The sequence below is a fragment of the Archocentrus centrarchus genome, chromosome 10, assembly GCF_007364275.1.
Source record: "Archocentrus centrarchus isolate MPI-CPG fArcCen1 chromosome 10, fArcCen1, whole genome shotgun sequence".
Lineage (NCBI taxonomy): Eukaryota > Metazoa > Chordata > Actinopteri > Cichliformes > Cichlidae > Archocentrus > Archocentrus centrarchus.
In genome coordinates, this window is record NC_044355.1 from 18,915,801 (window position 1) to 19,197,235 (window position 281,435).

General features: G+C 41.5%; 24 protein-coding genes and 1 pseudogene across 34 annotated transcripts in view; 10 read left to right on the forward strand and 15 right to left on the reverse strand.

Annotated features, from left to right (window-relative positions):
• The window catches only part of adra1bb (adrenoceptor alpha 1Bb), a 10,415-nt gene extending 1,151 nt beyond the window's left edge, over positions 1-9,264 (forward strand). Inside the window, exons 1-2 of the mRNA XM_030739480.1 lie at positions 1-56; positions 8,238-9,264. The exon at positions 1-56 is cut by the window's left edge and continues 1,151 nt beyond it. Of these exons, the coding sequence (XP_030595340.1) occupies positions 1-56; positions 8,238-8,803 (622 nt within the window). The 3' untranslated portion in view covers positions 8,804-9,264. The remainder of the gene's footprint in view (positions 57-8,237) is intronic.
• A 1,524-nt stretch (positions 9,265-10,788) lies between these two features.
• LOC115787287 (gastrotropin-like) lies at positions 10,789-11,966 on the forward strand. The gene is made up of 4 exons (XM_030739912.1): positions 10,789-11,003; positions 11,108-11,268; positions 11,382-11,471; positions 11,591-11,966. Exons 1-4 carry the CDS (start codon positions 10,937-10,939, stop codon positions 11,648-11,650), a joined length of 378 nt encoding a protein of 125 aa, XP_030595772.1. The 5' UTR covers positions 10,789-10,936; the 3' UTR covers positions 11,651-11,966.
• Positions 11,967-15,703: 3,737 nt separating this feature from the next.
• On the reverse strand, positions 15,704-33,449 carry ccnjl (cyclin J-like). 2 transcript variants are annotated; one of them, XM_030738648.1, is made up of 6 exons: positions 33,166-33,449; positions 32,398-32,481; positions 28,726-28,936; positions 19,437-19,736; positions 19,189-19,348; positions 15,704-19,098 (listed from the first exon to the last, which is right to left on the reverse strand). In XM_030738648.1, the coding sequence occupies exons 2-6, from the start codon at positions 32,464-32,466 to the stop codon at positions 18,582-18,584; spliced, it is 1,257 nt and encodes a 418-aa protein (XP_030594508.1). In that variant the 5' UTR covers positions 32,467-32,481; positions 33,166-33,449; the 3' UTR covers positions 15,704-18,581. The 2 variants fall into 2 exon arrangements, with proteins under 2 accessions (XP_030594508.1, XP_030594507.1); XM_030738647.1 differs by having other exon boundaries at positions 32,398-32,484.
• A 5,325-nt stretch (positions 33,450-38,774) lies between these two features.
• Positions 38,775-41,031, reverse strand: c1qtnf2 (C1q and TNF related 2). The gene is made up of 3 exons (XM_030739107.1): positions 40,895-41,031; positions 40,289-40,546; positions 38,775-39,563 (listed from the first exon to the last, which is right to left on the reverse strand). The coding sequence occupies exons 2-3, from the start codon at positions 40,536-40,538 to the stop codon at positions 38,923-38,925; spliced, it is 891 nt and encodes a 296-aa protein (XP_030594967.1). The 5' UTR covers positions 40,539-40,546; positions 40,895-41,031; the 3' UTR covers positions 38,775-38,922.
• Positions 41,032-42,607: 1,576 nt separating this feature from the next.
• Positions 42,608-48,954, reverse strand: slu7 (SLU7 homolog, splicing factor). The gene is made up of 15 exons (XM_030739106.1): positions 48,807-48,954; positions 48,473-48,629; positions 48,232-48,385; positions 48,058-48,138; positions 47,746-47,910; positions 47,570-47,635; positions 47,329-47,460; positions 46,183-46,280; positions 45,920-45,987; positions 45,123-45,262; positions 43,779-43,940; positions 43,586-43,687; positions 43,389-43,466; positions 43,178-43,297; positions 42,608-43,098 (listed from the first exon to the last, which is right to left on the reverse strand). Exons 2-15 carry the CDS (start codon positions 48,619-48,621, stop codon positions 42,919-42,921), a joined length of 1,695 nt encoding a protein of 564 aa, XP_030594966.1. The 5' UTR covers positions 48,622-48,629; positions 48,807-48,954; the 3' UTR covers positions 42,608-42,918.
• A 1,634-nt stretch (positions 48,955-50,588) lies between these two features.
• nsd1a (nuclear receptor binding SET domain protein 1a) lies at positions 50,589-64,194 on the reverse strand. 2 transcript variants are annotated; one of them, XM_030739600.1, is made up of 23 exons: positions 63,809-64,194; positions 62,351-63,207; positions 61,904-62,045; positions 61,588-61,760; positions 59,694-61,503; positions 59,489-59,604; positions 58,493-58,709; positions 58,272-58,375; positions 58,069-58,128; positions 57,764-57,961; positions 57,576-57,668; positions 57,351-57,474; positions 57,076-57,276; positions 55,132-55,311; positions 54,346-54,502; positions 54,048-54,253; positions 53,853-53,965; positions 53,490-53,759; positions 53,283-53,399; positions 53,010-53,151; positions 52,803-52,909; positions 52,516-52,720; positions 50,589-51,954 (listed from the first exon to the last, which is right to left on the reverse strand). In XM_030739600.1, exons 2-23 carry the CDS (start codon positions 63,188-63,190, stop codon positions 51,146-51,148), a joined length of 6,384 nt encoding a protein of 2,127 aa, XP_030595460.1. In that variant the 5' UTR covers positions 63,191-63,207; positions 63,809-64,194; the 3' UTR covers positions 50,589-51,145. The 2 variants fall into 2 exon arrangements, with proteins under 2 accessions (XP_030595460.1, XP_030595458.1); XM_030739598.1 differs by having other exon boundaries at positions 58,493-58,712.
• A 1,098-nt stretch (positions 64,195-65,292) lies between these two features.
• LOC115786762 (UPF0461 protein C5orf24 homolog) lies at positions 65,293-67,201 on the reverse strand. 2 transcript variants are annotated; one of them, XM_075074402.1, is made up of 2 exons: positions 66,984-67,201; positions 65,293-66,728 (listed from the first exon to the last, which is right to left on the reverse strand). In XM_075074402.1, exon 2 carries the CDS (start codon positions 66,723-66,725, stop codon positions 66,006-66,008), a length of 720 nt encoding a protein of 239 aa, XP_074930503.1. In that variant the 5' UTR covers positions 66,726-66,728; positions 66,984-67,201; the 3' UTR covers positions 65,293-66,005. The 2 variants fall into 2 exon arrangements, with proteins under 2 accessions (XP_074930503.1, XP_074930502.1); XM_075074401.1 differs by having other exon boundaries at positions 65,293-66,755.
• Positions 67,202-67,553: 352 nt separating this feature from the next.
• On the reverse strand, positions 67,554-71,364 carry atp5po (ATP synthase peripheral stalk subunit OSCP). Its single transcript, XM_030739296.1, has 7 exons — positions 71,281-71,364; positions 70,944-70,994; positions 70,739-70,849; positions 70,371-70,500; positions 68,964-69,076; positions 68,696-68,782; positions 67,554-67,804 (listed from the first exon to the last, which is right to left on the reverse strand). The coding sequence occupies exons 1-7, from the start codon at positions 71,305-71,307 to the stop codon at positions 67,694-67,696; spliced, it is 630 nt and encodes a 209-aa protein (XP_030595156.1). The 5' UTR covers positions 71,308-71,364; the 3' UTR covers positions 67,554-67,693.
• Positions 71,365-76,172: 4,808 nt separating this feature from the next.
• On the forward strand, positions 76,173-80,106 carry LOC115787008 (serine/threonine-protein phosphatase 2A catalytic subunit beta isoform-like). The gene is made up of 7 exons (XM_030739558.1): positions 76,173-76,396; positions 76,819-77,028; positions 77,128-77,301; positions 77,387-77,476; positions 77,645-77,806; positions 77,922-78,040; positions 79,074-80,106. The coding sequence occupies exons 1-7, from the start codon at positions 76,295-76,297 to the stop codon at positions 79,144-79,146; spliced, it is 930 nt and encodes a 309-aa protein (XP_030595418.1). The 5' UTR covers positions 76,173-76,294; the 3' UTR covers positions 79,147-80,106.
• A 326-nt stretch (positions 80,107-80,432) lies between these two features.
• Positions 80,433-90,218, forward strand: sfxn1 (sideroflexin 1). Its single transcript, XM_030738670.1, has 11 exons — positions 80,433-80,541; positions 82,328-82,497; positions 82,591-82,761; positions 83,039-83,137; positions 83,238-83,313; positions 83,593-83,678; positions 85,649-85,776; positions 85,922-85,971; positions 86,200-86,249; positions 87,908-87,955; positions 88,098-90,218. The coding sequence occupies exons 2-11, from the start codon at positions 82,334-82,336 to the stop codon at positions 88,192-88,194; spliced, it is 969 nt and encodes a 322-aa protein (XP_030594530.1). The 5' UTR covers positions 80,433-80,541; positions 82,328-82,333; the 3' UTR covers positions 88,195-90,218.
• Positions 90,219-91,754: 1,536 nt separating this feature from the next.
• On the reverse strand, positions 91,755-106,609 carry atp7a (ATPase copper transporting alpha). Its single transcript, XM_030738669.1, has 23 exons — positions 106,325-106,609; positions 104,622-104,752; positions 103,015-103,519; positions 99,940-100,713; positions 99,506-99,718; positions 99,249-99,412; positions 98,901-99,062; positions 98,724-98,800; positions 97,148-97,370; positions 96,760-96,993; positions 96,577-96,668; positions 96,129-96,256; positions 95,381-95,535; positions 95,156-95,290; positions 94,871-95,065; positions 94,133-94,315; positions 93,823-94,036; positions 93,584-93,730; positions 93,353-93,495; positions 92,826-93,029; positions 92,386-92,503; positions 92,177-92,279; positions 91,755-92,047 (listed from the first exon to the last, which is right to left on the reverse strand). Exons 2-23 carry the CDS (start codon positions 104,739-104,741, stop codon positions 91,771-91,773), a joined length of 4,566 nt encoding a protein of 1,521 aa, XP_030594529.1. The 5' UTR covers positions 104,742-104,752; positions 106,325-106,609; the 3' UTR covers positions 91,755-91,770.
• A 3,899-nt stretch (positions 106,610-110,508) lies between these two features.
• Positions 110,509-117,307, forward strand: fbxl3l (F-box and leucine-rich repeat protein 3, like). 2 transcript variants are annotated; one of them, XM_030738546.1, is made up of 5 exons: positions 110,509-110,954; positions 112,490-112,850; positions 113,091-113,213; positions 113,407-113,578; positions 114,838-117,307. In XM_030738546.1, the coding sequence occupies exons 2-5, from the start codon at positions 112,509-112,511 to the stop codon at positions 115,479-115,481; spliced, it is 1,281 nt and encodes a 426-aa protein (XP_030594406.1). In that variant the 5' UTR covers positions 110,509-110,954; positions 112,490-112,508; the 3' UTR covers positions 115,482-117,307. The 2 variants fall into 2 exon arrangements, with proteins under 2 accessions (XP_030594406.1, XP_030594405.1); XM_030738545.1 differs by having other exon boundaries at positions 110,510-110,954; positions 112,508-112,850.
• A 724-nt stretch (positions 117,308-118,031) lies between these two features.
• On the reverse strand, positions 118,032-137,085 carry atp10b (ATPase phospholipid transporting 10B). The gene is made up of 21 exons (XM_030739580.1): positions 136,564-137,085; positions 133,141-133,345; positions 132,765-132,850; positions 132,356-132,462; positions 130,417-130,548; positions 130,054-130,181; positions 129,644-129,896; positions 127,031-127,227; positions 126,001-126,159; positions 125,165-125,687; positions 124,960-125,060; positions 124,745-124,871; positions 124,455-124,639; positions 122,979-123,246; positions 121,321-121,397; positions 121,104-121,229; positions 120,808-121,008; positions 120,572-120,652; positions 120,322-120,426; positions 119,571-119,758; positions 118,032-118,573 (listed from the first exon to the last, which is right to left on the reverse strand). The coding sequence occupies exons 1-21, from the start codon at positions 136,971-136,973 to the stop codon at positions 118,279-118,281; spliced, it is 3,954 nt and encodes a 1,317-aa protein (XP_030595440.1). The 5' UTR covers positions 136,974-137,085; the 3' UTR covers positions 118,032-118,278.
• A 2,676-nt stretch (positions 137,086-139,761) lies between these two features.
• On the reverse strand, positions 139,762-171,335 carry gabrb2a (gamma-aminobutyric acid type A receptor subunit beta2a). Its single transcript, XM_030739186.1, is given in 17 exon segments — positions 139,762-141,479; positions 141,482-141,529; positions 141,532-141,546; positions 141,549-141,804; positions 142,942-143,082; positions 143,551-143,646; positions 143,648-143,796; positions 145,450-145,566; positions 145,569-145,610; positions 145,853-145,981; positions 149,482-149,536; positions 149,538-149,564; position 158,643; positions 158,896-159,116; positions 170,457-170,524; positions 170,948-171,048; positions 171,188-171,335. Coding segments are annotated over 17 exon segments (1,569 nt in total). The 5' UTR covers positions 171,262-171,335; the 3' UTR covers positions 139,762-141,450.
• A 168-nt stretch (positions 171,336-171,503) lies between these two features.
• On the reverse strand, positions 171,504-180,409 carry gabra6a (gamma-aminobutyric acid type A receptor subunit alpha6a). Of its 2 annotated transcripts, XM_030738811.1 has the most exons (10): positions 179,973-180,375; positions 179,785-179,891; positions 179,601-179,668; positions 179,007-179,227; positions 178,834-178,916; positions 178,598-178,741; positions 177,531-177,683; positions 177,199-177,449; positions 174,640-174,884; positions 171,504-172,469 (listed from the first exon to the last, which is right to left on the reverse strand). In XM_030738811.1, the coding sequence occupies exons 1-10, from the start codon at positions 180,017-180,019 to the stop codon at positions 172,451-172,453; spliced, it is 1,338 nt and encodes a 445-aa protein (XP_030594671.1). In that variant the 5' UTR covers positions 180,020-180,375; the 3' UTR covers positions 171,504-172,450. The 2 variants fall into 2 exon arrangements, with proteins under 2 accessions (XP_030594671.1, XP_030594672.1); XM_030738812.1 differs by lacking the exon at positions 174,640-174,884 and having other exon boundaries at positions 179,973-180,409.
• Positions 180,410-180,447: 38 nt separating this feature from the next.
• Positions 180,448-186,248, forward strand: nudcd2 (NudC domain containing 2). The gene is made up of 4 exons (XM_030738821.1): positions 180,448-180,841; positions 181,528-181,576; positions 181,867-182,018; positions 185,715-186,248. The coding sequence occupies exons 1-4, from the start codon at positions 180,653-180,655 to the stop codon at positions 185,796-185,798; spliced, it is 474 nt and encodes a 157-aa protein (XP_030594681.1). The 5' UTR covers positions 180,448-180,652; the 3' UTR covers positions 185,799-186,248.
• On the reverse strand, positions 186,129-190,879 carry ccng1 (cyclin G1). Of its 2 annotated transcripts, XM_030738819.1 has the most exons (6): positions 190,693-190,879; positions 189,543-189,806; positions 189,205-189,458; positions 188,783-188,861; positions 188,440-188,550; positions 186,995-187,186 (listed from the first exon to the last, which is right to left on the reverse strand). In XM_030738819.1, the coding sequence occupies exons 2-6, from the start codon at positions 189,804-189,806 to the stop codon at positions 186,995-186,997; spliced, it is 900 nt and encodes a 299-aa protein (XP_030594679.1). In that variant the 5' UTR covers positions 190,693-190,879. The 2 variants fall into 2 exon arrangements, with proteins under 2 accessions (XP_030594680.1, XP_030594679.1); XM_030738820.1 differs by lacking the exon at positions 190,693-190,879 and having other exon boundaries at positions 186,129-187,186.
• A 1,088-nt stretch (positions 190,880-191,967) lies between these two features.
• LOC115786596 (septin-8-A-like) lies at positions 191,968-205,942 on the reverse strand. 4 transcript variants are annotated; one of them, XM_030738813.1, is made up of 10 exons: positions 200,566-200,595; positions 198,739-198,853; positions 198,423-198,618; positions 197,802-197,988; positions 197,563-197,724; positions 197,179-197,275; positions 196,860-197,028; positions 195,667-195,799; positions 195,384-195,574; positions 191,968-192,192 (listed from the first exon to the last, which is right to left on the reverse strand). In XM_030738813.1, exons 1-10 carry the CDS (start codon positions 200,593-200,595, stop codon positions 192,138-192,140), a joined length of 1,335 nt encoding a protein of 444 aa, XP_030594673.1. In that variant the 3' UTR covers positions 191,968-192,137. The 4 variants fall into 4 exon arrangements, with proteins under 4 accessions (XP_030594673.1, XP_030594674.1, XP_030594677.1 ...); XM_030738814.1 differs by lacking the exon at positions 200,566-200,595 and adding an exon at positions 205,773-205,942 and having other exon boundaries at positions 192,138-192,192; XM_030738817.1 differs by lacking the exon at positions 191,968-192,192 and adding an exon at positions 192,251-193,046.
• Positions 201,747-203,566, forward strand: sowahab (sosondowah ankyrin repeat domain family member Ab). The gene has a single exon (XM_030738810.1). It carries the CDS (start codon positions 201,894-201,896, stop codon positions 203,286-203,288), a length of 1,395 nt encoding a protein of 464 aa, XP_030594670.1. The 5' UTR covers positions 201,747-201,893; the 3' UTR covers positions 203,289-203,566.
• Positions 205,943-206,872: 930 nt separating the features above from the next.
• On the forward strand, positions 206,873-210,418 carry gdf9 (growth differentiation factor 9). The gene is made up of 2 exons (XM_030738818.1): positions 206,873-207,409; positions 209,061-210,418. Exons 1-2 carry the CDS (start codon positions 207,031-207,033, stop codon positions 209,999-210,001), a joined length of 1,320 nt encoding a protein of 439 aa, XP_030594678.1. The 5' UTR covers positions 206,873-207,030; the 3' UTR covers positions 210,002-210,418.
• Positions 210,419-211,803: 1,385 nt separating this feature from the next.
• Positions 211,804-213,846, forward strand: uqcrq (ubiquinol-cytochrome c reductase, complex III subunit VII). The gene is made up of 3 exons (XM_030739678.1): positions 211,804-211,956; positions 212,711-212,882; positions 213,667-213,846. The coding sequence occupies exons 2-3, from the start codon at positions 212,729-212,731 to the stop codon at positions 213,759-213,761; spliced, it is 249 nt and encodes an 82-aa protein (XP_030595538.1). The 5' UTR covers positions 211,804-211,956; positions 212,711-212,728; the 3' UTR covers positions 213,762-213,846.
• Positions 213,847-216,954: 3,108 nt separating this feature from the next.
• hspa4b (heat shock protein 4b) lies at positions 216,955-225,895 on the forward strand. 2 transcript variants are annotated; one of them, XM_030738868.1, is made up of 19 exons: positions 216,955-217,252; positions 217,858-217,915; positions 218,112-218,252; positions 218,527-218,649; positions 220,124-220,223; positions 220,613-220,746; positions 220,838-221,082; positions 221,174-221,250; positions 221,350-221,501; positions 221,981-222,087; positions 222,175-222,308; positions 223,264-223,448; positions 223,536-223,634; positions 223,896-224,051; positions 224,141-224,266; positions 224,374-224,481; positions 224,569-224,688; positions 224,854-225,015; positions 225,335-225,895. In XM_030738868.1, exons 1-19 carry the CDS (start codon positions 217,146-217,148, stop codon positions 225,539-225,541), a joined length of 2,541 nt encoding a protein of 846 aa, XP_030594728.1. In that variant the 5' UTR covers positions 216,955-217,145; the 3' UTR covers positions 225,542-225,895. The 2 variants fall into 2 exon arrangements, with proteins under 2 accessions (XP_030594728.1, XP_030594730.1); XM_030738870.1 differs by having other exon boundaries at positions 223,539-223,634.
• Positions 225,896-235,530: 9,635 nt separating this feature from the next.
• Positions 235,531-244,041, reverse strand: LOC115787190 (interferon-induced very large GTPase 1-like; annotated as a pseudogene).
• A 4,792-nt stretch (positions 244,042-248,833) lies between these two features.
• Positions 248,834-251,218, reverse strand: LOC115787192 (uncharacterized protein K02A2.6-like; the record flags this gene model as incomplete). The annotated part of the gene is made up of 2 exons (XM_030739775.1): positions 248,834-249,901; positions 250,346-251,218. Coding segments are annotated over 2 exons (1,941 nt in total), but the record flags the coding sequence as incomplete, so codon positions are not given.
• A 24,293-nt stretch (positions 251,219-275,511) lies between these two features.
• LOC115787194 (interferon-induced very large GTPase 1-like) overlaps positions 275,512-281,435 on the reverse strand; it is a 7,677-nt gene continuing 1,753 nt past the window's right edge. The window contains exons 2-3 of the mRNA XM_030739776.1: positions 280,328-280,386; positions 275,512-280,227 (exon numbers count right to left, since the gene is read on the reverse strand). Coding sequence (XP_030595636.1) covers positions 275,512-280,227; positions 280,328-280,386 — 4,775 coding nt within the window. The remainder of the gene's footprint in view (positions 280,228-280,327; positions 280,387-281,435) is intronic.

Consider the following 281,435-nt stretch of genomic DNA (forward strand, 5'->3'; position numbering starts at 1 on the left):
TGTGGTCGGCATGTTTACTCTTTGCTGGCTGCCCTTTTTTCTCGCCTTACCCATAGGTAGGTTCAGTATGTCTTAGGGGGGTCTTTTGCACTGTCATCACTACACTTATTTACACTGAGCGGTTTACAGAAAGACAGCCACAACCTTTATCCCATTTGCAGCCCACTCCAGTTTTAAAACAGGTTTTTAATTGGTCAAAACAGAAAATAAATAACAGTCATATAAATGTCTGTGAAAAGCTAAACTGGAACGCTGCTGCAGGCACTGAAAATCATATCTGGCGCAGACAGAATCTCCTGGGTTCCTGTATTGTCATTAAACCTGTCAGTGGGCTCTACAGGGTTGGTCATTCATGCTGAGCTAAAAACCCTGTCTTGTAGCTTTGTTCAATATGTGATGCAGAAAGAGTGAGTCTATGTTATTTCTCTGACCTAAACCTCTGCTTGTGTCATAAAATTAGTCAACAATTTATCCTATAGACTATTGGAAAGCTAAGATTTTCCCGTTCTGTTCTCTTTACTAAAGCCGGGGCATTACTCACACTCTCTGAAATCAGGGCCCATCATAAATGCTAAAACATTTCAAGGAAGTGGAATTCACTGAAAGTTTATCCAACACATTCAGCGTAACTCAGTGACTCTGTTAATTTATTGTTGCACCAAATACACTGAGTGTGCCTGCTGAATAGTATGTGGCCTCTCTCTGCTTTGGTCAGTTATTGTAGAAGCCTGTGGAGCCTGCTGAGGCTCCCTGATGCCACTGACACTGGCGGGCACACAGCAGCGTGCTGCCATGAATGTTTAAAAAACTGCAGCGGAAATGAAGCAATATATTGCAGGCTGAGAAAACATTAAGCCTTTGTTTAGTGGAGGAGTTTGGACAAAAGGTCTCACTGAAAAACAAGCATTGTAGATAAAAATGTGCCAGATTGTCTGATTGCCTGGGGATTAACTCCCATGGGGCACCGTGGCCTGTATGTATATGTTTGTGTATAGCCATGTGTCTGCATGTGTTCATTTAGTGTGGTTATATGGGAGCGTGTTTATGCACCTGGCTTCAAGGTGCAGCTTATCACGTCCTCACACTAACACATTACCTGAGGCAGGATCACTGTGCAGTGTTACATAGCAGGGATTATTTGCCCCAAGGAATTCTGGGTGAGATACCAAATGTACATACCAAATGTGATTTTACAAAGTTCTGATTAGCAGTTCTGAGAGCCTTTTATCACTGCATTCAAAGGTTTTGGGGGGCAAACTGCCAAGAAACAACCCCAAGTTTCTCTTCATGGAGTAGCACACTGATACATTGTGACAAAGCACCATGCAGCTTTATTTACTGCCCACTTGAAGTGGCTTAAAAGCATCCAAAGAAAGAGTCGCCTGGCATAGAACGGTACTACTATATAGCCACGTCAAAGCTGGTCACTCAGTTTCCTCTATTTTCCTTTAAGCATATTTTTTAGGCTTTCAGACTTTGTTGTGTTAGGACAGTGGAGTGGAGAGAAGGTAGGAAAGCTGGAGAGAGCATACAAGGGAAGACACACAGAGAATGGCCTCAGGGCGGATTCAAACCTCTGCATCGGCTTTACAGGATAAGGGTCGCCTGCTCAACTTAGGGAGCTAAACCAGCACTCGAGTCTCTTCTGTTTTCAGATGTGTGGGAGATGTTTTTAAGTTAAAGTTTGTGCCTCTGCTCTCTGGTGTGACTCACATCTTAAGTCTGATAGGACAGCGGCACTCTCCTTGTGTTGATCCGAGCCTCCGCCCACAGAGTGGGATTTCCTGTTTCACACTTGTTATTATCCTCCTGCTTCCTCTGAACACTGCCACTGATTTGTAATGTAATGTGTATGTGTGTGTGTGTGTGTGTGTGTGTGTGTGCGCGCGCGCTGGTGCAAGTTGTGCTCATGTATGTCTTGAGTGATTATGTCAGTGTGGCTGCAGATGCTTCTCCCTCGTCCATCCCTGCAGCTTTTTAAGCAATTAAAAGCTTTCAGAGATGAAAGCGAGGCTGGTGCTGCCAAGCGGAGTCCCTGTGACCTCAGATCCATCAAGTTTTAACCTGTGAAGAATTATCTGAACTCTCTCTTAGATACAGATCTCACCTATCTGATTCAAGTTCTGTAAATACTGTGTGGTTTTTTTTTGTCATTGTACATAAATGGCCAGCAGGCAGCGACCGTTCCCACAGTTTGAGTCATTCCTTTTCAGGTTTTAAAGTATCCTGTTTCCTTTTACGCCTTTAACTTGGAGCAAAAATCTCAGGATTATAAACACCACATCAAACTTTTTAAGTTAGTGTACTCCGGGGCAGCTACTCTGGACAAAAAACCAGCCCAAAATTTAGCACATACTCGCTGTGCTCTGTCAACATCTGCATGTTTGTCGGTACAAGAGACATACCTAAACTTTGAATATATTAGCCTATTAGTCTCAGTGTTTTTCATTCAAATTCAAGATTTAATTTTCATTTCAGTTTAGTTTTAGTCAGTTTCCAAAGTTTGATTGATTCAGTTATTATGAGCGTTATCTGTCAGGGACAAGATTTGAGAAGTTCAGAGAAGGTATTACAGTGCAAACACAACACTTTGTAAAGGCAGCTTTGCTGTAAACATCCCACTTCCATTAATCATTTGCAACAGTGCCTTCTGCTTGTTGTGTTGGCTCATTTAACGCATTCACACAGACTCGAGCTGATTTCCTGTGTTTTCATTTTGTATTGTTTCATTTAGTTTTCTTTTTCCCTAAAGCCCAGTTTTCATGTTTATTCTAATTAATTCAAATTAACTCTAATTAAGTAGTTTTTTCATATCAAGTTATACTTATCCATCCATCCATCCACTTATCCAGTTCAGAGTTATGGGAGCGCATTTTAAGTACTTTTATTGTTGATAACAACAAACTAACCTTTCAAATCTCACATCTCTTAAGCAGGTCTGCAGGTCATATGCACAGTAAAAGCTTCAGGCCACCCGGCACTGAGTAGCTTTGCTAGCATGGCTTCCCATGCAAATTAAAGTGATTTTAGGCCACTGTGGACAAAAGCAGATTTTATGATTTTATTTTTTTTATTTATTTGTATCCCTGTGATGAAATTCCTAGTTTGATTAGTTTATTTAGACAAAAACACAAGATATTTTCATGTGATTATTTTATTCATAAACACTTTACCATTTGCTGATTGAGAAAACCTACGAAATCAAAACATTTACTATACAACAAAAGTCAATTTGCCCTGATAACTAAAATGAGTGCAGCTTATACTGAATTGCTTGAGAAATAATTGAAATTAATTTGGAGTTATCAGGGTTGATACTAATTAATTTTTGCTCCACTGACCAATCAGTTAATTGACTTTTCAGGCCTGCACAGATGAAGGCTTCTCCATATTATTCGCCTCAAAACATTTTCATGAAACACTAAAATGTTGTGTTTAATGTTAAATATATCCAAAAATAAATATGTTTTAGGATATTTATAAAAGGACAGTCAGAATCAGTGGATGAACTTAGTATACATTCATGTTCTTACACTTGTTCCCATCTCTGAGCTCCTCCAGAGAGAAGTTATTAGTGTTTCATTGCACATATTTTCCCACAGCTTTGTAACAGCAAGCGTAGGCACTAATGTCCTGTGAAGGCCGCGCATTGAACAAGTGGTGCAAGCAGTGTGTCTAAATGTGAGAGAATCCAACGCCTGAGGTGTTGTTTCCTCATTTTTGGAGCAGATACCGTACATTCTGTGTGATTCTCAGACAATTTCTTGTTTTTTTTTAAGGCCACCGTGTGCTCCGGGGGTAACCGAAGAGGAAAAATAATGAGAGTGCTAAGTGTCAAAGCAATGAAAAAGGAAGGCGGTGGCAAAGCAGAGCAGGAGGTGCCACGGGGCAGCAGGGGTGAAGGCGAGGGGTCTCTGGGATGTCAGCCCAATTTTCCAAAAATAGCTTCACGTTATGATTTCATTGAAAGCAATGTGAGAGGGCAATAATGCTCATGTCCTCTTAGATCAAGATGTATTAATCATATTTGCTGCTCAGTTATGAAACAGCATGTCTGAGAGCAGATTGTGCATGCGTGCGTGCGTGCGTGCGTGCGTGCGTGCGTGCATGCGTGCGTGCTTGCATGCGTGCGTGCGTGTACATGGCACAGAATAGGCATCACTTCTTCAATTAGTTAGAATAACAGGATGCCATGTTTTGTTAAGATGTTCCTGTGTTTCATATTGAAATGTGTGTGCGCCTGTCCTCAGGAAGGAGGTGCAAACATTTCTATTAACAGAAAGGGCGAGGCCACAACCCGCCCACGTTATCTATATACTATTGTCTCACAGCTAAGCCCATCGCCTCCTCTGCCGTTTATACTATAGCCTTTAAACATAAACACTTCAGAAAGGACAAAAATGGACCGTGTTCACACAGAAGTTAAACACACAAACATGAACCATATCTGGATACTGGAAGGTCTGCTGTCAGCGTGTTTCCTACACTTTTATCCCGTGTTTGTGTTGAAAGGAGACACAGGAACACGATGGCAGGGTCCCTCCTTATGCTCTCAGTGGGAGAATTGGGATTGGGATTTTTATGTGGGTTTCCGAGGATGGAGGCAGTCCCACAGGTCTGCTTGCCCGTACAGAAGCGACATTTGGTGCCCATTCCTGATGCATATATTTATGTCCCTAAGCACTTCAACTCTCCACTAAACTGAGAGATTTCAGAATGCGCTCTGCTTTTCCTCACTGAAAAAGACCACAACATGTCTTTATGCAGAGGTTATTAAAGATTTTTAACATGGTTGCAAATGTGTAACTGGAGAATTTTTTTTAATATTCTTAAATGATAGAGAAAGTATTTATGTTTATGTTATATATGCTTTAAAAAACATGTAAAATTATTAGGACATCTCAGTATGCCTGGATTATTCATTACTTCACTTACTGTTTACAATAAACTAATAGTATAATTATTCAGTAATGAAAAGTTTTTTATTATGTAAACATGAAAATATTTGATCATCAGAGCCAATCAGTTTGAAATGGACGTGAAACAAGAAAAATACGCAGACTTGTGATGCAGGCAGTCATACAGTTGTGATTTGCAGGCAGCTACTACAGAAACAGACTGACATATGGAGATGAATGAAGAGAGAGAGAAATGAAGGAATGACCATATTTTAATTCACCAAACCCCCTTCTCTGTGTCCCGATCACGCTCATAACTCACACAGTTATGTAATCAAATTTAAGTGGCAGTCCAGAGGGAAAAATAGCATGTGAAAATACCAGCCACCAAGAAGACACCGATTCATCTGCAGTTTATGGAGCCAAGACTCATTCAGGCAGCATTCGCTAGTTTCACATTCTAGCAGATAACACACACTCACACACACACACACAGACAGACAGCGTGTAGTATTTGGAGCCACTCATTAGGATGAAAGTTGAAAGCGACATTTCCTTGAATTGTCAAACAATCACTCTCATCAAGATTACAAATTGTCCAGAGCAGCGTGTGTGTACATGTGTGAGCGTGCATGCGTGTGTGTGTGTTTTGGAAAATCGGGCCCGGTTTCATGCTCACGTTATTCTGGCATCAAAATGAAACAGCACTATTGACCCGAGTACCTGCATCAGTTCACCCTTTGGCTGTGTTGTCTATAATGTAGCTTGTAAGGCTTAGAGTAATCATTAAAGCTGTTGATCTGATTTTCATGAAGAAGTAAGCTGAGGTGTCTCTGGTTGTCAGAGGTAATTTCACACTTGAAAGGCTGAGATTGTGGTGCATCCTCAGCCTATCCAGGAATGTGATATCAATTTAAGAATGTGGGCTGGTGTAAAGAAACACTGTTTTACTCACATCTGCCCACACACAAACGCACACACACACAACGTCTCAGTTTCACAATAATCCCACGCTTGCTGTGCTTATTAATCCCCTATTTTAGTCTTCAGGCTTCCCCTCTCACCTCATTAGCTGGTAAGATATCCTTCCTGTGTTTAAGCTCAGTCACAGCAGGACAAAAAGCAGCCCGGGGGGGGGAGGATTAACACATTTTAACCCAGCCCTGATCCACTCATTATTATACATGACAAGCTTGCTTCAGACTCTTTCAGTTGTGTCCATCATTTTGGGTGTCTTGTTGAGTCTTACCAGCAACCACGTACACACAGAGCTTCAGCCGTGTACCTGTATAAACACAGACAAGGCCACTAGGCCCTCTGTGGTAACGAGAACCTTGTTGTGCTAGTGTAACCTCAATAACCTCTCACAGTACACGCTGTCATTTCATTTCAGCCTTTTCTTTTTTTTTTTTCAGACCAGCGCGTCTCTCCCACGGTGGATTTATCTCAAAGGGAATTCAGGGTCACCTCACCTTTTCTGTTTTCTTGATCAGAAGTGCATTGTTTAATGTCTTTTTTTTTTTTTAAGGAAGTACATTATCAGCCTTCCTAAATACAAGGTTCTTCTGTAATGATAAATAACACATGGAACTGACTGTCTTCATACCCTCATATCAAGTCTGCAAACAGTCTGAGAGTGAACCCCTGTTCATCTTAATCACTGCTGCCACCTGTTGGGTATGATGCAGCATACAACCCTACGGAGGATCTCTAAACCAGGAAGTCTCAGTCTTTATCATGAGTATGCACTGATCTGATCTACTGACGTACACCTGATTAAATGGCTCTAACTGATCCTGTTACAGTTTCTATCAGTTACACTCATTCAGCCACCAGAGGCCTGAAACTGAGTGTGATGCTACAGAACACCTTCGTGTTCACTTAGATATAATTAATAGCTGTCAGCTTCCACAGGAGCAATGAGAACCTTCATCACTGCTCAGTATGCACTGAGGTGTCAAAATATATAAGTCTTGCATTTGTATTCATGAATTATTTCCTCTTTACTTCCGCTTTAGATGAGAAGCTCAGCCTTCGTGAGTGTGTTTTAAGCATGGAGGTTGAGTGAGGGGGTTGCTGGTGAAACAGTTACAGCACACAACCTCCCCCAAAATCAACACAATTAACACACTAAACAACAGGTTTAATGTGTTAATTGTTGAACTAGATAGAGCCCGGTTAGCCAGAATTAAACTGAACCAATCAGATCAAACTTTTGATGAAAAAACTGTTAGGAGCTGGTTTACAGCATAAAGTGGAGACTGACACCAGAGTTTCTAGAAACATTTGTTTTATTTTAAATTACTTAATGACAGTCTAGAAAGCATGGAGGCAAGAAGTCCCATCTACCCCAAACCACCCTCAGGCATGTATTTATTCACACCTCGTCAGGTATAGACAACGGGCAATTAAGCTTGTCAACACCCAGAGACTCTTGCACTGACACTATAAGTAGGCATTGCAGAGGGGTGTAACAAGACCAGCAAGCATATTTCTGAAAATAATCCTAACATAATTATATTTTTGTTACTTTTTTTTTTACAGTAACAATCAAAGCTTGAGTTTAAAAAACACAGTTTTTTTAATAGCCTGAATGTTATTATTAGGTTAAATGACATTTATTTGGAGTCTGACCATCACAAACTAGCTAATTAGTTTCATCTGTACTGTGTGGGTTGTTTGATGAGCTTTAGATGACAGGTTTGTATAAGAACAAGTTAAAAAGCTCAGAGAAAATAGTCAAAACTGTTAGTTTACAACAGCTTTAACTGGGTTCAAATCCACCAGCTGGTTGGGTCTCTTCTGTGACATGCTTGTTAGTCTAATTGGTGATGCTAAATTGGCCTTGGGTGTGAATGTGAATAGTTTTCGCTCTGTTAACCAAGCAAAATACTGGAGACCTGGCCAGAGGGTTCCCCACCTCTGGCCCCATGATAGCTGACCCCCACCACACCCCACCCCGCACCCCACCACCCCACAGTCCTGACTGGATAAGTGGAGCAAAATGGATGCAATGATGGATGGATATCTTCTGTGTGTTTTATATGAACCAAGCAGGCAATGTTTTTCATGTTTGCAGTCTAGAACAGAAGGTTTCTGGGGGCTTTAAAATTAAAAAATTTTGGTTTCTGTACAGAGGAAAAACCAGGTAGCTCCATGTGCTTGGTTTGGAAAATTCTTATGCCAGATGCCCTTACTGATGCAAAGAAATCCCCAGAGGGATTTGTCCCTCCTCCCTGAATTGAACAAGGATCTTTAACGTGTTAGGTGAATGTGTAAACCAGTTTTCCATTCATGACTAAAAGCAGTTTTTCCTTTTATCCACTCTGCTGTCCCCAGGGTCCTTTAATGTGAACCTGAGGCCACCTGAATTCCTCTTCAAAGTAATTTTCTGGCTTGGCTACTTCAACAGCTGTCTGAACCCCATCATCTACCCCTGCTACAACCGTGAGTTCAAGCTGGCCTTCATTCGGATCCTGAGATGCCAGTGTCACCAGCGCAAACGTCCCAGCTGGAGAGAGTACAATTACCGTTCCTCTAACTTCAGCTCCTCTGGAAATTCACGCAAAAGCTCGACAGACCACAACTCCAGCTGTCTGAATGGAAGCCAGCGTACTCTGCCGTCCTCAGCCAGTCCGAGCCCGAGTTACCTGAGTAAAGGTCTCCCACCTTGCCCTGAGGGGGAAGCTTTATACATCTGGGGAGCTACCACTCCGACTCCCTCCACACCCAACCTGCTGCCTGGCAGCCCCATCGACTGCCAGCAGACAGCTCTGAGACAGGTTGGAAGAGGGGGGAAAGCAGCTGAGGAGACTACAGGAGGAGTTTTCTCTTTCTCCTTTGTGAAGAGTAAAGACAAGGGAGGGGTCAACAAAGAAATTATTGTGCCTGTTGACAAAATGTGACTGACTAAGATGGGACTTACTGATTCATTCCTTATAGGGATTACAGTAACAAAAAGAGTGTGGATGTAGGATTTCACAGGTTTCACTGTACATGGTCCCATGATCATTCATCAGTCAGTGGATTACCATTGCCATAAGCTGTCAATGTAAGGTGAAGAGTACTGATTATGCTGCTGTATCACAGGTATTTTGTTTCTTGTTACTGTAACTGGGATTAACAGTAAGGTTTCTTTCAGTAGACAGTAACAGTTTTGAGACAGTGTTTGCTGCCCTCTTTGGACTGGACACAAATCTGCGCATGCATTTTGATTGAACTGAAACACCGTCTGAAGGAGGTAAGACTGAAAGGATCTCCACCCAGCATAGCCTTTCATTTACCCCCCTTTCAGTTAAAACTCCACATCTGCTCTGTAAAAAAGACAACGTGTCAAAGAACCTGAGTCGTGTTAAAAAAAAAAAAACGATCACTGTTCTGTTGCGGTCACTTGGTATCTTTGTGGTATATTGTGGAAATAAAGTATAACCTGTTTTATCTGCTGTGCGCACAATCCTCCGATATCATCTTGTTTGTATGTTTGTAGAAATGTGATCAGTAAATAAAATTAGAACGTTGCTTGAATGCTGCTTGAAGGATGACTCTTAATCTCTCACTTCCCCATGGGAAACAGAGTCCTCTGTTATCTTTATCAAAGATGTTAATATCAGTCTGATGATGGAAGCAAAAGCAGTGGATCTTATTCACTGAGTGAAGAGTGAAGAGAAGAGACTTTAGGTCTGTTAGAGGAAAAGTTCCAGAGCTGTGATAAAATAAATAAATAAGGTTTTCCTCATTATAGAGTTAACTTAAAGACAGCACATAATCTGTAGTCCTTCATCTATTAATCTACAACTACCATTTAAGACTATGAAAAATCAGATCTTTTTTTTAGTCTTCTGCATAAAGACTAAGCAATTAGCCTGCCTCTGTTACAAGGTGACAATACCCACCCACCAGCATCTCTACAGATCGCCGTTAAATAGCACATTACAGAATCTATACGATCCACATAAGAAACAGGGTAAAGATAGCACTAAAAGAAAGTGATGTCCACATTATCCCTGATGTGTTTCCAGAATATGTAAATATTTGAAGTTGTCAATTGCATCTCTTTTGGACTCGGACAGATGCCACACACACTCACACAGATGCATGTTCACAGTGCATTCAGCACTTAGAGGCCAACTGTTTATTCCCCTTCAGAAAGTGGATGAAAAGTCTTCCAGAGAATCGAGAAGGTGAAAAAGAGCTGCAGAGAGCAGAGGAGCACAAAGATGTTTTCGCTCTTTCTCTTCAGCTGAAATGAGGGCATCGCTCGTGCAAAGGCCCAAGACACAACACATTCAGGTGAGAGCACTTTAGCCTTTTATTCGACAGCCCTGCTCAGACCTGTATTTCACTGCATTTCAAGGTGAACCACCTTCTTGTCTGCAATCACTAACAGCAGTGTGCAAAAGTCTTGTGTCTTTTTTTTTTTTTTCATATAAATCTTTTGAGCAAAAGTGTCACATATTTAGTTTCAGGTGTGGATATTCTCAAGTTTTCCTTCTATACTTGAAGGTAATAAAAATATTGCTTGTTCTATGGAATTGGATGTCACATTTTTCCCGGTTATGCAGCCACCAAACAGTCTTTTTAGTAGCGAACAGATGAGAAAATAGGGAGAGAGTAAGGGGGAATTTTTTATCCCATCATTTCTCAGGAAGACCCATGAAATGCCTTAACTGTAGCTGCTAAGGAGTGCTAAAACTCAGTAACATGACCTCCTTCTAAAGGGTGCTGGTGCTAAGGCATACTGAGTTTATGCTCTCTTTTATTACACCACAGGCTCAAACATGCAGACCATGTCCTTTTTTTCTTACGTCACAGAAGTGCTGGAAAAACCTGATGCTGACAGGAGCGTGGACATACTCTGCAGCCTGTAACACTCTGACACTTGTCTTGGAAAAACACCGCGTGTGGGGGGGGTGTACATGGTGAGATACGTGTAAGCGGAAATGAACAGATAGGTTTGGAAGTAGTCCAAAAAGAGCGAGCCACTCCTATCTTGCCTCAAGAATTCCTTCCTTTTTTTTCATTTCTGCTCTTTCAGCATCATGGCGTTCACTGGGAAATATGAGCTTGAGAGTCAAGAGAACTATGCGGAGTTTCTGGAAGCAGTTGGTATGAGGACACATAAAAAAGGCCACATATGGACTAATGTCAGGCATCATTCATTTAAACCTTGTTGGATTTCTCGCTCTGGGGCTTAACCTGCTCTTTCACAGGTCTTCTCAATGCAAAGACAGACTACAAAGTGGTGACTGAGGTGTTACAGGATGGGAATAACTTCACCTGGACACAGACCACCCCAAACTGGACCTGGTCTAACAAATTCATTGTCGGTCAGGAATGTGAGCTGAACACAATGAGAGGCTCCAAATTCAAGGTGAGTAAATAAAATGCACAGAATAAAATTAGAATGTGCTGCCACATTTTCTCAACTTGTCTTAAAATCGTCATTTATTCCCGCTCATGGATATTTCTCTTTGTGACCTTAAGGCACCTGTAACTATGGAAGGCGGCAAGATTTCAGTGCAGTTTCCTGAGTACCATTTCACAGCAGAGATCATTGATGACAAGCTAGTAATGGTAGGAGAAGGAGCCACTTATTCACCGCACCTACGCAGTGATATGAATTATCCCACAAATAAGTCATAGTTTGTTCTTTTAATACCCGATTTTCTTTACTTCTTTATTCCCGTACGTAGATTTGTGTAACTCCAGGAGAGAAGGGTGTGACTTTCAAAAGAATCAACAAGAGGATCTAATGCTGCGAGACTCAACACGCTCCAGCGGAGTAGAGGCTGCAGAAGGTGAAGCGTGACAGCGTCTGCTCCAGTGGCACCAACAATGCAACTCCTAACTGGACCAAGGAGAGCATCACTTGGCTTCACGGGTCTGCATTTTAAACCTGACTCAACAGAAGTGCTGAAACAACATTATGTACTGTATGTTTAAACATGTTTATCTCCAACACTGTGCTAAAAATCTATCAGTGAAGTCTGATTTTAAAAATCAACATATATTCTGTTGCTGTCCATAAAACTATGATTTAAATAACAAATAAAATACTGAGAGCGCAGAGCGATCTGAAGGGTGTTACTTTGGTCTCCTACTTGGTTCAAACTTGCAGGACCTTGTTTCATAATTACAGAGTGTCCTGTGAAAGAACTCATCATTCTTTACCAGTAAATGAAACCCATTTACACAGTGCAAACTCCCACGGTTGTTCTCAGAGAAGTAAAAGCATATCTGCTGACAGAGGAGAAAATGAGTTATTACACCACAATCTGTGCATCTGGTGCTCTTCCAGTTTCCCTTCCTTTCAAAACATGTTTTGTTTTTTGTTTGGTTTTTTTGTTTTTGGTTTTTTTGTTTGGTTTTTTTTTGTTTTGTTTGTTTGTTTGGTTTTTCTTTTTTTTGGGGGGGGGGGGGGGGGTTATAATAAAATAATACAAATTACACTTTGTTTAGCTTGTGGCATGAATGCTTAGGCTGAAATCAGCAGTACACCTTAACAGAGCTGTAAGCAAGCAGTATAATAATATTAATAATTTTCCCCAAGTATTTTATTATCTTCATATTTTCCTTGAACCTTGACACTGATACCACAGAGTGACTGCACTCTGATGATCAAGATTAACTGCAGTTTTGCATCATCTTTGTTTTTTTAAATGTGCAAAGTTAGTTCCCTCTTCTTCTGCTGAAGCCTGCACATGGCTTCCTCCTATCATGTCACTGATGTTGCTGCCTGTGTGCCAACAATATTGAGCCAGGCTGCCAGTCTAACACCAAATGCTGCTGTAAAGGATGGTAAGGCAGAAGAGACACAAGCATGCATGCTGCATGTTTTAGCTTGGGTATTTTATTCTGCTATCATACAGCTGGTTATATTATTTTTGTTACAGTAAGTTTTTACATCTGTGCTTCTTCCCCTGTGGTTTGTCAAACTGTTTTTAGTGAAAGTGTTTGGATTTGATCTGGTCATTTCCACTGCAACAATCACTGCTATCCCATTAGGATTTAGTCATTTTAAAGTGGCCATACAGAATAGGAGGCTCCTCTTTCATTTCTGCTTTAAAATGTCACGCCTTTTACAGTATGCCTTCCCAATATATACATATATATATATATATATATATATATATATATATATATATATATATATATATATATATATAAAACATCAAGTCCAATTCCAAAATGTGTAACAGCACATTTTTATTTTCTACTTCCATTTAATTTTATTCAACTTCTGTTGTGTTTTTGTGCTTTTGTGGCATTTTTCTGTTTGCTGGTGTCTTCATAGGTTGCAGTGCGTTTGACCTCTCGGGGCCACCGTACCGACCTCGTTCTGCAGACTAACCTGATTCACCCTCAGCACGTGGTTTTGTGGCTGTTGGCGCTGAGGTTCTCCAATGTAACCATTAGGAGGCGCCCTCACTCCTCTATAAAACACAAGAGGAGGTGTTCGGCTTTTAAATCAGTTTCACAACATGAAGTAAAAAAAAGAAAAAAAGGTTTAAATCTTTGCAAAAGAAAATATATTTAAGAGTTTCGACTTTAGCGATTTTCAGTCTATTTGATATAATGTGGGATTTATTGTCCCTAATCTGAAAAAGAATACAAAGTAAAGTAAATAATGTTGACAAAAAATGAACAAAAGTAGCAGTACCAGTAAGCTTTATCAGTTTTAAAATGTACTGTGTTCACTTGGACCAGGGCTCTTCAACTCCAGTGAAATATAGAAGTCATTAGCAGGACTGAGGAGAACTTGACTGCATACTGAGGAGGTAATTCAGCCATTTGACTCAGGTGTGTTGAAGCAGAGACACATCTAAAACCTGCAGGACAGGGGCTCTTGTGGGCTGGAGTTGAAGAGCCCTGACTTAGACAGTGGCAAAAGTATAAGCAGTATTTATGCACTGCTCACTCCTCTGGGACATTTGACTTGGTTCATTTTATCATAAAAGGGAGAAAATCCAGAACCTGCGTCATTATCATCATCATCATCATCTAAGTTTTCAGCTGTTTTATGGTTAAAATCACGTCATCATATCACAAGGTTCCTGTCATGGGGGTTGTGCTTTTTAATGAGCATGACATCAAACGTCACAAGGAAAGGTGGTTGTTTTTCCTGTCGTGTGCTTATGTGTATTTTACAGACTGCTCTTATTTCTGAATCAGTGTATTCAAGTGAGGCTAGAAAAAAAAAATGATAAAGGAAACACGTGGTACACAATCAGCCACACTGTTTACTGTCAAGCCCACTTATATATCCAATAATTACAAATTTGCATAGCATTATACAGCACCCTCCAAGGGATCATTCAAACAATGAACCCACTACATTAAGAAAGAAAGAGCTTTATTTGTCACATACATATACATGCAGTGAAATTCATTCTCTGCATTTAACCCATCACACACATGGAGTATGTAGTACACACAGCACAGCATGGAGCAGCCAAAGGGCGCCCGGGGAGCAACCTGGGGGGGTGGGCTTGCTCAGGGAGCCACAGTGATGCCAGCCTGAGGATTTGAACCAGGGTCCTCTCAGTGATGAACCCTCTTCTTCTCCCCTAGGCCACCACTCCATGAGATATTTAAATATACTGAGAAATGTAAAGTAGCACCCATATTAACCTTTATATACTGGCACATAATGCCAAACAAACATTTCTAGCCATGTGTTAGAAGTAATTACAGTATAAATACTTAAGCCCAGCAACAACACTGATTAAATGTTGCATTGTGACATCAGGTGAGCATCCCTCCTTGCACCCCCGTCACCCAGCTCGTTTCCAAATTCTTTCTTGAGGACACATTCAAAGGAAGCTGGGAGCTTTCTTCTGTAGCTCTGCATACAAAAGCCTGCAGGAAAATGATCCATTAACACACTGACGCCTGGAGCACCACCCTCCCCTCCCCTCATCCACACCTCTACAGATGAGCCCCTAAACACTGAAGATCTGGAAAATTCCTCACAGTGTCACCAGTTTTTTGTTTGTTTTAGGGTTTTGTCATTGAAATTGCTTGCTAAATATTTGCAAGCAAATATGATTAAACAATGTTCCAGATTTTCTCAGTTTCACAGTGAGATAAATATGCCATTGTGCTGCAGGGAACAAAGCTGAAGCTCAGCAGTTTCTAAGAGTTCGACATGAAGAGGGTGGTCAGCTCGCGAGTATTATACACGAGGATAATGTCTTGCTTGTCAGAGAGAGCCCCATCACTGAATAGGTTTCTATATATCAAAATGCCACACAACATAGAAAGCACTGATCGAGCTGCAGAGGCGGACTGCAGCAGCAGATGAGAGGCTTAACTTGTTTTTAAATGCTGAATAACTTCATCTGCCCTGTGAGCAGCAGCACTGCTTTACTACTCTACCTATGGTTACAGTGAGGGGCTAACTGATTAAATGATTTGCTTTAGATTTGCCCTTAAATGCGCAGCCTATCCTGCATTCATGTACAATCAGGCAGAATTACTGTCTGGGACTTTAGTTCCACATGTAATCTGGAAAAGATCTGAACACAGCTGCCAGGTGTTTTTCTTATTTTAAAGCCGAAGATTAGAACACGACTAACAGCACTTTAAATAAATATATTTAAACTGCTACACTGGCTTTAGTTTAATGAATGCTGTGCTGCAGTGACAGCATGTGGTCACAGCTGGAGGGCTGTGTGTAAACCTGCAGGAGTTGTTACATTGTCTTGTCTCGAAACCAGATGGAGAGATGCAGTGGAAACCATCATGCTCCCTACAAGCTGCAGACACTTCAGAAAAAAAACACACCTCTCAGAAGCTCGCTTCAATCAGTTGTGTGTTTATTTTTTTTCATGGCACTTTATGATAAAAAGCTCCCTTTATCATTCAGTGTCACATAAACCAAGGCTACAAAAGAATATAAAAATACAAATTGGACGTTTGTGGTGTCATTGTTACTATCACATTAGACGAGGGTTGTTTGGTGTGACTGGCATCAGCATCTCTTATGGAAAATAATGCATGGTAAAACTGGTTAAAAGACAAAAGCATTCAGCAACATCTATCACTCTGAGCGTAATGCTGCAATATGCAACATATTCATTGTGTTCAAAACCAGCTGCCCTCTAGAGGAGATCCAGCTTACAGCAAGTCACATCGCACAATTATATAAAAAAAAATAAGTTACAAATGATGAACCAGTGGTAAACACGAGACAGTGATGGCTGTGGTCAGTTTAAACAAACAAACAACAAACAACGTATTGCACCTTTGACACCTCAATGAGAAGTTGCTCTTGAATTGTGAGGAAGAGAAGAAATTTAACTAAAAAAAAAAAAAAAACTAATTCACACCAATAGCATTCAATGAATGAATCACAAAAAAGACTGAACTAAATATAATGAAGACAAATGGAATGCATAAAATACAACAAAACTGTACACAGTTAGAAAAACAAGAAAGCATAGTATCATAGTTCATATCACTGAAAAGCACTGACGCCCTTTTGGCAGGATTAAAATAATCTGGGTAATGCTGTTTCAGGAAGCTTCATGTAGTGTTATCTGAGAAATATCTGTACATGTCTGTGAGCCTGACAGCTGCTGAGGACAAGGCACGAACATGATGAGGCTGTCCAGTGTCCACAAACAGCAGCAGAGTGAAGTGAAAAGTCAGGACATTAGAAAGACAGGCAATTTAAGGTTCAAAAATTCCAAGTAGCATATCCAAGTTTGCAATTCTTCCAGAACAGCCTCACAATTTTCTACAAAGCCGAGAAGACACTTTCAATTCAGTCTATAGCTGGAGCAATGAACAGATTCACTGATGCGCACTTTAAATGTTTCCTGGCTCCAGCCTGCTTTTCTTTGCCATATATGACTGAAAATTATCCGTATTTTTATTTAAGCAGGTTAGGGGGGAAAAAAAGAAACCATATGAATACATCAGATTGGGTTCTCTTATAAACAATTTTTTTTTTAGCTAATTTCAGAAATGTCAGTTCATCAACCTAAAGCCCAAATAGATGAATTACAGCCCAAATTCAGTCAAAATATAGTCAAAAACATCCCAGAAACCTAAAGTATCACCATGATACCAGAGGGGGCAACCCTCAAGATCAGCACAGGGAATTAGGACCTGTTTCTAATTTAACAGGAAGTGGAAGATTGCAGCTTTAGAAAAGTGGAACAATTAGAAACAACTGGCTGCAGATACTGGTGTGTCAGCCGAGTGACCGTGGGTTTGTTCTGCTAAAAAGCAAACAGATAGTTCATGCATTCAGTTACTGAGTTGTACACAGTATGGTCCAGTGATGAAGAAGGGGAGTATTGCAGCCCCCGCAGATGCTGAATAAGCATCCACTTTAAAGCATAAGCACAGAATAATGAAGGGAAGGCTGCTAGCTTCAGCCTTAAAACCTGAGCCTGTTTCTATGAACAGTTAGAAAGAAAACTGACCAATGGTGGGTTTCTAAGCTGGCAATAAAAACTACATATCAAAAATGAATTAAAAAAACCTCATAAATAAAAGCTATGGCATGTTTCAATGGCATCATATTCAAGTATAATCTTGTTAAAGTCCCTGATACTTAGTGGTTCATGTAAACATTTGAGTCATTAACACAGACACAGAACCAACAGTTCAGAAGGCAGCAGCAATTCATATATACAACACAAACCAGCGTCGCGTCTCCTTCACCACACTGGTCCAGTCACATCAGTTTGTCTTTAATTCTTTGAGCGGTGCTGGAGAAATTCAACTTTAGTATGGTAAAGCCTACAGCTTTAACAAAGCCACCGGTTCACCTGTTTGTGTGAGGGCTCAGCCACAAGGCTCGACTTTGGAGGTGAGAGAGAAAAAGATGCCGGGAGGCAAAAAAAAAAAGAAGAAAAAAAAAGCAGGTGTGTTTGAGCTGCGAACTTCACCTGCTGTGCACAGAACAATGACTTCTTCGTCCCCTCTGAGGTCTTGCGTTGCAAGGAATTCTCAGAGAAGCCCTTCAGCTCATTAGATCAATGTTCAATGACATGCAGGAGACACAAGCAAAATTCCCACTGACATACACAGTCTCTTTATGCCCTGCCAAGTCAGCAACAAGCCTCCATTTCTTCTTTTCTCACTCTCTGAAATGGTGGCACCAAAAAAAAAAAAAAAAAAAAAACCTATATCAGCCAAATTTTCTCTATAAAATGTGTTCAATTTTTGGGATTAGTAATTTAAAAAAAAACAAAAAAAAAAAAAACATGTCAAGCAGCAAGATATGCTTATCACAAATACTTTGTCTTCTGTACACTTCTAAAATTGGCTCAGCTATCACACAACTGAGAACAGGCACTGAATGAGGTGGGTGTTGGATCACACGGCTGCTTTCATCTCATTCACAGTGATGACAGTCTCAAAATAACACGGATTTATAAAGTCAGCTCAGAGTATAGAAATACGATTTTTTGCAACGCCTCAGTATTTCATGAGGCAGAGGAGCATTTGTCATGTCAGTGTGATGACTTCCACTGGATCTGTCTTACATTTGGTCCTCTGTTTGCGTCTGAGGCGTCTCTGCGAGAGAGACGGGGGAGCTGGGCAAGCTGAAGGTGTTGCAGTGGCGACGGAGAGAGAGAGGAGGTCTGTAAGTGGGTGTTTTGGGATTTGGAGGTCCCTATCAGCAGACTCCCGTGGAGGTTTGTGTTCCCTCTCCGTCTCCTGGCGTCACCTGTCAAAGCAGCCGGCTGTGAACGTGTGATGAGCCCCCAGGTAGCTCCCGCTGTAAGCCATGCTCAGACAGTGTCGTGGCTCTCCAGCAAGGGCCATCTGCACAGAAATGGGGCCCTGTAGCGGCAACCCACGAGCCCCTGGTTGAAGACCTGAGGTTAGGCTCGGGTAGGAGGGGAATGCACCTGCAGGAGTGATGGAGGCAGCCCCAGTTAGAAGACCCATCCTGTGACTCTGAAGGAAGTCCTGAGACATGTTTACCACAGACCCCAAAGCCTGGGAGTCAGCTAGTGCTTGTAGCTGGGACAGGGATGGGGAATGCTGGGAAATGTGTGGAAAGCTATCTGGCTGAAAGAGCAGCTGTGGTGTGGAGGAGGAGGTGGAGGAGGCTGGTCTCTGGATGGCTGACACTGGAGAGAGGTGAGAGGTCTGGGGCTGGGACTGCAGAGAGGCGGGCCGGTGAGGAGGGGTGGATTTGGCTTTGTTGGCCTCCTTCACATCGTTGTCATGAGCTCTAAAAGGGAAAGACACATATTTCAGTCATTATCACACACAAAAAATGAAATAAGATCTCAAGAAATGTGTAGGTTTATGTGTCCCTTACAGCAACATGAGTTCAATGCACTGGGTGAGGTGCTCCCAGGTGTAGCCTGTTAGTAAATGCAATGCAGTTGTCCAACTTGGAGTGATCTGAAGGCAAATACGAGATGCGGCAATGCATGCAGCAGCAACCTGGGATGGCCTGAAACTCAGGAAGGCGTGGTCTGTAAGGAGAAAAAAGGTCATCATTTTATGTTCAACACCTGTGGGACACAAACTAAAGTCCACTTCACTACTCTCCTTTAAACTCACCCTGCAGTGAAACCTCCAGGAAGTAGTGAGTATATTTCTCCATGAAAGCCTTGGTCTTGGAGAGGGAGGACAGAGGCCAGCCATTGTAGAGGTCACCCTCCTGCACTGAGGCATGGAGGTAGTAGTCAATAAAGTGGGCGGGTGTGGGCATACACAGATTCCAGCCAAAGGTCTCAAGCAGCAGAAGCTCCATTTTGATCAAATCCCTTTTGTTGAGAACTATGTTCAGGCTGCACATAAAGCCCAGAGAGTTCAGCTGCTCCAGTTTGGGGACCCGGTCCTCCTTCTCCTCAAATTTACCTGCAAACAAACAAAGATGCAGTGAGGGTAGCTTTAAAACTTTATTTACCCCTTTAGACTTTAGAGCCATGAAGCCATAACAATAGAAACATTACACATATATTTAACTTCTGTAATAGTTAACTTGTGTATTCAATAAGGCATCCTCTGTATCGCACGCAGCTTACAAGTTGTTAAGATAAAATAACATTACACCAACAGATAAGACAAGCAGCTTTTAGATATTGTTTTTCTAAGCTATGGATGAAGTTAAAAAAAAAAAGAAAGAAAAATCATCCAATTAAATCTTTGTGGCGCAGGTCCCATCAGTTGATTAAGTAAATGTAATGTATTGATCAGTTATCAAGAAAAAATCCACGTCTTATTTCACTAGTTAAATTTTGTAGGCTTTAATGGATTTATAACATATGAACCAACTAATTTAAACAGTCATTAGTCATATCTTCTGTAGTGATTTAAAAAAAGTGATAAAAAAAAGTCATAACCACCATTATCTCATGCATTAACAGAAAAGTAAATAAGTGGAGAAAATCGGAACTAAAATGAGTTGCATCTGGACATGGGTGATAATGATCTTTGCACAGGAATGTTTATTAATTGCTTTTCCTCTTTTTTAACAAGATTACCATCATGTGCAACAGGTTTACAGTCAGCTCTAAAGCAGTTTATCACCTACTAAGAATTAGCAATTAAGTTGGCTACTCCTGAACATCTGGCCATACAGCTAAGTGATTACACTAATAAGCCTGGAGAGGCTTACAGTGGACCAGTATTTTTGTCCCTTTGTCTCACTCCAGATCCTTGCAGACATTAGAGCAATGTCATTTTTTGTGAGCCCCCCTCCCCATCCTAAGACTTCCTGCTTTCCATAGCAACAGCCCTGAGGCCTCAGGGGTCCATGTGACCAATGAAGAGGGGTGTTTCTGCCTTTAATCCAAGGGTCCAAAAGGCCTCTTCTCAAACATTAAGAATGAGGGTGAGGAGGGGTCGGGTTACACTGATACAGACTTTTCTTTAAAGCCTCTGCCAAGAGCTGCGCGCAGCTTTTAGTACAAAGTTGCAATGTGCATGACTCACTCCCAAAGTCTGAGCTCACATTTTTTTTAATTGATATTTATTGATACTGTTATTTGTCATAAGACACTTTAATTCTAAATAAAGGGATTTGAAAAGTTTGGAGCACGTGTGTTTCTTTTAATTACTTGTTTTTAAATATAACTCCTCCTCCAATGGACACCCAAAGTGGATGCTAGCAGATAAACACATCACAGCACATGAACACTGAAAATATAGCTGATGACTGCTACATAATACTCCACAACAAATGTTTAAGTAAACATTTCCATACTGCTTAGACTTGGTAAATAAAAAGAGTCCAAGTTAAGATGGTTTACTCTAATGGAAAAGCAATCAGGTCATTTAACAGGAAAAACAAAAACAACAAAAATTCAGTGCTGCACTGTGGACAAACTAAACAAGGGAGAATGTTTCTAAACTAGATTAAATATTTATTTGGCCTTTGTGTCCTGTTGATTTACATCATATGCAGAAATAGTGATAACCCTACAATAAGCTAATCTTGATCGGGCTGATTGTTGTAACTTTAACTTTTGTAGCTTTAAGGACTACCACTGACTCACCACATTTATTACAGTATGTTAGACTTGAGTCTAAATATGATATAAAGAATACAATTTTTATAACATAAAACTGAGAACAAAACTGCATCTGCAGTAGTAGAACAGTACCCTTTAAAATTCATGTAAACATGCAAATAATAAGAAATGCATATTTGTCCTTCCTGGAGACAAAATGTCACTCCCTTATATCACGCTGTTGGGATTAAAATGTTATGCTTCAGCTTGGGGAAAATATGCATTAAGCTGGAAACTTTCCATTGGGGTAAATCTTTTAATCTAAAAGCAAGCCAAGAAAACACTGAAAACAAGGATTTTACTGACCTTTCCAAGCTACAGTTATAAGTGAATAATTGAAGCAACAATTGCCTGACACTTGCACGGTCTTTAAATAGACCTCATTTACATTTTTGAGTCCATGTCTAGAGGAGCAGTGTGCCTTCCTACAAGTGCAAATTTTATCACCTATGCTGCAAACCACCATTAAGCAGGAGAAGGAAGAGAGAGGGAATTGGATTGGCAGGCCAACATGCAGGGATGTGGGTGTGAGGCAGTAATTAGTAGAGAAGCAATAATGGTGTCTATCAGACAGAACAGGAAGCACAATGAAACAGGGCTGTTTTACAGCCACTCGGACTCACTCCATGGCTCAGTCCACACTCGTCCCATTCTCTCACCCTTATATCCTCTGGATCAGTGCCCTGTCTGCTCCTAGACTGCTATGTCCGCACAGACACTGCCATAAAAAGGCATGACTGTCCCCTATCTCCACATAACCCCAGTCTCTTTGATCCTAAAAGACACAAATCAAGCTCCTTATTGTCCTCTGATTACTCCTCTGTTTTACAACTGTGAGTAACCAAAAAAAATCTTCAGATGAACCTGCAGAAGCATAACACGCGTTTGAACCACAAATAGGATATTACAGTGTGTGCTATAAAGCTTTATTCAATGAGTGGACACAGCAGAAAAAAACACAGGACAAAAAAAAAAAATCCAGGCCACTTTCAGCATCTGAAAAATGTCAACTTAATGTCTGAATGAGCAACCTCATATCATTTACATTTCACATTCAACAAGTCTGAACTGCACACAATCATACTTGCAGATAGGCATGATCAAGATTAGCACTGTGCATGTCTCGTGCTTCTGTGAGTGCCTCAGCTCACTAGAGAATAACCCTAAACAGCAATGACATATTAAGACTCTCACCAACTCAGTTTTTTGATTTGCAGTGAGATTAAGGCATTCTTGTATCACACATTGCTGCAATTCCCAATCTATAAAAGTGCTTTAAGAGGCTGTGTGAGCGTGAGAGGTTCGACTGTCTCATCTAAAGCACATACTGAGACACTGCTCTTAGTGGCAATGACAGAGAGCTCATCAATCAAACGTTTGATTATCCTTTAGTAGAGTTGACACACAAGTGCAGCAAGTCTTTTTCATGTGTGGCAAATACTGTGTGCAGTGTAGCTCTCTCCATCACTGTCGTGTCTGGGTCTGAATAAGCTGTGAGGACTCTTGAATGAATGAAAGAAAGCCTGAACCATAACAGGCTGACAAAACAGCAAGACTACAACTAAGGGTGTTAGCAGTTCCTGGTTCTATTTTTTCTGAAGTACAATAAATCAGGCCAGATACAATTTAAAAATGAGGTACTAAAAATGCTTACTAAGCATTATGCAATTATCTATTCATAATTTTCCTAATTAACTAGCTTTAATTAGGTTAAGACACAGAAAAATGTTCCTCAGAATCCAAAATTATGTTCTCAAATTTGTTCAACCAGCAGTCAAAAACATGTTTAATTTACTCTATCAGAGAGCTTAGGTCATTTTCACAAACACAGTGAGATTACCAGGTTTAACGCTGGTGGATCAGACATTAAACAAGCTTCATGTTTCCAGCACAAACTCTGGTGTCTGAACAGCATGCCCCTGAGGCTGTGTTCTCAGCACTAAATCGTAGTTTTTGTTCCACAACAGTGCCAACTAAAATCTAAGACTCCTTTCCAGGACACAATGGATGAACTACAATAAAAGGATGAGTTTTTATTCATTTGAGACATTTTTCTTTAAATTCTAGTTAAATGGTCAATTACCAAAATTGTATAGTATAGTATAGTAAATACCCTTATAACTGCCTAGCTCCAGAGCTAGCATTACAAAGTCATTTCTATCTGTTTTAGAAAATTATAATAGCAAACCAATTGTGCAACATACAGCACTGGTCAATTGAATCCATGCGTGTACACATACCAGTTTGAATACATTAGCATTGAGCTATTCTATAGACTGACTTTGTAATATGCATTTCATCTTCTCACGGCAACTTTATTGGGATCACAGTGTGCCGTATTACTGTTGCTTGAAAAAGATGGTGCATTCCTCTCCTGTGAGTTCAGCTCACCTGGAATGCAGACAGCTAAATGATTGTATCAGTAAGCAGTAAAGAGACAGTCCAGAACTACAACTACTTCCCCATACACAGCAACTACAAGACAGATATCATTTCTCACATTACCCACTGGTGATGGTGATGATGAGAAAATGTAGAGCAAATAGACAAGAGGTTACAGGTTAAGGGTTAGGAAGAGATAAGACCAGGATGCAAGGCTTCCTCCCAGGTGTGCCTTTCAGGGAAGACATGGAATTGGGGGTGAAAATGGACGGTTTAGAGTGATAGGGGCTGTTAGGAAACCTGAGAGTTGTACTCACACAGACAGGCCTCATTTTCTACTGCTCTCGATTTTGCTGACACTGTGCAACTCCAGTAGTTTTCAATCAGCCCTCAAAACAGTGAGATTTCTCCACAAGAACTACCAAGTAAGAAAGTCAATATTCCAGTACTGCCCCCAAAATAAAGTCTTTTCAAAAGCCAATGAAGCAGGGCTTTTTTTTTTTTTTTTTTTTTTTTTTTTTTTTTTTTTTTTTTTTTTTTTTTTAGATTTACTGGTGAAATTCTAAGTATCAATTGAAAAAGTGCATATTATGAAGCTAGAAGCCATAAATGACAAAAAAAAGAACACTTTACACAATAGAGCTTCACATAAATCCATCAACAGCCCTGTGTAAATGTGAATGCACTTCCCAAACAGGATTTGTTACTGCAACCAATTAATCTTGATAATCTCACGCAAATAAAGTTCTCCCTGTTTTCTCTCCTCAACTTGACAGCCATGAAGGAATTTCCTCTGCTCTTAAATACCATTTATTTGTCTGTTCATCTTTCACTGGAGGGAGAAATCAGTCACAGCTCCATCACAGAATCTGTGTTGACACCCCTGGTTCTGCCAGCTCTCACAATGTAGGCCCAGGCCAACCCTTGACCTATGATGCTGAATGGTTGGGTGAGCGGGGAGAAACGTAGAAGACTCAGTCCTGCATGTAGAAAGTGTGTGTGTGTGTGTGTGTGTGTGTGTGTGTGTGTGTGGTGAGTGAGAGTGAGAGTGAGAGTGAGAGTGAGAGTGAGAGGAGAGAGAGAGAGAGAGAGAGAGAGAGAGAGAGAGAGCGAGAGAGAGCGAGAGGAGAGAGAGAGCGAGAGAGGAGAGAGAGCGAGAGAGGAGAGAGAGAGGAGCAGGAGGGAGAAGAGGAGAGAGAGAGAGAGAGGGTGTGCATGTGTGAGAGAGAGAGAGAAAGATCGTGTTGGGGGATTCATTGACTGGCTGTGTGAAATGCCGTGCAGTATGTGTGGTGACACGGGAGTTTGTGGGCAAACAGAGCTTCAGGCGTTAGACAACAAAAAGACAGAGTTAGACTAAATGTTGACTTTTGTACTGCAGTTTTGTGGGTTACAATTTCACAACAGATCTCAAACAAAAGGATGGACTGGTGCATTTGTAACATCTGATTATGGATATGTTTAAGAAGTTTTTCAATCAAACTTGTAGATCTCAACATCGCCTCGTCACCTCAGAATTACCAGTTCGGACAAAGGAGGGAAGTGGGTCCCCTATTAATCAACATTTCAGGACACCCCGCCAAGTGGTTCAGTTCTAACATGTCCCATTTTTGCAGGCTACTACCTCTCCCTCCCTTTCTACCCTGTTTAACATCAGCAGCCAACCTGCCTTTGAAGTACCCCTCCGCTCATTTCCCAACCCCCTCAGGGATGTGGGACTGCTTTTACTGGCTACTGTGTCCCAGGACTGGCTCTCTCTGTCTGACCCCGACAAGGTGAGCGAATGAGGAGGAACCTGAGCCAGCAGCAGCAGAAGGGACACCACCACTGACATGGCTAGTTTAAAGTCTATCTGGCAGTGGTAGTAGTGGTGCCCTTTTAATGGCGAGCTCTTAATGGATCAGACCTGAATGTGGATTTTAATTAGGTGACCACAAGAAAAGACTCAATGGGTTTGTCACAAGGTTGCTACAGCAACCACATCCTCCTTTAGTAACATTAGCTTACGGCAAATCTCTACCATACACACACACACACACACACACACACACACACACACGCCAGCACACACAACAACCTCCACCCCTTGGAGTGTGCTCCCCTCCCCCTCTCTGGGAAGGGTCTGGCTGGCTGGCTGGCTGTCCTGCTTGCATTGACTGGCTTTTGTTTGAGGCCTGACTCGGAGAGCATATGGCAGGTGCCCCTCAGCACACAGTCCGTCCCCACCCCCGGGCTCTGACGCCTATGTAAGTGCACTGTGTAGTCAACATGACTGAGCTAAAGAAGCTCAGTCGTTTCACAGGATGCTCCTTTTCTTTGTAGATCAAGACACTTAATTATATGAAATCCAGCATCAACGAGAGCTTGGAACAGACACAGAGACAGGAGTATTCACCTGCCATGATCAGAAAAGAAAAAAAAAACCTGCCAAGAAGACTGATGTGATCACTATAGGCCTTCAACACAACAGAAACTTAAGACTTTCCAAGGCTGAATCCCTGATAGATATTCCCAGGATTTTGGCTTCAATTAAATTGATGGCTGGATGATTAACTGAATCCTCTAGAGCAAAAATAAGGTCTCAAAATAAGCCCCAATAGTCAATAACACTCAATACCTATGGGTTTATAAAAAACTGACCACAGTCTTACAACTGCAAATGAAGAGGAGCTCATCCTTGAGTAAACACAAGCACACACAAGTTCCCACAAAAACACACATATAATGGAGTAACAGGATTAAGCAGTGACTGCTGAGAAGTACAAAAGAGGTACTGATTAATTAACAGAGTTGGGAAGCTAGCAAAGTTTAAAGAAAAGCAATGTATGTGCATGTCAAAGGCAGGCAGTGAGACCTAGGGAGGTTGTTCAATAACTAGGCCAGATTCCAAGGCACAGATGAAAACCCGAGACAACTTTGATTCAAATGCCCTTTCAAGCCCTCATCAATCATGACAGAGACTCCCTCAAGTCCTGGAGGAGGGAGAACAGAGGAGAGAGAGAAAGCCTTGGTATCTGAAAGCCACAACAAAAAAGATTCAATAAATTTTTTTTGATTCATTATTAGAGATTAGAAGAATAACCTCTGTCCAGATTTGGCTGATAATACTTATATCACTAAATGAACAAACTCTCAAAGCTATTCTTGGATTCTCATGAGATTGCTTTTAAATAAAACCTCTTTCAAGTCTCATATTCAAATTTATCCCACCACAGAGACTTCTGATTGCAAAGATGGCATCTATGCAACTATGCACAACACACACACACACACACACACACACACACACACACACACACACACACACACACACACACAGCCCTCCCAAGTGAACAGGCCCCGTTCCAGACTCCTACTTTGACAGCATCATTAGTCTAATTACCCATGATGCCAAGGGCTACATTAACGTACAGAAAACCTCACAGTCTGTTAATCACCAGACAGGCATACAGACACTAATAACTAACACACAACCTACACCCTGCATCAGCGGTGGGGGGGTGGGGTTGATTAACACACCTGCTGTACATGAAACACAAAGAAACATTTTTAGACTTCAGAGCAGAAAAGCAAATTGGCTGCTAATCAAACTAAACCACTACTTCACTCACTTCTACTAAAACAAAAATGGCTTGAAAATGGATGCAACTACAACCCAAGCATCAACATCTGTGCATGCTGATGCATTTTTAATAAGTTTGGAACAAAAATGGACAAACATCAGTCTAATAGCAGGATCAAATCATAGCTGGATTTGGTCTTTTTAAGTGTTTGCTGACAATAAGTACAGAGTATCTCCATATTTACTCTGCTGATCACAGCAGAAAAGCGCTATTAGAGAATGAACCTCTAATGGTAGTAAATTTGATTTGTATTGGGATGGTGGGTGAGCTGGGTAAGACTTGAATTAATCTTTTCAATAAGGGTAAAGAAAAAAGTATTGCAGCTTTAATTAGAGGAGATTTTGACCTCAGAATGTGCAACACTAGCTCATCTAAGGCTCAAACTGAAGCCACCACCCCCACCCCCCTTCAGATCACATTACAGAGAGGATCAAAGACAGAGATAAAGTTCTGCAGGCATGAGCATAATCCCAACAGTTTCCCCTAAAACAATAGCACCAGCATGCTGTCACATTGGAAACGTGGTTTTATCTTAAACCAGCATTTCAGCAAACTGTAAACTGTCAATAAAGTTCAGTTAGAAGGTGGAGCTGGAAGGAAAAAAAAAATAATCATCATCTCTAGAGTGTAACTCAAAATAGCTTAGTTCCAGGAAGTGTTTCACCTTGTGCCATCTGTGCACAAACCACAGTCAAAGCATTTCTTTTAGCACAGCAGAGTCATGGTGCAACTACTGCATAGTTACAAGATAAAGCACAACACCTTTTAAGATGAAAATATAAACGCTAACCTCGGTAAAGGTTCCTCTGTCAGATTTAGATTTAAGCTTAAGAAAAGAATCCAGAGCATCTATTAAAACTTTCATCTAAAAAAGAAACAGTTTTAAGAAAAAAAAATCAACTTTAATGCTTGTTCACATGTGCATATGCTGTTTTTTTAGTGCTACAAGACACGAGCAGCACAGCATTTTTGCATTATCTGCTCTAAATCACAGTGTCTCAAATACACAGATTCAAACAGCCATGCTTTCATAAATAAACTTAATCAATCAACTTGCAGAGTGGGGCTATCCTATCAGAGATGGTGATGGAGAACAAGGTTTCTCTAATAGCAGCCCATTTATTACCTGTGCGATAACACATTCAACCATCAAGAGGTGTGAAATTACCTCTAATCCATTTTAAACAATGATGGGATTATTTTGAGATGAGGGTTAAGGATTTAATCAAGGAAAAGGTTTTTTTTTTTTTTTTTTTTTTTTTTAGTGCTTGAAATATAAAACAATCAGGCAGCTGTTTTTAGAAAATAAAAAGCTGTCTCTGAACTTACTAGCTAGCAGCAAACAGGAGAGAGCAATGACATAGAGCTGCCTGACAGCCACATCATAGTGGTCCATGAACAAGTCCAGCAGGTAGACGGCCAAGTGACGTGCTGTAGGACATAGCTGGTAGCGATTACTCAGGATGGCCAACAAGTCTGCGAAGTACCGTCGCATGCCAATCTGTGGGGAGTGAGCCCGGTAGGCCGGTAACTTCAGCTCCTGAAGAAAGAAAAGAAAACAGGGATGTTAACGACAGGGTGTGAGAGGAACAGGGTGGGCAGGAAGCAGTGATGAAGAAGCGTGGGGGTTGAAAAGAATATGCATAATAATGGAGAGCCATACATGTCTCCTGCTGACTAGATTTCACTGCTGTCAGGAGAGCAGTGGGTATAAATACTCATATTAAGAAAAGAAATTAATGTTATACCAAAAACTCTTGATTATGATTCAGCCCCATTTCAGTTTCATTTAATTCACCAGTGCAGCAGAGAACTGGAGTAATTTGGGTCATTGCAGGGGTCTGTGAACAAAGGGGTGAGGGTTTGTGTGTGCTGAGTTGTGTATGTGGTATGGGGAGGGGAGGGCCTCCAGTGGAGGTTGAGTGGTAGATAGGATTAGGTTTCACCCTAGCACATCTTCTATTCATGTTCAATTAGCTGCATGTGTTTCAAAGTGGAATGAAGACACTTGGGGGCATTTGCATTGAATCAGCATTAGATATCTTCCCAATCAGCTACAGAAAACTGGAGAGAGACCAAGTTTCTAGTTTCAAAATCTGCCTCAGAGTAAGAAACAGGAGACATTTACAACTGCACGCACATGGAACAGCTATTTAGCCTACGTTTAAGCCACTAATACTTTAAAATATTTTTGTTTTTATGTTTTTGCTATCTGTATGGCTGAGTAAAAACAAGGGCTTTGGGATTTGATAAGAGATTGAGGATTGGCAGATTAATCTCCTTAGGGCCAGCAAGGAGTCCTAAAAATAAAGGGAAAATATCCACATTATGTCAGGACTGCTGTTCAAGAATATTCCATAGCTGATGTTGGATCAAACTCTCCAACTCTGACTAGTAATCACTTGTTAAAGTATCCATAAAATGCTGCCTTCCACTCTTGTTTACTGTTCTTTCATTATAATAAATTCTAAATTGGCAGATTAACCAATACTAGTGGCAGCCCTGTTTCACCAGTGAACTAGTAGAAATGTGTGTTATAGCCAACACTCTGCAAGACATAATTTGCTGTGAATTCAAAACTACAAATGCTTTCAGGGTTACACAAACTGTCAAGTGTTTATTTTGAGCGCGACACAAAAAAAAGACAACAAAAATGCTCAGACTTGGCACTTCAATGGAATTCAAAAATAAACAGTACCCCCTACCAAATCAACATATAGCAGCACCCACCCCCGGTGCCACGACCTATCATATCACCCAGGCCTCCCCAAACTCTGCTCCATCTGTCTGTCTCGGGGTACAAGGGCAGCAGGAGAATGGGGGTGGATGTGAAAAGAGGGAGGGCTGCTGGAGTCTGGAGGGCTCTGGGGGGGTCTGTGAGGAGTGCAGAGGAGCCTTTGTGGGGGATCTGCACCATAATTAAGGATTCCACAGCTGCCTACTGATTTGCATGTCTGATAATTTGCCACATGCTATACACCACCACTATCTCCCACATCAGGGCATTATCGCTGCAGCACACGTCATTAAGGCTGGATGAGACTGTGGGGGTACAGGCACCACGCAGGAAACGTGAAGACCGTGTGAGGACCTTTTTACGCACTGCTCTGACACTGATTCAAATTTCCTGTTTCTGAAGACACAAAACAACCAAGCAACTAGCAATTATTTTATTATTAAAAAAAATAAATAAAAAAATCACTCCGAATTTTAAATGAGTTGTTCGGCCCACAGAAATATCAGCTTTCAAGTTATAAAAAGCAGTACTTTTTTTTTTTTTTTTTTTTTACACATCTGGTGTGTGTAATGTTCAATATCTTAAACAGTCATTTCAATATTAAGTCAACTCATTCTTGGAACAAACTGAAATATTGAGGTCTGCTCAAATTCTAATTAAAGTGTCACTGTCATTTATTAAATGTAATTATGGGATAAGAGTGTACCTATTCTTCAATTTGCATTAACTGGTTTAATCTGCCTTATTCTAGTTTAATTTGATCTTCTTGTTTTTTCCCCATTTAAAATCTAATTAAATTTTTATGCTCTATTGTGTTTCTTTTATATCTTGTATTAAGCATTTATATGTCCTAGGTAAAGCAGGAACTTTACCTAGGACATACTTCAGGAAGTATGAAAAGCTATGAAAATTTCAAAAGCTATCTTTCTGAAAACCACCAGAACTCTTTGGGTATCTTTACATATCATGAGTAACCTGATCAAAATGATTTAGAAACTGGGAAAAACCCGATTTGAAATGGTTTCACTGACTACAGTAAAACACAGGCAGGTCTGCACTGCATCAATCAGATATTTCTCTGTTGTAACTGTGGTGAAAGAGTTGCTTGAGATTTGACTAGAATTACTTGAGATGGACAGCCTCTCTCTCTCTCTCCCTCTCTCTCTCCCTCTCTCTCTCTCTCCCCCTCTCTCTCTCTCCCTCTCTCTCTAACAGATGAGAAAAGAGTGGGCGTGTTGTTTTGTTTCCAGCTCTGCATAGAGACTTACAGTCTAATTGACATCTCACTCTGAGTCAGACACTGTCCAGCACTCGTAAACCAATTCAACCGCTGTGTAAGCAAGTAACTCATTACACATGGCTCACAACTATCTGATACTCTGCAGTCCTCATTCTACACACATTCTTGCAATTTGTGGTACATTTAAAAACACCTGATGTCCTAAACCTGAGCTCCTTCGGTATGAAGATGACATGAGAGTCCCAGCTTGAAAACGCCAGTAAAGTGACAGATGTCTCCATTAAAGTGGCACATGGGAAAGAAATATGATCACGCTCTGAGGTTAATTAAGATGTTCTCAATTAATGAACCTTAAATCCTCCATGTAATCTAATTTAGACTGTGTTTAAACAGACAACAAGACTGGGTAATTATATTTTCCTCTCACTTTACATCTTAAAACAATATGTTTAGATGCTGCTGTGGATATCAATACAGCTCAGGGTTCAATTGTAATGAGTTGATCTATAAAATAGTGAAAATGCATGCCACAGCTGCTTAAAAATATAAATTATTTTAAATATTATCATACCATTATGAGTAATCATTTGGTCTTTAGAATGACAACAAAGTGCAACAAATGAACTAAAACTAAACAGTTATAATCTTTGTGACTAACAAATTTTGGCAGAGTTGCAGTTGAGAATTAAACACCAGTGTTTGCTGAGTCATTGTTATTCACCGTCTAATTCACAGATTAGATTAGGCAGAAGTAAAGGGTCAATATTTGCTGGCATTTTTCTACACTTCCGCTGGGCTGGTGATAAAGATGCGTGCATTTCAGAAGTCTAGCAAGTTTCTTTTTGATCCACAGACGGCAAGACTGGCCTCACCGTTTGAGAATGTCAGCTGGAACAGCTCAGTGCTGGGTGGCGGATTGCTGTCTTTAAAGGTGAATTTAAGTTTTCTTAAACTAAAGCAGTCAGGAGAAGGTCGGCAAAATAAAACTTCCACGTAAAACAGAGCTTACTTGAGGCAAACTTACCTTGATGCGGAGGGACTGATGGATATCGGCAGCTAGCTGATCTTTCCACCATTCCAGCTCCCTCTCCATCTTTCCAAGTTTTACCTGCTGAAAACAAAAGCAAAGTTCAGATACTTAAAAGGAAGAAGCAAGGCCAAAGTAACAGATACGAGTACAACCACAAAACTGAAAGTGTTACCATGTGACGCCGGGTGAATGTAAGGTGAATTTAAGTTTTCCTATATATTTTTTCTTTAAAAACTTTGTCAAAGCCGACGCATTTCTCGAAAGAGTACATATATATATGTGTATTTTTTGCTGTTAGTATGAACAAAATGTCTAACTTACTAATCCTAAAATTTACTTTAAACACCTTATCTCACTGCATAGGTCTATTTCCCCGCATAGGCCTTTTTCTCTGCTCGGGAGCATCATGGCTCAGTTAAATGCCCCCTTCGACCACGCTGTTTGTCAGTTTCATCAAAGCAGCCTTCCGTAAAATCTCACTTTGAACGTAGTTGTTCATCGCGACTACAAATAGCCAACCAGTTCCACATTTCGGTTATCACCGAAGGCGATTCTACACCACGAGTCTGCGGCCAAACACACACGGGCTACACAAGTTAACTGCCCACCGAGCTCAAAAATACTGAGCCCGTTTAGAAACAAAAACAGGGCTACCACAAAGCTAGGCAACTCATTACAAAATTAGCTCATTTTCCCTACAGTCAGCAACAAGTAAAACTTTTTAATATATATATCCCGGTAGTTATCGCCTCTTCCACTCACCGCTCCGACGGGAATGCCCCCCAAGACCCCTTTGTCTCAGTCCGACATCCTGAACGAGAGAACTCCTCTTCGGCTCAACTTTGAGCAAGACGTCTTTTTTGTCGGCGAAAAGACAAAGTTAATCACACGAAATACAACAGCTGCCACCGTTAAATCCTACCGACGGGCCTTAGGGTGCCCCGTTTCCCCCAAACTGTTCACACTTTTCCGAGAGAAGCTGCTGAGCAGATCTCTCTCCGGTGGCTTCGCTGTTAACAAAGTAGCCTCTCCGGCTCAGCCAGCTGCTACTGTTGGTCTACAGGGCTCGTGCGCTAGACGTAAGGGTCCTCTCCCAGCCTGGGAGTTGTAGTCCTTTAGAGGTCAACGTGAGAACTACAAACGGCCACAGTTCAGCAAGGCAAACATTTTCATTTTAAAAATAAAAAATGTTAATGAATCCATATCATATTACATTATATTGTGTTAATATTCAAATAATTTGTAATTTAAATAAATGGAGACAAATACGTAATGGTCTGTAGACTGTTAACTGTAATTTCCCCATTGTGGGACTAATAAACGTATTCGTATTCGTATTCGTAGACATTTACCTACATTTTTAGAGAGAAACCCAAGATAAGCAATTCCCTTTGAATAATAACTCCAGTAATACTGGAAGTGCTGCTAGTATTGTAGTCCTATTTGGATATGCTAGTCGGTGAGAGATATGCCTGACTGTGTTGGAGTGTGACTGTAATTTTTGTCACACTTACAGTTCAGATCATTAAGCAAGTTTTAATATTATACGAAGATATCCAGAGTAAATGCAAAATGCGTTTTTTGTTTGTTTGTTTGGTTTTTTTTAATGATGATTTCATTTATTTAGAGAAAAAAATTATCAAACCTACCTGGCCCTGCGTGAAAAAAGTAATTCTCCCCTAAGAGTTCTTGACAACTTGCAGCAAGAACTGCAATCAAGCATAACTGGCACTGAGTCTTTCACATCAGAATTTTTGCAGAACTGTTTTGATTCAGCCTTGGAGTATTTTTGAACATGAATGGCCTGTTTAGGGTTATGCCAGAGCATCTAATTTAAGTCCACACTTTGACTAGGCCACTCCAGAACCTTTATTTTATTTTATTTTATTTCATTTCATTTTGTTTTTTTTTTGTTTTTTGTTTTTTAGACTTGCTGGTGTGTTTCTGATCATTGCCCTGCTGAGTAACCCACGCTTAAGCATCAGGATGCAAACTATGTTCTCCATCAAGATTTTCTGATAGAGAGCAGAATTTATGGTTCAATCAATTACAGCAAGTCATCCAGGTCCCCAAGCAGCCCCAGATCATCACACTATCATCTCCATGTTTGACTGTTGGTATGATTTACAGCATGTGACAAGATACAAACCTTCCAAAAAGTTCATCTTTTGTCTCAGCAGTCCACAGAATATTTTCCCAAAAGTCTTGGAGATCATTAAGATTCTGGGCCAGTGTGAGACGGGTCTTTGTGTTCTTTTTGGTCAGCGGTGGTTTTCTCCTTAGAATTCTCCCATGGATGCCATTTTTGCCCAGTCTCCTTCTTATTGTTGAATCATGAACTCTGACCTTAACTGAGGCGAGTGAGGCCTGCAGTTCTTTAGATGTTGTTCTGAAGTCTTTTGTGACCTCTTGTATGAGTCGTTGATGCGCTCCTGGAGTAATTTTGGTAGGCCAGCTACTCCTGGCAAGGTTCTCCACTGTTCCAAGTGTCTCCATTTGTGGATGTGCGCACCGCGGTTCATCAGAGTCCCAAAGCCTTAGAAATTTCTTTGTAACCCCTTCCAGACTGATAGATGTCAGTAACTTTGCCATCTGTTCTTGAGTTTCTTTAGATCGAGGCATGATGTGTTGCTTTTTGGAACTGGCAGTAATCAGGCCTGGGTTGGTTAGTGAAAATGAACTTAGCTTGGAGTTATCTTTGTCTAATATTAAAATTTGTTTGATGATCTGAAACATGTAATCTAAGTGTAAAAATATGCAACAAAAAAAAAAAAAAAGTGAACCAATTAAAACACAAAAATACACAAAGGCTTCAATCAGCCTTTCTAACCTTTCTTATCTGTCCCAACATTCATGCTAATCATTGTCCTAAACAGCAGGATAAAATGCAGATGAGATCTTGTGTACACTCCTTAAACTCACAGGTTAAATGCTTTGGATTAAACGCAATGCATCCCTGAGCAAATAATGAAACCCTGTGAATCACGAGATCAGTGGAACAGAGACTTGGTTTTCAGGATGGTGTTTGAATTCATTTAGGAGAAGGACTAGGGTAGGTTCAAGGAATTTATTGGTTATATTTGTTTGATACTGACAACAACAGTTGAAAGGAAGTCAACATTATGCTAACACTCATTAAGTGCAAACAAAATACATCTGCATGAAACGGTTTTGTCAAATTTCCAGGATGGGGTTCAAACATCACTCTTTCCTGACACGCGGGGGGGTTAAACTCATCATCTCTGCATTGGAACACGAGGCGCTATTGTGGTGCATTGGGTTACCTGCTGAGCTACTGACAGAGATGAGAATAAAGCATCACATTTTCACATTTTTGTTGACGACAAGTGTGTTTGCTTCAAGAATAAACCTTTTTTTTTTTTTAAAGCAGTGATTCTGGTATTTTGAGCTAGAGCTTACAGAGTTGAGTGTGAGAATATATAGCATGACTCCACACTCCAAACATGAAAGAACATTTTGCAGGTTTAAAGGGTTTAAGGGGAGCTGATCCTGTGGACCAATAAAATGCTGCCTTTTTAGCCTGTTTGCTTAAAAAAATGTCAGTGTGAGTGTTTGGGGCAGAGCCTGTGCCTGCATACTGTTTACTACAGACAATGTGGCTACAAATATCTATTAATCCTTTACATTAATGTAGGGTAAACTGTTTAAATTAGCTTCACACTGATTAACTGTTCTACTTTTGCTGGTGATGCATTTGTACTTGAAATATCATGGGATATGGTTACTTTAGTGTGTGATGAATTGCTTCCATGTGTGATATGAATAGTCACAGATAACTCTGAAACATTTGAGCATAAAACCCCAGTTAAATGTTCCCCTATGAGGTGGTGATAAACAGACTAAAAATAAAAAACTGAACAGCACAGGAAGTGCAGTATGTGCTTGTTGTTTGCCCCATCCTGTCTCTCCTTAATGCAGTCTGTCATTGTCCTGATTTCTACTAAACAGACTGATGTTATGGTAAATATGTGAGACTCCAGTGAGCCCTGTCACAGTCACCTGACTGTACACAGAATCTGCAGGTAAGACAAGAAACCTTAGGATGGAGCATGATCAGATTGTGTAAGAAATTTGTAAATGGCAGTATTACTAATAATACAAAACTGCTGGTATACATTTACATAATTTCTTGTCGGGTCATTGGTGTGACATGCATATTTTTGTATCCAAGTGCATGATTTCTGTCAAAAATAGATTTGTTCAGTTCATGACTTGTTGAAGTTTTTGGAATTTCAAAAACATTTTAAAGTTACATTTTCAGTGTATTCAATAATACATAAACTTTTAAATTTGGCATAAAACCCTGACATGTCTAAATAAATGAACAGAGTAAGGAGACTATTTACAATGGTGTTTAGTTGATAACAAATTCAAAATAAAATGCATGATTTTTTTAAATTGTCAAAATAATAAAAATGTATAAATAGCAATAGTTTTAAATCTTTTCAAATAATTAAAGCAATTTTGTCCAGCAATTTGGATGTTCTCCAGTATCAGGTTGGTGCAGCTATAAACATGAGACGTTTATTATGAAGTGAAAAGGATATAATCCATGAGGTCTTTATGGCTGGCGGAAAAGGTTTGTAGCTCTCTCCTAAATATTGTTAAAACAGTTAAATTAAACCCAGCTCCAGACAGTAGGCTACAACCACTGTAAAAATAGGAAAATCTTAACGTATCATAAAAATCTTTATTTCATTTTAAAATTATATGCATGTTTTTGCTACCAAACATAAAAGTTAATACAGGAGTCCAAAGAAAATGTAATTTAAACTGAAAGCAGGTGCAAAAATCAGGTGGTGTAACTACAAGAAATGTAATTTATTTAAATTAATAAAACTCTAATATTATGTATTAGGTTTCTAACATGTTGATCAGTGTCATTTGAAAAATGTTAGTTTATAGAATAAATTCAGCAAGTCATGAACTGAATTATTTTAAATGGAAATGTGCTGTGTTAATAAAAAACACAAATAAAATAATTATTCTTGATTTTAGTTCAAACTGTTATTGTATTGTGATTAATAAGAATAAAAAGAAGATGGCACCGTGCAACCTCCTATAAAGGAGTTTAAAAAAATAAAGGGAATTCAATTATTTCAGCTTCTTTTGGGATCATTGTTTAAAATATTTAATCAGAATAGGGCACGATATTGCAGGTAAAACATTTTTTGTTCTATATGAAAGCTTTGTTGTGGTCCCCCCAGCTGATTTTAGTGCGCCCCCTTGTGTCAGGACTCCTTAAACAACTGAAGATCCACAAAGCCCAACCTTGATATTAATCAAATACTGCTAAAAAACATTAAAAGAACACTTTGAAACACATCATATCTCAGTGTAGGAAAAAAAATCATGCTGGATATCTGTACTGATATGGATTGGGTAATGTGTTAGGAATGAAAGGATACCACATTGTTTGATGGAAATAAAAATTATCAACCCACAGATGGCTGAATTCAAAGACACCCCGGACATCAAAGTGGAAAAAAAAGTTGCAGCAGGTTGGTCTATTTTGCTGAAATTTCATTGCAGCAACTCAAAATGGTACTCAGCAGTTTGTATGGCCCCATGTGCTTGCATGTATGGCTGACAATGTCGGTGCATGCACCTAATGGTGTCCTGGAGGATCTCCTCCCAGATCTGAACCAGGGCATCACTGAGCTCCTGGACAGTCAGAGGTGCAACCTGGTGGCATCAGATGAACCAAAACATAACATCCCAGAGGTGTTCTATTGGATTTAGGTGAGGCGAGCTTGGGGTCCAGTCAGTGGTATCAATTCCTGCATATCCTCATCACATAAGGCCGGGCATTGTCATGCACAAGGAGGAATCCAGGGCCCACTGCTCCAGCGCAAGGTCTGAAATTTTGTCCAAGGATTTCATCTTGATACCTAATCATAATCAGAATGCTGTTGCCTAGCCCGTAGAGGTCTGTGCATCTCTGTGCACCAGTGGTGGACGTGCCAATTCTGGTATTCTTTGCCAATGCCAATCAGACTCCATGGTGCTGGGCAGTGAGCACAGCGCCCACTAGAGGATGTTGGGCCTTCAGGGCACCCTCATGAAATCTGTTTCTGATTGTTTAGTCAGAGACATTCATACCAGTTTCCTGCTGGAGGTCATTTAGGAGACACAGCAAACCTTCTGGCAATGACACATATTAATGTGCCATCCTGGAGGAGTTGGACTGCCTGTGAAACCTCTAGCCAAATGCAGAACTAGTGAAAAACAGTCAGAAAAGATGAGGAAGGAAAAATGTCAGTGAAGCCATTCCTGTTTTGGGGGTTGTCTCATTGCTGCCTCTCTAGTCCTGTTGTTAATTTCATGAACACCAAAGCAGCTGAAACTGATTAACAACCCTCTCTGCTACTTAACTGATCCGATCAATATCCCAGATGCTACACTCTGATTAAAAAGTGATCCCTTAATGATTTTGAGTAGTGCCTGAAGACAATTAAGAAACAAACAAATATAAAAAAAATAATATAATGCTCAGCATTAATTTTCAGCCTGAGCATTTGCTTTTCTATCTGCTTCATTGAGAAATTCCTGGTCAGGGTAGATTAGGAAGCCGGTGAAGGTGCTGTCTGTCCAAAAAGGGTCAAAAAAGAGTCCATTCTGCTCAGAGTAGAAGATCTGCAGCCAAACCTGGTCCGACTCCTTCAGGTGGAGAACAGTAGAACCAGATGCCACATCATAGTTCCCAGTGTTTGCGTCAAATGTTTTGATTTTGTACTGTCCATTGTGGACCAACCCAATGGCCAAGTGTTTGTTGGACAATGTGATATCATAGGTGAAGTAATAAACTCCAGGGATAGCACAGACAAACTTCCCACTGGTGGCATTGTAGTGATTCCCCTCATTCAGCAGGATTCGGTTGAAGCGGATGGGCGTGCGCTCTTTGGGATAGCTCTTTGTCACAGCCACAGAAAAGGCTGATTGTGCTTGCTTGCCACAGTTACAGCCACCTGGAGCTCCTTCCTGGCCCATGTCTCCCACCTCTCCTTTTTGTCCTGGTTTTCCAGACACTCCAAATTTTCCCCTTTGGCCTTTCAGTCCCCGAGGTCCAGCCTTGCCAATAATACCCTCACGACCTTTCACACCTGGTTTGCCTGGGTTGCCGGGTCTCCCTGGATCACCTGATAGCACAAAAATGACAGGATCACAATGACATAGAATAATTTGGGCACCAGTACAGCTGACCAGCTTGAACCAGCAAACCATGCGATGCAGAAGCCTGGGTTTGAATTTACTGTGTTTTCCCTCTGGTCTATGGCCCAGCTTCCCTGTCTTCTCTCAACTATCCTCTCTAAATAAAGGCTAAAAAACAAACAACCAAAAAGATTTTTGATGGCCAAAACCTCTTAAGAGCCTAAAAACGCTCCCCAAGAAATTGTCACTGACAAAAAAGTATTTCTGACTCTTTCTGATGAGTAACTGTAGCAAGAACTTGATTAACTTGGCCTTAATTGGGATGTTAGGATTTGTCTTTAGATGTTTCAAACTATTCTAATCTTGTGGTAATAAATAATAAATCATAACAGGTTCCTTTAAGCAACTGAGCGGGGTCTGAAAATGAAGCTAATAAATAATGACTCAAAACTCGTGAAGGGTATTAAAAATATCAAAGCACTTCCAGTTTGCAATTCCCTCTGATGTCACTGTGAAATGGCGATCACATTTTTCCCTTCAAACACACAGCTGGAGTCTATCCCAGCTGCCACAGAGCGAGAGGCAGTGTACGCCCTGGACAGGTCGCCAGTCTGTCACAGGGCCATAACAACTTAAACAATGTTTTCCAGTTGTTCAAAACAGATCATTAAAGTTCACTTTACAACAAAAGAGGCAGTTAGAGAGTAACTACCTTGATCTCCCTTCTCCCCCTTCTCTCCATCCTTCCCGTCTTGGCCGTCCTTCCCCGGGGGCCCCATGGGGCCCATGGCCCCCGGTGATCCAGGGGCTCCTGGGTTGCCTGCAGGCCCCGCTGGGCCTGGCAGACTGCAGACCAGCTGTGAGGAGTGGATGGTGAAATTACGGCCTTTCTTGAATGGGGGATTTGTTGACTGCGATACGACAACTGATACCAAATAGATCATCACAAACATCTGGAGCATGATGGGCACTGCAGAGTCACAGCGAGGCAAGGGGAAGCAACTGTTTACAACATGAATATCGACTTGGGTTTTGCAGCCATTAATCAGATGACGCAAAGATCTGGTAAAAGATTCCTAGAGTCAGCCAGAGACTAAAATGGAAAGTGATAACTAAGGACTACTGTTAGAATCAACTAACAGAACATATGGACAAACATCTAAATTGTGTCCACATGTCATTTTCATGTTATCACTCAGTAATTAATAAGAAATATGTTGCATCTATCATGTTCTGGTTACATAAAAGCATGCAGCTTACAGCATGTTATACAAAGGGAGTGTGTCTGCCATTTTAAAAACACAGAGTAATAACTCACCAGTTGAGAAATTATGACCTATGGGAATTTTTCAGCTCCGTCCGAGCCCTTTCTCTGCATTAGAGCACACAAATGTTCCTACATTTCCAGCAAACGGTTGAGGCAGCATTCTTCAAGAGAAGCTCTGCAGCAAAATGTGCAGCCCAGAGCCCTCGCAACATCCGCCCTGTTTATACGAGTGATGGGCCAAAAAATACTTTCACCATGATGTCATTACATTCAAGTCAGTGCAACAGCTGAAGCAGTGACACATCACTGGTTCACAAACTCTGCCGCGAGGAGACAGGACATTACACAACGAGCCTTAAAGAGTATAAAGCAAAAACATTTAGCTTGCTATACTTTATGCATTTAAGCGATAATGTCCTCAGAACTGGTCTTATTTTACAATTACAGTACAAGACATACTGTACAAGACGTATTGTACAAGATGTACTGCACAGAAAGCAACTATTTAGAGGAAGCTTGTCTGTCATGTTTTAGTTTTCTGAGTGCACGTGTGATGCATGTGGATAGTGTGTGCACCTGGTTAATGAGGCACACAAGGAGACACTACTCCCTACAGTGTGAGATCGGGCGTGCCAGGATTGACTGTTTGTTTCTGGTGTCCTTTTCTCCACCTTGAAACCCTCATCAGGGCTTTCCAGACAGTCTGATGAATTAAAAGCCATCAACACCATCTCATTGTTCCAATCATTTTTTTATGTATTTCAGTCTATTAGACTGAGGTTTTTTTTCATATTAAACCCTGTGGATTAAGAACGGGATGTCACTCAGGTTCATATGTGTGTGAAGGCAGCCAATTGAATACTTTTGGTAACTTGGTGTATGTGTAAAAACTGCAATTAAAATCCTTTATCATATGTCAGCACTCTGCTGTGGGCTATTAATGATTATTACTTTCAACTTTTTTATTACAATACCATGTTCTTGTTGTATTTATGAAATTATACAACTAAAATAACGTTTGAATAGTCATGATTAAAATACAATGAAAAAATATAACTACCAGCTATACAAAATAATGATGAACTGAAGGAAACAGATCTGTTCGCATTTATAGGCCTACTTTGAAACACCACTGTTAAAGTTATGCAGACCACTTTGAGTTCAGGTAAATGTAGCCTCCTTTGATAATAAGAAAAACATAAAGCAGGCTGATAGATTTAAAAACAGCAAAAGTCACAAGACTGCAGCTCATTTTGGAAGTGTCTTGAAAATGTATTTCCATATTATTTTGTTTGGGGTGTGTGTACTGATTTACAAATCTGTCCACACACTGTGAAATTCTCAGTCTTCCTCCTTTTCTTTTTATATAGAGTCCATGTTTAGGGGACTAGAGACGAGGCTTTTATGTGTACACATCCCTGTTAGTATCCTACTGAGGGTCAGCAAAATGAAGAGGATGCAGCACCTGGTGATAGAAGCAGGCTTTTTTTTTTTAAGTGGGTATATAGGACACACATTTTTAAAAATGGAGACTATAAAGAATCACTTACAGCAATGATAACTAAAAATTAAAATGTAGAAAAAGAGCCACAGGTTCAAGACTCCTGGTAAAAACTATGGATGAAAATTTTAAATTTTCTCGAGTTAACATCAAGTGGCCAACTCAAACACATGCCTCTACCCGTGGCTCACACCTCATAGATTAAAAAAAAAAAAAAAAAAAAAAAAGCAAAAAGAACAATTTGTCTGAGGGGACACCATGAATTCAGGAAAATTAATTTTATTATAAAAAGCACACAGTTACATTACTCGTGTTCTCTGTAAAGACTGAATCTGACAGAAGTGTTTTTAAAGCTTTTACATGTTTTCCACTGAATTAAAACACTTTTTTGTTTTTTTTTTCTACAGTTTTATTTTACAAAACACTGTACACAGTTTCTCTTCCATTTCTCACTGAAAAACAAACCTGCTTCATCAGCCAACCTTAGTCAATCTGAGACTTTATCTTTTACAGAGCAGCTGCTCGAGCAGAGTCCTTGGGGAGAGTTTAGGGGAATCTGCAGGGACTAAAGAGGTCACTGTCCCAAGAAGGAAGCCATGGGATCATCTGGCCTGCTGCGTTTCATGCGGAAGGCCTCCATCTCCTCCTCAGTGGGTGCCTTTACTTCATACAAGCTGTTGTACGGCCTCTTCCTCTCATCCAGCTGCATCAGCACCTCTACTTGCTTCACCCGCTTGTCCTCTGCCTCTAGAGCCTGAGAGGAACACACCGGTTGGAGGTCAGACACAGAGAAACTCACCGAACCAGACAAAATGAACAAACAGAAACATTACCTTCTTCAGCTTTTCCTTCTTCTTCTCCTCATCCTCCGAGTCGCTGCTGTCAGAGTCGCGCTTCTTGTTCTTTTTGTTCTTCTTCTTCTTCTTCTTCTCTTTCATCTTATCTCGATGCATCTGGTGATCAAGAATATTGGAATAATGAACACTAAATACCCTCTTTTAACGTTCACCAATGCATTTTTTAAATCTATTCAGTGTCCCTTACTTCCAGCAGAGATTTGGGCTCTTCCTCCTCCTTTGGCTCAGTTACTGCCTCTTCAAACGGAGTGCAGTCTGAGTTGTTCTGCAGGGTTAATAAAGATGACAAAAACAGTATGCAAGTTAGAAATCTACCATTACTATATAAGCTGATATTCTATGTATCAAACAAACTCTTTAAATTCTCTCAATAAATCTACTTACGAGTCCAATTCCAGTCGTTCCTGTGCAGTAACTCTGTTTGACCATGGAGTGGCAGCACTTGTACCCCCAGCAGCCGTCTTTCCAGTAGGAGCCCCAAATACACTAATAAAGAAATATGGTTTGTTTTAAGACTAAAAAATAATTAAAGTGTATGAAAATTAACCAGACATTTGCTTTTCTATCCCCTCCTCACAGTGTGGTTGTTGATGAGCACGTCCTCCTCATATTTGGAGCGAGCAACGGCCTTTTCGAGTCCCTTCAGCACAGCGCCGTGACGAGAATACTCCACGTAGTCCTCTGTCTGGGCCAACAGCAACTCCCGTGGCGGTGCATCCAAGTGCTCTTGGCCTCCATACTAATTGTCACACACAAAAGCAGGAACACATCAGTAAAGTCCGGAGTCTGACTGATACGGGCCTTTTTAATAACTAAACAGCAATCTGGTGATTTAAAAATCTGACATTCTGATATATCGCCTGATACGTTTTCCTTTCAGACACATGACACACAAACAGATTTCCCTAACATTTGTTAGATGTATTTATTTATTTACTCATTTACGCAGCTCATCTGAGTTTGACTGCTCACATCAGCTGGTTGTTGTTTGTGGCTCTAAACATGTGTTGCAAGCAGGGTGCCCTCTGATGGACAAGTTATGCAACATCAACACTCATAACATGCTTTGAAGAGTTTCTCCCATTTCTTATTTAGTGTCCAAACTTTAATTTATTGGCCATTATGAATGCCAATACCAATGCATCAGTACATAGGTAATATCGGCCAGTAGTATCGGCTTAAGTTGACAGTCATGAGAAAAAACATGGTGAATATATGTGTGGAAAAAAATAAATAAATAAATCAAGCTGAAGTCCCAAATTTTTTATTTTTCACCTTTTTGTGTTTCCTAAAATGTCAAAATTTTTAGATTAATGTGCAAAAACAGATTTAACTTCTGTCTTTGGTGATTTTTATTAATTTCTAACTTAAAGATGGTAAACTGTGTCTGTTCTTTGAATTGTTATTGATTAGTAACGATGCAAATAGGTAAATAGTCACTTGTAGCGCTTGATGAAACTATTGATAAAAACTCCACTAGGTTCACAAGAAACTATCAATCAATCACAATCCACACAGTGTTATTGCCACAGGTTAACGATGGAAAAGTCTCCAACATCACTATGGGGGCAAATTTCACTGACTGGCTGGCCAGGTCGCGCTCCCAGGTTGTGTGTGGCTGTACTGAGCCGTCATAGCTGAGAGGTTTGATGGAGGAGGATTTAGAGCATCAGAAACTGTTCAGTAAAATACATTTTTCAGACATAGTTTTAAGAGGCATTTTCAAACAGTGAAATTAAGATAAACATTGGAAATATTGGCAAGTCCAGTTGTTGGTGATTGCGTTTTTGTGCGCAGCCAGGACTCTTGATCTGCGTTTCTGGCTGGCTTTTTTGCTACATCACATATTTGGAAAAATAAATAAATAAATAAATGTAGAGGCTACATCCTGTTGCTAAATAAATATATGTCACATGTGTACCTTCTCCAGGATGCTCTCCCTCTGTTCCTCTTTGAAGTCCTCCTTCTTGACCTTGAAGGAGCGATGCAGCAGCTCCAGTTTGGTGGGGTCAGCCTGCAGATGCACCTCGGACCCTCTCTCATAAGCCTCCCAGGCAAACACTGTGATGTGACAATTATTACAAATTGCAATCTGTCTGAGAGCGAGCATGATCTACAGTACGTGGTCCTATCCAATAAAAAAAAGCAGACTACAAGACAAGACACTAGCTTCAGCTCCTAAAATGCTGGAAGATAAATAACAGGACTCAATTTTAAACTGACAGTACAGTCGATCAGTGGTTAGCCCGTTTATGTCAGCATGCAGTGCTCTTGTGTGTGAGGAGCTCTCCCCGTGCTGTGCAGGTTTGAAAAAACATGCTACATTAAGCCTGCCTACGTCAGCCTAAAACAAAGTTGCACTTCTGGGTTAAATGAAGGTAGAAATGAATCACTGTAGTGAGCAAGCTCTAATTAATGAAATGCTTCCCAAACTTTTTGTAATAATCCCGCTGAAGTGGTTCTCCATGTAGTTTGTGAATTATGATGCAGCTGATTTTTCCTCTGTGAATGCTTTTTATTTTTTTATTTTTTTTTTTAACAACATAACCACAATGAGTTTTTGGTAAAATATAATCCCACCAAAAATCAGACACTTGCCACCACAGCAGCAAAAATGCACTGAACATACTTTGAAATCTCAGTAAAATTCAATTTCTAAAACTAAGAGTTAAGGTTGTGAAGTGCTTTAAAGGAAGGGAACGTAACTTAAGGACTTACACTGTGTCTGAGCCATGGAAATTGTGTCCCCAGAATAGCGAGCAAAGTTGTCTCCAGCATACCCCACTCTGTTAGACAAAACAGCATTTCAGTGTCCACTCTGTTACTGCGAGACTCCAGACTTATTTTCTGTGTTCTTACATAATTTTGAAATCTTGACATATTTCACATATATACTGTCTTGAATGACTAACACTATTAGGGGATCGATACAGTTCTCCTGATAAGTGTGTTACGAAAACATAAAATAACCTTTAACTTACTCATCAGGGTTCTTGCCAGTGTTGGAGTACGGGTTCTCTCTCATAGCTCGAGTCTTTGGATCGTAGTACGCTGAATTTGGGTCCAGATTTCTCAAATACTGTGAAAAACAAACATGAGAAGTTCAGATTACAGGGCAATTATAAGTTAAATACATATGGAACTACAGCATATACGGCCGAAACAGAGTTTGTACAATTCTAACTTGGTTGAAAGTGAATATTTGGTATGAACACCTTCAACACAGCCTGAACTCTCTGAGGCAGCTTTCTTCTCATTTCTTTAAGCAGTCTTCAGGAATAGTTCTCCAGGCTTCTGGAAGGACATTCAAAGCTCTTCTTTGGACGTTGGCTGCCTTTTGTTCTGTTCTCTGTAAAGATGATCCCACACTGCTTCAATAATGTTGAGGTCTGGGCTCTGAGGAGGCCAATCCATCTGGCATACTTCAGCCTTTTCTCCTTTCCTTAAGAATGGCTTCTTAACAGTCACCCTTCCACTGAGACTATTTCTGATGAGGCTTCAGTGAACAGCAGACAGATCAGCTGAAGGTCCTCCACTTGTCCAGTTTCCTCAAACTGTTTTAAGGACACACTTTTAGCCAAGTCAACCAAAAACTTGGCATCTTGGCAAAAATATAATTTTATGCCAGTCAAACTGTGTTGTCTTTGGAATTATTTTAAACCGATTTAAGTAAAGAAATGTGAACAAATGACGCATTTTTGTGACAGGCTGCTAGTAACAAGTTGCTAAGTTGTCTGTTATGTGTAGAAACAACACTGGTTCATTCCTTGAGTTTTGTGCCTTTTTTATGCTTTAATGATTCACAGGTCAGCAATAAGTTAACAAACCAAAAATATTCCTCTGAAAAAGGACAGGTACAAAGACTGGACTGAAGATGAGTGAAAAAGCAGCCAACGTCCAAAGAAAAACTTTATAAGACCATCAGAAAGCCTGCGGAAATATTGCTCAAAACTACTTTTAAAAAAAAGAAAGCAAAAATATTAAGAAATGAGAGGTGACTCGAGGTTTCTGCTCAGTACTGTAGGAGGTAAAGTCCTCTGTATTAATTTTATTCTGGAAACACGGTTCGTCATCAGAGTTAGAAAAAAACTGATGACTAAAGCAATGATTCTTTATGTGCCTCTTACTTTAGCTGTGTCTTCTCTGATGCGCAGATTCCTGACAGTGATTCGTCTCTTGGAGTCAAAGTTCTGACCGGGCATATCGATGTCATCTGCATATTTGTCTTCATCCTCATCTTCACTCTCATGTTCCCGCTCCTACAAAGAAAGGATGCAAGGTTATTAAAGTGCAGTCTGCTACTTGCCTCTAAAATCAGGAAAAACACAATCTGTTCACCTTATCATCTTAATATCAATGAACACTTACAGTCTGGTCCAGTTTTCCTGAGGCTAACTCATCCTGAAGTTTCTGTGCTTTCAGTGTCCTTTTGGCCTGAGAAACAAATAAGAATTCAGTCATGTAGTGAAGCACGATAACACAGGCTAACCAATGTTTTGACCTCCAGAGTTCATCTGCTCTTAATTTACCACTGGTCTGCTTACCAGATCTACTTTGGCGTACTCCTCAACAATACGCTGATGTTCCTCAGGGTCATAGCCATTCCAGCGATCCCGTTTTCCATCATAATCCATGGTGAGCTGGATCTGACTGTGTTCATCCGGAGCAATCCCTGTTCCTGTGAACTTGGCACCAACTTTTCTGGGTCGCTGATGGAACAAAAGGAAAGGTGAGATCCTAGTTTATTAAAAACAATAATAATAATAATAATAATAATACTCCTTTGGCATCCAGGATAAGAAAAGAGGGAATATTTCTTTCTTTCAGCAGATAAAAGACTGCTTAATCAGTTTTACCTCCAAGCAGTCTTTCTTCTTGTGTGTCATGGCACCACAGTTTTCACAAGCTCCCTTACGGTATTTAGTGGCAACTGTATTCTGCAAGGAAAACAAAAAGTGGAACTTTAAGATTTTGTGGCAACATATCCACTTCCATGTCCACATGAGAGTAAACACTTGACTCATTCTCACCTCCTGCACGCCTCTCTTGTACCACTCGCCGATTGCCGAGTACTCCCTATGGTTTTCAGTCTGTGGTCTTTGATGCTTCAGTGTGGGTCTCTTGGATGGGTCGATGTACCACGGCACTGATGAAATATACTGTGGGATGTGAGGGTTTATGTCCCTGGAGGAGAGAAGTTTTGAGAATACACATCAAAACATTTCTTCAGTTGCCCGAATGGACACACTCTCTATCCAGCCACAAACTTACTTCCCCTCCTCGTCCACCTCAGCTGGAGCATTTCCCAGCTTTCTCTGCTCCTCCAGCTCTTTCTTCTTCCTCCAGTCCTCCCTGGTCATCTTTTTGGGCTCATCCAGGCCCACGATCCCCTCCGAGTTACCACTGGGCTGCTCGGTCATGACTGAACCTACCAGCAGAAACACACCGTAAATAGGCATATCCTGCTCACCAAACCCAGCAGTGAACGTGTAGAGATGTGACTGTAGTGTTGGCTAAACTAGCTGTTTACCAGCCGAGAGACGTACACATAGAGGAAGCATTTAACTAATCTCTGTCAAAAACAATAAACCAATTATCCGCTTACCTTGATGAGACCCGACAAATAAAACTGTTGCTTATACTCCTTTCGTAAAATCAGAAATTTCCTTTGTGTGTGACCTCTTTTTTTAAGCTCGTCAGTTCTGTTTTGACTAAAATGCGATCGTCGCCATTTTACATCAACTGCAGCTACGTCACGTCCTTCCTGTGGAGTCGCTGCCGGAAACAGCGACCTCTAGTTGGCAGAGGTTACATCAGCCACAGCTGCTGGCTCCATGCTGGAAACAGCTGGCAGCGCTCTGCTTGGCACCAACCTCAATCGCGAGAAAAACATTTTTTGTTTTTATTTGTGCAATTTCATATTAATAAAGTTGAATCAATTTGGTTTTGCTATATTTAAGCTGTTTCGAATTGATAGCTATTATTTCTAAAACAAAAAAACAAAAAAACGGCATAGCTTAGACTGTATAACTAAAATTTACTCAGTATTTTCTGAAGAACTGTCACATTTTTGTGTATTTAGTCTGTAGTGTGCTTTGATTTATGGTGGTGGGGGTGGTGGGTTCAGTTAAATGAGTTGGTGTGTCTGTACATGACTATCGGCCACTTTATTAGGTACACCTTTTCAACTGCTTAACACAAATGTCTCATCAGCAATTCACATGGCAACAACTCGGTGCATTTAGGCATGTAGACATGGCCAAGACGACCTGCTGAAGTTCAAACTGAGCATCAGAATGGGAAAGAAAGTATTTCAGAAACTGCTGATCTGCTGGGATTTTCCAACACAACCATCTCTAGTGTTTACAGAGAATGGTCTGAGAATTAAAATCCAGTGAGCAGCAGTTCCCTGGGTGAAAATGCCTTGCTGATGTCAGAGGAGAATGTTGGTGACAGGAAGGAAACAGTAACCACTCGTTACAACCAAGGTATGCAGAATCTCTGAGCACACATCAAACCTTAAAGCAGATGGACTACAGCAGCAGAAGCCCATGAGTGGCACTCCTGTTAACTAAGAACAGGAAATTGAGACTGCAACCAGCACAGGCTCACCAGGATCTGCTGCGACATTCTGACGGTAGAGTCTGGCGTAAACATGAAAGCATGGATCCTGCATGAGCGGTTCAGGCTGGTGGTGTAATGGCGTGGAGGCTATTTTCTTGGCGCACTTTGAGCTCCTTGGCACCAACTGATCCTAATTTAAACCCCACAGCTTACCTGAGTATTCCTGCTGACCATGTCCATCCCTTTAATGACCACAGTGTACCCATCTTCCGATGGCTGCTTCCTGCTGGATAACACACCATGTCACAAGCTCATTTTTTTCTAACATGAAAATTAGTTCACTGACTAACTGTCACCTGAGCAGTCAAACCATGTCAACATGGACCAAAATCTCTGAGGAATGCTTCCTGGTTGAATCTATTCCATGAAGAATTAAGACAGCTCTAAAAGCAAAAGGGGTCCCAATGAAGTACAAGCAAGTTGTATCTAATAAATTGGACGTGTGCTAGTAGATCATTTAATACATTAACACTCACTCTAGATTAAAATAATTGTGCATTACTTCATGGACATAAAATATGTTTTGGATTTCCCCTGCTGCATGTGGACAGTTAAAGTATGAGGATTTGATTCAGTCCATGCAACTGCAGCAATGGTTGTAAAATCAGTTTTTGGTGACATCCACGATCCCTGTTTAGGTTGTGAAACATGATTCCTTTATTTTTTATTTCTCTGCACCAAGAATCCTGAGCTCTGACCTACTTGTTGGAAAAAAAAAACAAACAAACAGAAGGAACAGCTCGAATAAGAGAAACTTGGGCAGTTTTTGCTGTGAGAAGATCGTTTATAGCAAGAAGACTCCAGTGGGTTCATTTTTGCATTCCTCACAAGCACCAGGCAGGTACTCCCTGTGCCTAACTGTAACACGGACATGTGAGAACAACATTTCGAGGACTCCTGTGATTGGAAAGACAAAGTTAAGACAGTAACAACAGTATAAGATGCCCTTATGGTGACAGTTTGGTCAGGTGAAGCTTCTCACCTTTTTTCTTAGACTCCACACATTGAATAAAAAAAAAAAAAAAAAAAAAAAGGCCAAAAAATGTAAACATTGTTAAGAGAAACAACAAGAGAACGAAACAGCACCAGACACATACATATCAACAGAAGTAGAAAGAGGCTGAGTGAAGCAGCCGTCGAGCCTTAGCACCAGTACTCATCCCTGCTGTCAGTCCAGCGGTGCGCACACGAGAAGGCAATGTTGTACCAAAGTGAAGGCAGTGTTGCATTCAAGTAGGTACCAAAATATGAAACTCTTTCAGTCCTCTGAATGTCTACTGAGAGTTTCTGCAGAGAATTAAGGAAGGACAGGATGAAGAGTCACTTGTCCTCATCCTCCACTCTCCCCCAGTCTTCCGAGTCCTCCCCCTCCACCTCACCGTCATCTTCCTCCACATAATCGCCCTCATATATGTCATACTCGTCCCCGCCCTCGTCCTCCTCCTCATCTTCCTCCAGCAGGTTGCCTCTGTACAGTGGCTCATCTTCCAAGTCTTCTACGATCTCCATTTCCTCCATTTCATTCTCTTCCTCCTCTGCCTCTTCTTCTTCATCATCATCCTCATCATCATCATCATCGTCGTCGTCGTCATCATCATCATCATCTTCCACATCCTCCACGTCTAACCCACACACCTCCCCGTCCTCCACCTCTCCGTCCTCCCTCTCTGCCTTGGAGGAGGCAGGAGTGGAGAAAGCTTTCTCGTCAGTTCTGCCTGTGAGGTAGGACCTGCTGGAGGGGACGAAGCTCGAGGTAGCAGTCTTGGTGTTGATGTAGAGACGAGGAGGAGGCTCTTGCCTCGATGAAGCCGCTTGGCCATCAGGGGCAGAGATGGAAGAGGAAGAAGCCGCTCTTCTGGAGGCCGGGACAAAAGAGGAAGCGACAGGCGCAGCAACTGCCCCGGGCCTCATGGAGGTCATGTTGGGCATGTATTCACGTATCTCCCCTGGCTCCAGCGGGTCAGGCCCACAGGGGTCGTGTTCGCTGCAGGACAACTTGCCGTCCAGCTTGGAGATGAAGAGCATGCCATCTCGGTGCTCCTTACAGAACGAGTTGGGGCACATCTCACAGAACGAAGCTGCCTCTTTGCCACATACGTCACACTGGTGCCACGGACACTCCCATCGGCCTGCAGGAGAGATTATTGTGGAATGAATACATCTTGTGTTTGCAGTAAACATGCACAGATGGCAAGATTTTTGACTCACAAATGGTTAATAGCAATAGAAATAATTAACATTTCTCATCAAGTGCACATTTACCAAAACTACATTTTTTCCTTTTTTGGAGAGCCACTGTCAGTCTAATGCAGGGGTGGGCAATTCCAGGCCTCGAGGGCCAGTGTCCTGCATGTTTTAGATGTGTTCCTGATCCAACACACCTGGATCAAATGGCTGAATTACCTCCTCAGTATGCAGTCAAGTTCTCCAGAGTCCTGCTAATGACTTCTATATGTTATTCAGGTGTGTTGGATCAGGAACACATCTAAAACCTGCAGGACACTGGCCCTCGAGGCCTGGAGTTGCCCACCCCTAGTCTAATGCCTTCACCTCTGTTCTTTCCATATGTGCTTGAGGATATTCAAAACTCCTGAAAGCTTGATGCAAAAATGATGGCTGGCTATACACGACTATCATCTTGTGCGCTCTGCTTTAAGTCGTCCCTGCAATAACTCTCCAAGTCTACTTGCCTGCAGGCCTCTTGGCCAGGTTGAGGCAGTCAGCGTGATAGACCTTTGGGCAGCCCGGCTTCTTACAGGAAACTATCTGGCCCCCGTCACCACAGCTGAAACACTCATCTTCCCTCTCCTTGGTCACCTCTTGCTTGGTCTTCTTCTTCATGGAGACCTTCCGTTTTCCTTCCTTAGGCTTCATTTTCTCAGCTGATGGCTGGTTCTAAACGAGCACGAGGAACAGGAAGGTCACAAGGCGGCTCTTCTTACTGAAGGTGGAGCTGTGATTAAATATAAAGTTTTACCTTTGGCCGAACACCCAGGAAACCGCTACAGTTGGGTGCTCCACATTTACAGGCAGTCTTCCCATTGCCAAGACACTCCAGGTTGTAGTTGAAAGTCAGCTCCTCACCTAAAGTATATGTTTTATTAGATCAGATGTGTAATTAAAAATAATCTGAATAATCTTGTTCAACAGAAAAAACAACAACAACAAAGAAAAACTATCAAACCTTTTGGGACATCTTGTAAAGCAAATAACCCCACTCTTGTGTCCCCGTTCACAGTCCACTTCTGAGTCTCACAGTTTGGCTGGCAGCTGTGGTTCATGAAGCGAGCTTGGTTCCCTTTGGGACCCGCATCAATAATGCGATCCTGGAGTGGGAAAAAAAAAAAAAAAATGCAAATCAGTTTGGACACGTCACCGGATCTGCAACGTTAATCGAGCGCATCGCCACGCGGTGCCGTATTCAGGCTGTGTTTGCTGGTAGTCGACTCTGAATCACCTTGTCCAGTGTAAGCATGTAGAAGTTACAGATGTCGTTCTCCTGAGCGTGTCTGATCCTGGCTCGGCATTCTTCTTCATCTATCACCTCTCCCACATATTCACTGATAAAAGCTCCCTGAGAGTGGAAAAAAAAAAAAAAAAAAAAAGGAAATGAGTAAAATGTGATTAACACAACGATCCACGGTGTGATGTGTTTCCTACCCACCTTCTTGATGTCCGACATGCCGCGTAAACCCCAGCCGCAGGACAATGTCCTGAAAATCTCCACAGGTGTGTACTGGCGCTTTGTGAAAGCCTGATTCTGACATCGCTCCCCTGCCGCACACACCTGAGGGTGGCACTCGTACATCAGCATACGATTAATGCACTCGGAGTCGATGCCGCACGGGTTCTCGTCGGTCGCCTTGCAGTTACATCGTGGAACCTCGGACAAGTCGGCGGTGATAATCTGCACCTTCCCGATTGGTCGGTTTACCTAAGAAACGGAAATGGGGCAAGATTTTTTTACGGCACATCTCATTTAGCTGGTCTAACGCAGGCTTGATGAGCACGGATGTACACACGGTACCTTAATGTGTCTGTATGGAGGAGGTTTCTTGTCATTCTTTCTGTCCTCCTGCAGCTGCTTCAGCTCCTTTTCTGCCTGAAGCTCTTTGAAACGCTCGGCCGCTTCAGTCAGCGCTACAAAGAGAGACACGATCTTCACTATTAAACATCCATCTTACACCAACAATCAAGATTCTGTCAGCAACTAAGCACGCACCCTTTTTGTACACTGCATCTGCACCCTTGCCCATTTTTTCTATGTTGTGAGTGTCCCCCTCCATGTAGGGAAACACTCTGGCCTGGTACGTCCACACAAAATCTTTGGAGCCAAAGAACTGCACCGGGAACTCCCCCACCTCATGTTTCATCCTCAAGATGTTATTTGGCACCTCTTTGGTCAGACAGACTTCAGCGGGCCACCACCTAAAGAGTCACAGCAGGTTTCAGAAATACAAATATGGGTCCATTAGCTGTTGCATAGCGCCTCTGCGTGAATGCCAGTGTCGTTCACTTACCTGTAACGCCCCCACTTGACCCACAGTATGTCCTTAATGCGAGGCTTCTTTCCAGCTTTGCAGTCGTTGCAGAACCAGCTACCCTGTGGCATCTCCATATTCAAGCATTCCCGATGGAAAGCAGCAGGACAGGCTTCACAGCACAGCAGACTGCCCCCTAGAAACACAACCCATGAGTTATTAGTGTTTTTGTACTGGATGATCGTTTTTATACAAAAAAAAATCTGAAGGTTTGAGTTATGAAACAGGGAAATTTGAGCAAAAACATTTGTGAGGTAAAAGAAGTAAATAAATACCAAAGTGAATATTTATCATCAGTAGTAAGCCAATCCAGTAACTGACTTATTATAGTGTCACTACAACTGACACTAATCAGTACAAATGTAGATACTCAGGACTAAATGAGGCAAGTCAGTGTATTTAAATGAGCTCAGTGGCACTAATTTAGAGCATTAAACATTAACATGATACTTCAAGAGTCAAACTGCGTGTTTATAGCCGCTGGGTTTTACAGGCAGATTTGTGAGTAGAGACAAGAAACAGAAAGAAATGTATCCATTTGCCATGTGGGAGCATTTAAGTGGGAAATGGGACAGAGCATAAAAGTAATTTGGCGCATCTGATGTTGAATTCAATAATAAAACCCAGCGCATTTTGCAAAACAGCTGCTTTTGTGTTGATTTTTGGAGACAGCTTGCCAGCAGTGTTAGTTCATAGTTTAGACCTGAACACATTATTAAATATGTACCTGAATCTAGCACCACCAAGAAATAAGACCAAGCTCACCTTCGGAGCAGACAAAGCACCAGCTGACGTTGATGTGTTCGTGGTTCTTGCAACCTTTGCGAGGGGTGAAATGGTTCGGACAGAGGAAACTGTTGTTTGCCAGCACCAAGCTGCCAGCTGCCATGCAGTTGTCATTGGCGTGATAGGCGACGGGACAGCGAACGCATCGAGCCAACCGACCTAAGAGAAATGAAAATTAAAAGATCTGATTTGGAGGTTTTTTTTTACATTAACAAAACAACATGCACCATTTATGGGGTGATTTTGAAACACTTTCACTCTAAATGTTGTGTCTCATTCACCTGCATTAAGGCACATAAGACTCAGTCTTATGGGATTATTAGGAGAGATAACACCACAAAGCACAAGAAAGGATTCGTGTCAATCTGCTGAAGTAAACTCTGGATTACATGTCAAAAGCCTGCACAGTCGCTGTTTTATGAAGCCACCTTAAACTGCCAAAAATCAAGGATTATAACATACACTTGGTACTGTAGGGGAGGCTTCAAGTGTTACATGGGAAAAAAAAAAATCTCAGGCTGAATGCCTAATTTCTGATGACACATCAGCAAAAAATCCAGAGTTGTTACACTCGTGTTAGCATCAGCCTCTGCTTACACCGAGACAGTGAGTCATTCATAAGAAAGAGCTTAATCACTGAAACAAATCCTGGTATCTCCAAGGCATGCAGCCCTTAAATAATTCAGAGTTCAAAAGAGGCCATCAGCAGTCTAACAAATGATATGCAAACAAAGACTGTTCAGAATCACGTAACCAAAGGTTACGTGAATATCATAGAGCAGCACGATGAAGCTATATGGTAACAGCAGGATTGCAAGAGATTTAACGTTGCGTGCTTCCATCACATTTAAGAGACGCTGTGGTCCTTTCACCTCAGACATCCTTTCCTTCTTCTTTCTCCAGGTTCTCCTCGTCCCATCGTTCTGGTGGGAGTTCAACATGTTTTCATCTACCCAAAGGGTCTCAGGCCAGACCAGGGCAGAGTTTTGTTTTTTTTTAGATGTTTTCTAGTCTAATGTGGCCTTTTTTTGAGTATTTTGTATGCTGCAATAAACCCTCTGCATTTCCATTCATGCAGCCATCTCTTTTGTAGACCTTGACAATGATGCACCGCCTCCTCAAGAGTGTTCTTGACTCAGCTCGATGTTCTAAAGAGTTGATTTTAACCAAGGAAAGAATTCTGCAATCATCCACTTCAGTTGTTTTCGATAATCCTCGAGACCTTTTTTGGTTTGGTAGTGCTTCTGAGCGCATTCTTTGTTAAGAACGAGCTAAGTTGTTGATTTGGCCACTCCTAAAGTTTCTGCTATGAATTGATGGCCTCTTAAGTGCATCAACGCCTCTTTGAACTGCAAAACAGAATCACTGAATGCAAATTTTTTAAAATGCAATTACACCAAGACAGGCAACACCTGGATATGAAAATGATTACCAGCTGGCTGTAGAACTACTTTTAATCACATTTTCATGGGCTGTTTGTAAAACAAATGAAGCTACTTTCAGCTGCTCCTGCATTCACAGGGGTCGCCACAGCAGGTAGCGCTGCATGTTTGATTTGGCTAATTCTTACACTGGATGCCCTTCCTGACAACCCCTAAAGGGATCTGTGTCTCCTCCTGGGGAATAAATGACTGTAATTTCTACACGGGTTGAGTTTATTTATTAAACTCCACTAATTAAAGATAAAACTCCACACTTCAAATGAATCTTGACTGCTCTATTTTTGTGATGATCTCTTAAAATATAACTTGTGAAACACTGAAACATCTTCTGGTGTATGTTAAGCCTTCCATCTATGCATAGATGGATGGATGGATGGATGGATGGATGCATGCATGCATGCATAGATGGATGGATGGATGCATGCATGCATAGATGGACGGATGTGCTGCAGTGAGGATCAAATCCAGCAGTGGCACTCACCTTTAGAGCTGCAGACGTTGAGAGGGTTGGTAATGTGGCAGGACAGACACACATGCAGGGGGCAGCGGAAGCCTTTGTTATGAGGCTGGGTGGCTGAGTAGGCCATTATACAGTCGGTGTGGTAGAATTTCCCACACAGTGGGATTATGCAACGCTTCACCCCATCTCCGGACTTCTTACACACGAAGCATGTGTGAAAGCCTGAGAGGAACATTAAGAAGAATTAGACTCAGGTATGCCACAGCATGAATTTTGTGCTTTCCAGGCGTACCCACCAGTGTTACATTCACTACAGAGGAATTTTCCCTTGGGAGGAGCTGACAGGCCAATGCACTGCAGGTGAAAAGCTCCGTAACAGTGGCCGTCACACACCAGCAGGTCTCCTGTCCTCTCACACACCTGCACAAACACACAGAGGAAGAGACCTGATGAATGATTCACTGGTCACAAATAAGGGAAGTGTCGCAAACCAAGCAGAACACCCATACGTTCTCTCTCACCTGACAGACGCTCTCCTTCAAGGATGCGGCTCCTATTTTGCCTTTTACATCCACTTGGGAAGACAGGCTATCATTCCAGCCAGCCGGCAGTACCTACAGAGATAGTTGTTAGTCAAGTGCTGCTCATGAATGAAATAATGCAGACGCACAACCAAAAACTCAGTAGCCTAACAGCACAACATGCACACCTCGGCTTTGGGAGTTAGTGTTCCAGTGTTTTGTTTCTCCTCAATGCTGCAGCTCTCCATCTCAGCCTCCTGCTTAGGGGTTTTGGATCCTTTGGGGCTTGGAGATCTGCTCTCTGAGCGCTTGGAGGCAGCAGAAGCAGCAGCAGCAGGGGAAGAGGATGTGCTGGACATAGGCTTCTCTTTCCTCACAGATCCCAACTATCCAATATGAGATTTTATTGCAATTAGACTCATTTTAGCATCACACTGTTTGGTGTTTTGGTGTTATACAAAAACCCGGAAGCACATCTTGTGCCTTTTAGTACCTGAGTTTTCTTGACCAACACTTTCACCTCCGACGTAATTGCACTGTGTCGCTTTTGCTCCTACAAAGAACAAAAAAAAAAATAACAAAAAAAAAAATACTTTAAACATTTTTAGTGCTACCACAGAGTGCTCACAGAAATAACTTTTGTTCCTCTCACAAACATTGCTGGCTACCACACTTCCCTAATGCCATCTCAGTTACCTTCTTCTTTCCAGGAGCGGCAGGCACCTCTTCTATGTTAGAGTCCAGCACCTTATGCGACAGCTTTCTTGGCCTCTTTCTTTCTTGGATTAATAATCCCGTCTCTAAAGTAAAATGATTCAGTATTGCGTTACCTTACCAAATTTTAAAATAGCACCTGAGAGACAAGAACAATAGGTGATGGTGTAAATATATATATGTTACACTGTGAAGTCATTTACCAGATTCAGGAGGTAGATCAGATTCCTCTGCGGTCTCTGTGTCAAAGGAGGGTTGCGTTGTGACTGAAGATACTGAAGGTGCTGTAGGAGACAGCTCATCCTGAGATGGACTCTGTTCCAGCTCTGCAGGAGCCTCGGCGGGCTCTTCCGATGGAGCGGTTGAGGTAACCGTCCCTGATGTGGTGCTGAGGTCGTGGAGTGCTGCGATCCCTGAAGTCTGCTGAATGTACACATGACAACAAAGAGCAGCTGAAATACATCCAAATACGAGGTTTTAAACTAAACACGTGGCAATCGTTTCCATGTACTGTGTTGGCAACATGTTAATGAGACATGGAGCAGTGATGGCTGTTGTTTCTCAAGTTGCCCTCGATTTCTACAATTATATCTTATTTCCATTCTACCCTGAAAACCTTAAATGTAAGAACAATGGATCGATGCATAAAGACATAATCAGATTGGGTCAACCGGATAAACAGAACATCTGTCTTTCTGAAATGGGTGTGAAAATGCAGAAAAGCAAAAAGGTTATGGCACAACTTTATATATGGTATGTGCACAATATGAATAAAAGATCCCCTGAAGCAGAATTGATAGTGGAGGCCACGGGGTTCTCAAACTTTCTACATAGACGGAGACTTTCCAGGGAACACAATTTTCCAGGGATCTCATAATCCTCACACCAATTTAGCTGGTTTGGGCTTTGCCTCACTTGAGTATGTGAACTGCTTAAATATTAACAGCTGGGAGTGATTTCCTGACAGATTGTTTTCTATTGTCTCAGTGATAACGTGGGAGGGTGTTATGGACACAATATGCTTGTTTTATTGGTGTAAATTGTTCCCATCTGTAAAGATTCACTTTTTAATGATACAGCACAATATTTTTTGCAGCCCCCCCCCGTGCATATACTGTACAGCCTTCAACAAGCCACTGTTGAAGGCTGTACAGGTCACACCATTTTGTTTGGATTTATATAAATCATAAATTTCTCACCATTTGGGAAGATTCTGAAATGTGTTTCTTTGATTTCTTTTTTGGGGCAAATATTTGTTCGTACTCCTCAGCTGACTCCAGGAGCCTTTTGGTTGGTTTCCGGAGGCGTTTGTTCTCTAAAAAAAAAAAAAAAAATTATACATCATTTATTTACTGATTTTACCATCTCTACAATCAAGCTCAACAGCAGTACTTTGCGTCTTACCGGCTGTGCTGCTCGTGCTGGACAAATGCAAGTCATTCTCTGTGTACTTCTCAGCCCCCAGTTCAGGATCTGGTGATTCTGTCATGATGTCAGCCGCCGTCATCTCATCAGATACCTCGCTCATGATTTCACCCTTACTCTCGGTGGCCTCCTCGACCACCTGCCAGCGCTTCTTTGGAGCCACCGTGGATTCGAAGTTGCTATTGAGGTAGCTGGTGGAGGGATCAGCAGCGACAAGAGTATCCGATCCAGAATCGGCCAAATCAGCATGGCCGCTAACAAACTCCCGGCCGTAAGCCATGTCGGCCAGATCAGAAGAAAGGCCAGATATACTAAGTTTAATTTTGGCAGGTAATCTTTGTTTCCTACGTTGCTTGTCTGAGTTTCCGATCAGAGTATGAACAGGAGAGTCTTCACAGTGGGTGGTGTCAGATGCAGTGATACCTTTAGTCCTAATCTTTGTTCTTTCCTCTGTGTTGTGGGGTATTGTGGCTTTGCCTGGCTGGCAATTTTCAAGTTTGACCCCATGAGTTAATCCATCACAAGAACCATTGAGAGTCTCAACCTCTGTGGAAGCAGGAATCACCAGGGGTTCCTCTTTGATTAGGGAAGGCGATGGTGGGATCGTCAGCGGTTTCCCTTCTTTTTCTCTGGTATCATGCAGGTCTTTCAGAAGCATCAGGAAAGTACTGAATTTATAATTGGAATCAGGCCGAAATGTAGTCAGTTCAGAGTCACCGCTGACCTCCTTCGCAAGGGATTTAAACTTTAGTTCCTTGACATCCGGAAAAGTATCCATTGGTGACAGGGATAAGGATGGGGAAGTGGTTGATATATCCCTGACAGTGCTTTCTGTCTTGATCTTAACAGGTTGCAAATTGGACTCAGTTGTGGCCACGCACTTGGACTTTATCCATGTGCCATTACGAATTAGTTTCTTATCGAGCTTCCTTGCACGCTTTTTTGGAGTGCTGTGATTTACAGACAGTGATGCACTGCAGGGGGATCCCCGGTTAGAAGACGTTTCAGTGTTGTTGGGAGCATTAGTAGGTGTATTACCAGGAGAATTATCAGCGGAGGCTTCTGTTGAGATTTGGCTTGAAGCCACTGCATCTTTGAAATCGGTCTCTTCCTCTGCCTGCAGTGCCCTCGTCATCAAGCCACTGCTGGCAGGAAGAGCCACAGAGGTCTTTTCACTTTCAGCACAGCTGCTCAGCCTCTGTCCAGAATTTGTGTCTTTTGATGTCCTTTTATTTTTTAAAACGCTAAATGAATCTGCACACTGGCTTACTTTTTCAGTGCACTTTTTAGCCTTTGTTGAACTTTTTTCTTTTTGGGCCAGTCGGTCTATACTGTGTACCGGAGACACCGCTGTGCGTTTAGGTCGATGCAGCATTGGAACTGAATCCAGGTCAGCATAAGGTGAGTCCTTTGGCTCTTCTTTCAGTGCACGCGATGTTGTATGAAACTGGCCCGTAGAGGATTCCTTTGATCCACTAACTATATGCCCAAATATGTCTGACAAACACTTCTTTTTCTTCTTTTGAGCTTTACTGTTATTGCCTTGATTTGTAGAGTTTTTGATGAGATGGTGCTCATTTCCATTGGAGGCTGTAAAAGGTGTTGGAGGTCCACTGGAGTCCACAGAAACAGAGGGGACCTTTTGTGCCTTCTCATTAGGGAGTGGGCTGGGTATACGTTCATCTGCGTTGATTGAGACTAAAGTTTCCCTTTTCTTTTGCCGACCCGGGAGCAGATACTCAGCTTCGGCCACACTGACCTTCCATGCAGTCAGCAAACTTTTGGGTATCTGCAAAGAACAAATTTAGCCATTAAAATGCTGTTCACGGTAAGTAGACAAAGGATTTTCAAAGGTTCACTTTGAGAATTTTACCGTATACTTGTAGTCTTTCTCCTTCTGCTTCCCTCTCCGCCTAAGAACAGGAAGGTCTTGAAACTGATGGCCTCCTTCAAAAGGTAAAATAGCATTCCCCGGGACCCAGGCAGACTCTACAATCTCGCCAATCGTCTCCAAGAAATACATCCGGCAAGGACGGGGACTGGGAACTGGATCAAATTAAAAAACAGAAGGGAGAGCACATTAATTAACTTCCACACGCACACTAAAAATTCTTCTGGTTAAACTGTCAACAAAAGGGTCAAGTTGTGTGAAACTGAGTGAAATAATCAATATTAACATCAAAACTCACCTTTCATCTTAGTGTGAGTCCCCTGATCGGGGTCACTTGTGATTTGACAGGGCCACCAGGGCCTTCTGTTGAATTTTGCCCACACCAAGTCCCCTTCCAAGTATTTCACTGCAGGGAGAGGCCTTTTCTTTGGGCTGTTGGACTAATCATCACGAGAAAAAAAACATTAGTATCTGATGCAAGAAAGAAAATTACTACTGTATGTATCAACTCAAAATCCTTTTCATGTTTTTTGGACTCTAATTTAATAACATTTTAAAGCATTGCACTCTGGAAGCTGTACTCAAGATGGCACACGTGCACACTGGTGGCTCAAGGTCGTTAAAATATCCTTGATTATCACTTGACTCATTACGCTTCTAAATCAAAATGCATAACCAAATAAATTTGTGCGGCTTTGGTTGTACGAAAGTTGTAAATTTCGATTCTCTGGAGTTTTACACTCACATTAGAGTTGGTGCCAGCTGGTGAGGTAAGTCCGGGTTCAACAGGAGAGAGAAGTTCACCGTCACTGTCAGATTCCTCACCCAAACTCCACCCATCTCTCATAGAGATATCTGGCAACGCGCTGGGGCTTAGTGTAGGGTTGAGTTCAGATATAGTTTTGGACATTAGATTAAAGACTGTAGGTTTGTCTGTTCTTTTATCCGCCCCTGAGTTGCATGCGGTCTTACACTCTGTAACAGTTCGGTCCTGACTCAGCTTTGGGGAGTGGCGAAAAGGCGTGAGGTCCTCACTGCTGTTGTGTCTCCCCTCCTCATCCTCCCCCTTAACATCGCTGCTGTCAAACAGCGTGGACTCAAAATGCAGGTATCCATTTGGAATAGGGGAACAGCGCTCTAAGCTGTCAGGACTGTGTGGGGAGAAGCCATTTCTGTTCATGCCCTGCAGAGCCCCCACGGGCTCCAGGTCATCATTGCCTGGAGAAGGAGGCCACTGGACAGACGGTGCCTCAAACTCATCATCGTCATCGCTGATCGGGCTTGCACAGTGCAAGTTGTTGCGAGGATGGAGGTCCTGCTCTGGGTTAGGTTTGTTGATCGCAGTCTTCAGGTCATAGGGCCTCCTCAGAGAACTGTAGCTGTTAGATCGGTTAGGCTGATTGTACCCTAGTAAAGCGGGCTGTTTGAGGCTGGAGGATGGCAGCTGCACAGTTGATGACTGGTCTGATCCTCGCTTCACAATGCCACATTGGTTTCCATAGGAAGTGCTCACAGGGCCATTGTGGGGCCTCAGCTCTGACAGGCCTGAACCTACCCTAAGACCCGGTCTGTATGACTGCTTCATGCTGTCATGCCTACATCCTGTCAAATGAAACAGAGGCAGGGTTAGACAAGGTAAATGTGGCGTAGAAGTTCCCAAAAACACTCCGTGTGGTTCTGGAGATATGTAAACACAGTGGCTGACACAAATGATAACATTCGGAAATACAACGTCAGGCATATCCGTTCACACAGAAACCCATGACGGTCCAGCCATGGCCAGTGCGCGCGTACACACACATAGACACACACACATAGACACACACACTCACAGATAAGCCGACATTGCATGGCCTCCATTCTAGAGGCCAGCCGGACGGCACAAGACAAAACACAGAAAACAACCGTGTTCACATACTTCATTCACAAACTATTAGAAAATAGCACCGCTTTGTCCGCTGAATGTGGGTCATCACGGCGATCGTTGACTTGCACAGTCAATGGAGGAGCGCTGAAGCTGTAGTAGAGGAGGTGACACTGAGCCATCACAGAAACAGTGAGTGGCTCACACAAACAAGCTACGGCCGCACGCCGACATAGGAAGCTACTATTAACTCACAAAAAAAAAAAAAAAAAAAAGGGTCTGATCGGCACCACAAGTTCACCACACTATCAACACGTGGAAAAAACGCGAAAAACTCACCATTTGGAGGTCGGTCATCGCGAAGCCAGCAGCTGCTCTTTGATAATGTGGCACCAAGCGAGTGTTTTTCTCGGTTTGTGAAAGCAGATCTCCACAATCCCAGCTGCAGGAGCACTAGTAGTAGGCCAAGGCACGGCTCTCATTCTCGCCTCATCAGCGTCGGCCCTCTTAAAAACTGTCACCTTAAATAAAAAACAACAGCCCACAGCTCCATTACGCTGCAACGTCTTCAGTGAGCCATAACCGGTCCCCCAACAGCCACAGCAGTTTATTTACTACATGATTTTTGCCTGCTTGTCGATGTGCCCCCGGTTATGTTAAAACAAGCCCAGACTGTGTTGGTGAGCAGTAACCAATCCGCACTGCTACCCAACCCCCCGTCTATAGAGGGCCGTGACACTCACCCTCCTAACGCGCGCACACAAACACGCACGCTCACACACGCGTGTACGTCCAGGTGAAGTTTCCAATAGTTATTAGTATGAAGTAATAGCTGTAATCAGAAATGAAGGCACGGATTTATAAGTAGTTTGTCCCGTTCCTGCCCCCCCCCCCCCTCGCCCCCCCCGACCCAAAGTCCTATTGTTTAACTTTCCTAGCTGATCCAAGCCTGTGTGTATGTGCACGAGGAGAAAGATCGACTATACAAAAATAATAATAATAATAATGAATAAATGAAACAAAATAAATTGACTGCACGGCGCTAATAACCACACGGCCTTTCCGGTCAAATTAGACTCGGTGCGCCATGTTGCCTCTCCACAGAGCGCTCTGACATGAGGAAACAGGCCGCCAGGCGCTCAGGAAAATAAGATCAGCGAGGGTTGAGGCATTGTGCCTGTGAACGGGTTCCTTTTCTTTTCTTTTCTTTTTTTTCTGGTTTGTGTCCTGCGATTAAACAACACTTTAAGCGGCCGCCTTCCAGCCTGCCGTCACGTAACTTTGATGGTTTGGTGCGCGTCTTGTTGATCAAACTGAAACAGATCCACAAACGCGCAAACTCAAAGAGCACAAAAGGCTCGCTGCAGTGGACCAGTCCTCAAAGATCAAAGACAACGCAGTTACATGCCGACTTGCCAGCAGAGGAACGAACCTCGGCTTTTTATTTTAAATATCCTACAATGTGGATGGTTCGCATCTCATCTCCAAAGGTGGTGCCCGCCTATAAGTTTTTTTTTTTTTGGTGAATTATCATGTGAAGAGCACAAAGACTCAAGATGAAACCCAACTCATTACCCCGCCTCATGGCGGTTACATAAAAAGACCCACTGTCTTTTTAACCACTTCTTCTGTCGCGTACCTTATAAGAATACGCCCAAAAAGTAATATCATAAACGTCAGCAGGCCTTAATTTCATCTAGCAAGATGTAAATAAAGGTATTATGACAAAGTGATTACCATGTCACAGGACTCAAGCCCTCTTGTGTCTACAGGGAGAATTACACGCTGTCGGCGTGACAGGAAATTCTGTGAAAAGGATGATTTCTTTCTTTTATTTTGGTTTCACATACAGTAAATCATTATTATTACATATGCCACAAAGCTTTAGCCATTTCCCCTCTAATGATCAGCCTAACATACATGTGGAAGTGCTTATTGAGTGAGCTTGAATATGGAAACAGGCTGTTAAGATACATAATGCAAACTATATTTACAAAGTGCAGAAACAAAAGGATACTATGTTTTAAGCTTTACCGGTTCGAGTTCATAAAAACGTACTGCAGGTTTCCTGCTCTATAAGATGCTGGATTGTATCACAAAATAAACCACATACTGGACAAGTGGACAACACACAAAGGACGATTACACAGTTAACATATTTATGCTCAGGAAAGATTTGGTTTGATTTTTTTTTTTTTTTTTGTTCTAAAATGTTTATAAATGTAGAAAAAATGTCATACAAACAAACAGTCATATGTTAAAACAGAGTAAGAGAACATATCACAACTCAGAGGAACAAAATACATCAGGGTTACTGAGGTTTGAACCACAAACTAACTATACTGACTGGTGTTATTCCATGTGCATGCATCTCTGCCAACCTGGAGCAATATATTTGCGATTCAGTCATTTATTATGAAAAGATGATGAAGATGTCAAACACTGTACAGTGAAAACTCAAGACAGTCATTGTAGATGGAAAAAAAAACCACAAACTTTTCTCCCAGCATAAATGAAATGCGAGGCCTTCTTTTGCTCATGCAACCAAATGTTTTTCAAACACTGGGGAAGCAGCTGCAGAATTAATCTCTGTCGTTTCATCTGCTTTATTGCTACCAGGCTCACAGAGGTCTCTTTTCTCCATCATGGCGTATGGAAAAGGTGGAACATCACAGCCAGTGAAGTCCAGTTTCTTGGGAACACCGCAGTTGCTAAAGTCCAGCTTCTTGGTACCGTCACATCCGAACTCTAGCTTCTTGAGGCGAGCAAGGCTCTTGATGCTGCCAGGGGGTCTGCCGGGGCTCACCTTATATCCCGCTGCTTTGGTGGTTCCAAGTGGCCTACCTGGACTGGTTTTGAAACCAGCTGCTCTAGTTGTCCCAAGTGGACGCCCAGTACTTGTACGGTAACCAGCTGACTTTGTGGTCCCAGATGGCCTTCCTCTCCGCCCTGACTTCGCCGTGCCCTTCTTTTTCTTAGAGCCATCGGGCCCTAGAGCTTCACTGGCCCTGATTCTCACTGTCTGTGGCTGGAAGTCATTCTGGGTGCCTTGCAACTGACACGCCATGGCTTTGTGCATGCCCTGTGGCAAAGGGGCAAGGCCGGCAAGGGACAGCTGCAAAGCAGGGTTTGTTGGAGAGGGGTAGAATTTGTTGGATTGTGTGCTACATAAATCAAAGTGGCTGCCTGGATGACAGTCCTCTGTCAGTGTACTCATGCAATAGTCACTGCTGCTGCTGGTCACTTGGTGCATCATCTTCTGTTGGGATGTAAAGAAATACATCAGCTAGAAAAGCAACAACAACCCAGTTTTAGTAGCTTACTTCTAGTGGCCCAAACAGGCCTTTTAGCGTTGCAACACAAAACACACAAACATAAGTGATTTCCGCAACAAATATGTTAAAACACAGTCATATTCTGCAAAATGCACGGCACGTAAAACAATACAAAAATTAAACGGTTACTGACGAAGAGCGTTCAACTATTTCAAGAACGTAAGACGAACAGTTCGTACCTCATTTGTTGGTGGATGTTGGAGTGCAAAGGGTTAATTTCGACTCGTCTACACTTCCTTTCTCTGACAGCCACAACATCTTTGTGAAGGTGCTGCACGAACTACACCCGGGCGTCTGTGAGTGTTGTCTTGAAGCGGGACTGCTGCATATTTCAGCGCTCAGTTAATCCTCTACGCAGAGGTTTGGATGAGAGTGGCAGCCATTTTCACCCAGAAAAAAAAAAAAAAAAAAAAAAAAAATTATTAAACCAGCAGGCGCCGACTGCGCATGCGCAAACAAAAGCGTCCAGGAAACGTAAAAACAGTGTGACGCAATGTGTTTCTCTAGCTTTACAATCGTCTCACATATCCTAGTTGTAAAGCATTCAGCTGTGGGGTGCCGTGGAAACAAAACTGTATATCGACGGCACTGCAGTAATTATGCAAATGGTACACTGTCTTGAACCAATTGCTCATTTATTAAAATATAATAATAATCACATACCAATTAACCTAGACTGGATCAACTGGATCAGTGGTCACTGTAAGGTACGTGTATATATGCATTACAAAGGCAACAAACATCAGTGATCGATTTTTGTAGTTTTTATTAACATCTATATGAACTTAAGCACAAACACTGGATTTATGGAGCAACAACAGTGCTGGAACAGGTCAAAATATAGACTTGGCCTCCAATGGTCGTCTTTGCAAAATTAAGTCCACGGGACTTAAGTTTCCCTGATGAGCTTGGTCAACTTCTGGATCTTTGTTTTGGTGGACATGTCCACATACTTGTCTCCGATACTGACGATCATGCCGCCCAGGATTGAAGGATCCGACTGCGAAGAGTACAAATGTTACATAAATGTCATTTATACAGTACCAAATCACAACAGCTGTCACCCCAGGGCACTTTATATTGTAGGCTGAAATGGTGCCGTGAAACTTCCCCTGCTGACTATTTACAATAAAGACAATTGTTTTTTTTTGCATCACAAGTTTTCTGAAATTTTTATGTTTAAAAAGCACCTGAATGTGCAAATTTGCATACACTACCAGTTCAAAATTTGTGTATCTTTTTACCGACATATTAAAGTTGAAGTTGTTTGCAGATGGGATTTTGGACATCTCTTAAAATTCAATAAACATTTTAAGATGTCAACAGTCAGAGGGAAAAGGGAATAAGATATTCTATAAATCAGGCTCTGAGAGCTCTGTGAACACTCATCTGTAACTACCTTCAGAATAGATACAAATAAAACTGTACTGATTTTTTTTTTAAAAGTTATATGCAAATGATTAGAGCAGATGTTATTTTCCAAGCTTGTAATTGCCCTTTTTTTTTTTTTTTTTTTAAACTCAAATTCACTATGTGAATTCCAGCTTACAGGTAATCATAATACAAATTCCTCTGGTTGATTTAAATAAGTATTTTTTTTTAATACACTTTTATTTAATACACACTTTTATTCCTGTTTTATTATATAAATGATGCAAATTGTTACATTTGCGCTTATTTTTAAAGATGTCAAACAGTGTAACAAACACGAACACCTAAATGTGCATTTTGGATGTTATCTCACAGTCTAAGATAAAACTGGTTATTTAAGTAAAACAGCCCCAGATCTCAGAATTGACCAATGCATGAAAAGTGCTTCCCCTTGAGATAAAATGTAAAAACTGAAAAATGCTTATTTGTAGGTTTTGGGGATTGTGCATTAGAGCTTTACCTTTGTTTCCAGCTTGATAGTCTCACCCTTCTGAAGAAAGCCCTTAAGGGCTACTTTCAGCTCATTGAGATTAGCTTCATCCAAAGGCTGAAATAGATAAACATTCATTATGAGGGTACAGTATATCTACAGCAAGCAATACTGCAATTAAAAACAGGAATGATAGATGATGCAACAGAGATAGTTTATATGACGTGACCTGTTCTCAGTATGTGAAATTCAAACTGGAAGTGTAGGGACATATCTTGCATATCCACCCATTTTATACCTGTGCAGTAGTGACGGAGCAGATGACCTCTCCACGGTGTGCGCTCATCATTTTGCCAAAAGCGTTAATAACATCACCAGTTAAAGTAAGACGACCATTGTCAGCCAAAACATCTGGGGGCCACAACAACAACACATGTTTGAGCAAGATTCACTACTTCTCCATCTGCTTGCAGCAAAGTGTAGATATTGTATTACATCAGTTCAAAGTAAACAGTGTGTGATTTTATCCAATTCTTTCTAGTATGATTTTTTCCCCCTTCTGTAAACATCAGATTTGGAAAAACACTCATAACTTTATTTACTCTTAAGTCAAGTCAAAGGTTACTTCTATAGCACATTTGAAAACACCTCAGCTGTACAGGCTATACAAAATATAATTAACAGTCACTAACTCAACAATAAACATTCACTAATAAAAGCATAAACATTGATTAAAAGAGAAAAAAAACAATAATAAAAAAACTGTTTGCACAATAAGTTGCTAAACTGGAAGACATAGAGAATAAGTAGGGTTTTAACAGTGTTTTAAAATGATTGAGTAACTGGGCAGCTCTTATGTGAAAACCCAGGATGTTCCAAAGGTTAGGAGCCCCCACCGAGAAAAGGTTCTTCCTTTACTTTTGAGCCTGGATCTAGGACTGTCCAAGAGCAGCTGGTTCTTACATGTCAGGGCTCTGGTAAGAGTGCAAAAATGTAAGTGTTGAATTAACTAAGCTGGCGCTAAATCATTAAGACTCTTAAAATCTAAAATTACTTTTTAAAATTTTAGATAAATACTAATTTTACAATACTGCTGTATATAAAATACAGCTTGCAAATAAATGTTGACCAAACCATATGGCTGGTCTGTCAAAAAAGTCATCTTCACATTTTCTTTTCATATAGATATTCTTTTATCTCAGTCTAGATACTTTCAGCTGTTCCTTTATTTCTCAAGCGGTCACCATAGCAGATCCTGCTATTCCTGTTGCAACCCTCCCAAGTGGCTGTGGCTCAGGGAATAGAGTTGCCCTCAATGCATCCATCAGCGTGTGAATGTTAGGTTAAAAACACTTGGGCATAGATAAAGGCACTTGTATGAATGCATGAATGAGGCTTGTAGTAAAAATGTGCTTTGAGTGCTCAAATAAAGTAGAAAAGCACTATAAAAGTACCAGTCCATTAAGGAATGGAACCAATACCAAACTAAACTTTACTAGATGGTTTTCTTTGTGTCTTCAGCATCACAAAGGGATTCCTAAATAATATTCAACCCAATTATGTCCAATCTTGCAACAACCATATAAAATCTAATCAGTTAGAGGTGTTGTGAAATTCTGAAATTGTGACACTACACACACACACAAGAGTAATGACACAGAGGTCACAGAGGTCACAGCAGTAACTGCGGTCCGTGATCACTCACTGATGAGGTTGACAGTGATGGGTGAAACCTTGGCCTTTGCAAGAGCATCATTGAAGGTCTTCTGCTTGATGCTGCGCTTCACATGAGGATTCATTACAACACTGTAAATCTTAGGGTCCTTGATCAGGGTCTGAAAAACAAGGTGGCAAACAGTAAAAACTGTAAGTACTAGAGGAAAGATACACGTGACTAACTGCTTAGATTACCAATATTTATCTATCAGATCACTAGTCTAATGATTAAATAGATTAACAGCATATGTAAACATCTTGTGCTGCTATTTAAAAACATTACAGTAGTAAGCACATAACGGCTGTCATCATTCAGTGGCAGCAACATTAACATTTGTTTCTTTTTTTTTGACTTACAGACACTTTTCCCAGCTCCTGCTCCACTTGGTCCAGTTTGCTCTGCTTACTGGCAGCGGAGAACAGAGCAGTGGCATAACGGCCCTCCACTCCATACACCTGGATGGGAGGCTGCAAGGACATTTACAAAGATGAACTACTTTAACTCACGTATTAATTCTGTCACAAATTATTGATGATGGTTATTATGCTGCACTTCATTTACCTTAACCAGCTTTGCTGCAGGTCTGATCACAGACGTGCTAAACTGGCGTGCCTGCAAAATTAAATTTAGATGATGTCAATGAGGAGAGCCCAAAGCTTGAGGTGATGAATTATTGTCCCGCTTTGCAACGTTTACGTTACACAGTTAGCTGGTCGGCTAACACGTTAGCAGTCATTCAAGTGCAATGCCTCGTGTGAAATATTTTGAACTTTTAGCGTTAATTTCTGCCCACCGGAATTAATAAAACACATCAAACAAGTTTTTGAAGATATGAAAACAAAGGTAAGCCCTATTATATCCAAACATTTTTGTTAAAAAAGATAACTGAATGTCATACCTGCTGTCCTAGCATGAACGCTGCCATTTTCTCCTACAGCTGTCTAGAGTAGAACGACCGACTGCGCATGCGTGCTTTAGAGGAAGGCGTATTGCTGTGGGTAATGTAGTTCTTCCAGTGCAGCGCATCGTGAATACGAGGCCCTAAAACTGTTTCAGATTTTTTTTCGCTTTTGTTTTCTTTTGTTTGTTTAAATGTTATATAGTTATTAATATTTTAGACTATAGCAAATGTATATGCTACTATACTGCCATACTATAGAAAATACGTGTATAGTTTTTGTAGATAGATAGATAGATATCTGCACAGACACAGACACAGAATGACCAGTTCCAGAGGAATATTTTTGTTTGTTAAGGTACTTATCACTGACCTATTAATCATTCAACCATAAAAAAGGCTCCTAACCAAAGGGATGCACTGGTGTTGTGTCTACACATAACAGACAACTTAGCAAAGAAACAATTTTAAATGGCATCTTTAGTTAGTTCACTTTGTTACAGGCAGCCTGTAACAAAAACACAACCATCTGTAAAACACGATGCCATGGTTTGGAGCTGCATGTCAGCCAGTGGTGTTGGAGATCTTGTCAAAATTGATGGAATTATGAACACAGAAAAGAATAGACAGATTTGGATCCACCATCCAGTACCATCTGGAAAGCATCTGATTAGCATTAATTTTTCAGCACAACAATGATGCCAAATGCAGTTTGTGCATGTTTCAATGAACTGCTGCATGTATTTCCCATTTTCCTAGCCTATCACAGCTGACATAGGGTGAGAGGCACGATACACCTCGGACAGGTCTCCAGTCTGTTGCAGGGCTAACACAAAGAGACAGGAACTCACATTTACCCCTATGGGCAATGTAGAATCACCTATTAACTTAACCCCATTAAACCCCTGCATCTTTGGACTGTGGGAGGAAGCCGAAGTACCTGGAGAGAACCCACATAGACACGGAGAGAACACGCATACTCCTTACTAGTAGCACCTGTTATCTGAGCTCACCTCAGCAGGTTAGATGGTCAGACCGTTTTTAGCCTCTACAGTTGCTCCTGTTTGTTCATGCTTCATCACATTAGTTTAATTTTTAAACAGGCGACTATCAGAAATTATAACAGCAAGCTAAACTGAGAGAAAACCAAAACAATTCCCTTAATTTCATACCGTTTATTTATTCCCTTCATCAATAAATAAACCAGATATTTTTTAGGAATAAAAGGATGCCGCATCGTTTGATGGCAATGAAAATTATCAACCTACAGAAAACTGAATTCAAAGACACCCCAAAAATCAAAGTGAAAAAATGATGCGGCAGGTTAGTCCACTTTGCTGAAATTTCATTGCAGCAGCTCAAAAAGGTACTCAGTAATTTGTATGGCCCCCACTTTTCTGTCTGCATGCAATCCAGTGTTGGAGCATGCTCCTAATGAAACAACGGATGGTGTCCTGGAGGATCTCCTCCAAGTTTTTCACTGAGCTCCTGGACAGTCTGAGGTGCAACCTGGCAGTGTCGGATGGACAAAAACTTAATATCCCAGAGATGTTCTGTGGTGAGGTGAGGCAAGCGTGGGGGCCAGTCAATGGTATCAATTCCTTCATCCTCCAGGAACTACCTGCATATTCTCATCACATGAGGCCAGGCATTGTTGTGTACCAGGAGACCCACTGCACCAGTGTAGGGTCTGATAATGGGTCCAAGGATTTCATCCTGAAGCCTAATGACAGTCAGGGTGCTGTTGCCTAGCCTGTAGAGGTCTGTGTGTCCCTCCATGGATTTGCCTCCCCAGATCATTGCTGACCAAGAAACAACAACTAAGAACCAAGAAAAAAAAAAATTTAATTGGCATTTTCCAAATTAAAAGTTTCGAATTGGCTTTTAACTTTAAACATCAATAAACCAGTTAGAGACGAACTGTCTGGTCTTGCAGATGTTTTCTATTAATATGATTTCTCTGATGTCATGTGATTAGTGTCGTCTTTCCTGTTTGGGTGTAAAAGCTGAATAATTTGAAGCAGCTGTAGTGCTGTTCACCTAAATCTAATAAAATGAGAAACACACTTTAACTCTTATCACTCATTTGAATTTTATTTAATCACAAACACTAATTTAGATCAATAATTTTGAAAGATTGAAATCCTTTATTTTATCCTGCTCTATTTCATTTTTTTTTTAATCAAACCAGCTTCAGGTTTGTAATTGATCTCATTTCTCTGATGCTTAATCACATGTGTAGAGTGAAAATCCAAAGTACAGATCTCTCAGCATGACCTTTACATATCTGCAAACCCTGCAGAACCAAGATTTGAATTTTAAAAAATAGATGCGGACCATACTTTCATGATTGATGATAGCTCCAGCAAAGCATGCCTAAATCTTACCAGGAACCTGCATGCTGGGAATGATCTCAGGATTTTCCAATACATCCATCAAAAAGTTTATCTAATTTGATTTATTTTTAATTACAAACATAAACAATTTGAAGGATGGACATAATTCAGTCAGACAAGAAGAAAACAAAGAAAGAAGGAATCATCATACTGGCAGTTCATTCCACTTGAAGCAGTTTATGTGGATCTGATTTAAGCTTTCTTTAGTGTAAAGCTGCATTTCCAAACTTTTCCCAGGGACTAGGACCTTTGGAAAACCTTGGTGCGTTTTCATTGGTGGCATAAGTCTAAATTATGGACATTTACCCCTCAAAGGTTCCTGCAAGGGGGTATTTCCTGTAAAAGCTCAGGAATTTTAGGGTGGGGCTTGCAAAGCTTAATGTGATCCGTTGAGTACTCAGAGCGTTTGATCACTGGCTGTATATGAAAGATGGGTGTAACCGTGGTATTGGTGTGGGTTGGTACTTTTATCCCCTGGGTGGATCTGACTGAGAAACTGAGGGCACAGGATTCTTATATGGCAGGTACTTCCCAGCCATAAAGTAGCTTCACTCTAAACCACGGTCTGAATGAACATCTTGGTCTTTCAAAAAAGACTTGAAACAATAAACAATATAAAACATGGACAGATCCCAGGTCAGAAAAATGAAGCCACTATGGAAGTGCCTGAAACCTGCATTACATCTGGAGGCCACCAACGTGTGAGAGGTGTGGTTGCAGAAAGACTTCCAGTCCTATAGACGTCTACAGGGAAACAGCTTCCTATTTTGACCTCTGTAAACACTTTATTGCTTTTTTTTTTTTTTTTTTATGGGCTCAGACACTTGTTTCAGTCAATACTGAATACAAAATTAAGTCTGTTTTGTAAGCCTTGGTCACATGAGGGAGAATTTATAAGGGCTTAAGAAAAGAGATCTGTGGTGCTCAGAGAATCTGACTGCACTTACAGGCTGCTTTATAATGTGGTGGGAGACATTTGTTTGAGATGCAGTAGCCACTATGTGTCCACACAGCGGTGCGCTTTGCTACACAAATATAAATATGCATGTAAAACATGAAGGTCACAGAGGAACCCTTTTGTCAGAGTGTCAGGCTTGAAATATGTTTGCTTATTTAATGCTTTTATTTTGATTTAACTCATTAAAGCTGCATTTCCAAATTTTCCCCAGAGACTAGAAACTTTGAAAAAGTTTGCAGCATTTTCATTGCAGGGACAGTCTAAAATTACGGAAGTTTGCAAGGGGGTAGTTTTTGTAAAAGCTGAGAAATTTTAGACGTCAACATTAATAACTTGAGTGCTCTGTGCTCTGAAACAGGTGTCTGTAGCTAACGACTGTCAGGCCTCACCTCTGCTAATGTGAGTCCCTGAACTGTTTGTGCTGTTGAACCCTGTTGGAGCATTTTAATTACTATTTCAAAGAGAGGCTCCCCTTTGTCACAGATTCTGGTCATAATCTTTATGGACAAAAATTGCATGTTCAGCTGAGGGGTGGAGGCCCGTGGTCTCTGTATCTGGTCTATGCTTTTTGTAGGTGATCTGGCACTGCTGGCTTCATTGAACAACAACCTCCAGCTTGCAGGTGGTTGTTGTTCAGCTGCGTGTGAAGCAGCTGGGATAAGAATTGGGACCATCAAGTCTGAAGACATGGTAATGGTCCGCTGTAGTGCAGCGAGAGCTGAGTGTGACAGTGAAGCTGTTAGTTTACCAGTGTTGTGCCAAAAAGTCATCATCTGTTCGACTGTTGTGAATGACTTTTTGACCTGTAATCTGTGAAACATGTGTCAAACATATCTTTCATGAATTATACGGAGTAATTTTGAGTGAGAAACAACATTTCTGTCATAAGGTACAAGCTGCAATCACTTTTTGCCAAAGTGACTTTTATACATTCTTTATGTATCTGGGTAAAAACTGTTTCTAACATTAAAAATGCATTTTTAAAGAGAAATCTGAGGGCTGCAGAAATTACTACAAATATAACATCACAGTTCTCTAAAGATATTTTAAGTGGTCATTTACCACTCTATTGACTAGCAGATACATTGTACATTTAAATAAATTAAAAAAAAAACACACACACACATAGAAACATCGGAAATCACTTTTTGGCACGACACCGATCGTAGCCACCCTCACCTATGGTCATGAGCTGAAGGTAGTGAAAGAATGAGATTGTTGATCCAAGCAGTGTAAATGAGCTTTATCCAAAGGGTGTCCGTGCTGTCTCTTAGAGATAGGCTGAAGAGCTCAGTCATTCAGGAGAGGCTCAGAGTAGATCTGCTACTCAGGAAATAAACACTGAATACTTTGTCTATGAATGAAACAGCCCATGATTCTTATTGTTTTAGACAACACACACACACACACACACCAGAGCGCAGGGACGCAGGACGGTTTGCGCGTTCGTGTGATGGGAGAATACGCGCGCATGAGCGTGCGCACGCACGCACACACACACACACACACACACACACACACACACACACACACACTGACGCTGGGCAGAGAGCTCGGTAGGACGCAGCGTAGCAGGGACACCGAAACGTAACGAAATAGCGAGAAATTTTCCCGAAGAATTTTACAGCTGGTCGGCTCGCTAGCTGACGGCAAAGCAGGCATGGACGACAAATCGTTCACCAAGGAGGTGGACGGATGGATCGAACAGCTGAATGAGTGCAGGCAGCTGACAGAGAACCAGGTCAAAGTCCTCTGCGAAAAGGTGAGGTTTGCGCTGGAAGCCAAGCGACTTAGCAGTACCTCACATTATTAGCTTTCTGCAGTGCTAGCTAGGATGGCCCAGACATCACACGAATGGCGGCTTTAATAGAAATACTGCCTAGACTCTGTTAGTCTTTGCATGTGGCCTTACAGCAGCACGCCATCTGACTGTAGCTGCATGCAGTAGATTTCTAAGAGAAGCCGAGAAGATGGAGGGAGATGCCTGGGAATGTTTTCCCTTCCTACGCCCACTGTTGGTCCTGAAGTGCACTGGCAGAACAACAGCAAACTCTGTAATAATGTGATGCATGAAAAGGAGGAATAATCACATTTGGCTTGTTAATGACTTGTTTACACTACGGGCTCCCGAAGTGCACCACACTCTGTTACATGCTAACCTGTTTAATTGGTTCTCATACATAGGCCAAGGAGATCTTGACGAAAGAGTCCAATGTGCAGGAGGTGAGATGCCCCGTGACGGTCTGTGGAGATGTCCACGGACAGTTTCATGACCTGATGGAGCTGTTTAAGATTGGAGGGAAGTCTCCAGATACTAATTACCTCTTCATGGGAGACTATGTTGACAGAGGCTACTATTCTGTGGAGACTGTTACACTCCTGGTTTCTCTTAAGGTATATCTTGCTGCTGATGTTGTGTTGTGATAAGTCTAGCCTCAAAATGGATATAAACATGTAAAACTCTGTTTATGAATGCATTTTTTTTCTGCACAGGTAAGGTTCCGCGAACGGATCACAATTCTCAGAGGGAACCACGAGAGCAGACAGATCACACAGGTGTACGGTTTTTACGACGAGTGCTTAAGGAAATATGGAAATGCCAACGTTTGGAAGTACTTCACAGATCTATTTGATTATCTTCCCCTTACCGCGCTGGTAGATAACCAGGTAAAGATGAGTTTTCAGAGCCGTCATGAAGCCCAGGTAGGGGGAGTGGATCTGTGTCGTTTATGTCATCTTTCTTCTTTTAAAGATATTCTGCCTCCATGGAGGATTATCCCCTTCAATAGACACACTGGAACACATCCGAGCGCTGGATCGCTTGCAGGAAGTTCCTCATGAGGTAGACCCAGATTATATAAAAGCTGCAATAATGTGACATACTTTCTTCTCCTGTGCTGTCATAACACACTGATGTTCAGAGATTCATTTAGCAAATATTCTAGCTGACTCTTCTTTGTATTGAACAGAAGCTGCACTAAACAACACTGGCGTTCCCTTCACTTTTCAGGGTCCAATGTGTGACTTGTTGTGGTCAGATCCTGATGACCGCGGCGGCTGGGGCATATCACCACGCGGTGCTGGTTACACATTCGGGCAGGACATTTCTGAGACTTTCAACCATGCAAACGGCCTCACTTTGGTTTCAAGAGCCCACCAGCTGGTCATGGAGGTACTCTGACTTTGTTTACGTGCCAAAAGTAGTTCTGTTTTTTTTCCTCGACAGATATAGCCTTCACTCACTGCAATTTTAAAATAATTAATATGCAACTGATGTCTTGATTTAGGGTTATAACTGGTGCCACGACCGCAATGTCGTGACGATCTTCAGTGCGCCAAACTATTGTTATCGTTGTGGAAACCAGGCAGCAATCATGGAGCTTGATGACACATTGAAATACTCTTTGTAAGTAAAGTTTCTCATGTGTAATAATACAAACTTGTCTCTTTGCACAGAGGGGTGTACTACAAACAAAGTTTAACAAAGTCAGACTTTCTTTGCTTTAGCTTGTTTGACAAAACCTAAAATACCGGTCAGAGATAACGGGTATCACGGTGGTGGTTATCAATTTTCTCTGTCAAGCTGGCTTTTTGCTTCAGGCTCTGTGCACGCTCACACAAAATGGGTCCTTTCACGGGTCATATGATTCTCCTTCCTCATAAATGCTGTAACAGCCTAATAAAATGAATTGCTCTAGTTTGTTGACAGATCAAACTGAAATTAATTTTATGGATTGAACAGGCATTCCTGGTGTGTGTTCTGTGTTCTAGCAGCTGCAACCCCAGCAGCAAAAAGGACACTTAGTTGGGGTGGCTGTGGCTCTGGAAATAGAGCAGGTCACCTACGAATTGGAAGGTTGGTGGTTCGATTCCTGGCTGCTGGAGTCTGCAAGATACTGAACCCCAAGACTGTGTGAATGTTAGATAGAAAGCACTTTGAAGTAGAAAACAGTGCTTGTGTGAATGTGTGTGTGTGAATGGGTAAATGCAAACGTGTTATATGAAGTGCTTTGAGTGCTCAGCTAGAGTAGAAAAGCGCTATATAGGAACTAGTCTATTTACCATTTATAAAAACATTTTCCCGTGACAATGCAATGCACAGTTTGCGCTTCAGTCAGTGGCTTTAGTGAGTTATGGCTTAACAACTTGAGGAGAATCTATGATGCACTTGGTGTAAATAAAAGAATGTGAGAAAACATGGAGCTTCCAGCCAACTAAATTAAAACTCGGAACATAACCTGCACCCAATTACGGTGATTTAGCCAGGTATAAAGAGAGCCACTTTCGTGACACTGAAAACTCTGAATTTAGGCGCAACATAGCTTGCTAATCCATTAATCTGGCTTTGTAGTACGCCCCTCAGGTTTCACACTGCCTTAAATAAATACACCTAATTATCCAAAATGTGAGTTGATGAGGAGCCCTGCTCTTTCTGTTAGTCTACAGTTTGACCCTGCACCACGCAGAGGAGAGCCCCACGTCACGCGGCGTACGCCGGACTATTTCCTGTAAAGAACGCTGGTGAGAACTGTAACAGGCTGCACAGAGGCTTGGGAAAAGAAGCATTCAATCCCCCCTGAACTTGTGTGCCATAATTACAGTAAAATGGAAAATAACGTCCTTTTAACTCCTTCCTCTCTGTGCATGATGTTTTAATTGCTAGAAATTACTGCTACTATGAACAATACTGTCATAATACCTGCTGGTTTATCAGGAAACACGAATGAACTAACGCTGAGAATAATGGCTAGATGTTGATAAGCAGAGTGTGTTGCCACATACAGTATATAAGCTGCATCTTTCACTCGGCATGGCCTCAAACAAAGGTTGCAGTATGTACAATGTGAACTCTTTTCTTTTTGTAACTGAAGTGCAAGTGTTTATTTTGTGGATTGAGATGATAGGAATGAGTATGTTCTCTTTGCACTTTTGTATTTGATTTTTATCACATGGCACTGACAGATTTTGTTCTTTTTATATCCTGTTATAGTGTAAGTAGCTCTCTTTCTGCTGTCCCACATGGCAGTTAATGTATTTCATTTAATTAGGCAATACTGGTACAAATGACATGTAAAGAAAATCTAATAATTTAACTTAATGTTTTGCAGTCACAGCTATAAAAAATAAATAAAACTGCCGTTGTTTTGCCATTTATTTCCCTTTTGGTACAGCTTGTGGCATTATTCCCCGTAGCTCTCATCAGTCACCACTAGATGGAAACAGACCCCCAAAATCGGTGCAGATGATCAGCCCAGACAGCGATAATTAGCTTTATTGTGAATGGATTATGTCCAGTAAATTGGTTGCATGAAAGAGTAATTTTACGTACTTAATACGACGTATTTAATTGCTAATACAGATTTTTAATACAGTCTGTTTTTAAAACATTGTAAAGATAGGACTTGCTATTCCAAACTATTTTTTAAATATGCATTTATGATTTTAACCAAATAACAAACCTCCACTATTAACACCCGTTTATTAGACATACATGTGTGGAAATCCTGCAAAGTTTTAACAAATATTAATGATTTACTGCCTGTAAATCAATGTTGCGACAATCCACAGAGCACTGGCGGATGTAGTTCTGAAAATAAAAGCATGATGTAAATTATTTGGCGATTTGCAGCTCAGTTTGTCGCCCCAAACTGTTTATGAGTGCTCGTGCTAGTTTGCGGATGAGTGGATCATCATTGTGTGTTGTTTTAAGAAAAGGCTTTTCTGTCATTATCAGGTGGGGTATTTTTTTGTTTCTAATAAGAAGTGCGGCAGGGCTTTTATTTTCTCGGTGAAGCTCCTCTGGTTTCCTGTGCGCCCTCTGGCTGCGCGGACGCTGCTGCATTGAAAATTAGCTGGCCGCAGCCTTTCAGGGACTCCTCTTTGCGGACCTCCGGAGACTACAGTGCAGTAAGTAACCTTTGCGTGTTTTCCAAAATGGATCGCCACAGACGAGCCCAGCTTCGTCGCTGTGTCCGCTTTGTGTGTCCGACGTGTCAAACAGTGATTAGACAGTTTGGCTCCTCGGGAAGCCTGCTGCTTGTGTGGATGTGGCAGGCTGATACTAGTTGAATCTGGGGCGCACAGCTGGACAATTATCGGGCTGGACAGATGTCGAGTCTAATTAGTCGTTTTAAAACGACCGCACCTGGATTTTCATTGTTTTCGGTGAATGTTTTGGCGCCTTTTTTTTTCAGGTGCAGAAACACCTCCAGTTACAGTCCAGATTTAACTGGTCTACGTCGGGTTGGACAATAAACCGTATCCATTCATGGGGCATGTTTACCCTGCGACCACACACACACACACACAGAGCAGAGTTTTTCTAGTGTCACATGCCAGGCTGACAAAAAAGGGGGGTTAAAATATGTGACTATAAATAATAAATTTGATTGTAAGGAGTTGTTGTGAATTGCAGTTTAATGTGCAGCCACGCAGGCCGCCGTTGATTGGCTGAGAGTGAGGGCAGAAGCAGTGTGGGTTTATGGATCAAAGGCCGTGTCAGTACAAACTTCACTCCTCTTATAGCAGTTATTACACATTTGGCATCCTATTAATCATATTACCTGGGGGGGGGGGGGGGGGGGGGGGGGGGGGGGGGTCAGGAACTGCCCCTTAACCCTTTTCCAGTATTCAGTTTAAAGTGACAGCATGCTCTCTGTACAACAGTTTTCTGTTGTACAGAGCCATGTTTGCTGCACTTTCAGTTTGCATTCACTGCTGCTGCGTGTCTTCTCACAGCAGATCATCTGAAGCAAAGAATAAATCCAGATAGCCCAGCCTGATCTTGGGACCCACAAACTGTACTTAGACAAGCATGCTGCGTGCTTTGACCAGTGCAAGCCAATTTTGGCTGCTTTCAGACTAACTCATACAATAAAGTTTAAAGTAAGTACTCATTTATGGCAAAAAAAAAGCAATAAAGTTTATGCAGTTTGTAACCTTTTTGGTAAAAATGCCACTTTTTCAGCTCTTGTATAGTGCGGTAGTGGCAGGGGGGGCTTTCCAAAGAGGTGGTTTTCAATTTGGGGGTGTTGGTGTGTGCCCAGTTGCAATTTGATGCTTCACAGTTCCTCTGTCAGGTCAGCCCTCACTTAGCAACATTATGCTGAAATAGCAGCGTAGCAATAGAAGCATTGTCCTTCGCCAGTCCTCCCTCACTGACTTTTGTCTGCAAAAGAAATAAAGCCTGAAAGGGGGAAGGGGTCCTCTGGTGAGTGCTGGAGCAGGGCCCAAAATTACTGGAATAGTTTTAGCCAGTTTGCTGAAAACAATGCAGATATGAAAATGGCCTTTATTTTGGCATTTTTAGCCCAAAATATTTTTATTATTTTATTATTATAACGATTACACAAGTACTTCACGAGAAGGTTCCTGCCAATGCTCTGATTGGACCTGTTCTGCCTGCCTGCCCCCGTGAGTCACAGATCTTTTTTTTCTTCTTCTTCTTTTGGCTCTGTCTCACCTGCTTTTCAAACCTTCTGTTTGCAACGGGCGGCCAATCAGAAGTTGGATTGAAGGGAGTAAAAACAGTTTGTTTTATATTTAGGAGCCCCACCATGAATCATGCAAAGCCACTCTGCTATAGTCCAAGAATACAAATGTGGAGCTGAAAATGAACATAAGTCCTCCTTAAAGCATTGCTATGTGAATTTATTGTATCTGATATGATTAGTATAACGTTTTGTTCCCCCAGATAAATATGGCAGCAGAGCTATCCACTTCCATAAACATCAAGGAGCCCCGTTGGGACCAGAGCACATTTGTAGGTCGGGCTAAACATTTCTTCACCGTCACAGATCCCAGGAACGTCCTCCTGACAAACGAACAACTAGCACACGCGCACAAAATCATCACTGACTACAGGTAACCACCCTACTCAGTTTTCCAGAAACAGGATTTAAACTCTGTGCTACTATAAGATGGAAAATGTGATTTTATATGCTCACTGTCTTGTAGGCAGGGTATAGTCTCTCCGGGGCTAACGGAGGATGAACTGTGGAGAGCCAAATATGTTTTTGACTCAGCTTTCCATCCCGACACCGGAGAGAAGATGATCCTGATAGGTCGCATGTCAGCACAGGTTCCAATGAACATGACGATCACTGGATGCATGATGACGTTTTACAAGTAAGGGCATGTGCGAGTTAACTGTCAGACTGATAGCCGCACCCAAGCTGATTATAAGTTTTTTGCAGCAGAGCATGTCATCGAGGGAAATTCAAATGTGTTTGAATTCCTGATGTCTGGTTTAAATTTTGCTGCTGAAGTTTCACAAAGCTAGTGTGCTCAGGTGTGCTCAGTGTTGTTGATGCTTGCTGGGGTGATAGCATTCCTCCACAGGAGAGTAATCTGTATTTTTAATGATTTAAACTCCACTATCCTTTTGCTAATTTCAATCTCACAGGACAACTCCTGCTGTGTTGTTCTGGCAGTGGATCAATCAGTCTTTCAATGCAATAGTCAATTATACCAACAGGAGCGGCGACGCCCCCATAACAGTCGGGTAAGAGACAGATGCTTTGCCACTGATGCCGGCGCATATTAACCCATTAATTTTACAGTTTTTGTTTGCGTGATGTGACCGGTGCCTCTTTTGTTCGCAGTCAGCTTGGCACAGCTTATGTGTCTGCCACCACAGGGGCAGTTGCCACCGCTCTAGGACTAAATTCACTAACAAAGGTATCAGTTCATCCAACCCCATCCTACATCTCATATTAATACACTGACTTCAGAGGCATGGGTGTGCTGACGTGAAGTTAGCCGCACATTAGTAGTTTGTCATTGAAAACCCACATTGTTCAGAGCACCATGCTCAGTAATCATGTTGTCGTGCACGCTTTGATGTTGTCAGTGTGGTAGAAAAGCCTTTCTGCTCACCGTCTGAAATACTGGTGTGAAACGCTGAAATTCTTCAAGCTATTTTTACATCTGAGCTTAATTTCTTTCCTCCTGCTGTAGCACATTTCACCTCTGATTGGACGGTTTGTTCCCTTTGCTGCTGTAGCTGCTGCTAACTGTATCAACATCCCACTGATGAGACAAAGGTAAGGAGCACTTGCAGCACTCAGGTTAGTACATCGCTGGCAGCAGCCGTGACTGGAGGTGATATATTTCTAGGCTGTTCATCTGTGGGTCCTACTCTTTAATGCAATATGTATTGTAAACTTGTTGTGGGAGTTTCTTCAAATTTACCAAAACAGTTCTTCCTCGAGTCCAAGTCATTTGCTTGGACTCGAGGATGAACTGAGTAGAGTTGCTGTGACTTCACAAAATCATTTGTGTTTATAAATTTATAAAGTGCAAAGAGGAGGCAACTTTAATAAGGAACTGGTGTGTGTGTGTGTTAATAAGGGTCAAACTCCATGTTAGTTATGAACCATTGGATCATCATGTTACAGATCCCTGAGCACAATTATTTGGTGCTGCAAATAGTGCAAGTGGTACTGACTGGTTTTGATGATTTGATGAATTTTCCTTTCTTCAATCATTAAAAATATCATAAAGGAATAGTTGTAAATGGAGAGCACCGTACTGAAAAACAGAAAAGTAACCATCACACTGAAAGGATATAAGGATACTTATACTTGGTGACTTATTCCTTTCCCATTTCCTCTCTCTGTCTTTTTCTTTCACGATCTCTTCCTCTTTTCAGCACCACTTTTCTTCCTCTGTCTGTTGTACTTCCCCCGATCCTGGATGGGTGTTGAAATAGTAATTAATGCACAAATAGAGCTCAGAGGGCTTTTCTCTCAGGGAAACGCACACATTTGGGATGCATCTAATTGGAAAAAGAATAAATCAAGGTTTCAGGTCATAAATCCACTGTGACTGTGAGATGCTGCTATTTGTCATCCTGCTCAACGTTGTCCCAGCAACTTCAACATTAACAGCATTTTCTTTCCTTCTGAATGCATTGAAGAGTAAATGGCAATTTTCATAAAAGTTGTGCTTCCCTTTTTTAACACGGCAGTTTCAAAGAAAAAGTTGAAGTACTGTCATAGCCGCGGTGGCCGCGGTGTCTGTTCCACAAAAACTTTAATGCTGGCCATAACTCGAGAACAATGTGACCGAGGATGTTCAAAGTCACACCACAGATACATACTGTTCAAGCTAGACCCATCAAACTTCACACACTTGTTCACTGACTTTACTATAACAGCACTTTGACCGGTGTCGGTGGGGGTGGGGGTGGGGGTGGGGTTGTCCTCTGGTTATGGAGCCAAAACAGCCGAGCTCAGTGGTGCTCTTGTTTTCCCAGTTATTTGGTAACACGACATCTGCTTGTTCCATCCGTTTTGGACGTGTATCCAAGATAGCTGGCTGAGTTTGGGAGAGACTGCTAACCTCTGTAGTGTAGAGGAGAAAGGGGCAGGCAGACTACTGTATTATACCAATATTTGTTGTTATTGGCCCAGTTATGAGCAGACCTTGCGTTAGAATGGATAACACATTCTCATTTTGAAAGACATAACTTTGAGTTATTTAGAAAAGTGAAGAGTGGTATTATCACCTTATAAAGGCCATGCTTATAAAGCAAAGTCTGTTAAGATCATAATTCATGCAAAGTATCAGTAAGCAGTAATCAGGAGGTTATTGAAGTTATGGAAAACTCCTAATAGTTGTCATTCAGACTAAGACATTAATAACTGCTAATAAAGGATGAAAATGTTATTGATATTCATGCTAATAAGCAACTTGTTAATGTCCCCATAATACCGCATATGCACACATGTACCTTTGGAGTATACAGCATCCAATAAAACTCCTTTCACTGTGTACATTTCTATAAAAACTTCAAGTAATTTACTTTAATAAAGGTTTTCTGTCAATGAGTATATGGCAGTGAGATGAATTATACAGCCTCCTCCTGTAATGCACTTCATGTCCCAGCTGTCCCTGTATTACATTTCTATTTCCAGGTTCTTCAGCAGAAGCTCTACTTTGCATTTTAGCTTATAAATTTCCAGAAATGATCAGCATATTTTGCTGAACCTGTTTTGCTTCTTGTCTTCAGAGAACTCCAGCATGGTATCCCTATAACAGATGAAAATGACAACAGGTTAGGAGAGTCAACAAAGGCCGCACAGCAGGCGATCTCTCAGGTTGTGGTTTCCAGGATCCTCATGGCTTCTCCAGGAATGGGTATGGAAGTGTTTTCTCAGTTTAACTGCCACTCTGAGATTTTCTCTTTTTTTTTGTCACTTTTTGGCCCCAGATATGACCATTAATTAAAAAAACAAAAAAAAAACAGCAGTTTTGTTACATTTTTTTTCTTTTGTCTTTTCAGCTATTCCCCCATTTTTAATGAACCATTTGGAAAAGAAGGCCTTTCTGAGGGTAAGCATACGGCTGAGTTACGGCAAACTGATAAATGCATTTGTTGCAGTGACCTTCTCGGGATAAAATAACATCAAGCTAGATGATCATTAACTGCTTGGCTCCTTTTTCATAATCACACATCGGGGGGATGAAACGCACTGAGCACATGAGGCCGCTCTCGTATGGGAATTGACTGCTGCTTTTGTGCCCCTCATTCTTTTTTTTTTTTCTGCCTGCCCTTTTCAGAAGTTCCCATGGATGAGTGCACCTATTCAGGTCAGCCTGGTGGGATTCTGGTGAGTTCTCAGAGATAGTTCACCTGATAAGCCATCGTTTGCAGTGTATCACTTTAAATGCCAACATTTACGGTGCAGTGTCCTCACAAGATTTGTTAGCACACTGGATAATGATATGGAAATGTTTCAACCCATGTATGAGTTTGAATCTGCTTTCTTTTTTTGTCCTGTTAAGGGATGACTCAGACATCATCCCAGCTTTTCACTTTATGCTTCCTACTCCGCGTGGCCTCCTGTGACCTGAGCGCGACTGTTAAAATCATGTGTAACGCTTTACTTCAGCTCACATGACTCTGATTAGCAAAACATTCTGCAAGCTAATGCACAATGAGACGGCGTTCTCCTTTTAGAAGCACATTATGGAAGTATGCTTATCTGCATCATTACTACAGTAATGGGTAGATGTGTCTGAAACCACATAGATAAACTATAGTACACCTCAGCTGGTTGTTTCAACACATTTGGTTTATACATGGTTTATAAAGTCTCTTATAATCTAGCAGTTTATATGCTATGAAAACTGGCCAGTTATGCTGATTTCTGTATGCTTATTCTTGGACTCTACTGGACTCAAAACAGTCCACATTGATCTTAAACAGCTTCATCAGCTGAAACAAGCTGTTTCAGCTCCTCTGGCTTTAAGGAAACCCTTAGCTGTCCCTTGTAAATTGAAGGTGCAAACCATAGACGGTATGAAAGATGGAAATAGCTACTGTGGCATCACCCGCTGGTTTCTGAAGGCCTGTTTTGAAGCCTTGAGATGAGCATTACCGCTGTTGCCATCTTGGGGGATTTTTAAAAAAATGGACGTGATGAGGAAGGACAGGTCTGACTGAAAATGCGAGCTCATTGGTTAATGACTTGTGATTTGTAGCTTGTTAAACAATGAGTGTGCAGTCATAATAGATAATCTTGCACTATGAAACATGGTATGACCAATATTTTTTATATATATATATATATATATATATATATATATATATATATATATATATATATATATATATATATATATATATATATATATATATATATATATATATATATATATATATATATAAGAGTGTAGCCGTTCTGTTGTAGATTTGCTGCTCTGCTTTGGCTCGTGAACTTTAACATTTAACATGCTAACTGAGGCCTGAAGAGTCTGAGATGTAGCTCCTGGATTTTTTGCTGTTTCTCTGAGCGTTGCACGGTCTGACCACAGTGAATTTGCTGGGACGTCCACTTCTAGGGAGATTGTGGCATTGTGTTAACACACACTTGAATGCTCCGGATCAACAAACTGCTAAAACGTCTGCTTCTGTAGAGGCGGTCACATGTGCTGATCAGTTAATCTGGTTGTTGCTTACCCTTTTAATTGCTATGCAAGCAATAAGGATGTGTTTAGTTTTTCACATGACTGCAGGAAGTCCTGTAAAAACTTTCTGTTTCATATGACTGCATGTATTTGTTTTATTTCAAGTGGTGCAAGATTTTTAGCTTCAGCTACTTGGTAAACTTTGGTAATTATATTTGTTTCAGAATTTTAGATCATTTGTGACCCCTTAACTTATTTTACTGTGATCACATCAAACTTTAATTTAAAAGTGAGTGAACTCATCATTTTTGAGTTTTGGCTGCTTTGTATGCTTTATCGATGTTTCTTTTTTTTTTAGCCTTGTATTCGCTACGCCACTCTGCTGTGCGTTGTTCCCTCAGAAAAGGTGAGTGAATCTTTTTGAAATTAATAATAAATGGTCTATCGCAGACTGCATGATTTAGTTTTTCTGCCTGAAAGGTTGCCTTATATGCCTACATTGTTTCCATTTGACCCATTTAATCCCTTCTTTCCCACCCACAATCCAGCTCTATGTCAGTCAGCCGCTTGGAGCCTGAGCTGCAGGAGAAAATCCGTGCCAACCACCCAGGAGTGGAGAGGGTTTACTTCAACAAAGGGCTATGAGTGTGTGCAACCCCGTCCCCCCAACCTCATCCGAACACTGCCATAGCACAGATGCAGGCTCGGTCCTCACCTCTCTGCCAGCTCTCCTCATTCAGTGTGCCAAAGTTAAGTTTTACTCTCCTCATTTCCACCAGTTCAGATGGATATCTGAGGACTCTCCCTCTCTCTGTCAGTCCCTTTGTTATGAGATGTTCACTTTTGTCTATGTGATTGTAGATTTTACTGACACTGCTGAAGTTCTCCAAGCAGGATGAAAAGTTTGATGTTTATCTTGACAGATGTAAAGTGGCCCATTGTTTTCTTCTGTGCCATGTTTTATTACTTTAAAGCCGGTGACTTTGTTATGTGCCATATGTTGCCATGAAACCACTGTCACATCCTTCTGCCCGGCAGTTTTTCTTTTCTCTTATCTTCATTCTGACGGCTCAGATCTGATTATTATTACATTGTTCTCTGCAGTTCTTGCATTTGCCAAATCTGTACTTTTAAGGCCTCTACCAAGGATTACAGCCTGCTGGTATTCTCTTTAAACTACCTGCCAAATGAGTAATAAACAAGCTTTCTCCAGGGAACCACCCTATAAAGTTTGATGTTAAGATGGGCCAACACGGTGCTATTTCATGTCTTAATAATCAGTGTTTGTTGTTCTATTTATTCTACTCACTAGTAATGTGTGAACAAACCACTCTCTGGTTTTTTGAAAAGTATTTTTTCTGCCACTTTAGTAACACAGAGGCTGCGTTCAGGAACACTGAAAACACACAAGTTCCCACTTCCATAAAGCCTAATTCTCAGAAGATTTAATTACTACCACACAAAGTGACACATTTTAAATTGATCTGGAAGTTTACTCTAATGTTCTCCTTGAGGTTTTAGATTTTTATCTGTATTTCAGAGTGTTAGATATAAATGTTGGTGTTTCTGCAGGATGGCCCGTCACCAATGTTCAGCCTGCATTGAAGGCTCCAAACAATGACACATTTCAAGCCTGTTGAGTTTGAGGAATGCACAAACCCCCAGCCAAAAAGATCTGCAGCAAAGACCTCCAGTCTGCTTTTATTATATTATCTTAGTCATATCAGCAAGTTCAAGCTAAGTGAGCTGATAAAGCAGGTCCATTTAACGTTCTGTGCTTTTGTTCTGCAGTCAGCGTTCAGATAACATCGTCTGCCGGGTGTGTTTGGACACAGTTGGTCCAAAACCACTTTGGCAGCTACTGTAACTTCACATCTGGGGCCATGCCAAACTCATCACTGGACATTTTTAAAATCAGGGATGAGAGTGAAAAAAGGATTAACTGAAAGCCACAAAACTCACACCTTTAGCCGAACTCAAATGTGTTTTGAATCACTACAATGCAAATGAAATGCTTGTGAAAATTTTAACAACTCGTGATTTTTTTTTTTGTAAGGTGTTTTTAATGTTTAACACTCTGTAATCTCCTTGGATATGTTGCTGTAAAAGTACATTTTAGATTTTCAGTGTTTTCAGAGAGACGTATTGGAGCTGTCTCCAGGTTATTTGAAGTGAAATTTGTTACTCTAGTGTTCACGGTGACTGAATGTAGCATTTTCCAGTTCCAGCTATTTACAGTGTGTTAGTCTAGAAAAGCACAATGTTGTAGCAGGTTTCCAAATGCTGCATAATTTTAAGACGTGTTAAACCTGTTCAGTTTCCTGACCGCACCGATTTTCAGTCCATCTTTGATCAAGGGGAGTAAGAAAAAAAAAAGGATATATAAATACTGGACTTGCCCATAATCTCACATATGAGCCAACTCCTCTTTGCACTTGAAGATAAATTTGACTAACATTTAATTCAGAAAATTCAAGCTACCAAATGAAATTTCATCACAGCCAAAGTGATACAAATCAACTCAAGAGGAAGTCATTTATAGCTTGCATTAAAAGCAAAATTAATATTTTTAAAATACTGTGACAAAGAATGTTTTCTGATTGTTTTGCAGTACACTGGGGTGATGTAATGTTTCGACTAACCAGATGAAATAAACTTGATAAAAATCGTGCAGTTGGTCTTTGATGATCATAAACAGATGGCTCCACAGTGCCACCCTGTGGTTTAAAGTGGCCACAGCAGAGTGATGTTACAAAAGCAGTTTTATTCTGAAGGCACACAATGTTCAGAAGAACGAAGAAAGCGCAAACATGGACTGCACACATCTGAGGCCTTATGGACATCTTCACAACGCATTGCACTAAAACAGGATATTGGCAGAACTGCACTCAGCAAAGCTGCGACATCCACAGAACAGTGCATCACGGGGAAGCGGCAGGACACGCTGATACTTATCAGAAGGAAAAGCAAGAGAAATAATCTGGAAAAATCTCAGAAAAAGCTGAATTGTTGTAGTTTTCTAATGATTCATAATAGTAGCACAGTTCAAAATCTTTACAAATGCAAATCAAAGCTGGTGAGCTCTAAATAGTACTGAAACAATCTACTTAAATCATCAGCATTTGTTTCTCAGTAACTTGTTTGGCAGACTGCTGGGAAACAGCTGTGTTTACTCTGTACATGCTGCTCTTTCCTGGGTGTCTTTGATCAAGTGCAACAGCATCATTCCTATTAAAAAAAAAAAAAAAGTGACAGACTTGCATTACTCACAGAATTACTGCAAGCACAAGGAGGACACAACGGCGTGTATAGTTCAGCCTTTTCAAAGCAAAACCTAAAGACATCCAAGAACATCACAAACCATGTAACAACTTCTGCTTCACTGTGACAGTGAATAATGTTCACATTCATTAACAGATGATTGCCCAAAGCTGGAGAGAGTTGACACGTACTGAAACGAGACCACGATCGACCTTCAGCAGATCTCTGTTCACACTCAGTACAGATTAAGTCCAAGATAACCTCTGTATGCTGCTATCTTTGGAATGTGTTGGACTTTGCCGAGGTGGCAATTCAACTGGCACTTTAGGTAACACTGACATTCACGACTTGCTCCTTAGTTTTGCTTAACAATCACTTTGCAGCTTGTTATAAAGTTTCTATGCCTTACTGTTCTGAGAAATCACACATTTTTGGGAAAGTGAAAATCAAAATTGACATTTGGATTCAAGAACTTCATGTTTTACATAGATGTAGTGAAAAAAAATAGATAAATAGTATAAATAGTTTGGAATATAATTATATAACACATTTCCATTTAAGGAAGATTATCTAAAATACAACCACATACAACTGTGTCCACTCTTAGAAGGGGCACCACTGTTTAAATGTCTTTGGATAGATGTTCAAGATTGTGAAGTGACAGAGATGATCATAAGTCTGCCTCCTGAACACAGATCATAGTGTAAAAGGGTTTGTTTAAGAGTCTCCCCAAGGGCAGTAACCTCAACAAAGACATCATCATCATCACGCTCTGAAGAGTGTGTGAACAGCTGATTGCTTTAAAAGAAAACATGGGACATGTAAGCTTTCTTCAAGTAAACAGTGCTGCCCTGAGGTTACCTACAGCAGATGGATGGGCCATTATTCAGTGTGACCCTTTGAGTTTAGCATGGCCTCCTCTTGAATAAATGCACTTGCTATCATGTAAGCTCCTCAGATTCAGCAAAACTCTTCCTCGCAGCCCGCAGCTTCCCCCACCAGCAGCGAGTGTTTGTCGGGCTCGCTGAGCACCAAGCTGTTGAGCGAGTGCTTGTCAGAGCGCAGGGAGTTGATCGAGGCTCGGCTGTAGTTGACGATGCGGTCCAGGAGACTGAGTTTCGGGGACGGGCGACGCATCTCGCCCATGCCAATGTGGACGCTGACGTCAGACAGGCTGCCCTGCCGCCTGCTAGTACCCAGTTTGGCCTCCAGCTTCTCTGCAGTGGGCTTAGTGTAACTACACAAAGACGGAGAAAGTGGAGACAAATATAGAAAGTGAAAATGGACTTTTTTTAATGAATTAACACAAAAGAGAAGCACACGGGCTGCACAAAAGACATCAACAAAACCCAAAATGTCTCATTACCATTTAAGTAGAAGCGAGGACAAAACCACAGAGACAGACGACAGCGCCATGGCAGCAGAGCCCATCCACGGCTGTAACACCAGGCCGATGGGAAGGAACACACCTGTAAATCGCCAAGGTTCATATTACTACTGCACTCAAAATGATTTCACTATGATACTAAAAATGTGGATGACCTCACTCTACATCCAGCCACCCACAGTACCTACCAGCAGCAATAGGAATTCCAACCAGGTTATAGATGAGAGCAAAGACAAAGTTAATCCGGATCCTCTTGACGGTCTTTTTAGAGAGGTCAATGCTGCCCACCACATCAAGCAGGTCATTCTGAAGACAACAGAGGGTAAATAATCAGGGCGCTGATATCTATTTCTGATCAGTAATAACCTGAAAAATTTAAATCTCTGCTCAAAGGTCAAACACATCAAGTTAATAAGACATCTGCTTTACTGCTTCTGTTTTTATTGAAGTTTGCATACTTCTAAAACACAAAGTGAGGGATATTACAAAGTCACTCATACACTCTGTGTCTGCTGTGATGCAGTGGCTTATGTCAGCATATGATTCACATCACACTACAGGGCAGAAATATCATCTTTGATGCCTTCATGTTTATTAAACAGACACGTTTGTCAGATCAAATTCTTACCCTGATCAAAACCACATCTGCGGCCTCTATCGCCACATCTGTCCCGGTTCCTATGGCGATGCCCACGTCAGCCATGGCCAGAGCGGGTGAGTCGTTGACACCGTCGCCCACCATGGCGACCCTCTTTCCTGCCTGCTGCAGCTGCTCCACTTTGGCCACCTTGTGAGAGGGCAGCACCTCAGCAAACACTTTCCTGATGCCCACCTGGTGGACAAAAAGCAGAATGACAAGCTCAGAAATACACAAACGTAAGCTGGTTTTTCATTCACAGCTTAACGTGACATTAATGCACTTCAATGACTTTAGCTATAATGTAAGACTAGAATAAGCCAGGTGTGTTACAAGAACATGATTAGTATTTTCTCCTAAGCAACCTCCTTCATTTAAAAGGTGTTTAAGTTTTTGATTTTTTTTTTTGAAAAGGACAGATCATTACTCTGTTACAACTTCACTATCTAGCATCAAAAAAAAAAAATCTACAAATAACATCAGTATTAATAAGCTCTTTATCCAACCACTCTGCTTACCTGAGCAGCAATAGCCCGAGCTGTCTTGCTGTTGTCTCCAGTCATCAGCACAACTTCCAGACCCATGTTGGTCAGCGTGTGGACCGCCAGCTCAGCCTCTGGTTTCACTGTGTCTGCTATGGCTATCATTGCACACAGCAGATCTGTCCACAGAAAAAGATTTTTATGTTTCAAGCTGTCAGCAGGTGATAGAAAAGAGAACGGAGAGCACACTCCAACATTACTACTCACTGTCTACAGCCACTAGAACAGCAGTGCGCCCTCTGCGCTCGTGCTCGGTCATGGCTTCGTCAATTTCAGGTTTGACTTGTAGGCAGTTCCTCCTCATCCACTCCCTGTTTCCAATCAGGACAACATAGACTGCTGTCTGAACCAGGCCTGCACGCAACAGCAAGAAAACATAAAAGGTGAGTGAAACACAGCTTTACCGCAACTATAATCATGTGTTAGGAATGCACTTTGCAACATACTTAGCGGTTGTGGGTCCATGATGAGTGGATGGGAGGTGCAGGACGTCCGGGTGTCACTGATCTGAACTAGGACACTGTTGCGCTGGTTGTTGTCCTCACTGTCACTGTCTGCCTGCTTCAGCAGACTCTCCGTGTTGCTGACCTGACATCGGATGCCACAGCCTGGCACTGCCTGAAAGTCTGTGCACGTGCCAAGAGACTCTGTGCCGAGCTCCTGCACACAAATAATAATGGATCAACATCTACCAGATACAGGTGCTGTAGATTATCATTCAACTACAGGTGAGGTCAAATCTGATGAAACACAAACCTGTTTGCAGTATTTGGTGATGGCTGCTCCCAGAGGGTGTTCACTGTTGTTCTCAGCTGTACCTACAATGGCCAGCAGGCGGGAGCGAGGCATCTTATTCCCCTCCACCACAATCTTTACTTGGACAACCTTTGGAGCGCCATATGTGATGGTACCGGTCTTGTCAAACACCACCGTCTGGACCTGCATATGAAAGAAAATATTATAATTTACAAGATACTTTGTGACCCCAGAAATGACATCTAAATATAAAAGAAGTTTAAATTCTCAGTGCTGGAGGAATTATGGCGATAATTATTTATTCATGTGCCTTGTTAAATCTATTTGCATTAAAAGTCTTTAAGATTTATTTTTAACTACATTTAAAGCAGGAGATGAAAACGGTTTCAGAATAAAAGCTCTGAAGCAAATAAAAGGATGTGGAAAAACAAATCCATAAAATGAATGAAACTGAAAACTATGATACAAAAATGAACCAATAAATAAATAAAAAATACAGAAGATGCATTTGTTTGGTCTAAAAGATGAATTTTGAGATGAGGGGAAATAATAACTACATCACTCAAATAACTGCTATATGCAATGATTGTCCATGTCAAGTGCAAATTTTATGGTATTTAATAATCTATTCTAATATCTGGATTAATGTGGTTTCAACACGCGTTAAAACTGACAGATGATCTCTCATATATAATTGGCTGGCTACACAGAGGTGCCAGGAAATCATCATTAACACACCTTATGTGCCATCTCAAGTGGCTCTCCCCCCTTTATCAGGATGCCATTCTGGGCTCCAACCCCTGTGCCCACCATGACAGCTGTCGGGGTTGCCAAGCCAAGGGAACAGGGACAGGCGATGCATAACACTGTTATGGAGGCCTGGAAGGCGAAGCGAACCACTGCCTCAGCTCTGGAAATGCTTTTGTCGTAACCCTACAGGAGGAAAATTAAGTTAAAATTTCTTTCTGATTCATAAAAATGACTGAGTGAAAATATGAAATAGAATTTAAAAAAAGAACTCACGGGAAAGTACTTCTCCACTAAAGAGAAATCCAAAAAGCCAATGATGATCCAGGCAATCAGCGTAAGCACAGATATGCCAACAATGAAAGGTACAAAGTAGCCACTAATTTTATCTGCATACTGCTGGATGGGAGCCTAAAAACAAACCACAAAGAATTAAACACTTGTTCAGTGTTACCCTCAAAGCTGGTAGATACAGTGCACGTGCCAAACCACGTAATTCACCTTTGAAGTCTGAGCCTCCTCCACTAATTTGACAATCTGGGACAGTGTGGTGTCCATGCCAACATGTGTAGCACTGACGAGCAGAGAGCCGTTCTGGTTAATGGAGCCTGCAATCACTGAGCTCCCCGGCTTCTTTGTCACTGGCATGGCCTCACCTGGAGTCACAAAGCAACAGCAGGTCAAAAAAACTGCAGTATAACAACAGCAGCTGATCACCTGGTACTAAATGATTCCAATATACTAAGAGTGCAAAAAAGAAATGAGGTTAACTGTGTTGCCACTGTAATGTAATACAGAACACATCAAACTCAAGGTTTCACCAATGAAGATCTAAGGTGAAATGACAATAACATTGTCTAAAACTATAATACAAAGTGGATTTTAAGTAATCAATCGTGCAAACTATCTGGTGTTTATAATGTTTAGACTCTCGTGGTGCTGGTTTAGCTCACTGTGTTGAGCAGGTGACCATATGCTGCAAGGCTAAATGCAGAAGCCTGGGTTTGAGTCCAACCCAGGGCCCCTTCCTGTCTCACTATTATGTCCAATAAAGACAAAAAATAAGTATAAAAACATTGCACCAAAAGGTAAACAAGGTAAGCACACCTGCGTGATTCTTGTTGCACCAGCACACAATATTATCATCATCATTCAGTGTTAACAGTAACGTGAACTTTGGAGCCAGATATATAGGTATCTGGCTCCAGTCCACTGTATACATACAGGTCCTTCATTTAGTGCAAACAACCTGTGATGAGAGACTCGTCGGCCATGGAATGTCCTTCAATGACCCTCCCATCGACTGGAAACTTCCCTCCGGGAACAACTTTTACTATATCACCCCTCTGAACCAGCTCCACATCCACCTGCTCCTCACTGCAACACACAGGAACATAAAACAACGTTAAACTATCACTGCACTTTAAAAACAACTCACTTGGCTTTGATACTGAATAGTAGCACTAAGCAATCTTAAGTATTATAATAATAATAATACAAGAATACAAGTCCTGTTTGAAAACTCTGTATCATACTCACTCTGGAAATTCCCCTGCTGTTTACAAACCTTTTATTGTGCTGTTGTACATTTCAAGAAGTATACTAACTGCAAAAATTTTTGATGTGTTGTCATTTAAAACAAAGTTAACATATGAAAGGCTCCTATAAACACAGTGAGGGGAGAGAACCAGGAGTACCTGAGAACTGAATTATCACTGCCAAGAGTGACCACGGTGGCCTCGGTAGCTTGTAAAGACATCAGTTTGGACAAAGCCTCAGAGGTCTTGCTCTGGACGGGAGCACGGAAAATAACTGTACTTTTTATACATGCTGTCGCTACATGAAATGTCACAGAAATCAATAAATATAATGAGCTAAACCTTGGCTATCTGTTCCAGCCAGCGTCCCAGAGAGATGAAGACGAAGAGCATAGGTGGTGTGTCGAAGAATGTGATGGGATTCACTTTTGCCTTCTCCACCATGGCCACCATCAGGACGACGAATGAGTAGGTGAAGGCTATGGAAGTGGCCAGAACGATCAGCACATCCATGTTGGCAGACTTGTGTTTCAGGGCTTTGTAAGCTTGAATGTAGAAGTAGCGACCTCCAATAAACTAAGGAAAGGAGGAAAAAAATGGAGAAATAAAAGAAAAGAAAAAAAAAAAACTGTAATCTGACTCCATGCCTTTTCTCTCCTGAAGACAAAAATGACCTACTACAAGTTCACCATTATGTTTCCCGGGAGTGCAGTTAATCCCTGTGATTTACCTGTACTGGGACACAAAAGAGGAAGGACAGGAGGTTCATGATGGAAAGGCCTGGGAAGAGCTGTCTCTCCAGGAACATGGTGGAGTGGTAGTGGTTGCGGTCCTCTGCTGTATCGTTGTGATTATGTGAAACAGGCATCTGGTGGTCCATAATAATCATGTAGATCATCATGCCCATCACAGGCACACAGAAAACCAAGCTCACAAGGAAAGACTTCCTCCACCTTAGGAAGGGAAGACAGTGGTCCATTAGTAATAGATTCTTTCCGTTTTGAGATCAAGTGTCAAACTCTCCTTTGTTTGGTGAGAAAGCAAATGTATGTAATCTGATAATCATAATAAAAGGACCAAGGCACAAACAGACAATATGACTAAGCAAAACTGCATTCATACACATTTGGCACTGTGTAACAAAGCAGTTCAGTAGACATACAGGCATTGATGAACTGAAAAACTTCTTAATATGAATTATGTAAAGTTTTAGGTCCCTAATATAACTGGTTTTCTCTAAAAAGTATTAAAATGAATTGAGGTAGGAGTGTTTTTAGATGTTTTTCCCAGCATAGTTTTTGAGGGGACATTTTAAACTTTCATGCTCTAGAAAACTAATGGAGAAAGGAAGCTCAAGGATTTTAGGATAAGAATCTAGTAGTATGGCTCTATTAATATGGATGCTCAGGAGTGTAGCTCAAGCTAACAAACAATGATGGACGCTTGAGTCCTTAAAATATCTGGATGTCTGATCTCTGACAGAGGATTTTGAGGCCTGTTAGAACCACAGTTTTGCAGGTAGGGGACTGATATTTCATTTATACCTTCTCATAAAAAAGGGCACATAATATTCTTTAAAACAGTCCAAATCAGATGAATGCATGCACAGCTGAGTGTAAGGTCAGTGTTCCAGCTTCTGCTCCCATGAGCATGTGAGGGTCTGATTGGATCTGAATGACGTAAACAACAGACTAAAAACAGGACTCTGTCCTGTAACCTGCAGCAACAGACGATACTAAAATGCATACGCTACGCATGCGTCCTCCAAGTGGACTTGAAAAAAGTATATTAGTAATTACTCATCTGTGGGCATGTTTTTCTTCACCCGGGAGCGACTTTTAGAGCTGAATCTGAAATAAACCTCTGCAGCAGGTTAGATGTACAGCTTAACTTAGCTTGACCAGATAAAGAGCAACCTTTGTGACACTGTAAACTGGCTTTTAGCACAACATACCTCACTAACTGATTAGTCTCACTCTCTAGTATCACTCTGATAAGCCTTAAATAAGGGTTCATTAAAATTTTACTGGCTCTAATGGCCCAAGCACTTCACAGAATCAATTTACTTAATTTGGTGTGAGGATGTTCCAACCACTGAGCATTTAAGCCAAATCTTAAAAAAGATTTTTCTTAGAAAAGTCAGATGATCTGTGAAGCCACCATTCTGATTAAAAAAAGAAAAAGGTGTACCTGCTGTTGAAGCTCATGTCCCAACATGGTATAGTAACATACATAACCACACAAACAATACGAAACAGGCTGAAATTCACAAACAAACACAAACACTCAAAAAACATGTTGCTTACTGTCGTATCTCTTTGCTGTGGTCCAGGTGGCTGGCAGTGCGGTCCCTCTTTACCAAAGATGCTTCAAATCCAAGGTTCTACAAGCAACAGTCAAACTCCTGATGACACAAGCTTCATCTGCATAAATATATAGAACTGAACAAACGCATAAATAAGAAACAGAGGAAGGCATAATACCTCAATCAGCTTGATGATGTCTCGCGGTCCAATAACTTCAGAGTCGAATTTAATGTGCGCTTTGTTGGTTGCTAAGGCAACAGAGGCATAGATAATCCCCTTTTCTTTCATGAGGTTGGATTCAATTTTGTGAACACAAGAAGCACATGTCATTCCCCTGACCTGAAAAAGGTGAGGAGGAGCAGACAAGCAGATGAAGAGGCAGAAAATAATAAGAATACAGAGGGAGGAATGCACCCCATCTACTGAATGAATGAAATATATCCTTATTGAAAAATGTGTGCTCATGGTTTTGAAGCATGCACGCGTTATTGAACATAATGTCAATGCAGCCTCACAATGACCCACCACTAGTTCAAGATTTCCATCTGAACCTTCATAATTCTCCATAACGGAAGCGGTGAAGCCTAACTCCTTCACACATTCGGCTATCTTCACAGGATCAGTGACTTCGGGGTTATAACGGACCTCTGCTTTACTGGCCATTAGTGCCACCAGAACAAAGTAGATACCTGCACGACATTACAGATTTTCTCTTTAGTGCCTATTGAAAGCAATAAGATGCAGTTTATCAAATTAGAAAAAAAAATTTGATATTTACACACCGGGTTCGTTCTTGAGGTTTCGCTCGATGTTTGACACACAGGAAGCACAGGTCATCCCTCCGATCTGGATGTAGCATTTTGAGTGTGTGTCTCCACTGTGTCCCTGGGGGGTTTCTCTGTGGTGGTCACTGTCTATCTCCTTACCTTTGACAGGCGCTATACTTGAAGACTTTGATGAAACTGGATATGGCGGAGGCAGCAGAGAGTTGCTCTCTGTTTACAAAAAAAAGAAAAAAAAGAAATGCTAATGTTTACAGGTAGCTATGTATGATATTGCAGTCTTACAGTTCACGTATCCCCCGATTCTGGGAACATCTGGAGTTAAGTTCTAAAATATCTGCAGAAAACGCTCCAATTTCTAAGAAAAAAAGTGCTCTAGCTCTGACACTATGTGGGTAATTGGCTAACTCTACCAACACAATCAATCCTCTTACCAGGCAGAAAGGCATCGAAGCCCATGTCCTCTATGGCATCCCTCAACTCCTCTGGTGTGGTCAGAAGGGGGTCATACTCAAAGATCCCCTGGTGATCCGTCAGAGAGACCTGAGCAGACGTCACTCCTTTCCTTTGGGAGATCACGCCTTCAATGGACTGAACACAGGAGTTGCATGTCATGCCCTCAATGTGGATATTCACTACAGATCCCAGAGGCTGATTAAAACAAGGCTGTGAGACTGCAGGTTTAGCCTGCATTCCCCCTGTAGGCCACGATGATAAGGCGGGAGCAGGTGATGTGGATACAGGACTGAGGGGACCGGAGGAGTCCCAGGGTTGAGTCTTAAAGTTTCCTGGAGGCAGCGCTTCAATTGCCTGCTGCAGCTCAGTCTCTGTGACCTTTTCAGGGTCATAGCAGATGGAGGCCTTCTCGTTCTCCAAAGAGACCTCCACAGAGGACACACCAGGCATCATTGAGATATTGTCTTGAATATTGACCACACAGGACCGGCAGTGCATGCCTTTGACCCTGAGGTTGACAAGCGTGGTGTCTATGAAGATTTCGGTCTCCTCTGAAGTCGCCGATGGTGACGAAACGGTTTGTTTTTGAGAATCAACAAAGCGCTCTATTTCACTGGGGGAAAGCTGAAGAGGGCGGGGCTTGGACTTCACAAAGGCCTTAAATCCAACCACAGCAATCTGATCGATGATGGTTTGGATAGTGGTGAGGTAAGGCAGGTAGACGATTGTAGCTTCCTGAGACTCTAAAACAACTGTGGAAGGGGTAAAAACAGGAAAGTTAAAATACAAACAAACAAAAACAAAGCAATTGTTGCACAAAAGCAGGAAGTCACTGTGCATGAATCAAAGACATAGATGTTGACAGAGAATCAAACACACAAAATACAATCATTGTGAGATCATTGGCTGATTTTGACAGTCCAGCCCAATACTTCAGAGGACAGAGCCTTTATACTCAGGGCTTTAAGACTCTTGACTGACCTCCCAGAGAAAACCAGGCCGGCCCATTCAGTAACATCTTGTTACTCTAGAAAACTGTTTCCATTAAGTTAAAAAGTATCTTCACTTTGATCAAACCAAGAATTGTCTGATGCCAAAAATTTATGCTTAATAAGTTTGAATTAGGGCTGCAGCTATTGAATATTTTAGTAATCGAGTATTCTATTGATTAATCGAATAAGAAATACTTGTCTTATTAATGAGAAATAATAAATATTCCAAAGGGGAAAAAAAACTCAAGTCTTTAAAAATTAACTGCTCATTTGTCTCCATTTTAGAAATTGCTGGTTTTTAATAGTTTAACTGTTTACAGCATCTGTCAAAAAAAACAAAAACTAAAGCCTTCCATTGTATTTATGTGCCATATTAAAATCATATTTTCTAAAGAAAGCATTTTCTTAAACGCAAAAATAAATAAACAATCATGAGTACACAAATGTCAAATACAATAAGGTATACATGCAACCTAAACTAAACTAAAATAGCCTTTACTCTGTCCTCTTATAGGTTTTCTTACATCAGTAGAGTTCTGACAGTGTCGTATCGCTGGGTGAGGTAGATTTGGCATGTATTTTTTTTGTGTGTGTGTGTGTGTGTGTGTGTGTGTGTGAGCGTGGATGGGTCTGAATGTTTAACTGTGCTAGTGAATCAGTGAGTGTGTGTCTGTAAGCCTTTAAAGGAGCATGTGGTACCCGCAATGAAGAAAAGCAAGCAAATCAACATTCTCAGAACTGAAGTTTGTCCTGCTGCAGAAAACAGATATTCTGATGTTGTAGATGTTAAAAATGAATGTTAATAAGAATTTAGTGTCCAACCCAACAGCCCCAGGTCAGTGGCTCAAAGTTTTACTGACCCATGTATATTTTTACTGGTATACAAAAAAAACAAACCTTTTTAGAAATATTTTAAAATATTTATACAATTTAATTAATGTAACCCCTTCAGTCACCACATAAACAATTCTATAGTTATATATTCCACTGTAATATTCATTTTCTGACATCTCCTACCTAAAAAGATTATATAGACAGAAGATGGAATTTTTCCACCAAAATTCCTGTATCAGGTATAATATGTTATTTACATTTTATATTAATCTAAATGTGCAAAATAATGTTAATAAAGCCTCAAAATTAACTTCTGTAGCTTTTTCGCTGTATAAAACAAACAATGGTGGACGGGAGCAGCTACAAAGTTCTCTCTTCTTCCTGCTGGAACTTGCTGATCACGCGGTTTGATGAAAGGCTGCTCCAGCTGTCTCCCAGTAAAGGTTTTCATCGTGATTACTGGAACAAGCACTGCTATTTTGGACCCTAGAAAAACATTTTTTCATTCCACCTGAGCTCACCATCTCACTGCCTTTTTGCGCTTCGCCGTGTGTGGACAGACTCCATGTTAAGCTGGCGTCAAACATCTTCGGTGCTGCTGTTGCATTATCAGTCTTTTTGTTGAAAAACTGGGGGCTGCCTGCACTTAATGTTGTAATAATTTGTATTGCAGGTCTATTTTTAGTCACTAATGTGGGTGAAACACTCGCGCTTACATGGTGACACTACAGAGTTTAAATGAAGCATTGAAGCAAAGATTTTTATGATCAAATTATTTGAGTTACTCAATGAATCGTTGCAGCCCTAGTTTGAATAATTCATAAATAATCCAGCCAGTACTGAGCTGCTGTGCAAAAGATTAAGAAAAAGCTACTTTTATTTCAAATACAGAGTATTTTTCTCATTTTTGAGTCCATTTGAAACAAGGTTTATCGAGCACACAGCATACTGGCTGGCCACAAATACAACCACATTAAACTCTGTACTTAGCCACCATAATCCTGTCTATAAGTCATTCCTTCCAACCAACCAGGATTTCTTGAGTCATAATCATAACCCACTAAACAATCTCTCAGTGCTGAACCTACAGAGCTTCACTGATCCACAATGACATGACACCTGTGATGTGTAGGTGGTGCAATTTAGCAGCCATGTTACAACACCTCTTTCAGGTCAGACAGTAAAGTTATATATGACTTAAGATTGCAAATGGGTTGAGTACATCACCTTTGATCTTTTCAATCCCTTTAAGTTTACCAATCTTTCCTTCAATAGTGGTAACGCAGGAGTGACAGGTCATTCCTTCAATGCACAGCTTAAGAACCGCTGCCCCACCTCGTATGGTGTGAGATGGAGAGGGGGTGGGGTCTTTTTGCAAAGGGCTGCTGGGTGTGGGGCTCTCCGGCGGTGTTACACTGGCCACCACCTCACTTAGCTGCTGCATGGACGTCAGGGAGGGAACAAAGGTAACTGTGAGACCCATCTGTGGCAGGTTCTCCCTGACGTCCAGCACTCCCTGAATTTGTGATAGCTTCTCCAAAGCTTCCCGTTGGGCTGTGGGTGTCAGGCCTGAGGTGGTGACTAATTGGGTATCTGTAGGGACTGGTGTGGCTGTGCTGCATGCTGGTAGACTTGATTCAAAGCCCATGTCTTCAATGGCCTCTGACAGAGACTCTGGGCTCTGATGGCTGGAGTCAAATATGACCGTTGCATTCGTCTGCTCTAAGGACACCTACAAAATAAAAGTGCCGTTAAACGAGATAATGTACAATGGAGTATATACATAAAATAAGAATAAATTAAATTTAACCTTAATATACAAAATAGCTACATTTAATATTTTTCTACTAATATTCAAGCAAACAAACAGTCTAAGCAGTCTCCTAATTCAGATACTATGAAAACGATTTTTTGTCTTCTGTGGCCATACATATTCCTTAGATTTTATTACCACTTAACAGTGTTTTACTGTCCTGCTGCAACAATAAACAGTAAAATTAAAAAAAAGAAAAAAGAAAAAAGATCATAACCATGGCAAGCTCACAGCATGTGCTGTCAGCATGACACCCTCAGGTCTCTCTCTCTTTAGGAAGACAGAAACATGTGACACACTGAAGGTATCACCTGACTTGCCCATAAGTTAAGCTGTGAATGTGGCTGCTTGTACGGTTAACCTTTCTTTCTCAGAATAAGAAGAAAGCAAATGAGATGATGACTACTCTACCAAGAAAAACAAATCTATGTGCAGATCATGTCTTTATAGATTAGTATAAAATGATCCAGGGCCTAAATTATCTTAAGACACAAATGACATTTCCTGTGGATACACACAGAGAATATATTGACCTGATGTCACAGTCTCACAAAGGGCAGAGCACTATCTGGAACACACTATTACATTATCTTCTCATTTAACCTCAGCCTCAGGGGTAAAACCACAATAAACAAAACAGCAGGCCGCAACTATTGTAATTAAGCTCTCTCTCATGGCTACATTGATGATACTTGGCTCTTAATAAGACAGGCTAGTCCCAAGGGGGTAAGAATACGGGATCAATCAAGCCCTAATATGGACGGGAACCTTTAGTTAATATACTTTTCTTCTTTATCCATCTAAGAGCCAGTTTAAAAATACAGACAGCATTGTTACAACATCTATTCATTTCAGATCCTGTTTTTAAGCTGAAGTATCATGAGAGAAGTATTAAGTCAGCAAATTTTATTACCAGCTCCTCAACAAAAAAACTGCTGAAAGAGATTTACTCTAAAAATAAAATAAATTCAAATTCAAATCCACCAACCACCACAAGCAACTCCAAACAGCCCACATTTACCTTTATATGTATCACGCCATGAAGAGACCCAATGCGCTGCTCTATGGACTGGACACAAGAGCCACAGGTCATACCCTCCACACCAAGAGAAACTGAGCACAGGCTGTGTTTCTGTGTCATGATTGTTCTTCCTAAATGCACACAAGAAAGACAATGTTTTGACTGACATTAAACTGCGAGTCTTTGGCTGTGAGGGAAAAGATCACAAGAAACAGGGAAGTTCTTCTCAAAATGACAGTCATGTTAGTGAATAAGGCATCGTGTACGTCTAATGTTACGTGTGTGTTTGCACGCAACATTAGACGTACACAATGCCTTACACTACAGACTATTATATATTACCCAGCTGTGGACTTAACATTTATTTTATTTTACTAAAATCACATGTAGTGAACACCAGTATACACCTGTAATTAAGAAGGTGACATTAACTTGAATCTCTATTTTAATTTCTATAGCAAGGTTTGAAAGTGACAGAAGAAGACAGTCAGGTCGAGGTCAGGTTAGTGAGGTTAGCTGAACTGCACAGCTGGTCTGCAACATTTACATGTCCACTGCAGGAAGGAGTGCTACTGCAGTTCCTGCATACATAGAGATGCGTACATAAAGATGCAAGACACCACATCACTGTCCATGTGCAATATTTTTGTACATTTCATTTTGTAATAATGTGTATATTTTTGTTGTTTTATTTTAGTTTGTTGCTCTTGTTTTCTGCACTTTGTCTACTGCTGCTGTAACGGGTGAATTTCCCCATTGCGGAAATAATAATGTCCTATCTTATCTTAACTGCACCTAAAATGTACCAAATTTTGCAACATGTAATCACGGCTTCCTCTTCTGGCACATTCACGTGACAATATTCACTTGAAACAACACAAAGATTGTTTGCATTGTTTGCAAGATGTAACAAAATGGCAAAAATGTAACACCGCTGCTGAAGGTCAGTCTTTCTGTATCTCCTTGCTGGCTTCGGGCAATCAGGTTATCCAAACATTGCTGTCAAGGTTAACGCTTGAAACAAATTCCCAGTTTCCATTAGGCTTACAATCACGTCCGTTTCATTAATGCACTAGAAACAAATCGAAAGTTCAGGCTATGCTGGAAAAGCAATGTTTAGCTGAGGTATGTATGATCTCTGTCATCCTGGGCTTTGAGTGAGTTTTGCCACACCAACAGAAGACCACCTAAGGATCAGGATATGGACAGTACTTGTAGCTGTAACTATAGCCGTGAAAAATCACATGAAACTGAGGCTCACAGTTAAACGCTTCTCAGATCAGAGCTGCTGAATAACATAAAGGGGCTCATATGACAGTAAAGAGAAAGACCGAGAGAGACACTGATGAACTATTCAAGATAAACGTTACGTTAACACCGTAAAGGTAGCTTAAAACATGTTTATAATTTTTTTTTTTTGGATTGGTCAGTTACCCATAATCTGCATTAGGTACAGAAAATTTTAAGAGAAACAACCTGCAACGCTGGTTTAGTGACTTTGGGAGCCGGGTGACAAAGCTGCTAAGAATACCAACCATAAGCATACGTTGTAACTGCAAATTGTCACCTGCTCGTAGCTAAACTTTAGCATTTAACAAAACATTACTTAAAGTCATTTTAGATTTTTACAGGAAATAATTCCGTCAGCTACAAGTTACTATGCGGCACGTGTGACAGTACCGAAATAACTGAGAAAAACTTACTGTAACTGTTCACAGCGGGAAGCGAACAATTAGCCACAGGCTGATACCACCTTTGGCTGTCAGACTAGGCGAAATTTAGCTAGCAAGCTAGCTGGCTAGCGTCCCCTCTTCATCCTACGTTACAGTCAACTAAATGGACACGTCGCTGCATCGCACTGACAACCAGGAATAAGCCAGAGTGCTAAATTAAGAGTTTTCTTCCTCGGTTATCACAAAACTCTGCTTTGTGGAGCTGTTTTTGTTTCGTCTCCTCATGCTGACGTGACGGGCAGCTGCACTCCGGTACGTCCACGGAAAGGGGCGGAGCTACGTAAGCGATCTACAGAGGAGGGGGGTAAATGATGCCGTGTATTTGTCCTATGAGGTTGGGGTGCAGTAACCATCTTTTTATGTAAATCGTGATTAGATGTTGTTAGATTAGATATTATATACAGTTACTGGTAGGTTAACAGTGGTGTACTTTCGAGTCATCAGCCAAGGGTCCAGTTTAATGATAAATGTGAGCCTTGCAGACGAAGTTCAGGGCATAACAAAGAGTAATTCCATTATTTTTATTAATAATAATACTAATGTCTCATATGTCTTCTTGCCTCCTTTGTGGCAAGCTTTACTCATCTACGAAAACTAAACTAAACACACACACTTGATGTAAAAAAAAAAAAGGAAAAGAAAAGAAAAAGTGAAATTAAATGAAAAAATAGACTAGAAAAAGCCTTAAAGTATGAAAGCATTCTAAAATTAGCAAATGTTGCTCCTGGTAAATTAACTTTGATTAACCACATCTTTTTCAATTTCAGTTTCACTAGCCACATCCAGGCCCGATTACTGCCAGACCCACTGAATCAAGAAATCGCTTAAACAGAACCTGTCTGATAATGTGAAGCAGGCTAAAAGATCTCAAAAAGCAACAAAGTCACTGACCTCTCTTAGTCTGGAAGGGGTTATAAAGCCATTACTAAGACTTTGGGACTCCAGTGAACCACGATGAAAGCCATTATCCACAAACGGCGAAAACTTGGAACAGTGATGAACCTTCCCAGGAGTGGCCAAACTACCAAAATTACTCCAAGAGCACATCAAAAACTCATCCAGGAGGTCACAAAAGAACCCAGAACAATGTCTAAAGAACTGCAGGTCTCACTTGGCTTAGTTAAGGTCAGAGTTCATGATTCAACAATAAGAAAGAGACTGGGCAAAAGGTGAAAACCACTGTTGACCTAAAAGAACATAAAGGCTTGTCTCACATTTGCCAGAAAACAACTTGATGTTCCCCAAGATCTCTGCTAAAATTTTCTTTGGATTGATGAGAAAAAAGTTGAGCTTTTTTTGGAAGGTTTGAATCCCATCACATGCTATAAAACTTACATAGCATTTCATACAAAGAACATCATACCAGCAGTCAAACATGGCGGTGGTCTGGGGCTGTTTTGCTGTTTGAGGATGTGGACAACTTGCTGTAACTGATGGAACCCTGAATTCTGCTCTCTACCAGAAAATCCGGCCATCAGTTCATGCCTTCGAGCTCAAGCACACTTGAACTATGCAAATGGAGAATGATCTGAAACACCCCAGCAAGTCTGCCTATGAATCACAAAAAAAAAATTAAAAATTAAACAAAAAATTCAAACTAAGGTTTTGGAGTGGCCTAGTCAAATTCCTGACTTAAATCTGATTGCGATGCTTTGACATGACCTTTAACAGGACCTTCATGATCAATGCTGAAAACCCTCCAGTGTGGCTGAATTAAAACAATTCTGCAAAGAAGAGTGGGTCAAAATTCCTCCACAGCAATGAGGAGCAATGTGTGCCAGCTATCACAAATGCTTGACTGCAGTTTTTGTTCCCAAGGGTGGCACAAGCAGTTATTAGGTTTTCAAGGCAATTACTTTTTCACACAGGGTCAGGTAGGTTTGGCTAACCTTTTTTCCCTTAATAAATGAAATGATCATTCAAAAACTGCATTTTGTACTTACTCATGTTATCTTTGTCTAATATTAAAATTTGTTTAATGATCTGAAACATGTAAGTGTGACAAATAGTCAAAAAAAGAAAAGAAAAGAAAAGAAAGAAATCAGGAAGGGGGCAAATACTTTTTCTTAGCACTGCAGATCAAGCTACCCAGCAATAAAATCAACCAACTGCTGAAACATTAAAGCAATAAAATATCAGCATCAGTGAATCAATAATTGTGATCCAATAATATAATGTATATGATTCTCAAAAGTGCCAAGGTGGATTCCAACCCAGTGAGGCAACAGTGCTAACCACTGAGTTGCATTTTTACTTAAGTAAAACGTCTAAATACTTTTTCCGCTTTACAAAGAAATCATGCAATTCAAAATTAAGTTTAAACTCCCATGCAGCTCCAATTTTCATATAATCGGTCAGCTTCAGATACTGGAAATCATGTTGCTCTGGTTTTGTTGCTTTTGATGATGTGGATCACACAATCTTATCAAACAGGTTACATCAGGTGGTGACTGGTTTAAATTTTACCTTACAGACAGAAGTTTTTCTGTCTCTATTGATAATTTTTTGTCGGAAAAGGCTGCCACATGCTATGGTGTTCCACAAGGATCAGTTTTGGGGCCTATACTGTTTAGCTTGTACATGTTGTGTCTGGGACAGATAACTGCTAATTTTAAAAACATTTCTTACTATGCAGATGATATCCAGCTGTCTGGTTCTTTCTGACCTAATGAGCTTTCTGAACTTGCTGATCTAAATACCTGCCCAACTGCTATCGAGTCTTGGTTAAATGCTAATTTCCTACAGTTAAATTCTGACAAAACAGACTCTTATCATTGCTTTGGATAATGCCATCCCAAGAATTAAACAATGTCTTGGACCTCTAAGTGTCTCTGTTAAATCTAGCTTGTGACTCAGTCCTCATTTTTTTCATCTAATGAACGTTGCTGAATTAAGATGTGTTATTTCCAAGGTAAAAATTGTTCATGCTTTTGTCTTTTCTCATTTGTATTATTGCAACTCCCCATTTACCTGTCTTTATAAATAATCTTTAAATTAGTTACAAATTGTCCAAAATGCTGCTGTGTGTCTTTCAACTATTTCCAGAAAGAGATCTCAAATCTCTCCAATTTTAAAACGTCTTCACTGGCTCTCGGTTAGATTTAGAGTCAAAAGGCTTGTTTTAACCTTTAAAGCTCATATCTCAGAGCTTTTATCGACTGACTGTCTTCAGAGGTCTTCTTAGATCTTCAGAGCAGAAACTGCTGCTGATGCCTCAGTTTGAAACACGTGGAAATGGACCTTAGGGATAGTGGCTCCAAAAATCTTGAATGTGTTCCCCTGATCTTTTTGTTTTACTGATTCAGCAGTAACTCATATTCAGACAGGCATTATGTATCTGAGCTGTTATTGTTCACAAATACCCCCCCCCCCCCCCCCCCCCCTCCTCTATTAGGATAAATCTTGGAAACGCCCCCTGGACTGTGCAGTCCCGAGAGGGTCATTTCTTTTCCTGCCTCTGTTGCTATTTCACTCATCAACTCAGTGTGTAAGGCATTGAGAAATAGTCAAAGTCCGAGGACCATACTGTGATTAACGATGTGATTAAGATAAAGATGGTTAAAATAACATGAAATATACTACGAAAATCAATAATGTACAGTAAGGCAGCTCACTTTTGATTTATTCCAAGTCAGAGCAGCATCCTTCACAAAGACATCTTTCAGCATAACAACAGAACAAGAACAAACAATAACCATGCCAGTGGGATTTTTTTTTCTTCACTTGCAGAAAGCAATGTATTTGGCAGCATCAGGGTGACACAATGAGTGTGACAGATTTACACATCTGGATTATTTGATGTTTTTCAGCTCGAGCTTCCAAAAACCACGGGTGACCGCTATTTCTGTGCGATTAGTTTTGTCTTTGTTTAAACGATTTCAGATAAATCTGCTTTAGAAGTGTCCACGTGTGAGGCAGCAAGATTCAAAACCCTGAGGAACCATCTGGCGCCTTATTCGAACTTTTTTCATACCCGACAGCCGCGATTAATAAATCTGCGAAGGTTTAATAATCAAGGCAGAACAAACGGGTGTAATGTTTATGCAGTGTGTGTGTGTGCGTGCGCGTTCACGTGGGGGTTTAATGACCATGTCAACAAGATCACTCTCTTACACACGCACACACACTTTGACACACTGACCTACTTTCTCGGTACGCGTGCACACGCTATCTTGTACCCTCTGCTCACGGATCAGGGCAACAACAATAACCCACAAAGTGCGTGAGAACACACACTGATGCAAACAAATCGAAGTACGTGTAAACAGTGCTTCCAGCCGCACTGTATAAACATACAATCCACTCTTGATGCATAACGGTTGTTACGGTTGTTTACGGTTGTTGTTATGCGCGCAAGATGGTGGTGGGAGATGCCACAGATCCATGTTTTCCTCAGCTCACGTGTACCGGCTGCTCGGCTGCGCCCGTCAAGCTGTCGCTAAAGTGAAGAGAGCTTATTATGGGAGTTGCTCCTGCTGTCCTATATCAACAGCAGCCAGCATTTCTCCAGTCATCTCCAGCCATGGCTCCAAGTAGGCGCTGTCATCTCCACTGGCAGAGCACGAAACCCTGCGGAAGGTGTCGTTTTTAAGCCGTTCAGGTGAGTTTGTTTTATTGACATTTTGGATTGCGAGTAAAAACGGATTGAGAAATTGGAGAAGGCGCTGTAAGTGTCAGGGCTGTGCTGTGATACGCTCAGCATTGCTGCAGATCGTATTCTTATAAAACATCTACATTTATGCAAATATGGTTAAATATATTTACAGTTTCCCTTCAGCTCTTTTTTTTTTTTTAGCATGCGCAACAGGCAGTAATATGCAATAACGATAACAACAACACCATAATACAATGCAAGGAAAACAATAATAGTACTAATAATAGCGGGAAAATAATATAAATGGTTTTAATATAGATAGTTCAGTTCACCATCCTCTTAGAACAGCATGTTTTATAGCAGTTTTGGATAGTGAGAAGTGAACACCATTACCCGATACTTTCTTTAGAATAACTTTGGCTCAAACAAAAAGAATATCAGCTCACGGATTTCACAGTGAAAGTGTGTAGGGATCCCAGACTGTAAGTTAGTTTTTAGACTGCTGATTCTTGCATTTGATCATGTTAGTGCACACAGAGCCTGAGTGCTGAGACTGACGGCTTGTTTCTGCAAGTCTGGTGACAAGTTTCAAGATACAGGACGCAGAAAGTTCAGCTTTAAAATCACGTGTTTTGACAATTTAAAAAAAATAATATATAATTTTTACTTACATTACACTCACGTTATACAGTACTGATACGTCCTACTGTTTGAGATACTCAGTTCTTGTTTTAAGAAAAAAGGCATAAACCTTGTTCTGACAGCATTTATTTGAACGAACTTTAGCTTTCAGGGAGCTTTTTGAACATGGTTTGAGTATAATTTTGCTGTCAGATAATACAGATAACACAGAAAGTGATAAATTAAAAATCTACTTCAAAACCTGTCAAAGTAAAAGGTTTTCATTCTTTTTAAACAAACAAACAAACAAAAAAACCCCCCACTGATTTAAAAGTACCGAGTGAACATGTGAAAAAAGTGTGAAGATAGGAGCAAATTCTCACCGGATCCAGACTGAATATTTAACACTCTTTGACCTCCTGGGAATAATGGAGCAGCCAAAAGTAGCTTCTTTGATTTATCTGGGCTTTAAAAGCACATAAAATTGTATAAGAACATAATTAATGAAACATTTCAGTACGCTATAATTCAGTGGGTAAATGGAGTTTAAGCAGGTAATTATAGACTTGGAGATGTTTGTCCCTAAACACTCGGCTGGTTATTACACCTGCAGTATGTTAGCTTCAAAGGGCGTACTGTGAATGCTTGTGACAATGCATGCAACTGATTGCCAGAAAGAAAGTTAACTTCACAGACTGTTTATAAAGGTGAAGGTAGGCAACACAAGGTAAGCCATCAGCTTTGGTTAAAACTAGACGTCACAGTGTTGGAAAGATGACCTACAGTGACAGGTGTTCAGTGCAACCACCGTAAAGTGAGTTCACAATGTACTGCCATGTAGGGCCTGTGTAATCCCAACAGAAAGTACAAACATCCCTGCACAGTCCTTTTAACAGGTCCTTGATTTGATGACCCCACAGTGGGCTGATTTGTTTCAGAATGAAGAGAGGAAGAGCAGGTCTCAAATCACAGTGCCAGACTTTCCCCTCCCTTGGGGAGCGGACTAAGAGGCAGAAGTGGATGACCCCAACACAGGACTGGGGGAACCTGCCCCACCATGTCGTCCTGCAGATCTTCCAGCATCTGTCCCTGGTTGACCGGGCCAGGGCCTCATCTGTGTGCCGGTGCTGGAATGACGTCTTTCACACCCCTGACCTGTGGAGGAGGTTTGAGTTTGAGCTCAATCAGCCGGCCACGTCTTACTTACGCTCCACTCACCCTGACCTCATTCAGCAGATCATCAAGAAGCATGCCCAGCACCTCCAGTATGTTAGCTTCAAAGTAAGAGCCTCCCCTGCCGTCTCTCATTTCCTCTCACCTATTTCACCTCCTCTGGCCTCTTTCTCTTCCTCCCTTTTCATGACACACTGTGTTGCAAACAATACATGATCTCCTTACTCTGAACTATCTGCTGCAGAATCGACTATCACATATCAGCTGTCCTGGCATCAGTCTTTCATCACTTATTTTAATGTGGTAATATTTTCCTCCCTAAATGTTGAATTGCTGCTGGTAAATCAGGTGGACAGCTGCACCGAATCTGCAGAGGCGGCGTGTGACATTCTCTCTCAGCTGGTGAACTGTACCATCAAGACCCTGGGGCTGATTTCTACAGCACGACCTAGCTTCATGGATGTATCTCAAGTAAGAAACAGCCTGTGTTTTGAATGCACATAATATAAGCTGGAATTTTAGATCAGCCTGAAGACTTGATCCACCTCATCCCTCCATGTAACATTGTTTTTTTGCATTTCTTGCTAAAATTCGGCACAATTTTCTGTATAAAAATAACAGATAAGATATCCTGGTTTGAAGAACATTGTTGGTCTCTCATCAGGCCCATTTTGTGTCTGCGCTGACAGTGGTGTTCGTAAACTCCAAGTCCTTATCATCTATCAAGATTGATGACACCCCAGTGGATGATCCATCCCTGAAGGTGCTGGTTGCCAACAACAGTGACACCCTTAAGTTGCTGAAGATGAGCAGCTGTCCTCATGTCTCCCCAGCTGGTTAGTACACCTGCAGTATATTGGCTTCAAGGGAAGCACTGTGAATACTTGAGACAATGCATGCAACTGATTGCCAAAGAGAAAAGTACCTTCACAGACTGTACGTAAAGGTGAAGGTAGCCAGCATATCACCCATCAGCTTGTGGACTCCCATTCTGAAGCATTGAAACTAGATGTCACAGGCAGGAAGTTGAGTTGACCCTTAATCCAAGCACACTCTAGGCCCATTGGGTGTCGACTTGACATTCACAAGGTAGCCCCACCATAAAATCATACCATACTACCATAAAATCATCAGGATCGTGTTTACTGTGGCCATAAATCATGTGAGAAGTAAGCCTATGGTCTCATAGAGTGTGTTCCAATTCAGGGGCCGCATCCATCTCAGTCCACAGCCTTCCTGGTCTACCTAGCCAATGAAGACTGAGAAGGCTAGATGGGATGGTCTAGCCTTCATATCCGTGTCACCACCTCTTCCCACCCTTACCTTGGCGTACCTCCTGTCGCCTACCGACCGTGACGGTGCAAAGCACAGCTGTGTAAAAAAAAGCTGTTAAAATGGAGCCTGAACTTTAGCTTTTTTTTTTCTTTTTTTTTTTTTGGTTTATTTATTCCTTGAGGAACGGCAGGATTGTTGCTGGTATATCAAAGAATAAATATGAGCAAATGATTCATTTCCAAATATACTGACACCTCTCTAATAAGACATTAAATTTAAATAAAATTATCCAGTTATGAAGCTTAACTTTAATCTCATCCAAACCAATTTACTCACGACCAGTGAAACACTGAAATAAACCAAAACCGTTAGGTATCATCTGAATGAATTATATCTGTGTTTAACTTCCACTCAGTGGCGAAAGCCAGCGAGGGTTTGAAAATGACGTGCCAGGAGTCAGGTGTTTTCTCCAGGTATAGTGAGCGTCGACCGCCCGGTCAGCTGACAGCTGGCGAGGCGAACTGGCTGTTAGACCAGTGGAAACAGACAACTCCGAAATCTTCTGAGCACGTTTGCAATTAAGCAATAAGTCACCCCCTGCTGGCCAATAGAAAGAATGCAAGTTTAGGGCCTAACTTTTCAGACCCAGAGGCTATGGACACCTTTAATATACAGTCTATGGCTAAAAGTCTAGCTAAGAGTTGTACTTTAACAACAGTCTTGCCTCAGCTAACACACTGATAATTAATGTTACATGCAATTTTTAAAATTTTTTTAAAGGCTCTGTAACATTTAGACATTCTTCCCTGTTCTTCTTCAGGTATCTTGTGTGTGGCAGACCAGTGCCATGGCCTCAGGGAACTGGCATTGAACTACCATCTCCTAAGTGATGATCTCCTTCTTGCCCTGTCATCTGAAAAACATGTCCACTTGGAACACCTGCGCATTGATGTGGTGAGTGAAAACCCCGGCCAGACACAATTTCACACCATCAAGAGGAGCAGCTGGGAAGCTTTGGTCCGACACTCACCGAAGGTCAACATAGTGATGTATTTTTTCCTGTATGAGGAGGAGTTTGAGCCCTTTTTCTGTGAGGAGACGCCCGTCACCCACCTGTACTTTGGCCGAGCAGTTAGTAAAATGATGCTAGGCCGCATTGGACTGAACTGCCCTCGGCTGGTGGAGCTGGTTGTGTGTGCCAATGGCCTTGAGCCCCTGGATGAGGAGCTAATCCGTATCGCAGAGCGCTGCAAGAGCTTGACAGCGATCGGACTAGGCGAGTGCGAGGTGACCTGCAGTGGCTTTGTGGAGTTTGTGAAGATGTGCGGGGGCAGGCTGACTCAGCTGTCAATCATGGAGGAGGTGCTTATCCCAGACAGCAGCTATAACATGGAGCAGATCCACAGTGAGGTGTCAAAGCACCTCGGGCGCATTTGGTTTCCTGATATGATGCCCACCTGGTAGGCTGACATGAAGCCAGAGTGGAGCGCTGTCAAAAACGGGCATGAAATGATGATCACAGCTTCAATTAGCAGTAGACATAAACTTTAGAAAGGGAAAAACAAAACAAAAGGCCATCCTCTCTTCATTTTTTTCAACCAGAGACACCCTGAACTAAAATCTGTGGGAGAATTCTGTAGCAAAAGCAAAAACTGTTAAAACTGTACTTTTGAGCAAAGTCAGTAAACCTTTTTAAAGTAGTTTTCTTCAGATTAGCTGGTAACCACTGAAAGTTTGTTTATACAGTGTTTAAAAACTGTTCAAATAAATGCCCAAATGTGCTCCAAGATGGCTGCTGAGTGGGAAGACCTACTTCCAAAGGACTTTGGGCCAGAGAAACACAGGTATTTGCATCTGGCTTCCTGTAAGATCGGAGCCCAAGTGAAAATCCAGTGCCAGAGCACCACCATCACCATATTTTTAGTCTGATGTGGACTGTATCCCTCTTTATGTGACTTTGTACTAATCATCTGATCATCTGGCTCTAAAGCCTGAGAGGAGGTCTGGTTCCCTCTGAGATCACTGGCCAAAAACCTGCTGCCCACCCCAGCTTTGAGTGATGATTTGGACAATAAGTGCTCTTGGCAAGCTCACTGGAAGATGGCTAATTTCTGCAGCTGCCATGTACCTTCAGTGAATTTTATGTAAGAATATTATTGTTCTCTGAAAATAGTTCATACATAAAAATGACTGATTGCTTTCTTTCTGTCACTCAACTTCTCTTTATATTGAAATGAAATATTTTGGGTGTAGTCGGTTCTTTCAGTGTGTGAATAATGGTCTAAATTTTCATTGTGTGAAAAGAGTGTGAGTCTGCCATCTGCTGGTTATTTATGAAAAAAGCCATAATCCACCATGACTTGTTTACCTTTATTTCTTTACTTCTTCTTAAATTCTAAAAATATTGAATTTACTCTCATTTAAGCTACAGATTTTTCTGGAATGCACCGCACCTGCGTGCATCCAGTTGAAGGAACTAACCATAGAGATACCAGTTCACTAAAGAAAGAACAAGAGTTTCCAGTTGAGCAAGAGTCACACCTGCATGAAAAACAATGGCTCTTTTGTTTGTTGGTTTGTTGTACATTACAGCCTTTTTATTTAGTTTGCATTTGTTGAAAATCAAGTAATGGCAGTTACTCGGTACTGTTGGCTCAAGGCTTTAAATAGAGTTTAATGTGCTGAACTCAGCTTTAACAGATTCAACAGTTCTGTCTTTTTTTTACTTGTGAAATTGTTAATGGGCTAAAAATTGATGGAAGTCTGTTGTTTCTGTATTGGAGATATCTTAGAGTGATTTTTGTCACTAATGATAAGGTAAACCTAAATATATTTATCTGATGACACAATAACAAACAGTAACACCAGTATTTTTTAATTAACTTAAAAAAATACACATAGTTTTCTGTTTTTCTGTGAGTACTAAATGGATGTCATTACTCACTTTAACGGTGAAGCATTTGTACCAGAAATGACCATGATAGCTTTGTGCAAATGGTACAAATTAAACATTACAGGTCCTTGATGTGCAATGCCACGCTGTACCACATACAGCCATAAAGATTTGTTTTGTATTTGTTAACTTTGCATGGATGTAGTTGTAGCTGGGTTGGTGTGACAGAGGAGGATGCTAGGGGACAGGGTGAGATGAGGGTAGATGATCCGCTGTAGCGACCACTAAAGGGAGCAGCCAGAAGAAGAAGCACAATATAAATTCATATCACTTAATATTAGTGGTTTTGTACAGCACTGATGTCTGCTTCATTGAAATTGCTTTTTATTTTACACATGCTGTGTTTTAATACTAATAAAAACTTTAATGTTGCACGAGCTCCTCCAAAACAGTGAAGCCTGATCCAAGCCGACTTTGTCCCGTTTGACCTTTCTGCAGCAGTTCATTTCCAGCTCTAGAGGGCAGCAATGATCTAACTGGGGGGCAGTGGGAAGTTATATAAGCAGAGCTGCTGCTGTATAATGTGGTACGCCAATGATAACTCAGCCCTTTTTACAAGTGGATTCGCTTGTGCACACTACATTTCCATAAAAAAAGCGCCAGACTGTGTAGCTCAGAAGCCGTTGCTTCGGATTCTTCTAAATTAACCTTTTTTGCTTGTTTGATGGAGATGCTCCAGCTGGATTAACATGATGCTTCTCTCTCTCTCTCTCTCTCTCTCTCTCTCACTCACACACACACACACACACACACACACACACACACACACACACACACACACACTGGGTGTTTGTGTGGAAAATAAAATTAGATTTACATGCATTTCCATGGCAATCTTCACAGACATGCATACCAAACACAAAAATCACTCCCAGGCCACCCTATAAATACAACTAATATTATTAATAATGGTGGTAAATTAAATAGAAGATCTGTAACTGTGGCTGTTTAGGGTATCTAGGTGAGAGGAATATATTAAACCAGCTAAGCATTTTGTCCTGGAAAAGTGCCACTTTTTGGAGGGGTGGGTGGCATGACTAATTGGGTTACCACTATGCGCTGAAAACCCATCAGGAAACTAACAGGCTTATGTGTTACTTTGTTAGGAGGAGAGGAAGGAAAAGAGGGCCCACATGCTTCTGTCACGTAGTTTATTGCGAAATAAACTCCAGTTAGAGAGCAAGAGTATCTCCCTGATTGCATTTCAAAAATGAAACATTAATGTATTCAGGGATATATCCACTCATGAGCAAGTTCATGTATGTGCAATTTTCTGAATAAATTATCATCATAGCGTTCCTTTTCCCTTCATGTTGCCTGTGTGTCTGCAGGCCTTTGATAGTTTTTAGTCATGACATTCAGTGTGAAATCATCCCCCATGATATCAGAGACAGCGAGAGACTCAGAGAAAATGTCCACAGGGTTCTCCAGGGTGGGAGAGGGTGGGGTAGACAGTGTAGAGCGTTGGACCTGCCCTCCGCCCCTGTAGCTCCTCCACTCCTTCATCCACTCTTCTCTCATGGAGGGGTCCAGTCGGTCCAGATGCTTAGCCTCTATGAGCGGGGAGAGGGCGATAGAGTTCTGCAGCACGTGAAAAGTGTACCTGAGGGAGAGAGTGTGGTGGTGAGAAAGTAGGCCAGTGAAAAATATGCAGCCCTTTGATGTAAATCAGAGCATTCTCTCTAAATATCAGCACTTTCAGACGCATCAGCATCCGAGGAGAAGACCGAGCCATGGTGCAGTCCTTCCTGACCTTCACAATTAGAAATATTTAACCACAAATTTGCAGGTAGAGTATATGCACTGCAAGAGCCTCATAATTTCATAACTGGTAATGATCTGCACCAGTCAAAGCACACTCCAGATTAATATCAGTAATAAAAACATGAAGCAGACTGGCTTTAAACATGTATGCAAAGGATACTAAAATAGTGAGTTTTTCCTCTCATGTTTTTGTCTACCCGTGGCCTCGCGTTTTTAAAAAGATTTTAACTGGCTAAGAAATGGGTAACATTAGAGAAGAGCAGCATTGTCTGATTCCTTTAAAAACCTCAGGATGATTCAGATTTACTGTTGAGAACCACTGGGCTAGAAAACCCAACACAAATAGACGTGTATTAGGAAATAGACATAAACATAATAGGAAAAGTACTCAAATGGGTTTTCTGAAGCTCATTTAAAGATGTAGTAACATTTTGAACATGAATCTGGCATTGACTGAGTCATCCTTTAACTAAAAATACAGAAGATTTGCTGCTTTTGCTATACTCTTTGTTCAGTTTTGTGTCTTTGTATCTTTGACTGTGCTAAATGCAAAATAACGAACTTATAAAGTAAAATGATTATAGGTTCAAGATCATTTTTGCTTTCTCCTGGTTGTCTTATGAAACAAACAGCACATTACAGTTTAATATTCTGTTAATAAAGAAAGCCGCTTGATGCTGCTTATATTTCAAAATTAGACTGTTAAACAATGACAAAGATCTACCAATAATAGAAAGCACTCAAAAATGTACCCAAAGAAGCCGCTGCATTACAAGGACAAGGGCGTCCCCTCCCACCCCACACCCCACGGTGCTTAAAGAGCGAAAGACACGTACCTGGGCAGGAGAGCCACCACAGTGGAGAGGATGCAGATAAGGTAGAACATGGGGTCCGCCATCTGGTTCTGGAGGACCCAGTATGGATTGGAGGGAGGGTTGCAGGTAACACAGGTTGCGCTGTAAGCGAGTGTCACGATGAAGTAGAATAACACACTGCCCAGCATGACTACCCAGTGGACCACCGTCTACAGGACAAATTACAAAAAAGCTGCACTTAGATCTGCTGGTAACAAATACCTGCTAATTCTCTGTTTTCGGTTGCAGGGGAATAATTTTCATTTACCAGTCAGTTTTGAGATTTTGCATTATTTTGTTTCCATACCCATGCAAATATAGTAAATGTATAAAAATGATTAGAATATTAGAATTAGAATAAATATTTTTAAATAAAAAAATATGTATTAAATATATGTATTTTGAGTATTTTGATCAAAGGCTGTTTAAAAATGAGTACTGCTAGCTCACTCTGTGAGCCAAAAATGATGTACGCCTATCTTTCTTAACTTCCTTTATTTCTGTCTATATTCAGAGCAGCTGTTATATATCATCCGGAGTCTGATTTAAAGACTCTCCTAGAAACAGAAAAAAACAACTTTATTCACTCTTGATGGGATTTTCTAATTGATGAGTCTTCCCTTAATTTACAACTAGTTCAGAAGTTCTAAAAAAAAAATACCAAAATCAAGAAATACTGAATTAAAGACATTTTTACTGAGGTATATCATGATCATGTCAGTTCAGAACTCACCCAGGATTTGATCTCTATTGACAGATGCAGCAGGATGGTGAATAAAGCAGTTGTGTTTAAAGGAGTTCCAAAAGTGAACATATCAATGTCTGAATCCTGGTAGACCTGAGGGGAAAGTGCATTGTCAAATTTAAGGCAGACAGCGGTTAAAACAAACAGCAGTCAACCAGTGAATAACTCAAATGATGCACCATGACAAATGCATTATTGGATTTAATCATAGATCAGACCATTTAAATGTGTCACTTACAAAATATGGAATAAAGAAGCACACCAGACTCTGATAGAAGGCATCGAGGATGGAAACCCAGAAAGTTGTAAACCTGTAATCCTAAACAAACGCACACAAGTTGAAATACAAACACGCAGAAATGAATCAAAGTACTCTTTTTATTTGAGACCCACCGCTATAAACCTGCAGCTACTTAATTAAAAAAAATAAAAAAATCAGAATAATTTGCACGACTTTCTGGGAGTGTCACTGACCCCTTCGCCCTGCCCAGTCTTGTACAGCTCAGGCACACCCAGCAGCATCTCTGCTGAGATGTCTCTGTCCATGATTCCAAACATTATGGGTGGCAGAGAGGTGAAGAAAAGGTTGAAGAAAATCAGCAGCCAGTAGTCGATCATGGTACTGCCAGAGAATCCACAGAAGAACTGATACCAGAACAGCAGGTTTACGTAGGCCTGAGAAACACATTAAATGCAGATGATTAAAGGATTAATCATTGCAGAATGTTAATTTAGATAGCAAAGTGCCAGGATGCAGATATAAAACTCACCACGTTCTTATAGAAGAAATAAATGATCATGTTGGCCAGTCGAGTGTAGCACCAGTGTCCGTGGACCAGGAGAAGTTTTTTCAGGTGTTTGAAGCGAGATATGGCAAAATCACTGGCCATGACTGCCTGCAAATGACAAAGAGCAGTTGTGATAAGTCTGAGGCTGTGAGGCAAGAGAAGAAAGCACAAATATGGAGCTAAAGAAATCACTTCCAACCTGCATCCCCTCCTGCCCGGATATCCCAATGCCAATGTCAGCTGCTTGGATCATATTGACATCATTTGCACCATCACCTGCAAACATATAACTTAATTAACACTAATTTACTGGCTGATGCAGAAGCTTAAAAATTTCAATATGTATGTCTCTGGGGACTCTCAAGTTTTATGCACTGTGCAGTATTCAGTCTTATTCTCCGTGTTACATTTATTCAAGTCTTAAGCCCATAGAAATGACTTATTATCATCTTTACGCTGATATGGGAAACCTATATATTGGAAACAGATCAACATTATTACTGATCTGAAGTCTGTTTCAGCTCTGTGTTTGGCCTTTGTCTATCATGTAAAACAGTAACTATACAGTGATGTGAGTTGAAAGGTTTCACAGTCCACCCTTCCTGCTTCCATAGGAATTAAGAAGGTGAGTAGCAGCCAGGTGCTGCTAAAAGCAGAGGTTTTGGCAGTTTGCTGATCTGGTTCACGTGTGTGTTAACACAATCCTACAATCTTCCCATTGGACGTTCCAGTAAATCTACCCCAAGGTCACACCGTGCAATGATCAGAAAAAATACAAAAATCCAAGAGATACCTCTCAGACTCTACAGGCCTCAGTTAGCATGTTAAATGGTAAAGTTTATGACAGCACAATTAGAACCAAAGTGGAGCTGTGTTCCCACACAGCACTATATTTGGCAAAAACCAAATCTTAATTTCCTGTGAAAATTTTCCTTTTTCTGCTGAGCAGGTAGAAGTTTTGTTGCAGCAGTGGCCTTCTGTGGCCAAAAATGGAGAGCGATGAGAGTAAAGCTGAAAGCTGAATAACTAAACAATCAGCTGAAACCCAAATACATCAACACAAGAGCACTTGTTTACTTTGCCACATTATTTTCATTGTTGATTGATATATTATTGTTATAGAAATATCAATTATTTTAAACCACACTTGCTTAATTTCCCCAGGAAATGATCTGTGATCCTAATGTAAAATAACACAGCTCATAACTCCCGTCTTAAGTGCCCAAATGTCAAGGAGAATGTAAGAAACAATTTGACGAACATGTTTCAGCATCATTAAGTAGAATATTACAAAAGCCCTTTAAGGCCTGTTGTAGTTTCAGCTTATTGTTTCTGCTTTCCTTCGGCAACCAGCTGTACAGATCGGAAAGCAGACATCTTAGTAACACCGTCTTTTTGTGTGAGTGGAAGGTAAAAGCCAATCTCTGTGGACTCTGCTTAATGATTTCCTGTTTTATTTTGAAATTTCTCAGTTTTAGTGTTGCTAATTTTGCTTCTTGCTTCCCTGGCAGACTGTCTCAGTGTTTTGTGTATGACCTCCTTTTTGCCTTATTCCTGTAGTTTTTCCTGCTTTTTTCCTTTTTGACCCAAGGTCTACCTGTATTTGACCCCAGCTTTGACTATTTGACTAAGATATGGGCCTTTATCCTGCATTTGAGTCTAGTTTTATTTTCAGCCATTATCCAAAAAAGAAGCACTTTATGTTTTCACACCTGTTTTCTGTCACTTTCTTGTAATTTTTATTGTATTTTACTGTGTTTTGAAGGAGTTAAGAATGCATACAAATCACCTTCTTACTATACTCTACAATTCAAAACAAAATCCACGTTAACATTGATAAGTCCCTGATTTTCTTACCAACAGCGAGTGTCATGACCTTGAGATTCTCCCTGATCACTTTCACCACTCTGCTCTTCTGTAACGGCGTGACTCTACAGCAGAGCACGGAGCGGCAGTGCTTCGCCAGGTCCACAAAGTTGCCACGCAGGTCCGGAGACAAAGCCATGGTCAGGGTGCGTCCGTCAATCACCAGAGAGATGTTCAGGGTGGTATCCACATTACGAGGGTCAGAGTTGTACCTCCTCACTTCTTCCAGAGTGCAGTCCAGGATGGCCCTACATGTGATCTGAAAAACAACAAACATGAGCTGACACTGTAAAAAAACTTTGCAGTAAAATTGTTGTTCCAGCTTCTCAAAAGTGAAGTTTGCCTACTTTTCTCTTTCTTTAGTCATGGTAAACCAAATATCTTTGAGTTGTGGACAAGTTTCCAGACAAAATAAATGTGCACAAAATGTAATTTTTTGGCAATGTTGGTAACATGATTACTGGTAACAAGCAGTTACTGGGCTGCGGTCCTATCAGTGAAAATAACTCGAGCCAAAAGGAAACAGATGCATAAAAAGGGTTGGTTCTATTCTTATTATTTAAAATTTCATTAGGCTTTGGTATGATGATGGTTGTGGGAGGGTATCTCTCAGGTGATCAGCAAGCTACGGGGGTAGAAAAAAATAGTTCATTTCTAATATGCCTCCACTCTGGATTATGAGAGAAAGGGTATTTCCTCTGAGGGTTGAACATTAGACTGGTAATTAGATATGAAAGCATTAGTTATTGTGTTGAGGCTATCTCACTCCATTCATCATCAGTGACTAGTCCATCTGAGGGGAGCGCAGCAGCCCATTTGTTTCAGAAAGTCCCGCATGGATCCCTCAGGGCCGACAGCCAATTTCAGTATATTTGAGGCTGGGGGTGATTAGACATGGTCAGGTTGTTATGAAGGCTTCATTTCTGTGGTACCGGTTCTTTAATGACCTAAGAGAAGCAGGGCCACACCTGACACCTTATCTTTCTCAGATGGAAATGTGGGGGTCTGACCTTTAGTTAAATGTAAAAGTTGTCACAAAGGTTCAGTCATTTAAATTGGAGGGAGACAAGCTCACAGGAGGAGAAGTTACTGCTCGGAAGACGCACAACTTTCCCCGAATGACCATTAAAGGAAATCAGTGTTGTTCTCTGAAACAAGCTGTATGTGATTCTGTGAAATATAAATGACATGTTTCCCTAATCTGCCTCAAAAGGCAAATGTTGAATAGATGTTTTTGATGTCTGTTAGCTACTAAAGCTTCAAGGTTTCACAATGTTTTTAGTTTTTGATGAATTAAAACAATTCAGGAAGTGGTCCTATATATTCTGAAGCCTTTCAGCATATTTAAGTACAGTACTTTGATTTCCTGGAAAATAAATTAATCACAAATGCACCACTTTCTACACATGTCACAATGAAAAGCACCTCTGAGTCAAACAGCAAACTTTGAGTGTGGGGCCTTCTTACCTTGTCTTTGCAGCTCATGTTTATCACCAGGTCTTCATCTTCTAGGAGCCTGCAAGCATAGCCAATGTTGACAGCTGTCTCCGGCTTGTCACCTGTCAGCACCCACACCTTGATCCCAGCCTGTCGCAGTGCCATGATGGTGTCTGGGACGTTCTCCTGCAGACGGTCTTCAATGCCTGTAGCTCCTGCAGGAGGACATATATTCCAAAGACAGGCACCATTCACACATGGATGTTCTCACACAGATATACAGTATACTGTGATCGATGCATGTTTGGTGGATGTGTCACCTAGCAGGGTGAGATTTGTCTCTAGCTGCACAGCAGTGTCCATGATGAGCACCTCTCTGTTGTCAATAGCAGTCAAAGCGCGTTGTCTCTCCACTAACCAGTGTTTATACACGGCTTCACTCACAACCTGCAACACATGCAGAAAAATGATGAAACAAAGCTCTACTTAAATAAGCAGATGATGCCAGTGAAAATTACTCTGTGTGATTTTGCACCTTCTTTGCGATGCACAGTGTGCGGAGCCCCTCCTTAGCATAGCAGTCGAGATGACGCTGAGTAACAGCTGCTATATTTTTCTCATTGCCACTGAAGTGCTCTACAAATATTTTAGGTTTATTAGAAACGCAGACAATCTCAGCATTGACCAGGTAATATAGATGCATACTATAAGGATCTAAATGTACTTTTATCTGAACATACCTGCATAGGGTGTACCAAGTAACTCCATAATGGCATAGTCTGCGCCTTTAGTATACAACACATACTCTTTGGTGATTGGGTGTCGTACCAAAACAGACATTCTCTTCCTGTTGGAGTCAAAAGTCAAGGTGTCCAGCACCTCAAAAACCAGCACCTCACCAGAAGGTAGCCTCACTGTCACGCTGTCAGGGGTGCGGGCCAGTAGAGTGAAGCCATATGCCTTGGATGCATAGACCAAGGCGGCCTCATCTGGACTCTCTGCCTCATATCTCAGATTGTCTGAGGTCAGTGGATGCTTGTCATGCAGGGATGCAGCATGGAGTGAGCATGGCTGAAGCCCACTGGTACCAGGCTCCTCCATTTTTACAGAGGGTTGAAATTGGTCGTCTGAGTCCATTGTGAAGGTACGGTTTCTCTTGGGTTTGCGCTTGCAGCATTTAAAGATGTTCCCGGTATTTTTCACCAAGCTGGACAAAGTTTCCAGCGGATTATTTGTCTGGCCGGCTTTTGGAGAGACACTCACCTGAAAAAAAAAAAATCAATAGAAAGGAAACAAAAACTTGATCATTTTATTAAATTTTTAGGAAGACATCTTGTCACTTGCACATATGGTAACCTCCCATTATCAATGGTTAATTTTTTCCACTCTGTTTCTTTTTGTGCATTCACCTTTCATTTCGAACTCGGGGGGGGGGGGGGGGGGGGGGGGGGGTACACAGAGTACATCCATCTGCTCTTTGCAAATCTTCATTTTTTAAATTTGAAGCTGCAGGACAGCTCTGATGTGCCCTCTGTCTCTACTTCCCATCCACAGTGACAGTAAACTGAGCACTCACCCTCCGCCTCTGAGTTGTTGCCATGGAAACCACCACTGTGTTGCAAATAGTGAGAGCCAGAAAAAATTCCAGGTAAGGATCTATCTTCTGGCAGCGGCTGCTGCTCCCCGTCCTGCTAATCTGCTGAAGCAGCTTCCTGTCTGGAATCACCTCAGTTTCCTGTTGGAGAACAAGTTATTTTTTTTGTTTGTTAATTAAACAATTTTAGCAATAGATTCACTGCTTACGTTCAGCTTTCGCTGATTTGACTTGAGGGGATTGGAGAAAGTTTCTCGCTTTTCATCCTGTTTTTGTTGGTTCATGTTTAAGGAAGGACTTCAAGGAGAGAAGGACAGAAGGAAGGGAAGAAGTGTCCATTCATACAAGCATTCTGCCCTGTTTGAGACACAGCATGAGGAGTGCTAAAGATGGGCTCTCCGCTACCTTTCTGGAACAAATACAAGACTTTTTCTGTCTCTGCCTGTATGCCCAGGCCTCTGCTCTCTGCCGCACAGACAAAAATAGGTGCAGAGTTACTGTACTGTAAATCAAGATGGCAATGAGTAATCTATAGTGCACATTTACAGTTTATGTGACATCACCAGTCTGTGCCAAATGATGCTCAGCATGACCATATGTCCTGTCACAGACACAAGGGCAGCTTTGAGCCAAAATGGATGTGCTCATCACTGACACCTAGCAGCTTGACCATCTGCAGCAGGGACTGGGACCTTTTGACAGAAGGATGGGTCACATTTGGGTAAAAAAGTAAGTTTGAAATTAGGTTGAAATAAGGATTCAGATGTGAAACAAGGCAGATTTCTGTATTTAAAACTAATTTTTAAATCAAAAGTTGTGAATTGCCCAACATTTAAACAACAAATATGGAGGAAAAGAAGAGAACATTGTGTTCCTACATCTGCATAAGCAGCAAGTAAAATGCTGTTGACTAATTTTCTCATGGCTGCAACCTTTGACCCTGTGCAACTGCTTTACAATATCAAGACAGACAGAAAAAAAAAAAAAAAAAAAAAAAAACCCTTCTTCATACCAGTGGGCTGCTGAAGGCCACGTCACTCTGGGTAGTTCCCAAGACTTTGCTTTTGCGTCGGCTGCCGTGGCGATGCGTGTCTTCGGAGTTGGCTTCCTCACTTTCCAAGGACCAACCAGTCGGTAGATGTTGTAGATCCTGGTTGTAGATGACCTCCTCTTCTGACTCTGGCTCATTCAGGACAGCCAGGCGGATGGCTGCAAATCCCCACCAAAAACATGTTGACACAAGCATTCAAATGCTACTGTGTTGAAGGACTGTTTAAAATCCAATTTGTATAAAATATTCAAAAAGTTAAAAAAGATTATTAATGAAATAAGAAGGTTGGATGTCTCTGATCAGGATAAAATGGCTTAGTTGAAAGGGTGAAAATATATGTTAATAACATGTACCTTCTGCCTTTATTTTACATAGTTTTCTGTCTGATTAGGTAGTATACAGAAAAGATCTGCATAGAAAACACCAAGCACAGCAGTGTGAGCAATGCAGATCAAGATTACAAAAAAGGCCATAATCAAGAAGTGAGCTAAATTACATCAACTTCAAGATTAGCTAATTAATGTGAAATACAAAAAAAAAAAATCCTTCTCACTAGCTTGTTAACATGCCAGTATGTTACAGCAGTGTGGTAGTATTGGTAATTAAACATTGTCTAATAGTCTAATGACTAAAGTAAAAACCATGCACCAACCACCGGAGGTGAAGATTGAAGCCAGTGCTGAAGTAATAAAAACTGTAGTTGCAATAGTGGCCAAGGCTGGCCTCAAGAGTGAGTCATTCTCCATAGACTCCCGTGTTAAAATGCCCAACTTAACAGTATTAAAAAGCTAATTTACACCCTGGTAAAAAAAAAAAAAAAACTGTTTTGGCCTTTATGGACAGTTTTCCCGCCTGATAACAACTCTACATGCTGGAGGTAGGGGCGTGGCTGTTTTGATTGTAATTTGAAGCTGGAGTGCATCAATGTCTTCCTGGCCTCTGCTAATACAAACCGATGACCTATGGGCCTATGGACCTATGGACCACCCTTTGCAGCTATAACAGTTTCAGCTCTTCTGGGAAGGCTTTCCATAAGGTTTAGGAGTGTGTTTATGGGAATTTTTGACCATTCTTCCAGAAGCACATTTGTGAGGTCAGACACTGATGTTGGATGAGAAGGCCTGGCTCACAGTCTCTGCTCTAATTCATCCCAAAGGTGTTCTGTCAGGTTGCGGTCAGGACTCTGTGCAGGCCAGTCAAGTTCTTCCACACCAAACTCTCTCATCTATGTCTTTATGGACCATGCTTTCCACACTAGCGTGCAGTCATGTGGGAACAGAAAGGGGCCGTCCCCAAACTGTTCCCACAAAGTTGAGAGCATGAAATTGTCCAAAATGTCTTGGTATGCTGAAGAATTAAGAGTTCCTTTCACTGGAACTAAGGAGCCTAGCCCAAGTCCTGAAAAACAACCCCACACCATAATCCCCCCTCCACCAAACTTTATACTTGGCACAATGCAGTCAGACAAGTACTGTTCTCCTGGCAACCGCCTAATCCAGACTCGTCCATTGGATTGCCAGACGGAGAAGTGTGATTCGTCACTTCAGAGAACACATCTCCACTGCTCTAGAGTCCAGGGGTAGCATGTTTTACATGCTGCATCTAATGATTTGAATTGTGTTTGGTGATGTAAGGCTTGGATACAGCTGCTCAGCCATGGAAACCAGGGAAGCTCTCTACACGCTGTTCTTGAGCTAATCTGAAGGCCACATGAAGTTTGGATGTCCGTAGCAACTGACTGCAGAAAACCTCAGCATCCACTGACCCCACTCTGTGATTTTTTTATGTGGTCTACCACTTTGTGGCTGAGTTGCTGTTGTTTCCAATCACATCCACTTTGTTATAATACCACTAACAGTTTACTATGGAATATTTAGTAGGAAATTTCATGACTGGACTTGTTGCACAGGTGGCATCCTATCACGATACTTCACTGGAATTCACTGAGCTCCTGAGAGTGACCCATTCTTTCAGAAATGTCTGTAAAAGCAGTCTGCATGCCTAGGTGCTTGGTTTATACACTTGTTGCCACAGAAGTGATTTGGAACATCTGAATTCAATGATTTGGATGGGTGAGTGAATATTTTTGGCAGTATAGTGTGTATTACTTTTTTTTTTTTAGAAATGACCCCAAAACTGCTGACAACTTAGCACTCCACTGTCTAGTCCAAATATGGTCACTTCAGGCTCCAGAAAATCAACAGCCAAACTGCTAAAGTTGAGACTTTATACAGACGGTGTCTATGTACATGCTTTATACTCTTCTTCTGGTGAATTCTGGGAGCATGCCACCAGGTACTGTGAACCTCAGATCTTATGTGCAATTCATGAACACACAAGTATTAAGCTTATGAAAGGACTAGCATCATATTACCTAGAAAAAAGCTGATGTCAGAGCTGATAATAAACTACTTATGAAATTGAGTGCATGTACGTGAATTACAATAAAATTTCATAAAGTGTTCAAAAGGTCAAATGACACACAGAAAGTTTAACCAGTATTTCAAAATATATAAAGACCTAAATCCAGCTGTTCGTATTGGCTGTATAAAATGTCTCAGTGAAGATGTTTACCGTTCTCTTTGTGTGGATACTCAGTGCCCATGATGGAGCATCTCCGAAACACCATCTTGTTCTCAGTGAGGGTGCCCGTTTTGTCTGAGAAGATGTATTCAATCTGCCCCAGGTCCTCTGTGATGTTCAGAGCCTTGCACTGTATGCGACTGTCGGTCTCTTCATCGTACAGATCAATGTCATTAGTGATCAAGAAAATCTGGCTAATTTTGACCAGCTCAATGGAAACGTACAGAGAGATAGGAATCAGGATCTGGAGAGGAGAGGAGAGGAGAATTTAGGGGGAAAGGTGAAAGGTAACCCAGAGAGCAAACAGGAGGACAGTAAATGGGATAAGAGGAGAGAAGATTAATATAATGACTTCAAAATGAACACTAACACCCTCCAAACTCTCAGACAGACTGTATTACCTGCAGCAGGATGATCATGGTGAAGAACATGTAGAAACTAGAAAGATTGGGACTGTCCAGGTGACCGTTGGCAGGGGGTACCAGGTAAGGGGGCACGCTAGGCAAATCATAAAGCCATATGAAGTGACCTGCATACAGGAAGACAGCAGGATTAATCACTGACTGCAGAGCACAGAGGAAAGCTATTTTTAGCAGCAGCACACCTTCCTCTGTCTCCTGTCTTGATATGTGCTTAGGCTTGTGGCCATTTTTTTTTTTTTTTTTTTTATCGGAAGTTAATGTCCCCTCATAAATGTAAAGGCATTAAACATGAATCATTCTGTGTAGCAATTTTATGGTTAAGTGATGTAATTTATTACTGACCTAGTGCTCCGATGAGACACATAGCAAAGAGGAGAATGAAGCAGAAGAAGACGTCTATGTTCAGCCTCCGCTCGAGTTTGCTGCGCTTGTATCTTGGCCCGCTGTTGTTGAGCATGGACTTGGTTTCATGGCCTTAAAGGCAGGATGAGAAGGTGTTAATGCCACACCCCACATGGTCAGTGAACACCAAAGAAAACTGGTATCGCACATTAAAATGTTTTCTGTCTCTGGGCTGTTTAATGGAAATGTTGTAGCACTGAGGTCATGTCTCGTGTAAAAGTTCTGGAAATTTGGGGGATTTATTTTGGCATTAACCTTAGTTTTTTAAGGCAGACTCTTTTTCACCTTTCACCAAAAAGTATCACAAGCTACTTGGGAGACTGCTTGATGGACTCAAAATATTAGTAACCTTTCTTCTGTCATCACATCATGTTTCATACAAAACTAATCCTATTTTCAGCTGTATATTTTGTTCAGTGCAAATTTATAAATGTTAACATGCTAAATAAACACTTTTTACTGTCAGTGACAAACATCATCGTGGTAGTTTTTTGTTAACAGACTGAGATTAGCATGGTCACAAGACCCGAGAAGCGACTGAAAGAATAAGATCGCCGACACAAGTGGTGTAAATGAGCTTCTTCTGAAGGGTGGCTCTCCCTTGGAGATAGGGTGAGGAGCTCAGTCATACGGAAGGCACTCAAAGTAGAGCCTCTTCTCATCTGTTGTTGTTGTTCTAATATGCATAGTTCTTGATTATTGTTAGGTTAAGTTATTGTTTTGATTTTATTTACATTCCAGTATTTTGAGGATTAGTTCTTGCTGTATTTGAGCTCTTTTTACTGTTTCGTGTTTATAACTGAACCTGTTAAGATGATTGGCTGTTCCAGGGTTGGTTCTGAATCCTTGTTTTTTTCATTCCACTATTTTGAGTTTGTTATTTGTGTTTAGTTCTCTCATTGTTTCACTATCTGCTCCTCCCTTTGCCATCTCCTGGTTTCAGTTGTGGTTCATTTCCTGTTTTATTATGTTAACAAGTCTTGTTCCTAGATTTACTTCCTGTCTGTTTCTCCATCTTTCTCCACTTCCCCAACCAGCCCTCTGTGTATAATTAGTCCTGTCCTCCTCTTTGTGGGATCCTTTGTTGTTCACTGTGTTTTTCTTGCTTAATGTTGCATCCACACATTAAGCACTACACCCATCAGCATGACTCTGCGGTTGACCATCAGTTGCTAGTGGACATTTCAGGTTCAGATTGCCTGGATAACCCTCTAATATATTTGCCACTCAATCATATGTCAATCAACAGTATCTCTTGCTCTTGTTGGTAGTCGCTTCAGTCGCTTGCCTTGAAAAAGGACCTGTCTACTTCATATCGCCACCGATTATTTCGCCTGTCATCACTCGCTCAGTGTCTCTGACTTTCTTTCTGGTCACCATGTTGCTGCAAATCGTTTCCTATGTGCACACCTCTTAAGTCTTCCATATTCCTCATTCCTGTGTTTTCTGTTTTGTTTTTTGTTTTTTGCTTTCTGAACTTTTATTATCAGCTTTCTAATAAATCTCATCATTTGCTAGCATTAGGCAATAACTTAGCACGCCTGGTCTAAATGTCGTCCTTTCTGGCTCCAAAACCCCGAGAAGTCAGTGGCACAACTCTAGACTTCAAAACATTTTAAGTCACAGATCAGTGGGTGGAGGCACGATGGCTACTTCCATCCTTTTTATACAGTATGTGAAACAAGATTATGTTTGCTGTGGTGTTGTGTCTCACTGAAGCCTTTTTTCTTTTTTTTAAAATAGTAATTTAGTAGCATTTGGCTTGTACTGTGTGAAAAGTGTCTTCTTGGGATCTCAGGATTTCAAGAATCATGGTGAGAACAAACATCAAAAGCACAAGGTTAAAGCAATGAACCAGCTGAGAAAATTGAGGATATACCTGCATATACCACAAAGCCAACAGCATGGTCTGTGTTTCTCACTGTGCAGCCTCGCAGCAGCAGACTTTCAATTCCAGCTCCCACTTTCTGGTTATCAGGTTTCTCTCTGCAGCAGGAGAAAGTGAGAGCCCTCCTTTTTACTGTCAGATCTTGTTAGAAATTCATTACTGCTTATATATTCCCCATTAGCAATTCTGCTGCTTTATGTCTATAGCTGGCCAGCACAGGCAGACCACCTGTAAGAGATGTGGTGCCTGAGAAAATCAATTCTAGTCTATTACAACCCCAATAATGCCTCCGGTTGAATCGGAAAGTCCAGCAAGGGGGTTGGAATTAGTTTTGCTTGGATGCTTTGAAAGGCTAATAGAAGCTGGGGGAGTTCATGTTGCCTGTGTATTTGATACCCACATGTAACACTTGAAATGATTCAGGTTGTTGTTGGGCTTTTCACACACCACGATGCCGTTGAAGCTTTCAGGCTCAAATTCTGGATTCTGGAAAGAAGAGAGAGAAGAGATACAGGAAAATCATTATGAACTGAAACTTTTTAAATGCAGTTTAAATGGAACTTCAAGACTGACATGATGACTTCTACACCCAGGAAAGACAATACCGCTCCAAACATATGCAATCCAGCAGGTATGTATTCATTCAGTTTGACACATAATGAGCTGCGCTTCAAGTACGATCAGGACATAACACGGATGTTTTGAAATGCATTTAATTTCAGTCATGCAGGAGAGAGAAAACAAAGCCGAAAGCCAGATTTAACTCAGTCTCTCACCGAGTTGCAGACTCCAGATACAGCCGTCCTTTGCTTCAGGTTGGTCTCTCCATCCAGGTTGGCTGTCTCTATGAGACACACACCATTGGGGTCTGATGTGTAAAGTAGGAGGAGGTCTGCAGGGATGGTCTCATTGCAAACCACCTTCACAAAATCTCCCACTCGCACATCCTTCCAGCGTCTCTCCACAAACTGCTTCTCTTTCCTGAAATCAGCGAGGTCAGATACCAGCAATCATTATATATATATATTTTTTTTATATGTGAAATTAGAAAAAAAGTCACTTTGTGGCTTTTATACTAATTTATATGGATATTTTTGTCACATTTATTAAGTGCAGCGCTGGAACCACAGCCATGTTTATGCAAATGGTAATGCTTCATAATGTTTTGTGCAACCGATGGTTTAATTTCTCAAAACTGAATGAAATAAGAGTGATTTTCAGTATCTAAAACCACAACCACAGCTGGAGATCTCAGAAGAAAGACAAAATAAATTATATTTTGGGGGTATTTTAGAGGAAAGGACAAATAACCTCTGATATTACAGTATTGTCAGGGTTGCAGGCTATATTATTATTTTGGGGTCCAGGCAGTATTGCTGTTCATGTAGATTTAGATTCCAACACTGTCAGACCTGATTCGTCCTTTAGGTCGGGGCATGGCTCCATGAAGCTTTTAAGGCTGGAAGTGTGCAGGGCTGTCACTACGGAATGAGAGAGCATGCCTTTGGAAGCTATTGTCACACAATAATTGAAGTTTATTACAGCCCCCAACTCAAAATAATGCTTAAATGTTATATAAGAATGAGAAGTTATGGTAATAATATTACAATCAGCACCCCAACAATAATGTGTAATTATGCTGTAATACATAGTTTATCCTGTCCTCTTAAAATACAGTAAAGGTACTCATTACTTAAAAAAGAAAAGAAAAGAAGAGAACACAAAAAACTAAAAATACATTCTTCACCACATTACTGTACCTACTGGGAAGCATTTTTAAGAAAGTTAAATTCATTTTTTTTTTTTAAAGTATGGGTTAATTTTGTGAAATAACCATAAATTTTGGGCTGTATTATAAAGCAGTTTGAGTTAAAGCAGATGTGATGTTATTTTTGTGGAGTGCACGCATCCACCCAGATGTGTTAGAATGAGTAAACTTTTAAAGTAGTGACATTATGAAATGAGGCGGTTGTCAGGCATTCAGGTCTAGTCTGGATAATTACCAGTGTCAGAGATGCAGGTATGCTGCTCTGCATGTAGGACCTGATCAGTTAGCTGCTACTGAGCACCACGCCTCACTCTAAACAAAGACAAGCCATAGGTTTTTATAATTTTAGCTTGTTGTCTTTAATTTGATTACCAGAATGCACACAGTCCTTTTCATGTCCGGAAATCATTACAATTTGTTTTTTTTAGACGTCAGGTAAGCCGAATTCCAGCTATGGGAGGTGCAAGTGTGTGCCGACCCGTTGACATCATTGTGCTGACCTTTGAAAAGGGTTTTTAAAATAGTGTTGCCCATTCTAATCCATTATAAAAGATCAGTTCAGCATTTTGTGAGGTGATTTATATGAGCGGACCAACCCAACTGACGAACCCTCAGTGTTAAAAGCTTAGCTGAGCACAAAAGTCTGGAAACAGGAGAAACCCGTTTCCCTAAAACCTGACTCTATCCAAAGATGAAACTTTTATTTTTACAATTATCCAAGAGCCATATTCGAACGATCATTTCGTTGTGTGCCTTGTGCGCACAATGACAATGAGTTGAATCTAACATCTAATCTAATCTAACATATTGTGCCATGAATAATTATAAAATAAGCATGTTAACTGGTGAGTTTTAGAGGTGAGTTTGCTACTTTATGGAGCCAGCCACATATTGCCCAAAATTAAAAATTTTAACCTCCAGACTCTCTCAATTATTAAATTCAACACATTTGACCAACATTTAATCTTTAGACTGCTAATTTTACATTTTTGTGAGTTTGCCTGTCCTTGGGATTCAGACAGTATATTTGAGTATTTAGCGATAAAAAGACATTTTAAAATATTGATAATGTTGATAAAATCAGCCAGATTTGTGTAGATGAAGCAAACAGCAGAGTGGAACGATATGCAAAGCGTGGTGACCGGTTTTAAAGCTATGCAGTGAGACATGCGTAGCAAAAGGGAAGCAGACGTGGCGAAACAGCAGGCATTTCATGTTTGACACGTTTTCACACAAGTGGATTGACAGGTGTTTGATACATGGTAGGTAGAATGACCCAGAAGAAGATAAGGCACGTCATGCTCACAGAACAGGCACGTTGCACGTTGTGAAAACATAATTCAGGTCAGGGTTCATTGGGGAAAAAGACGTGCTTAAGAGATGGCCTGATTGATTAAACTCTGAGCTCTCTCATCAGGCTGCATGTGGGGCCCTTATTGTAAAGATTTAACAGCCTCTGTGTGTTTTAAATGGCTTCCCAGGATAAAGAAAGCCAGGCTGTGTGGAGGCCTAAAAAGTCATTCCTGAGCTTCCTTAGGAAACATTCATATACTTCAAAACCAGTTGATTTTATTCCAAGCTTTACAAGCCCAAAATGAAGCTTTAGCATCCCTGCCCAGCGAGCCACGAGAGACCCACAGGAACCTGCACACCATCCCACAACTGCTCTGTGTGTGTTATTGTATGAGGCAACTAGCGTCCAGATGGACCAGTGTGTTCTCTGAAGTGTTTGAAATGTTGTGTCTGGAGACCACCCTTCAGGCCACCTGGACCCTATCACCACACACACACACACACACACACACACACACACACACACGCACGCACGCACACACTGCAGGCTTTTCCCCCAGCTGATGCTTCCTAACACCTCTGCTGTTTCTTCAGGGAAACCAGCAGCGGGCGGCTGGTTAATTATAAACCCTACCAGAAGCTGAGGCTTCATCATTGGAGGTGTTGTCTCCAGTCTCACATCATACCCACCTCCCCCTCCTCCATGTCCCACTGTACTCCAAAATCACAGCAGCAAGAGGGATGGAAATGACAGTGTTTATTCTCCTTTGTGAATTATTCATTTTTCACCAGTAATTTCAAAAATAGATAAAGACTAACATTACTGTCTTTGCTGACGCAATACCCAAATGAGGATTTCATCAAATGTGCACAATGTGACGGTGAGAGATATTGTTATGAGACTCTTCAAAGGAGGAATAATCACCCACACATGTTCTATTTCTAAGTCAAAAATTCCCACAGGGTGCTGCAACGCAGAGGAGGCAGAACACAATCGTACAGATGTACGCAATCAAACAGCGGGGAAGATAAGAATTGCAAACACAGATGTGGATTTGCCATTCAGGCCACATCATGCATAAACAGCACAACACAGCTGTATCTATATTCGGGACATGATTGTCTCCCAGTCGCTTACCTGCTGTAGATGAAACACGGTGTGTTGTTAAGCTTCTTGTCCGACTGGTACCTCCTGAAGTCTTCCCAGGCGTCCTTCAGAGCGGTCAGAGACAAGATGATACAGATTGGGATCAGGGCTACCTCTGGCTGGAAGGCATTCACCACAGGGATAAAGTTCAGAATAGCCAGGCCCACAAAGTAGATGTTAGCCAGACGGTGAAACTGCTCATAAAGGTTCATGGGGATGAATAAGAGGAGGCTGTATTTTGTGGTTTTGATGGCATTTGATGGGAAGTAGTGGTTAGGTTGCTTTCCCTTCTCGAGTCCCTCATAAGGTAGATTAGACATCAAACTGCGGAGGTCCTTCTCCCGTGCCCTTTGACCTTGCAGAGCTTCCCTCACCAGGGCCACGGGGCTCTTCCATGTCATGATTGCCCGTCTGTTTTCCTTTTCCTCTTCTCACCAACTTGTCCTTCCCATCCTCTGAAAGCCCACAGCTCTATGAGTTAAACAGACTCTCCCCAGGCTCTGTCTTTCCTTCAGTGATTGTCAGTCAGTGTGTGAGGCCTGTGTTGAAACAAGTGACAACACACCTAGTCCTGCTATTGAGTCCGCCCCTTACAGTGACAGGTGTGTTGCATTCCTTGCACTACAGCTCTTAGTGGAAAGTAAGCAAGGTAATTACAGCCAAAAAGTAGCTGTGACTCAGTGACTCAGCTGATTTCAATTTGGCTGCCAATAATTTCATTTCTTAAGTTTTCAACTCTGAAATAATCCTGCACTTCAGCATGTTGAGTCTCTGATACCTGTGTAGTGATGTAATCATTAATAGAGTGTTTGTGTGTGTGTGTGTGTGTGTGTGTGTGTGTGTGTGTGTGTGTGTGTGTGTGTGTGTGTGTGGTGTGTGTGTGTGTGTGTGTGTGCGTGTGTGTGTGGTTGTTCATTAAAAAATAACACATATACAAAAAGTTACTATCACATATGCAAGTCAAAGCCCATGAAAAGCTGACAGTGTCATAACAGTCATATTTGCAGAGCAGAAAATTGGTGCAGTGGGTCATAAGGATATTTGAACTGACAGCACAACACTGAACAGACTGCCCAGGGCCAATATATATGAAGGGTCTACATAAACCCAGCAATGGATGGCAAGGCTCTTTGTTGGTGCATGTGAGAAAATCCTCTCCTCACAGTCTGCTGTCTCTGCAGAAAGGTCAGAGGTCAGCTACAGTAGCTTCACGGGTGATCTAGGAAGACTTCTTGTCGCCACTTTAGGAGGACAGATGCAAAATTTTCCCACTGGCAGGTCAAGAGCTGAAAGTTTGATCGTGTTAAGTATTCAGGAGTCAGTGAGTAAAACTGCTTACATGCATGTGTGTGAGTCTCTAATGTTTGATGGACTACAACAAAGCAGCTTCTTGCACAGATGGCATGCATGTAGGATGCTTTCCACTTCCTCGTGTTGACATATGTTTTTTTTTTCCAAAACAGGCTGCCAAACCTGTTTAAAGAGGCCTGATTTGCGCCGGGTCAGTCGTTTAACAAGCTTAAATTTAAATTTCAGGTGTATTTATAGTAATGGCAGCAAACCTGTATGTAGTATTTTACCCACAGCACGTGGAGATTGATGGTCCTTGTTTTGAAGGATGCCACGCGTGACCTTGCAGGTGATTTATTTAGTTCCCGAACAGATGACACAATCAGGTTCATCATCACCGGGGAGCTCAGTGTGTTTTTCCATCAAATACGTGTACAGCAGGGGGGGTAGCATGATGCAAGTGCGGCAGACTCACCCGTCCCAGTCAGCTCTGGCTGGGTTTGGTTTGGCTGGCACACCGACTTCACAGTGGCGCAGCTGTGAGTCCACACACACACACACACACACACGCACGCACGCACGCACACACTCTTGGAGTGATAACAGGCACACACCAGATTCCACACTACAGAGGTCTGTGCATTGCTAATTATGCCAGTGACATGGAAACACAACAAAGTACAAACCATCTGCCCCCCCCCCCCCTTACATGACAACACTAATGCCCTTTTTGAAAAAGAGAAAAAGAGAGAGTGAGGGAGAGAGGGCCAATTTAGCACAAACCATCTGTCTTCTGTAGTGAGATAATACATCTGTTATACTGAGGGGCAACAGTGGTGTGAGCTGCTTTTTCAGCAATGCATGAAGGAACCTGGAACAAGGTTACATGTCACATTACATCAGTTTTTACACCAATTTGCCTTTTCAGATAGTTTTTTGCACATTTTTTCCTCCCAGAAGCTTCACACATGCACACACAGACACAGTCCTATTCAAAACATACTTCCTTTTTTTTTCTCAAAAACAAACAGCAGCTACAAAACACTCAAAGATGAGCAGCCTCTCAGCTGCATGTTCTTTTTGTCCTCCATTTTTCTGAGCTCAGTGACAGAAACCTGCTGCTGAATATACCTGTCAGGTTTTCTGTGCATTTCATGCATATGGTCGCCTCAAAAGCTTCACATTTTTGCCCGGTTTTTAATATTCAGCAGATATTTCCTCAGTTTCCTTGTGTTCTTCTAAACTCAAAAGAAGACATTAGCTTCACACTAGAGCAAAATCCATTTTAAATAATAAATATTCAGTGTTTTGCACCATTAAATATTCACCAGCATCCATTTAAGTGGTCAGCCAGTGCACGCAGAGTGCAGTTGCTTTGCTGCGCGATGGGGAGGATGCAGTTAGAGGTCGTGGCACGGATGGATGCATGGATGGTTCATTCTCTTTCTTTTCCTTTATTTTCTTTCTCTTCCTGGCCTTTTTTTTTTTTTTTTTTATTGCCGGCGTTCCGGTCCCTTCAGCCAGAGAGCCACAATTGAGTCCACAGAGTGCCTCCATATCTATGGCTCTCTGCGTTAATGCCCCCCCGAGGCCCGGGTTATGCTCAGCCCTGCTCAAACCCCAGCCAAGCCCATCACAGTGAGCCCAGACCACCACCGCCACGGCCTCTCACTCCAACTCCTCTGCCTCACCATCCATTATGCAGCCAATAGTCCCCAGCTGCAGCACTCTCAGCTCTCTGTTCACCCCTACATTTGCTTCTCTCACATGCCTACTCATTCCCTGTGTCGGGTTTAGTTGTTCATTCGCTCATTCAGACACTCAATCAGCCATGTAGCTCAGACAGTCAGTAATCAGGCTCGCATTCATGCAGGACACATAAAACTGCCACCCATGTGCTCTGTTATTGAAGTGATAGACTGAATAGAGTTTTAATCGAATTTAGATACATCTTCATAATTGCTGACAATCATTACACAAGATATTTACAGTCATTATGAAATATTACAATTGGAATTTACAGAAACTTTGTACAAAATATGCCTGACTTCAATGCCTGGATAGTGGGGTCCTGTTAAGTCGTTTCTGGAGAGCAGAACATTGACCCAAAGTCACTGGTGTCTGGAAGTGCTTTAGTTTCAGCAAGTAGATGCTTTTAGAGTCCATTAAAAAGAAAAAAAGAGAGAAAATCCCAAAGTACAGAGTCAGCAAAGTTGTGAATTGTGTTTTCTTTTTTTTTTTCCTCGGTTAAATTGCTCTTTTCTTTTTTTTTTTTATTTTGTTTTTTTTTTTTTTTTTTTTTTTGGACTGAATGGAACATTTGATCTGTAATTCAACTGCAAAAACAACAACGAAGACCCATTTAAATAGAATAAATCCATATATTTACACAATAATGTGAGTATTGGTTTATAAAAATGAATCATCTCTTTTCTCTTTAAATATGATTTATGTTATCTACCGTTTTTCAAAACAGAAACCTATAAGCACAATGGAACGCATCATACTGCTATCATTCAATTCTACTGATAATGATGATTGTGGATTGCCATATTTATGCAGCAAGTCTGGTTGCAATGAAACTCAGCTCATCAGAAAGTCCTTACACCGGCCTAAGTTGCGTTAAAGCCATTCCGAACCTCTCGAGTTCCTTGCGTGATGGCGGAAAGTTAGGGAGTCAAGTTAAGTTGAACAAAAAAAAATAAATAAATAAAAGAAGAAGAATAACACACGTGATGAAATGGATTTGGTTCCATCAGCAAAAGCAAAACAGAAACTTGGCCAAAGCTTCAGTGTCCACTGTTCTTTCACCACACAGCAAGCTTCTCCTGTTGAACATTGCCACCATTAAGCCCCCACACAGATATCCAGAGAAGTGCGCCCCCTGCTGTCCACCCGTTGCCATCCAGCGACGCTCAAAACATCACTCCGGGTGGGCTGTGTTACGCCAAAGCTGCAACGTTAGCTGACAGGATAACCTTTACTAGTACAACTAAAATGCTTTGCGCTCCATCATCATCATCATGACTGCGATGCAAATGAAATCAAACATAAGCATGCTTTTAAAGGATGTTTTGATATACAATAATTATAGGAAAATAGACTATCAAGGATGACTCCTTTTAAATCATTTATAAAGCTTTCTGGATGCAGACAGCTCGGCTACGAAGTAAATAGATACTAAACAAAAGAATCCTTAAGTATATGCAAACACAAGCATAAATATTTGATCCACAGAGAGTAAGCTACGAATGACAAATATTAGTGATATATTGAAATTCTGGAACAGGCACCATTTCTGTCTTTTTAAAACTCTCACTTCTTTTTCAAGAGCTTGTCAGTCGATTTGAAGGTGTTTCCCAAATCCTAAAGAGTCACTGCCGACTGAAGTGAAGGGTGCTGCTGGCAGTCCGTCTAAAGTCTTTGTATCTCCTTATTTTCTCTAAAACGAACCATCTAAAAAAGTTGGTGCACTGTTAATCTCACATTCTCTCTCACACACATCAACTCTAAATTCTCCTCTTCTTTCTCCCCCCGCCCTCCCTCTTTCTTTGCATGCCTGCCACAAGCTGGCCACCGGGCTCGGGTTTAATGGACGTAGTAAAGCCAGTAGACCCGTTGAAGAAGGAGAAGACAGTGGGGAAGATCATCCTGGACCACTTGTCATAGAGTTCACGTCAGACAGTCTGGGATGTTCACCTTGAGCTGGGAAGCCCGTCTCCGTAGGCGCGACTTCTTCTGGGCGTGGCGCTCCAAGGCGCTGTGGCCATAGTTCTGGCGTGCCATGGCTGCCCTGCGGTACTGCAGCGTCGAGCTATCATAGGCCAGCATGGTGTTACGGGGGTCTCCGGGCGCTCCTAGGCCCCGGGACAGATCCCCGGCACCACCCATCTCATTCTTCATCTCCAAGGTGCTGAAGAGGATGTTGTCGTCAGGAGTCATCTGTGTGAAGGTGCAAAAAACAGGTGGAGCCATGAGAAGTTACTGCCAGGAGGAAATTTTGGAGTGCTTAAACTACGTCTAGCAAAAATGATAATTAAAGTTGTAATGACAATTATGCAATTTATTGTGTAAAAAACACTGATGGGGTGCTAAAATGGGTAATGCAAATGAGTCAAAAATTGTGTTACTTACAGTGAAAGAAAAAGATTTAAGCCCTTTAAAAGCTCTAAATAAATCATTGATCATCTGTCAGTCGTTATCTGAGTGATAATACAACACAAGACTATGAGATAACACTCCTGGAAAAGCACAACGCAACTCCACAAACTAATTCTCATGGAGAAATCTTCATTGTCATGTCAGAATTTCAACCAGCGTGTGGTTAAAATTCTGTCGATTCACAAGACAAACTGAATAAAAACAAAAAAGAGAAAGCAAAGGAAAAGAAAATGTGACAGGAGAAGGTTGAGAGAGAAACTGTAAAGGACTTTGCAAAGATGGAGGAGAGGCTAAAAGGTCAGGCAGGTCAGGAAAGACGTTGTGGGAAGTGAATGCGGATCAACATTTCTTCAGCCATAGCCTGACTTCTGAGGAAAAGCATCCCAATAATCCAATCCCGGTCCTGCTGTAAATGTCAGCCTGATGTATTTTGTTGGGTTTTTGGGTTTAAAGCGAAGCCACTTAGTGGAGCTATTCATCAAACTGCAAATGATTCGTTCTCTTATCTGACGATTCTTTTTTCATTTGTGTGTTTTTCTTTTCTTTCAATTGCTTCACTTAGTTTCAAGAGATTAATCAGTCACCTTAGCGATACAGTATTTCGGTCTAGATGATATTATCTTAAGAGAAGCTACTGATGTTTTCATTTCTCTTGTCATTGCCCATTAATTCAGATGTACAGCCCAAGTTAAGATTAAATTAATGCCTGCAGAAATCAAACTGCTAAGCCATGTTTGTCAGGAAAATGCATGAAGAGCAAACAAGAGAGGGAAAAAAACACAATGGTGGGAGTGATGATCAAGGTTGCCTTAAAAATCTATAAAAAATCAAAGAATGCACAAAACTACAGCATTTCCTCTGATCTGGATTGATTCAGATTGATGACTTGTTAGTTTTGACTTTCAAAACCTCCAGTACCTTATTTCTTTGCTCGCCTAGTCCTAATGCGGCATCGTCCACAAAGATGGGATCCCACATCGAGTCATATGCGTCAATTTCCCTCTGTTTCATTCTGGCATACAGAGCATCATCTCTCTGAACTACATTTCCCACCAGCCACTGCAAGCATACAAAATCAGCACTGTTACTTAGGGGGAAATCGTAGCTTGCCACACTCAGAAGGAAAGGGTGTTTGATTTTTTTTTTTTTTTATGCTGCCGTTGTTCTTGCTAACTTTAGCAGCTGAATAAAATTTAAAAAGAAGGCTTTGGCACCGCAGCCAGTGATTTTCCGAGGCGCCTTGCCCTTGGGAGACACAGAAATATGGAGATAAAGTATAAGCCAGTCATTGCTTCTGCATTCACTCTTTCAGATCCTAGGCTGAGTAATAAAGTTGATACACAGGTCTAAACCAGTGAGAATGGAGAGCTAGAGCAGGAGTAAAGAGTGCTGGTAAGGACATCAAGCATTGATCACAGCATCACATTGACCTTGAAAGGAGAAGAGGTAATTTTCTCACACAGATACAAACACGCACATTAACTGACAACACAGATACGTCTGGAGGAGCTCGGCCCGCACACGTACCTTGTTGGGGTCGGGTCTCAGCTTCTCGTTATTGGCGGTGGCTGCTTTCTCGGCTGCCTTCTTCTGTCGCTGGGGGCCCTGTCCGAAGAAGATGTTAGTTGACGAAGGCATACTCCAGCAGGGCCAGGAAGACAAACACAAAGCAGCCCATCAGGTACATGTCAATAGCCTTCACGTAGGGGATCTTGGGGAGCGTCTCTCGCAAGTGGGTGTTGATGGTGGTCATGGTCAGCACCGTAGTGATCCCTGGAGATCAGCGGAGTCACACATTTAGAGAGAAAGCCCTTAGATGATTTTACCATCAATGTGGTCTGTAAAAAAAGCGACTGGTGTTTTGTCTCAGCTGTTAGTGACGTTTAGTCCACATATTCATGTTTCCATCAGGCAGAATCGCAATCATTTTTGTGATTACAAGATCTCTTGTCTAGGCTGAACTTCTTTAAAGCTTTAAGAGCAAATACCTGGAGAGCTAACATTAGTCCTCTCATCTGGAGCTGCAGCATGTGTTTATGTTGCTAATACTAATATGATGAACCCTTTAAATTTGATGTTAGTCATCGCTGTGGTCACATTAGTATGCTGAGCTTAACACGCTAATGTTAGCGTTTGGCCCAAAGCACCGCTGCGCCTAAGTAGTCTATAGGTGAGTCATTCCCTATGTAGCATATAGTGTACTATAGCTACTGTCTGCCATTTTATTTGACTGGTTCTTGGCATGCTTTGTGCATTTTAAGACAAAATCTGCACACTTTTCTGCATCTGATGCCACAATTCTGCATTTTATATAAGCTGCTTACAACTGAGGGTCTGTTGAAAAGGGAGTACTTAATGAGTGAACACAGATGTCTTTCTTGCTTCACTGGAATTTGCCCCGCATAAAAATAACTGAGATCAGGTGCTCAACTTCAAAGTATACATGTGCATTTATGCTGTACATAATATACTGCTTAATGAATGCAAACAGACAAACTTGAGAGAATGTGAGCCCATATGGACAAAATGATCCCTCAGAACCACCTGAGACTGTTATGGTTTACATGCCATCGTGTGAGCAAATGAGGGAACAAACTGTAGACTTTATAAAAAGCGCCACATTGCCACTGTAAACATCTGCTGTTCGTCACAGCACGATTCACCTGCTTTTCTGACATACACACATTGTGTTTGATACATTAGTCATCTGCCTGCACAATCTGCATTTGGTCAGATTCACACGTATTATAAATAACCCAGCAGCCAGCACTGTCACTGTAGCACGGAGCCTCGTCTTTCATTGGCTGCACTCGCTCTCTCGCTCAGGACGCTGAGAGCGGGGACATCTTTAAATCACGTTATCCTCTAAACGCACCGTCTGGGACTCCAACCTGCCAGCGTCCCACCTTCCAAAAACAAATGGTGTGTGACAAGAATGACACAGGTAGAACTCAAAGCCGAGGCCTCTGCTGCCAATGCGCCAGTCTGACGCTGGTGCAAAAACACGAACTTGAACGTGCACGGTGCATTTAAGCAAATACAGCTGTGCTCGGGCTCTGATAAGCTGCGATCTCCGGCCAGTGAGAGACTCCAAAAGACAGACAGGCTGAGAGAAAGACAGCACGCTTCAAGGTCGAGCTGCAGTGCTTCTCGCTCTGCATGACTCATGCATATAGTCATCTCTGAACAACAGACATTTAGCCAGGCAGCCTATCACACACTGCTATCACTCACTATGCTTAGAGCTAATGAGGGAAAAAAGTAAATGCTGAGAAAATAAAAGAAAACATCAGGCTCAGCACAGACACAATAATGCAGAAATCCTAAGCATTAATGTATGTTAATGGCTCTTTTCATGGTCTGTTATCATTTGGCTCTGGGTTATTTCTGAGGGGTCAGCGCTGACCAGAAGCGAGTCAATCCTACCCAGGGCCACTCTGGCAGCCGATGCATCGTAGTTGATCCAGAAGGAGACCCAGGAGAGGATGGTAATCAGGATGGAAGGCATGTATGTCTGCAGGATGAAGTAACCAATGTTCCTCTCAGTTTAAAGCTGAGGGACAGGCGGGGGTAGGAACCTGAAGGAGGCAAAGGAAGAGAGGGAGTGGGATAGAAATAGACTTCCTCAGTGACACCAACTACATTTTCCTTGACACAAGGAAGCCTGTGTCATGCACTCACTCTCTAATGGTGATGTGTTCTTTTTTTTTTTTTGTGGATTTTATGTTGAAAATAAAAATCCTAAAGGTGTTTTAAAACAGCAGTTTACACAAATAAAAACCTGCTCCCACAAAGACAAAGGGCTAAAGCTGCTGCTGTACCTGTGGAGAGACCACGTTCTTGGAGATGAGTTTGTAGTCCACGATAGAGAACTGCGGCAGCTCTATTCTGTCCACGCCAGACACCGCACCATCTCCACCTCGCCAGTAAAACTCAATATCGTCTGTGGTGTATCCATCTGCAGGGGCAAAAGCCAGGACACTTAGAGAAACATTATCACCATCCATTAATGGTCTATAATACATCACAGCAAAGTGCAGCAATGTTAAATTTCAGTGTCTGCGGTTTTGTCTGCCATTCACTACACATAATGCTCAGCAATATCCGCAGTCACCAACTCTGATTACATCTGAGAGGTCATAAGATGATTAGGAACTTTAGACAAAAGGAAGAGTAGAAATATATTTCATGCTTTCTTAGGAAATGTGAAATCACTTTTCACTTAATGTGGTTGAAGTCGGGAAGAAATATTTAAACTTTAAGGAGGTGCTGCAATTTGACTTTAAGTGCCACGAGCCAGAAAGTCCTGCGGCACTCGCTGCAGAGTCAAACCTCTGCGGTTGGGGTTGGGGTGAGGATCATTAAACTAACACACATTTAAGATCTCCCACTTAGCCAGCCACTGCTGTGGAGCCCATCTTTGCATTAGAAGCTCGTCAATTTTTAAAAAAAAAATTTTAGGTTATAAATGGCAGGGAAGATTACAGAAACGCCCACAGCCCTCTGAAATCTTTGAGTGGTTCCCTGAGTACGTGCTAACAACTCCAGAATGAGGCCACAGGGTCCCTTGTGTGAGCATAATCTCTACAAACATCGATTCATCCCTTTGTCACTTAAAACTAATTATGGCATAACAAGCAGGTCATTTTATTTGAATGTCTTCTTGCTGGTATGTAAGAGAACTTGCTGGAATCTAAATAAAAAAGAAGCCTGTATCAGTGGTCCCTCAGCTCCATCACAGGACAAAAAAAAGAGTGACGCTCACTAAAAATCTGTCTGCATGTTTTTATTCTTTGGAGAACAATGTGCAGCACAGAAAAGCAGGAAACTAATTCTACATAACTGCATGCATAATGAATATAGGAGTAGTAGCCACAAAAGAACCTGGTTGCATGTAAAAGATTTATGAACATTCAGCATTTTCAATTCTCTGTGTTCGATGCATGTACATCCACTGTGAAGCATGCTCTTGTCTGAACTTTTCCGCTGCAGTCAGCGGGCTGCTCCGCTGCCTCAGACACGAGCGGCGTCGCAGGCAGACCGGGAGCAGCCGTCCTCTCTCTGCTCGGAGCTCCACTTTGACTGCCGCATACTCAAAATAGAGGCAGTGACCTATTCAGATGTGATGATAATTAAACTCAGAGGCCTTGATTTTTAAAAATTAACACTAAATTCTTTGTTGCTATGGCGCTGACACCGAAGGTGAAGTTAGTCACGCAGCTCATGTTGGGTTGTTATTGGTTGGTTGGACGGGCAGCCAGCTTCACCCACAGGCCTTTTCACAGCAGACATTTTGATTTGTCATAGTAGGAGAAGCACAGGTGTTACTAATAATATCAGCAATGGCTTCCTTCTGCACGAACCTGCATGCACAATGCCAGGGAACCTCAACAGCCACCATTCAGTGTATTATTTATACCTGTGCTTTTCCTACTGCGATGTGTCTGCTGTGGAAGAAAGAGCCTCTGTCTCCAGGGTGGTCTTGCATCACTGACAGTTAAGGTAATGGCACACAAATACAGATTTTCTTTCTTTTTAAAAACTGCTAAAAAAAAAAAAATCCCCTAAAACAGCTGGGTCCTGTAGCTCATGGCCAATATTACTCAAACAGGAATAAATTCTGCATCTGTTGAGGTTCTGCAACATATTTAGTGCTCTAGTGAGTATTCACAGCAGCAGGACGAACTATGCTGGATCGACTCAGAACAAACTCACAGTGTGCACTGATGGCGATGAAGAAGCATGTCCAGCAGTGCAACACAAGAGCTCTTGGTGCAGAGAAAGAAACCTTTTTTTTTGGGGGGGGGGGGGGGGGGCTTCAGAAGCACTCGTTTTCAGATATTTTGCTTAAAATAAGTCTTAATCTTTAATTAAAGCATTCCTTGCCAGGGTGAAATACAACACTGAATACTGAATGCACCTGCAGAGCATAAAGCGGCGGATGCTGTAACTCTACACCAGCAGATAAATAAGCTCTGCATTATCATCACAGCAGTCTTGTGCAACCCTGCATTACCCCAATTAGTGTACCATGCTGCTGCTGAGGTGCAGCTCAGTTAAGTTCTTATCAGCCATGACAGGCTGGGGATCAGCTGGGTGTTGAGTCATTTGGTAGAGGGGAGGTTTTGGTACGAAGGGAGCAGTTTATGGTCAGTACATTCAGTTAGTTTGTAGCTCCATTCGTTCCAGACCATTGTCTCTGTCAGTGCATTACATCACTGCACTCAACCTGGCCTGTCAGACTGATGTGAACGGTGTCAATGCGGTCTGAGCCAACAATGTGCACGGATACTGCATGTCAGCATTTATATGTGCATAACAGATCATTAATATAGAGGGGAAGGCATTAATTTTTGTTCAGCGCAGCCCAGCATGTGAGACCAGTGGCCTGAGCCGCAGCAGTGAGCTGCTGATGTATCGGGGGTTTCTGGGGTTTTAAGACTTGTGTCTGTTAAAAATGCATCGAGTTTATCAAGGGAAGTGAGACTTCTCTGGGCTCATTAGTCTGAATAAAATAGCATGCTCTGGCATGAAGAGATTCCAACGTTAAAACCGTTGCCAGTTAATCCATATGAGAGCAGATACTGCCTGGTGATCAAAACTGGAGCTGTGTGTGTGTGTGTGTGTGTGTGCGCGCGCGCGCGCGTGCGTGTGTGCGTGTATTTCTGCCTGAGAGAGGAGGAGAAAAAAAAAAAAGAGCATATGAGTGATGGAGAGAGAGATAAAAAGGCTGGGAGGGGAAAAAAAGAAGAGGATGAGACTGTGCAAAGAAAGGAGATGAGAAATGGAAGGAGAGAGTGATGGGAGGATGAGATGGTGAGCATAAAGGAAGAAGAGCAGCGGGGGGCGGTTCTGACCCGCAATGTTTTTGTGCTGCTTACGCTGCTGGCAACAGTGTGATCAAACCCGGAAAGACTGAGCCCTACACTACATCCCAGCCCCATAATCCTTTTCCTAGGGACCCAGATAATACACGCAGAGGACCTCTCTTTTCTCTCTCATGTTCTTCCTCTCTCCCTTGACTCGAGAGCACTGGATCACGTACCATTACAAAACTCCATGTGAAATGAAGTCTTTGTACTTTACAAACATGGAGGCAGTTTCGAGAGAAAGCTGAACATAACATCCACTATCAGCACCCCTCGTGAATATGGACCTAATCAGCTCCTCCTCGCCTTGGGAAGCCACTGCAGTAGCAGTTGAATTAATTAGGCTGGATGTTATCAGTCCACTGAGCCATTAGGATGTCCTCTTCTTGATGCATATCTCTTGATATCTCATCAGCCTTTCTCAGCATTTTACATCCTGTCTTATCAACTGTCTTTCTACCTCGGTGCCACTGGGCCGGCAGACTGTTTTCAGGCCGGTTTTCAGAGCTGCATGCGTACGTGGGATCTCTTTAATTCGATGTCTTCGTGTGGGTTGTGAGAGCTGGTTGTCAGGGACAACGGTACTTACAGCTTTCGATCTCCAGGGTGCAGTTTTGCTCATCTAGAGGGTAGCGGCGCAGGTCCCATCATGCAGGCTGCAGTTGTAGTGATCTATACACAGAAGGATAAGAAATATAGGATTCATCGCAGAAACAGGTCGAGGCAGCCACGAGCAGCCAGGTTCATTTTATTTGACCTTCACTGTGCAGAATAATATACACATCGCTGCAGGATGTTGGCAAACCTGAAGAGCAGCAGACATGAAAGCCAGTCTTCCAGAATAATAGGTTCAAATGGAAAATGCCATCAAACTGCGGGGATCAGGATAATTTAAAATCAGATGCTGTTTTGGCAATCTGAGAAACAGTTCCAACCGGTCGAGGCAGATGGCCCGCGCTCCCGGAGCCTGGTTCTGTCTAGTTCCTTCTTGTTAAAGGGGACTTTTTCGCTCCGCATTGTGACCAAGTGTTTCCTCAAAGGGAATTATTTGGAATTGCTGGGTATCTCTCTAAATACGTAAAGTGTTTGTGAATTGGCACTAGATAAATGAATGTGATTGTGTGTGATTATGCCACAGATAGAGTTTTAAAGAAAAAAAATCAGGTACACTGGCCAGCAGCGATGCTCTGTCCTGTCTTTTGTGTTTAGCTCCTATTTGAGGGTCGATCCATGCAACTAACTAACAGTGTGCTACTTTGCTTCTTTCTGCTGGGTCTCAAAGTTAGCAACCATCCTTCTTCCTCTCTCAGACCCAACACAGCACTAACAAGACAGCATGTTTGAATTAGGGAGTTTTGTCACACTGATACACATTTATGCATCCAAAAGAGCAACTTCTGTTTTTTGGGTTTTTTTTTAATGTTGCTGTGTGAAAGCAATGCAGGAAGAACACTGACCTGTTAATCAGATTTTAAATAAATCTCAGCTTTCTTAAGATCCTGAGCGCATGTTTTGCTTTTCATTATGAACTCTTGCTGTATATTTAATTCTGATCACAAGTTGAGACTAATAAAGCTACTAATAATTATACTTAATGAAGTGTGGAACTGCACTGGTTTTATTTTTATTCCATAAAGAGATTAAAAACAATAGCAGGGTTCAACCTCTGTCAATCGGCCCTGTAAAAAAAAATAACAGGGGCGGCCGAGCTCAGGCCAGTCGCACCCGACAGGTTCAGTCAGGGTGACGCACTTCCTGTTACACATGACAAGTTGGCCAGAGCTGAGACGGGCTGGCACCCGGCCGTGCCAACCCCCCGAGGCTGTCTGAGAGAGACTGGACACACAATCCAACTACAGGGGCTAAATCTAGCGTAGACATGTAAGACGAACCCCCCGCACACACTCGCACGCACTCCTACGCACACTGATTGATATAAAACACGATGGCATCACACGACCATTAATAATAATAGCAGCCTGTGGGAGAATTCCCAGTATAGGTTGAGGCTTTTGTCATAACGGCGGGTTTTCCTTGTCACAGCTGATTATAGTCACATCATCAATTTATTGCTTTAGTGGTCCATTCATTTATACGTGGCAAAAAAAAAGGACCACCGAGCAGCCAGAACCAGATCAACCAGTAAAGCCCACGCTACACTTAAAACAATTATCAGGAAATTTCAGACTTTTTGGTGAATTTTGAAAGTTTATTAACTTAATTAAAGTATAATAAATGGTGCAGTCCTATGACATAATGTCGGTGTATGGAAATGTTTTCTTATCAGGTCTTTATATATAAATTTACAGACCACAGTGCTTGTAATGTGAGCAAATTCATCTCACTGGCTATCACTGAATTTTTTTTATAGTTGCTTTTAAAAACTAAGACAAGAAGAAAATAGAAGGAAAACTGCCTCGATAATACAGGTGATCTGGAGAATAATACTTCACCAGGATGACTTTATTGTGTTATGCTGTAAATAAATCCCTAATATGAGGGCTCATGAGTGTGATCTTTGAATTATCTGTTCAAAGATGAAGCTTATTTTTCATACTTATCCCAAACAGCCAGGAGAAATTTAAAAAAGGAGAATTTAAAAAATGTATTCCCAAACAAGAGCTTGGGTCTCAGGAGGATATTTTTATGAATCAGGACTAATAAATATTAATAATAAAAATCAGTTGGGAAGCTTTCTGTTTACCATACAAAAAGAAAAACAACCAATTTTCTTCTGTGTTTGCTTAGTTTAATAAATTGAAGACTTTATGTCATTACATTATTCCAAAAATCATAATAACACATCTATAAATATCAAAGAAAAAACTACCGCAGGAAAAAAAATATGTGACAAAGTGCAGAACTGTGTATTGTCTGGTGTGTACGGTCATCTCCTGAAAGCCTGGAATGTTTTAAACATTAATAGATATCTGCAAACAAAAAACAACAAAAAATAGCTTGTACAAAACTTTCTGTGTTCACACATTTTTCAAATATCTGCTGCTTCGAGAATACGAATGCCGTTCCGTGGAGCTGGGGATACTATGGCAATTAAAAAAAAAAAAAATCACAATGCATTCTCCCAGTTAACTTCATCACATCTACAGATGCATCTTTAAGAGTGCCTTGTCTTTAATAATTAAGAGCAAACTTTATTTGAAATCTTTCTGCATAAGATGTTCAGCTCCCTCAGGCCGAGCCTGGCAAGTTTGGGATTTGATTTTTTTCGAGCTGCAGAGACTCGCAGTCTCTCTTTCACACACTCTTTTTCTCTCTCCGTCTCTGCCTCCTTTTTCTTGCTCTCTGGGCTCTTATGTAAGAGCCAGTTAGCAGGGCCATGGTGCACTGGGGGATTAAAACAGGAGGCTCATTTCTGTCCTAGTTTACCCCTTTTTATGGCCACAACTTCCTGGGATGTTGCGCTCGCCAGCCAGGCACTCATCACTCACCATCATCACCATCACCTTCACTAAATCACCATGATGGCACAGAGGAAACACAGGGGAAAAGCAGAAATGAGGCCAAAATGGCAGGGGTAAAAATAACAGCCTATTTATAGCCCACCTACATCATCAGCGCAAGTCTCACAGTTTTTTCGTCTGAGACTCCGCACGGCTGATCGAGAGCTGCTTCTGCACCCCCCCAACCCCCCAACCCCAACCCCAGCTGAGCTGGCACGTCCAAAACCTGCGCTAACAATTAACAAAATGCAAATAATGAGCATGGAGGAGAAGCAGGACGAGGGTTTCTCTGCAGGATTCCCTTCCCATCTTTGAATCTCCTCCTCCTCTTCGTCATCTCCACTGCAGAGAGAGTCTGCTGTGGACCTCTGCAGCAGTAGCAGCAGCAGCAGTCATGAAGCACAGGCTTGTTTGCTCTTCATCAACATCAGAGCCGGTCCCTCTCTCGCTCATCCCAACCTGCCGGCGGAGAGGCCATGCTCTCGCAGATCACGCAGAATCAAACACGCTACATTTGCTCTGCGTCGGAGCTAATAGGACACGGAGTTCTAAAAAAAGGCTGTTTTTGTGTGTGTGTGTGTGTGTGTGTGTTTGCGTGTGTGTGTGTTCCTCTCACAGTTCAACCCAGGCTCTCTCTCTATATATATGTGTGTGTGTGTGTGTGTGTGTGGACCCCCCTTAGGCAGCCTGTGCACCTTTATTCCAAATGACCTTGTTTACGGACATAACACAACCACCATGAATTCCCAGACAGAATCTCATTTCGAGGGAGCATCGCAGAAGAAGAGGCCAAATGCAGAGGGGAGGATTTTGCAGGTTCCAAACCTGTGCAGACTTAAACTGACATTTTATCACACATGCAGGCGTTAGGAGAAAAGGATCATTTCAGAACTTAAATTAAGATGGAGAAGCTTCCTCCATTTTGGAGAGAGAGCTGAGCAAACACATGCAGGATTGTCTCTTCAGGTCACAAAGCACAACCAATCAAAAAGGAAGTTTCTACGTTTCCATCTTCAGAAAGCGATAGCTCTAAAGATGATCCGACTGACAGCACTGGCAGTAAAGAAGGCAGCTTTCTCATGCTGGCCATGGGATATCATCATGTATTTAGCTGCAGAGCGGAAACGCTCCTTGGCCTGACAAAAGACGACGTCAGTCTCCAAAGCACAAGGATATGTCATCTCACAAAAGGAGTTACAATATTCACAGAGAAAGGAGAGAGAGAGTGGAGAAGGGTGAGGGGGGGAAGAATCCTAATAATTTCTCCATTTTGAATGAAGTCTGACCTTCATGTCTCTTTCTCCCTTTTTGGCTCAGTCTCTCTGTATGCCAATGTGGAGCGACATGCAGCGGGAGTCACGCACTCAGTGTCTGTGGTTTTTTTTTTTTTCCTGCCTTCCTGCATAAAATGAAAAGCTAAGTGGAGTTTCTATTTTCCTGTTGTCTGTGCATGTGTGTTTTTCCTTGCAGCCTGGGCGGTATCTGTGTTATTGGCTGAGCCTGTTCAGGGGCTGGGTAATTAGATCAGACTGCCTCTCCCCGAGAGTCAAACCGAGCTCTAAAGTGACAGTTGGGAGCACTGTTGTAATTTTCTGCTCCTCCTGGTAATTGAAGACCAGGATTTGGCAGGATTGGGATGCACTATATATCCACAGAATAAGGAGTAAACAACACCCTCACCCTTCCTCCTCCGCATGCACCCCATAAATAACACTCGCCCACTCACACACACCTACCCAGAGACACAGATTGCACGCACGCACGCACGCACGCACGCACACACACACACACACACACACGCACATCTAGTGCCTCCTGCAAACTAAACAGTTTAACCTACTGGTGTTTCCCAGTTAGTGTGTTAGCTAATTTCAGCTCAGCACAAATACTCCTTCCCCTGTGAGATCAATAATGTGTTTACTTTTGCTCCTCATTATCTAAGGATTTAACAAGATTACATGATATTGTATAGCGAGACATTTTAATTTTATCTAAAAGGAAAAAAACAAATTCAGCATATAGCATTGGGTAAGATTATGGGTACAGGAAGCTTTCTGGTTTCCAGCCTGTACTTCAAGCACTACTGATCATTCACTTTGAGCAGGCTTTGATAGCAAAACAACAATAGCGTTTTCCAAAATCCATCGGATAACTATTAGCTGCCATCTGATGTCAGCTGACAATGATTAGCCCCAAAAAAGTCCGAGGCTATGACAGAAGACCATCAGTAGATTTTAGAATAATAATTTCTAGATGCTTAAATAGAGACAAAAGGAAATGAGGTTATTAGAAGAGTAAGATACAAAAGGGAAAAAGTAGTTCTTTAAAGTATCTTATGGTGGCAACTTTAGCATAAAGCACATTCATTTAAGTACCCTACTTTACAGTACCTCACCTATTTTGAGGTACTTATAACCTGAGTACTCACAATTTGTGTATCTCTAAATTACAGTTTTTAGTTGATTACAGTATTCATTTGAGCTTAAATTTAATTGCTTTAATAAATGAAGAAATCTCTGTATGTTTGGGATGTTTCTACTTGTTTCCCCAACAGCCATTAATGTAACTTAGGTGAAACTCGGCCGGTGTATTCCCGAGGGCCTCGGGAAGTGCTGTGGAGGGTTTATCCATATATTAAAAATAGTTGTGTCAAACAGGGAGCCATTCGCTCTTTGTGCATCAATCACTGGTATCCTCATTCTCATTGGTAGTGCCTTAAAGTTTAGAAAAGTTCATCTTGGAACCCGCCGACTTCACGCCACCAGTGGATCTTAATCATTGATGCCACTGACTTTCTATGGTCTCTGATGGGCACGTTGCTGTGAATCGCTCCCTCTGTGGACACAGCTTATGGCTCAGTCACACTAATGTAAAAATAGGACAGCAACCTCCTTACAACCAGAAAAAAAAAAATCAGTGGTTGCCTGGAGATTGTGCAGAATTTTTTTCTGTCAGAGATGGATTGCAAGTAGCTGCAGTGATTAACTGGTCCCTCTGAGGTGGAGCTTGCAACATCGTCCACCTCTGATTCCAAGGTGAGTGCAGCCCATCTCCAAACAAATCAGCGAAGATTTGCCAAAAATCAGTGTCTAATTTTTAAATGCAGACAGACTGCAAACATGCCAACAACTGCGCCGATGAGTACAACTCATCTGCAACGGATCTCTTTGCAATAGGGGACTCACATTCTGGTTATATTATGTCAAAGCAAGGGTGCCAAGTGCCTATGTCACAATTTGTGGGGGAATTTATGAATTTCTGTGATCTGTGAGGGTCTGGCTGGACTCTGAGTGTGGGTAATTTCTGTTTAATATGAAATTTTGTGTATCCATAAGCTAACAGATTTAAAACAGAAGCAAAGGATCTGCAATTTTCACTGATTTATCAGTTAATTGTTGTATTATTACAAACAGATTGTATGTAATTGCCAACTTGACCCCCACTGATGTCAGACTGACTGTCTTTTTGACATACCTAAGTTCCTCTGAAGAGGGCAGCTTACTTGAAGACCTGGTCCACATGATCAAAGCAACCATTTCAACGGCAACAAAATTGGAAGCTCATTGCACACAGCTGCAATAACTGGAGGACAACCAAATGATGTAAATGTTTACGTCATATATACATAAAGATTTACTCACAAAAGTGGTCACTTTCTCAGTCTACATGTTTAACTATGATGGTAAACTTTGGAAGCATTTCACTTCTGTTTGCGGCTAATTTATACCTCTATTTTTTACTCAGCTGCATTTATTTGACAGTAGCTTCACTTTTCTTTTTTATATTGTAAGTACAAAACACTGAGTCAGTTTTAAAAATATGATGCATTGCTACCAATTAAACAGCAGTGTGTACAGCAAGGGTCAACAACTACCCGCGGGCCAAGGGCCGGAATTTTTCTCGGCAGACAGTGTGAGCAAATATCAATCATGATAAAAAGATTTTGACATAGATTCACACAGTACAACTACAATGGCACAAAATAGCAGCACATTTATTTTAACAATAACAGAATAGTAGATACTAGGCCGCGGGGTTCGTGACAACCGAGAGACGGGGGCTATGGGGGATGTGACCGCATGCGGTTATACGCCGAGCCACCATCCGGTCCCCCGCGAGCAGAACGTGTGAGAGACCCTCACAGGAAAGGAGATGGAGCCCATGCGAACTATCTCGTTACCATTTTTACTTCCTTTACTTAGACAAGTTTGATCGCCAAACATTTTTTCTACACAAAACAAGTTTAGACTCACCTTGAACTGTGTTTACAATCTGATCACCAACACCAACACCAAAAAAAAAAAGCCGCTTAGCTGCTTAGCGGAGCCAGAAAATGTTTGAAGTCACATGGTCCGATCTTGCATTCTGATTGGTTCTAGGGACATGGAGGCAATTACGCACAATGGGAAGTGGCGTTTGGAGGCTTTTGATAATGCAGAGACGTGTAGTTAACGGGTTATGACTTGACATGATTGATTGGCTTATTGTACCTGTGGCAGTACTATTCGGGGGGCCAGATGGGGCCCGCGGGCCGCCAGTTGACGTTCCCTGGTGTAAATAGACGAGTAATATCCGCAGTAAATGGTTTCTTGCTTATTAATGCATCAGTTTTTAATTTGTATCAAATGTTAATTTAAGTTTGTGGTTATTCTAACTCTTAATTGACTTAACCAGACGATCTAAAAACTTCTTCTACCACCGCTGACCTTTACACTGCTGACATGACTTGAATGAATTCATAGCCCAGACCCTCTGACAGGATGCGTGTTCACATACGTCCTGTCTCACTGCTGAAGACGCTCGGTTAGCCATCTTCTCCACACCCACTAAAGCTCTGCTGTTGCAACCAGCCGACCCGTCTCTACAGGTACGTGTCAGTGTGCTCAGAGCACGCAGGCATCTGGCCGGGCTGACTCTGACAGCAGCTTGTGTCCGGACTTGCTAGCATCAAATAAAACCTGGACCAAACCCACGAACCAAATAACGGAGGAGCCGGCAGGCACCAGCACTGACAAGGACAGCGCATCAGAGGTAAAAACCACATGTCTCTGCTGCGCACACCCCCTCTTAAATTTCACAGCACTTTTACAACTCTCCTGGCTTTCACTGCTTTTTGGCTGTTATGCAAAAATATGTGTTAGGCTTATATAATTGAGTCAGAGTGTTCGGAATTACATTTCTTGACTGTTGAGACAAAATGTAGCGATGAATAATGTGGTGCAGTGCAGATACTTAAATTTTTTAAGCAGCCTTTGCGCAAGAAGGGCATCTCAGTCTAGAGAGAGAACGACTGCAACATCTTGAATTAGCAACAATAACCTCAGCTTTTAAAGACACACATACGCACAAGCACACACACACACACACACACACACACACACGAAAAGGGGGTGACAGATCAGAGGAGGCAGCGGCACAGTGATGGACAGGTTGCGTTAGCCTATGCAGTCAAATACGCAGCGTCAGTACAAATACAGATTCTGTGTTTGTATTGAACTGCTACATTATTGATTATGGGTTATCAATTATGGATGACAGCATCCTCAGAGGCATCACAGCCCTGCACCACAAAGAGACGTCGCGTAGATGGGCTGCACACAATCAGAGTCAGTTCAGATTTTTATTATTGATGATCATCAGGAGATATGAAAGGCTACAGTATGAGTGTATATAGTTCCTCCTATACACAGCAGGGAACTCTGCTTCATTACAACTTGGGTCTTATTTTTGGACTTTTGGCACTCGCTGCTGTCAGGTATAGCAACGACAGTTGTGTGCAGTTAATTTGATGACACTGGCATGGACGGTCAATGAGCCGTAGCTTTTCACAGCCAAAGAAAATCACTCTGTGACTGAACACAATCACAGATCTTCAACCAAAGAACTGCACTTTCTTCAAAGCCCCTGATAGCATGAAAGAATACAAACACAGAAAATACACACACTTTTTTTTTTTTTTTTTTAACTTGAATCTTACCATTAAAGGAGGTGTTTTCCTGTCACATATCAGCTTTTTTTAGTCATCAGATTTAGGTTATTCTTTGAAAACACTGCTTTTTTTTTTTTTTTTTACATAACCCTGGGTTTCTTTTATAGTCTGTCTTAATGACTTTCTTATGTGAAACGCTTTGAAATGCCATGTTGTTGAAGGGCGCTATACAAACAAACCTGCCCCCCCTATCCTCGCTGTTGCCTCCTCTTTTCAACCTTGTTAATCATCTCAGAAAGCGGCACCACGGGCGGCCTCGTAATAATCCCTCATTGCACATGAAAAGTGCAGCTTGACTACTCTAAGCAGAGTTTGCAGAGGCTGAATTCAGAAGTCTGTTAATAATTTTGCCACATGACACAGCCATTTATCTTCTCTAATTTTCTTACATGTTTCCTTTTTGGTGGTCCCCGATCTCTGGAGTTTATTTGTTGCTCAAACCAAATCTTTTACCAATATAAACAATTGATAAAGTCACAACTTAGAAGCCACAAAACTCAAATAGCACCAAATGCAATCAGGATACTTCATTATGATGCCATAACAGCCTTACCTGAGTCCATACAGCACCGTTCCATCAGGGTGGAGACGGATCATCCTGTTCTTCACTGTGACGCCGTGGACAAAGGACTTCTTGTCGTTGAGGAAATAGGTGTCAGGGACCCAGAGCTGATCGGCCACTCGGTTATCCAGAGTCAGGTTGTAAGCAATCTCAGAGTAGGACAGGCGCTTGTCCCGCCACGCTTGTTGGAAGTACATTGTCAAGGTGTAATCCTGCCAAACAGAGGTGGACTGCATTTAGTGCCAAAGCCAAACTCACTGTAAGGATAACACGTTTTCCATATGCGCATAGGAGTCTGCTTTATTTTCATCACCATCTCAAGCTCCACCGGCATGTCACATCTGAGCTGTGGCACGCTGTATGGGCTCTGCATAGTGAGAAGGTCAGCCAAAAGGTCGATGGTGGTCTGAAAGGCCACAGCCTCTACTAGGGGCCGTGGTGGCCAGGGTTGGGGGGTTAATATTCAACTATCCTCACTTAATTTTTAGACCATAACCAGAGGCCAACTTTCTCAGCTGGGTGACTATTGTCTCATGCTAAAAATATCTGCTTCCACTTGAGCGAACGAAGCCTCGTTCTGCTTTACAGAGACGATACCCCCTTTAATGCAAACTCCTAGTAGATATCTGCAGCCGGGGCTTCCTCCCTCCCTCTCTTTTTACAGTCTGATTTTGCATATTAAACAACCAGTGCTACTGAGATTCAGGAGAGAGTTTTACAGATTTAACTTTAGTGGGGGGGGGGCATTATTTATACTGTACAGTTTGTTTTTACACATGCTCAGAGATGTGGCAGAAAACCGTACCTCCTCCTCCTCCCTCTCTGTGTGTCTCTTTTCTCTGCTTCTCACTCTTAAAAAAAAGACTTCCACCCACACAGCCACAGTGAAACACAGCACTGCAGTCGGATCTGCTTGGCTATAGCGTCTTGCAGTGCAATCAGGGAGTGGGAAAACAAATTAAAAAATACGGTCCGTGAAACAAGGCCCTTGAGCTTTTACTCCAAGCAGCCATCATCATCAGTTATCGCTGTGTTTCTATGTTTCCGAGCACCATCATAACGCATTGGCGTGACGCTGCAATGCAACTGCCACTAAACACTAAATTCACTGCACGCAGCGTGTGCGACCAAAATATTAGTGTAAAAAAGGCCATCTAAAAATACACGAACTTCCTGCCATGCTGATTCTTTTTTTTTTTCCAGCGGTAAAAAGTCAAGCGAGGACAGCTGCTTCCTTATCCTGTTTTACAAGGGTTCCCACTGAACCCTCCTCTCACACTCACTCCCTTTCTGTCTCATTATCAGCCTGTCGATCGGATATCTCTATCACCTTTGGGATCATTAGCCGCTGCCTGCAGGCTCAGCATACACCGCAAACTGAGGCAGCATATCCTGCGATACACTCCCATCTTTATCATGGAAAAACAACAGGGCTGCGAAAATACTGCAACCCTCACTCTCTTTGGCAAAATTACAAACAATAACAAATAAAATGAACTAAAGTCCAGAAGAAAAAGTCTGAGAAAAAATGATTACAGAAATTATTGCAGTGGAAATTTTCTATTAATGTGGTGTCAGCTTTTCAGAGAGTGGATAAAGTAACAGTATCGTGAGTGTGGACCAGGTGACAACAGAGGCTGAGAAATGAAGCCAAGGCAGAGGTGCCAAAAACTGCAGTTCCTCACGTGGCCACTTGAGGCTGGATCCAAATGTGAGTCAATCCCCATAGACTTCAATGCTAAAATGCCCAACTGCACACCTGTGCAGTCCATCTGGTCACTACTAGATATCCTGCTGAGGTAGTATCCTTGCTTCCAAAACCCCAACTGCAAACCCCAACTCTCTTCCTCCACATTAACTTGGGCCTGTGGATGCACCTCGCTAACTAAGCAAGCAAACATTAGATATGCTGATAATTTAGAACTCCACCTTCTTGTTCAACTGCTGCTGCTTTCTTGTTCATGGACACTAATTGTCAGGTTTTCCTGTGTCAGTGAGCATGATTTTTTAAGTCGTACATTTCAATAGGAGGTTTATTTCATGTCACAAGCACATATTTTGCCTAGAGAAAGCATGGCGGTGTCACTGTGGCAGAAACACAAACCAATAAAGGTCATGACAAACTGCCGTGAGGATGGGTTGCATCCTAATATTGTTGCGTCTGCCTCCAACAGCCAAGATGGCGACAAAAACGGTAGTCCACAAACCGAAGGGTAACCTCAGAGCGGCCACGTCCATCTTCGATGCTCAGTCACTGGTGTGGACTGAGTGTCCACACCAGTGAGGACACAGACTCATGGGACTGTTAATCTTTAGGTTCAATGAATTAATTTAGCAGTGTTCTGAGTGTTAAACAGTATGTTGTGTTTAGATGCTGATTGCTGTGGATTTGTGATGATCATGATCAAGATTTCAGCAGTAATTAATGACCTCCAGCTGGGCTTGTTTCTGATGGCATGTTACTTTGGCACAGGAGGTCACGTGATTTGTCCTTTAAGTTAGTTTTGTGCCACTTAATTAAAATCAACACACTCAACTTAAACAAGTTAAGTTAATCAACTCATTTATGTGATTGTAACCTACTTGTACAAAGAGTGTGTGTGTGTGCGACGGTGTAAAACAACCAACTGTACGCCATGTTCGAGGTCATGAGGCACTTTCTGTGTCTTTGTTATCAGCCAGGTGCCGACAAGACTGCGAGAAGAAAACCTTCAACAGCTGATCAGACAAAGTTCGCATCCACACAATGAGTATGAAAGAGCTGCTATTTTTCTTTTCTGGTGCAAAGGCTGTTTGTGCTCTATTGATCCCTTTGCAAAGGTTTCTTTCAATAAATCTCAGAAAATCTGTTTGGTTTTAACGCTCAGTTAATTTTTTTTTCACAACATGAGTTTGTTCACTTTTTACAGAAGAGGATTAGGGCCACTGAAAATATATATATATATATATATATATATATATACTTTTGGGGGGTCATGACTTTTTTTTTTTTTTTTTCAAAAATCAGATTTTTTCATTGGTTGGTGAAAAAGTTGGAATTCTAAAATGAAAAGTTAGAATTCTGGGAAAAACACCAAAAACCTCATGATCCAAAATGATGTTTTTCAATGTCTTTAATCCTCTTATCTGACTTTTTCACAGTAAATCCAACTTTACTCCAAAATCTCTACGACTTCCTATGCAGCAAACACTCAACAGTTGTTAAAAAAAAAAAAAATCTGATTTTGGATACTTGTGAGGAGTCTCCTGTCACTCAAATGTAATTTTTCTTGCTTCAATAAATGCAGCACTAAATGAGTCACACATTCACAGCAGACATTTTAACCTGTCGTAGTAGGAAAAGCTCAGGTGTTACTAACAAGATAAATAAAGATTTTTTTCAAATGTTCATTAAGCCAGGACAGCATGACAGTGAGGCCGTTACGCTGATCTCAGCTTTCGCTCATTTTAGTCCAACTTTTCTGTGACCTCTCAGATTAAAGGAGTACTGGACACTAAATGTTTTGAAATGCTAAGTTAAAACTAAATTTGAACTTAAAGATGTCTGCCCTCATTTTAATGTGTTGAGCTTGCATGTTTGCAGTGCCTTTTTGTGTATGTCAGGGGGTTTAACAGTATAGATATGCACAGAGAACACCTGGGCCTGCACGCTACCTCCTGGCTGTGCTGTAAAATGGCAGCATAATTACAGCCTCACAGATGGTGCTGTTTACCTTGACTTGGACATCACTTGAGCTTAGAGAGAGGCACAAAGTACAGCTGCCTCACCTCTCTCTCAGTACAGCCTGAAAGCCAAATCTGCAACACAGAATACTGCAAGGGAACCGTTTTGTAACAGAAAAAGTGCTGGCTGAGTCATGCTGTACAGGTGCTGTGCAGTAAAGTAGGCAGGACAACCATGTAATTTTATGCAAAAAAAAAAAGGCTATAAAATAAATAATGAGATTATCTCTGAAAATCTGACAAATCTGTTTCTGCATGCTGTACATAAACACTGAATTCCTAAGACTGTGTAAGAAGAAGAGAAATCCTGACTGATATTTCTCTCGTTCGTGGCATACAACACCCAAAAAAAGCTGCAGCTAGTCATAGCGTCCCATGCTTGAGCACTGGTCTCCAGAGCGACCTTCAATCTCCTTGTCACAAGCACTTCTCAGAAACTCCATTAAGATCACACAGGCAGCCCAGTAAGCATCAGTGAGGGAGACATCTTGTGGAGAGCACCAACATTTAAAAAAAAAAAAAAAAAAAAAAAAAAAAAAAAAAGGGCCTGACAGCACCGAATACATAAACACAAAGAGGATACAACGAGGCTCGGCTAACTTTAAAAAATAAAACAAAAAAAAAAAAAATCAAGGCTGGGTGCACAGTGACAGTGTCTCACTGCAGATATGTTTCTGGGCTAACAAACCCCCATTAAGAATCTGACAGAGTGACAAGGAGTGCATTTGTGTTTCCCTGAGAAATCTGACAGACTGTGGTTGTTACACGTCCTCCATTACAACTACATCAGCTGTCACAAGCGGCATAGGGGGGGGGGGCTGCACATAGATGGGCTTAACACAATATACTGCTGGGTTTGTAAATTTAGATTGGAAGGAGCAGATGACTTTCGGCGTTCACTTTTTAAAAAAATATAAACTGTTTCCTCAGTTCTGTCTGTGCAAAGCAGTCACACGAGATTTATGAATGGACAGTTATGATAAGTGCCTGAAACTTCCCACCTGTGATTTGAATAAAACTTCTTTTTCTTGTCAGACTGAACTCATTTTGGGTTACATTTGCATTATTTTCCAAGTCTGTTCTTTCCCAAAGAATGTTTTGGTTTACTGAAATTGCTAATGATATATAATATAATGAGATATTGATTGTGAAAATCCCCTTGATACCCTGCTGCCTCAAGTATACATTAAAGAGTAAGAAAATTGTAACAAACAAACAAACAATAAACGGTGATGTACCGTGAACCCTGCGGCCAATGGTATAAAATAATATCAATAAAACACAGCAGTTTACTGTGATTGGGTGCAGTACTATAATCACTGCGATATACTGCAGTGTAGATTTAATAGGAAACTCTAACACTTAACTACCAGAAATCCTGCAGCCAGTATTTTACCGTTAATCTACGGGACAATGTATTACAGTGTGTGAAAAGACACGTCCACCAACAGTCATTTTCATGTTCCTCATTAATTTCTAATTAATAGTTTATTAAATCACTGTCCTGCACTGGTTTCCACTGTAAAACATAATTAAATATGATCAATATAATTTGTACTTGTTGTTAATGGTACTTTCTGCACAGCACTCCCTTTTTTTATTAATTTATTTTTGTAAAGTATTTTCTGTGACACAGCAGTCAACCTCTCTGTAGCATAAATAGTTGTGGGAATGATATTCACAGGAACGATAAATACATTTTTATATTTACATATTTTCATTACGGATAAAGCAGCAGTGAAAAACACAGGAAATTTAAAAACAAGCATCCCTTGATGGTTGGTATGTGCGCCTTTCCCTCGTCTCTCTGCAGCTTTGCAGGAGTGGACAGATGTCTACCGTGTTGCTGATGCTCTCATGTGCTGTGTCCCACTGCCGGGCGCTCCAATGAAAGCAGGGAGACTCTGCTAATAATAAAAACCTCCTGCGCTGTGAGGGGACAACCGGACATTTGGACAGTAACAAGCTCGTCTGCAGACGTCTCAGCATCTTCTCCGTATCCAAGCTGGAGCACACACACAGAACAACTGGTCAGGCTGAGCTTATTCATTTGTTGTGCTCTCTGTGTTTCTGGTTAAGTACAGTCTTCAAATTAAATATTAGGGGTCAAGGGGGACGTAAGTGCATTCTGAATGAGTTGCCAGCTATGCACATCCTGAGGGAAGTGACAGCATGGCCTTTATGACTCTCTTTCCAGTTGGTCATTTTTCAGCTACTTAGTTTCAGTGGAGAAAGTGCCTGACAGAATCATTAAGGAGTCATCAAAACACATTACAGGCTTTTAATGGAGCTCGATTACTTAACTCCCACTTTAAGAAACAGAGACTTTTTTTTTTTTTTTTGTTCCCTGAACTGGCCATAATCAAATTAGATTAAAACCAATTTAAAGTAGGTGCAACTTTACTCTAGCGGTGGGACTCTACAAGGGTAAGTTAATAATAAGAGCATTTAACAAATTAGCTAATAAAAACGGCAATTTCCTTTTATCATATAAGTGCCATTGGAAGAAATCAATTAAAATTTGGCATAATTTTACATTATCATTTAAAATAAGACACTAACTGCATAGTTTTGGAACATTTTTTTTTATATTGCCAGATTTTACTAGAAGCAAGCTCATTAGTGAGCGTCTTTACCTTCAGTTCAACAGTTTAAGTGTCCATGGGCTAAACATTAAGGCAGAAGAGCCGGCATGCATGTGAGAAAGCTGCAGGATTAAGTGTTGTTCTTGTGCTGTTGTAATTATACTACTTACCATATTAATCTGTTACTGTGTGCGTCCACTCAGCATTACTAATGACAGTGTTCTGAACAACCTGCATTCTTGCTTTTTGGGAAGTCCAGCAGAACAAACACAAAAAGAACAATCAAAGATTTCTATTTTTTCTCTTTAAATGGTGAAAAGGTGTGAATATAGCTGATATATATATATGTGTAAATTGTGAAAATTCAGATACCAGGGTAAAGTCATTTATCATGCAAATACTCCAGATATTTGCTGGCTCTGGCTTTTGATTGGTTCAGCTGTTAATCAACTTAAGTGGTAAACAAGGTTTGAACCTCCCAATCAGCTGGAGGTTCAGACTGGACATATTCTGCCTGTTAAGCACCTGATCCATTAGCTGTAGGTTTGGCTGAGCACAAGCTGTCTGAGCTGTCCCTATGTTGATGGACTGGTGATCTGTCCAGCATCTTTAAGCAGCCATCACCCATGTCCCCAGGTGGATGAGCAGTTAAGAAAATGGATGGACAGAAATGGAAAGGAATCGCATCCTTATCCAGAATTAATCATTAACAGCCTGAGAAATTTCTGTTACGTAGGCAAATTAGCAGAAAAAGGCTGAAACAAACACAAAATATCCTTCACCTAGAATATAAATGAGAGAAAACCTTGAAAAAGTCCCTAGAAAAAAGGCCCCCTTTTTTTTTTTTTTTGCTTTTTCTTGACTTCTCTGGATCCACCAAAAAAAAAAAAAAAGGCTGGGTTGTCATAGCAACACTGAGTAAAAATAACACAAGCTTATTTTCCACAAGCTGAAAATAAAATGGAACAGGATCAGTTTGGACAAACAAGATCAAAATGGTTGCTAATTCACAGACACAAGAAGCTCCATCTCACAAGGACGTACTGTAACGCCGTTCCCTTCCCTCTGGTCACGGGCTGCCGTTATCTGACGGCCAAATCCCGTTACTCATGTAGAAAATAAGAGAGAAACCGGAGCTAGTCAGGATAAAGATCTTAATAAAAGCTACACTCACGCCCCACTAATTCCTCCATCCCAGAAGCCACCACAGCTGGTTTGTTTAAATCTTTTAATTCACAGCCAGCTAATTAACATTCAGAGAACAGTATTATAGTACAGGCAGTGCCTCTTAACAACCACCAACCTCAGGTATTTTACATGTAATTAACAAGCGGGAAGAAGAAGAAAAAAAAAAACGAGGAGTGAAAATACTCATTTAGCTCCCTCCGCATTCCTGCCTTGCAGTGCATAGCTATGCTCAACATATGGATCACATACTGAAGGCATTATTATGCAGTGCTGATGCATTGCTGAGACAACAGACTCGACTTGTATTTAATCAGCTGCACTGGCTGTGTGCAGAACACTTTTTAATGCACCGTAACCAGGGTTTGGGTTCCTGGATCTGTGATTTCAGCAAAAACAAACAGAATTATGCAAATCAAACTTCAGCTGCTAAGTGAGGGAGATGAGTGATGGAGCAGGATGCTGGCCCCGAACAGACAGACAGACTGACTGACTGATGGAGATAAACTGCAGAGCGGGGGTCTCGGCCATGATATCATATCTGTGCCATATTTTGCACTAACCCCAGTGAGTCAGCACAGCCCACCCAGCAAAGATGTGTGGTCACACCTCGGACTCGGAGGACACTTCCCTCTCAAAATAGCACATTTGTAATGTCATGCAGGCGAGGCTGCTACCACAGCGCTGACTGACCTGCACATTTTATTGCCCGACAACATGGCTGACCTTTGAGCCTGAGCAGGCTGATGTTGTGGATCGCACAAGAACGCACAAAAAAAAAAAAAAAAAAGACTTCACTGTGGCACATACACATGTGAACCAGCATTGAAACAGCGAGAGGAGCAGCAATACTACAATTCCCACAACCATCATGCCCTTCATGTCAGCGCAGTGCAGAAAAAAAAAAAAAAATGCCACAATGGCTTCAATCAGCCCCGTTCAAAATGCAGAGTTCATTCTCCACCAGAGGCGTTTTTATCATTAATTAGAGGAGCGAGCAGCTGTCTACAACCCAGTCCTGCACACCACCATGAAAGCGGGCCTGCACACAAACAGCTGATTTCAGATCACCTCATACAGCTGATTCCTCCATTTTCCTTCAGGTCCATGAGCTGCGTTCATTTGGAAACAGGCATGACTGGGATGGAGTTGGAGTTATCTTTGGAAAAGCTTCTTTAGAAATCATTCTGATCTGAATTTACTTTAGATTTACAGTTTTGCTTTGACTAAGACAAAGGTTTTTAATATAACTTCTCTTTGCTCTAAGAGTGCCTGAAGAACATTTCCTTTTTTCTTTTTTTGTTCTTGTTTTGATCTTGAAGATAGTGAAGGTGGAAAGCACCTTAAAATTCAACTTGTTATAAACACCTCTGCATTTTTCTGTTTAATTCTGATTACTCACACAAATTGCAGCAAAACAGTCTTCTTTAACAGCCTACTCTGGACTATGGGTGGAAGAAAAAAGGCATTAAACAATGTCATGGACTAGAAACTTGTAATGTTGTTTTTTTTTTTCTGACACTGTTTAGACAACATTGCATGGTGCAGATTTGCAGTCACATAATTTGGTTGATGATGCAGAGCCTTGTTTTTAACCCCTTACACTGCACCAAAGTCACAACAGACTTTGGAAATTATGCACAAGCATGCAGAAAATTTCCATTTCATGAGGTGGCTCTGCCACAAAAATCACAATTGGATTTTGACGTGAGTTTGAAGGTTGTATAATTTCAGTGAGGAGCTTAAAATATCTGACAGCGAACGGACATGTATGTGTTAACTATGGATGATTTCTGCAGCCTTGAAGCCGCAACATGGAAAAGGTGAAACCACGTTAAGGAGGCACACTCCAGATCTTCTTTGCTAAGGCAAAGGTCTGCAGTGACTTTTCTTCAGCTCCCACCATGTGTGCAGATATCATTAGAGGGGACACTGAAACTGATCACAGTAACCTTCACATCTCTCCCACCCTGCTCCTCGCTGCCTTCATCACCAGTTTCATCCTCGCCTCTCTCTTTGTTGTTTTCCCTCTCAGCACTTTAATCTTAAAAGCAGCTGCCCCTGATGAGGAAGATCAAAGCGGCCCTGCACCAAGCACAGGTCACCGACTCCATCCTCGTGATCACGGCACACGATGATATTATTGATTTCTCCGAGATCAATCTCGTCAACTGCTGTTATCCTCTGCTGCACCATAGAGAGCTGGACGTGAAGAAAGGAGGAGGAGGAGGAGGAAATTCCAACGTGTTATGTAAGTTGAAAGGAGGATTTTTCACAACGTAACACAAGTCAACAAGAACTTGGACTTTTTTTTTTTATTTCATTTTTTTCCCCTACTTTTTGTCTAAATTTGTCTGTCGTGTCAGAGGGACGCTTGTGCCGATTTGGCAGGGAGAGCTTTTCTGAGAAATGAGAGAGATGAATGCTCTCTCATAGCCACGGGGAGCTGCATGACGTCAGTCGCCATTCACTGTTTGCGCTCAGTTTTGTGTTTTATCACAGACGCACACACACACACACACACACACACACACGGATGTATGAAGCAGTGTTTTTTTCCAGATGAATGCCTGCATAGATGCCTAGTTCTTAAGTAAGATAACCCTTTGGAGCAAGGCAGAGGTGGATTACATGGCTGCTGAGCCCAGAGTCACATCCAGGGATCCAGTCAATGTGGTGGGAGGGAAGGATGGAGAAGGGAGAGAGGAAAAGTGTGTGTGTGTGTGTGTGTGTGTGTGTGTGTGTGTGTGTGTGTGTGTGTGTGTGTGTGTGTGTGTGTGTGTGTGTGTGTGAGAGAGAGAGAGAGAGAGAGGCGGAAGCTGGTGAGGGGTTTCTATTTCAAATCTCCCCGGACCCCCAAGGCACTTCCGTTCTGGCAGCATCCTCCACCAAAATGAATCATTTCCATCAAAGGAGAAGCTCTAACCATTGAGTGCTTTTCCTCACCCAAAGCAAACTCACATCACTGTTGTATCTATCTGATGAAAAAAAAAAAAACCCATTCAGTCAAACGACCATCAGACACAGCGTCTTTAACGGGCTGCCAAATCGAAATCTGAGAGGCAAAATTAACTAGATGTCAGCTTAAAAACGCTTCAGCTAATGATAGAAAACACACCTCCTTCCATTCCTGGTGGCAAACTTGTTTTTCATGCTCTTATATAACACATCTATTATGTTGCCCTGCAGAGAGCCTGCTTCAGAAATCATCTTTTCTCACACTCTGAATTCTTTAATATGGCCTTAATAGTTTCACGAAAACACCCCTGTGAGCAAAAAACACCAATTTTACAATGGAAGCAGATAGTATTTGATGCCCTGCAGCTGCAGTGAAGTAGCTTAAACTGCCGGCTGCGGTGGTCGGTCTGTCTGTCTGTCACACGGATCAATAGGTGGTGCTCTTGCATGGGCTGCTTAACTTTCCCCCCTCTGCCCTCTCTCCAAGTCGCAGAAGAAGTTCATCTTTGTGCACCCTTTTTTTCTTTCTACTGCTGTGTGATCATACATTTATTAATAACAAATTGCTGACGTCATCTGACAAGTTGAGGGAAGATCGTTTACGTAGAGGGTGATGATGTGATTGGTCGCTGAATTAAAAAGGACAAAATGATGCATATTTGGAGGAAAGATGTTGTTTTCGTTCTTTTTTTTTTTTTTGTCTTGCTCGTGTTTTGTACGTGTGTGACAACAAAATTACAGCACCGAGGCTTCACGTTAAGCAGCCTTACACACACACACACACACACACACAGCACTCCGTGCGCGCAGCCGGGGCTGTGCGTCCGAGTGCGCCAGTGAGTGTGTGTTTTGAATTCAAATGCAGCAACACACCAGAACTGCAAATGCGGAGACTGAGGAGAGGATGGCGATGATGTGTTTGGGGAGAACGGAAGCCTTCACATTTTTTTTTCTCCCGCCCCCCCTCCAAAATGTAATTAACGTCCTGGCTCTCACGTATACTGCCCCACGACAAGTATAACTCACTTCAGAGGACATTGCGGCCATGCCAGGTACATTTGGCAACATTAAGCGGGGTAATGATAATAAAGATTCACCTACCATGTTGACTTCTGAGACCATGTCTATGCTCGCTATGTCTATATTCATCCCCACAGCCACCGGGGCACCTGTGAAAAGGGGGTTAAAATGAGGCATTAACACAAGAGAAATGAATTATTCTCCTCATCATGTAAATTTTAACAAATTCGTGACGCGAGCACAGGTTCATCTCTGAACCTACAGGAGACTCGTGCATCATCAGCCTGAGCAGAAAAACCTACACGGTTGATACACAGATGAGCTTAAATGGCGTTAATTTCATTTATTTAGCGGAGTAATCAAACATTGATGAGCGGTATCGATCACGTTAAAAGCCCCCCTCATCAAATGAAATACATGCACATCATCTCTCTTAGGCTAATTGGAAAGGCCTATTTGACTGTGAAGGGATAATTATGTAAATGAAAGCAGATTTTGCGATTCATTAACCATGTATCGCACGTCAGGAGGGCGTGAAAACATGACATTCCCGTTTTCAATTTGCTCGTTACCTCCGAAATCTGGCCTCAACCGAATGTCGTATCCTTTCATCAGCCTGTCCACTGTTTCTTTTACCAGAGGCATATTGCTCGGATCTTTGATATCCTTGACGCTGTAGAGAAAAGGTGGTGTAATGCAAAAAAAATAAATAAATAATAATAAAAAAATAGCTCATTAATACCACACGCCAGGGACGCTTTCACAGAGCTTAAATCGCATGCAAGACCAAAATAAAGCATAAACGAGATTACCTTTGAGCCCACACAAAAGTCACTAGTAAAGAAAAAGTCAAAATCCCAAAGTGGTTTTTCCTGATCCTCCCCATCGCAACAGCTTTTGAGGTGCCTTCGGGATGCGAGTGAGGAGAGCGCACATCCAACTTACTCCAGACGGTGCAGAGGAGCCAATGAGGGGCGCATGCGTGCAGCCAGCCCAAGATCAAAGAGTGGAGACTGATGATGGTGGATGAGCAGTTTCCATTGCAGAGAAAAATATTAAAGGGACAAGTGAATGTGCGTAATGAAGAAACAAGGATTTGTGGCAGGAGTGAAAACACCGACAACCGTGTTCGTTTTAGGCTGCTTTTTATTCTTTATGTTTTTTACGTGGCGGATGAGTTTGTCTATTTCCTGACAAGGTCAAGGAACGGGATAAACTGTAGGGTTAAAAATGGTCAGACTGAGTTCAGAGCAACTTTATTTCTTCTGTTTTCATGTTACTGGATGTATTAATTGCTTAAGGAGAAGCCATCCATTACAGGTGCATAAGCCTACTTTACACAACTACCTTTTATGTGCCATACATACAAAAATAGGAAGTGAACACCATCAACACCCATGGGCACATATCCCACTCCTCCCTGCAGTGTTTCCAAAGGACCTGCTGTACTTCTAGAAATGCAAGGGGAGCACCAAAGCAGAGAGGTGGGATGGAAAACACAATCCCACAATTGGTCTTCTTTTTTTTTTTCTTTTTTTTTTTTCAGGTTTCAGTACATTTTTGAAGCTTCAAGGAGGGATGCAGCCTCCTCTAAACTGCCTTTGATGTTGTTGTAGTGGGAGCTGTGCTTCTGTAGAGGGCAGGCTTTTGAAAGCGTTGGTTCACTGTTGCATCACCACCAGTTAAAGCCATCATAGATTATATCATCCACATCTTTTTGATGTGTTTCTTGGTTTGTGCGTGTATGAACGTCATGCATACTGTATGTGTGTGGTGTCTGCTTTGGTCCGAGGGTCTCAGAAGTTGTTGTGTGTACGTGGTGGGGTTTAAAGTGGCCTAGGCCCCGTGAAGGGCGGCTCTTCAGCTACTGATCAGAACACAAGTGGGCAGTGGTCACAGCCTGTGAAATGAATAGATGTGCAGCGGGAGAATAAATGAGTTTCTGATTCATTTCCTCTGTCAGATGAGAGCACAGTGAATGCTGAGAGCTCGTTCGCAGAGACAGAGGCGGGTGAGGTGAGGCCGGCTGGATGCTGAAGGTCTCTCAGGCTGCACATGCCCTTTTCCAGGTCTTCTCAGTCTAGCTCCATATCCCTGCAAGACCAGAAAACAGCAGAGTGAAAGGAAAAAAAAGTGAGCAGAGTGTACAGAAGCCTCTCTGTTTCCACATTCAGAGATGCTCTCTCTGCAGTATACTGCACAGCCCAAACTGTTACCGTGCTCCCTGTCCTCTCCCAGAAAAAAAGTAGCAGGCGTGAGACATGGCAAAAATATAAAGGGAAGAGATGTGATGCAGCTGCTCTCATGCTCTCCATCTTGTCTCTCTCATTATTCTGCAGAACGTTATAAACAAAGCAACCATAAAAATTCTCTGACAGGAACATGAGAAGCATGATGAGCAGATTTGCACTCCCTAGTGTTACATAACAGATCTCCCTCTCTCTCTCTCTCCCCCATCTCTCCCTCTGCCTCTCTCCATCTTTTTGTACTGTATCTCTCTTTTTCTTTCTTGGACATGGAGCTTTGTGTTCTATAAGTGGCTCACTTATAGGGGGGAACGTGAACAGCCGCTCATTCGTGTGGTTGATGCATAAAGTAAACTCAGGTTTGTTTCCACCTTGTAGAAGAAGCATTAACACACCCCCAGTAAACCTTATATAAAAGAAAAGAAGCTTGATGCTTACTTCCCTCTCAAATTAACTGAGCCTGTTTTTGTATTGTAAATCTATGATGATGATGATGATAAAAGCCACACAGCGCTGGCGTCAATGCAGCAGCAACGCCACCTAACATCATTCTCCTCTTCTTTTTTTTTTTTTCCTTTTTCGCCTACAACTCCCGGGGCTGTTTCAGCATTAGAAATTATTGATGTCTTTACTGCCTAGATAAAAGTGTTTGACAAAAATTGTGGGTAGTTATTGTTCCACTGAAACTATTACATGAGCAAGACAGGATTGTGGCTCTTTGGGACACAGAGTAAGTATGTGCACACATTTTTTTGTTTTGTTTTGTTTTGTCTATTGTAGGATGTCTTTAACCTCATCTGCAGGATGCTGGATGCCCTCCAACTCTGTGTTAGCCATTTTCACTGCTTTCTGCATGACTCCAAAGGTGAGATTTAACCATTTACTAAGATGTAAACAAGGATAAATTAAAAAATAAAATATTTAATGCTTTCTTGTTGTCTTTTTTATCTTGTCTGAATGATTTTAACTAATAGAGCATCTTAATGTGAGGTGCATTCAAAACCTTTAACGTCTCTGCCCCTAAAAAGCAAAACCCACTGTACCTGTGCAGCAGTGCACCACTTTTAGGTCCCCTGCTATGTTTAGGCTGCTCCCCATAATCCCATTCTGACCACTTGGCATTTGTGAGTCTGCCAGTGCATGCAGATTGTGGGTGCAAACTGTGCCTTTGCAGCTAAAAACATCTGCATTTTGAATCCTCTGTTTGCACAATGGCCCGCACCATATTTGAGGTTGTTTGCATCAAAGGTTCTCCCTCAAACCACTCAGGACATTCTAGTCCAACCCAGAACAACCTTGTGAAAGCCCTGGTCATACTCCTGTCACCTGTAATGATGCTCAAGATGAAGGTTGGCTCACTCTGATGCAGAGTTTTGAATTTTGAGCTCCACACATAGCGGGGGTACTAGGAACGGTGCAGTGATGCACAGGGAGACTATCTTGAAGGGGATAGCAGTCAAATTTAAATCAGTTTCTCTCATTTATGCCTGATATTTTTCTAGTGAAGCAAAAAAACACCTACACCTAACACACTGTTAGGTGTAACTGTAGGTAGAAACTGCTTTTTGTAAAGTCAAAATATTGTAATATCCAATAACAGCTATGGAAAAACAGCAAAACAGAAGGCTGATGATATTCCACACTTTTTATCTGTAAACAAATTTCATGTTAGGACAAATGCCGATGTACTTCTCTGTACTTCCTGACTTTTGCTTTCCTCTCTGATTCACAAAAATAGTATTGCAGCCTTTAGCAAATGTACTGAGATGTGTCTTAGGTGTGCACTTAGTGGTGTTTGGGCCATAATGGAGCGCTGTGGCACAGAAGAATAAGCTCAAGCCTGGTAACACACACTTAGGGAAATAAATTCTGTTTGTTTCTGCCTTGTTTTGCTCATGAATTATTGATAATTACTTACCTTTTAAATATCTGGACTTGCCAATGGTGCCTTTTCCCTAACAGACGTACAAGACAGACAGAAACAGATGTACCAGCATAATCAAGAACAGGATGTTTACCTGGGCTTCTCCATTGTGTCTTTGACCAGATAAATATACCAGTAGACCAGGTTGAAGAGAGCAAAAGTAAGGGGGAAGAGGATGCGGGCATACGCATCAATAGGGCTGGTGCCAGCCAGTTGTGGGATTTGGGGAATGGCTGAGCCCTGCTGGAGGAAAATGGGCTGAAGGCGAAAACGTCCTTGCTCACTGCGGCTCACTGAGTGGTTTCTCCTCTTCAGGCCTTCCTGGGGGCTGCTGTCCAACTGATGGGAGAAGCAGCAGGCATGATTTTGTGGAAAAGTGGAAAGAGGTGGAATAAGGTAAGTGTTGGCTTTGTGTTAATCATTGAGAGGGGGAAAAAAAGGCAGGAGAAATTTTTATCCTCTAAATTCATACATGAGAACATGTTAGTGTCATGTACACAAGGCTGCAAGTTGTTTCCACAGGCAGGTCCTTGCAATGGCATATATCCCTGTATTTCTATAGGAAGCAGCGGGAAGTTTTCAGCATGCATATATGATGGCTATGAGATCACACAGGGAGGAGTGCTGAAGCGGCTCTCTGTTCTCACACTGAAGCTATTTTTAAAGCTCTAACCATAAGATCTACACGTGAGGCAGGTCCCAGGAGGACACCGGGGTGGCTTACTGTATTAGCATAAAGTATGCAGTATATAGGTAGCCCAGAGATGAGCGTACACAACAAGCCACATTACTTTTTAATGTGTTGTGTGGCCTGAATGAGAAGAATGAAAGAGGCAGGGAGACTACTTGGAAATGCATAGAAAAAGACTCGTGTGTGTGTGTGAGACGTCATTTCTTTTTATTCTGAGTCTAGAGCTGCTGACTGTCTGTTTGTCACTAACATCAATGCATCAAACAGAGACTTAGAGACTCTGTACCTATAGCCTCGACATTATTAGCTCTGGAGATACACTGTGGAGAAAAATGACGTAACTGAGCAGGCTGCTTCTATAAAAAGCTTTAAGACAACACCTATCCTGTCAACTCATAAAACTGTCTGCAAAGATGCAGCCTATAGGGTATACAAGTCTCTGTGTTCATAACTGGAAACTCACCGCATCTTCACAACATCTCTCCTCAGCAACAAAATTAATACCTGTAGTCCCAGATGTAACCTTTAAAATATACAGTATGTATTTCACTTTGTCATGGATATGTTTAAAAAAATTAGGTTAATCTATGCCACATAGTTAGCATTGCTCTATCACACCACAGTGAGATTTACACTACCACTCAACATTTTAGGGTTACTTAGAAATGTCCTTGTTTTTACAAGAAAAGCGCACCGACTGTCGTCTAATGTCTACAAAGGCCTGTTTGTCCTAGTGATAGTTTCTGTTACCCTATTTTAAGTTTATCATGTTTAAAGGTTGATTTATCATTAGTAACTGGAGCATCATCTCAAAATCAACCTTAAAAAGGAAATTTGTTTGCTCCTTTTCTCAGTGAATGAAGGTCATTCCATGCAGGAAACTGTGCCCAAAAATAAATATCACTCCATGGTGTGTACCACTCCTTTTGCAAACCACCACAATCTTATTCTTTCCTGAAGCTGCCAGTTGACAACCTGAGAGGCGTTTGTTTCTCAGACTAAAGACTCAGCTATCAGATCTGTGCTTCTCTTTTTATTCAGGTTAGAATCAGCATGTCCTGTTCTGTGAAGAGAGTAGTACACACCAGGGGTTTTTTATGGTACTTTCCCACATGTGTGCCTTCATTTCTTAAATTAAGAATAATGATAACATTTATAATAAATTATGGTGGTTTGGGCTATTTTAAGCCTACACTGTAAGCACAAAGGCGGATTCCCCAGACACTTGACAGGGCAAATTTATTGCTTCTTGTATTAGTGTGATTGTGTGATCAATAAGGCTTTCAACATGATAAACTTGCATTGGATAATGGAAAGTGCCATTAGTGCCACGATTGCTGAAAATGGGCCCCCTCATGCCTTAAAAATCATGATTAATGACTCCATTAATCAGTTACTGTCATTTCTGATCGATTTCATGTAAAAGCAAAAGTAGTTTTCTTTATAAAGTGAGACATTTCTAACTAACCCCAAACATTTAAGCATTTGTGCATTGAAAGCCACTTTTGAAATGTATCAAAATCAGTGGCGCAGATTCAGAAATAGCTTCTTCACATTCCTCTTTCTTAACACAACCTGGTGACTGCATTACCCACAGTAAAACCCAGCCACACCATATCTGTAGCTTGTATAGTAGCTTGTAATGTAGCTTGTAGCCATTATCCCACAGAGATGAAGAGCAGGCTAAAAAGGGTTTCATTCTTTTCTCACCCCAATGAAATTTGTTCATTTTCAAGTCATTTATTGGGCCCTCTGGTGGAACGATCAGTAGGGTTCCCCTATAAAGAAGGTATATGCAGCTTTTCTACACTTTAACACTTTGCTAACTGAATCACACACACACGCGCGCACACACGCCCACACATGCGCACACACACACACACACACACACACACACACACACACACACACACACACACACACACACACACACACAAATCGCCCATTATGAAAACTGCTTACCGAAACTGTGTCATCATCATCGCTGCCAGTGGCCAGAACCTCAAGCTTCTCCTGTCTGTCCATCTTCTTCTTCAGACGGTGGGCCTGCAAGGTGGCAAAGTAGTTCACCGCCGCAAATTCAACGAGAGCTGACGCCACAAAGGCAAAACACACAGCAATAAACCAATCCATTGCGGTGGCGTAGGCTACTTTAGGCAGGGACTGCCGAGCGCTGATGCTTAAGGTGGTCATGGTCAGCACTGTGGTGATGCCTGAAGGGGAGCACAGTATTTAGGAATCACACATGCAGATGGAGATTAGATCAAACTGGGTAAGAGGGGAGAGGGGCATACCAGCAACTGTGCGTGCAGGAACAGACTCTTTGTTGATCCAAAAAGAGACTTGTGACAGTACGACAACCATTATAAGAGGGATATAGGTCTGTATGAGGTAGTAGCCCAGCTTCCTCTGGAGGTGAAAATGGACCACCTGCACAGAGTAGTGACCTGCAAGATAAACAGCACGTGAGAAGAGACCAAGTGTGAGGGACAGAGCATGGTTGCACAGAATGGACGCCCTTGCTTGCCCTTCAAATGGAAAAGCAGCTGAGAGAAACAGTTACTGATGCTGCTAAGACTGGAATAGGCTGCTAACAGTAAGAGAGCAAAAGAAAGAAGAGAGGAGGGAAGACAGTGGGCCCAAAAAAAAAGAGGAAGGAAAGAGGAAGAGGAAGGAAGGGGCCGGTGAGGTGGGGGCTGGAGGAGAGCATGCAGTGCCACTATGTGTTTGCTGCCCCTGGTCTGTCTGAACACATGCATGCAGACACTCACGGACCGAAAACATGCTGCATCCATCTCACACAAACACACACACACACACACACACACACACACACACACACACACACACACACACACACACACACACACACACACACACACACACTTATTTAGACAATCCCTGTCTTACTCTGTGTTTCTTAAACATGTATCATCACTACATTTTGGAGCCTGCCTCATCCTTTTCTGCTCCATTCGAGGAATGCGCTGGATTCACAGCAGGAAGGCTTTTCTCTGGTGAAAAGAGAAAATGCACACACAGACACACACACACAACTCATCCTTCCCCCTCTCTGTCTGTGCATCCACCGGGCTTTAAACCGTGTAGTTCTTTTTAAGGCGCACCGTCCGTATTAGGGCCTGACCACTTAAGCATCTTAGATGACCGCTCAAGGAAGTCTTTGCTTTTATATCGGCCTGCTGCGGGGGAGTAACAGACAGTACTGCAGGGCTTGAAGGTACTCGTTTGACCTCTCTACTCAAACATTCATCAGCTCTTAAGAATTTTTAATTAATGAAGTGTCTATGTGTGGCTGTGGCTGTAATAGGCTGCTTATAAAAAGACTATTTTGAGCATTTACCTGTGTTTGATTTGAATATCTCACTGGACAAAGTTTGTCCCACAAGATCATACTGCAGAAGACTCATTGACTCTTTTGGACACTCCACAGAAGCTACTGGCCCCTTCCTCCAGGTGAAAATAATTTCACTGCTGGTGTAGGCATCTAAAACAGGAAAGAGAAAAAACTAACTGCTCAAAGGTCACATTTATAAATCTGTATATTCCCGGATGCTAGTCTTGATCTGAAATACTCACAGCTTCCAAACCGTAGAGGACAGGAATGGCCGTCCATGGGGAAATCCATCAGCCTCATCGGACACTCTGCACTGATTGTGAGCCTAAAAGCAGGAGGACACACAGGGATCAATCTCACATTTACATTTAAATTAACCTTATGTCTAGCAAAGAAGATTTTATCCAAAAATCACCTCATGGTGTAGAGGACAGTCCCGTTCTGCATAATACGGAAGAGCTTGTTGGGTGTGGTCATGTTATGGGAAATGGACTTCTTGGAGTTTCTGAAGAAAGTGTCTGGCGTCCAGATTTTGTCCACCATGCGGTTATTCAGCCGCAGGATTTCAATGGGGCCCTCGAATTTCAACCTCTCATCTACCCACATCTGACGGAAGAACATATCCATGGTGTACTCCTGAGGCATAAACATAATGTTATTATAATGCAAATAAAACCCAAAAAAGCTCACAGCTGCAATCCCAAATTTCTATCTTTGTCCATTCATCAGCCCGCACAAGACTGAAGTGAAAGGTGAGGAGAGATGATGAGGCAGTGATGGATGCCACTCATCCTAGATAATCATTAATCAATCTACTCAGCCATCCTCGCTCTCTGACATGTTGTCATATTGATTTAGAGGCCATCAATAACGGAGTTATAGGCCTGGTCAAACAGATTAAAGCTCATTAGATGGTCTCATGGCAGAGTGCCCATAAGGCTGGTCACTGAAGCACTATTATCTCCCACAGTCAGCGCATATACACTTCCTGACAGAAGTAGTATCTTACCATTTCAACATCTGAAACAGGTCCAAAGCTGGTGACAAAGATGTCCGTTTTCACCTCGGTAACACCGCCTGCAACATTAATTAACAAATGCAAAATGTACCTAGAGCACAAGAGTGCTGTTGCATAATGCATTGATCGCATAAGACTCCAAGAATAAGGCACCAGGATATAAAGTTTAAGTTACCTCCAGAACCGGGTCGGAGTCTGTTGTCATAACCATCCAAAAGTCTATCCAAAATGCGAGTGATGTTGTCTGAGTATATCTTTTCATTTCCCCATACATTACCTAGACTGCAGAGAGAAAATAAAGCCTTAAACTCAAAGGATCACCGTACCCTGCTCCATGTTAAACTCCAAAAAGAGAGGACTCACCTCATCCAGCAGATACAAGCAGCTAAAGTAAACGAGTGGATGGACATCCTTGACTGCAGCTATCTAGTTTTTAATATTTTTTTTCAGGAGGTCAGAAAATAAAAATGCCATTTCAGAGGAACATTTCTTCTTGCGTGTCGTTAAGGTGAACGGTAGGTATGCATATGGAGGCAGGGAGAGTAATCTAATTAACAGATTAAGAAATCCACTCCATTTTTAGACAAACACCAGATTCAGCTTTATGTTGAAGCTAAAAGAAGATAATTAAAACATGAAATAAATGCAACACGTGGAATTTCGGTAACGCTAAAAAAAAAAGTGCTGTCAACTGTCAGTGCCAAACAGCTTATGGTTTATGGTGGGTCTCACGGGAGCAGGTTTTCTAATTATGTAGTTCATCCATTCCGGCAGTAGATGGCGCTGCAGCCCCTATGATATTCACAACCGGAAATGAACCAAAAACTGAGAAGAAGAAGAAATTTGGAGCTGTGAGGGGCGAAACGTCACAGGGGTAAAACATTGCAACTTAATAACAGTCCTTTAAAGTTATCAGCATACAAATAACTGTAACAAAGTTAACCGCACAGCAGACGGTCAGCGTAACTTCGACCTGCTCGGGATCACACTGGAAGTTGGTCAGCGGAGGTTAGCCGACCAGTGAGCCGGCGTGCAGCCGCAGCATGTCGGTGCACTTCGAGGAGAGGAGCGGTGTCGTCCCTTGCAAGACACCGTGGGGCTCCTGGTACCAGACCATGGAGGAGGTCTTCATCGAAGTCAACGTGCCTCACGGGACGACTGCCAGAGAGGTCAAGTGTCAGCTGGGGTCCAGAGACATCGAGCTGTTGGTCAAAGGAAAGGAAATATTTAAGGTAGGGCACCAAAATGACTCTCAGGTGTCAAGATGATGTTGGATCAAAGTCTTGACATTTTCTAAATCTGTTTCCTGTGGCCTTTAGCTGCAGAAAGTAAGATAATGCGATTCCTGGTGCGTCCTCTCACCCCCTCTTCCACGCAGCGACTGAAATGACCGATAAACAAAATGATACAGCCTCGTGTAGTCCTGCTCAGTCACACTTGGACCCAAGTCCACCTCACAGTTAATTAACTGTCAGTCTGACTGCCATGTGTACATGTACAGCATGTAACTTCACTATATTTTGCCTGTAACACAGTGAGACCTCTCAGGGCATCAGGTGCAGATCATTAAACAGTCCCCAGAATCAGATCTCAGTGGGCTGATGGTCCTTTCAGTTACTGTGGTCCTGCTTTTTGGAACAAGCTGCCTGCCGACCTGTGGTCAGTTACAACTGTGTCAAAAAACAAAAGCAAATCCTTTCTAAACCTATTCTCACAGGCTTACACTTAATAACCATATGTGTGCACACATGTATGTATGTTGTATTTTATGTCTTGTTGTTTTTATTGCATTTCAGCATAGCAGATTTCAGATTTTATGTTTATATCTTTTCTGTTAAGCACATTCAGTTTACATGTAATGAAATATGCTATAGAAATAAACCTGACATTGACACACTGACATTTTTTTTTTTGCCAGGGAAAGTTGTTTGGCACAACTGTGTCAGATGAGGCCACGTGGACACTAGGTAGGTTACACGCTCACAGACCTGGAAGTAATTTGTTTTTTTAAAAAAGGAATTCACAAAATCATTTCTATAAAGTAAAAATAATAATCATACCTGTGACTCTAATGACTGAGTTCTGGATATTCAGCCATTCATGTCTTAATGTTATTTATGCTTTATGTTCACTTTGTGTTTGTTATTATTAGATTAGACAAAATAAAATAGAAAGGAGAGATTCTCTGATTTCAATTAGACTTTAATGCATAAAAGCCAGATTGATGTATCATTTGCTTCACTGATCGTCTCTTCAGAGGATAAATGTCTCATCCGGATCATTCTGATGAAGACCAACAGAGAAGCAGGGAACTGCTGGTCCTCGCTGCTGGAGGGGGAGTATTGTGCGAATGCCTGGGTCCAGGACCAGATGCAGAGAAAGCTCACTCTGGAGAGGTTTCAGAGAGAGGTTAGTTTGATTTGCTTTGTTGACTATACTATACATCACAAAGACCATAGTAGGTTACACACCTGTAATTCTAATACATTTCTTCTGCACATGGCTTCATAGCTGCTACTTTCTCAGCCAGGTTAGGGCCACCTTCTAAAAGGGAAATTTTTCAAAGGCCTTACACACTCACTCTCCACTTCATTAGTTATATCTTGCTACTACTGGGGTTGGACCCCCCTTTTGCCTTTAGGGCTACTTTAATTCTTCATGGCACAGATTCAACAAGGTGCTGGAAACATTCCTCATTCCTCCTTGGTCCATATTGACATGATAGCATCACAATTGCTGCAGATTAGTCAGCTGCACATCCATGATGTGAATCTCCTGTTCTACCACATCCCAAAGGTGCTCTATTTGATGGAGATCAGGTGACTGTGGAGAGCATTTGAGTTCTGTGTTATGTTCAAGAAGCCACTGAGATCATTTGAGCTTTGTGACATGGCACGCTGTCTTGATGGAAACAGCCATTAGAAGATGGGTACACTGTGCACTATTGTAATTCATTATTATCAGGCTGTCCTAAACTGATCCAAAATGAATAATAATAATAATGAAATAATGAATAGTGAAAAATTGAATTTAAAATTCTTTTCCTCACATACAAGGTCTTGAATAATCAGGCCCCATCTTATCTGAAAGACCTCATAGTACCGTATCACCTCAATAGAGCACTTCGCTCTCAGACTGCTGGCTTAGAGTAGAAGATGAGGCAGAGCCTTCAGCTTTCAGGCCCCTCTTCTCTGGAACCAGCTGCCAGTTTTGGATTCAGAAGACAGACACCTTCTCTATTTTTAGGATTAAGCTTAGAACTTTACTTTTTGATAAAGCTTATAGTTAAGTCTGGATCAGGTGACCCTGAACCATCTCTTAGTTATGCTACAATAGGCCTAGGCTGCTGGGGCTTCCCATGATGCACTGAGTATTTCTTTTTCATTCACCTCTTTTCACTTTGTGTTTACACACCACTCTGCATTTAATCATTAGTTATTATTAATCTCTTGCTCTCTTCCACAGTGTCTTTTATCCTGTGTCCCTCCCCTCATCCCCAACCAGACACAGCAGATGGCAGATGCCAGAGGTTTCTTCCTGTTAAAAGGGAGTTTTTTCCTTCCCACTATTGCCAAGTGGGGCAGCATGGTGGCATGGTGGTTTGCACTGCTGCCTCACAGCATGAAGGTCCTAGGTTCGAATCCACCTTTCTGTGTGGAGTTTGCATGTTCTCCCTCTCTGCATGTGTGGGTTTTCTCCGGGTACTCCGGTTTCCCCCCATAGTCCAGAGACATGCATTTAGTGGGGTTAGCTTAATTGGTTATTCTAAATGGCCCATAGGTATGAGTGTCTTTCTGTGTTAGCCTTGTGACCTGTACAAGGTGTACCCTGCCTCTCGCCCTATGACAGCTGGGATAGGCTCCATCATTAAGTGGTCATAAAGGGATGGCCATGGTCAGCAGCAGTACTCAGGTAGGCTGTGGTGTTTACATGATGCTCAGTTGGTACTAAGGGGACCAAAGTTGCCCAAAAAAATATACCCCACACCATTACACCACCACCAGCAGCCTGAACTGTTGATACAAGGCAGGATGGATCCATGCTTTCATGTTATTTCCATCAAATTCTGACTCTACCATCCGAATGTTGCAGTGGAAAATGAAACTCATCAGGCAAGATAACATATGCAGACAACCTACTGTTGTCCAATTTTGGAAAGTCCATGTGAACTGTAGCCTCAGTTTCCTGTTCCTAGCTGACAGGAGTGGCACCCAGAGTGGTCTTCTGCCCATCTTGGCCCATCTGCTTCAAGGTTCAACGTGTTGTACATTCAGAGATGATTTTCTGCAAACCCTGGTTGTAACGAGTGTTTTTTTTGTTTTGTTTTTTGTTTTTTTTTTAGTTACTGTGGCTTACCTGTCAGCTTGAAGTTGTCAGGCTATTCTGCTCACTGGATATTTTCTCTCTTTTGGCTCATTCTCTGTAAGCCCTAGAGATGGTTGTGTGGGAAAATCCCAGCAGATCAGTGGTTTCTGGAATACTCAGAGCAGCCCATCTGGCACCCGCAACCATGCCACATTCAGAGTCACTTAAATCACCTTTCTTCCTCATTCTGATGCTCGATTTGAACTTCAGCAGGTCATCTTGACCATGTCTACATACCTAAATGCATTGAGCTGCAGCCATGTGATTGGCTGATTAGATACTTGCATTAATGAGCAGTTAGGTTTTAGAAAGATTTTCATCATCACTGGTGCAGATTTAAAGGTTTGATTCCATGTAGCCTACTTAGATCCAAAAATAGGTAGTTACACAATCTTATCTAATAGCATTCTCACCGGTGTTTGAGGTAAGGCATTAAAAATAATTGCTAATCACACTCATTTGTCTGTAACATGGCATTGAATAGAAATACTATCCCTAAATTTAGTAATCACGTTACTGTTTTGGGTTGGTAATATTGGGTCCCTCATCTCAAAGTCAGTGTGTGTTTAGGTGTTTTGTGTTTGGTGCTTGAAATAAGATCGACACAAGACTTGTTTTGTTCTACAAGACCCCACAAATCCCAATAGTTTTACATGTAGCTGCGAAAGAAGTTGACCGTGACGTTCAGCTTCATCACGCTGGATACAGCAGCTTAGTGGTGGTGAAGTTGAAGTCATTCGGCTGTGGTGCAGCTGATTTATAGCCTAGGTCAAAGTTAAGATCAGCTTTTATTTTAGGGATAAATCTTGCTTTACATTCTGTGCCAAGAAAAAAAAAGCCACTTCTTCCCAGCTTACCTACTCCCCTTCTGTGTTTCACACCAGTAGTAACCAGCTGTGCTTTCCATTAGCATTTTATTTCTTGCAAATTCATTTATGCTTCAAAAATAATAAGTGATATCTATTCAAAAAGATTGTCTTGCTGAACAAAATATTTAAGTATCAAACATTTTTTTTTGCAAAAGCTTATTTTCTGCATAAATCCCAAACCATATAGAAAAATCAGATTGGCTGTGTCAAGTGAACTGGGTAAAGCTAACTTCTGGGTGGCTGAGGGGAAAATAAATAAACAAACAGCAGTGGGACCTTAATTCTCAGAAATGCAACTGTGAAGTGCTCTTTGATTTGGTTTTCACTAACTTTACTTTAGGATTTGCCATAAATGATAGTAATAAAGTAGAAGATTTGTTAATCAAGACATTATTTTCAAGCTCAAAGCCCCTTATGAAACCATCAATTTAATTTCTTTACCATTTATCCAATTCAGGGTTCTGTGTGTGTGTGTGTGTGCGCGTGCGCTGTTGGGGGGGGCTATCTCAGCTGTGTGTGTGTGTGTGTGTGTGTGCGCGCGCTGTTGGGGGGGCTATCTCAGCTGTCATTGGATAAGAAGCTGCTGCAGGGCTGACACAGAACCAACCATTCACATGCACATCTACAACAAATTTAAAACCACATCTTCAGACTTTATTAAACACTCATTGCAATGTTACTTTTGCTCCTGAGATTCTGGAAGCTGTTGAGAGAAGCACTCACAGATCAGTTTATTGTCCTCTTGCATCTGTGCAAAATGTTTCTCAACCTCATAAATTTGTCCTAAGGGCATCTCAATCACAATTTGTACCACCCTTGACAAAGCATCAGTACATCTTTCTGATTCTGACTTAATTTCCTTCCTTGTTAGAATCCTGGATTTGACTTCAGCGGCGCAGAGATCTCTGGGAATTTTGCAGGCGGTGGTCCAGACTTTTCCAGTTTACAGAAGTGACCCTTACCATGATGTTAGTATATGCTGGAGGAGTTACTGCTGCCCATCATCCACAATGTGCAGGACAGCAGTGGCTGTATCAGGTCTTCTGTGACAAGTATTTGCCTTGAAAATAACTGAAACACTGGCTGTCACATCATCTGTCTCAGCCACAAAGGACTAACTTTGTGCAAACCAGATGTGGGAAGGCTCAACTTAGGAAGTTGAGAACACTGGTTATGAAAATTCTGATGTGTGTTTTAATAAAAAAGAAAAATACACTCAGCATTAGCTTTTCAATAAAGTTTTATTGAAAGGTACAAATACATAGGTTAATCAGATGGTGTATTCAGTCAGTCCCTTTGAATTTGAGACCACATTTTGGGATTTTTTTTTTTCACTAAAATGAGGACTAAACAGGGAAACTGGCACAGAAAATGCAATAAATTCCAACCTACATTTCCACTGCAATGACCTTTTTTTGTGTGTGCTCTCCAAAAAAAAAGACAACTGAACTCGATATATTTGTGATGCTTCACTCAGTGTCCACAAATTTAAGAGTCAGTGAAAATAACTCATCTGTAACCGCTGGTAATGTTTCATCTCAAACACTGTGATGAGCCGAAGATCATCACTAGCTTCACTTCACTGGTGCAAACCAGAGTTCCCTCGCCACGTCAAAATTAACTTTTTTAATAAAAAAAAAAAAAAATCACCTTGGGTAGGAGTGTGCATTCAGGACAGCTTATCAACCTAGGGTGGGAGTGAAGGACTTTGGGCCCGATTTTTTTGGTTCCATTTTTGCTGTTCACAAAATCCCTCTCCCTCCTCTTCCACATGGTGGACTGAGGACCTAGGTGGTTCTATACTTATTAGCTTAAAACCAGCAACCCGTTCCAGGAAATACCAAACACCGTGGTACGGATTTAAACAAGAACATACTAGACACCTGTGCAAACAACTCAACCAGGAAAATAAAACATCCTTTCTGAGGAAGCATTACTCCTTGTCATAGGGATAGAAAAATTGTGTCTGATCAACATATGGTTACAAACTTAAGGAATTTTTTTTTTTAGCTTTTCCTTAAAGACATTCATCATCACAGATGAAGATCTGTAAGGAAAATAAAGCTGGAGCTGCAAGTGGGTGACCATACTGCAAAGATGTAACAGTGGTGACAGCTGTAATCTTTCTCTGCATGTAAGGTCACCCAGGTTTTAACAAGCTGACTCAGGTATGGTGGGAAGGTGAGTGATCTTGTAGTAGCTGTGCTTCAGCTGACGTGCAGTTCTCCCCGAAATAGTCCAGCGAAGTCTCTGGACATTCGGCTTGCAGCACTTTGCGGTGGCGTACTCAGCCAGGCATTTTCCAGCTAACTCACGCATGCAAACCAGGTCTCCGTCTTTGATCTGCAGGAAACAGGAAGGAGATGAAAAAGGGATCAGGTCACACTCTGCTTAACATGCCAAGGAGCATTAAAAATTCAAAAACAAAAACTGCTCTGGATGGATCATCATCAACTTATGGTAATTAATAGACAAAATTACTAACAGGAAGCAATAATTTTAAAGCTGGTTTCCTTATAATCATATACACTAATCAAGCACAACATGGCCACTGAGTAGTGCAGTGAAAAACAGATAATCTCTTTGTCACGACACCTGTTGGTGGGATATATTATGGAGCAAGTAAACATTTTGTCCTCAAAGTTTGTGTGTTAGAAGCAGGAAAAATGGACAAGCATGAGGATTTGAGCGAGTTTGACAAGGACCAAATTGTGATGGCTAGACGACCACAACAGTGCATCTCCAAAACTGCAGCTCCTGTGGGGTGCAGCCTCCTGTGGTCTGCAGTGGTTAGTATCCATCAAAAGTGGTCCAAGAAACAGTGGTGAACCAGCGACAGGGTCATGGGCGGCCAAGGTTCATTGATGCACGTGGGAAGCGAAGGCTCGCCTGTGTGGACTGAGCCAACAGATGAAAAAGTTCATCCTGGATTGATAGAATGGTGTCAAAATACACAGTGCATTGCAGTTTGTGTATGGGGCCGTACAGCCACAGAAGAGTCAGGGTGCCCATGCTGAACCCTGTCCACTGCCAAAAGTGCCAACAATGGGCACGTGAGCATCAGAACTGGACCATGGAGCAATGGAAGAAGGTGACCTGGTCTGATAATGCACCCTGCCACAAAGCAAAAATGGTTCAGGAATGGTTTGAGGAGCACAATGAGTTTGAAGTGTTGACTCAGCCTCCAAATTCCACTGATTTCAATCCAACTGTGGGATGTGCTGGACAAACAAGTCTGATCCATGGAGGCCCCACCTCCTGACTTAAAGAATTTGTTGCTACCATCTTGGTGCAGATACCACAGCATGGGCACAAAATAAGGCACACAGGTGTAGCTGTGAGCACAGAACTCCCACTGACCTGCTGTTCAAACCTTCTGTCTGCTAGGAGGAACCAATCAAAAGAAAGTTGGCTTAAAAGGCTCATTTCACTGAGGGCTGAAACAAGGCTCAGTTTAAAATAAATAAAAGGATTATTTTGGACTGTTAATCACACAAAGCTACTCTGGTAGAGCTGGAAATTACTATTACAGGCCAGTTTAAATCAGCACAATACTCCTATATTCTTTAGGGCAAAGGCTCAGAGCAGGGACTTACATTTAGCTGCTGCTGCAGATTGCTCAAGGCCTCAGATACTTTGTCGAGGTGCTCGGGGTCATGTTGCTCATGGGCCTCATAACACAGGAGAGCCAAGGCAAGTAGAGATGGCTGCACAGAAACACAAACACAGCTTCTTGTTACCAAAAAAAAAAAAAAAAAAAAACTGCCACAGAAATTATTTTAAAGTGAATCGGCACAGATGACCTACTTTATACCTGTTATACAACTACAAATGAGAAGTATACAAGATGAAAGCAGTTTGATTTTCAATGAAAGAGGCAGGAAAATGTTGAAATAGGTCGTTATCTAAAATGTGGGGAGAGTAGTTATTTTGGCTTACCTTTATTTTGGAGAAGACAAATGAGCAGTGACAGGCTTTCAGCTGCGCCTCCAGTCTCTCAAGGCTCAGGATCTTCATGCTATTAAAAAAATAAATAAATAAAAAATGCTTTCAGTGTCAATGCAAACTGAATGAGAGGTGCAGCTTACATAAACAGCGATAAAATGCCAGCAAAAAGGATTTATATATTTTAAAAAAGGTAATATCTGAAAAGAAGGAAGTGCATATTTGTTTTCTAACACGCTGTCACATGTCTCAAAGGCTACATGATTTCAAACAGGACTGTGCCTGTTGGCTAAAAAATATTTTTGGTTAGTGTTAGCTTTCAAACCAAATATGAGAAGACACATTTTAGTAGAGTAAATATAATCTTGTTGAGTCATAGCTCAGCCCTGCAGGTTGGTGTGACCGTCTGTCCTTACCTCTCAGAGTCGAGCTGCTCCAGGACGTGGCTGTGAAAGAGGCGGAGAAAGCGCAGGGCCGTGGGGGCCTTCACCTTCCAGTAGAGCTTCTCCATGATGATCTTCTCCATCCTCATCATGTCAGACACCGTGAAGCGATTCTGACTGATGCGGATCAAGTCACTGGCCAGGGGCACGTTCTTCTCTTCTTCTGTGGATTTCACAGCAATGTAAAAGCAGCACAGGCCGACACAGGAAAGGTGCTTTGGCTGAATCTGTAGGAGACAGGGAAATTGATATTATAATCCAGAACTGTTTTGATTTTATGATAGTAAACAAAATGTACTGCATTTACAAACCTTCATTACAGACAGAAATCGGTCCAGCAAACTGACAGCCAGCGAGAAGGTCTCCGAGCTGAAACCAAAGAACCTGGTCAGAGAGAGCAGGTCCTTCACCTCCAGCTCCCTCAGTCGAGAAGTCATCCTGAGGCCGTTGTCCTGGGCGCTTTCAATAAGCCTCAAGCCACTCAGCTTTGGTTGGTATCGGCCCTCCAGATCAATCAGGGGCTTCAGCCGGGCTGCGAAGGGCTGTGTCCCGGGTCCTGTTACAGTGTCAATCATCTGCACAGACAGGAAAATGGAGCTCAGCGACAGAGTATATCACACAAAACCAGATCTCAAAGCTCGGATTAACTGTGACCATAAGATGTATATAAAGTATTAACGTAACTCTGAAAAGCATTTTAGGTACTAAATAAGGCACCGTTCCATCTGCTACAGCTTTTAAATAATAATCTGGTTCATTTGAAAGCACAGCTAAACAATTTAGGCTATACAGTGAATGTAGTTTACTAACGTGAGAAGATACACAGTAGAATATTTGTTTTCCGCTAACACACGCCTGCCACTGAACTGGACTAAACTGGACTGGACAGGAGCAAAGCCTGTATACAAACAGGACGAAAACAGAACAGTGACGTACTCAATAAAGTTTATCTGTTTGTATTTAATGACATTTCGGTTACTAAAAGCCAGTGAAACACCAGCCCAACAGTTGTAGTGGCATTTCGTCAGTCCACAGTACGTTTATGTGTATCAGTGCAGCAGGCCCTGTGTCTGTCAGGGCAAGACCGGCGTTATGTCGGGACATGTCCCTGCCATACACACCAACGGAGAGCTAACCCCCAACACAGCAACAGCAGACCGGAGCGAGATATTACAGATTAAAAGGTAAAACTGAGGGTAAAACTCCAACACAAGTCTGCAAGTACTGTCAGTTAAACGTTATACTTCATTAGAGTGAACATAAAACGACAAACTAATCTTTCCTAACGACGCTGGTTAGCAACCAATGCTAGCGCTAGCTAAAATCAATTTCTAAGGTTGGTGGCGATTTATTAATTAATTTATTTGCTGACTGATGGCAACACATCCTCGTGTTTAACAGTTTGGATCAATGAATACAACTAAATAAAAATATTATTATAAGGAAAATGAGTTTACTTACCTTAGTTATGTTGCTTCAGTATTAAAAAGAAAAAAATCCACGCACTTTAAATACGCGGATGAATGGCGAAATAAAACACAAAAAAGTGTAAGTATGAACTTTCAGTAAATAAAGTTTTAAGCATAGGTTAATTTCTGCCTATGCACACCCCCCTACCCTTGGCGTAAGGCGATGGGGAAAAGGACAGATAAGGCGTTAAAGCAGGCATAAAACCAAGCCCATGACCAACCATGCCGATCTTGGATTGGACAACAACAGCTGACGTTTCCAGCTCTACATTTTAATTGGATACATAATCAGGCATTCACAAATACGTCCCGCCCTGTGCATACTGAAAGACCAATCGCATGTCAGAAGGCGGGACACGACCCAAAATAGCGTCCTAAAGTTGTTTCTTATGGTATATACAAATTATATTCTATTAAATTACTTTCTTCAGTGATTAATAAGTAAATAGTGAAACACATATCAAACAAGGAAGTTGTTTCAATGTCTTTAGTGGTGAGTAAAACAGATGTCAAGTAAAGGTGTACACTTAAAAATCTATATAGCAGAAAAGAGCAAAAAAAATATTAATTTGTAGAAAACTGAGCATCTGCCTAAAAAATTAACGTTTTTAAGTGTTTTCACGGCCCAGGTGTTAGCACACAATGCTGGCTTTAATTTTTAATTTTATTTTTTAAACTGAGGGCCACTGGGAGGTTTCTAGAACAATCTGGAAGGAACCTGACTTTTCTACCACTTTCTTAGTCTTTTCTGTTTAAAAGTGAATATGGAGAGAACACATTCATTTTTCCAATAAAGTAACTCTTTATTATATTAGGATTTAAAAATCTGCCAAGCCGGTCCACACAGACCCAGTATATAGATCTGAAATAAAGAGATTTAATCCTGAATTTATATACAGTTTAAAGTATGAAATATTTCTCTCTGTATATATATATTTCAAACACAACAATGGGCTGACAAGTTAGTACAGGGTACCATCTATAATTATAGACACGAATAAAGGTAGCATGTTTACTATGACTGATTTAAAGTGCTTCTAAATTATAATGATTCACAATCAGTATAACCTTTAACAGCAATATCATATCAGTTTATACTATATATTTCACAGTGTAAATTGTCATTAATCAGAAACCACAACATGACAGATGAAAGTAGCACATTTAGCACAAAAAAAAGAGATTTTGGCATCGGAGATATTTTAATACTTGCAGGAATTAAGTTTAGGAGCCATGCAGACACCGTGCTACAGAGTGATGTTTTTTAAAAAAAAAAGAAAAAAAAGAAAAGCAACTTAAAGGACAATGTTAAGTAGACGTGGAAGACTTTCAGGATGACTCACTTTAAGTGAAAGTTCAGTAAAACTTTTATTTTAACACTGTAAAAATAATAAACTTGAGTTGTTAGTCTGATCTTTTGATGTGGTAGAAAGTCTTCTAATTCAAATTCCTTCCTGATGTTAGGGAGCACGCAGATGGGAGACTAAAGAAGCTATAAGAGGGGGAAAAAAACACCACATCATCATTTACCTGAACAAGTGGCAGCAAATTAAGGTCACTTAACAAAATTCAACAACACTGCACATGTTCATAAAAAAAAAAAATTAACAGTTAACATTGTTAATAAGTCAAAAATATCGCGTGTGTTTGGGTATGGCACAGAGACAGTGGCTACAATATGAAATGCTTTGAGTCGAGCAAATGGCTGATGTGATGGACGTCTCAAAGCATTGAGGCATTCAAATGGAAATGGTTTCAGGTGACACATAAACTGATGCTCTGTTCCTTTTCCCATCATCACCCTTTATTTAAATGTAAATGTGTTCATTTCCACACTCACTGCCAGTATATTTAATCATGTTCTTTATAACACTGCACAGACTGCTGCTTAACGAATTTAAAGATCTCACCTGAGAAAAACTTTTAAAAAGACAATCAGTATAGTCATATACATTACAAAGCATCTAGTAAATAAATTTATTAATATATACATAGAAATATTATTCAATATTCATTTTCGATTAAGCTCTGTTAGTGTCTCATTGAGAACCAGAGACTTAAATTTACAGCTCGAGATGAACAAACATTCTTGTCAAGAACATAAAATAACACAAGTTTCATGTTATGAAAACAGTGGATTTATTATTATGGATTTAGCATGGTCAGCATATGAAACTATTTTAAATACACTCAACAAAGCTACCTTTCTGATCCGTAAGAACACTGTGGCTCATGGCCATTTCACATACATGCATAGCCAGTCCTCACATTAAATGCAAGTCTCTTTTTCCCATGCTGATGGCACAAACATTCCTGGTTTCCACGGATGTTTGATCCATAAATCAACTGAAAGGGGAAAAAAAATATGGCAAAAGAAAAAAAGAATGAAGGATCTGAAATATGGCAGAAATCAAAAGGAAATACTGAATGAAATGGGAATGCAAGAGTGCCTGGGTTGAAACATGCTGGCAGCTCAACTCCAGTTTCTGAACATTTAAATGCTAACAAATGTCCTGGAAAGTGAATCAGATTTAAGGGCATAAAACATTAACAGACATTAATATTTGTCTACGTGATCAAAGGTTTCAACTGTCCCTGAGCTCAAGTCCAACAGGAAAACAATGACACCCGACTTGACATACGACAACAATGGCTAGACACACTCACCAGCCAATTTATTAGGCACACCTGTTCAACTGCTTGTTATTGCAAATATCCTATCAGCGAGTCACATGGATGCAACTTCAAACTTGCAGAAATAGTCAAGGTGACCTGCTGAAGTTCAAACTGAGCATCAGAATGAAGAACAAAGGTGGTTTAAGTGACATTGAATGTGGCATGGGTGTTGGTGCCAGAAGGGCTGGTCTGAGTATTTCACAACTGCTGATGTACTGGGATTTGCACACACAACCATCTCTAGGATTTACAGAGAATGGTTTGAAAAAGTGAGCGGCAGCTCTCTGGTTGAAAATCCCTTGCTGATGCCGGAGGTCAGAGGAACACGGCCAGACTGACAGAAAAGCAACAGTAACTCAAATAACCACTCGTTATAACCAAGGTATTTGAGCATGTTGAACCTTAAAGCAAATGGGCTACAGCAGCAAAATAATCACACCAGGTGCCCCTCCAGTCAGCTAGCAACAGGAAACTGAGGCAATAAATTGAAGGCTCACCAAAATTGGACAACAGAAGATTGAAAAATGTTGCCTGGTGTGATGAGTCTCGATTTCTGTTGCAATATTTGGATGGTAGGATCAGAATGAAGGCTGCTGATGGTGGTACAATGGTGTGGGGGATATTTTCTTGGCACACTTAGGCCCCCTTAGTAATAACTGAGCATCATTTAAACACCACTGATTATTGCTGCTGACCACGTCCATCCCTTTATGACCACAGTGTACCGATATTCTGATGGCTGCTTCCAGTAGGATGTCACAAACCTCAAATCATCTCAAACTGATTTCTTGAAAACGACAGTGAGTTCATTATACTCAAATGGCCTCCACAGTCATCAGAACTCAATTCAATAGAACACCTTTGGGATGTGGTGGAGCAAAAGATTCTGCAGCAACTGTGTGATGCTATCATGTCAGTATGGACCAAAATCTCTGAGGAATGTTTCCAGCACCTTGTTGAATCTATGTCTGAAGAATCAAAGCTGTCCTGAAGCCAAAAGGGAGGCCACTCTGGCACTAGTACCTGGTCTTATCTTAAAGCTTCAACTCACTCCACATATATATATTTAAAGCATTATTTTATAAATGTGTTTGTGCATATATTTAGTGTATGAAGCTGTTGATTTTCAAATGTATGCAAATATATGTATTGCTTTTTCGAGAACTGTGTTATAATGAATAACAGGAGGAATCATCAAAACAAACAGAAGCCTGTTTAAATCCCTTCATCTGCCTCAGCTGGAATTACACTGGCTAAATGCCTTGTAAAATTTCACTGTGTAGAATACTGAAACTCTTACCATTATTAGTGAAATGTTTCAAAGAAACTACGCTCACTCGGTTCTTTCCACGTTTCAATTTTACTGACCATTAAGACAGCTTTGGTGTGCTACATTTTTCAAGGCTGATGCCAGCATCAAACTGCATTTTAAGCATACGTAACTGATCACAATTACAGCTCTTTGTGGGATGTCTGAGTATCATCTGTGCTCTGCATGGCATGAGCATCGGTGAGACCAGTCAAATGTAAACAGAAGTGCCCCTGCCCGAGATACAGTCTGGCAGGTCAGCCTGCAGAGACATAAGCATCAGGCTGTGTCATGCAAGCTGTGACCCTTCCTACAGTGTCTGGGCACACAGTGTCAGTCTGAATCTGTCCCTGTATCCTTTTCTGAGCCAACATGGCTGCTGGGAAGATAACACTATCTTGTTAATCACAGTCTACAGCTCACTCCCTTTCCAATAAACGCCACAAAGGTGGACCTAGATGATACATGTCCGTTCCCTGTGAATATAATGAACATTAAAACAAGTTATCATTAAATAGTTCGAGAGATCTTACTGGTATTACTGATTGGCTGGATTAACGGTTTTGCTGACAATCAGTGGTGGACAAAACAATCAACACAAAGTAAATGCACACACACACACACACACACACACACACACACACACACACACACACACACACACACACACACACACACACACACACACACACACTTACTTCTTCTTATCCTTGTCCTTCTTGAATGGCTGTTGTGAGCAACCTTGGAGTGCCTGTCCCATCAGTGTCTCTGCTGCAACCTTTCTCCTGTTGAAAGCGTTCATCTCCTCCTCCAGCTCTCGTCTTTTCTCCTCCAGATTCCTCTTTTCTTCTTGGTGCATCCGCTTGAGCTGCTCAAACCTCTCATGAAGCTGATACCGTATAGACACAGGGCGTAATGTCAGACAAACCGAATGTGATAAATTATCAAAAAGGAGTTGTTTACGACTTTGTCAGTCCTCACCTCTTTTTCTTTCTCTTTCAGCTCTGCTTCAGTCTCCTTCACTTTGTTGACAAACATCTGTCTCATTTCTTCTTCTTTGCGCTGCAGCTCCACAAGAAACTCCTTCCTCTTGGCTTCGTATGTCTCCTGAAGGCTGGAGATCCGGGTAAAGTCAATAATTAGCTCGCTCTCCTGCATTATAACAGCTTCAAACTTTGTTGAGTCATATAGACTGTAGAGCAGACACTATTGTTAAATATAGTCAGCAGATCACATCCAGAAAAATTCTCTGCAATAATGATGTAAACAAGGAATATTTTAACTCCATATTAAAACATATAAAACAAGATACCCCAATTTATAAAACATTTTTACTGGACAACATAAAAGTTTCCCAAACAACCAAGCTACAAATTACTTAATTATGTAAATAAAAGAACCTCCCTTTAGACACTGTAACATCAAACTTTGCATTTGGCACTTTGTGAAACATTTTTTCAATATGAGGCCTGAAATTATGAAGAGACTAAAATGGTAAAAGAGGCAAAATATAACCAGAGAAGACTTTGTGATTTAATAACAACAGAGTCTAAAAATATGAATTACGCTTTACTCTCCCTGTTGTTAAAGAGAGAAAATGTAAGATCTAAAAAAATATTTGTCTTTAAATAGTTCCTCAAATGCCTTAGTTTTTGTTTAATCATACAGAAACAGACCGACTCCCTTTAAACATTTCCCTTTTTCCTCATACACGTGCGATAGTGGCTCTTGGATGATAATTTTTTAAAAGTCTATCAGAACACTGTGTACAGACCTAAACTCCTTGTATGATAACAGCTCTGCAAGAATCCACTTATAGCCCCAAAGTCTCAGATGGAGGTCAAACACATTTATGAGGCTGATTAAAGTGCTGAAGTCTCCCAGAATTAAAAAAAAATTCATTTTTTTCTCTGTGGAATCAGACAAAGGTGACCTGGATGAGATCAGCATTGTACAATATCTCTAAGATACACGAAGTTACCCAGGAATTAATAGTTTCCAAATTACATTCTTCATCTAAATCACCTTTAAACATCGACTTTAATGAGCCGTTTATGAATAAACCAATTTATTGGCACGGTTTCAACCTCATAAGAAAGCCAGAGGCTTTTTTTTTTTTTTTGATAAAGTAAATTGCCCAGATGCATTTACATCACCGCTTTCCCTAATTTCACCTGAACGACTGGCTGTCAGTGCCTGTGTCCTTGAAGCCCATCTCTTCCAGCTTGCAGCGACGGTACAGCTCATAGTGACGAGCGTGCGTTTGCTCCCGGAGATCCTCCATGTTCACACGCAGCAGCATCTCCCTCAGCTTCACAAAATCACAATGCTTTTCATTCTCCACTGAAAAAAAAAAAAAAAAGACTGGCCTTTTAATTGCTCATAACAATATTTTATGCTTTATCTCAACTGAAAAACTTGCAAGAGCTGAACAGCAGGCCCCTGACTAAACAGCTGTTTTATGATGACTGTCAAACATTTCAGCAGACTCACCCTCCACAGATCCCCAGGGGTACAGCCTTCCTTTCACCATCTTATTTCCTACTTTAACATTGTCTACGCTTCCAACCACAGCAAACGGAAGCAGAGTCTGTAACAAAGAGTACTGATATTGTTAGGATAGGGTTCTAATAATAATGCTGTGTCATATCCATTATATAATGTTTCTAAAAATACTGTGTCAACAATGAATATTTTATATTTACAAAACACATGGCTAAACTGATCATCCTTATGTGTGATTATCAGACTAATATTAGTTAACTTGGTGAAGTGGGTGAGTTTGCAGATTAACTGATGACTACACGGACAAAAAAGCATTAGGCACCAAATACACAGTGCACGTGTTGTTATATTATTTATGTTTTTAGAACTCACATTCATGGAGGAGTTGATCTCTGCAACAGCCTCATCTTCTGTGGGAAACTGATATATCTGGACCCCATTGCTGACCAGCTCGCTCATAATCTTAATCTTTAATTTTTCTAGTTCGCTCTTGGACACAGTGTCTGCCTTCGCAATCACAGGGATGATGTTCACCTGAATGGAAAACCAGAAGGTAAGCGACGGACTGAGTAATAACTGCTGAAATGCACGGAGCTCGGATCTCTTGTCACCTTGCTGTCCAGTTTCTTCATCGTGACGAGATCGAGGGACTTCAGGGAATGTCCGTTGGGAGTGATGAAATACAGGCAGACGTGGACCCTCGTGTCATGGTAGTTAAACAGGGAGCGTTTTATTTTTAGCTCCTCTTCAAGATATTTCTCAAACTGGGCATCAATATACTCAAGAATGGGTTTGTAGCTGCACAGAAAAAACATTACGTGCGTGAACATTCAAACTTTATGTTGTTCGACAGACATATCGGTAACCAGGGTACAAACTCTCTATGCAGCCAAGAATCTTAGATGTGTATGCTTCCTGCTGCTGAAGCACTCAAACAGCTACTGAAACAGCACTCATTCTCCTGTTCCCTTTCTTCCTGTCCCATTTAAATGCCAACAGCAGGGCAGTGCTGGCTCTCAACTTTACAATCGGAAAGCGTGTCAGCTTAAGAGCAAAAGAGAGAAATCATTCATGGTTGGTACTGATCTATATCAAGCTTATAGTGTAATCTCTGAATTTTCAAAGGCTGTATTTGAGATCTAAACAGTTTCTTTCTCTTTTTTTAAAATATTTTTTCAGTCTGGATAGCAGGCAGTTTAACTAAAAATCAAACATCCATCCATAACTTGTACCTTAGTTCTTTGTTGATCTGGTCTCCAAACCCTACAGTGTGCACAACACTCAGCTTGAGGTTGACGTTGCTCTCCCGCAGTTCGTACCCGTGCTGGCGCAGCTGCACCTTTTGCTCATAGTGGCTGGCCTCCTCATTTTCAAATGTTGTATTGAAAAGAGTGTTCATCAGTGTGGACTTGCCAATCCCGGTCTCGCCTTAAAAGAAAAGAAAAAAAAGACAGATGAAGGAGAATGAATGGGTGCATGCAGGTTTCAAACGGTCGCTTGTTATGGTCACAGCACTAAGTTTGAAGCTCCACCTGGGTTCAGACATACCCACACAGAGGATGTTGAAGCAGAATCCCTGTGCAGCCGCTTTGCTGACCAGCTGATCTGGAAGGCTGTCAAACCCCACATGGCCACTGAGCTCCAGAGTTCGCTTTTCTTCATTCTGAGGTACCGTGTTTAGAACAGGCATCACAATGAAAACAACATAATGCTAGTAAATATCCAAGAAAACAAAACAGTGACTGGACTTATGGGCTTAAAAAGGTCCATCTGTCACATCCCATCCACGCACACTCTGCTCTTAGGCTTAAAAGCATCTTTTGCAAATGAGGTCATCTCTCTCTCTTCCAATTAACACACTGAACAGTCCCATCTATAAAAAGCCACTGTCCAAATAATGAACCAAATTCCAGTTAGCACAGATGTCACACTGAGTATATCATCATGTATTACGATGGAGTGGTTTTTAAAATTGTATTAATTACACACAAAGCCCTACATGGACAGGCTCCTGCCCTACAAGTCAATCTTAAAGGTTACCATTTTCATAATCTTTAGCCCATTTTTTTGGCAATAGTTTACACCAAATGTGTGTATGGAAGCATGTATGAATGAATCTAAGACCACATGTCTTACTGTGTGTTTGTATGTACACTTAATTTGTGTTTTATCCAAAGAGTGAATCACTATACGCCTGTGCGTTTTAAAAAGTACAAATAAAAATATTATTGAACAGTATTATTGTACACCTTTTTTTTAACACGGTAAATCATCAACAAATACATATTTGCTTGATGAGTTATATTAAGAAACTTCATGTTTGCAGACAGAGACTCAAGTTTAAACTCATTCTGAATCCCAGACATAGTTTTGCCTCTACTTTCCGTACTTACTACTATAATAAACAGAAGTATTTGTATATAGTAGTGCTGACTGTATGAATGCAGAATGAATGGTGCTATGGCCTGATAAGCTGGCACTGAGACTGCTCCTCCTATACCAGATTCACCCTGGGAGCCTGGCATCTTTCAAAAGGCTCAACATGAGGACCAGGATGTGTTCAACACAACAATCCTCTGCTTCTCTCTCACATTCACACAGACACACAAAGAGCTCTTTATGTGGATGTTATTTCACAGGATGGGAGGATATCCAAGCTGCTGGATGCCCTGGCACCCCCCCCCCCCCCCCCCCCCCGTTCCCCTTCACAAACACTACATTAACTTAAACTCTTCCATCCTTTACAATGTAGACAGAAAACTAAATTCCAGGGATGCGACTTAAGCTATGATGGAAGTTAATTAACACATTAGATTGCCCTGAATTACACGTCTGGCTGATACATGCTTACATTTTTTTTGCTGAGCAATGTGATGCTGACTCTTGAGGAGCTAGTAGCTACCACTTACTCCAACCAAGAGGCTGCTACTTATGTTTATCCTCTTAACTCAGTCTCCCGGTCACTGCTGGCCTTCAAGCACCTGCTCCTTCCGTGCAGTTTATTCAGCACTCCAGCACACCTGTCAGAGGTGTTGACACGGTGAACGGGAAAAGCACTGACTGCTGTTTCATGCTCGACAGCGTGCCTGGATGCTGAAGTGCGCGCTTTGCGCACGTCTCCAAGGACCCGCTCATCAACACGGGGCGACGAGGCTGAATCTCTGCTGAATCAGCCATCTTCATCGCGACTCATTACGCATAACGAGCGTTTCTCATCACCGCAGCCACCCTGCTGCATTCTCCGCACAAATCCCCGCGTTACCCTCACCTTTTACTCACACTTGAAAGACGCGCGTTTGCTAGCACAAGTGCTGCTCTCCTTAAAAATCAACAGTCTCTGCCGCAGGCCCGCGTGCAGCTCATCATCACACTTACCGCGAAGACATCAACCTCGCTGGCCGCCATCGTCACAAGTGGTTGTGCGCAGAAATTATGAGTGTTCAGCCCGACCTGCTCTCCATCCACATCACACACAGACTCACACCGCTCTCAATATGGCTACTTGAAGGCAACACCCCCTCGGTGCTGGAGGGTGATATTACAACAGCTCGAGCATACTGAACTGCTCCGAGATGGCTGCTTTGATGAGGTTTTACGTGAAACTGCGCTAATAGCGCCTTTGACGGGATCTGAAACGGTTACAACGCCAAACCTCAACAACCTGGTTCTTAACTGCAGCACTTTTTAATTTTTTTCATTTATTTTCAGTGCACCTTATTTTTTTATTTATTTGGGGGAGTTGTTGCTGCCACTTCCCAGTTATTTCATCCTGTTATCTTTTCTGATTTGATAGCCTGTAGCACAGGACTGTCGAGGTTTACAGAAAGTGAAATTAAATAACATCTGCACCCAGAAAAAAAAATGGGGGTTTTCTGTACACATAAATAACTGCATTGCAATGATCAAACTGCAGTGGGGTCACAGCAGATCCTGGGCTTGCTTGCTGTAAAGAAACCGAACTGCACCGTGAGACGGTCGGAAAACGTATCTCATACCTGCTCGCTTTGGCATTTCTATTTAATGCTTTTTAAATATTTATTTGACATCCATGGTTGAGGCAGAAGAGAGTACACTGAAAATATGTGATCAAAATAAAAACTAACAGTGCAAACAAATGTAAAATAGTTAAAATCGGCCTCCATGACCAAACAGCAGCTTCCGATAAGAAATGTATTATCACTTCTCATGGATTTATCGATTATATAAAGTAACTTAATTTTAAAAACCACAAATGTCATATTTAAAATAACTGCATATCTTAAATATAACCCAGTCTCAAAAATATTAAACTTACTTCTTATTTACATATTTTACTGACATTCAAACATATATATTCAATAAGAAACGCTTTTATATTAATTTATATAAATATCAATGTATGGCAAAGAAATACAAAATGAATAGTTTTCACTGATACAGTCCATCTCAGATTAAAGTAAAATACGGGCATTTTAATCTTTAAATGTAAGATTTAAAGAGCTGCGTTCATATGAATCCACTAACCACGGGACAGCCAGCCCTGAAAACAGCCTTTTAACGGGGAGGGCCGGAATAACAAACGGGTGGATTTATTTGGAGAGGCGCCGGAAGCAGCAGGTTGGTGCAGGACAACAGGGAGGGGAGCAGGGAGAGCGGGATTATCCTTTGGGCCGTATTTAAACTATCCGCTATACCTTTTCATATCTCTGCGCCGCCAGGACAACATGGATCTGACCCAAGAGTCCATTTTGTCCTTTTTACTGGAGCACGGAGGCAAAGTGAAGAACTTGGAGCTACTCAACAATTTCAGAAGTCACATCAACTGCAGTGATCCCGCGGAAAAGCAGCACAATAGAGACCTTTTTAAGAAGCTGGTGAACAGCGTCGCTGTGGTCAAACAGATCGACGAGGTGAAGTTTGTGGTTGTGAAGAAAAGGTACCAGGACTTTATTAAAGAGACGGTGCAGGATGCGACGCAGAAAACGCAGATGGATGAGAGCTTCTCGAGCCAAAATACGAGTTTTTCCTGCTCATCTCCGGACCGAGTCGAGTCAGCCAGGAGGACTGGCTCAGACATCGAAAACAATAATGTGGGTTATGCCCCAAACTTTAATCCCAGTTATAACAGTGATGTCAAACACAGTGATGAGTCCCTGGGGGGCACGCAGAAAAAGAGGGCGTTATCCAGAAACGTGAGCAGCGCGGACACAACCACCGTCAAAGTCCTGAATATCTCCGGGGATCAGGCGAGCAGAGCGGGGAAATCTGGAGCAGTGTTCGCTGTCATAGCTGTGAAATCTCCAGCGAGAGACTGCGCACCAGCAGCACAGGACGGACCACATTCCCCAGTGCATCAGCAGCAGCAGACTTCAGAAAAGCCAGTTAAGTCGGGAGACAAAGTTTCTACACGACCGGTGCCAACTTCAAATCCTAACTTTGCAGCTTGCAAGAAGGACGCATCAAGAGAAAACCAAAGACAAGCAGATGAGACACACCTCCGGGCCTTATCCGAGGAAGTGAGGCCCCCAACAAACAAAACCACAAGACAAGCAGATGATGCCAAATACTCGGAGTCTGTGCCTTTGGAGCCACAAGCTCATGAGTGGTTGGTGAAGTGTGCATCTGGGATGTGGGGACGTATATATGCTTTGCTGCTGCGGGACGCTCGTTTAGCTCAGAAGAAAGACTTCATGTCAGGGTTCACAGCACTTCACTGGGCTGCAAAGGACGGCAGCAGCGAGATGATACGCAAGCTCATGGACATCCCCAGGAAACGAGGCATCCATGTGAACATCAACAGCAAAGCACACGGAGGATACACGCCTTTGCATATCGCTGCCATGCACGGCCACAGTGAGGTCATGGTTCTGCTTGTGCAAAGATACAGAGCCGATGTAAATGAAAGGGATAACGATGGCAAAAAGGCCTTCCACTACCTGGGGAAAGGTGCTCCGCCTGAGGTCAGAGCACTCCTGGGAGGACTGAAGCAGTGGGAGAAGGCAGAAGATACAGAGGAATACAGAGAGCAGGCGAAAGGCTTCAACACAATCAGTAAACTGTTCCAGCCTCACATAGGGAAGAAACAAAAGACAACAGCTAGGTTTGCTCATGACTGGTAAGAAGAATGACAAAACAAGCTGCAACATGAACTGTTAAAACTGAAGATCATACTGTTTATACTTTACACTTTACTAAGGCTCTACATGTCTTAGAGCCTTAGAGGACTTATTGTAACTGTTTTGTACAGCATTGCAGTGTAATATTATTAAATGGTATTTATAACTTTTGTTCACCTTTAGTTAAATTTCATGTAAACTGATGTTATATTGCACCTTTATAACATATTTTTCTAACTGATAACACCACAGTGTGTATAGTTATTCACATTTCCATTAGCTAATGTGTAATAAATCATTACATGTCACTTTTTTGATCCCCAACTTTTCAAAGCATAAGGAAATACAAAAATATATCGCACCTGGCAATCAGTTGCCGTCAACTCATCAACATGTCATTGTGTTGCTCCAGTATGCTCATTGCCATACACACTGCCGATCACGTGTTTATAATAATCTCATCTTCCAAATAAAATGAGTTGCCTTCCTCAAAGCAAAAAGGAAACATTCAGCTGAAGAAAACAACATAAAAGTACGTTTTAAAACATTCAGCATCTTAATGTCGCTACTGTACATGCAAAGACGGGCCAGTCGAGCAAAGCAGCCAAGAAATTAGTCAGGGTAGTGCGTTTGCTTTATACATTTCTTTGTAAACTCCAGTTTGTACTGTATAAGGAGCACACTGTTTTTATGGGATAACCAGCATCAGCCAAAGCTACAAAACATACAGCTATAAATACAAAGTAATGTCTTTATCTCTAAATAAATGCATTAAGATTAAACTATTCAAAAGTTAATGAGCAAGGAACACTGTTACACTCAACACTGTTGATTTGATTAACATTCGATCAAATCTTATTTAATCCCTCAACACAGTAAAGTGAAAAAAAGTTCATGAGTCATAAATAAGTAAACTTATTAACATACGTTTGCTTGTTCTTGTCAGGACTGAATGACTGAGCAAAAGTCTTTTTCTAGACCAGCCATGCATCAAAACAACATTTTGGGATAAACCTCATTTCTTCTCTAGCTGAGGCAGTCTAAAAACAAGTTTGAGTCTAAAAAGAGTTGACACTCAGACAATGAAGCCATATTCAAAACAGTGCCAGAACAATGTTCTTTGTGTTGTTATTGAGGAAAGAAGCTGCTTGGATAAAGACAAAGGACAGCAAAACACATAGAAACTGTGCTGTGCGATTATAAAAGGAAATCTCCCACGGAAAGGCTTCCTATGTTCCACGATCCAGACTAAACTATATCAAATTCTCTCAGCAAAAAGTTTTTATTTCATCAAGTACTTACATACTAACTGCACTTGGTGTAAATAACCTGATTTTATTTGCTTTGTTACTTGTTGTAAACTGGGTTAACACTACAACAAAAGCTCAGTAATGGTCCCTCGAGTTTGGAGTTATACTCCAGACACCTCCTGTACAAAAAGCTGTCATGTGGTGCCATAATTATATGATGCCTCACAAGTGTGGTGTTTTAGAACAAAGTCAGGGATCAAAGTTTTTACAATAAACAGAAATCTGTGGGAAGACTATAGAACCAGTGGCTACAATGTGTCTATTGAGCGCGTGACAAAATTTGACCATCTTGGTGAATTTGTGAATGCAGACTGTGAAATTCTGGGCTGATAGCGATACTAACATTTAAAATAACAATGTGGCCGATGCTGATGTATTTCCTTTTTGTTTGTTTAGTTGTCTATTCATCTTTTTGTTCCATGGAAACATTTTTCTTCATCACACTATCCTTACCATTTACCAAAAACAACAAGGTCAGTTCTGATATTTAGGCAATATTTAGTATATACTGCATAATGTACTCACATATTTTAAAATTTATATACATCAGCATTAGTGACCACAAGTGTAACCATACAATTTAGTCACCAACTTCAGCCCTTGCTGTGAGGTAGCATGTTAACCAATGCACCACCATACCAACCCAATTAATTTCTCGAGCCATACATTTTCTTAGCTGCTTTTCCAGTTTTCCCATTAAGGCAGACACACATTCACACTCACATTCATACTGACGGCAAATTTTAGAATCACCAATTAACAAGGATGTTTTTGGACTGTGGGAGGAAACTGGAGCACCTGGAGAGAACAAACCCTTCAAAGGCCCGAGCCTTCATGATGTGGGGCAACAGCACCACCGTGCCACCTACATTTAAAGGTTCAGTGCCTCATATCATTATTAACACACATACATTCACTTTCTTAAGGCATTAAAAACTACAAGATAATACTTTGTAAAATTAGTTGGCAGCTTTGGAGCAATTGAACCTGCATAGTTAACATGATAACAGCCTATATGGTAGTCAGACTTAACTGTTAGCATAGTTTGTCTTAAAGCAGCCAAGCTTAGTTGGGTTGTTTGCCATACATATCACTTTAAGTTATAATAAATGTAACTTTAGCTGTATTTGAGGGGGGGAAAGTGAAGCTAGCTTATTCCCAGCAGCCGTTAACTCACCATCGTAACTTTTTCTTTTCAGCCACAGACAGAAACTCTCGGTTGATCCTTGCAACATTAGTCTACAATTGTTCTTCGCAGTTTTTGTTTATGGGTTTGTTTTTTTTTTGCGTAAAGTAAAAATAAAACCGTTACCGTGGCGCCGGAAGTATGGATGAATCTTTTCAAAATAAAAACATGTTGCCATGGAGGATTTTATTTATTTTTTTAAATAAATTCCATTCAGGTCGGTTCATTTTTGTATAGCCCAATACCAGAAGAGCTTCACATAGAAAATGAAGCCATTTCCATGTTAAAACAGACATTTAAATAAACAAACATCAGAAAAACATACAAACATGCTACGCAAATACAAAAAGTAAAAATGTTAAACAAACAAAAAACATAATATCCTGTGAAGCACAGAGAAATATGGAAAAATAAACAAACAATCTTAGAAGTAACAGAGGTAGATGGCCAGTGTGATATTGATGAAGATCTGCCTGATAACCAAATGTGGCTGAACTCAGCCGGTAACGCTGTATGGTGGTGCTATCATTATTAAGTGGAAGCACTAGTTAAATGCCAGAATAAAAAGGTTTGTTTTTAAGAGTTTCTTGAAATTATCTGTAGAGTTTGCTTCCCTAATATTTTGTTCCAGAGCTTGGGTGTGTAAGGTAACAAAGCTGCATCTCTGGGATTTTTTTTTTCTCTCTCTCTGATAATTTGGCAGTAGAGGATAGAAGACTTTCAGCAATACAAGAAGGCCCAAGGCCATTTAGGACTTTATAACAAGATTAAAATCAATTCATTGAGATACTGGAAGTCAGTGTAGTTCTGCTAAAACGTATTTATCTTAGACTTGAATGTCTTTTAATTTATTGTAATTTATCTCAATTCTGTTTAGTGGGTCATACTTTCCATTGTAACTTACAATGTCAAGTTTGACTTTATTTTTGACGCAACCGGAAACGTATTTTCAACATTAGGTGTTAAAGCTTCACAATTGAATCAGAACTTGGTGCTTTACTCATTCAGCTCAATCGCGCCACATTTAAAACAAGCACGCTGCGGGTTTGATCCAGTTTTTAAAGACTCATTTTTGGTAGCCGTAGCCCCCTTTTACAAAGGGCGTTACATGACAAAGTAATATGATGAGTGATGGAGCTGATTGACAACACCTGCGCGTGTTGATCAGCTGCAGCACGTGCTCGGTCCTGTTGACCTCGAGCTCTCCGCAGAGAGTCCCGATAAGTTTTGACCGGTTTCGTTGTTTATAATGGAAAAACTAATGCTGATGTCAGCCGCCCTTTGTTGTTTCCGCGCTGTTACTCTGCTGCTGCTGTTCGTCACCTGCAGCTTCCAGCTGGTTGCATCCTCCAGGCCTGCCTCCAACGCGCCGCGCACCCTGACCGACTTCACCTACCCGTACGACAGCATCTTCTCCCCGCTGCTGAAAGCTCTGTCTGAGCACGGGGGGTCGAGGTGGAGCCCCGGTCTCAAGAAAAAGATTAAACCCGATCACAGGTACATGAAATATCTGACGGAGGTTTACAAGAAGTCCTCCGGAGCGCAGAGGAGCGTGGACGGGGATCAAATCTACAACACTGTCCGACTAATCAAGCCGCAAGATGAGTGTCTGGCACAAAGTAATAAAGGTGAGCCAGTGACACAGACAGCTGACTGCACTCAGTGAAAACAAGGCCTTCACGCAGTAACTGAGGCTCCGTGGCCGCTTAAATCAATTGAATAGACCCTGAAATATTATACACCCAGAAGGATCACATGCTTAAGATTATAATGAAAACTTACCTTTAATGTTTTGGAGATATAAGTAACCTTTACAAAGCTGTGATAAATCAAAGCTGGATTACCAACTCTTCCTGGATCCCAGAAGAACCTGAAGTCGAATTTATTGAAAGACTGACTTGAAACTGAAAATATGTGGCGAAGTTAGTTATTATCATGTTATGACTATTTGTCCTGTGTTTCACTTATGTTTACCTGGAATAATTTTGTTCATATTACAACATTTTTAAAAAAAATCTGGTGCTACCAACAATCCTCCCTAAAATCCTGAGTTTTAATATGCTCCAATGCTTTTGGTGCACCTGCAAAACTCACCAGTATGATATGATGCATGATCAGTTGGCTAAATGTGTGGTGTATGCTTGTGTCTGATCTGGTCCATGGCTGGGATGTCTTGCAGCATTTAGCTGCATCTGTCAGTCCTTTTTAATTCCCTCTGACTGTCCATCTTGCTTGGCACTTTTCTATTATTAGGCAGAGCAGCCAAACTTCCAAGAGATATGTGTACCTTTGCTCACACCCTTGTGCCACTAGGTGCGTTGTTTGCACTCAAACTCGCCAGGGCAGTGTGGTGAAAGTCGGAGGTACTACTTTGGGGATTCTGTTGCTTGCTGCATAATTGCTGGTATGACAAGCATACAGCATTACTGTTCACTCAGGCCCCATAAAATACCATAACTTTTTCCTCTTAAGTTTCACATTGTTTTACCATAACCTAAGGTGAATGCTAACCCAAATTTTTGTGGTGGCCATGGGAAACACTGTTTAAAGGGACTTGAAAGGAGAATTGATTCCTACACAAGACGGGCAGAACAGTTTTTGTATCTGACATTTTCACAGGGTTTTTATTTTAAGCCACTTAATCCATAAACTGAGGCTGAGGTTTGCCAAATTACACAAGAACTGGACTGAAAATCAATGGCAACAGTTCTTATAGAGTGATGGATCCAAAGTTGAAATTTTTGGTTTAATCTTGATCAAATCCAGCATGCAGTACCGTCTACAAAGATTCTGATTGGCAAGAGCTTCATTTTTCAGTACGAAAATGAACCAAAACACACTGCCAATGCAATAAAAGCTTACCTGGATAGAAGAGTACACAATGAAATATTATCATGGATTGGCATTCTTAAAGCCCGGACCTCAACATTATTGAACCAGTGTGGGATCAATTTTGTTTGGTTTTGTTATGAGTCATAGAAAGTGGGGGATGTTTGATTTAAGGATTTAAATATGGTTAAATGAATATATGAGATCTGAAAATTGTGCAGTTTGTTAATATAGATTTTTGTATAATTTACGTATAATTTATGAGGGCAATCTGTTTGATTATTAGTGATATTCTGATAGCATTTGTTCCTCCCCTTAAAAATTGAAAAGGCATCAGTGAAATCAGCCACATGTGTAAGTTGTGAATGTTTATTCAGCCTATTTAAAATTTGCTGTAATGTGCATCATGACATGATGCTGATTTTCTGCTCTTTGTATTCTTATCTTCAGAAAGTTTCATGCAGGATTTGTCCTACAGCCTTCATCAAGTAAGACGAAAAGAGCAGCTTCTGAACTCGGCCCTGCTGTACAGTTTGGACCTTGAAAGTTCAGCATCTGTCAACTCTCTGTGTTACCTCACTATCAAGGAATATGAGTGGTCGAACCAGTGTCCGCTGTGTCCCGGGGTCCAACGTGCAGTGAACTTTTCAACCAGCCTGGGCAGGAGGAGCCGGAGGAACTGGGTGGAGGTTGACATCACTTCGTTTTTTCTGCCTCTCCTAAAGTTTCAGAAGAAGAACATACACCTGCTTGTCAACATCACCTGCCCAGAGCAACAAACAGCCAAGGGCAATGGCTGCAAAAGTCCACTGGAGATCACTCTGAGGTCCCCTCCTCTTCTTCTTTATCTCAATGACACCAGCAAAATTGCCCATCAGAGGTCACTAGTGAGAGATAAAGCAGGTAAAAGGCCGTCTGTGGCCTTAAACACTTTTCAGAAGCAGATGGTTTTAAAACCAGAACAGAGGCCTGGGCACAAGAGGAGATGGAAGAGGGAATCTCCAAAGAGCAAACGAGGTGATAAAAGCTTGGACATCCAGCTCCCTGAGCTTCTCCCAAGCTCTGAATTCCCAACACGTGACTGCGCCTTGTATGATTTCAGGGTGCGCTTCAGTCAGCTCAAACTGGACCACTGGATTGTTTTTCCACCAAAGTACAACCCCAGGTACTGCAGAGGAATCTGCCCGAGGATCATGGGCTTCATCTACGGTTCACCCGTCCACACCATGGTGCAAAACCTCATCTATGAGAAGCTTGACTCCTCTGTGCCCAGGCCCTCGTGTGTCCCCTCCCACTACAGTCCCCTCAGTGTGATGATCTTTGAAGAGGATGGCTCCTACGTCTACAAGGAGTTTGAGGACATGGTTGCCACCAGGTGCACATGTCGCTAAACTATCTACCAACATGTCTTTTTCTTTCTTTCTTTTCCCCCTTCTTGTTTACAGGCCAATCAGAACATCACCAAACCCTCATCAGCAGGTGGACCATTTCCAAGTATCAAATATTCTGACCAGGCTCGGTGATTTCATGAATTTATAAAATCGTTGTGTATGAAAGTATGATCTGGAGCAGGTGTGTTTACTTAAAGTATTTTATCATGTAGAAGTGTGCCATTTATTTCCTTTTTGTTAAGGCGTGGCAAGAAAAGGTGCAAATGCATCCCGATCTTCAGCTGTTAATGAATCGAACACACTTGAAGAAGAAAATGTGTGATGTATGATTTATTTTAAGTTTGCTTGTTTCTTTAATTTATTCCGGGTGGATCGTCTGTCGTTATTCTTTAATTTAACACAATTTTCCAAATTTTTAAGTAGCCCTGTTCTGGACAAAAAAAAAAAAGCAGTCACAAACTCTTACCAAACCTTTTACATGTCGTTTTATTCATGGGGATTACAGACAGCTGTCTGCATAATGTCCAGAATGAAAGTTGTCGAGGTTTCAGTGTGTATTTATTACCTCCGGTCACTGAGTGACTGCATACGTGTGAACTGACTGCATGCTTATGTATTTGTACTGGTTGAATGAGACTAAATGCATGTCATGTCTATTTATGCAAACTGAATGAATTCACTCTGTCTGTGTTCTCAGCTTAGAAATATTCAAAATAATGAAATTCTGTAGACAAAAGTTGAAAAATTAAAAATAGCATGTATAAACCATGTCTTTGTCTACATTACAACTGTTTGAAAAGCTATGAAGCTCCAAAGAAAATAGATTTTTATAGTTGGAATAGTGATTTCTGTGCAAGATATTCCTGCCAAATAGAAATTACACTTTCATTAAAGCTGAGTGAGGGAACTCAGTGAACAAGAAACTCATTCTAAGTTATAATACAAACAAATACTTGGAGTAAAAAATACCTGAGTAATATGTGGAAATGCTCTTTTTGGCTTACAATTGTGGTCAGAAGTTTACATACACTCCATGGGCATGAATGTCATGGTCATTTGGGGCTTTTAATTATTTCTTTAAGCTGTTCTTTTTCCAGAGTGGAATGAACTCAGTGAAGATCAAGAAGAATTGTAGATTTTCACAAACTGGGAAGGTCTCTTGGAGACATATAAGAACTGCAGATTCCAAAATCATCTGTTCAATTTTATGTAAGTACAAATTATTCAGATCTGTCACCACTTTGGGTATTCAAGACCTTGGCAAACTGTTACCCTTATATGAGAGGAAATTGGTTAGGATGTACAGGAACAACCCACGCACCACCGAGACTCAAGCCTGCCATGACCTGAAAACTGCAGGAACAATAATATTACAGAAAATCCAAAATGAAGTCAAACTTGTACAGCCCATTCTTGTTTTGTTCTTTAAAGTCTAAAGTTTAAAGTTAAATATGTATTCTGTACAATCATTCCACCCTGGAAAAAGAAAAGTTCAAAGAAATCATTAAAAGCCCCAAATTACCATGACATTCCTGCTGCTGAGTGTCTGTAAACTTCTGACCACAACTGCACATCCTCTTTCAATGGAAGTCCCATCTGAGGGAAAGAAAGTTGTGGTGCATTTTAAAAGACTGGCTTTTAGGGTTTGGTTGATTTAATTGCATTTTCTCTGGTGTCATCTTCTGACAGACGTTTGTGGAAGTTTTGATCTGCAGCCTAAATTAAATGATGCCCACATCAAAACAGGCTCCTAACAACTCTCCTGAAAAGCTACGAATACAATACTCACAGCCTTGGAGCTGGAAGAAAAGCCTCTCCTCACAAAGATCATGGCTGCCCATAAACCCCGAGCCGTCAGGCGGCGGTAATGCCCTCGGTGTGCTCTGACAGCTGAAAAAAAAAAAAAGGTCTGCGGACACCGGAAGTGTTCAGTAACACCGTGGAGAGGCGAGAAGGTGAGTCTCAGTGTCATGATTTTAACGGTGTAGTTTTTTCTTTAATTTGTCCTTATTAACAAAACACAAGATGCCAGCACAGTCTATAGCATAGATGAGCTAGTGTAAGCCTATTGTGATTAAAAACCGCGCTTATGTGGCAGCTAAAGAAACGATTAAAGGTGTGTTTGTACCTCAGCAGCTAGCCCGTGAGCTAATATGCGATACTAGCATTTAGCGCGGCTAACCGTAGCTTGTTTGGGAGCTAAGGTCCTCTGAGACAGGCTATAGAGCAATAATCTGGCACCCTCTGGGGTTTCTGTGTTACAGATTATCACAGGAAGCTATAAAGAGAAGGGCAGCTCATTGTTTATGTAATAAGGTTACATAAAACCACTTTAAAAAGCTGTCGTGAAAGGGTTTAGTTTGCTCTTACATCAACTAGCGTTTAAATCAAGACTTCACTTTAAGTTAATACAACACGTATGTGTGGTTACGTCTTTAGCCTGTTAACCCTAAAGATAGATGTTTAAATGTAGTTAAAATCTGGATATAGTGTATTACTGTAGTTATTGCAGCCTCTTGTCCCGCCAGCATACAAACAGGCCCTGTACTTAAGTTGGAAATAATGTGGTATTTATTAAATAACCTGTCTCTAATGACAGGGTGGTTTGCGTGGGGGTGTTAGATACATTATCCAGCTATTATGGTTCAAGAATTTGCTTTAAGTTCAGCTCATAGAAACATTTAAGCACCAATGACTGTGTCTTTTCAGATCAGCTCTTTGGCAAACATGGGACGCCACTTTGGAAACTTGGCCAAGGTCAGGCATATAATCACTTACAGTCTGTCCCCCTTTGAGCAGAGGGCTTTCCCCAACTACTTCTCCAAGGGAATTCCAAACATGTGGAGGAGGTTCAGATCGTCTTTCTTCAGAGTTGCAACCCGTGAGTGCTTTCCCCCCCACATTTCTATACAATATGTTAGAATGCTGGTACACCAGTTCATTATATCAGTAACAATAAATTCTTATCATAAAATGACAGCATACATAGTACATTTAGTTTCTTTGCTTCCTTATTTTTCTTGATGAACTTCACCTAAAATTTGGGTAGAGTTGGACTGTTTCCTGCTTGCATGTTCTTTTTTTTTTTTTTTTTTTTTTTTTTTTTTTAAACCTACTTTGACCTCATCTTTTGTTGAGGTCAGCTGCCCATTAGTACCAATAACACCTTTCTTTACTAAACTTTAAAATGCTGCTAATTTTTATAAAATGAGCTTATTTGGCCCTGCAACAGGCTGGCGACCTGTTCAGGGTGTACCCTGCCTCTCGCCCTATGACAGCTGGGATAGGCTCCAGCCCCCCCGCGACCCTTAACAGGATGTGCGGAAGCGAATGGATGGATGGATGGATGGATGGAGCTTATTTAGAATTTACTAGATTGTGCTATTAAGCAAATCCAGATAAGCAGCTAAATTAAATGGTTTTAAATGTAATCATTACAATATTTGTGCTTATAGTAATGAAAGCATTTCACTTGCGTCATGCGTGAAGCATGAGTGGAGATTTGAAGAGAATAGAAAGCATAGACAATATTTGATATTTAAATGTTTGGGTTTTTTTTAGGTTTTACTCAAGACAGTTATTTCACAGCAAGTTGCATTTATTTAAAAATAAACATAGTGCCAGACTCCTGATGCTGATTTGTTTTGTGATGGTCCTTTTTGCAGCAATGGTCGCCGCGTGTCTGACCTACAGCTGGGCCACTGAGGTGCATCAGATGAGCAAGAGGAAGAATCCAGCTGACTATGAGAACGATGAGTGAACACTCACCACCTTTCTTAACCGCCCCCTGTTTATAAATCCAAGTCTGTATGTCTAACCAATAAAAATGGAAAATATTCACGTGATATCTGTTTTCATTGATTCTTGCTTCACTTTAATGCTTAATCTTGTATCACAGAATGGCAGAAGTAATTCAGTAAGGTTACTAACTGATTTGTTGATGCACAGAAAAAGAAACTGTAGTTTAGTAAATGCCAAATCAAACAAGATGTCAAACGTCAGTGTGATTATCTGCTATTTTTGGAAATAGATTTTTGTTGGATTTTAGGTTAAAGAGACAAAGAAGATCCACCTTGGCCCGGGCCTTTCTGTGTGGAGTTTGTGTTCCCTGGGCCTGCGTCGGTTTCCTCCCACAGACCAAAGACATGCACTTAGTGGGGTTTGGTAAATTGGTGATTCTAAATTGCCCATGGGTGCAAATGTGTGTGAATAGTTCTGTCTCTTTGCGTTAGCCCTGCGACAGGCTGGCAACCTGTACAGGGTATACCCTGCCTCTCGCCGTGTGACAGCTGGGATAGGCTCTAGCCCCCCTGCGACCCTGAACAGGATAAGCAGAAGAGGATGGATGGAGACAAAAAAGATGCGATGAAAGTAATACAGTTCTTAAATGTGATAGAGAACTATTAAATTTGTCACAATATTAAATCCACCTGGAGTGAGATGCAAATCCCTTTTGGGTGGTGTCAGGAAGGGTATCCAGCACTGGGATAGTGGCTGTGCATTCTTTGGATCCTGTGGGCTGCACGGTGGGTCCCCTGATGACTGAACTTATCACAGTGTATCGTATGTAGAATGGAAACCTTGGATTCTTTGTAGCATTGTTATGTTTTATAGAACAAAGGAAGACAAACTTGTAAGGTTTCCACATTTTAAATTACCTGGTAATGTCTGTAATAAAATATTTTGGACATTTAATGCATATCAAGTGACAGATGCTGAAGACTCTTATAGGCAATGACAAAGATGAATGCTAAATCAAACACGTAAATGTAGTGCATGTACAGATGGTGTGAAAATGTCTGTATAGAGCATACTGTACACATCTGTATACTGTACATTTACGGAGACTTCAAGTAGCTTATAATGATCCCGTCAGATTATCAGATGAGACTGAAATGGTTCAGTCTCATCTGAACCATTTCAGATGAGACTGAAATGGTTCCGCACAAGCAAAATGTTTGAGCTGTAAAGCAGTGTTAAGACATACATTTATTTGGAGGTTCAATGCTTCTGGAAATGGGATCTTCCCTATTCTTTGAGTACCAGCTGTGGAGACAATTACACAGCTGTGTTTCTGTAGTACAATGATCTCTGTGTGTGTATGTATATATGTATATATATATATATATATATATATATATATATATATATATATATATATATATATATATATATATATATATATATTATTTCCCTGTGTTTCTTTTATCTCTGGACCCCTTAGTCTAATAAAGTTAGACTGAATGATTTTGTGGTGTGGCAGAACCCAGTGTCCTGCTGAGAGAGGCCACAGTGACCAGTGAGTGCTGTTGCCATGGCAGGATCTGCAGCTGTGTAGGTGGTACTAAGTGTAAAAGTAAAAGCAAAATATTTTATTGTAACGACATGATCTTGCATCATCTAACAGTGATTTATTGATGTGGCTGCTTGGTATGTTTAATTGGTGAGAGCGGTCAGAAACTTGATCAGATGTCTTAATGATCAGATCATGTTAAGAGTGCTGATATTAAGTGTTTTGACTGGAGTAGCAATACTTATAAAGTACCAACATGTTAATAGTTGGTACTATGGACAACCATGGTGTTCTAGTGAGAGATACTTGCTGGTGTGATGCTAAGATGTGCAGCAGGTTAGGGTGATTAAGGACAGATGGAAATATACTAATGAGTAAAGAGAGTGTGCTGAGAAGGTGGAAGGAGTACTTTGAGGAGCTGATGACTAGAAAATGAGAGAGAGGGGGACAGTTAGGGAATCAGAAAGTGCAGAGGATTAGTAAGGAGTAAGTGAGGGCATCTATGAAGAGAATGAAGAAGGGAAAGGTGGTTGGCGGTATGGCGATGTCTAGGAGAGAGGGCAGTGGAGTTTTTAAGCAGATTGTTCAACACATAGTCTTGGAGAGTGAGAGGATGCCTGAGGAATGGAGAAGAGGTGTATTGGTACTGATTTTCAAGAACAAGGGTGACGTCATAGCTGTAGTAACTACAGGGGGATAACGCTGATGAGCCATTTAATTCAGTTTTATTTATATAGTGCCAAATAACAACAGACACCTCAAGGTGCTTTATTGTAAGGTAAATAATAATTACAGAGAAAACCCAACAATCAAAATTACCCTCTATGAATAAGCACTTGGGGACATGGGGAAGGAAAAACTCCATGACAATATGGGAAAAAGTTGTGGAAGCTAGGTAAAACAGTGAAGTTATGATCAGTGTGCAGCAGCATGGCTTCATGCTGAGAAAGAACACTGCAGATGTGATGTTTGCTTTGAGTGTTGATGGAGAAGTATAGACAAGGTCAGAGGGAGCTGCAATATGTCTTTGTGGATCTAGAGAAAGCATATGATAGGGTTCCAAGAGAGGAACTGTGGTACTGCATGAGGAAGTCAGAAGTTGCAGAGAAGTATGTGAGGGTGGTGCAGAAGATGTATGAGGACAGCAAGACAGGGATGAAGTGTTGAGCAGGAATGACCGATGAGTTCAAGGTGTGGGTGGGATTACATCAGGGATTGGCTCTGAGCCCCTCCTTGCTTGTGATGGTGATGTGACTGAGATGAGGTCAGGCAGGAGTCTGTGGACTATGATGTTTGCAGATGGCACCGTGATCTGTAGGGAGTAGGTGGAAGAGAACCTGAAGAGGTGGAGGTATGCACTGGAAAGAAGAGGAATGAAAGTAAGTAGAAGCAAGACAGAATACATGTATGTGAATGAGAGGAAGCGAGGTGTAACAGTGAAGCTGCAAGCAGCAGAGATGGTAAAGGTAATGAGAGGGCTGGTGTGGCAGAAGAAGACGCTATGGACAGGGTGAGATGGAGGCAGATGCTCCATTGTGGCGACCCCTAAAGGGAGCAGCCGAAACAAGGAGAAGACCTGCTCGTGTGATCCCGCCTCTGAGCTGTAGGTGGCGCCTGATCACAGCTCTGTGGCGGATGCTATTGGTCGGCGCACAGACAGAAAATTCCTGAACGCTGTCACGCATCTGCCGGCGTACCGCATGCTGCTGTTGAGCTTCATGGAACAAGAAGAACAAGGGTGTATCACCGTCCGCTGACTGAGAGCTTCTGTAGCCGCCGCTGTCACTTTGAGCACCGAACTGTATTTTTGTTCCTTCTTGTAACTCCACACTACTAAGTTAGCTAGTGATAATGTCAGTTGTAGGCTTTGACGTCGGGTTTTTGAACTGCTATGTAGCGGTAGCCCGAGCCGGGGGGATTGAAACTGTCGCCAATGAATACAGCGATCGATGTACACCGTAAGTACGAGTAGCCGCATCATTAAGGATGATTTGCGATCTATTGTGTGCGCCGATAACACCTGCAGTATGTGAATGAGTCTGCTTTTCTTTATCCTAATAATGAGTGAAGCTAACAGTGCTAGCTAGCTGGTTAGCGTGCTAACATATTTCACAACAGGAAACAGCATGTGAGTGCTAAAGCTAATGCTAACTAGCTGGAACGAAATTATCGGAGTAAAAAGAAACCTTGTGACCACTTGGTTTTAATTTATAGCTTACTTTGAGTCTTAATGAATTAATACCATCGAAAAAAATGAGATGGATAAGTGACCTACTCAGTCAGGTGATGGATGTTTTACTGCAGGCTGACGGGAGGAGGCCGGATCCAGGCTGTCAAAACCACTTTATCAGTCCATTCATTGTACTTCATTTTTCATGCCTTCAGTTCACAGAAGAACCACAAAAAAGGCGCTTAGAATTAATATTTCTAAACATAAAAAAATTACACCTAAAATAATATTTTATAACCAGTTAGTGAAGAAGCTGCACCATTGTGAAGAAGCTGCACCATTGTGAAGTAACTGTTGTAGATGAGAGAGGTGAATTGTGTTTTCTGTTTTTAGAGCATGTGTTTCTTTTGGACCCCGGAATCGATCAATCGGTGCAGCAGCAAAAAGCCAGGTACGTTTTCACGAGAAGCTGCGGGGTGCTGGGTACACTTTTCGCTCAGGTTCATCACACAGATGCACAGACCATGAACAACAACATGGAAATGGCGAAAACAAATCAAACTGCCAAGTCATAAATTCATGTCAGTGTCAGTGTTTGAGCATTCTTTAAATGGAGAGTTTCCTTTCTGTTTCTCTGATTGGAACAGGTTGTCACAAACTGCAAGAACACAGTCCAAGGGTTCAAGAGGTTTCATGGCAGGGCGTTTTCAGATCCGTATGTGCAGTCCCTCAAAAACAGCATGGTCTACGATATTGCGCAAATGCCCACAGGAACAACAGGCATCAAGGTAAGAGAAGCAGTGGGAACATTTGCAGTTTAATTGAAATGTTTGGTATTTTTTTCCTGACCTGACACACTGCATGTACTACAGAACTCATAAAACGTTGCAGTAAACTTGGTGACAGTCTTGTGACACTTTCTCTCACTGAAAACCTCTGTGAAGCTGTTGCTGCTCTGGGTCAATAATTGGAACATTTAAACAAGCTGCTGCTGTACAAAGCACTAATTTTGAGCTGACATGTAATAAACTTCTATGTCTGTCAATTTACCTTTTGTTAAAGGTGATGTACATGGAGGAGGAAAAGGTGTTCAGCATTGAACAGATCACTGCCATGCTTCTCACCAAGCTCAAGGAGACTGCAGAGAATGCCCTGAAGAAGCCTGTGGCTGACTGTGTTGTGTCTGTACGTATGCTGTCATAACAAGTCCATGCTTCACCCACACATGTTTGTCATGTTGCCTGATGAGACTTGTTCTGAATCCATGGATTGTTAAGTTAGTTAACACAATAAACTACAGGCTCTAAGAGAATGGCATACAACAGAAATACACACAGTGTATGTTAGACATAGTTTGGCTACACTAAATCTAGACTTGATTATTGAATTAACCATACCCTCCCAGTAACCCACAACCTTTGATTGTGAATCAGAAAATAAAAATAGCATATTTCTATAATTGGAAAGATTATGTTGGTTTTCTTACCGTGGGAAAATCTCTATTCATTAAAGAGTTTTTCCCACACAAAGACTTTAAAGGGGGACTAATTAAAAGAAAGGAGGCTGAGCAGCGGAGGTGGCAGAGTTGAAGATGTTAAGATTTTCATTGGGAGAGACCAAGATGGAAATTTTTAGAAATTAGTACATCAGCTCAGGTTGAGCAGTTTGGAGACAAAGTCAGAGAGACAAGGCTGAGATGGTTTGGACGTGTTAAGGGGGGGGGGCTAATGGATATATTGGACAAAGGATGCTAAATATGGAGCTGACATTGCAGAGGGTTGGTGTGACAGGACGATGCTAGGGCGAGATGGAGGATGATCCATAGTCAAAATGAAGAGATTTTACATGGGCGGGCTGCCTTAGTATATTATTTAGGTGAGTCATTTAAGAGTTTTTTTTTTTTTTTTTTTTTTTTTTTTTTTTTTAAATCCATTTGTGCATGTGATGCTATCCATGGTTTATGGTGGACAATGATTGCACTTATTTTGAAAATTCAGTCCCTTCCTGGCTTGTGTTTCCCTGCTGGCTGTCTTCCCTGCCAGGTTATTATTGTAGCAGTTTTCAGCGTAACCCGGCTGCTTCACAAATAAAGTATTTTGTCCCACTGTTGGACATACTCAAACTCCACCTCCTAGAGCTTTGGGTGGCAACATCAGTCATTCTTATGCTCTGGAGATCTGCTGCAAGGGCCACACTATACCAGAACCTGCAGCAGATGGAAAACTGGTTCATGTGCTGCTGCACTGAACTCTTCCAGGATGTGGAGCAGAGGACGTCTGTCACCAGCTGCGGTCCAAAAATCAGTGGAGTTGGAGTTCATCTGCTCTGCCTTATATTGGTCAAAGTACTTAGCAAATAATATATTTGCAGATGAGAAATTAAGTAGCAGTGAAAGCTTCTTTTACAGTGATCACACATACCAGCATTTCCTTGCACCTATCCACCTTAAATGCAATGTAAACCTGTGGGAAAACCTGAAAATGCTTGTAGTATTCAATCTGTTCATTTACTGCCATTTGGACAGCTTGATATTGTATTGTTGAGAGGATATTAGTGTGACCAAATTATCTAAAGATTAGAATCATCTCATCCACCTTACAGCATGTTCTACCTGCAATCTAATTAGCCAGGCTAATTGACTCCCTTCTCTTCTAACCAGGTCCCTTGCTACTACACTGATGCTGAGAGGAGATCTGTAGTAGATGCTGCTCAGATTGCTGGACTCAACTGCCTGAGGCTGATGAATGAGACAACTGCAGGTCTGTACCAGAGCTTTTGGTCAAGGATGTGCATGTTATTGATCAACTCTGTTCTGACATTAATTGGGACCTATTATGCTTTTGGATATTTTCTGTCACATTTATTTTCGACGTATTAACCAAGTTTCAGAGTGCTCTAAATGCTCAGTTTCTCAGTTGGCTTAAAGGGATGGACAGAAATAGCTAAAATGATTTGTTTGAAACTGGACTGTGACACTGCGCTTTATATGATACATAAGTATTATTTTGAACTGTAAATCACACAAAGCTACTCTAGTAGTGTCCAAGAAAAAAATGAGTTGCCAATGAGCATACTACCTCATCTTCTAACAGGTCATGAATGTACACTGTAAACTAACATCTCTAATTTTTTAATGATGTTCATGCAGTTGCCTTGGCATATGGAATCTACAAACAGGATCTGCCTGCTCCTGAGGAGAAGGCCAGGAATGTGGTGTTTGTGGACCTGGGCCATTCTGGATACCAGACATCTGTGTGTGCCTTTAATAAGGGCAAACTCAAGGTGTGTAGACATCCCAGTGCATTGTGCATGGTTTATCAGTCTGTGCCTGGCTTTGTTTCATAACCATAGCTCCCTTTTGTCTGTTGCTCAGGTTCTTGGCACTGCATGTGACCCGCTGTTGGGAGGAAAGGATTTTGATGAGATGCTGGTTAAATATTTCTGCGAGGAATTTGGCAAAAAGTACAAGCTTGATGTGAAGTCAAAGCCCCGCGCTCTGGTCAGGCTCTACCAGGAGTGTGAAAAACTGAAGAAACTGATGAGCGCCAACTCGTCAGACCTGCCGCTCAACATCGAGTGCTTCATGAATGACATCGATGTCTCTGGAAAAATGAACAGGTAGATTTGCAAGAAAGATTGTTTATATCTGCTGTGTGTGAATTTAAATATCTCTTTAACTCTGAAGTCATGCTTCTCTTTTCTCTTGCAGGACTCAGTTTGAAGAGATGTGTGTAGATATTTTGGCCCGAGTAGAACCTCCTCTGCAGAGCCTGATGGAACAGGCCAGTAAGTATAATGTTTAGTCTGAGTTAAAAAAAAAAAAAGGAGCACATTAGATTTTGTAGTGTTTGTGATGATGAAACTTTGTTATTTTTGTTTCTTAAGAGCTGAAGAAAGAAGACATCTATGCGGTTGAGATAGTGGGCGGAGCTTCCAGGATTCCAGCTGTCAAGGAGAGAATCAGCAAATTCTTTGGAAAGGAGTTGAGCACTACACTGAACGCTGATGAAGCTGTGGCCAGAGGATGTGCTCTGCAGGTATGCCCCACTAGCTTTTATTCTGATGTCTGATGGAAAGTAAGACTAACTTTATTGATCCCAGAGGGAAGTTTGTGTGTCTGATATAGCTCATCTGCTATTTGTATGAGAATTGAAAAGCCTGATGGCTGTGGGCACTGTGAGAGAGGAGTCTTTCAGTACTGATAATTTTTTTTGCTCTATAAAGATGTTATAAAGTGGGTTATCAGTTATTCAGGATGGCTTCTAACGCCTTTAATGTGCATTTTTCCACCACCTCGCCCAGCGTGTCCAGTCTGGCTCCAGTTACAGAGCCAGATTTCCTCACTAGTTTTACTAGGATTAACAAGATCCCTGTCTAAAGATGGGGATAAAATGTATCAGTCAGTTGTTAGCATCTGATGAGCATGTGTTGATGTTTTAGAGGAAGTGTTTTTTTGTTTTGTTTTTTAAATATTGTTACTGCAGCTCTCATTGACATAAGGGTATTCTGTCCTCAGTGTGCAATCCTGTCTCCTGCCTTCAAAGTCCGAGAATTCTCCATCACAGATGTCGTTCCGTATCCCATCTCTTTGAAATGGCATTCTGCTGCAGAGGACGGTGTGAGGTACAAAAGAGGGGATTTTTCTTTTTTATTAATTTATTTTTTTTTAACTGACATTTATCTTAATGAATTAATGTTTATTTGTTGCAGTGATTGTGAGGTATTTCCCAAAAACCATGCTGCACCCTTCTCCAAAGTGCTGACTTTCTACCGGAAAGAGCCTTTCTCTTTGGAGGCTTACTACAGTTGCCCTAATGAGCTGCCTTATCCAGATCCCACTATAGGTAAGAAATTATACCTTCCTAAAACTCGCAAACAACTAATGTGTTACCTACGCATGGATTAGGATCCTACAAGTATTTGCTGTCCTTTTTGTCCTTAGAAAAAATATCTCAGTTGGTGAACTTGATCAAAATCAAATTACTGTTTTCACATAAGCACATACACTAACTGGACAAAAACAAGTCCTATTTCTTTGGACCGCCTTTAACTTTGATGATGGCACGTATTTGCCGTGGCTTCATTTCAGTAAGCATATGTAATGTCTCAACATTTACTTACTTACTCAACAGAATTGCATTCATTTTTCACTGAGATCTTGACTGTAGAGTCAGGCTGCTGTGTAAAGTCTTCTCCAGCACATCCCAAAGATTCTCAATAGGGTTAACGTCTGGAATCTGGCGTGGCTAATCCATGTGTGAAAGTGATGTCTCATGCTCCTTGAACCACTCTTTCACTACTTGAGCTACTGATGAAAAAGAAAAAAGCCCATTAATGGAAGAATCTGGTTATTCATTATATTTGGGCAGTTGGGTGACCTAATTTTTGGGTAAATAATGTTGGTGAACCTCGACCTGACGAACTGAAGCAATTCCACATCATATCACATATCACTTTTCACATATAGCCTTCATAAGCTTGGACTTCAGGCACTAGGGGTGATGGTGCATTACTTCATCTGTTTTCTTACCCTGATGCGGCATCACTCTAGTAAATCCTCATCAGATGTTTTTTCCATCGTTCCAGAGTCCAATCTTTATGCTCCAACACAAACTGAAACCTTTTTTATCAGCCTCACTGATAAGTTTTTCTTAAGGCTGTTTAGTTCCAGTCACATGAGTTCTCTTCACATTGTGTGGAAAACACTTGCTTTCACTATTGAGTTATTACCATTCAGTTTCACCAAATGTTTAAGAGATTTATTATTATTATTTTTTAACCCCCACCCTATTCCCACAGGTCAGTTTATGATCCAGAAAGTTGTCCCCCAGGCATCAGGTGAGAGCTCCAAAGTGAAAGTCAAGGTGCGAGTGAACATTCACGGGATCTTCAGTGTGTCCAGCGCCTCTCTGGTTGAAGTGCAGAAGTCTGATGAGACAGAGGAACCAATGGAAACGGAACAGGCTAACGACAAAGAAGGAGAGGTACTTTGGACACAAGTTTGAACACAGAGTGTCCTGTAGCACTCAGTGTGCGATGCTTCTGTTTAAATATGGTTTTATTTTCCACAGCAGAGCAAGATGCAGACCGATCAGGACGAGCAGCAGGCTCAGGGAGACGCTCAGAAAGAAACGGATGAAAAGACGCCACGTGAGAGTGAAGAGATGGAGGTAAGACGTTTGCATAGAATCAGTTTAATTTTAACTGAAGTATTATAGAAGCTTGTAGTATTTTCATCCTTGTTTAATGGGGTTATTGATACAAAAAGAACTGATCCAGCTGGGTTTGCATGTAATGTGGAGCTAATGAATTAGATGTACAAATGTTATAATACACTTGCATTTCGATGTGCGTCTATATATTTTGTGATATTGTTTATGTCATTATGTTACTTTTTTAAAAAATCTTTTTTTTTTTTTTTTTTTTTAAAGACTTCCACAGAGGAGAGCAAGAGTGAGAAGAAGTCCGATCAGCCTCCACAAGCCAAAAAACCCAAAGTCAAAACAAAAGTTCTGGAGCTTCCAATTGAAAACAACCCACAGTGGCAGCTAGCAAATGACATGCTCAATCTTTTTGTAGAAAATGAGGTAACTAACATTTTCAGTTATCTCACACACCCACATTACACAATCCAGCTGTCTTCAGCAATCAGAGTGGCTTTGTTTGTTCTCCTCAGGGCAAGATGATCATGCAGGATAAGCTGGAGAAGGAGCGTAACGACGCCAAGAATAATGTAGAAGAGTACGTTTACGAAATGAGGGACAAACTGCACGGGATGCTGGAGAAGTTCGTCAGTGAATCTGTGAGTGAACAGCCACTACCGATTCATCTTTTAAGATAAGACGTGATAGAATTTTCAGCAGATTTAACTTTCCTCGACACACCGTGAAATCATTTTTGTCCCTTTAGGACCGAGATGCTTTGTCATTAAAACTGGAGGACACTGAAAACTGGCTGTATGAAGATGGAGAGGACCAACCCAAACAGGTGTACATTGACAAACTGGCAGAGTTAAAGGTGATTATTCTTTACTTTTTTTCCTACTTGTGTTAATCTGGTCACATTGATCCCTTTAACTGATGTGTGTAACCGTGCGCTCTGCAGAAACTCGGCCAGCCCATCCAGGAGCGGTACACAGAGGCTGAAGAGAGACCTAAAGCTTTTGAGGAGCTGGGAAAACAAATCCAGCAGTACATGAAATTTATTGAAGCCTACAAAATGAAGGTAAAACTATACTTTTTCTTTTTTACCTGACATAGATGTTTGCATGGTGATGTTTACATGTATATGAGAACTACTATAATTAGATGACTTCTGTTGGCCTGCACATCACATTAAATCTGAGGACATTGCTACACATGGACGTAATATTGCCGGTTTGTTTTTCAGGAAGAGCAGTACGACCATTTAGACGAGGCAGATGTGAACAAGGTGGACAAACTGAGCAGTGATGCAATGATGTGGATGAACAGTGCCATGAACCAGCAAAGCAAACAGAGCCTGACGGTGGATCCGTCTGTCAAAGTCAAAGACATTAGAGCAAAAACAAGGGTGAGCAGACTGTTAGCACTGGGAAAACTGTAGGAAATGTAAATGGGAGAATCCCATACAGTGCATGTAAGGTGTGTAATAAAGTTGTTTCAGTCAGAATGAGGTAAACTTAGTTCACACCCACATGAACAAAGATATTCTACCCTGTAAAGATTTGTTGCAGGTATTGTAGTAATCCACTTCAGTACATTTACTTACTATATTTAAACCATTTCTTCATATACTTTAGTGTACTTTGTGTAAGATTATCGCCCCATATTGTAATTATTAAATTGGTAGGTTCAGTCTTTATTGACTCAACCCATTACCTTTTCTGCAGGAGCTCTTCTCTGCTTGTAACCCCATTGTGACCAAGCCCAAGCCCAAAGTGGAGCTTCCCAAAGAGGAGACCCCTGCAGAGCAGAACGGGCCTGTGGACGGCCAGGAGAAACCCCAGGAAGAAGCCGCAGATAAGGGAACGACCGAGGCTGCAGGCAACCCGACCTCAGAAACCACAGAGAACAAACCTGACATGGACCTTGATTAAAGCGGCCCGATGCCTCCTCGAGCAGAGCTGAGCAGGAGCTGATTGTTTTAGGTTGAGACGCAGCCCAGCTGTATATCAGAGCCGGTGACATGTTTAAGGAACTGCTCCACAGTCAAAAAGCAGGCAGGGTGTTTGGCACACTGAGCCCAGCTCCTGGTGGTATCTCTGTCTGATGACATAGCATGCCCTTTCTCTTTCTGGATGACATAAATCAAAAGCCAGCTGCAATAATTCTGTTTGGCAATGAGCGCTGTACACATGATGGTATTTATTTCTGTTGTGTGCTCTGTAAGTGTTCTGGTCTGTGTCACAATATGGTTTTAATAAAGTTATTGAAAATCACTTGCACCATCACGAGCATGTGCCATCATTCTAAGTGTTAACACCATGATGTTATAATGAAGTTTATTTTAGTCAAAGGAGCATAGTTAAAAGGAATCATTCACAGTTGGTGTCCACTGCAGGACTATACTAGTATTTAATATTTCAATCATTAGGTGCACTGGTTTAACTGCTCGCTAACTCAAATGTCTAATTAGCCAATCACATGGCAGCACATCAATGCATTTAAACTAGGTGTGGGACTCGATTAAAAAAATCTAATTAATTAGGAGCTTTGTAATTAATTGATTGAAATTAATTGCATTTTAATCGTGCTTCTAGTTTTAAAGTGTATTGCATCTTTTGTTGATGCACAATGTCCACTGTAATGGTCACACCACAGCTGCACATTAGTAGGACTGAAATAACACCCATCTCCGTTTCTAAAAACTAATGTAATTTATTTATACAGTACCAGTCAAAGGGTTGGACACACTTACCCATTCATATGAGTGTCCAAACTTTTGACTGGTACTGTATTTCAGAAATTACTATCTATTCTCTAATGTTAACTTTTGATCATTCATCCTACAAAATCTACTGAGATACTGTATCAACAACACCAGCCATTCTCTGATTATCAGTTATCATAGTTCAGCATTTACATGACCTGCTTACACACAACCTTTAACCAGCTTTGTGGCCTCTGATGTTTAAGTTCATGATGCTTGGATATGTTTGTAGGTCAACACCACACAGGAAATAAACGGTGAAACAGATCAGCCTAGAGAGATATACAAATGCAGGAAGAGCCTAGACACCTCCACAAGAAGTCATTTAAACACAATATTTAAACAAGTGCAGCTTAAATGTCAAAGCTGATTCCAAACATGTGGCTGCCTGCTGCACCTGCAGAAGAAACCATCTCAAATCACTCAAAGGCTCCTGAACTGAGAGCTTTGGCACTGTCTGTGTGACTCAGAATGAATAAGTAAGAAATGCCATACCAGAAACATGTATCATTAGTGCTCTGTGGCCTGTTCAGCTGATCTCATTTGTCTCTTAAGTTTTCAGAAGAGAAACGCATAAAAAAACACAGAAAAAAAAACTGCACTGCATATTGTACACACCTGATCAAAATCAGTTTGTTATTAATGATGCACTGCTTAAACACTCTGCCTCACTACTGTAACTAAACTCTCACACAAACAGATATCATTTTCATGTTTTGCAAAAAAAAAACAAACTCAAAGAACACATGGTCCAAACAGATGGCAGGTGAATCAAAATGTGTATTGGATTTAGCGTGATGCTTTTGTAATTGAAAAAAATAAGAGGAGTTACTCTCACCCTCTTCCAACCATTTTAATCTCGATCTTATAAAGGCTCCTTCTGCCCTATTTTTGTAAACTTCTTCCAGCTTATTTTGTAAAGTGGATAAATTTATTTTTTTCAACATTTGACAAGTCTAAGGGACTCTTTTTGGAGAAGATCTTAATTTCACTGTTCTTTATTTAAGTTCGACCACTGTGCCACCTATACTGCAGCCAGACACCATGGGGCGGCAGAGACCGCTTCACTTTTGGGGTGCTGTTAGGTTGTCCATGTTTTTATGATAAAACCTTCCTGAGCAAAAAGATGACGTTTTATCAGAAAAAAACTGACAAGTAAGATTTACTGTTTACTGTTTTATGCTGGCAGGAGCCGTTGTTGCTGTCAGCTGTTGCTTTCTGGTGTAGATGATAAAAATGATTCTGTTTTGCTGTTTTACTTTTTACCAGCATGTTGACTAAAACCAAAACCAATCAACAAAAATATGTAGGATCAGTGAACTGATTCACCAGGTGGTGGCCTCCAGTTGCAGTGGAACAGTTTGCAGCTGAGTGTGAAGCGGCTGGCATGATATTTACTACTTCTAAGTCTACTTCCATTTGGCAGTGGAAGTTCTTGAAAGTTGTTTTGTATGGGGAAAAAATAAACTAGACTATAAAACTGTAAAAATAGATAAGCGCTTGCAAATACCCAGGTCTTCTATTTTGTATAAACCTGTCTTTTTTTTTTTTTTACTGGCATTTCACAAATTCTAGTAGAACTACTACTGCAAACAGCAGCCTAAGCAGAGAAACCCAGACCACCATCTCCCCAGCCACCTCCTCCAGCTTATTCAGGGAAACAGTTCCCAGGCCAGCCGAGAGCTATATCTCTCCAGCATGTTCTGGGCCTCCCCAGGGGTGAAAGTAGTTTTAAATTCTTGCCGGTACAGATCCATGAATACATCAGGAAGATGGCCACAAAGGATCAGGTGCTTAGTGAGTACCTCAGGCAGCAGAAACCCAAGAAAGAAGAAGAAGAAGAAGAAGAACAGGAACCATCATGGAAAGACAGCCCTCTGCACGGCATGCACCACCGGCAGATAGAAGAAGTGGCTGACATAGAGAAATCCTACCAATGGCTGGACAAAGCTGGACTAACAGACAGCACAGAGGCACTAATCATGGCAGCACAAGAGCAAGCTCTGAGCAGAAGATTGATAGAGGCTGGTGTGGTACACCCCAGGCACACCAGGCAAGACCCCAGGTGCAGGCTGTGCAGAGATGCCCCTGAGACAATCCAGCACATAACAGCAGGGTGCAAGATGCTAGCAGGCAGGGCATACATGGAACGCCATAACCAAGTGGCCAGCATAGTATACAGGAACATCTGTGCCGAGTATGACCTGGAAGTCCCGAGGTCAAAATGGGACACGCCCCCAAGGGTGGTTGAGAACAACAGAGCTAAGATTGTAGTGGTGGACAAACAAAGGAAGAAGGTCGTGGTGATAGACGTTGCAATACCAAGTGATGGCAACATCAAGAATAAGGAACACGAGAAGCTTGACAAATACCAAGGGCTCAGAGAGGAGCTGGAAAGGATGTGGAAGATGAAGGAATAGTGGTCCCTGTGGTAATCGGAACACTCGGGAGAGTGGCTCCAGCAGATTCCTGGAACAACATCTGAGATCTCTGTCCAGAAGAGTGCAATCCTGGGAACAGCTAAGATACTGCATAGGACCCTCAAGCTCCCAGGCCTCTGGTAGAGGACCCAAGCTTGAAGGGTAAAAAGACCACCTGTAGGGGCGAGCTAGGATTTAAAAAAAAATATATATTAATATATATATTAATATAAAAATGTATATATATATTTTTTATTTATATATATATATATATACACACACACATATATACACTGTTGCAGACCTGTATAAGGCAGAAATTAGAAGCACTTGACAATGTGGAATATATTTTTTCAACTGTTAATTCAGCCATTGCACCCAAATAGAAATACAACGCTAATCACAGGACATTAAAAAACAAGACAAGAAAATGTTGTTTTATTTGCCCAGTTGCTTTATTAATGTTTGAATTTAAAATCTTATACACTTAATTGCTTAGTCTTTGTTTTTTGATTGCTGTTTCTTGGTTCAATTCAATTTTATTTATTTAGCCCCAAATCACATCATGAATTATGTGTTATTGACTGCTGGTTGGTTGGTTTTCTGTGTAATTGTTGTAGGGTCTTTACCTTAAGAAAGCGCTGCCTGTCATTGCATTTGACCTGATTCACATAGTAAACTCATCCTTCTTAGCAGGTGTTTTCCCCAGGCTCTAAAAACAGCAGTTATCAAACCACTGTTAAAAAAGAACAATCTGGCTGAATCACTATTGCAAAATTACAGACCAATCTCTAACCTTCCATTCATCAGCAAAATTATTGAAAAAGCTGTATTTCAACAGTTAAATAGCTTCTTAACAATGACCAACTGCTTTGATGTTTTTCTGGCTTCTGTGCTCACCACAGCATTGAGGCTGCCCTCGTCAAAGTGTTCAATGATATCCACACAAATACAGACTGCGGAAGAATCACAGTCCTGTTTCTACTGGACCTTAGCGCAGCATTTGACACTGTTGACCATAATATATTACTAAAGCCACTGGAGAACTGGGTCGGACTCTCAGACACAGTACTTAACTGGTTCAAATCCTACCTAAAGAACAGGAACTTCTTTGTGTCAATAGACAACTTCTTTTCAGAGCGGACAGGAGTCACATGTGGAGTACCCCAAGGTTCAATCCTGGGACCCCTTCTATTTAATATCTACATGCTCCCACTAGCTCAGATTATAACAAGTAATAAGATTAGTTATCATAACTATGCAGATGATACACAGCTCTATATCGCGTTATCACCAGGTGACTCAGAGCCTATCCAAGCACTGAACAGATGCTTAGAACAAATCAGTGTGTGGATGTGCCAAAACTTTCTTCAGCTGAACAAAAACAAAACTGAAATTATTATCTTTTGACCTAAAGGGTGTAACAGTCGTGATTGTGTGGTGTCTCTTTACGACAGTCTAAGCTTTTATTAGTGATGTCACAAGTGTGCGCCACCACTCCTTTGTAGAGAGCGTGGGAGAAACGTTTTGGCAGATGGACGCATGGATTGAGGCGGACCTCTATTTTTCTATCTCCCTAACTCTTTGTAAAGTTATAGGTTGTATGAACACTGCTTATTTTAATGTATGATAATGCAGCAGCTGTTCAACCGGGCTTTATAAGGTTGGTGAAGAATATGTTTATTAAAGGACAACACTGTGGAACTCCCAGTACCAGTGTGGTTGTGCGTTTTTGACTGTCTGCTAAGTACGTCTGCCGCCTGCTCTTCACCACTGAACACAACCCAAACGTTACAAGAGGAACGATCAAGAGTCAGCACACAGCTTCAGCTACTACAATTAGATACCTGTGAACAGGCCCGAAATCTGGGAGTAGTAATGGATTCAGACCTGAACCTTCAGAGACACATAAAACAGTTATAAAGTCAGCTTTCTACCACCTGAAGAACATTTCTAGAATTTAAGGACTAATGTCTCAACAAGATCTAGAGAAACTCATCCATGCATTTATCTTTAGTCGCATCGATTATTGCAACAATATCTTCACAGGTCTCCAAAAAAATCAATCATACAGCTGCAGCTAATCCAAAATGCTGCTGCTCATGTTCTCACCAAGACTAGAAAAATAGAACACATCACCCCGGTTTTAAAGTCCTTACATTGCCTACCTGTAGCTCAGAGAACAGACTTTAAAATACTTGTATTAGTTTATAAATCGCTGAACGGTTTAGCACCATAATACAAGACTTAATATCGTCATATCAATCTTCCAGAACACTCAGATCTTCTGGTTCCAGTCTACTTTGTATCCCCAGAACAGAACCAAACACGGAGCTTTCAGTTTTTATGCACCTTTAATCTGGAACAAATTCCCAGAAAACTGCAAAACAGCTGAAACACTAAATTCCTTTAAATCAAGGCTGAAAACCCACCTGTTTAGAGCTGCCTTTCATTATTAGTCTGCAAACAAATCAGGGTGAAAGCTGCTCTAAACAAAATATCTTATTACACATTGACCATCTCCCTGTGATTATGATGTGTATCTGGTTAATGGTTTAATGATTTTGTGTGATGATTCTGATGTTTTGATGACTTACTGTGTACATGATGATTCTGATGTTTTGATGATTTACTGTGTACTTGACTGATATTTTTAATGCTTTTAATGATTTTAGTGCACATTTGTTTGATGTTCTTATGTTGTAAAGCACTTTGAATTGCCTTGCCACTGAAATGTGCTATATAAATACATTTTTATTACTTACTTACTTACCTTACAAAATTACAACAAAACAAAATTGCAACAGTGGTCCTTCAGGATCTTTTAAACAGCTGGATCAATCTCTTCCTCAAAGATCTCTTTGTTTTTTTCTGAGCCTCCTCTTGAGTCTGCTCTAAATGATGGACTTGGCTCATTTTGTCAGCTATAAATTTATCTTTTTATTAGTCTCTTTATAGTCTCATCAATGGACTCCTTCAGTGATTTTAGAGTTGCCTGGATGGAGGACCTTTCCTGGAGCCATTGTGATCGCTCATTTTCCAGGTCTTCCTGGGCCTTCATTGCTGCTGCTTTCATTAGCAATGTTGTTTTGCTGTGCTCAGCCAGAAGACGTGACATAACTCTGGGTGAACATACTCTAAGTTGATTGAACCAGCTCTGATCAGCTGTTCTGCAACGGGAAACTCAGAGTTGCAGATCCCAGAAATGGTCAACTCAGAGTATGCGTTTAGACTCAAGAGTTTGTTGAACATGCTTCCTGGAATAGGCCCCTGGTCAATCAGTAGAGCCATGGCGTGGTATTTTGGTCATTGTAAAGCTGTCCATTTACATAAAGTTCATCATTGCCATGACAGCTTGGAAGCCTCCTTGCATGAACTTTTTCCAGATTGGGAACAGGACTTTGTGTCGCTCCAGGATCTTCTTTGGAAACTGGTCGTTAACGCTGAAGTCCGTTCCTCTCAGCTCCCGGCCGCAGCTCTTTTTGTTTGTAGTGTTTGAATTTGGCCATGATTGGGTCTGCGTCCGTCAGGTCGTTTTCCTCCAGGACGATGAACTTGGTAGAAGGTGACACTGTTCACAGTGTCCTCCGGGAGCTTCAGGTGAGTTTGGATAAACCCTTTCATTGTAGTTTCCGGGTTTTCTCCTGCATTCTCTGGGGCCCCTTTTTCACTGACAGGGTTCCGGTGCCGGTGCTAGTATTTGAACCGTTCAGCGGTTTTTCCACCATGAAAGCACTCAGTGCTCGGCCGAAAAACGGGTTCAACTTGGGCCCTGCAAGCTAGCTGGCCTCGAACCAAGAAGGTGTGATGAAAGCAGCAGAAGGGCATGACTCTGCCATCTCAACATAAAGTTTTCTCCCGTATTACACGTGTATTACATGAAAAAAGCAAAGTGATTTTCACGGCTGTGAATTAGGTTGGGCCCTAAGACTGAACTTGCTGCTTTGTATCAGTTCATATCACAGATAAAAGAACGCGGTGCGTACTTGTCATCTTGCTCTAATCCCTGTCTGTGTTTACCTCTGTGCTGCACACAGATGCTGCAGTAGTTTTGTTTGGACTGTAAAATGTGTTTGCAGCACGAGAAAGGGGAGTATTCCTGTGCCGCTCCAAACTGAATTCTGTCACTAGCCTCGCGAAAGATGCCACCTGCAGCAGCCTGGGTGGCAGTTCTTGCGAGGTTAATGCCGACAGCCGGAACAAACCCGGAAAAACAACTGGACCTCAGTGTTGGGAACTTAGCGGCTACTTTTTTTTTTTTTTTCAAAAAAACTGACTAGCGACAGCGAAATCCTCCGCTGCCACTGTGTTTTGTGTACATAAAGCCTTCTTACTGTATCCCTTCGTACACTCTGGCACTGCTCAGACCTCACTTCAACTCCACCCTCCAACCCCTGAACATCACTTACACACCGAGCCTACCTACCCGCCCCCTCCGCTCCCATCCCTGGACCTCGCTTCGGCCTTTATCAACCTTTTGACAGCCACTTTTCTTACAAAATTTGGCAACAGTAGCCCAGATAAAGGAGGAGGGTTGAATGTAGCTATCAGTCCCACAGTGTTTTTGTTAAATGTGATACCTTGGTAACTGACTCAGAGTTGGAGTTAGCACTCTTTCTGGAACTGAAAACCAGAGTTTCCCTCATTTTAGGGTTAACAAACTCAGAGTTATTAGCAAAACCTACTTTCTGGAATAGGCCCCTGGTCAAGTGGGCCTGATTATGTGATAATACCCTGTTGCAAAACTTCTTCAATTATGTTGCGGGATTGTTTTTCAGGAGCTGGGCCAGTGAAAGGAACATGCTTCAGCATACCAAGACATTTTGGACAATTTCATGCTTCCAACTTGGTGGGAACAGTTTGGGGATGGCCCCTTCCTGTTTCAACATGACTGCACACCAGTGCACAAAGCAAGGACCATAAAGACATGGATGAGCGAGTTTGGTGTGGAAGAACATGATTGGCCTGCACAGAGACTGAGCAGAGACTTGAGAGCCAGGCCATCAGTGTCTGACCTCACCAGAGGTGGCAACAGTACATATATTCTTTACTTAAGTAGAAGTACAGATGCTTGTTGTTAAATACAATCATGGCTAGTATAATCATGGCTTGCAAGTAAATACTTAGAAAATGCAACCAAAGAGGAATGATTCGCAACCAAAACGTTGTGATGTAAAAAGAGGAAAGTTTTGAAAACAGTTTCTCATTGTGATTGCAATTTTATGACTGGTTGAGCTTATGAGATTTTTTTTTTACATTTATTTTCTGTTTTTTCCTTCTCCAACTCCTCTCAACCTCTTTGTGCTTTATACACATTAATTTACCAATTAAATTCATAAAACATATCTACTCTCAAAAACCAATAATGACAAAACTTTAGAAATGTAGAAATGAAAATATATAAAACAGTTAACTGAAATCTACAAAGACACCAATTTTTTGCTTTCATTTCATAATCACTGATCTGTGCCCACTGTTCAACTCGTCTGCAGCAAACTGACCTGATTTGACAGAATTTAGAAAAATTTTACAACACATTTGCACACTGATAATACCAACGTTAATCTCTTACACATTTTTAATTTTGTCATTGAAAGGTGAACTTAAAATCTTTGACTTTAGAATTTTACAATGAAAGCAGTAGTTAGGCTATGCTAATACTCAGGGTAAAACAAAAGTCTAATTAAATTAAATCCAGTGTGAATAATTCATTTTAATCTAGTGAACAAAACTATTGAACTCCAAATCTGGAATAGATTCTGATGTAATAAAAGAGTTTCATCTGTTCTCTTTTTTCTGTATTGTAATTAGACAAGTTGAAGATTAAAGTACAGAGATGATAAACTAGAATTTGTCATAATGTCAACATAATAATGCCATGATTAAAATGATTCCAGGGCCCAAATCCAGACTTGTGGCACAGAATTTAAGAACAAAACACAAACATTTATTAAGGCAAGGCTGGAAGTCCAAAAGCAGGTGAAAACAAAGTCCATAATAGGGGAATGACTGATTATGGAAAGAGGTGGGTAAACAAACAACTGCAAACAATTAAAGGATGGCAAGACAAGGGAAGTAAAACTAAATGCAAGACACAAGGGACAAGGGATAAAAGACTACCAAAATAAAACATGAAATCACTGGATGATGCATAGACAAGACAGGACAAATGTGACATAGGAAAACATGCAGAAAAAGCTAGAAAAAATAATGTAGGAAACTATACTAAAACCCTGGCAAGAATGCAAATGGAAATTAATAAAATCTCAAACAAATCACACGACCTGTCAAATCCAAGAACCAAAGACTCAAGATAAATGAAAATTCAATATAACAACAAACATCCTAAGACAATGAACAGAAAAGTCCACAAAACTCAAAACTCTGAGTTCAAGAGCCAGGACATATAACAAATATGATAAAATAAAATGAGAAAAAAATATATGCATACATATGATCTCCAAATACAAAAAGATAAAAAGATTATAAAAGAAAAAGATAAAACGTTATATATGCAATTTTAGCAACCTTGAATAAAAGAAACAAATAGAAAATATTTAATGAAGTTATTTGGTTCAGTGCAATAAACACAGAAATTTGAATAAGAGTTACTTTTAAATATTAATCCATTATTAGATAGACAGTCTGATATCACACAGTTTCTCTTTCCCTGCACTAAAGTTGTCATTTCTACAAATCCTGCTATTTTACTTAAACCGGGTCTGTTAGGATTTGATTAATGAGTTATGATGTGAGATCAAAAGAGAAGGGTTTTGTTTCTTTGTTTCTTCTTTGTGTTCTAACACAGTTCATCCAGACTTTTAATGGCTTCATCTTTAGAGATCGTTTTCCACGTGCTGGGGATCTCTCCTTTGTCCTGGAATTTTAACTTATAGTGCTCTTCCAGTTTGGTTTGAAATTGACACACAAACCATTTCCAGTATGCCAGTTTAGACTCATCGGGGGTGATTCTCCAGCCAGCATACTTTGGACCAGCAGTTCTGTACTGTTTAAAGGGAACAGTTTCCTCCGAATCATGTTTAGGGTAAAATTTGCGATCACTTGCAACATTTGTTGTGCAGAAATTGATACTGAACTCCTCTGTGCCTCTGTAGTGCCATCCATTGATCCCAGAGGGTCGATGAAAAGGAACACTGTGGTCATCAGGACTGTGATCTTCAATGGTGTTGGTACAAACAGCTGCACAGAATGGACACGTTACCCAGCAGCACCTACACAGCTGATTAATGAGGACTTCATCAGGCTTCAGCCTGGATTCCTTCAGCTTATCCAATGAGAGGCTATTCATCTTATCAATGACGGGTGTAAATCCTTTTTTTATTGCATCCATAAAGAAATCAAAATTATTTATGTCACTGAAGTTTCTAGAAGAAATGGTATCAAATGTTAGATCGTCTTTAAGCACACTAGAAAATTCTTTCAGCCACATGTTTGCATCTCCTCTCTGTGTTTTGACTTTCTTTGTTGCAGTAAATAAAGCTTGAATCAAAAGTGTGTTTAAGTCACCAACCTTTTTTTTGAGTATACTCATAGTTTCATCTTTGTGATCTGTGAAGATGTATTTCTTTACTTCTGCTTTTATAAAAGCTTCTGTTTGTCTTCGTGGATTTCTGATGTAGGTGATGAAATCATCAAAATCTTCTTTCTTAGCGAGTGACTTCAACACATGTTTCTCTAAGTTTAGCCTGTTCCCATTGAATGCTGGGAAATTACACTTCATTATTTCAGCCAGACCAATGGCCGTCTTGATACAGACAGCCTCAACAATGGAAGCTGTCAGCTTTTCACAGATCAGTTCCCCGAGAACAACAGCAGATGAGCTTTCTTTGCAACAGCTTCTAAAAACTGTGTAATACTGAGTTTTCTTGCTCACTAAATAGGTGAGTGCATCATTGTTCATTTTGAATTTATGCTGGGAGTCTAGGAGCCAACTCTCTGCTCTGTGGAACACATACAGTATAAGGTCAACTGTAAACTCCTTCTTCAAAATATATTTCCTGTCCTTCTGAAATTTCTCCACTTCTTTTTTTACAGTTTTGGCCACTTCTTGCAAGTAAGCTGGTGTGTAGCCTCTTGTAGCCACAGGTTTGCTTCTGATTGTATCAAGTGACTCATTTTCAGTTTTGTCAATGAGAGCTCTAATCTGTTGCTGTTCATCATAGGATAAAGCACTATGTGATTTATGTTGTCTTTGTGTTGCTTTTGAACCGTAACCAAAAAAATATATTTCCAGGCATTTTTGAAAGGACTTGGAAAATATGCTCCCAGTCTACTTGCTTGTTTGTCATCCTCTTCCACATCTTGACTTGGTTCACTTGTCTCACAAAGATCTTTTTGCTTGGGAATGACAACATAATTTGAATAATCACCAACCTTGGATATTATCTTGTATCTGTCACTTCTTTTGGATTCATCTACAAGATTCCATTCAATGTCAAGTTCTTCAAGGATAGTAAATCGATCTTCTTCCAGGTTAATGTCTTCAACAGGTTTGGTATCTGCTGTTAATTCAGTAACCCAGCCTCTCCAAACAGAGCTGAACTCTTTTTTAAGCTCCTCTTCATCTTTGGCCTTATCCTTCAGCTGCTGAGCGAGCTCTTTGCTCTTTTGCAGCAGCTTGTCCTCAAACTCTGTCTTCTTATCATCCAGCTTCTTACGAGCCTTCTTCTGCTCAATAACTTCATCCAGTTTTCTTTTTACTGTGCTCACCTGTTCATCGTGAATCTCTTTGATTTTCATTTCAAATCGCCCTCTCCACTGAGCCAGCATTTCTTTGTCTTTGTCATCCTCAAAGTATGTTGTGATTTCGTTTCCAATTTTTTCATATGTTTCTTTTAATTCTTTTTTAAGATAACTCACCTCCACCTTGTCAAGTTTTCCGTTTCCAATTCTGTTATGAAGTTTGTTTTCAATGGCCAACATGTTGCTCCTCAGGGTCCAGGTCCAGTTTCCATACTGAGCCTCCAGTTTTCTGTACACTGCAATTTCAAGTGTGTTTTTAAAACTGAAAACAAAGTTTTCATTCAGGAGGGCATTCCACAGGTCCTGAACTTTGGTTTTGAACTGTGACAGAGTGATCCCAGCAGACTTTGAAACTTTAGAGAGGATGGTGTTCTTCACTTCTTGGATGCTTTCACTGTAACCTGGATTTGGAGGAGCCATGGGTGGACTGCCCTCCCACAGCTGGGCACAGTATTTCACATCTTTTTGTACATCAAATTCAATGACATCACTGAAGCACTCTGCACTGTAAACCTCCTCTTTAGCTGCTAGTTTGGCCATCTGGTCCAGTTTTTCTTGTAGGCGTCTCTTTCCATCCATGTTTTTCGCTGCTGCTGCAACATCTGTAACATTCTGGTGAACAAACACACAACTGGGAGAAAGTTTAACTTTCTTCATCCTCATAAAAGCCTGAACAACAATCTGCAGAATGTCTTGCATCTCAGATGGATTCTCTCCAAAGATGTTGATCAATGTCAAGTTTCCCAAACCAACAACAAATGTTGCCAATTCATTGTCATGGTGACGAGTGTTGTTACCTTCCAGCTCAAGAGCACGCAGTCCTTCAGTGTCCACCACAAGAATATAGTCAAACTTAAAGTCTTTCTTCATCTCCTCTGATACTTTGAGCAGCTGCACGAAGGCACCTTTGGTGCACCTGCCAGCACTCACTGCAAACTGCAATCCAAACATGGTGTTCAGCATTGTTGATTTTCCACTGCTTTGTATGCCCAAAACTGACAACACAAAAACTGTCTGGTCCCCCAGTTTTTTGATGACTTCCTCTAAAAGACTGGAGATCCACATTGAAGGCACGTGACCTGCATCACCATCCATCAGCTCCATTGGATATCCTGATATCAACAGCTGTGCAGCCAGTTCAGGGTATTTAGACCAGTCACTGTGTCTGCTCTCTCCTTCTATTGCTCTGTGAGCTTCATAGATCTGTCCCATTTCTCTGAAGATGTGCTCCAAACCAAAAGTGGCAGACTGCAGTTGTTTGGATATTTCTTCAAGCTCAGTTTGTTTTCTTAATAACAGACCTGATTTATCATGTTTGTTCTTCAAAGCGAAGACCTCAGACCACTTTTTATCATAACTTTGGAGAATTGAAGAAAGATCATCTGTGGAGAGGGCATCCATTAAGATCTAAATCCATTTCAGGAAAAGGTCTTTTTCTGTCAGTGGCAATGATGAGAAGCTTTCAATGAACAACTCCATCAGTTTACTGGAGGGAGCAGCACATTGTTCCTGACGTATGTTCATCAGTTTCTGTTGTTTTTTACTTTTATTAATTTCAATGTCTCCTTTGAGATGATGCAGTTCTTTGTGTATTTTGCTCCACTGATGCCACAGATGACCTTGACATGAGAGAAATTCATATTTCATCTTTGAGACATCCATGTTATCATCTGTAAGCAGATCCATTATTTTCATAGCAGCAGATTTCCCTTTTTGACAGGCTGGATCACTTTCATCCACTCTGATTCCAGAGAGCTTAGCCATGGTTTCAAGCTGGAACCATCTAGAGAAGATAAAACTTCTCTAATGATCTTTTTCAGTTCTTCAGATACATCTGACTGGCTTCTGTCTTTGAGACCCATGATGTATTTTCCAGTTGTTGTCTTAACAACATCACAGCTGTCATCAACACAGAGACAAATGAGAGGCTTCTGAGACTCAAAAATTGCTGATATAAGTGAGCATCTTTCTTCATGTTTTTGCAGAGATGCAACAAGAACAACTGTGACTGCAGATTTTTCAATCAGTATGTCACGTTGTTTTTCAATCGAGAGAGCATCACCATGAAGATTACAAAAGGCAATGCAGTCATTGAAAGCATCATTGGGTTTTCCAGCAGGGCAGTACCAGGCAATCTCTGCCACACCATCCATCAGATGGTGAGACTTGGTGCTTCCTGTGCAGTTTCTGTGGAAGAAGGTGCTGTGACGGTCGTTGATCAAAGTGTTCATCAGCTGAGATTTAGACACAGACAGTGAACCCAGGCGGAAAAATGACACCAAGGGTGTCTCAGCCTTGCAGACTGGAAAACTCTTCATGGTGACAATGTTTGAGTCATCCTTGATTTGAGTTACCTTCCAGGTTTTTGTTACTTGTCTGAAAGTCCACAGAGGACACTCAAGCTCCATTGTGACTGGGTCAGGAACAAGCAAAGGTAAGGCGTACTGACACTGAGAGAGCTTTGTAATCATCATCTGTTTAAGGAAGCTGTCTGAGCAGTGAAATACTGCCATCTGAACGTCCATTGGATACACATGAGTCTGTTCTGTCTGATCTGTGCCTGCAGTGGTGCTTAATAAAGCCCCCAAATTACTGAAATCTTTCTTAGTGATGTCAATCACCCGAACTGGCTTTAAATGTGTCCCCTCATGACTGTCTTGTCTTACTGGAATATATCTGGCCCTGTAATCTAACATTATCAGCCTGTGGAGAAGTGTGTGAGCTAGATCTTTCTCAGATGTGACATGGTGCTGCTTCACAGGTGGATTTATCTGAAGAAAATCTGCTGGTGGAAACTTATGTTGAAGTTTATCTTGAAGGTGAAGTCTGCCAAGCAGTGTCTCTGTTCTTTGACAGGACTTTTTTTTGTTGCTGATTTCTTCAGAAACCTTCACTGACTGTAGTAAACAAGCAAAGAATTATATCATAGTCTTACACAGTATGGCAAAGTAAGTAATATCTTTTGAAATAACTGGTGACTTTCTTACCATCGCCTCGTTTTCGCCAATGTTCTCCTTATTTCCACTCAAGTCCTCATCTGAGGTTCCTGTAAGTTAAAGTAGCAGACAATGTAGTAAAGTAGTAGTCAGGATGTTTCTAATTTTAGAGACATTACAGATAATAGAAAGATCTTTTAGAGATATTGCAAAAATAAATGTAAGTAGTCCTACATGTTTGCATAATATGTGTATTGAAGTACATATCCTGGTCAATAATGACTCCAAGATTCTTCAGTGTTACTGGAGGCCAAGGTAATGCCATCCAGAGTAAGAATCTGGTTAGACAGTATGTTTCTGAAAATTGTACGGCTGAGTACAATAAATAATATAATAGTCTTAATTTAGAAGCAGCAAATTAGAGGTCCTCCTTAATTATTTAGGTCACTTATTATTACACAAAACAAGGGGGCCAAGAAGTACAAATACAACACCCCACCCCCCAGCCCGGATATCGAGTCACCCTTTAGTGACTTCTAGCAACTTTTGAGACAGACAAAAAAGTTGGCAACAGTATGCACCAAGGAGATGGGCTTTTGTTGGCAGTGATCAGATTGTAAATACAGCTGAAGGTTAGGCTAGCATTATTTTGTGTGTAAAAAAAATGTTTTGTGATCAAACTGTAATGAGATTTTCACAGAAGAAGTACAACAGGAGGCATGGGTCATTACAGTGGTTTTGCTTGGCTACCTTAGAGACTGCCAAGCAAATGTTAAACAGAGAGATAGAAGCCAGGAAAGTAACCTGCATCAGTACAACATTGATGAGCAGGCATGTGGCACAGTACATGAGCCTGGCCCAGAAAGGATACTGTAAGGCTACTGTGCACCACTTGGATTGATTACAAGAAAGCCTATGACTCAATGCCGTGCACATGGATCCTGGAATGCCTAGAACTGTACCAGATCAATGAGAATGTGGAGAACAACACTCTAGGCATTATGTCCGTGTAGGTTCTCAGTCATCCAGGTCATAGTAGTCTCTGGAACCTGAAAAAAGCTGACTGGACTTTTTTTTGTTTCTTGAATATGTTTCACCTCGCATCCATAAAGGATTTTTCAGTTCTCAAAACCAAAAGGTGGAGAGGCCCAAGTACTTAAACCCCAGTGGGCGTAGTCCCCTGAAGGTGGTTGTGACTGAAGGAATATACTCATGGTATATGTTTTCCCTTACCATATGTACATTTATTTGCCTGAGAAATCTGTCTTAGACTAGAAGATAAACAAAACCGATTAAAAATACAGAAGCTTATAATGTTGGGTGTCATCGGGAACTCTGTATTCTCACTGGGCAACGGTTAGCCACTGATGGAGACTACACAAACGGTAAAGGAAAGACTTCGAGGTCACCCAGCTGTTGAAATTTTCTGTTTTCCCCAGTTTGTTTTGTATAATGTTGTAACCAAGATTGATAAGCTTTGACTATATGAAACTGTGAACTGAAAAAGAGTGGCTCAGTACTTCATGTCATATCCAGTAACACACTGGGAATGGCGTGCGGTTCTGATCTAGATTAATCTGTAAAACTGTGTGATAAATGGCTAATTAAATTTAATGATTGGACTCCTTATTCCGTTGTGTTGTCTCATTCCTGTTCGATAAATGAACACGCAGATATCTAAAAGGCTTAAGCAGCAACTCTTATTTTTTTAAATTTCTTCATGACTCACTATTGTTCATGTGAATAATCACATGCACCAAAGTATGAAAGGAGGCGTGGGTCATTACAGTGATTTTGTGTGAAACCAATTTGGGATTTTGCCCCATTGTAACAAGTGACCTATTGAGGTCACCTGAACAAAGGTGTGAATGGGGATTGAGAAGCCTAGGGAGGGAGCTCAGGATCGGACTGTAAGTGGGAGTAAGTTGGTGACGTAAATACCTGGGTCTCTCCACCTTTTGGTTTTGAGAACTGAAGAAGCCTTTCAGATGAGAGGTGAAACGTCTTCAAGAAACAAAAAGGGGTCCAGTCACCTTTTTTCAAGCTCCAGAGAACACTAGAGCCATTTGGACAAGTCACCATCAAGCAGCAAGTGTAGCGCCTCTGTCACCACTGCTGTTCTGCATAGGCCTGAATCACGTCAGTCAGAATATCAATGAGACTGGCTATGGATACCGACTAAGATGTGGAGAAACCATCAGCCACCTCTTGTACACGGATGACATCAAGTTGTCACACTGTTTGCCTCACCACACGGCTCACACAGCAATGACATCGGAATATCGTTCGGACTGGAGAAGTGTAGTCAGACGGTAACAAACAGAGGGAAGGTAGTCAGAACTGAGGGGATTGCACTACCAGAAGGCAACATTGCAGACACTGAAGACAGCTATATATATATATATATATATATATATATATATATATATATATATATATATATATATAATATGGTGAAAGGCAATTTAAAATAATAATGGATTAAAGAACAGGCCGAACAGGGTTATGCCTAGGTATGCTAACTAACACATTCAGCTACATGACGCATAGACTACGAACTGAGTACGTGTCTGGTATGTTAACGTAACATTAACAGTTATTCAGATAACCATAGCATAAAGAACATACTAACAAGTTTATCAAACCAATCCATTGAATTCTTCATCCTCGGTGTCACTTCTAAAAAACTCTGCACACTCCGTAGGTAGACGAAGCGCCGCTTCCTCTTCTGTGTCGCTTTCGTCAGACTCGTCGTCAGTTGCAGTTCCAATTATTCTGGCCTTTCTGAATCCCGACAGGATGGTTTCGGTTGTCACTGAAACCCATGCTTTGTTGATCCATCCAATGACTTCCAGGAAAGTTGGGTGGCGCATTCTCCCGGTTGCCGTGAAGCTGTGCTCTCCATCCATCATCCACTGTGCCCACAGGTTACGCAAGACTGCCCTAACGCTCCGGTTCACGGAGATGTCAAGTGTCTGAGTATTTTGGTTAATGTGTTAATTTCACATATAGGTCACACCCCCGGCCAAAAAAAGTGAAAAAAAGTGCGACTTATAGTCCGGAAAATACGGTATATATATTGTAGCTGTCTTCTTATCTACAAAGATAGATATGTGTATGTATAGCTGGAATTGTGTAATGGTAACATTACGGTCTTTGGAGCAGGAGGTCAGGGGTTCGATTCTTCGTACTTCCAGGGTTCGTACTTCCAGTAAGGATCCCCAGGCTAGACCTCCTCAGAATATGAGTGAGAGATACATGATTGAAGCCATACATGATATATATATCCTGGTGGTGTGAATCAATATCTCTCCTCGCATACAGCTTGATGTTTGCTCCATTCTGTAGTTGGTATCCGTAACCAGTCTTGTTGATGATCTGGCTGAGGGGATTCAGGCCTATGCAGAACAGGAGTGGGGACAGAGCATCTCCTTGGTAAATCCCACACTTGATGGTGACTTGTGCAATTGGCTTGAAGTTGGCCTCCACATACCCATGGAGTTCATGATGAAGGCTCTTGGGGTTCTGTTGATCTTGTACACTTCCATGTGTCATAGGCTTTCTTGTAATCAATCCAGGTGGTGCACAGGTTGGTTAGTTGGGTCTTAGACTCTCAAGTGACTGCTCTATCTACCAGTAGCCTCCCAGAGCACCTCAAAGTCTTTGTAAAGACAACATTGTCACAACAGCTGGAAGATTCTTCTTCGCTACTCCGGCGTCAGCAACCATCTGCTCACGCAACTCCTCCATCCGAGCCCTCAGTGATCAGAATAGGTGGGCTCTGTTTGCTGCACACCAGTGACTCATAAGTTCCATAACCTACCAGTTCCTCACCAGCCCCCACTTTCACTAAGGAGAGGAAGTGCAGCTCCCAGTGGAGACAAGAGCTTTTTGATGGTGTTGGTCTTGTCTTGGACTTGACTGCATTTGTACTCAGTCTTGTCTCAGTCTCAGACATTGAGGACTCGGGATTTTATTTCAAGACCAGTCAAGACCACAACTGTGGAAATATCACTAAATATGTTTTTTATATATTTGTTAAAATTGTCACCATGTCGCGACAGCACAGCATAAGACAGACAATCCATGAAAATCCCGAGCCCCTCCGCCCTCTCCCAGTGCTCCTAGTACCAACTGCAGAAATACACAGTTTGGTCAGAAACAACCAATCAGAGCCAGGAGGAGGGATTTAGCACTGTCAATCATGCTTGTGTACACGCTACTCACAGTCTCCCCCTTGCTCTCTGCTACGCTACAGCTTCTCCCCGACAGTAGAGCCTGTCATGAATGCTCAGGTTAGTTAGCATGGCCACTGATGACAGCAGATAAGCAGTTTTCCTGGAACGGTAAATTGTTTCTCCACCATTAGTACATTTAGCAGAGCGTACACAAGGAGAGATCAACAGTGCCAAGATGCTCCTCCTGGCTCAGAACGGCTGCCCCCAACTGGGGGTGCCCCTCTGCAGATGGCAATAGTAGCTCAGGGAGTAGGCAGAGGAGCTTGACCCCTTGTAGATCATCCGTCTCACACCACACCAGGGTTATTATTGTTAACAAAGACGAATGAAATAAGAAAACTGAAATTGAAAAAACATTGTCTTTAACTGAAATAAATAAAAACTATAATTAAAACGAAAAATCAATAACTAAATAAAACTGAATTGTGAGTTTACAAAACTAACTAAAACTAACTGAAATTATAGATAAACTGACTTTCATTTTCTTGTTTGTAATTTTTTTTAAAGCCTTGTGGCTTGATATGAACTCATTTTTTCCCCTCTCCAATTTTAAGCTGGGAGTGCCATTGGGCAACTGTGTGTGTGCATGCGCATGCTCACCGCGCTGGTCCTCAAAGTAATGGCAGCGGTCTGCAGAGAAAGCAGCAGAGCCCCATATGGAGTTCCTTTGACTACAATAGCACAGACACACAGACAGGAGAGAGAAAGAGAGAGAGAGTACACCAGTCTGGCTGGATGGAGGACCATCGCATTCCTTCTGACTTAGAATAAAGTGATGGGTTTCAATTTACTAATATCACTCAGACACACCTGAGGATGGAATGAAAACTTGTTTCCTAAAAATTTGTACAAAAGGTACGGTCAACAATTTTGGCAGTGGCACAAAGTTGTTTTTCATGCTCTTGCTGCTTCACTATTTGTTTTGATTATTTTTACTTGTTTCACTGATACAGTGAACAATCACAACAGTTTCCATTTTGGCATGGTGAGATGAGACATTGCTACACCCTGATTTTCAACAGAGACAATGAAGCTCTTACCTGTAAATTTCAGGAGGGTGGTGAGTGTTATGTCACTTAATAAGAGTACAGTCGTTCAAGCCAAAAATCATAATGCTAATAACAATAAAGTGGTATGTTTAATTATCCACCACAGGCAAATTAAGGTGACAGTAACTGAAAGTAATATTACTACAGGTGCAGCCATAAATATTTAACAATGAGAATAGAATAGACCTTTATTGTCATTGTACATGGTACAACAAAATTGTGGGTGGGATGAAGTCAAGCCACTCTGCACTTAATTAAAGAAGAAATGGAAAAAAAAATACATAAATGCACTAAAATACAAATAACTACATAATATGTACATCAGTACACATTAAGAATACACAAACTGTAAAAACGGTAAATCAAAAAGCAGCAGGGGTAATGTTTTTTTGCTTGTTTACAGTCAGTATGGCTGGTTGTGTCATCATCTGCATATTTCATGATGATGTTTGTTGGGTGAGTTGGAGTGCAGTCATATGTACATATGTGTACATATGTGTAAACATAGTCATATGTGTACAGAAGAGTGAGCTATGAAGAGAGTTTGGAAAGGACAACCTCAATGAAGCAGAGTTTGTTCAACAAGCTGCTTTTTGTGATTGTAGCACTCCACTTAACTAGAAATATTAATGGGGTAGAGCTTTTGGGTTCTTACAATGTATTTTACTATATTTTAACTGATTAATTCAGTGTCAGTTTACATTTTACATTGCATAGTCTTTTGAAACACTTTTTAGTTACTCACCTATGAAGGTTTTTGTTTCTCCAAGAGTTTTAACTACAAAACCTGTAAACACACTCTGCAGATTAAAGTGTTTCCACTTATCAATTGGCTATAAACAAACTCACAATACTCAAGTTTTAAGAAAATAATATGAACTGATTTACTTAAAATATTAGTATTGTTGAATATAGAAAACGCAAATACAATTACAGTAACATTTCTTCAATCTTCAAATAGAATGTACCAACTTCTTTAAACTCACAACTGATATAATTTGTGAAGGCCCAAAACACACTGGCCATTTTACTCCTTAATGAGCCAAAATAAAATGAGTGGTACCTTAGGGGTCATTCACAATTATCAACGTTTTCCAAAGCGTACAAAGTAGGGCTGGGCGATATATCGAGTTTTTAAAAAACATTGATATATTTTCATATGCAATATAAGATGAGGCAATATCGTTTATATCGCTATAGTCTAGGTCGCGTTGCAATCATACTTGTAGCTCACAGTTCGCCTTTCTCTTCTCCCAGTTTACCTCTGCACAGCTTCGCACTGCCCCGCCTCTCTCTGCTTCATCTGTTGATCATGCAGGAAGTGACTACATGGCAGTGTTCCCAACTTAGTGACTTTGTTGCTAGATTTAGTAGCTTTTCAGACCCCGCTGGTGACTTTTTTCCCCAAAAGCGACTAGAGATAAAATTGACAACTTTTTCTGGTGAGGTTGGAGAGTTTTGGAAACCTGAAATCCTTCCGCTGTCGCTGTGTTTTGTGTACATACTGCCTTCGTACTGCATCCGTTCGTAAGCTTTGGCATCGCCTGGACCCCAAAGAGTCCCTCCCTGCAGGTAACAGAGCACCGCCATAAGCAGCAGAAGCTGGTTTGTACTGTAAGTCACATGACCTTAATAGCGGAAGTGGGTCTTTTTTGTGTGCTTGCAGACACTGCATTGAGAGGGTGGGCCCGTTGCTGTGATACGTCAGCACATATGTCTGTGGATTTACTGAGATGGATAAAATCCTGCAGATGGAATTTTGTTCAGTCAGTCTGTCTCAGTACTGGATGTATAGGAGTACACACAGGAGGAAGCACATTCCAGTAAAGTAGACTTCACCAGACTTGCTTTTTAAAGAATAAGTCAGCCTTTTGCTTTTTTTGTTCTGTATCTTTTCTATCTACATTTTAATAGCACAGCTGTGAGTCTTTTATAAAGGAAAAAAAAGCAATTTATTTGAGGAGCATTATTATTTAAATATTCCAATAGTTTATTTTTGAGCAAAGTCTCATGTACATCTACAGCTCAATGTTAATAAAAATGTCTGCGTGATATTTGGGACATGTAGCTTTAACTCTTAAGTACCTTTTTGTTTATACCTTCTGGTAAGAAAATATATGCAGATATATATATTGTATATCACCTTTCAGCTAAAAAATATCAAGATATTACTTTTGGTCCATATCGCCCAGCCCTAATACAATGTATACTAGTGTAACGTTCCGTTATGTCACCCAAGCACCAGGCAGAGGTTTCGTTACTAACACCATTTAATCAGGCCGGACACACACAGAACAGCTCTCGCCGGATACAGCCAACTCTAACTCACACAAGAAAAAAAGAGACCTCCCTCCCAAGAGCGACCCCCCACATCTCCTTCCGGTTCAACCCCAAAACAACCTAACTTAAAGAGAACAATAACTGTGACACACATTTAGCAATAACGTCCATCATGGATCATTACACTGCTCCCCCAACAAAAAGTTCCTCGTCCTCGAGGGAAAAACACAGTCTCTGAGGCGGGGAGGCAGTTGACGTCGCCTCCTTGGCTTCCGAGGGGTGGCATGAACTACAGGAAACTGAGGGGGAGAACAAGGGGATGGGGAGGGAGCCATGTCCAGCTGGGAGTCCAGCTGAGCTGGAGTGTGGGGGATTTGCATGCATCCCTCAGAGAAAGGGGAAGGAGAACGACCCTTATAAGGGGCCATCCTGTCTCTGTGCAGGACCACTTTCCTGCCTCTAGGTGGTAACTGTACTCTATAAACCACTTCCCCAACTCGTTCCAGGACACTGCAGGGTCCAACCCAGTTGCTGTCCAGTTTAGGACACCGTCCTTTTTTTCTCTTCGGGCTGTAGACCCACACCAGCTCTCCAGCACGGAAGTGCCTCCCTTTAGTAGTCAGGTCGTAGTTTCTCTTTTGCCGCAGTCCCGCCTTTGCCAGCTGGTCCCGAGCATAGGAATGCGCCGACTCCAGTCGGTCCTGCAGCTTCCTGGCATAGCTTTGACCCGGTGGCGCATCCGGAGCATCAGGAGGTTTCCCAAAAGCCAGTTCAGCAGGGGTCCTTAGTTCTCTCCCTAACATGAGCAGGGCGGGTGTGCACTGGGTGGAGTCCTGGACGGCCGACCTGTAGGCCATTAGGATGAGTGGGAGGTGAGTGTCCCAGTCACGCTGGTGTTCTGACGTGATGATGGCTAACTGCTGGGCCAGTGTCCTATTAAACCTTTCCACCAGGCCATCACTCTGGGGGTGGAGTGGCGTGGTGCGGGTCTTCTGAATTCCAAGGCGTTCGCACATGGCAGCAAACACCCTGGACTCAAAGTTACGGCCTTGGTCACTGTGAAGAACCCCTGCCGTTCCAAATCTGCTGAGCATTCCCTCCACTAATGTGTCAGCCACTGTCTCCGCCTCCTGGTCCGGGATGGCGTATGCCTCCGGCCATTTGGTAAAATAGTCCATAGCAGCAACCACATAGCGGTTTCCCCTATCAGTCCGGGGAAATGGCCCCATGATGTCCACAGCCACTCGCTCCATCGGTGCACCTGCCGGTTGCTGTTGAAGTTGAGCACGGGACTGGTCCAGCGGACCTTTGTGGGCGGCACAGGAGTCACAGCTTCGGCAGAAGCCCTCCACATCTCTACGCTGCTGGCCCCAATAGTAACCCTGGCGCAGGCGGCGAAGGGTCTTTGACACGCCAAAGTGGCCAGCGCCTCTACTCCCATGGCAGGCTTCCAGCACCGCTGGCCTTAGCGACTTGGGTACCACAACTTGCCACCTTTCCTCACCTGTAGCAGGATCTTTCCAGCCGCGCTGCAGCACTCCCTTGTCCAACCTTAGGGCATTGAACTTGGCCCACAGCCCTTTGGTGGCGATAGAGAGCCCGGTAACCTCATCCCAGTTAGGTCGCTGCTCGTTCTCAAGCCATCGTAGTACTGGTAGCAGGTCGGTGTCTTGCTCCTGCTGGGCCCTCCATTCTGCCATGTCCACCACTAGGAGTGCCCTGCAGGAGAGCTGTGCAGGATTATCTGTTGCTGTGAGTTCCCTCTCCTTCTCCTCCCGCTTCCCACAATAGCGGCAGCCTGTCGCGGCACATGGGCGGCGGGATAGTGCATCCGCATTGGAGTGGTGTGCCCCTGCTCTGTGCTCCACAGTGAAATTAAAGGCCTGGAGCTCCTCCAGCCAACGAGCCACCTGCCCCTCTGGTTCTCTGAAAGACATAAGCCACTGGAGGGCGGCATGATCAGTCCTGATGATAAAAGGCGTGCCACATAGGTAGTACTTAAAGTGTCTCACTGCCATCACCACAGCCAGGAGCTCTCGCCGTGTGACACAATAGCGTCGCTCACTCTTATTCAGGACCCGGCTGAAGTATGCCACCACCTTCTCACCTTCAGGTCCGACCTGCGACAGCACGGCTCCCAGTCCCACACTACTTGCATCTGTGTCCAGGACAAATGGTAGTGCGGGGTCAGGTGGGGCAAGGATCGGAGACTCCGTCAGGGATCTGCGCAGGGTGTCGAATGCCTGCTGACAGTCTTGGGTCCAGCTGAAGTCGTGATCCTTCTGCAGCAGGCGAAAGAGTGGTGCAGCTATGGAGGAGAAGCCTTTTACAAACCTCCTGTAATATGACGCCAGTCCCAGGAAGCTTTTTAGTTGCACCTGGTCTGCGGGAGTGGGCCAGTCCCTAATGGTCTGCACTTTTTCCTCCAAAGTGCTGATGCCCTCCCGACCCAACTTGTGACCAAGGAACTCCACCTCCCTCCTCATGAAGTGACACTTGTCCGGGTGCAGCTTAAGGCCTGCGGCCCTTACTCTCTCCATTACCTGTCTCAGGGTATCCATGGTGGTTTCAAAAGAGGTCCCATGCACCAGGAGGTCGTCCAGGTAGACCAGACACTGCTGTCTTGGGACACCAGCCAGCACACCGTCCATAAGTCTCTCAAAGGTGGCTGGGGCGTTGCACAGGCCAAAGCTCAGGACTCTGAACTGCCACAGTCCCCTGTTCGTGCAAAAGGCCGTCTTTGGTCTAGAATCTGGGGACAGAGGCACCTGCCAGTAACCACTTCGCAGGTCCAGGGTGGAGAACCAAGAAGACCCTGCCACCAGGTCGAGAGACTCATCGATTCTGGGAAGGGGATAAGAGTCCTTTTTAGTAACTTTATTAAGTGGCCTGTAGTCCAGGCAGAAGCGCATTCGTGGACTGTTCTTCTTGGGCACCATCACCACAGCAGATGCCCAGGGACTTTCAGATGGCTCTATGATGCCCATCTTTAGCATCTCACGCAGTTCTTGGTCAGCCGCCTCCTGATGAGCCAGAGGAAGGCGACGAGGACGCATTTTAACAGGACGAGCATCCCCAGTGTCAATAACGTGTTCCACCAAGTGTGTCAGGCCTACATCACACTCTGTGAGGGCAAAAATGTCTTTAAAGTCCAAGAGCACCTGCCATAGACTTCCTTGCTGCTGCTGAGTCAGGCCCTCACAGTTCCTGGACCAGACGTTTCTCACTGCTGACAGCCTCTCCTCTTCATCAGTTCGCTGTTCAACTAGTGGTAATACAGGGGACTCCGAGGTGCAAGCCGCTATTACAGCAGGGGATGGGTTTAAAGGTGGGGGTTTAAGCTGCACCCTCTCTCCTCCCGGGAGTAACAGACAGCCTTCCCCGAGGTCCAGCACACCATCAATGGCTCGTAAAAAGTCCAGCCCCAGGATGCAGGCATCCTGGACGTCAGCCACCCAGGCAGCAAAAGGCATGGTTAGGTCTCCAACCTTAAACTGAAACATCCCCCTCCCTTTTATGGGGGCCAGGTCACCAGTCACTGTCTTAAGCTGCACATTGGTTGTTTGCATGGCAGTCCCAGCTGGAATGATGTCAGGTCGGACCAGTGTTGTGTTGGACCCTGTGTCGAGGAGTGCTGTGCAGGATACCCCATCAACCACCACCGGAATGTGGCAAAAGTCACCAACTTGGGTCCAGCCTACAGTAATGACCCTGCCAGGTGACAATGTGGGTGGTGTGGGGGTGTTGGTCACGACGGCCCGTGTACTCCCACCTACACGGGCCCCTGACCGTTTCCCTGCGCCGCTGCAAACCTGGGGCACTGCCTGATGAGATGTCCAGCTTGTCCACATCCCCAGCAGCTTTGTGGTCGGCGGCGTGTGCCAGCACGGGGAGAAGGTGACTGAAGAGCAGCCGCCTGGGTCATGCTGTGTGGTCCCCCCTGCCTCTCCGTCCGCTCAGCAGGTGCAGATGTTGCTCTGACCACTGGTGAATCCTCAGCCCCTCCAGGAGGTCCTGTCAGCATCTCCCTCTCCAACGCCAACTCCAGAGCTGCACTGAGTGTGGTTGGACGAGCAAGCTGTGTCTGAATACGGAGCTCTTTGGGACTGAGGGCCTGTAGGAACTGATCACGGGCGAGCTCTGTCTGCACTGCAAGGGGCATGTTGTCATAGGCCCGCCTGCAGAGGCACTCAATGTCATGGGCCAGGATACGCAGCGGTTCTCCAGGCAGTCTCCGTCTGTTGTGAAACTCTGACCTCAGTAGCACAGGCTGGTTATACTGCCCAAACCGTCTCTGGAGTGCCCCAACTAGAGCAGTATAGTCTCCCCTCTCTCTTTCACTCAGCAGCAGCAGGCATGCTGCTGCATCCTCACACAGGCACAGAGCTAATTGCAATGCTTTATGTTCGACAGACCAGCCAGCTGCAGCAGCTAATAGTTCAAACTGAGCAATAAACACTTCCCACGGCGTCTTACCGCTGAACTTGGGTGTCTTTATGTTTACCGTAGCCGGCTGTGCATGGGCGCTGCCATCATTGTTTACATCACATGACCTCCGCTCCGTCCCGCCGAAATGGCGATCATGGCGCGAACGGCCCTCCAGCCGAGACAAACCTGGGGAGAACCCAGCCTCAGCAGCCAGCTGGAGCGCCGCTTCCCTCACGCTGCGAGCGGGTCGGATATCCATCTCCTGCTCCTCCTTCTTAACAGTGTTCCTCCGCATAATCGGGAGTTGTGTCCCTGAGCCGTGAGCAGAGCCGCTGGTAATAGATCCAGGCGTGGTAGTTCGTAGTTTAAGCTTCTGACACCAGTGTAACGTTCCGTTATGTCACCCAAGCACCAGGCAGAGGTTTCGTTACTAACACCATTTAATCAGGCCGGACACACACAGAACAGCTCTCGCCGGATACAGCCAACTCTAACTCACACAAGAAAAAAAGAGACCTCCCTCCCAAGAGCGACCCCCCACATCTCCTTCCGGTTCAACCCCAAAACAACCTAACTTAAAGAGAACAATAACTGTGACACACATTTAGCAATAACGTCCATCATGGATCATTACAGTATACTCTTTTTCAGACCCCTCCCCCTCCCCAAAAGTGTACAAAGAAAATGTTGATCTTTTTTCATGACATTTAATTTCATCTGGTTCTTTGCTGTATTAATGTAATAGGAAGTATTAAAAACATCCTGGTGTTGAAAAATTCTGTAAATCTTGGTATCAAATATGCTCTTTCCTATCTATTAAAACACTGTATTGTTGCACTAATAAAAATCCATCCATCCATTCTCTTCCACTTATCCTTTTCAGGGTCACAGAAGGGCTGGAGCCTATCCCAGTTGTCATGAACAGATATATCTATATTTCAGAATTTATAGGGTACAATAAACTGATTTGAATTTTAATTTGAATGTCTACTGCACTGCATCTATGCAAAATGGTCATGCCGCCACACTGTACACAGTGGCAGTGGAGTGATTTGTCATCTTAATAGCTGGTCTTGTGCCAAAAAGTGATTTCCGGTATTTGCCAAAAAAAAAAATTATTGCTGGTATTTATATTGTTGCAAATGACTTGTGAACCTATAATCTGTCAAGCATATCTCAAACATTATCTCCTTATGAATGATATCAATTCATTTTGAGTCATAAAGCCCATTTTCTGTCACATGGTAGAAGCTGCAACCAGTGTTTGGCAATACCGGCCGGCAGTGTTGCCAACTTAGGCTACGTTTACACTGCAGCCCGAAGTGACCCAATTCCGATTTTTTGTGAAATCCAATTTTTTTTGTGTGGTCATTCACATTTCCAAATATATGTGACTTGGATGTGATCTGTGCAGTAGAGGACGCGATAATGTCACATGTAGCGAGTGCGCTCAATGTTTGCGGAAGTCACACGTTTTCCTTCCTGCGTCCGTGTAATGGGACGCAGAATAGTGACGTTTGTTGAGTCTCAGTGACGTGCAGGTCGGATAAATGCGACCTGACCGTACACACACACAGGTCGCATTTGAAAAAATCAGATCTGTGTTGTTCAAACTGGCATGAAAAGATCGGCTACAGGTCACATGAGCGCGAAAAAATCGGATTTGGGTCACTTTAGGCTGCAGTGTGAACGTAGCCTTAGTGACTTAGTGACTAGCAACAAATTTAGCAACTTTTTCCAATGACATCAGCAACTTTTGGAGAGTTTTGGAGATATGCTGGTGTTGTGCCAAAAAGTGATTTCTGGTATTTAAAGTGTTTCAGTCGGCTTTCAGAATTCATCACAGCATTAGTGAAGGTTACAAATGATTTTCTCATGGCCTCTAACAGTGGACACATCTCTGTGTTTGTCCTGTTAGACCTCAGTGCAGCTTTTGATACTGTTGACCATAATATTTTATTACAGAGATTAGAGCATGCCATAGGTATTAAAGGTACTGCATTGTAGTGGTTTGAATCATATTTATCTAATAGACTTCTTCTTCACACATTAAAGTTAATTATGGAGTTCCACAGGGTTCTGTGTTAGGTTCAGTTTTATTTACACTATACATGCTTCCCTTAGGAAGTATTATTAGAAAACACTGCATCAATTTTCATTGTTATGCAGATGATACCCAGCTTTATGTAACCCAGATGAAACACATCAATTAGTTAACGTGCAGGAATGTCTTAAAGACATAAAGGTCTGGATGACCTCTATTTTCCTGCTTCTAAACTCAGATAAAACTCAAGTTCTTGTACTCGGCTCCACAGATCAAACCCCAAACTTTCTCTGGATAGCATTACCTTGGCCTCCAGTAACACAGTGAGAAATCTTGAAGTCATCTTTGACCAGGATATGCCCTTCAATGTACATATTATACATAATATGTGGGAATGCTTTCTGGTGTAGCCCAGTCCATAATGATTATGGGCATGAGTAAATAGTTTTAAAATGTTCAAATAACTAATAGTTCATGTACAGTTTTTATAAAGTTCATAAGTGAGTTGTGTTAAAACAATAGTGGACCAAATCATTTTGTTTGTTAATAAAGTAGTATGTCACTTTAATTAGTTTCACTGCACTTTCACGCATTTTGTGTTGTGTACAACCTATCCTCACTGAGCATCAGAATGTCAGTCTTGACTTGTGTTTATTTGTATTGGTTGTTTGTGACCTATGTAACCAATCAAGGGATTGTGGGGGCGGGATGTGAGGTTGACCTAGTAGAGGGCAGGTGCGCGAGAGGTACAGAGATGCCACAGACGTACATCAAACGTGTGTGTTGACCGCTGATCGTATCGGAGTATAAGTGCCTTTCATCGTGGTGAATGCAGAGTTTGCCATTCTGTGTTAAGGACTTTGAAACATCCGAAGGTAAATATTCCTTTGAAAGTTGTATTGAACTGTTTCTGTCAGATGCAGTATGTTAAAATGGAGATGCTAATCGCGGATAGCATATTAGCTTGCTAGCCGTGTCGCACATGTATAATATAGTAGCTGTCAAAGTTGCTAAGTTGTTAATGTGTGCCGATGCTGTTAGTAGTTTAAATGAGAGCGATTATAAAGCAAGACTAAGATATTTTATATGCTCGCTAACGTGTAGGACCAGGAGACTATCCTTGGACTTTTTTTTCCCCCTTGCTACGTGACGGAGCATAGAAGTATCCAGGAGTCGCCATCTTGCTTGGATTTTGTGTCGGAGACCGAAGCCGTTGCCGGACGCCCTCGTCGCCCTCACGAATGATTCCCTAAAGGTTACCAGCGACTAACATTAACCAGGTTGCTGACTGACTGACTGGTCGAGGTTGTGAGTACTCAAATTGCACGTGCTTATTATTTTATTGTTTTGTTCTGCTTGCTTTGCAAGCGAAAGGGTCATAAAGTTTCTGACCACACCGCACCCCAGCGTCGACACAGGCCTGCACCGTTTGTTTTATTTTATTTTAAAGGACTGATATTGAGTTGCAGCTTGAGTGTGTGAGTGTGTGTGTGAGCTGCAGGACTATTGTTTTCACAAGTAATTTGTCTCTGGAGCTTGAAAAAGGCGACTGGACTTCTTTTTGTTTCTTGAAGACGTTTCACCTCTCATCCGAAAGGCTTCTTCAGTTCTCAACCAAATGGTGGAGAGACCCAGGTATTTAAACCCCTGTGGGCGTAGTCCCCTGGAGGTGGTTATGACCCTCTATTGATCATATGCGTGAACACATGTGCCCAGGTGTGAGGGGGGCGTGGGTCATATTTAATCAGTGGTTTCAGTTGAAACCAATTTAGGACTCCGCTCCATTGTTTCCTGTGGCCTATTGAGGTCACTGGAACAAAGGTGTGAATGGGGGTTGAGACGTCTGGGAAGGGAGCTCAGGACAGCACTGTAAGCGGGGGAAAGTTGGTGACGTAATCCACCTCCTCTGTTCAATGATGGTTGTTCACAGTGGACATAGATGGCTTCTTTCACTCCTCTTTCAAACCATCTGTTTTCCCTGTCCAAAATGTGAACATTGGCATCCTCAAAAGAGTGCCCTTTTTCCTTCAGATGCAGATGTACTGCTGAATCTTGTCCTGTCGAGGTGGCTCTTCTATGTTGTGCCATTCGTTTGTGAAGAGGCTGTTTGGTTTCACCAATGTAGAGGTCCGAGCACTCTTCACTGCACTGAACAGCATACACTACATCGCTGATCTTGTGTTTGGCGGGTTTGTCCTTGGGATGAACCAGTTTTTGTCTTAGGGTGTGACTTGGTTTGAAGTATACTGAGATGTCATGCTTGGAGAAAATTCTTCTGAGTTTCTCTGACAGGCCCGACACATATGGGATGACAATGTTGTTCCTCTTGTCCTTCCTATTCTCTGTAGTTTGTGTTTGGCCTTCATTCCTGTGCATCTTAGCTGATTTGATGAAGGCCCAGTTGGGGTAACCGCATGTTTTGAGGGCTTTCTTAATGTGTGTGTGTTCCTTATGCTTCCCTTCTGCCTTAGAGGGAACACTTTCCGCACGGTGTTGTAGGGTCCTGATCACCCCAAGTTTGTGTTCCAGAGGGTGGTGGGAGTCAAAGAGGAGATACTGGTCTGTGTGTGTGGGCTTCCGGTAAACTTCAATGTTGAGGCTTCCATCTTCCTCGATAAGCACCGCACAGTCCAGGAATGGTAACTTGTTATCTCTGGTGTCCTCCCTGGTAAAACGTATGTATTTATCCACTGAGTTGATGTGACGAGTGAAAGCTTCTACTTCATGGGTTTTGATTTTGACCCAGGTGTCATCTACATATCTGTACCAGTGGCTAGGTGCCATCCCTTTGAAAGAACCAAGAGCTTTACTTTCCACTTCCTCCATGTAAAGGTTGGCTACAATGGGAGACACTGGGGAGCCCATGGCACATCCATGCTTCTGTCTGTAGAATCCATCATTGTATTTAAAATATGTTGTGGTAAGGCAGAGATCTAAAAGTGCACAAATCTGATCTGGGGTGAGGCTGGTTCTGTTCAGTAAGGAATCGTCTTCCTGTAGTCGTCTTCTGACGGTCTCCACTGCCTCAGTTGTGGGTATGCAAGTGAAAAGTGAAACCACATCAAAGGACACCATGGTTTCATCTGGATCCAGTACAAGATTCTGGACCTTGTTAGTAAAATCTGTAGAGTTTTCAATGTGGTGGGGTGTGATGCCAACAAGCGGTGATAAGATGGTGGCGAGGTGTTTGGAAATGTTGTAGGTGACCGAGTTTATACTGCTGATAATGGGTCGAAGTGGGACTCCTTCTTTGTGGATCTTTGGGAGTCCATAAATGCATGGAGTGGCTTCTCCAGGGTACAGGCGGTAGTAAGTGGGGCGGTCAATGGCTTTTTCCTTTTCAAGTTGTTGCAGGCAGCTTCCTATAGTAGACCTCATCACAGCAACAGAAACCGCTATAAGAAATAACAAACTTTCTCATCCTGTAGCAGAACAGATCAGGATGAAAGTTTCAGCCACTCTCTCCAGTGCAAGACTTCCTCCATCCAACCTCACCATTCAGGAGAAGAAGGCCATCACAGCCCTAAGCAAGGATCAAAACATCACCATACTGCCAGCCGACAAGGGGAGGTGCACGGTTGTGCTGAATTCATCGGATTACCACAACAAAATTACTACACTCCTCAGTGACAACAATACTTATGAGGTCTTGAGACGTGATCCCACAAGCAACTACAAGAAAAAAGTTGTTTGCTGCCTGCAACAACTTGAAAAGGAAAAAGCCATTGACCGCCCCACTTACTACCGCCTGTACCCTGGAGAAGCCACTCCATGCATTTATGGACTCCCAAAGATCCACAAAGAAGGAGTCCCACTTCGACCCATTATCAGCAGTATAAACTCGGTCACCTACAACATTTCCAAACACCTCGCCACCATCTTATCACCGCTTGTTGGCATCACACCCCACCACATTGAAAACTCTACAGATTTTACTAACAAGGTCCAGAATCTTGTACTGGATCCAGATGAAACCATGGTGTCCTTTGATGTGGTTTCACTTTTCACTTGCATACCCACAACTGAGGCAGTGGAGACCGTCAGAAGACGACTACAGGAAGACGATTCCTTACTGAACAGAACCAGCCTCACCCCAGATCAGATTTGTGCACTTTTAGATCTCTGCCTTACCACAACATATTTTAAATACAATGATGGATTCTACAGACAGAAGCATGGATGTGCCATGGGCTCCCCAGTGTCTCCCATTGTAGCCAACCTTTACATGGAGGAAGTGGAAAGTAAAGCTCTTGGTTCTTTCAAAGGGATGGCACCTAGCCACTGGTACAGATATGTAGATGACACCTGGGTCAAAATCAAAACCCATGAAGTAGAAGCTTTCACTCGTCACATCAACTCAGTGGATAAATACATACGTTTTACCAGGGAGGACACCAGAGATAACAAGTTACCATTCCTGGACTGTGCGGTGCTTATCGAGGAAGATGGAAGCCTCAACATTGAAGTTTACCGGAAGCCCACACACACAGACCAGTATCTCCTCTTTGACTCCCACCACCCTCTGGAACACAAACTTGGGGTGATCAGGACCCTACAACACCGTGCGGAAAGTGTTCCCTCTAAGGCAGAAGGGAAGCATAAGGAACACACACACATTAAGAAAGCCCTCAAAACATGCGGTTACCCCAACTGGGCCTTCATCAAATCAGCTAAGATGCACAGGAATGAAGGCCAAACACAAACTACAGAGAATAGGAAGGACAAGAGGAACAACATTGTCATCCCATATGTGTCGGGCTTGTCAGAGAAACTCAGAAGAATTTTCTCCAAGCATGACATCTCAGTATACTTCAAACCAAGTCACACCCTAAGACAAAAACTGGTTCATCCCAAGGACAAACCCGCCAAACACAAGATCAGCGATGTAGTGTATGCTGTTCAGTGCAGTGAAGAGTGCTCGGACCTCTACATTGGTGAAACCAAACAGCCTCTTCACAAACGAATGGCACAACATAGAAGAGCCACCTCGACAGGACAAGATTCAGCAGTACATCTGCATCTGAAGGAAAAAGGGCACTCTTTTGAGGATGCCAATGTTCACATTTTGGACAGGGAAAACAGATGGTTTGAAAGAGGAGTGAAAGAAGCCATCTATGTCCACTGTGAACAACCATCATTGAACAGAGGAGGTGGATTACGTCACCAACTTTCCCCCGCTTACAGTGCTGTCCTGAGCTCCCTTCCCAGACGTCTCAACCCCCATTCACACCTTTGTTCCAGTGACCTCAATAGGCCACAGGAAACAATGGAGCGGAGTCCTAAATTGGTTTCAACTGAAACCACTGATTAAATATGACCCACGCCCCCCTCACACCTGGGCACATGTGTTCACGCACATGATCAATAGAGGGTCATAACCACCTCCAGGGGACTACGCCCACAGGGGTTTAAATACCTGGGTCTCTCCACCATTTGGTTGAGAACTGAAGAAGCCTTTCGGATGAGAGGTGAAACGTCTTCAAGAAACAAAAAGAAGTCCAGTCGCCTTTTTCAAGCTCCAGAGACTACTATGACCTGGATGACTGAGAATCTACACAGACACACAAGTAATTTGATTTATTTACAGGTGTTTTGAAGAGACCCTAATTGAAGTAATTATTTTGTACTCTTATTGTGTTTAGTTGAAGTTGCAAATATTAATTTTGATTACTAAATTCTATATTTTTGAGGTTAAGAATCCTGTGTGTGTTATTTCTTTCGTGTAAGGATTTTCCCCTGTTTATTAAATTTGAACCAGAGAAACGTGTTTCAACACTGGATGATAACAATTCTTAGTAGGATTAAAGGCCAAAGGGTTGTATTCTGCTAAGTGGAGGCACCAATCACCAAATTTCTTATCAATACAGGTTAGTACGGAAGCCAATAAATTAAAGAACCCAGGGCCCCGCCCATAGTACTACAATACCCCTGTCTTTAAATGATGTTTACCTATTAGCTACATGGGTCGGGTGCTACACTTGCATTTGCGCAATATTTATAAAATTAGAAACATCCTGTCTCAGAGTGATGCTGAAAAGCTAATTCATGCATTTTTTACTTCCAGGCTGGATTATTGTAATTTATTATTATCAGGCTGTCCTAAAAGCTCCCTCAAAGATGACACCTGTGTTTGGCCTCGCTGCAGTCGCTGCTGGTCGATCAGCTGTTGCTTTTGTTTTTATTTTAATATTGTTATGCTTTGTAGTCTACGATGGTCTTGCAGCCCATTGGGTGTATGATCGACAGGCTCTGCTGAACATCCACACTTATATGGGAAACTATGATGCTCCTTTTTTGTGTCTTGGTGGTGCAGCCTCTTATTTGCCTCCATTTACCCCACTAACCAAAGCAGCTGGTGTCAGTCAGCGCTGCCGGAGCTTCGGTGGACATAGGCCGAGGAAGAGGGGGTGAAGAGCCGGAATCCAGGTGAGACTACGGTTGTTCTGGAAGTGGGGAATTGCTGGAAAATATCTATGTTTAGGCTGACGTCTCCTGGTGCCTGGAGTTATGATTCTTTTCCACCTCTGAACTTATGCGGGAGGACGTGTTGTCTTCACTAAGTTTTTCCTAACTCTCCTGCGGCTGTGGTAGCCTCTCCGGTGGTGAGTGAAATTTATAGGCGCAGTGGATCAACTTCATGAGTTGTACGCTCTTTGCCCCAGCTGTCTTCAGTAGGGACCCCAGCTTCAAGTCCTCTCAGGATGGCGCTCATGAATGTGCGCTCAGTTTCAAATAAGTCTTTCGTTTTGAATGACTATATTCTGTCCAAGGATTTGGATTTCCTGTTTCTGACTGAAACCTGGCAGAGGGAGATGGATTACGCCCCGCTTATAGAACGGTGTCCTACTAAACACAAATTCTTCAGCTCCCCTCACTCTTTAGGACACAGTGGAGGACTGGCTACAATTTTCAAGAGCAGCTTTATGTGCCGATGGGTGGACTCGGAGGTTTTTTCATCTTTTGAGTCGCAGGTTGGAAGGTGGGAAGAGATGATTCATTTTATTGTGTTCTAATCTGCCATCCACCTGGCCCATGCACATCCTTCTTGAAGGAATTTAGTGACTTTTTGTCCTCCATACTGAAAATAGCAAGACTCATTATTGAAGATTTTAACTTTCATGTTGATGATACTTCAGATAAACATGTTGAAAATTTTATCAGTCTGATGGAATCTTTTAATCTGACCCAACATGTGTCTTGCCCTACACATAACAAAGGACATGTTTTAGATCTCGTTTTTACTCTTGGTTTAACTATTGATTCTCTTTGTTCTGAGGACATTTTTATTTCTGATCATGTTTGTGTTCTTATTAATTTGTCTCTTAATTTTGATTGTCTATCTGTTCCACATGTGTTTTGTTCATGCATTTTTAATCACCTTTCTGCAGATAAATTTACTACTGCTTTTAATCATGAGGAGGTTTCTACTTCAAATGATGTAAATATTTTAGTAGATTCTTTTAACCATCAGTGTCTCTCTATTTTAGATAGAATAGCTCCTTTTAAAATGAGGAAGGCTACTATTAGCAAATCCTCCCCTTGGATGAATGACTATTCGCTTTTTGAAACATACTTGAGGATCCCTGCAGTAGATGAAATCCAAAAATGCTATTTGACACAATCAACAAGATTGTTACACCTGCTTCTCCTACTACAGCCATTCAGTCTTAGGAAGACTGTGAAAACTTTTTATCCTTTTTTACTGGGAACGTTAACAATATCAGAGCTAACATAAATCCCTCTGTATCTTCTTCTGCCTTACTTATCACTCGGCCTTCAATCCTGGAGAACTTTTCACCAATATCATTAAAATATCTCCTAAGTGTGGTTGATAACATGAAACCCTCCTCTAGCTTAATCGATGTTTTACCCACATTTCTATTTAAGAACGTTTTTTGCACCATTGGGCCATGTGTGTTAACAATAATTAACTGGTCACTGGTTACTGGCTCTGTCCCCCGATATTTTAAACAGGCAGTTATTCATCCCCTATGAAAAAGCCTAATGCTGATCCTTCACTTTCTCAAAATTTTAGACCAATTTCAAAGCTGTCTTTTATATCAAAAATCTTAGAGTTGTGGCCAAACGGCTAGGGGTGAAAGTAAGCCGGTACGGTCCTGTACTGCGTACCACTAAAAGATTCTGTGCCGGTACACAGTACCGGCAAGAGTTGGTCTGCTGTAAAGCCGTCATTCAGAACCGGTCACGGCTGCACTTTGGGTCAGAATAGATGTTAGCAATAAGCAGTCTAAAACACAACTTAATCAGTTAATAAATTGCTTTTTTTTTCTCATTTCAAATTGTTTCTGAATTGCTCGTGCTGTGCTGGAGCCTCAAGTCTCTAGCTTCTCTCCCCTCAGAGATCGAGGCTTTCGTCAACAGACAGCCATGTCCCGTAAGCGGGACAGATGTGGCGCATTGTACATGACAGGCTAGACCCTCCTTTTTTGATTGACGCTTCATTCAACCAATCATGTAACTTGCTGCCCCAAACTCAACAGAAAAGCTACGTGATGCCCCCTGGTTATTATTGGCTCTGGAAAACCCAGTTCTTAATGTGATTGGCTGAATGAGGTGTCAATCAAAAAGGGAGGGTCTAGCCTTCCATATAAAATGCACTACATACATGGGTTTTCCAGAGCCAACAATAAGAAGAGGGCGTAGTTTTTCAGGTGATTTTGGTTCGGCTAGTTAACAGGTTAAAACGTTCACCGCTACGTTTAATGTCGGTCTGCTTGTTACAAACACTCTCAATTATAAAAAAAATTGTGTTTAATGTTATTCTGCTCAATTTCAACAAGACGGCACAGTTCAAAAACACTGCTTATGACCAGAGCATTCAGCTCCAAAACACAGTGGTTGCAAAGGGGATTGGGGTTTGAGAAAGTTTGGTGGTTATTTCTTTCCAGAAGTTTTGTATTGGTGGAGAAAGCCAGAATGCATGGAGGTGGTCATCAATTGTGTTAAGTGTACAGCGTGAGCAAACATCTCAGTTCCTTAACAACAAAAATATTTTTCACATTGTCAAGTGATTCTACTTTCTGCCTTTATTTATATATATATATATATATATATATATATATATATACACACATGTTTTTTTCATAGTACCGGCAAGAATTTAAAACTACTTTCACCCCTACAAACAGCTAAATGTTATGTTAGCTAAATATAATATACTCGATAAGTTTCAGTCTGGATTTCGTAACCTGCACTCTACTGAAACTGCTCTTCTAAGAGTCTCTAACGATATTTTAATGAAAAGAGATGCAGGTGAATACTCTCTTCTTGTTCTCCTAGACTTATCGGCAGCATTTGACACAGTAGATCACAACATTTTAATTGACAAGTTAAGGACATGGGTGGGCATCTCTGGGTCAGCCTTAGATTGGTTTCGCTCTTACCTCTGAAACAGAAGCTTCTCAGTGGCTGCTGATAGTTTTGTGTACTCATCTGCCGCTTTGTCCTGTAGTGTGCCCCAAGGCTCTGTTTTGGGACCTATCTTGTTTACTCTGTATTTATTACCTCTCAGACATTTTGGGCACATTTAGAGGGGTCTCATATCATTGTTATGCTGATGATATTCAGCTGTATATTTCCTTTTCTCCATAGATTGTCAAAAAACTATCTATTCTTCAGAATTGTGTTGAGGCTGTAAAGAACTGGATGGCTGCTAACTACCTTTCACTTAATACTGGGAAAAATGAAGTTCTTGTTTGTGCACCTGATAGCTTTGTTCCCACTGTGATTAATAATCTTGGGTTTTTAATCATCAGTGGTTCAGTCATATGCAGAGGTGGGAAGTAACGAAGTACAAATACTTTGTTACTGTACTTTAGTAGATTTTTCAGGTATCTGTACTTTACTTGAGTATTTATTTTTCTGAGTACTTTTTACTTTTACTCCCTACATTTTTACACAAGTATCTGTACTTTCTACTTCTTACATTTTCAAACAGACTCGTTACTTTTTAACACGTCAGAGAGAAGTTTGCATTTCCGGTCAGTGCGCCGTCAAACGATCTGAGCCTAAACGGAGGAATAATAACACATAAGAAACAATCGTACTGGTGTATCCTCCATCACCGGGGCTTATTGGGTGCAAAAGGATTAAATACGCAAACCCATATAATTAATGTGTCATTTATAGCGCTATAATCAGGGGTTACAGCGGGCCGTATGTTGTGCTCACAGAACATAAACAGCTTAGCTAGCGCTACTGAAGAGGAGCAAGCATAAAGGGAGTAACGTGTGGCAGGTAAATGCAACGTTTCTAAATGCTCAACAAATATCAGCAAACACAAAAAGTGTGTGCAGTTTGTCACACAGTGTGTCTGCTAGCTAAAAGAAGAGCTGCTGTATTTCAGGGAGAGCAAAGAGAAAGAAGTTCACTCAGAGATGGAGAAAGAGGAAGGAGAGGAAGAAGAGAGGTTAGATTTAAAGGTAAAGACTGCAAAACAAACTGAAGTATGCTGACTTTGTGTTATTCAAAGATTGTATGAAAATACTGCAGTTTAGTACATGATAAACAGGTCAGTGTGTTGTACTGTATTTACAGTAAAGCTCTGTGTTGGTGCACAGAGGCTGTGTTCATGGTCAGAGTTACAGGTTACATCAGTGCAGCAGAGATGAGTTTGAATCAAAGCTGCTGATGCTGAGATTCATTCACTGAATCCAACATTTCTACAGTCTGTATGCTGTCAGTGTAGGGGATGGAGATCAGCTCAGATAGCTGTGAAATACTGGGTTACATCTTTATGAGTTCAGTTCATCCACACAGAGCAGTAAACCTCAGAGCAGCAGCAGCAGGTCAGCTGATCACAGCCTGCACACCAACATCATTTACTGCAGCTCACAATAGAAAGCTGTGATTCTTCTCCCCATGCAGAACCACTACAGCTGATCTTAGGGTTCCTCCACCTTCTGAATCCCACTGTAACCCCTGAGTATCCTCATGTTTGTGTTTAGGTGGAGGCACAGTCACCCTCTACTATGGAGGACACAGAGAATAGAGCTGTGTTTAAATTCCCTTTCAGTTTGTGTCCTACAGAACAGATTCAAGCTGAGTGCATTCATTAGGATTAAAATTTAGATTAGAATAACATTTGTATTCTCATGTAATATTATTTATATTATTACAGTAATATATAATGAGGTTCAGTTAGCGTTACAGAAAAATAGCAGGTAGAAACATCCTCCAAAGAACTACTTTTACTTTCTTACTTTGAGTACATTTCAGGGCCTGTACTTTTTAACTTTTACTTAAGTAAAGAAGTTGAACCGGTACTTTGACTTTTACCAAAGTATTTTTTAACACAAGTACTTGTACTTCTACATAAGTACAGAATGTCAGTACTTTTGTCACCTCTGTTCCACAGACCATGTCTCCACTGCTCTAGAATCTAGTAGTGGCAGCACCCACTACTATATTACACCACTGCATACGATGCTTTGTATTGCGCTTAGTGATATGCAGGCTAGATGCTGCTGATTGCCCATGGAAACCCATTCCATGAAGCTCTCTATGCACTGTTTTGAGCTAATCTGAAGGACACAAAGTTTGGAGGCCTGTAGCAATTGACTCTGCAGAAAGTTGATGACCTCTGCACACTATGTGCCTCAGCATCCACTGACCCTGCTCTTTGATTTTACATGGCCAACCACTTCACAGCTGAGTTGCTGTCAGTCCCAAGCCCTTCCACCTTGTTACAATTCCACTAACAGTTGACTGTGGAATATTTAGTAGTGAGGAAATTTCACAACTGGACTTGTTGCACAGGTGGCATCCTATCACAGTACCACGCTGGAATTCATTGAACTCCTAAGGGCAACCCATTCTTTCACAAATGTTTGTAGAATCAATCTGCATGCCTAGGTGTTCGTTTTGATACACCTGTGACCATGGAAGTGATTGGAACACTTGAAATAAATGACTTGGATGGATGAGTGAATACTTTTGGCAATATAGTATATGAACATCAATAATTTCTATTGTGAGCTCTTGTAGATTTTCTTTGTGTAAAGGCTGTGAACAGGTGACTTGACCTGTGCGTCTGCTCTGAGGCTTGCTCTTTGTGGATTTACACAACTGAATTCCACAAGATGTAACCCAATATTTCCTGAGCCATCTTGGCTTTTTCCATCCCCTACACCAGGGAATGTCAACTGGCAGCCCACAGGCCACATCCAGTCCACTAGAGCTTTCCATCTGGCCCCCCAAATAGTACTGCCACAGGTAATATACACCAGTTAATCATGTTGCATCATGACCCATTAAATACCCGTCTCTGACTAATCTGAATTATCAAAAGTGTCATGATCCTGGGCCGGTGGCCCAGCGTTTTGAGTTTTCTTTTGTGTAGCTTTCTTTTGTTGTATTTTTCAGGTTGTGTTTCTTATATATTGTTTTGAGTATGCTGTTTAGTCTCCCTTGTTTTTGTGTATGTTCCCTTAAGTTTTCAGTGTTAGGTCTGCGTCTGTTATGTTTACTCAGTTCCTGTTTTATTTTGACGGTCTGTTTCCTGTGCTTTGTGTTTAGTTTTGCTTCCCCTTGTCATTAGGTTCATTTGGTTCACCTGTCGTCCCCTGCTGTTTCCACCTGCCCTAATCCCCTTCTGTATATTTAAGCCCTTTGTTTTCCCTCTGTTCCTTGTTCGGGTCCTCGTCAGTTTTGGCCTGTGTGTTTTGTCTTCGAGTTCCTAGTGTCTGCTTTTGAGTTTTCTGTTTTGTAATTGTTTGAGTTATCCAATAAACCTCCCTCCGAACCTGCTCTCGCCGTGTCCTGCACTGGGGTCCTCCCTGCCTTGCCCGCACACAGCCGTGACAAAAAGCCTCCAAACACCACTTCTCATTGTCTGTAAATGCCTCCATGTGAAGCTGAAGGTGAGTCTAGCCTTGAGAGAGTGAGTGTGTGATTTCAGGGTGGTTATTGCTGTTCTTAAGTCTGTTTGTTCTGGCTTTGATGCACCTGTAGCGCCTGTCAGAGGGCAGCAGGTCAAACAGTTCAAAGCCAAGGTGTGAGCTGCCCTTGATGTTTTTGGCTCTGCTGATGCAGCGGGAGGTGTAGATGTCCATCAGGGAGGCGAGAGGGCAGCCAACTATTCTTTGTGCTGTCTTGACTACCCTCTGAAGCCTCCCCCTGTCTGCCTCAGTGCAGCTGTTGCACCATACTGTGATACCATACAGTACGTCAGCAGGCTCTCAATGGATGAGGTCAGAAGTAGGGTTTAATATTTTTCCCGAAAATGACATGAATCAAATCCCGGGAAATGACGAGCCATTTCCCGGGAATCCCGGGAAAAAGTTTATTTATTTTTTTATTTTAATTAGGCCTTCTGTAGCCTGTGTCGGCCTTAACCTATTGTGATATTGTAGAGGTAGCTTTCCAGCTATGTCCTGTTATGCCCAGTAGGGGGTAACGTCAGCTTGATTAACGCAATAAAACCTACATCTCGACATTCGAGTGCTCGAGCTATGCGGTGTTGTATCGTTCCTCAACACTCCCTTAACAAATATAATTCGAATATTCCTCCACTGTACATGGAATTATACCAAGATATTTTACAACTGCTGGTGCAAAACAATACGGTTCATGTCCACAGCATTGATAAAGGCTCAGCCACGCTGTCGTGGCGACATCTGTTGCGCTATATCTCCACCAGTGGAACGCTGTAATAGTCATTGAAAAGTTACCTACCGTACTACACTATAATATGGCATAACACAGGGCCTTGAGTAATGCACTATGACTTGGTCATTGCCATTCTGGCAACAGCAAATTTATAACACCGTGTCTGAGGGTTAAAGTAGGTTCGCTGTGAATCGTCTTTTGAAAAACTGGCCAATCCTTATAGCCTAAAAAATATACATTTTACTCAACTCCATTTTAAAAGCGAAATATGTTAAGTCAAGTCAAGTCAAGTCAAGTCAAGTCAAGTTTATTTATAAAGCACGTTTAAAAACAACAGCAGTTGACCAAAGTGCTGTACATTTAAGATAAATAAAATAACTTAAAACACAATGTAAAAGAGATAGTTAAAACAGGAAGCATAAAATTATAAAAATAAAAGAAAACAACATCAGTAATGTATCCAGTACTCATTTTGATTTAAAAGCCAAAGAATAAAAATGGGTTTTCAAACGAGATTTAAAGATGTCAACTGTAGGGGAGGTCCTGATGTGAAGGGGCAGCTTGTTCCATAATTTCGGAGCAACGACTGCAAAAGCCCGATCACCTCTATGTTTTAATCTTGACCTCGGTACAGTTAAGAGCATTTGCTCAGCAGACCTCAGTGATCTGATGGGAGTGTGCAGGCTTATAAGATCAGAGAGGTAGGTAGGTGCTAACCCATGCAACGCCTTAAAAACAAATAATAAAACCTTAAAATCAATTCTAAAACTGACTGGTAACCAGTGTAAGGATGCAAGTATGGGGGATATATGGTCTCGTTTATGAGTGCCGGTTAGTAATCGTGCTGCTGCATTTTGAATCAGTTGCAGACGACGAAGTAGCGACAGACTGACACCTGAATAGAGACTGTTACAGTAATCGAGTCGAGATGAAATGAAAGCATGGATAGCTTTCTCAAAATCCGTGGAACAGAGAAATGGCTTCACCTTTGCAAGCAGACGAAGATGGAAGAAGCTAGATTTGATGACGGTATTAATGTGCTTGTCAAAACTAAGATTTGTGTCAAGGATCACCCCCAAGTTCCTTGCACAGGGTTTATTATATATCTTTAAGGGGCCAAGGTCATAGAGGTCAGGGGTACCAAACACAATGACCTCGGTTTTCTGCTCATTTAATTTAAGAAAGTTTTGAGCCATCCATGTTTTAACTTCCTCCAGACAGTCCAGTAAGGCCTTCAAAGGACTCACTGAGTTTTTTTTCAGTGGCAGATAGATCTGCGAGTCATCTGCATAACAGTGGAAGGGGATGCAGTGTTTTTTAAAGACTGAACCCAAGGGGAGCATATAAATTGAAAAGAGGGCTGGGCCAAGAATGGACCCCTGGGGCACCCCACATGAGAGCAGGCTTTCAGAGGAAGAAATCTCTCCCAGCCTAACTGTAAAACTTCTGTTCGTTAAATAGGATTTGAACCATTTAAGTGCAGTCCCTTTAATACCAACAAAGTGCTCCAGTCGAGATAAAAGGATACCATGATCTATGGTATCAAAGGCAGCACTAAGGTCTAAGAGTACTAAAATGGCAGAGTCCCCCAAATCAGTAATAGTTAAAAGGTCATTTAAAACTTTTAAAAGTGCGGTTTCAGTACTGTGATATGCTTTAAACCCAGACTGGAATACTTCAATAACACCATTTTGGTCTAAGAAGGTCTGGAGCTGAAGGAGGACAACTTTCTCCAAGACTTTTGAAAGAAATGGCAGTTTAGAAATTGGTCTGAAGTTGGATAAAATGGTTGGGTCAAGGTTTTGTTTTTTAAGAATAGGTTCTACCACAGCGTGTTTAAAATCAGCAGGGACACAACCAGAATTAAGACTGCTATTGATAATAGACAGCACACTCTTTCCCACTGTGTAAAAAACATCCTTTAGTAGGCGAGATGGAATAATATCTAAAGGACATCTTGTGGGTTTCAACTGGTTGACTACTTCATTCAGCAGTGAGAGAGACACGGGCTCAAAGTGGTCAAAGGTAGTAGCGGTTATTGTGTGAACAGATGGGTCGGTGACAGGAGGGATAATATGAGACCTAATATTAGCTATCCTATCAACAAAAAATCTTAGTAATTTTTCACACACAGCTTTAGACGCAACAAGAGGAGGAGCACCGGGAGGATTTAGAACAGAGTTAATAACAGTAAATAAAATGCGTGGTCTGTGACAGTTATTAGACACAATCTCAGAGAGATACTTTGTTTTTGCTGCTCTTACAGCTCTCTGATAGTTCAGTAAAGATTCTCTGAGCGCATCAAAAGACACTTGAAGTTTATCCTTTTTCCATTTACGTTCGGCTTTTCTACACATCTGTCTGAGTTCTCTGGTGCCACTGTTCAGCCAAGGCTCAGTTTTAAGTTTTGGTCTCCTGATTTTGAGAGGAGCAATGGTGTCAAGGATTTCTGAACAGGTGGAATAGAACAGAGAAAGTAAGTCGTCAGTGTTCAGCTGGCTGGGCCAATCAAGAAGTACTGCATTGTAGCTATTTTGATAGCAACGAATAAAGTGATCAGCAGTAACTGAATTAACCATACGAGATCGGTGTGTAGGCACATCAGGTTTGGCTGACTGACATGAAAGTGAAATCTCAAATATTACAGGCATGTGATCAGAAAAATTAACTTCACAAATTTCAATGTCACAGAGAGGCAGGCCACTAGACAGTACAAGATCCAGAGTATGTCCATGTTCGTGTGTCTATTTCATGATACTTTCTTCACACATTAGGCCCGCATCCTAATTCATGATTGTTAGTAAGCGGCTGCAAACGAAGAAAAGAAACACTCGAAGTTAAACAGATATTTCTTTATTGTTCAGGGCAGGCATATTTTATAGGCTATATAATGCAATATAACAATATATAATAATATAAAATTATATAATACAAAATACCTTAGGGTAAACACATTGCCTACGATTTCAACAAATTAAAGAGGAAAAAAGTACAACTGTGTAATACCTCTATTAAAACACTTGAGATGAAGGCTGAAGCCAGCCTCAAACGGAGGCTGAACGTGCCTGAAATGAAGAGTAATGCTTTTCGCATTAAACGAACCCTTCTCTCAATATTTCCCTAAATTTAACATTCTGAAGCTTTCTTTTCTTTCTGAAAGTCAAATCGACGCGCGCGACTTTTTTCTCGGTTTCCCGTCTAACGTTTCCCGGGAAACGGGAAATGGTTCTGATCGCATTTCCCGGGAATCCTGGATCCCGGGATTAAACCCTAGTCAGCAGCAGGTCTGAGTCCAAGTTGGTCTTCCTGAGGACCCTCAGGAAGTGAAGTCGCTGCTGAGCCAAAAATTTCATGAGACCAAGGTCTGGAAGTCCAACTATTTAATGTGATATATATAATAGTTTTGGATTTTACATCATAGTTTAGTTTTAGTTAGTTTTCAGAGTGGTTTTGCGCATTTTTATTAGTTTTCATTTTTGGTTTCATGCTTAGTTTTAGTTTAGTTAGTTTTAGTATTAGTTTTAGTTTTTCATACTTTGTCAGGTGCAAGAGTGACTATTGTGTAATAAAAACTCAACAAAAGATACCGTTATAAAAATTGCATTTAACAACCAACTGTTCACAAAATAGCAGCATTATATGCTTAATGTGTGTACTTTTAAGAAAATGTGAACATCAACAGGGAGAAACATAAAGAAAAACATGAACTCCAAACAGGGTTATAATCGTTTTGGATTTTACATGATAGTTTAGTTTTAGTTAGTTTTTACTTTTTTCTCTCTAATTCAGTTAGTTTTTATTAGTTTTCAGAGTGGTTTTGCTCGTTTTTATTAGTTTTTATTTTTGGTTTTATTTTTAGTTTTAGTTAGTTTCAGTATTAGTTTTAGTATTTTCATACTTAATCAGGTACCCTTTAAATAAATAAATTCAGCAACCAACTGTTCACAGACAGCAGAACTACATGCTAAATATGTGTAATATTAAGGACACACATGAACATCAACAGGGAGAAACAAAGAACAATATGAACTCTAAAACTTGATAAATTCTACAATAAACTCCCAATAAAGTTCAGCCTCAGTGCAGTAGATTAACAACAGCTACATGTGGTGTTTGACAAAAACAAACTCCTTGAAGGAGTCAAAGGTCAAATCCAGCTGCATCCTGATGTTCTCACGCTTTGATGCTGCTTCTGTTTTGGAGCTAGCTTGGTTAGATGCTCGCTGATTAGACTTGTAGGGTCTTTGCAGCCTCTGTAGCCTATGGAAGTGTCCGACCTCATGTCAGCATTTATGCATGTATAGCTGGATTGCGTGTGTTAATTACCTTGTGGTTGTGTGCTGGGGGTTTTTGGTCCTCGCTCTTTGTGCTCAGTTTTTAGGGTGCAAACATATTTGTTCCTGTTTTTTCACTTTCTTCGTTCCTTCACGTCCATTCCCATAGTTTCAGCAGTCTCCCTCCAGGAATTTGCTGACATTTGTGAGTCCTTATATTGATGCTTTAATTATTAGTCCTGAGTGTTATTATCTGACTGATAAAGTAGCCGGAAACGCACAAGGAGTAAACACAACGTTGTGGCTGCGTGGACCCGACGAGTCATCACGTTTCTCTGGAGGTGGAGGCCAGGTTGCCTTGTAGGATGAGAGCGGTTTCCGTAGCTGCCTTGTGTGCGCTTCTCAGGTCTACTTTGATGTTGGTGTTTTTTTTCCTGACTAAGAAGTGTTCCGTACATCATCCACAACATCATCCACAACAAGACACTCGCTGCTATCTGTGCTATCTAGGGCTGCATAAAACGATTATTTTAGTAATCGAGTATTCTATCGATTATTCCAGCGATTAATCGAGTAATCGGATAAGAAATACTTTTTTTTTATTAACAGTTTATCTGCATATTTTAACTTCCGTACTGCAGTTTCTCGCCATGTGAACAAACAGCGGTGAATGGAGCAGCTACAAAGTTCTCTTTTCTTCACCTTAACACTTGCTGATCAGGTGCTTGATGAAGGACCTCCAGCTGTTTCACAGATTTAATGGTGGTTACTAAAAGAAAAAGCTGCTGTTTTGGACGCTGGAAAAACGTTTCCTTTTTCACTACTTGAGCTCACCGTCACAGCTTCGCCTCTTTGCGCTTGCGCAGTTAAAACCGCTGCCTGCTATGAGTGTTTTGAAAAACTAGTGGCTGCGGGAGCCATGGCGCATGTGTGAGTAATGGTGTAATGCTTTGTATTCACAAGCATTCTCGAAAATACGTTTCTACTGCAGGTCTATATTTAGTCACTAATAAGGGATTAAAGTATAAAAAATATTTTGAAGGAGCCCCTCGGTCCTGGGGGGCGGGCCTTCCGGTACCGAACCATCGCTAGTGCTAATGGCCTGCGCTCGCTAGCAAACCAGTTCTGGTAGCTACAGCTGAAGTAAAGACAAAAATAGCAGCTGAAATTCTCAGCGAGCACAACACACACAGACACACAGAGAGCAGTGGAGGCGTGGAAATGCATGTCAGCGACAGTTGCCACCCGTCCCGTAAAGTATGGAACACGGCATGTTACGGAGCCGTATTCCACGGAGTCCCGTAACATACGGGGTTCTGTATTTTACGAGACAGGTGGCAACTCTAGTGATGATCCACTCTGTGTTAAATGAAATACATCGCAGCGACGGAGAGCTTTTTAGAATGTGTGCTTGTGTATACGTGAGTGATTCACACTCCAGTCCAGTAGGTGGCGGTAATGCAGTTCTATGTTGGTTTGCCAGCCCCCAATAAACCCACAAAAAAACGTCAGCACTAATGCTGCTAATGCTAGTGAGGAGCGCCGCTTACAGCGAGACAGCTGAGCGCTGCAGAGTTTAAACGAAGCATCGACACAGTAAATTTGTGTCGATAAATTTTTAGAATCGATTTAATCGAGTTAATCGATGAATCGTTGCAGCCCTAGTGCTATCATAGTAAAAAAAAAAAAAAAAAACACTCCACATGTGACTCTCTGAGGAGCAGTGCGGTGTGTGCACGCACGCACATGCGCACCCATTTGCCTGACGGCGTTCCGAGCTTAAACTCGGAGAGAAGAAAAAAATGATTTCATATCAATCCACAAGACTTTTGAAAAAACAACAATATCTATAATTTCAGTTAGTTTTAGTTAGTTTTGTAAACTCACAATTCAGTTTTAGTTAGTTGTCGTTTCTTCCTTTTAATTTTAGTTTTTATTTATTTCAGTTAACGACAATGTTTTTTCAATTTCAGTTTTCGTTATTTCGTTCGTTTTCGTTAACTATAATAACCCTGGTTAGGACACTCACTCACCACTCACACACATGCACCTGATCATCATAAATCAATCGATCACGCACAAGTACACGCGCACGAGGACGCTCATGTACGCGCATTGACCTTTGACCCCACCCCCACACACCTGTCGGTCATAAAGCATGATTGCCACAGGTATATTACTACTCAGGACAAAAATGGACAAAAAGCACTGTTTCAGTAAATTTACGGTGTTTATTTTATGACCCATCAGCCATTTTGCACATTAACAATGTACATCTCATATTTTTGCCACTGAATAGCATATCATAAAACAAAACAAAAAAAAAACCCACCAGTATTGTTTTCACTGTATCGTTCTATGATTATATTGAAAAAGTTCAGATAAAATTAAGGATAAGCATAACTAAACTTTAATGTGAATAATTAGTTTAAATCATATTAGCATAATGTTGTCAAACAGACTTAATGAGCTCTAAATTTGGGAATGAATTACTATGTACAATGAGTTGAACCAATATTCTCTTTTTCATAAAAAATTATAATTAGACAACATTAAGATTAATATATAAAATTTCTGAACTGGATGTTGTCATAATCTTAACATGAGAAAATAAAATGATTAAAAACATTACTGTAAATCAACAGGTGAGAAATTCAGATGTTACAAAATATGCTCCTTTGTTGTCCTACCATATTTCATGATACTGAAAAACAAGATAAAAGAAAAAAAATTATAACTTTACCTGAAATTACCTCAAACATTAATAACATGAAAAGTCAAATGAAAAGTTTTTTGCTCTAGTATGATTTGCACTGGCCTTTTCAACAAACCCAGTACATGGAAGCAACTTTGCAGATGTGAAACATGACTGATGTTCTTTTGTCCTCATTTTCTTTAAGAGCTAACTTGAAATCACAGTTGTATCACCTTGTTGTTCCTCATTTCTCAGTCTCAAAATCACCTGCCAGTTATGAAAAAACGTGTAAAATCTTTTTTGACAGTTACCATATTGACTTATTATTTGACAACTAAATAGCATAATAATTTTCAGTAGGTTCCTGTTTTCTTTAACGCTTTAACACATTTGATTCAGACTTGTAATTGCTTCATCTTTAGAGATTGTTTTCCACTCACTGGGAATCTCTCCTGTATCCTGGAATTTCAACTCATGGTGCTCTTCCAATTGATTCTGAAATCGACACACGAACCATTTCCAGTATGCCAGTTTAGACTCATCAGGGGTGATTCTCCAGTTAGCATACTTTGGACCAGCAGTTCTGTACTGTTTATAGGGAACAGTTTCCTCTGAATCGGGATGAGGGTGAAATCTGCCATCGCTTGCAACAGCTGTTGTGCAAAACTTGATGCTTAATTCTACTGTGCCTCTGTAGTGCCAGCCTTTGATTCCCTCAGGTCGATGAAACGGGACGCTGTGGTCAACATCACTGTGACCTTCAATGGTGTTGGTACAAACAGCTGCACAGAATGGACATGTTACCCAGCAGCACCTACACAGCTGATCAATGAGGATTTCATCAGGTTTGACCCTGGATTCCTTCAGCTTATCCAATGAGAGGCTGCTCATCTGATCAAAGATGGATGGGAGTCTTTTCTTTATCTGTTCCTTCAGAAACTCAAAATCATTTATGTCATTGAAATTTTGAGAATAAATGTTCTCAAATGTTAGCTCATCTTTGAGCAAACTAGAGAATTCCTTCAGCCATATGTTTGTGTTTCCTTTATGAGTTTGGACTTTTTGTGTTGCAGTAAATAAAGCTTGACTCACAAGTGTCTTGATGTCATCAACATTTTTCTTGAGTATATTCACGGTTTGATCTTTGTGATCTATGAAGATGTATTTCTTTACTTCTGCTTTTATAAAAGCTTCTGTTTGTTTTCTTGGATTTCTGATGTAGGTGATGAAAGCATCAAATTTTTCTTTCTCAGCGAGTGACTTCAGCACATGTTTCTCCAAGTTTAGCCTGTTCCCATTGAATGCTGAGAAGTTACACATCATCATTCCAGCCAGATCAATAATAGTCTTGTTACAGACAGCCTTGACAGTGGAAGCTGTCAGCTTTTCATAGATCAGTTCGCTAAGCACAACAGCAGATGAGTTTCCTTTGCAAAAGCTTCTAAAAACTGTGCAATAATGACTTTTCTTGCCTTTTAAATAAGTGAGTGGATCATTGTTCATTTTGAATTTTTCCTGTGAGTCTAGAAGCCAACGCTCTGCTTTGAAGAACACATACAGTATGAGGTCAACTGTAAACTCCTTCTTGAAAGTGTAATTGCTCTCTGACTGAAAATTTTCTACTTTTTCTTTTACAGTTTTGGCCACTTCTTGCAAATAAGTTGATGAGTAGCCTCTTGTAGCCACAGGTTTGTGTTTAATTGCATCAAGTGACTCATTTTCAGCTTTGCGAATGAGAGATCTGATCTGTTGATTTTCATGTGACAATACATTCTTTGATTTCAGAACGCCCAGAATTTTTGATGGTTTTACATAATTTGAATAATTTCCAAGCTGTATTATGTTCTTGTATCTGCTACTTTGTTTACGTTCATTTATGAAAGTCTCTTCAAAGCCAAGTTCTTGAAGGATAGTAAACTGATCTTCTTCCAGATTGATTTTTTCAACAGGTTTTATATCTGCTGTTAATTCAGTAACCCAGCCTTTCCAAACAGAGTTGAACTTTTTTTTAAACTGCTTTTCGTCTTTGGCCTTATCCTTCAGCTGCTGAGCGAGCTCTTTGCTCTTCTGTAGCAGCCTGTTCTCAAACTCTGTCTTCTTATCATCCAGCTTCTTACGAGCCTTCTTCTGTTGAATAACTTCATCCAGTTTTCTTTTCACTGTGCTCACCTGTTCATCGTGAAACTCCTTGATTTTGGTTTCAAATCGGCCTCTCCACTGAGCCAACATATCTTTTTCTTTGTCTTCCTCAAAGTATGTTGTAATTTCTTCTCTGATTGTTTCAAATGTTTTCTTTGATTCTTTTTTAAGATAACTCACCTCCACCATGTCAAGATTTCCGTTTCCAATTCTATTATGAAGTTGGTTTTCAATGGCCAACATGTTGCTTCTCAGGGTCCAGGTCCAGTTTCCATACTGAGCCTCCAGTTTTCTGTACACAGCAATTTCAAGAGTGTTTTTAAAACTGAAAACAAAGTTTTCATTCAGGAGGGCATTCCACAGGTCCTGAACTTTGGTTTTGAACTGTGACAGAGTGATCACAGCAGACTTTGAAGCTTTAGAGAGGATGGTGTTCTTCACTTCTTGGATGCTTTCACTGTAACCTGGATTTGGAGGAGCCATGGGTGGACTGCCCTCCCACAGCTGGGCGCAGTATTTCACATCTTTTCGTACATCAAATTCAATGACATCACTGAAGCACTCTGCATTGCAAACCACCTCTTCTGCTGCTAGTTTGGCCATCTGGTCCAGTTTTTCTTGTAGGCGTCTCTTTCCATCCATGTTTTTTGCAGCTGCTGCAACATCTGTAACATTCTGGTGAACAAACACACAACTGGGAGAAAGTTTAACTTCCTTCATCCTCATAAAAGCCTGAACAACAATCTGCAGAATGTCTTGCATTTCAGATGGATTCTCTCCAAAGATGTTGATCAATGTCAAGTTTCCCAAACCAACAACAAATGTTGCCAGTTCATTGTCATGGTGACAAGTAGTGGTACCTTCCAGCTCAAGAGCACGCAGTCCTTCAGTGTCCACCACAAGAATATAGTCAAACTTCAAGTCTTTCTTCATCTCCTCTGATACTTTGAGCAGCTGCATGAAGGCACCTTTGGTGCACCTGCCAGCACTCACTGCAAACTGCAGTCCAAACATGGTGTTCAGCATTGTTGATTTTCCACTGCTTTGTATGCCCAAAACTGACAACACAAAAACTGTCTGGTCCCCCAGTTTTTTGATGACTTCCTCTAAAACACTGGAGATCCATGTTAAAGGCACATGTCCTGCATCACCATCCATCAGCTCCATTGGGTGTCCTGATATCATCAGCTGTGCAGCCAGTTCAGGGTATTTAGACCAGTCACTGTGTCTGCTCTCTCCTTCTATTGTTCTGTGAGCTTCATAGATCTGTCCCATTTCTCTGAAGATGTGCTCCAAACCAAAAGCGGCAGACTGCAGTTTGTTATGTATTTCTTTAAGCTCAGCTTGTTTTTTTGATAACAGATCTAAATTGTTGTGTTTGTTCTTTAAAGCCAAGGCCTCAGACCACTTTTCATTATAGCTTTTGAGAATAACAGAAAGATCATCTGTGGAGAGGGAATCCATTAAGATCTGAGTGTATTTCAGGAAATACTTTTTATCTATGGGTGGCAATGATGAGAGGTTTTCGATGAACAACTCCATCAGTTTACTACAGGAAGCAGCACATTGTTCCTGACGTATGTTCATCAGTTCCTGTTGTTTTTTACTTTTCTGCTTTTCAATGTTTCCTCTGAGATGATACAGTTCTTTGTGTATTTTGCTCCACTGATGCCACAAATGACCTTGACATGGGAGAATTTTTTCTTTGATCTTTGAGACATCCATGTTATCCTTTGTAAGCAGATCCATTATTTTTATGGCAGCAGATTTCCCTTTTTGACAGGCTGGATCACTTTCATCCACTCTGATTCCAGAGAGCTCAGCCATGGTTTCAAGCTGGAAGGATGGTTTCAAGCTGGAACCATTTAGAGAAGATAAAACTACTCTAATGATCTTTTTCAGTTCTTCAGATACATCTGACTGGCTTTTGTCTTTGAGACCTAGTATGTATTTTCCATCTTTTCTCCTAATATCACAGCTGTCATCAACACAGAGACAAATCAGAGGCTTGTGAAACTTAAAATGAGCTGATATAAATGTCTTGTTTTTATCGTTTCTTTGTAGAGATGAAACACAAAAAATATTCACTGAGGATTTTTCAATCAGTATGTCACGCTGTGTTTCTATTGACAGAGCATCACCATGAAGATTACAAAAGGCAGTGCAGTCATTGAAGGCATCATTGGGTTTTCCATCAGGGCAGTACCAGGCAATCTCTGCAACACCATCCATCAGATAGCGAGACTTGGTGCTTCCGGGGCAGTTTCTGTGGAAGAAGGTGCTGTGACGGTCGTTGATCAAAGTGTTCATCAGCTGAGATTTAGACACCGACAGTGAACCCAGGCGGAAAAAGGACACCAAGGGTGTCTCAGCCTTGCAGACTGGAACACTTTTCACTGTAACAATGTTTGAGACATCTTTGATTGGAGTTACCTTCCAGGTTTTTGTTATTTGTCTGAAAGTCCACAGAGGACACTCGAGCTCCATTGTGACTGGGTCAGGAACAAGCAAAGGTAAGGCATACTGACACTGAGAGAGCTTTGTAATCATCATCTGTTTAAGGAAGCTGTCTGAGCAGTGATATACTGCCATCTGAACATCCATTGGATGCACATGAGTCTGTTCTTGTTCGTGTGTTTCTACATTGGTACTTAATAAATCATCCAAATCATTTTCAGTCATGTTAATCACCTCATCAGAGTGTGAATGAGTCCCCTCAAGACTGTCTGCTATTACAGGAACAAATCTGGCCCTGTAATCTAACATCATCAGTCTGAGGAGAAAAGCGTGAGACAGATCTTTCTCAGATGTGACATGGTGCTGTTTCACAGGTGGAAGTATCTGAAGAAAATCTGCCAGTGGAAACTTCTGTTCAAATTTCTCTTGAAGGTGAAGTCTTCCAAGCAGTGTTTCTGTTTCTGGTTGACATGGCTTCTTCTTGTTGATGATTTTTTCAGACTGCAGTAGATAAACAAATATGTAATTTGTGTAAAGAAGCTATATTATTATACAATGTGGTAAATTGTCCTAAGCATGAAATAAATTGTGACTCTCATACCGTCTCCTGGTTTCCACTGAAGTTCTCCATATTTCCACTCATGTCCTCAATTGAGGTTCCTGCAAGGTAAAGAAGAACCAAAAGGCCAACTCAATGTTTGATGGATCCAGTGTTAATTTTGACAGCAAATTTTGATTTAGTTTTAGTCATAGTCTTTTGGCAAAAATGTAATTTAGTTTGAGTCATAATTTAGTCATCCGAATAGCTTTAGTTTTAGTCTAGACTTAGTTGACTAATTAGAATATAGTCGACTAAATCTACAGTTGATTCAGTTAACTAAAATATAAAGGGTGTAGAATGCTTTTTCTTTAGTTACCTTGAATTAGCCATCATACACACTTACATGAAATTAAACATTTATTAAAAGTTAAATTTATTAAAAGTGGAATATTATTAATGCTTGTCACAACATCAAATGAGAAACATACATCGGCTCTTCTTTCTCTCTGCTGATGTTGTCTGCATAACTTAGTTCTATCAGAACAACAATTCAAAGGGTAATGTGGCCTTCCCGGCTTTAGATCAAATTTGTGCAACTGCGCGTTTGGATGTTTTCCAAACTTGTCCCTGCCTTTCACAAAATTAAATAAGTTCTGATTGGATGTCGTCCCCACCAAACATTTTTGTCTCGTTTTCATTCATTGACAAAATTGTCAGTTAATTTCGTCATTGTTTTTATCCTTTTAGGTAGTTTTTATTTAGTTATCTCGTTTTCGTCAGGAAAAAAAGGGTCGTTGACGAAAACTATGACAAAATAGACAAAATCCTGGGACAGTGTCTGGAAGGGCATCTGGTGTAAAAATCTGCACCAAATCAAATATACGTGGTGACTTTGTTGAAATTAGGCCACAGCTGAAATAAGCTTTTAATCAGTTTTTGGCTCATTCCTGTTAATGTAAATTCCACGTTTTTATTAAAAAAATTACCCTATTAGTGGTTGCAGATGTTGTGGAAGATTAGTTAAGCCCTGAGCATTTCTTCATATTTTTAAATTATTATTTATTACTACATTAACAATTGCAATTATATACATTTCAAATACTTATATTGGCAACTAAACATTTAGTTTTGGCAGTGGTGCCACTGCTAAAACATTTGGCCATGACTG

What these genes read in the sequence shown, in the direction of transcription:
- LOC115787287 (XM_030739912.1), top strand. Translation starts at nt 10,937, where the DNA reads ATGGCGTTCACTGGGAAATATGAGCTTGAGAGTCAAGAGAACTATGCG. An exon ending in TGAGAGGCTCCAAATTCAAG is followed by an intron (nt 11,269 to 11,381) that starts GTGAGTAAATAA and finishes TGTGACCTTAAG; the next exon opens with GCACCTGTAACTATGGAAGG. An exon ending in TTGATGACAAGCTAGTAATG is followed by an intron (nt 11,472 to 11,590) that starts GTAGGAGAAGGA and finishes TCCCGTACGTAG; the next exon opens with ATTTGTGTAACTCCAGGAGA.
- ccnjl (XM_030738648.1), bottom strand. Translation starts at nt 32,466, where the DNA reads ATGGAGAGGGAGCTGGAATGGTGGAAAGATCAGCTAGCTGCCGATATC. An exon ending in CTCCTGTTTGCTGCTAGCTA is followed by an intron (nt 19,737 to 28,725) that starts GTAAGTTCAGAG and finishes GTTTGTTTGCAG; the next exon opens with GTAAATTTGAGGAGAAGGAG. An exon ending in CCTGGAGGTTTCACTGCAGG is followed by an intron (nt 19,349 to 19,436) that starts GTGAGTTTAAAG and finishes TTCTCCTTACAG; the next exon opens with ACCACGCCTTCCTGAGTTTC.
- c1qtnf2 (XM_030739107.1), bottom strand. Translation starts at nt 40,538, where the DNA reads ATGCTCCAGATGTTTGTGATGATCTATTTGGTATCAGTTGTCGTATCG. An exon ending in GGGGGAGAAGGGAGATCAAG is followed by an intron (nt 39,564 to 40,288) that starts GTAGTTACTCTC and finishes TTGTGCTATCAG; the next exon opens with GTGATCCAGGGAGACCCGGC.
- slu7 (XM_030739106.1), bottom strand. Translation starts at nt 48,621, where the DNA reads ATGACCGAGCAGCCCAGTGGTAACTCGGAGGGGATCGTGGGCCTGGAT. An exon ending in GGGAGAGCATCCTGGAGAAG is followed by an intron (nt 43,941 to 45,122) that starts GTACACATGTGA and finishes TGTGACAATTAG; the next exon opens with TATGGAGGCCAAGAGCACTT. An exon ending in GAACGACTGGAATTGGACTC is followed by an intron (nt 43,467 to 43,585) that starts GTAAGTAGATTT and finishes TTAACCCTGCAG; the next exon opens with AACAACTCAGACTGCACTCC.
- nsd1a (XM_030739598.1), bottom strand. Translation starts at nt 63,190, where the DNA reads ATGAAGCAGTCATACAGACCGGGTCTTAGGGTAGGTTCAGGCCTGTCA. An exon ending in GACTCACACTAAGATGAAAG is followed by an intron (nt 61,761 to 61,903) that starts GTGAGTTTTGAT and finishes AATTTGATCCAG; the next exon opens with TTCCCAGTCCCCGTCCTTGC. An exon ending in CACTAACTCCCAAAGCCGAG is followed by an intron (nt 57,669 to 57,763) that starts GTGTGCATGTTG and finishes CTATCTCTGTAG; the next exon opens with GTACTGCCGGCTGGCTGGAA.
- LOC115786762 (XM_075074401.1), bottom strand. Translation starts at nt 66,752, where the DNA reads ATGTATTTCTTTACATCCCAACAGAAGATGATGCACCAAGTGACCAGC.
- atp5po (XM_030739296.1), bottom strand. Translation starts at nt 71,307, where the DNA reads ATGGCAGCGTTCATGCTAGGACAGCAG. An exon ending in CTGCAGCAAAGCTGGTTAAG is followed by an intron (nt 70,850 to 70,943) that starts GTAAATGAAGTG and finishes ATGTCCTTGCAG; the next exon opens with CCTCCCATCCAGGTGTATGG. An exon ending in AGGAGCTGGGAAAAGTGTCT is followed by an intron (nt 70,501 to 70,738) that starts GTAAGTCAAAAA and finishes CTTGTTTTTCAG; the next exon opens with ACCCTGATCAAGGACCCTAA.
- LOC115787008 (XM_030739558.1), top strand. Translation starts at nt 76,295, where the DNA reads ATGGACGACAAATCGTTCACCAAGGAGGTGGACGGATGGATCGAACAG. An exon ending in TCAAAGTCCTCTGCGAAAAG is followed by an intron (nt 76,397 to 76,818) that starts GTGAGGTTTGCG and finishes TCTCATACATAG; the next exon opens with GCCAAGGAGATCTTGACGAA. An exon ending in CACTCCTGGTTTCTCTTAAG is followed by an intron (nt 77,029 to 77,127) that starts GTATATCTTGCT and finishes TTTTCTGCACAG; the next exon opens with GTAAGGTTCCGCGAACGGAT.
- sfxn1 (XM_030738670.1), top strand. Translation starts at nt 82,334, where the DNA reads ATGGCAGCAGAGCTATCCACTTCCATAAACATCAAGGAGCCCCGTTGG. An exon ending in CATGGCTTCTCCAGGAATGG is followed by an intron (nt 85,777 to 85,921) that starts GTATGGAAGTGT and finishes TTGTCTTTTCAG; the next exon opens with CTATTCCCCCATTTTTAATG. An exon ending in AAAAGAAGGCCTTTCTGAGG is followed by an intron (nt 85,972 to 86,199) that starts GTAAGCATACGG and finishes TGCCCTTTTCAG; the next exon opens with AAGTTCCCATGGATGAGTGC.
- atp7a (XM_030738669.1), bottom strand. Translation starts at nt 104,741, where the DNA reads ATGACACAGAAACACAGCCTGTGCTCAGTTTCTCTTGGTGTGGAGGGT. An exon ending in CACAGCAAAGAGATACGACA is followed by an intron (nt 97,371 to 98,723) that starts GTAAGCAACATG and finishes TCCCTTCCTAAG; the next exon opens with GTGGAGGAAGTCTTTCCTTG. An exon ending in TCTTTTGTGTCCCAGTACAG is followed by an intron (nt 96,994 to 97,147) that starts GTAAATCACAGG and finishes TCCTTTCCTTAG; the next exon opens with TTTATTGGAGGTCGCTACTT.
- fbxl3l (XM_030738546.1), top strand. Translation starts at nt 112,509, where the DNA reads ATGAAGAGAGGAAGAGCAGGTCTCAAATCACAGTGCCAGACTTTCCCC. An exon ending in TCCAGTATGTTAGCTTCAAA is followed by an intron (nt 112,851 to 113,090) that starts GTAAGAGCCTCC and finishes CTGGTAAATCAG; the next exon opens with GTGGACAGCTGCACCGAATC. An exon ending in GCTTCATGGATGTATCTCAA is followed by an intron (nt 113,214 to 113,406) that starts GTAAGAAACAGC and finishes GTCTCTCATCAG; the next exon opens with GCCCATTTTGTGTCTGCGCT.
- atp10b (XM_030739580.1), bottom strand. Translation starts at nt 136,973, where the DNA reads ATGACATGGAAGAGCCCCGTGGCCCTGGTGAGGGAAGCTCTGCAAGGT. An exon ending in TGGCTTTGTGGTATATGCAG is followed by an intron (nt 130,549 to 132,355) that starts GTATATCCTCAA and finishes CCTGCCTTTAAG; the next exon opens with GCCATGAAACCAAGTCCATG. An exon ending in CCGGGCAGGAGGGGATGCAG is followed by an intron (nt 121,230 to 121,320) that starts GTTGGAAGTGAT and finishes TGTCATTTGCAG; the next exon opens with GCAGTCATGGCCAGTGATTT.
- gabra6a (XM_030738811.1), bottom strand. Translation starts at nt 180,019, where the DNA reads ATGTCCATCCACTCGTTTACTTTAGCTGCTTGTATCTGCTGGATGAG. An exon ending in GATATTCAAATCAAACACAG is followed by an intron (nt 177,684 to 178,597) that starts GTAAATGCTCAA and finishes TTTATCTTGCAG; the next exon opens with GTCACTACTCTGTGCAGGTG. An exon ending in TCCTGCACGCACAGTTGCTG is followed by an intron (nt 177,450 to 177,530) that starts GTATGCCCCTCT and finishes GCTCCCCTTCAG; the next exon opens with GCATCACCACAGTGCTGACC.
- nudcd2 (XM_030738821.1), top strand. Translation starts at nt 180,653, where the DNA reads ATGTCGGTGCACTTCGAGGAGAGGAGCGGTGTCGTCCCTTGCAAGACA. An exon ending in AAGGAAAGGAAATATTTAAG is followed by an intron (nt 180,842 to 181,527) that starts GTAGGGCACCAA and finishes TTTTTTTGCCAG; the next exon opens with GGAAAGTTGTTTGGCACAAC. An exon ending in TGAGGCCACGTGGACACTAG is followed by an intron (nt 181,577 to 181,866) that starts GTAGGTTACACG and finishes TCGTCTCTTCAG; the next exon opens with AGGATAAATGTCTCATCCGG.
- ccng1 (XM_030738820.1), bottom strand. Translation starts at nt 189,806, where the DNA reads ATGATTGACACTGTAACAGGACCCGGGACACAGCCCTTCGCAGCCCGG. An exon ending in TTGTCTTCTCCAAAATAAAG is followed by an intron (nt 188,551 to 188,782) that starts GTAAGCCAAAAT and finishes GTTTCTGTGCAG; the next exon opens with CCATCTCTACTTGCCTTGGC. An exon ending in ATCTGCAGCAGCAGCTAAAT is followed by an intron (nt 187,187 to 188,439) that starts GTAAGTCCCTGC and finishes TGTTTCCTGCAG; the next exon opens with ATCAAAGACGGAGACCTGGT.
- LOC115786596 (XM_030738813.1), bottom strand. Translation starts at nt 200,595, where the DNA reads ATGGCGGCCAGCGAGGTTGATGTCTTCGCG. An exon ending in CCCCTGGGGATCTGTGGAGG is followed by an intron (nt 197,029 to 197,178) that starts GTGAGTCTGCTG and finishes TTTTTTTTTCAG; the next exon opens with TGGAGAATGAAAAGCATTGT. An exon ending in ACTGACAGCCAGTCGTTCAG is followed by an intron (nt 195,800 to 196,859) that starts GTGAAATTAGGG and finishes CCGGATCTCCAG; the next exon opens with CCTTCAGGAGACATACGAAG.
- sowahab (XM_030738810.1), top strand. Translation starts at nt 201,894, where the DNA reads ATGGATCTGACCCAAGAGTCCATTTTGTCCTTTTTACTGGAGCACGGA.
- gdf9 (XM_030738818.1), top strand. Translation starts at nt 207,031, where the DNA reads ATGGAAAAACTAATGCTGATGTCAGCCGCCCTTTGTTGTTTCCGCGCT. An exon ending in TCTGGCACAAAGTAATAAAG is followed by an intron (nt 207,410 to 209,060) that starts GTGAGCCAGTGA and finishes TCTTATCTTCAG; the next exon opens with AAAGTTTCATGCAGGATTTG.
- uqcrq (XM_030739678.1), top strand. Translation starts at nt 212,729, where the DNA reads ATGGGACGCCACTTTGGAAACTTGGCCAAGGTCAGGCATATAATCACT. An exon ending in TTTCTTCAGAGTTGCAACCC is followed by an intron (nt 212,883 to 213,666) that starts GTGAGTGCTTTC and finishes TCCTTTTTGCAG; the next exon opens with CAATGGTCGCCGCGTGTCTG.
- hspa4b (XM_030738868.1), top strand. Translation starts at nt 217,146, where the DNA reads ATGTCAGTTGTAGGCTTTGACGTCGGGTTTTTGAACTGCTATGTAGCG. An exon ending in TTATCCAGATCCCACTATAG is followed by an intron (nt 222,309 to 223,263) that starts GTAAGAAATTAT and finishes CTATTCCCACAG; the next exon opens with GTCAGTTTATGATCCAGAAA. An exon ending in ATCTTTTTGTAGAAAATGAG is followed by an intron (nt 224,052 to 224,140) that starts GTAACTAACATT and finishes TGTTCTCCTCAG; the next exon opens with GGCAAGATGATCATGCAGGA.